This window comes from Anastrepha obliqua, chromosome 2 (assembly GCF_027943255.1).
Source record: "Anastrepha obliqua isolate idAnaObli1 chromosome 2, idAnaObli1_1.0, whole genome shotgun sequence".
NCBI classification, from domain to species: domain Eukaryota; kingdom Metazoa; phylum Arthropoda; class Insecta; order Diptera; family Tephritidae; genus Anastrepha; species Anastrepha obliqua.
The window spans coordinates 126,192,904-126,451,184 of record NC_072893.1 but is presented as its reverse complement, the minus strand read 5'-3'; the positions used below and the strand labels follow the sequence as shown (position 1 = coordinate 126,451,184).

Sequence of the window (258,281 nt, the reverse complement as noted above, 5' to 3'; positions counted from 1 at the left end):
AACACATTCTAGGGTCCACGTGTTGGTCTCTATCTCGAGGCCCTAGTCACGGAGCGGCATGGAAAATACTCTGTACTAAAGCATTCACCAACAGCTTCCATCTGATACCCATATTGTACATACACATCCGAAGTTTACCCGGGTATACGTTTTGACCTATATCTCGAGCCCTATCCACCAATAGGCATCCAAACTATACGTAAACCATCTTCAATACCTACTTAATGATGTGTGTAAGTTTGGTTTAATTCGGTGCAAAGACACGGCCGGTTAGCGAACACACACAAAAAGTTGACTTTATTTTATATATTATATAAGAATATAATCAAATTTTAACATTTGGGAAATTGGAAAAATATTTTTAAATAATTAAATTACAAAATTGTGAAAATACAAAAAGTATTTGCAATTTTGTATAGTATTTATCGATCTTTAGCTCTGGACTTTTTATTAATGTAAAGAAAAAATAAAACTGAAAAATGCGAATATTGCATAAAATACGTGTTTACAAAAAGAAAAAATTAGCTTAAGATAAAAGGCCTCTAGCGGCGAATCTTACACGATAACTTTGTTGTTGCTTTCGCGTATAAATTTTTCGTCAATGTAATTGAGCATAGAGATAGAGAGCGGCCTAAAATAAATTTCTGAGATATTTTTCACTTCTTAACTTGTTAACCTGCTCGGTGGTTTTCCCATGAAAAGCAAATGGCATAAATTTCCATTTATGTGCGCCATCTGTCAGCATACCCAAACGGCATTCGAATTCATACAACGGTGGAGGACTTCAATAAGTCTAGCAACATTTCTGTGATAATTTATGTCAAAAATGTGGAATATGGAATAATGTATGTACCGATAAATATTGCTAATGTTGCTAGAAAAGATTATAGTATTTTTTTTATATTGAATTAACGCAAGTTGTTTATTGTTGCACTGCTCTTCAAACTGTGGCATTGCCATGCAAAAGCAATCAAACTGTCGGTATTATACACATGTTTTCAAACTTTGCATTTGGTTTGCTGGCATTGGCTGCCAAACATTTAACTGAAAAGTAAATTCAAACTCTCTTCGAGGCAGTAATAAATTTATTTAGAGAATTTTTATATTTTTTTTTGTTTTGTAGTAATGTAGTGGTATTTGTTTTTTATTTGGTAGTGGTATGTGTTTACAAATGCTTTTGGTTATTGCTGCTGGAGCAACAGCGCTTGGAGTGGAATAAGTCTGAGCCGTTCACATAACATAACCTCAACTGGCGGCGTAACATTTCTGCTTGTGTTTTAAATTTTTACAAGCGAAAATACGCGCATATTAAAATAGTACCTATTTATTTATTTATTTATTCATTTCTTAATTCAGTAGCATTTTTATATATGTACATTTCTTATTTAATTCAATTTATTTGCCTACACCTCACATTTCCAGTAGATTTTATTATACACTTTTTCCTTTTGGGCCGTGAACTAGAAGAAATTAATTAAAAATTGGTTTAGTTTAAAGTTTGCCCCAAAAATTTCTTGGAAAATTCTCCAATATGCAAAACACCAAAGCGATCTGAGGCCACATGCAAATTTTCACCATTCACCATTTCTGAGTTTAAATGCGGATTGTGTAGCTCAGTGATCAAGGTGCTGCAAGCAGCAGCTGGGTCACCCGAACCGCTCAGAGAGCCCTTATGAAATAGATAAAAAAAAAATCAATTATCAATAGCAACCAAAAATAGCACAACCCACCATCCAAAATTCATTGCCTGGCAAAGCGTTTCCGTCCCAAGCATAAGATTCCACTACAAGCATATTTTCGTATTCCGGCGACTATCATGTAAGCAATTCAAGTGATTAGTAAACAAAACAAAAACAAAAACAAAAAAAGTACTCTCCAACCACTTACCAACTTTTGCGCAGGATTACGATCGCTCAGCAGCGTTTTAATGCCACCAGCTGAATGTGTTTCCTCTACAATTATGCCGCCATTCTTTAGTATACCACAAGCGCTTGAGTGGAAATGCGAAAAATGCACTACTCCTACATGCGACAAGCGCGGAATGAGCTCCTGCAAGCGCTCACCAAACGCTTCCAAAAATATCTCACACTGATGCTCCACCGCACGCCAAACGCCCAACCCGATGCCGACCACATGTAGATACACCTGTCGGTCCGCTGCAACACCACGCGCGTCTGCCTCTAGCAGCAGTGTGTCAAAAGAGATGGCGTAACGCTTCTTCATTGCCACATTGTCGAATATGAAATCAGTGTGCGGCACCTTGAAGTAGCGGGGCGTATCCAACAGGCTCACTTTTTCGTAAAGTTTGTCTTGCTCTTCGTAGAAACGTGACCACAGCTGACGATAGCCGACAATGCGATTGTTGTTGTTGTTCGCCTGCGCTGCCTCGCCCACTGCATAGCCATAGCCCTGCTGTATGGTATTCTGCATGGGCGTGATCATAATATCTTGCCACTCCATCACATTCATCACCTCGAAGCGACCACCTATCATGCCGATGACAACACCCGCCACTTCAATTTTACTTTTATCCATTTCAATTACGCCCGCATTAAAGCGATTCCCATCATTGAGGAATTCAGTGTGCGAAGAGACGGAGAGAAAAGCCGAGAGCTGTGGTTTTTGGATAAATCAGCTTTAAGATCTATTTTCGAGAGTAATCTGTCTAGACTCACCTTTATTTCATCATAACTGAGCACATTTTCTAGTTTTAACTCCGCGCGCTCAGCGCTGGTACCGACATCGTGAAATCCACCGAAACCCATTTGTCCAGTTATCAAGAGATAATCATCGGAATTGCCGACAAAGGCCACACAACGCTTTATCAGCAGGCGCTGCACCAGGTCAGTGAGTGTCATCTCAGTGTAGATTGCGCGTTCAATATCGTTGCCTTTGAAAACGAAGCGAAAGGTAAGTAAAGCTTAGAAAAGAGAAAAGGAATAAGAAGGTGCCAGAGATTATCAGTTGCAAGGATACTTCATTGAACCGTAAGTTGCTTGAGATAAGCTCCTTAACACAGAAAAGTACTCGCATGTGGATCGTCCTTACGGCATTCGCCTCTGCATTACCAGCCAAAAACTGGCGCTTTATTAGCGTTGCTCCAAAATTTAAGGATAATGGATTTTATTACTGTTGTTGCTGTTGTAGCAGCTTACTTAACCATGTCAGTGCGAATTAGTTACCTGCCGTCTTTGTCTAAAGGTAGACCCAGGAAACGTGCTGTTTCGACAGGTTGGGTCCACAGGTAGAGAGGTGTTAGGTGAGTAGCTTTGATGCGGCATTTGAAGAGGTGGTTAATGTTGTTGTTGTTGTAGCAGTATAAACATACCGCATACATATACGGGGAATGCTGTTGAAGTGACAGTCCTCGGCCGGATGTAAATCCGGGCAGTGCCGGTTACGAAGAACCGCCAGTAGAGAGAACGCAGGTGGTTAGTGTTGTGCGGTGTGCCTTCGCATGTCGGTGTCGATTCTGTGTTGGTAGGCGGTTAGTCTGCCACAGTACCGAGAACGCAGTTGGGCCAAAGTCATTCCCATGGCAGCCGGTTCTGCGTTACTAGAATGACTCGGATTTTTCCGACCAAGGGCTGCCGGCCCAGTAAACGAGGCTTATCTAGTGCACCGTAGCTTACTCCTTAAGGATAATGCTTAATGATATTGTTGTAGCTGTATTCGTTGAACGTTCTTCGATTTTTCTTCGAGTTTTGTATGCAACTACAGCAACAAGCGTAAGCCCCTATCGTAAACTAACTATTATTGCATGTGGCTACACTGTGTCTACCAAAAATCTCTAGCCAATACAGTAAGACGCACTTTTCAATTTTTTCAACAGTTTTTAATTAAACTTACAAAATTATTAATTTACAATAAATATACCTATTTACTTATAGTAAGTATTACACAATACAAATATTTTAGGAAAAATATTGAAATTCACTATGCTTCGCTTCTATGCTTGCGCCCTTTTGTCAAATGTATCAGCCATCCACCCAATTTCGGTCTCATTCCAAGAACTTTTTAACATAATCGGCTATGTGCAACACGCCATGCTGTTCGGAAGCGATGTGCAAATTGGCCCCATTTACCCGTTCCTCATTGATATGCGGGTTATGCAACTCGGTGACGAGCGTGCTGCAGGCGGTGGAGGAGTCGCCGGTCGATTTTAGCATTTTCTGCAAAACAGAAAAAAGGCATTCAAAAGTAATCAACTCAGGTAATTAATATGTTTAAACTAACCATCCAGAATTCGTTGCCTGGCAATGCATTGCCGTCCCAAGCGTAGGAGACAATCAGCAGCATATTCTCCAGTTCAGGTGATTTCTGCAGGTATACTTAGTGTAATTAGACGACAAAAGAATAAAATAAATATGTATGCATGTATGAGGGATTTCTAAAAATTAAATAGTAAAAATAAAAAATATTTGTATATGCGACCTGTTCTAATCTACGCAAACTCAGTGTTGGCCAGCTAAATTAATCTGATCTAACTAATACCTATATGAAATGTATAAAGTTAATCAAATTAGCTCTAAAAAGACCTCCACCACTTACAGCCAACAAAGTACTATCCCAAGTACTCCCGTTCACCTTCTCATAGACGTAAGACAAACAAACAATATTATTACCACATTGGCGCTCACCAACTTCTCGGCCGGGTTTCTCTTCGATAGGAAAGTCCTTATACCCCCATCAGGATGTGTTTTCGACTTATAAACGCCACCATTTTTCAAATCGCCCCACTCACTCAATTGGAACCACGAGAAGTGCACCACACTCACATGCGGCAATTTCGGCAACAACACCTTCAACCGCTGTGCAAATGTTTCTAAAAAGATTTTCTCTTGCTGCTCCGCTGCACGCCACACACCCAAGCCGATGCCCACCACATGCAAAAATGCTTGCTTCCCGGCCGCGGCAGCGCGCGCCTCACTCTCCAGCAACAACGTGTCAAAAGAGACGGTGTAACGCTTCTTCATCAGCACATTGTCGAATATGTCGTTTTTAGCGCGCGCTTTGCCAAAGCGTTTGTTATCTATTTTCACTTGTTCATATAGGTAATCTTGCTCCTCGTAGAACTCCTTCCATACGCGCCTATAATCGGCTGGTCGCGTATTAGCCGTGGCAGCAGCCGGCAAACCGTAACCATTTTCTTTGGTATTTTGTTTGCTGGCAATTATGATATCCTGGAATTCCATGACATCGCGTCGTACTAGACGTGCACCAATCAGACCAATTATGACCCCATCTGTTTCAATGCGTGATTTGTTGCGTTCGATGACACCACAATTCTGTCGATTGCCGTCATTGAGGAACTCCGTGTGTGAAGAAACCGAGAGTAATGCCGAAAGCTGTTTAAGAGGCGAGTGAATATGTTGAAAGTCACAGTAATTAAGATATATAGGACTTACCTTAATCTCGTCATAGGAGAGCACATCTTGCAGAAGTAGGGGCGGTTTCTCAGCATCGGTGCCAATCTCCATGAATCCACTGCAGCCGCGTTGTTGTGACAATAAAAGATATTTGTCGTTTTTACCAAAGAAACTAACGCAGCGCTTCGCCAACAGGCGTTGCACAAAATCGGTCAGTGTCAAGTTTTGATAGAGTTCAAGTTCGCGTTTATTGCCTGAAAGTTTTTTTTCTTCAATTTTTTCCATTTAACAATTTCTCAAATTATTTTTAAATATTGCGCTCTTATAAAGGGGGAAAACTCGTAGATATACACTTGCGCTCACATAATTAAGTCACTTCATCTTTTCACAATATTCGCAATATGTTTCAAGGTAAATTTTTTTGTTAATTTTGTATAGAGTTCATCAACACTTCAGGTCTAACCCGACGACTCCATCAAATTAAACCACATGATCTGCAACATCCCATGGCAGCCGGTTCTACGTTACCGGAATGACTCGGGTTTTTCCCCGACCAAGGGCTACCGCCCCAGTAAACTAGCCCTGTCTAATCAACCGTTTATCTGGCATGATGGCTGTTAACTTAAGGAAGGGACTATGAAAATCTGTTCACAAAATTGTCTTTATGTTACCAAAATTGTACTGCTCGTTAGTTTATGCGTAACTAATGCAGTGTCAATAAACAGTGTTATGTATTTTATGTTGTATCTATGTTTGTATTAAAAAAAATATTTAAAAAAATCATATAAATCAAAGTCCCAAACTTTGTACAAAATTCACAAAAATTGTATAGCTATAAAAAAAATTGTCGTTAAAATTTCCAACTTTTTAATTAGAATTTGTAGAAAACTTCTGGTTATGCAGTTTTATAGCCCATTCAGTTTTAGTTTGATAAAGTGTTAGTCTCAAGTTGCTCAATAATCGTGCTGATTTTTTAACATTTTTTTTGCATATGACGTTGAACATTTTCTTCCATATAACAGACCTCCGAACAATGAAAAGAAAATTGGTAGATATGTACAGTGGCTCACAGCTTATTTCGTGTGGCTGTATGTTAAACTAAAGAATTGTAAAATTATTTTTATTTGATTTACTTTAAAAAAAATTTAAATGCACAATCAAAGATAAATTATTTCTAATTACAAACATGTATAAATTCATTCAAATTTTTTCTGCTTTAGTAGAATATTTACAACAAAAACAGAATACTAGGTAAATTGACGTCACAGCTTATTTCGTGTGTTCACTTTTACCGTTATCGGCGCCAGTAAACCGGTTAGCAATTATAGGAAATTTGTTTTGCATAGTATATTAGATTATATCCTTTAGTTTACACATTGAAAGTAGTCGGTTGTCCAGCTTAATTTAAAAATACCGTGATGGGTCGTCGTATGTCGATTGAAAGGCGCGTATTAGTGATTACGCATTACAAAAATGGAAAGTCGCAAAAAAAAATTGCTGAAATTGTAAATTTAAGTACTTTCGCAGTACAGTACATTATTCAACGCTTTTCTCGTGAAAAAGGAGTGGTTGACAAAGGCCGCCAAGCTCCAAACAAAATTTTTACAGAAGCTTATGAAAGGTGGATATTAAGAAAAATTAAAAAAGACCCACGAATTAGTGCGCCAGCTTTGACAAAAGAGGTTGAAAAAGTACTTGGTAAGTCATATAATCCTGAAACCATAAGAAGAATTCTGCGCAATCCATGGTCGTACAGCTCGAAACAAACCGTTTGTTAATGAGCGTAACAGAAGATTAAGGGTAGAGTTTGCCGAAAACCATGTTAATAAAGACCAAACATTTGGAATGACGTTATTTTCGCCGACGAAAGCAAATTCAACCTCTTTGGTTCCGATGGAAAGTCTTTCGTTTGGCGTAAGCCCAACTCGGAGCTGGACCCGAAGAATCTGCGTGGTACAGTAAAACACGGTGGGGGCCATGTAATGGTTTGGGGCTGCATGTCAACAGCTGGTGTCGGAAACTTGGTTTTTATCGACGAAATTATGGATAAAACAGTTTATTTGAATTTATTAAGAAATAATTTACTACAAAGTGCTGAAAAATTAGGCATTCGGGACAGGTTCAGGTTCTATCAGGACAATGATCCGAAGCATAAGTCGGAATTAGTGCAACGGTGGCTTATATGGAATTGCCCTCATGGGGTAAAAACGCCAGCACAATCACCTGATCTCAATGTAATTGAGGATTTATGAAATATTCTAGATCAAAAAATTAGAAAACATAACATAAGCAACAAATAAGATCTAAAAACAGCATTGCAAGTGGAGTGGGAGAAAATATCTCCTGAATACACTGGAAAACTTGTTAGCTCCATGTAATCCCGGTTAAAAGCTGTATTAAAACAAAAAGGCTACCCTACAAAATATTAGATTAGTAAAAACTTAATAAATTAAAAAAAAAAATCATGTTTTTTCAGTTTGGTTAAGCACACGAAATAAGGTGTGACGTGGATTTACTTATAATTTTGATTTTGCTGTAAATATATTACTTAAGAAGAAATAATTTAAGTTTATTTATGTATGTTTGTAACAAGAAATAATTTATCTTTGAATGTACCTTTAAGTTTTTTTTCTAAATAAAGTTTATACAAAAATACTAAACTTTTTTATTTTGATAAACGGGCACACGAAATAAGCTGTGAGCCACTGTATATGTAACAGAGAACTTAGAAATTCTATGCATATGTCGGGTCACTAATATTCTTGTTCATCTCAGCGCAGTGAGTTTCTTTCGCACTCGAGTTCAGAATTCTACTGACTTGCGTCTGAACTCTCTTCCTTGTGCCTACTGGCCTCGGGAGACGATCCAGCATGCTTGACTGAGCTTTGTGTGTGTTAGTGCAGTCGGGTGTCGTCGTGTCACACATACTTGTTGTCGGCTTTTGAATGATGAAAATCAAAAATTTTAGATATTAGCGTCAATCAGCCGACACGCACACATATAAAGTTCTTGTCAAACAATGCTTGTCCGTCACCAGAGGCCATATGGCCTCGCGAGACGGTCCAGCATGCTTGACTGAGCTTTGTGTGTGTTAGTGCAGTCGGGTGTCGTCGTGTCACACATACTTGTTGTCGGCTTTTGAATGATGAAAATCAAAAATTTTAGATATTATAGCTCCTGGTGACGCTCAAGCATGCATGTTCTGCAGCTTATATGTGTGCGTGTCGGGTGCTTGACGCTAATATCTAAAATTTTTGATTTTCATCATGCAAAAGCCGACAACAAGTATGTGTGACACGAAGCAAAAACGAGTGTCACCCGACGCGCACACATATAAGCCTGCTGGACATGCATGCTTGAGCGTCACCAGGGGCTATTAGCGTCAATCAGCCGACACGCACACATATAAAGTTCTTGTCAAACAATGCTTGACCGTCACCCGAGGCCAATACCATCGAACCACACTCGGCGACAGCGTCAGAACGCTGGTGCCCCGCTAAAACGGTACTTCTTAAAGCGACAAAATACAAGCAACCAATCACAACACAATTAGAGGCTGATGCAATATCACAATAATGATGAAATTGTCATTAATGTGAAATATCCAAAACTACAACCACACGCACACAAACTCGACATGCGGCGACACGCGCAAAACCACAGCCTCACACACACAAACTCGGTATGCGCCGACACATACATATAGCGTTTTTCAATAGGTGCGTTTCAACTTTTTTCCGATAGGGAAGGCGAACGACGCAATATTTTTTATTTTTCGCTTGTCATTTGTAAACTTCATTAGTATACATTTCATCATGGAACGCTACACACTTGAGCAACGATTGCAAATCGTGCAAATTTTTTATGAAAATAATCGTTCTGTTGCTCCTACTTTAAGAGCATTACGACCAAAAAATCATCTTCAGTGATGAAGCTCACTTTTGGCTCAATGGCTTTGTCAACAAGAAAAATATGCGTTACTGGGCAGAAAGCAATCCACACGTGATTCATGAGGCACCGTTGCATCCCGAAAAAATCACTGTTTGGTGCGGTTTACATGCCGGCGGCGTAATTGGCCCATATTTTTTCGTTGACGAGAACGATCGCCACGTTACTGTGAATGGAAATCGATACCGCGACATGATAAACGATTATTTTTGGCCGCAATTGAATGGTATGGACTTAGACGACATGTGGTTTCAACAGGACGGGGCCACAAGCCACACAGCACACGCTACAATTGCTTTATTGAAGAGTAAGTTCGATGAGCGCATTATTTCCAGAAATGGACTGGTCGAATGGCCGCCGCGCTCGTGTGATTTGACGCCTCTAGACTATTTTCTTTGGGGTTATGTGAAGTCATTGGTCTACAGTAACAAGCCGGCGACGATTTGTGAGCTCAGAGCCAATATTGAACGTTAAATTGCTGGAATTTCGGCCGATTTATGCAAAAGAGTGGTCGAAAATTGGGTTCAACGATTGGACTTCGTAAAACGTGCACGCGGTGGTCATGCAAAAGAAATCGAATTTCATACTTAAATGTATATGTTCAAACTCGATAATAAAAAAAAAATTAGTTAAAACAGTCAAACCGTTTGTGTTTTATTCAAAAAAAAAAAAGTTGAAGCGCTCTTACTGAAAAACGCTTTATATGTTTGTTTGAAATCTTAGTTCTTAATGTTTTTTAATACGAATTCAATTTGTCTTGCAAGCAACTGCATTCTAAGAAAAGTTTACATGCTTTTCCAAGCAACCATAAATTCACATCAATAACAGAGTTTAACATGCCGAGTTGCAGTAATCAACAAGATAAATTTTTGTTTGTTTTTGTTTTTGTCGTATATGTAAAAATGAGCGAATATCTCTAATATAGAGAAATCAATAACCACAAAGCGAGTTCAAAAGACTTGTTAGCGGTCATTCATTTGATCGTGAAAGAAAGAACCGCGCATCACTCATATGCACACACATACGAGTATGTATATGTGTGTGTACAATCATGCGTACCACAGAAACCTACACAAAATCAATCCAGAATTACAGCAGCGATCCGAATTTATTTCCAGTCAAGGACTGCCACTTCAGCAGCATTCCCAAAACAATTTTGGGGAATATTTATGCTGTTACAACAACAACAACCGCTTAAACTATGTCCACTTGACAAATTTTGTTTTTACTCATTTACATTACATTGTGAAATGCTAATCAACAGCTGCGTATGTAATTTTTTGGCAAAACTCCATTTACTCACCGTATTTGCATTTATGTTCCAAGAAAGCCAGGTATAAGCCCAAAACTCGTTCATGTATTATCGGATAGGCAGAAGCGATTTGTTTCTGAATTTCCGGATAACGCTCTTTCGGCTGACTGATGATACGACAGGTATTGGTGCCGAACTAAGGTGGAAAATAAATTGTTTATATTGTCGGTATTTTTACGCTAAATTTTTGTGCATGCGAATTTACCTCCACAGGGAACTTCGATGACTTTTTGATGAAACTTTGAATGTCAATATGACTCCCATCTGGTTTTTCCACTTTTAAGCATTTATGCAACAACTTTTTCCCAAAATCGGTTAATTCCATGGTCGAGCCGGTTTTTGGCCAAACTTCATCAAATTCGGCGCCGAACACAGACATGTTTGGTTGAGTTTTGAAATATTGGATGGTGGTGTTAAAAATCAGATTTCCTTTGTGTTGCCGAAATTTTCGTAAACTTCTTGCGTCTTGTGTTTGATAAAGAATTCTTGGATATTAATTTATTTATTAGCGCTTCCTTGTTTTTAGTGGTGTAAATTTTCAAGCGCTAATTATACGCCTTTAAGTTTACCTCTTACTTAATCTTGTAACGATTATGCTCGTTTGCCAACTGAACATATTTGATGTACGCGCCGTAATTTATTGCATAGCGTCGCTTCACACAACTCCATCACTACTTGTAATTTCACAATGGGGATATCAGTGGTGACGACATTCAAACTTTTTCTTGCTTTATGCTTTGGATTCTTTCGTTCATTTGTTTTGATTGTTTTTTTTTCACTTCCTTTGAAATGGAAAGTGGGACAGAAAGATATTTTGTAATTTACAGATCGGGAGTACAAGTTCCCACCTGACTGATGAAATTCAGCACAGCTGATTAGTCGCGTTGCCAACTATTGACAAACTTGAAGTATAATTAAAATGCAAAGACGTGAAAATTTTGTAATTGGAAAGCTGTTAACTGAGTTATTGTGGATCACAAATTAAATGTTTATTTCTGTTATGCATGCAAAACCTTCTGGAAAGAAAACCTTTGGACCTCTGGAACCTCTGGAAAGAAAACAGCTGCCTACTCTACCGGAACTACCGATGTGTAACGACACCAAGGCGGTTACCCAATGTTGTCAACTTTAGGTTTCAAAAAGCACCAACATTTAGGGAAAAAAGAATTTATCACACGGTATATGCACTAAGGTTTGTGTGTTTGAAATATGTAAGTAATTTTATTAAAAATATTTGTACTATTTACTGTTCTAAAATTTTCGTTGAATATTCTGCTATATGCAAAACGCCATAGCGATTCGAAGCGATATGTAAATTTTCACCGTTAACCATTTCAGTGTTGATGCGCGGATTGTGCAACTCAGAGATCAGCGTGCTGCAAGCGGCGGCAGGATCACCGGAAGAGGAAAGAGCGCCCTTAAAAATGAAAAATAGTGCATAAATTTATATAATACAATGCACAAATAATCATTTTGATTTACAAGCCAAAAATCGTTTCCGGGCAAAGCGTTGCCAGCCCAGGCATATGACTCCACTATCATCATATTTTCAAATTCAGGTGCCTAATTAATGAAAATATTTTTTTAGATCATACTCTTGCATGGAATATATTTCAAAATAGGAATTTACCAGTTTCTGTGAGGGATTGCGATTGTGCATAAATATTCGAATGCCATTCTCCGGGTGCGCCTCCGATGCAATGAACCCACCATCCTGCAGATTTGCCCATGCGGACATAACAAAATATGAAAAGTGCACAACAGAAATGTGTGTTAAATGAGGTAGTAGCGCTTGTAAACGCTCGCCAAAAGTCTGTAAAAATATTTTTTCCTGCTGCGGCACCGCTCTCCATGAACCCAAGCCTATACCGACCACGTGTATATACATTTGCTTGCTAATAGCAGCACCTCGTGCTTCTGCTTCCAGCAGCAGTGTATCAAAAGAAATCGCATAGCGTTTCTTCATCATTAAATTGTCGAAAATGTACCTAGAATCAGGCCCTTTATAGAAGCGTTTTGAAGTCAGTGCTTTAACTTTTTCATAGATTAAATCTTGTTCTTCATAAAATTGTGTCCACAATTGTCTGTAGTTGACAAAGCTACTGTCTGATTGCTCTGCTTCCAGGGCCGTGTAGCCATAGCCATTTGCTTTAGTATTCTGTGTGGCAGTAATCATTATATCTTGCCACTCCATAGCATCCTTTACCTGGAAGCGACCCCCTATTAGGCCAATAACTACACCTTCTTGTTCAATTTTGGACTTATCTACTTCAATAACGCCCTCATTATAACGATTACCATCATTGATGAATTCGCTATGTGAAGACACCGATAGAAAGGCGGTGAGCTGATGAAGATACCAATATTATCATACAATTTGCAATTCAAACTAATTACTTATTTGTTGGTATTTTTCATACCTTAATTTCATCATAACTCAACACATCTTTTAGCTGCATTGGCGCTTTTTCGGCACTGGTGCCGATTTCACAAAATCCCCCATAACCCCTTTCTCCAGTGACCAGTAAGTATTTATCTATGCAACCATAAAAAGATGCACAACGTTTCTCCAGTAATCTTTGCACGAATGAGGTAACTGTCATGTCTGTATAAATTGCACGTTCAATGTCATTGCCTGCCGATAAAAGTGCGGTTTCTGGGTTTAAATGAAAATTTTAAATTTTTAAATAATTTAGTGCATACCATATTTGCATTTGTATTCCAGGAATGCTAGATATAAGTACAAAACACGTTCATGTATTAAGGGGTAGGCAGAAGCGATTTGATTCGTGATTGCTGGATAACGTTCCACGGGTTGACTCATCACACGACATGTGTTGGTGCCAAACTTTGAGGGTAAGAGATGAATGTTTACTCTTTGAGTAGTTAAATTAAGCAACTAGTAATTAATAACACAAACCTCCAAAGGAAAACCGGCTGCATTCTCCATAAATCTTTCAATGTCAATTTGACTCGCATTTGGCTTATGCACTTTTGTGGAATTTTGTAGCATTTGCTTCCCAAATTCAGTCAGTCTCACAGCTGTATTATCTTTTGGCCATATTGTATTATACTCTACACCAAGCACAGCTGCTTTGCCCTCCTCAGGTGCAATTATACGCCAAAGAAGCGATTTAGTGGCTGCCCACATTATTTCTGTTTTATTATTTCGGGCCTTCTACTTATAGAAGATAGTTAAAAAGTACTTTTGTACTTATTTCATACACTTCCCACCTTAAATAAAGATTTGCCATACTCTAACATTGCAATTTATTGCATTCTCTCATTTCACAACGGGTTTGTTTAAGTACACGTAATTCTTGTTAATTCCTCTTTTTTAATTACTTGGCCTGAGCACTGCGAGAAAAATATTTCACTCACGTACACTCAGTATGAGAGAAAGAGCTCTAGTAGCGTGAATACATTTAATTTCATGTTAACGTAGCGTTGTTGGCTTTACGACTATTTTAACAATTCTATAATTTATTTCACCGTAAAAGTTATTAAAACTATTAGGTATCGTAAATGCATTAATTTGGTAGCTGTTGAAATGCACAAAAGGAATTAAATCATAATTTGCCAAACACGCAACCGCTGATGATATGCCTTGCCAACTACTTTTAAAACGTGGTTGGCTGTTCAAAAGCCGGAAGCCTTCAAATACGCTATTTTTATTTTCCGGTTTACAGTTATGGTAAAAGGCTACATAACAATTATTTATTTTAATTCATATCTATACATTAGCACAACTTAATATGCACAGATTAACATGTTAACATACACAACATAAATTTACAGAAACCGCACTAATATGTATAACTAATTGCGAGACATTCTTTAAGCCTTTTGCTCTAAAATTTTTTTGGAATACTCAGCAATATGTAATACACCAAATCTGCCTGAAGCTATATGCAAATTTTCGCCATTCACCATTTTTGTATTGATGTGAGGATTATGCAGTTCTGCGATGAGCGTGCTGCAAGCGGCGGCAGGGTCACCGGAACTTGTAAGCCAGCCCTATGGGTAAAAAGCAGTTAACATTGAAATTACATAAAACTGCATCATTTTAACACACCTTCCAAAATTCATTGCCTGGCAAGGCATTTGCATCCCAGGCGTACGATTCGACTATTAGCATTCTTTCATACTCCGGTGCCTAGTACAATTTGTGGCAGTTGCAAATTATAGAAGAAAACTTAAAATCTTCAGAAATTAATTACCAATTTTTCCGCTGGGTAACGATCATGTATGAACGTTTTGATACCACCGTTAGGGTGTGTTTCCGCTTCAAACAATCCACCATCTCTGAGATGAGGCTCCGCAGACGAAGGTCTGAAATTCGAGAAGTGCACCACCGAAATATGTGTCAGATGCAGCAAAAGTGCCTTCAAGCGTTCACTAAATGTTTTCAAAAATATTTTATCTTGATGTTTTACTGCACGCCAAGCACCCAACCCAATACCGACTACATGCAGGTATACTTGTTTCTCCGCGGCAGTTCCTCGCGCATCTGCCTCCAGAAGCAGTGTATCGAAAGTGATGGCGTAACGTTTCTTCATCACCAAATTGTCGAAAATGAAACGTGTGCGTTCGTCTTTAAAGAAACGAGGTGACACGATATTTTCTACTTTATCATAAATTAAATCGTGTTCTTCATAAAAACGCGTCCATAATTGGCGATAGTCCACGCTGCGTTTGTTGGCCTTCTTTGCGGTTTTGGCGTTGTAACCATAGCCGCGCGCTTTTGTATTTTGCATTGGCGTAATCATTATATCTTGCCATTCCATTACGTCTTCCGCCTCGAAGCGACCACCGATAATGCCGATTATAACGCCAGTAGTCTCGATTTTTGTTTTATCCTCCTCAATGATGCCACAGTTAAAACGCCTACCGTTGTTGAGAAACTCCGTGTGCGATGACACCGAAAGAAAGGCAGAGAGCTGATAAAAAGAAATGCAGTTAAGTTTTTAAATATTTACATTTTTAATGCTATTAAAATGGATATAATTTGATTACCTTGATCTCGTCATAGCTCAATACATCTTTCAAAAACAATGGCGTCTTCTCATCTTCTGTGCCTACATCGAAAAAATTTGCCATTGTCTTCCTGCCCTTTAAAAGCAGATAGTCATCGAGTGGACCCACGAAGGCGACACAACGTTTCTCTAGTAATCGCTGTACGAGACCTGTGAGGGTCATGCCAACATAAACGGCGTGTTCTAGATCGTTGCCTGCAAAATAAATATGACGAATGTATATTTTAAGGGAGACGAGATATTGAGAATTTTGTAAGGTCAAGGAAAAGCCAAGTTCTTTTTTATAAAATTAATACAAATTTAGCATGTTTCTGTTGTTCATTGAAATCAAAAGTTGAAAACTGAATATTGAAGATGTGTAATTAAGTTACTTGTGAGTGAACCGTTACGTTGAATAAATTCAATTTTTGAGATGGGCACATATGAACAACCACTACTAAAGGGCGTTTGATGCATATAATTTCTTGTTACATCCTGTACCTAGAAATACCTGTAGCGTTCAGATAATTGATGATTGCTTTTTGTGAAGTTCCAGGTTCCCTTATAAAAAATCTAAATATATTTTTGTTAACTTTTGTTAGAAACTCTTTCTCCAGGTTGCTAAATTCATAGCGAATGTGAATACTACGCACCATAATTGCATTTGTGTTCCAAGAAAGCCAAATACAATCCCAAAACACGTTCATGTATTACTGGATAGGCAGAAGCGATTTGTTTTTCGATTGCTGCAAAACGTTCCTTAGGCTGACTCATCACACGGCAAGTATCCCTGCCAAACTGTAGAGAATGCAAAATTCAATAAATATCTACCACACTTATCAGTACCACACCCACACACCTTCAGTGGGAAGCTCAATGATTGATCCATGAAACTGTCTATGTCAACTGCGCTTGCTTCTGGTTTTTGCACTTGAGTGCATTTCTGCAACAATTTCCTGCCAAATTCAGTTAACGGAAAACCTCCATCGACTGTCGGCCAAAACTCATTCAATGCGTCATCGTCAAAATTCCTTTCGCTTGATTTGAACAATTTTTTGATTATATTTAAAAACATTGTTGAGTGATGCACGGTTTTTTGAAAAAATTAGTTAACATTTTTTTATACCGTATCAACAAACTGCGTAACAGGAATTAACTTCAGTGGAAGCTTTTCCATATGGAGCAATGCTAAGTGTTGCATGCATTTTCTTACAGATACACACACACTATATTTCCACATACAGTCCAATATGTTATGCAGTATCATGTTAATTCCCTTGAGTAGATATTGTAGATCGAAGCTCTTTCTTCCTATTATTATAATATTACCGAAGTATATATAAACTTAGGCAACTACGCATCCTTTTCTTAACTGGAAATAATGTTAGCTATTTTTATATATTATTTCACCGAGTAGGATTACTCACTGAAATATTTGTAAATAAAGCATAGTGGGTGGGTGGTGGACCAAAATGTAAACAACTTTTGGACTGTGTACTTTGTTAAAACAGCTGATGGCTCACATATCGGTTTGCCAACTAAATGATTTTGCTTTACCGTTTATGTTCATTTTTTAAACGACTTCCGATGCATGTTTATTATCAATTTATTTTTGTATATGTTTTAGAAATTTTTTATGTTCTCTGTTTTGGACTTACCTCCTTCGTAACTTAGAGACACATCAATGTCCTTTGACACTCTCCTCACTTAACAGTGCAGGTAAATTATTCACAAATGGTTTGAAGTGGGGTGGAACGCTGAAGTTGGGTGGCAGAACTTCCTATCGATTTTAAATTGCGCGATAGTAATATAATAGATTCACTTATGCATACTTAAGTGGATATTGTATATCTGATGAACTGGCAGCATATACTCGTTGTGTTATCTTTGTACAAAGATCGTGAGAGGGTATACATATTTTGCAACCTATGGACGACGGTTGGACCGGTTGACTTCAGACCAGTTCAAAAACCGCTGGATGAGTACTGAAGACTGCAATATCGCAAAGTTGTGCTATGTAAGAACATCTCGGGTTACCAAGAATGGATTTTAGCTGTCAGCGGAACTACTTTGATACTACGTAGCGATTCACAAATTAACAGCTTTAAGTAGTGATCTCCCACTGTGTTTCTTGATTAGACAACAAACTAATCCAAGCCAACTCCATTTAAGGTTTCATAGCTATTGCGAAAATACAAAAAATATATAGAACCGCAATAATTGTAAAATGAAACTATTTAATTAAATTTTTAAGTAATTAGAAGTATTCAGAATTTTCAAAAAAGTGGATTGTTTTTTGCATTTTCTTAAAGTATAATATCTTAGAAATATTGTGTGAAAATTTGAAGTGAATCCGATAACTACTTTTCGAGCTATTCAACAATTAACAACGGCGCTTGGGCACTCCATAGCGTTCCAGCAAAACTTATATGCGTTTTTCTCAAAACCGCTTGGTAGATTTCAATAAAATGTATACTGCTTTTGAAAAACATAGAAAACTCGTGCCTGATGAAGGATTTTTTTTTAAATCTCGATTTTTTTTAACAATTAATTGTCGGAGGTTTTCTCGAAAATCTGAAAAATATTTCCTGAGGTCGCAATATTGTTAATTTGGAAAAAAAATCTTCGATCAGGGACAAAATTATCTATTAATAAAACTTATTTCTCTTGCCCGACTGATTTTAGATGAATCTCCTACGACTTGTGATGATCACCGCAAGGGACTTCTGGAGAAATGGGGTCCACACAAACAGCGATAACTTTTGCAATTGTTATTTTTTTTTTAATTTTGCTTAAGTCAAGTCGAAATATGATTTATTAATACTATGTTTTTATTTTTGTAAAATAAAGTAATTGACTTGCAAAAAAAAAAAAATATTGAAAATCATAATTTTTTCGGTCCTCTGACTACCTGTTCAAGTTCAAGAAGCCCTCAATTTTCATCATCACAACATCAGAGAAAGCAGTGCATTACGACCAAATAGTAGTACTAATAACACTGTGCGACAGTGATTGGTACAGGAGAAATTTCCAATACTCCCCCAAAATCTCGTTTTATGGCCATAAAACCGTTTTTCAGTAGATTGATGTGAAGAATCACTCCTAACTTCGCCAATTTCCATCCGATTTCGAATTTGTTTTTTTAGTTCGAAAGAACAAAAACAAGCCTTTTTGACAGTGTGTTGACAATTTTTCTGAAATGATAACTGACGAGACTGTAGACGGAAGTATTTGGATTTTTTTTCTCAATTTTTTCAACTTTGACATAATTTTTACGATATTATAGTATGTAGGTATAACTTACGCTAAATGGGAATAAGGACGTGTTTTGATGCGTTATTATAGATACGTAATATTTATTGGAGTATATATGTACTGTACTGCATACAACAGAACTGGTTAAAACTTACGAAAATATCTGACATATTATCACACATTTTTTTTTTCAATAGAAATATGAAAAAGCTCCCAAGTGTACCAAAGTTCACACTGTACATTGATTAACAAAAGAAGTTTGTTATTATAATTTAACCTTATTAAAACGTCAAAGTTTTATTGTTTGTTTCATTGAAATTCAAGAGATATAAATCAAAACGTTGCCAGAAAAGTCGAATTTCTCAATATTCTCCGATGATGTGGCATCATCAGCCTTATCATAAACCAGATGATTGTTATTTTTATAAAACGGACGTAAACGGTCATCATTATAAAGCTCGAAAGCACATAAAGTATGCTGATGTTGCAACTGTTAAGAACCCCGTAGTCTTGGACGATATGATTGACTCAACTGCAGGAACTGAAGGAAGTTCAACTCATTGCTGGTGATGATCAAACTGATAACAATAAACCTGATGATGAAGAGTACTTTCCGTCTGGTTCTAAGTCTTCAGAATGACACATTGTATCAAATTCAGATTTTCAGGATCTTTCTCGTGATTTACTTCTATCGGGAAGACAATCTGAAACGCTCGCTTCTCGATTTAAACAATGGAATTTAGTTGATGACGACTTCAGATGAATGATGATGATCGAATTTCTTACAGAGAAGTATTCAAAACTGATGAAGAGAATGACAAATGTACCGTACCATACTAAACTCCAAAGGGCCGCTTTCAATGCATTTTGAAGTTTGGAACCAGTTCCGTTGTGTACTGCACCGTACCGCACCGTACCATACCGTACAGTGCTGCACTGCACAATACTCCAATAAATAGTATGTGTTTATAATGACGCTTGTTTTCATTTTCATGCTTCGATGCCTACATACCAAATTAGTAAAAAAAAATAAAATCTTAAAACTCACACAACTCTACTAATTTTAATTCAATTACAGTCAAATAGAGCTCATTCGATGCAAAATTAAATTTACTATAAAAGTAGTGTACTAAAAAAAATCCTCAATATCGGATAATATCGTAAAAATTATGTCAAAGTTGAAAAAATTGAGAAAAAATAAAAAAATTCCAAATATAATACTTCCGTCTACAGTCTCGTCAGTTGTCATTTCAGAAAAATTGTCAACACACTGTCAAAAAGGCTTGTTTTTGTTCTTTCGAACTAAAAAAACAAATTCGAAATCGGATGGAAATTGGCGAAGTTAGGAGTGATTCTTCACATCAACCTACTGAAAAACGGTTTTATGGCCATAAAACGAGATTTTGGGGGTGTATTGGAAATTTCTCCTATACCATTAGTTTTTCTATAGCCACAAGTTGTGCTAGGTCTCCATAAAAGTATATTTAATTTTTTTTTTGTCACACAGTGTAATTCAAAAAATGCAAAATTATCTAGAAAACATTCTAAAAGAAGGAAATAGTTTACAAAATTCGGGAGTCCTCCGATGCCAAATTTCGCACAAAGAGATGACACAAGGAATATAATTTGAAGGTTTAGGCAATTTCAATTCTTTATTTTCATAAAACAATATACATCTCAATATAATAAATACATTCATATGCATACTATGTTTATTTACAATATTTTTTACGTAATTAATACTTTTGGTAAGACGTGCAAACAAATATATGTATACAATATTTTATAAATATAAGCACTCAATAACATTAAGTTATGCGAAGAATAATTGTAAGTTTTTATTGTCAGTAATAATGCTGCTCACAATGTGACTCGCTTATTCAAGTTCCTCCATAAAAACTTTCTTTGCATACTCCGAAATATGCAAAACGCCATAGCGATCTGATGCCACATGCAAATTTGCGCCATTAACCATTTTTGTATTTATATGTGGGTTGTGTAGCTCAGTGATGAGCGTACTGCAGGCGGCTGCAGGATCACTGGAAGATGTGAGGGAGCCCTAAAAGTGGTTATATAAATGTACATGCAAATTAAAATATCACAAACCGCAAATAAAAATGACTACACTCACATGCCAAAATTCATTGCCTGGCAAAGCATTGCCATCCCAAGCATACGATTCCACAACAAGCATATTTTCGAATTTCGGTGCCTGAAATGCATACATAATAACACAAAAGTCTTAAGCAGCCCTATGCATTCGCTCTTCACTAACTCACCAATTTCTGCGCAGGATTTCGATTACTCAGAAATGTTTTAATGCCGCCATCAGGATGTGTTGCCGATGCAATGACACCACCATCTTCAAGATTGGCCCAAGAGGACATGCCAAAATATGAAAAGTGCACAACAGAAATATGAGGCAAGCATGGCAGCAGTTCTTGTAAGCGTTCACCAAAGGTTTCCAAAAATATTTTACCCTGATGCTCAACAGCGCGCCAAGCTCCTAGACCAATGCCCACCACGTGCAGGTACACTTGTTTGCTAGCGATATTGCCACGAGCATTTGCCTCCAACAAAAGTGTATCGAAAGATATGGCATTCCGCTTCTTCATCATTGCGTTATCGAAAATGAATTTAGTATGTGGAATGTGGTAGAAACGTGGTGTGTTCTGTGTATTCACATTTTCATATAAAACATCTTGTTGCTCATAGAAGCTGGTCCAGATGCGGCGATAACCCACAACGGGATTTGTTGTGTTTTTGGCAGCCTGCATCGCATAACCATAACCGCGTTCTTTCTTATTCTGTTCGCGGCTGATAATAATATCTTGCCAGTCCATTGCCTCGCGTGCTTGGAAGCGTGCACCGATTATGCCAATAATGAGGCCTTCGCGTTCAATTTTCGATTTATCCGTCTCAAAAATGCCAGCATTTTTACGATTGCCATCGTTTAGGAATTCGGTATAGGATGAAATGGATAGAAAGGCGGAAAGCTGCAGAGTGAAAAGTAAAAAATTAGAATCGTAGAGAAAGTTAGCTGCATGATTCAATAATAGGTTAGGTTAGTCTGGTTGGCATTAAGCCACGCATAGACCTTTTGGTCCCCAGCGATACCAGAGCGACCTCTATGAATACTGCAAGTAGACATCATGTAGAATATCAACGCTTTTAGCGAATCTAAGCAGAGCTGGGAAATCCGCTTTTGAGACGGTCTCCAGACCCTCAAACAGTGGGCTTCCGAGGCATTTAATAATGTCGGACAAACGCACAGAAGGTGTTCTAAAGTTTCCTCAACATCCTCTCTGCATTTCCCGCATTTGTCCGTGTTTGCAATCCCTATCTTGCAGCTAATAGATTATGACCTGTCAGCATACCTACAGGGTTTGATTGAAAAGTAATGCGCCTTCCCGCGCGGAGCGTCTGCCAAGCGATCAACCGAATCGGCTGGTGGGGGAAAATGATCGTTGGACCTTCCCCTTCCACTAGAAACCGGTCCCAGTTCGCTGGCAAAAGCGGTGCAGTCAACATGGCTCCGCGCGTGAATGCTGTTTTAAAAGTGTGTAAGGATTGTGCAGTGGCGAAAAGTTACTCGATCAAATTTTGCGTAAAGCTAAACAGTTTGCACCTCCAGGAAGCACTGTAAACGCGGCATTTTACAAAGAAGTGCTCCTTCGGCTGAAAAACCGCGTCACCCGGGTTCGGCCCGAACTCGTCAACAATTCGACCCTTCATCATGACAATGCGCCGGCGCACACCGCCTTCCTCTGCACCTCTGCATTGGCCAAGATGGGGGTTCCGGTGCTTTCCCTCCCTCTCTACAGCCCAGACCTGTCCCCTCCGGATTTTTCTTGTTCCCGCGCCTGAAAAGAAAGCTGAAGGGGAGGCGTTTCGACTCCATCGAGGCGATCCAAAAAACTGTTACAGCCGAATTGAACGCGATTCCGGTGGATGAGTTTAAAAAATGTTTCCTGCAGTGGAAGGACCGCTACCAGCGGTGTATTGACGCTCAAGGGTCGTATTTTGAAGAATATTAGTTGTATAAACCAAAAGGTTTAATAAAACTGCTTGAAAAAAATAAGGCTCATTACTTTTCAATCAAACCCTGTATGATAGTTCTGCAGCCTTTTCGCGAGAGCGTAAGTACGAATTGAGTAGGTTTTTTGTCATTAGTAGCACGTAGTCGTCCATATTTAGCGATTTTAGTATGCCGTTCTTTTGTTCAATAACAGCACTTCTGCTATTTCGTTTCCCATAATGCCTTTGTGACCAGGTACCCAATAGATAGAGAAGGCTACACTCTTTGCGGCTAGCTTTTCTATGGTCTCCCTGTTCCGTTCAACATTTTTGGACTTAATACAATATGAGCTTATTGCTTTTATGGCTGCTTGATGGTCGACGTATGTATATATTAATTATTGAGTTCTTTCTTGTTCTTGTGTAGGCTAGCTCCGCGACTTTCCCACAGCAAAAACTTCCGCTTGGAAAATACTGCTCTAGTCTGGCAGCTTGATAAATTATTGAATAATAATACTTGAATCATAGGCTAGTTGCATACATTTTAAATTCAAGTTTTTGAAATATTGTGCAATTTTGTTTTTAGAAAAATTAACAACCAACTTTATTTACCTTCATTTCGTCATAGCTGAGCACATCTTTTAGTATTAGTGGCGACTCTTCATCGACAGTACCGACTTCATAAAACTTTCCTAAGCCTGTTTTACCATTAATTAACAAATAATGGTCCAAGGGACCCACAAACGAGACACAGCGCTTCTCCAGCAATCGTTGTACCAAAGCTGTTAACTTCATGCCATCATATAAAGCGCGTTCAATATTGGTACCTGAAGGAGAACGTTGGAAAATTCGTGTTACTAAAAATATGTCATTTCAATGGCACTGCGATAAGCCATCAAGCGTCAAATTATTGTTGCTGTTGTAACAGTAAGTCCAGGTAAAGTCGTTGTTATTGATGTATTTATAAGAAGATATTAGTAATAGGCATGTACTTCGAACTGAAAGTCTATATTAATTCGAGAAGAATGGTTCCAAGACTCTAAGTTTACCATGAGATACTAATGGATGATAGATAACCCCCTTGCATTTTTTATACAGCTTAAGGGATCAGCAAATGAGAGAGTTACACATACCATATTTGCATTTGTGCTCCAAGAATGCCAGATACAATCCCAACACACGTTCGTGAATTACCGGATAGGCAGACGCGATTTGTTTAGCAATCTCTGTATAACGTTCCTTAGGCTGACTCATCACTCGGCATGTATCCGTGCCGAACTGCATAAAAATTATCAAAAAAAAAAAAATAATAAACATCAGTTGCTTACTAACCTGTTGCTAAAAGCAAAGTCGCAATTTGATTACTGCCTGCATACAAAAGCGTACATGCACATACACACACCCACCCACATATGTACCTTCAGTGGAAACTCTGACGATGCCTTTATGAAATTTTCGATGCGAATTTCGCTCGCTTCAGGCATAGGCACCGTTGCACATTTTTGCAGTAATTCTTTCCCAAATGCACTTAGTTCTACAACAGAATCTCGTTTGGGCCATACTTGATTTAATGCTGCCTCAATGTCATTATTCGAATGCAAAAATAGATTCTTAAAAATGTTTAGCATTTTGCATGATGGAAAGAATACTGAGATGGCGCCTATCGTGGTCCCGTCACTTGGCTCTCAGCGAATTTGACAACGAATTACGTGATTTTAGCTCCAGTATGGCCAGATTACCATTTTCGTAACTTGATTTAGCATTAATTTAGCGCTTTTTTATACCGAAAATGCGAAAATTTTGAAGTTTCGTGTTTGTTTCTTTTTTTTTAATTTAAAGCTACCGAAGCTTTAAGTTAAAAAAAAGCTGTATTATTATACAAAAGAAGGTTAAAAAAGGCCACTCTGAGAAAATTTTATTGCTAATGAAAATTTGTTGATTTTATAAAATTTGATATTTTCAAAGTGAAAATTTAATGTTTTGCTCCTTTTAAGGTTATGCAAGAATATTAAATGCCCCTCTCTCAACTCTTTGTAAGATTGAAAACCTTTTTACACATTTTAAAAAGCGTTTGAACTTACTGAATGCGGATTAAAATCATAGAGGTGTAATCGTTTCTTCCGGCCATCAATTCTTAGTGGGACATAGGGCATTAAGCAAAAAAATACCAGAAAATACTAAAGAAACCATAATGACATTTTTATAAAAATAGTACCTTATCTAGTTACAAAACCTCAAATATAGCAAAAAAGTCGTTTCGCTTAACAAAAAAAAGACTTATAAATTAAATTATACATAACCATAACACATTAATTTAAAAAAACGCACATTCTAAAGACAATTTGTCACGTATACAAAGTTCTTTAAGTGATTCAATAAAAATTTAGTGTTTTATTTTCTTTAAATGGGCATTTAGTGCGTTTTTATATCCAAAGCTAGGCAACACTGCAGTAGCGCGAGAGAGATTTGACTGCTGAAAGCAGAAGAACACAAATAACAACTGCAATCGCAACCAATGAGACCAGATGTTAAAGAAAGTAAAGCTAAATAAAACTAGTGAATTAGTTAACTAATTATTAAAAAATATACATTTTACGAAATTATAAACATTACTTTTAATTAGAACAGGCTAGAAAAATGTCATGAAGAAAGAACGAAACTAAATAATAAAAAAAAATGCTAAATCAAGTTACGAAAATGGTAATCTGGCCATACGGGAGCTAAAATCACGTAACTCGTTGTCAAATTCGCTGATACCAAAGTAACGGGACCACGACAGGCTCCATCTCATTGTTCTTTCCATCATGTAGTAAGGGAAAGGGCGATGCAAGCAAAACAAACGGAAATGACACTCATAAACAGCTGATGCGACGCTTTGCCAACCGCTGTGGCAAAGGTTTTTAGCCCTGATTGGGCGCAAAAATATACGCTTGAATTCAGTTGCAATTGACTTCCGGTTCCGAATTCATTCTTAACATAGAATGACAAATTTTGATTAGTGTGAATGGTACATTTTATGAAGATCAAATGCTTAATACAAATAAGAAATATGTAAAAACCGACGAATTTAAGCTTTGAATATTTGAATTTTTTTATTTGTAGTATCTGTGATTAGGACACTGCTAAGTTATTTCTATGCTATTAATTGTAATTAGTTATTATAACCACGACTAATCGACGCTACGTAATCATTCCCATGGCAGCCGGTTCTACGTTACCGGAATGACTCGAGTTTTTCTCGACCAAGGGCTGCCGCCCCAGTAAACTAGCCTGTCTAGTGAACCGTTTATCACCCCGTTTATCACGCTACTAAAATTTGCGTTTTTTCATTTTGTGAGCTTAATACCAACCTAGCAATAAAACAACAAATTCAATTAAAGCTTTTATTTATTTGTCGATACTTCGACCTCAATTAGAACTCATCTTCAGTAATTCTACGCTACACCTGATCGGCCGCTCGCACATTCAATTTGACTTGTATGTGGCTCAAATCCTTGTCCTTGCTTTGTATGAAAATATTGAATACTTCAGAGCGCACGCCACACCTGGAACCACCATAACTGATCAAAAATGTATCGCGCGCACGGCAGTTCGAACGCCCCGGAGTTACATCCGACCAAGGACTGTCACTTCAGCAGTATTTCCCATACATATACTATATGGGGAATATTTATGCTGCTACAACAACAACAACAACCATAAATGTAGTTGTAACGGATCACACAATATTTCCATTAACCACTTGGGTACGGATTTATTTGAGAAAATATTTGCATGTTGGACAGACTTAACTCTTGGTTGCTTGGAGCAGTAATTAAACGCAGTAGATTTTAGGCAAGAATTCATTTATTTCGTTTGTCACTAAACGAGTATGTAGTTTTAAGATGACTTCAAGTAATTGGAATTGCAAAACAAAAATAAATGCATAAAAATAAAACGCGTCATCCGATCCTAGGGTAAGCAAGTGCATGACGTGTCTCAGACGACAAATGTACCCAAGGGGTTAAACTTGTAAGTTCTCAGTAAAAAAAGTTTGCGCAAAACCATTTGTTAGGAATTCAGAGAGAAAACGTCAGTTCGAATCTCGGTGAAAGATAAAAAAATTAAGAAAAAGTTGTTTCTAATAGCGGTCGCCCCTTGGCAGACCTCCGAGTGTATTTCTGCCATGAAAAATCTCCTCATAAAAAATATCTGCCGTTCGGAGTCGGCTTGAAATTGTAGGCCCCTCCATTTGTGGAACAACATCAAGACGCACACCACAAATAGGAGGAGGAGCTCTGCCAAATACCCAAAAAGGGTGTACGCGCCAATTATATATATTATATATATATATATAAACATTTGTTCTGTCAGAATTGTGAGGTTCATTTTCAAGACATGATGAAACATTATTATGCGGCTTCCTTAACCTTATATGTATTAGATTATTAGAATCATATCATCTTTCAATAATCGCTCTTGTAAGTGAAGTAAAGTAGTCTTTTGACGAGCATCACCAAAATGCAGTACCCTAGCCTGGAACGTATTATCTGAGTCCCAGGCTGATTGATACAGAGAAAAGTGAAAACTACTTTTATGTTGGGAGGATTAAATATTTAGAAGGACATTTAACTTAACTTAAGGTTTATAATTTACACCATTTGATTCGAGGGAATACATGGATTAAACTTCGCAATTCTTAACGAAATATTTTCGTCATCTTTCCGCTTAATTTTAGCACTCAATAAGACTCTCTAAAGTAACAGGTGATTGTTTAGCTATTATCTTTTTAAACAGTTGGTTTAAACAGCTGTCGCACGTTTCGTGTTTTGTTTCACTGTCAAACATCTTCAGTTTGGTCTATAATTTAACCATGAATCGTCTTACAAACGAACAACGCTTGCAAATCATTGAATTTTATTATGAAAGTGCGTGCTCTGTTAAAAAAGTTTAAGATCAACTTTTTTGTCGAAAAAAATTGTGTTCAGCGACGAAGCTCATTTTTGGATCAATGGGTACGTAAATAAGCAGAACTTTCGATTTTGGAGTGAAGATCAGCCCGAAGAATTGCAAGAGCTACCAATGTATCCAGAAATGGTCACAGTTTGGTGCGGTTTATGGGCTGGAGGTATCATTGGACCGTACTTCTTCAAAGATGCTGCGAATCGTAACGTAACTGTGAATGGTGAGCGCTACCGTGAAATGATATCGAATTGTTTTTTGCCCAAAATGCAAGAGCTTGACTTGCATGACATGTGGTTTCAGCAAGACGGTGCCACTTGCCACACGGCACGCGTAACAATGGACTTGTTGAGAGGCGAGTTCGGTTAAAATTTTATTTCACGTTCGGGACCTGTCAATTGGCCACCCAGATCGTGCGATATAAAGCCTTTAGATTATTTTTTGTGGATCTATGTTAAAGCTCATGTCTATTCAGACAAGCCTGCTTCAATTAACGCATTGGAAGACAACATTAAAGCATTTATATCTGAGATACCGGCCGAAACATTGGAAAGAGTATGCCAAAATTGGACTAAGGGGATGGACCATTTGAAGCGCAGTCGCGGTCAACATTTGCATAAAATAATCTTCAAACATTAAATTATATGGACTGTAATATCGATTTAAATAAGAATTTCATGCATTTTTCTGCGTTTTACATGTGTTTTTTTGAAAAACTTTTCTATAGCTCTGTATAGCCGTGCGATGTATACGTTACAAGTGCTGCTTTGATAAGTGCGAGTGAAAACCAAAATAGGTATGTAATTAAGGGGTTATATACAGCTAGATATTACAAAAAATCGACATTACTCGAAAATAGCTAAACCGATTAGTCTCAAATTTTACCACGAGCTTCTTAAATATATTTTTTAATAACTAATCGTTGATTTTTTCTTACCGATAAATATTTTTTTATAAACAATTTAAGACAGAAATTGTGGTCAAAAATCGATTTTTCTTTTAGAAACCGCCATTTTGTTAAAAAAAATTACCCGATTAATTACTAAATTTAACATTACTCTAATGAAATCTGTTTGGTTTTTTAATTTCAGAGGATCCAGTTCAGGGATATAGTGGTCACCGCAAAACGTATTTTTTGGGAAGAGTTACCGGAGATCAGCTGCAGCTCCTTTCCAAATAAATATTTTTACTAATACGAAGTCTTAAAATACAGTTAAAAGAAAACATAATATGTGTAGAAATTAGAAATTCCTCAGAAAAAATTCTGTAAAATTCGCCATTTTTCGGCCTTCTAACTGTATATAACCCTTATCTAGGTGTTAATATCACATGAAAAGGTAATTCCATCTCATTATAGAAAAGTGGCCAGTAAAATTTTACAGGAGTACGGAGCGTTTATGTAAACTTGTTTTAGGCAGGGTGGAAACTCCTAGAATGGAAAATCAAAATAAAACAATATTCATTCTAGATAGCAGTTTTTGTTTTGATACTCGTATTTTCTTCCATTTATTTTATATATATTTTTATCTTTTTCCTTTCTTACATAAATAGTTGCACTTCAATAAAATTGTTTGCTTTACGCACATATTTTACGGTAGCGTAATTATACATATGGTTTAGATGAAGTGAGTTCACTTTATCATAATTTAAAATACATGCTTTAAAGTTTTTACATTGATCGTGACGACTTTAAACGTTGGCAACGCGAAATCTTTTCAACATTTAGCTGTTAAACTTTTCCTACTCATTTTCGCTACTTTTTTTATTTCTTAGTTTTAAATACTCGCAGAAGGCACGCCTAAAACGAGCTGAAGGTATATTTTCGTTTTCTTCTTTCTTGTTTCTTTGCTTTTTTAACTTAGGCATTGCATTTTTTTGCTACTCAAACAACGGGAGTTTTCCAAAAATTCCGCACAGAAAAGTAGAAATTATGTAATTTGCAAATATTTAGTTAACTAGTCAATTCATACTCACTAATACTTTTTGCTAATATATGTATGTATATGTAGGTATGTATGTTGGTAAGTGATATCGTAATCACATTTAATTTTTGCTTTTTTCAAAAACTTACTTTGGTTTCAGTTGCTTCGCTACTTAAAAACTAATTTTTGGATAAACTTTTATATACCATATTGTATATACATTTTTGCTTAAATTTTATTATAGTATTGGTATATTTTATTTCCTTTTTAATTACGAATGTTTTCAGTGAGCTCAGTAGGCCGTTATTCCATAATTTTCCTTTCAATCCTTAGCAAACACACTTTTTCATTTTTGCTTTCTTACAAATTGTTGCATTCATTTCATTTGAATTTAAATCATTCCTTACCTACACATAAATTCATACGATTAGAAACAAACTTTTTTCAATTCATAATTGCATTTCGACAGGGAGTTCTGTGGGGAAATTAAAGTTATTGGTTTGATACTTTAAATTAATAACTAAATTAAGCAGCTCTCAGTTGTTGGTTTTGCTGAATTTTTTTGTTTTACTACAATTTTAGTTAGCTTATTATTTCACCTGAAAGAGCCAGCTACACATCTTTTCATTTAAGTCAAATTAAATTTAATAAAAATCACCATTCATAAGTTCATACGCAGCGTAAGTTTCGAGAGTTTAAAAATACATGGTAAGTTTAAATATCAATAAATTATATTATTATTAATAAATATTTGCTACCGTAATATAGTGTCTATATGTAATATAATAAATTCAGCTAGATTTTTGGAATATTTTAAAACATTGAAAAGCGTTTGGTGTATACTTATTCCATAAAAACTAAAAATAATTTGATTGAAAATAAGAAGGATGTGGCGGCTTTACCAATTTAAACAGTTGATCGTGTTACCAACCATAGGAAATATGCGCAAAATATTAATTTGCATCACTTTTTTCCGCATTCTTGTTACAATCGAAATAAATTACAACACAATTACAATAAAAAATTAACTTGCAACGTCGATATTTTTAATAACGATATATTATCGATACAATTCCAAATTGATACAATAAATATCGATATTTTTCGAGCACGAATTCAAGTAGAAAATTCGTTATTTTTATTTGAACTACATTTGTAGTACAATATATTATATTTGAAAATAGAGAATACTTTTGATGAATTAATTAATTTCCAAAAAGGAAATAAAAAAAAACTTTCTATAATCTCTGACTATAATTTACTAAGTTTCACTTAAAAATTTCACAATATTTCTGGAATCGTTTTGGTAAACACTGATTCTCGATTTATAGAAATAGGCCTATTCGGATATTAATTGCTTTCAATTCATTTGTAATCAGCCAAAAATATAACGTCACATTACTTTATAAGTACTTTGCCTATACATGAAAAGAGCAATCTCAACTTATCAGTTGTTAAGTGGAGCATAACTAAGAGATAGTAGAATTTAAAGAAATTGTAAATTATTATTTAACTACTTAAGAAAAAAATGTTCAAAAATTCGGAAAAGATGTTCTAAATTGTCAGCTGTTGAATTTCCAACACTTCTCCAGTTTTGTTAGCTATTTCGGTATTTTATAGGTTAGCAATTGCTCAAGACAGCTGTTTTAATTTGACTTTTGAGTTATGAGTTGCCATCATCATTCCCCTCAATGTTGTTATGTTATAAAACCATTAGCCGTTTCAGTATTTTATGCCTTCTATTCCAGACTAACAGCTGGCCCAATTCTACAGGTCATCAGCTATACCATAATATTAACTGCTTTCATTTGGCAATTGCTTACATTTTTTAAAACTTTCTAACTAACCTCTTAGCACTTTCTTGTTGGCAAGGTGTTCAAGCTGTTTGGAGTGAGATGCAGCTTTTATCAATAGAGTTAATCAGCTCTTCGGAATTAGCAGCGTTTTAAATTTTATATTTCCATCTACATTAACAGCTGGTTTTAAGTTGATAGACATTCTAAATTTTTAGTTAGCTGCCTGAAGGTGTATGCTGCGCTTATTATTTGTTACGTCATCACCTGTTTTAAACTATCAGCGGTTTAATGGAGTTTACTGGAGTTGAACAGGTATTCTAACTATCAGCTGTTTAAATTAGATAACTTTTTTTAAGTCAACCACTTTTTGAACTCGACAAATTTTCATTTGCCTAACTGCTTCACTGCCATAAAAAAGGTCCTCATAAAAATATCTGCCATTTGGGGAACAACAAGAGGCACGCCACAAATAGGTGGAGGTGCTTGGTCAAACACCCAAAACGGGTGTACGCGCCGTATATATATATATATATATAACTGCTTTTTAAAGCCGTCTAGCGCGAATTTGGAATTTCAAGTCTTCAACTACCTTAAACTATCAGGTGTTTATGGTTGTATGTTGAATTTTTCATGCTACAACTTGTTTTAAACCATCAGCTATTTCAACTTTATTGCAGTTCGTCAAACGTCTAAACTAACAGCTAAACTATAGATTTGGTCTGCTAGCGCTGTATAGAAGCATATGCTGTTTCAGCTGCTAACTCTTCTGTCATCAACAGTTGCTCTAATGGTGCTCACACTCACCACCGTAAACGTACGTCCGTATCATATGAAACAACGAACTACGATACTACGGAACGGAAAGGTAGTGAGAATTCATTTACATGGGACTCTCATTAGTTTAATCGTGTCAACTGATATGGGCATACGTTTGAGTTGGTGAGTGTCAGCACCATAAGCGATAAACCGTTACTGTTAACAAACAAATAAACCGTTATAATTGCACACAACTGTTGATAAAATCAGCGGTTTACTTTATTACCACAGCTTATTTTAAACCATCAGCTATTTTAACTTTATTGCATTACGTCAAACATCTACTAGGTAAGCTAACAGCTGTTTTAGACAGCTAAACTATAGATTTGGTCTGCTAGCGCTGTATAAAAGCATCTGCTATTTCAGCTGTTGACTTTAAGCTCATCTAAGCGATCAACCGTTTGAATTGCACACAATTTTTGATAAAGTCAGCTGTTTAGCTGCTATTACTTATGCTTTAGAGCTAATTCGTGCTCAGCAACTGTTTTAAACTGCTCAACTGTTACAAATTGCTTACTATTTCCTTGACCATTGATGAGCAATTTTTTCATTATTGCAGCTCTTTTTATGTTCAATTCGTTCATCACAACTTTGCAGGCTTTTTCATATTACCCTTACAAGCACGTTTTCGTTTTCGTTTTCACCCCGTTTTTGCATTTTGACATTCGGTTGTTTTGGTTTGGGGTTTTCATATTTTATTATTACACATGTAAGTAGTTGCTTAAATCTCAAATTCTTTATATATACTGTAGATATACTAAGTAAATAGGTGGAGAGGCGGAAACTCAAGTTACTTGGTATAGTTTGTATGTTTGTGGTACATATTAAGGTTACTGGCTTCTTGCTTGTTTTTTGTTTTTCATTTAAATTGGTTTTAGGGAATACTGACTATTTGGTACTTGGTTAATATGATTCTTTGGGCTCTGATTTTTTTTGAGAAATTTTCTGTTTGCTATACAAATTACTGTTTTCTATTTTTATGTTAGTTTTTACTATTAGTTTTATATTTGTTTAGAATGTTTTATTATTTTAGACATTCCTACCTTAAATGTGTAAATAATGCAGTAAACAGTTTTACGAATTTTTGGTCTGTTGTAATGAATTATTGAATTGTCTCTTTCTGTATTATCAGATTTTATGTATTAGTTTTCATATTAGTTTTTATGCTGCTCTATAACTTCGCTAGCGAACACTAAAGACAAACGTTATATAATATTTTAATTGTCTAATGGTTACCCATTTATCTGTTAGTTGATCTTTTTAGGTTATGTTGACTTATACATGTAATCGGTGTTATATTTTTAACTCTTTTTTTTCTTGTGAAGAGTCTGCTTTTAAAGCATGCCGATTTGACTTTTTCCTTCCACTTCCTTTTTAGTTTATTAACAAACCTTATGAAAAATGCTAACATTTTTCAATTAATGCTAAAGTTAATAAATATTTGTTTATATGTATATTCAATCCTTGGATAAAAACATAATTTCACATTACTTTACCATAAATATTCATTCTTCAGTATTCGCTTTGGATAGTTTTACTCACACTATCGTACTACGTTTCTTGTTTTTTTTTTTTTGTTTTTGTTTTTTGTTTAATGTTTCTTCTTGCCATAAATAATTAAATAAATAGTAAATACTTGATAATTCGATTGCATTTTGACCTTTTGTAAAAGTACAGCTGAATTCCAGTTCCAGTAACTGTTTCGATTATTTCACATACGGCTGTCAGAGGACTGCAGTGTAAGCGCTTCTTTTCTGCAACTTTTCCTTTCGCAGCGTTTGGCAAGTATTATAAAAGTGGTCCTTGTTCTTGAAGGGACGAGTTTTAGGCATAGAATTCAGACTTGCCTTGTATTTTGTAGGCCTCCTCCTCCATTTTGTACATGTCGAGCAGCTGCGCATTAGGGAAAGAAGAAAGAAATTCAATGAAAAATTAGTATTTGACAGTGAAATGGCAACTCACAAATTGTCACAGTGACAGTAAAATACAAAAGTGACATTTACTTGACTGCAATCACTTTATTTATAATTATATTACTGGTGTTTTACAAAATTAGAGTAATTCAGTTACAGAAAATAGATTTTTCTTTTAATCATTTACTTAAAACAAAAAAAAAATTAGGAAAGTAAAAGTAATTTTTCGGCTCAATGTTTACCGCTTACGCGTACACAAATACAAACAGTGAATTCAAACCGGACTAATGAACACAAAACTTACAAAACTTACAAAACTAAAAAGCGGCATATTCTTAAAAGCAATTTCAAAACTACTTTTACATATTAATATACAACTACGATACATATGCATCTATGTACGTATGCATGTATGTTGGCTGCCATGGGTGGAAAATATTTACATCTGCACGCAAGTAAACGAATTTATGTGTGACTAGTAGTGAAAATAGACAAACAAAAAAATATACAATTTCAGCTACATAATTGAAATTCATGTATTTTGAACATAACGGTATAGGTAAGTTCGTAAACTTAAGCAAACATATTTGAAAAACATGTTTTTTCAAAGAAATTCACCTAAGGGGGTAGGAGTAGTCAGAATTTTCAAACAACTCGTTTTTTTGCATTTTCTTAAAGTATATTATCTTAAAAATATTGTGTGAAAATTTGAAGTGAATCTGACAACTACTTTTCGAGTTATTCAACAATTAACAAAGAGCGCTTGGGCACTCCGCCATATTGTTAATTTTGAAGAAACAAAAAAAAAACTTCGAGCAGGCACAAACTTATCTATTAATAAAACTAATTTCTCTTGTCCGATTGATTTTAGATGAATCTCCAAGGACTTGTGACGATCACCGCAAGGGACTTCTGAGAAACGGGCGGCACACAAACAGCGATAACTTTTTTATTATTAATTTTTTTTTTAATTTTGCTAAGGTCAAGTCGAAACATGATGTATTAATACTATATTTTTATTTTTGTAAAACAAAGCAATTGACTAGCAAAAATTGAAAATCATAATTTTTTCGGGCCTCCGACTACCCCTAACCTCTTAAAAAAATAAGCATTTGTACAATTATGCGCTTAAAAGTATTTGCTAGTGTCAGAGTTGGGTATTTTGCACTACCACTAAACTGCACTACCCACTAATTTTTTAGTTTCATTATCACTAAATCTTAAGTTTTTCAGTTTTATTTATGCACTATGCCCAACTATGGCTAAGCTAGCACTGAAAGTAAAAAGAAAATAGCAAAGAAGTAATAAATAAATACATGCTTTTTATGCTATCTTTCTTGAGTTCGAAAAGTTACAGAAATCAAACAACTAATGAATAATACCATATTTTTCAAGAATTTGCTTTAGTTTTGCAATTTTTTGTTTAAATAAAAATTTTTTTTTTTAATAAAAAAATATTCCAAAATTATTTTTAAAATTTTATTTTTTTAAATAATAAAAAAAATATTATAAAATAGTTTTTCTGCTACAGAAACAAAATAAATATTACATTTTTATGCTCTTTGCTCTGTTTTAATAATAAATTCATTAAACTAACTTTGGTGCTAAAAATATACCTGCCTGCGTTTATTGCTAACGACTAGTATGCACATATAATAATAAATTTAAAGAAATTTAATAAATTTTTATTAAAGAGTTTTCCAATAACAGGTGTTATTTTGAATAGCCCGCTATTTCGGTAAATGTCACGTTTGAAGCTATCACTTTTGAAACTGTCATTTTTCGATATTTGACAAGTAGAAACTACGGCATTAATAAAAATGGAAGGATGCACGCTTAAACAACGCATTGAAATGATTAAAATTCACTATAAAAATGGTGAAAATTTAGGTTGGTCCATTCCTCGTCGTTCTTTGGAATTAGGCATTCCACAAACGTCATTACACAGTATTTTGCATAAAGATTTGGGCCTTAAGGCTTATAAAGTCCAGTTAACACAACAACAACGTCGTGTCTTTGCATGAAATGCATGAAAATGATCAGGAATTCCAACGAATAATCATCTTGAGTGATGAGGCCCATTTCCACCTCGGTGGCTTCGTCAACAAGCAAAATTGTCGCATCTGGGGCTAAGAAAACCCAAGATTTATTGTTGAAAAGCGTCTCTATCCTCAACGTGTGAACGTTTGGTGCGGTTTATGGTTCGGCGGAGTCATTGGACTTTACTTTTTCGAAAATGAAGCTGGAGCAACAGTTACGGTGAATGGATTGTGCTATCGAGAGATGATTAACGATTTTTATGGCCGAAATTGGATGGTATTGATCTGGACAACGTTTATTTTCAACAAGACGGCGCTATGGGCCACACAAGCAACGAAACCATTGATCTTTTAAGGGAATAACACATCTTATCGGAAAACCCTTTACTTGCTGATATTTTAAATGCCTCTTAGTAGAAACCTACACATTTTGTTTTGTTTTTGTATATTGAACGCTTGTGTAAATGTAAAGAAAAAAATAGCTGCTGCTTAAAATTTACTACCGAATACAGTGTACTTTCTACTAACAGACACCTATCTTAAGTGGACACCTCGCATTAGCGGACACATTTTTCCGTACATACCATAAATTATTAAGAATTTTTTTAAATTTTTCTCTTGAGCGGACAAGTCTTCCCTAACACGTTAACCCTAGCATAACATTAATATTATTAACTTTTTTTAAACTTTTCTCATAAGCGGACACGCCCCACAAGCGGACAAATTTTTCAATCGCTTAGGTGTCCGCTTTTGAGAGAGTACACTGTATTATTATATAATAAGAGCTTAATATGTATTTAACGCCCTATGGCTCAAATGGCCTTTTTCTGGACTTTTAGAAGTTTTAGCACATTTTTTTAAACGATACAAAATTTAGTAAATCATCAGTACTAAACTTTCTTAGTCCTTTCAGCCTTAGTACTATTTAAATTTTTTCTATGCCGTACTGAATATTTTTCCATAAGTTTTAAATTTAGTACTTTAGTACTTCTTAAATTTAGTACTAATTTAAGAAATGAATTAGTATTAGTAATTTGTTTTAATCAGTACTAAAATGCTTTAGAACTTTCAATTTTAGTACTACATTTTCAACTAAACTTTATTCGCTCGGGTACAATATTTTGATCTAAATTTAGTAAAGTTTTTTAATTATTTTAATTAAAATTTAGTACTATTTAAAATTTTTTCTATGTAGTACTAAATTTTTTTAATACTTCCAATTTTAGTAATATACTATTTAAAATTTTTTCTATGTAGTTCTGAATTTTTGTGTTTAAGTTTAAAATTTTGTACTCTTTCTTAAATTTAATACTACATTTACATTTAGGTATACAAATTTTGATTTAAATTTAGTAGCTGTTTTTAATCAGTACTACTAAATTTTTTTAGAACTTCCAATTTCAGTACTATTTAAAATTTTTCTCATGCAGTACTAATTTTTTTAGTAAGTATAAATTTAGTACTATCTATGAAATTTAGTAGTATATTTTCAACTGAATTTCGTTCGCTCAGATACATAAAATATTTTTTTATCTAAATTTAGTCAAAAAATTGTAGTTAGTACTAGTTTTTTTCAAACTTTCAAATTCAGTATCTACTAGTTCAATTATTTTCTCTTCAGTACTAAACCGTTTTATAAGCTTCAAATCAAGTACTAAGTACTAAAAATAATACCCATGACCACGACAATTGTTTAGTACTCGTACTAAAACTAATAAAAATAGGAGCATAACTAAAAACTGGATCAATAAAAAATAAAATATTTTTAGTACTTTTCTAATTTAAATTAATAAATATATTGCACTACTTTTGAATTATATGGATTAGCTTATCTTAAATTATAGAAAAGATATTTTTAGCACCAAAATCGGCTGATTTGAATTTTTTTATTTTTAATATTCTTATCTTCAACTTAAGCAGTTCACACAGAGTTCGAAAATTATAACTTCGCAAATCACTTGCAGAATTTTGGATTCAATAACTTTTAACATAGCGGAAAACACCATTGGAAGATACAAACTCATTAATATAACAACTATATAAATAAATTATTCATATTTGCATGTGTATGTGCCACTTATAAACGAGTATGCGTATAAAACATTTTTTCTAAATATTTACTACTACTATAATTACTTTGTTATTTAATTTAGCACATGTTTTTGTGACTTCTTCATTCTACAAGTAAGCTATTCGATCGCTATGCTTTCAATACTACACATTTTGTTTGCTTTTTGTTTTTGGCTGCACTAAAGTACAGTCTCAATACTGGTTATAGTGTCGGTTTGCTGGAGTGTTTCGTTTAGTACCTTTTGCACGTCAGTACTAAATTCCTCAACTTGTTTCGTGTGTGCAACTTTTAGCTTTTCCATAGCACGTCCCTGTTTAACACCGATTTGCTGGAAGGATGGAGGAAATAAAAGGATTTGTAAACAAGAAAAGTTCGAAAATTAGTTAACTCGAAATTGTACAAATACAACACTGCGCGGAAAGGTTAGAAAAAGCTTTCCGAATATTACAATTTTATATTGATTGGCCTAACTGTATAAGGTACAAATGGTGGGTATAGCTTGCCATCCTTCTTTGCTTGCCATCCATTATGCCTTGCATAACACCAACCCAACACCCACACTCACCTTTTTCTCCTCCATGAAGCGTTTGATATTGTTTTGTCGCTTCTCACGCAAACGCCGATCCTTTTCATTTTTCGTCTTAAGCGTTTTATCATTTTGTACCTCTTTTGCGGTGTCAGCTGAGGTTTTGGCTTGCTTGGCATTCAAGTCCTTAATATCACTGGAAAATAGACAAAATAGATCTTTCGCTAGTCTTCGTCTTTATGTTTAAGATTTCATTTGTTTGCTTTTACCGCGCATGTCGCTCCTCCAGCTGTTTGACCTGTTGCGCCTGCACTGTCAACATCAACGCCTTCATTGCCTCTTGTGAGTCCTGTACGTGCTGGCGCAACATATCCCATTCCTCCTTCTTGTGTTTGGCAATCATTTCGGTCCACTGTTGCGTCTGTTCAGTGATGGCATTCTTGATCGTAGTGTCATTGCGTATTTCGTCTTTGCTGCAGCATAATAGGGGAAATAAAGAAACATTTATTGCTTTCTAAGTTCGCATGCATTACAACCATTTTAATTGTATTTCCAACCTCTTGCCCTTGATGAGTCGATCGATAGCTGCATTTTGATTCTTCTGTATGGTCATACGCTCCTTGGTGTGTTTCTTCTTCAGCGTATCTAATTCCTTATTCTGCTTCTTGGCCACCTTCTGGAAGCCCTTCTCACCGCGCAGCGATTCTAACGTTACCGGCTCGAATACTAGTGGCGGTTCTTTCTTCTCCTCCTCCTTGGCTTTGCCCGCATCGCGCGCTGCGCCACCGCTTTGCTCCTCAATGCCAAGTGCTTTCATTTGTTCATTTTGTTTCGCCGCAGCGCCTGCAAATCCTCTTGGATCCGACAGCATAGCCATGAAATCTTCAAAGCCATCAGGTACATAAATCTTCAATTCGATGTTGACGAAAAGCATAGGCAACGACATTGGGAAATTCGCTTCAGTACGCAGCGATACGTGGCGATAGCCCGCCTGCAGACCATCCAATGGCAATATACGTTGGCCGATCATTTTGCCACTCTCTTCATAGACGCCGAAACGTAACACAGCCAAATCGGGCAGCACCACTTTACGAAAGACGAACGGATCCTCATTGTACACGGGATTCAATCCGTTATTAGGCACCAAACGTGTACGGAACTCTTTCTTCACCGTGTCCGAAGGTAGACCGAACATATCCACTTCGACGTAGGTGCCGACCTTTTTGTCCGACAAAAATTGGCCGGCAATAATTTTCACCGAGCACTGCGCTGCGATTACACCATCCACAGGCGCATCGGCGAACGGATCGAAATCTTTATCTGAGCGACGCATGAAATCCGGCTTGAGCAGGTAGCCACAGCCACCGTTATATTCGAATTTACCCTGATTCAATTGCATGGGCAGATCGGAGGTTTGGAAATTGAGCGAGACCATCTGACAGCCAGCGTTCCAGAACACTTGCGGCATATAGTTGGAAGAGTCAGCGCGTGTGCCCTTCGGGTAAATGCGCGACATTTGACGTTTGTTGTAATTGACAAAGTCGATAGAGCTCTGTTTTAGGTAGTTCATGCCCGCCGCTTCCGCGAATGAAGACATGTTGTGAGCGATATTTTTCTCTGTTAAAAAGAAATGAGTACATGAAAATATTGCTCAGAAGCTTCCGTTGCTTCACTTACCAATAGCCTTATCGAACCCCTGAAATTTAATGGGCTGCGCATAGTTGACCATTGATGACAGCCAAGGATGTACATTCGTCGTGGAGCCGCTGTAATTGACTGCTGCCGCTTCCGCTTCAGGTGCAGCACCATCCGCACCTGGTTCGCCTGCTGGTGGCGCAGCAGCAGCCTCAGGTGGTGGTGCAGTTTCTGGTGGTTTGGCACTCGCATCTTCCTCTGGATCGTCATCCGTCTTCAATTCACCCTTTAACCAAAGTTCCAGTTCGACCTTTTCGACTTCCGGTTTCATGCGCTTATTCTTAATCAGAATTTTGCGTTTTAATTTCGAAGGCGGTGGGAGCGGTAATCCGGGGTCGAGCTACGTAAAAGAACAGTGCATGAGTAAATAGGCTTAGCGCATTTAAAAACTCAACAAACACAACTCACCGGATGTTCGGGCAACGGTTCCTTTAGTAGTAATTCACCAAAGAAGTCATCACAGTATTTAGCTAATTTATATTGTTGCGCCCGATTGCAGTGGTTCTCAAAGGATAATATAACCGGATACTCAGATGAGACAAATGCACAATCGGCGATGGCTTGAATGCAATCCTGCATAGGAGAAAAATAAATAAAAATACATATATTCTGATGGAATATCCACTGGGTAGGCGAGAATATGAGGAAACTTGATAGTGAGACAGTGAAATGGGTCGAAAAAGTTCGAAGTTGTAGTTGAAGCTGCATGATACTCACTTTGAACAAAATTTCAGTACAGTAGGCGTGTCCGTGAGTAACGATGGGTTCTTCGTCTTCACCTTTCCCATTCCAGCAGTCCAATTCGACGCATCTATTAGGGAAAATAAAGCGGAGAAAATGAAGTTTGTTAGTGTGTCATAACTTCAGGAATAAACTTAGTTAGCAAAAATAATAAACAAGCAAAGTATAAACTAGGCTTATTATTTATTCAACAATGTTCCTTCTTTTTGCTTTCGAGTTTCGCTTAACTCTTATCTGCATCTCTCATTGCCTTATGCTCTTTCTTATAAAAGCAAGAACCTTCCCCGAGCCAAACGACCCTGCATTTTTGAACACCTACTATATTCGAGTTCTATTCCTTACAGTATTATGCTACAGGCGCTAGACACCTAAGTTGTCAGCACTCACTCAATCCTAGAGTAAGGTACGATGCACTAGATAGGGCAGAGGTACTGGGTCGGCAGTCTTTCGTCGAGAAAAACCCGAGTCATTCCGGAATGCTCCCTCAACCCTCTCTGTGTCTATTCTACTTAGGTATCCCTCCCATTCTGAGACGGTAGTGTACTGGGCTGATCGTATGTACTTCTTTTCCGAGGACTAGATACTTATTTCTTCCTGTCGATATGGCATCGGAGTGGAAAGAATGCCTGTGAGCATTCTCAGTTTGGCTGTAAGGAGGTTGACATATTGTTTGAGCCCCTTCTAATTGTGCCCCCTCAGTAAAAGCTTTGTTCGGCTTAGTCCCATAGTGTGGTGCTTGTTTGCTGCTTGATTTCCGTAGCTTAGCTCTTCACCTCGGAGTTCTCCGTTGATGCTATGAAAAGCTTAGCTCCCATTGGTTTTAAGGCCACAAAATAGGGCGATAGCGGAATATAGAAAACAATGGGCCATGTTGTAGAGGACTATACTGCCAATATGATGATGATGGTGCAACAGTGGAAGGTATGCATTACTCCTAGAGTTTCCCCTTAAGGGTAGAGGTTTACAGTTCAATCTTAAACTTTTATTCAACCGATAAACTTTATGATATCTCTCTAGAAAATCATGCAATCGAGGAGCTGTAAGTATCCATATTTTTGGTGAAATAATGTTCGCTTTACCAAACTCTCCCTAGTCATCTTTAGAAGGGTACGCTTGGCTGATTGCTGAATAACTATGTCAACTCTGGCGAAACTTCCATTACAGTTATAGGTCAAGTGCTCATTGTTTCCGGAGCTCATTGCATGTTTTATTGGGAGTCATTCCTAACACTACTAATAACTATGTAGCGGCGTATGACTCGGTAAGCATACATATATGTATGTACTTTCAAAAAAATTCTTAAAATTTCCACTCAACTCACCTACATCCCGCCAGTAGTGTCTGCCGATACATTTCCACTGAACTTTTACCACCAATCTGACGACCCGACAAATAAGTATTATGTGAGCTGTTGATGTAGTAGTGAGCCAATGGATGATCCATTTCCATATACATTTCCAAACGATCCAAAAATACAGGCGCGTTCTCATCGGACATGAGATAGCGCTTAAAGCCATCCATAGACAATTGACCTGTGCATAAAAAAGTTGAAGCGTCAGTTAAGTCTGCGAGGGTTCTTAAAAATGTATGTAAGCCAGTATGGCAAGCCAACGTACCAGCCTTTTTCTTCTCCTCGTCCAATTCGTAATCGTTGATGATCTCCGTACAACGTTTCTCATCATAGAGGGGATATAAAATTTCATTCATACGTGGATCACGTTGCTTTTCATTCATGAACTGTACGAACTGCACCATCGAAATTACTTCCGATTTGCCCTTGGTGCTGTTGGGAGTGTAGGTGGAGACATAAACAAAATAAATACAAACAAAATGTAGAAAAACAAATATTGTTTACACAAATAAAATACCAGAAAGTAAATAAAATAATAATAGGCGACGTCGGCCAGCAGTGTGTTGGACGACGATGACCAGCTGCGCCTCGTGGCATCATTCATTACACACAGACATACATGCATATTGTTTTCACATTCAACACATTACCAGCCAAAACAATATATATATATATTTATAGAAATATATTGGATAATACATGTGTAGGTATAGGTGTGTATGTGTGGAGTGTATTAAATGCCAACGTGACCTAATTCTCAGCTTACTACGTTGCACTGTGACTTACATGGAAGTGAAGAGCTCCTCGATGTCATTGCGTGGGCACACCTTGTGGTATAGCGCATAGAATTTGTCAAATGTGAACTCTTCTTTGGTCATGGTGGCGCTTTTATCGTCCGGTAGTCCGACTTCCTTGAAGCACTGATACACCAACTTTTCTGTTTTACCAGAAGCAAAAGTTTTCGCCACCACTTTGATGGGTATCTTGCCACCCTTTTCCACGGAGAAAGATAAGCGCATCCAACTAGACGGGAATGAATGTAATAGGGCGGTTAGAATTCGATATACATATAAATGTATATATAAAATACATTAAAATTTTGTTAGTGGGTGGATACAAAAAACACAAAAGGAACAAATGCCTGTATTTGAGTTAGTATCGGCAGATAAAGAAAAAACGCCTTTAATATTACGTTATGCAGATTTATGGAGTCAAACATATTTACATACATACATATGTGGGTATTAAGTACTTACCAGTCAGAAGGATTTCTGTACTTACCGCGGTGGGAGCAAGGAAGGCGCGAAAAATTCTTGCCGATGCTCAAAAATGTAATATACTCGTAAAAATGTTTGTATCAAAAGTTGTTCTAAAAAACTATGCAAAGAAGTGCGCCTAAAATAACGGACTATTCACGAATTGTTTTTAAATCGAGTTTGTCTAAAAATATTTCTTTTAATGTTTTTTGTTAAAAAACCTATTCAAAAAAAAACAAGAAATTTATAAAACAATTTACCAAAAATGTTTATAAAAAAATTTATAAAAAAACTAGCATTTCCCAGTGGGCTTCGCACCACCATACATAAAATGTTTTTTTATATCGCAAGAAATTTTTCATATTAAGTTTTCTTTATAGAACTCGTAAAATGTTTTAACAGTTGAATTAGTTGATTTTTTTCGTTCAACATATTTTCTAAAGATGTCACAATAGCCTTTTCTGTACTTTTTTAAAATTTGATTGTGGTGGTCACCTATATACAGGTAAGGTGAAAGAGCCGATAAAAACTTGTAATTAAACTTTGATTCTTTACTTTCCATTTAAATTTTTTACGCTTAATAAATTATGCTAAAATAAATAAAGTTAAAAATGTTTTTCCAGTTCCTTGAATGCTCCAGTTTTTATTATATTTTCGTCCAAAATTAATATTAACATAATACACTTACAACCACAACAGTACAATAGAACGCTCATAAGCGGCTGTGTATTTGTTGTTGTTTTTCCCATACAGGCATTTCGTATGAGAGGAAACCATTACTCACATAAAATGTCATAACTCTTTGCCTTCTTCGCAGCGTCAATGCTTCACCCAACCAGGCTTCTTTTACTTTCACAAATTGGCGCTTAATCTCAACCCCATTATTCTCTGTTCATATTGGAACTAGGCCTTTTATCTACTCGCTTTATTACCTATCACTTAAAACTATAATATAATAACTTTTTTTTGGATCCTACGTCCTCTACTTGCGATTTGTGAAATCATTTATTGCTATCGAACACATTCCTGATATAACCTCCTCTGCGTTTAAAGAGTTTTGGTGCGTGCACTTCAAAAGACTTACCTCAAACTAATAAAGAAGAAGGTATTGAATGCTTTGACTCATCCATTCATTTATATCTCTATTGTATAAAAATCTCTTAAGCATGAAAAGGCACGATGAAGAATTTAGTATTACGTGGAAGTGCTCTCAACTACATACGTGATCGAAAATGGGGCAAAGGATTTTGAGCAGATTACATTACCTGTCCCAGTAAAAAGCGCTCGCTTCACCCCAAACTAAACATAGCTGTTTGTAAAAATCTGAGCTGAACTTTGGCGCTAAGTTTGCATAAAAAAGAATTTAAGAAATACGTTTCTTCCATTCACCACAATCGATTTCTCTCTTCAGCTGGTCTAAGCAATGGAATGCTTGGCAATGCAAACCATTTCATTATTTCATTCATTTGTACCGTTTCCATTGAACTTAATTTTAAAGACTTCCCTGCGCTCCTCGCCGCTTACACAAGTAATTGCAAATAATTAGTTTATAATTTATTGACTACTCAAACAAATTGCTGTGTTGGCCACACATACTGACACAAGTAAGAAATGGTTGCATGTACTGGTCAATTTCCTGTGGCACAACAAATTGTGCACGTTTCTAAACAACAGAGCGAGGGGCAAAGTAGCGAGGCACATATTTCAGCTGCATGTAGTTTTGTGTATGTATGTACGTGGGTGAATGTCTGCTATTTCCTGCTGGTTAACTTTTTCCATATGAATAGGTTAACACATACGCGCTTATGTAGCTTTTATTTACTTACAGTCGGTTGAAATGGCAGGACAAATAGTAAACGGAAATTAGGTTAAATGGTTGTCAAAGTGGTGGAAAATAACAAAAAGGGGAAACAAGATCTTCAGGTAAATGTAAATGCTCGTTTTGCACAAAAAATGTGTCGTTCAGTAGTTGTTAGTTGGGTAATTTTCCATGTGCAAAATCTCTAAAATCTCTTCGACAGCACGTCATCCAACTGTCGCGAGTGCACGAGAAAACTGCTTGAGACAGGACTTGGGGTTTAAGCTATAAGCAGTGCAGGGTTTCTTGCTTTCACAAATTTAGAAGAAAGCTAAAGTACCGACTTACTGCAGGTAATTTAAACAGAATACTTGCAGTGTAATGCGCTAAGAGAGCAATTAGAATTCTCAAAACGAATAAACGATTTCTAATGAACGACAACTGGACTACAGGTCATATGAGCGTTTGGTGTAGAGTAACGATTTCTGCAGGATCTGTGGAGTAGAAGGAAGGTAGAGTACATTAAATTCATCCTGTGCGAGTCCTCCAATTTCGAGTCTCCGGAGAACTGCTCCCACTAGAACTTGGATAATATAAACACAGTTTCGCTCTATGGGATGATTAGCTCAGCCAAAAACTCAATCTGGTTTAACGGCAGTCTTAACTACCTAAATTTTTTTCTACTTGACGCAGCGCATGATCCTTTCCTCAGTTTCAGATCAATACCACTGTGTTTGTTGTTATTGGCGAAAAAACTTCTTATTCTTTATTCCTTGACAAATTTATCTCAGTGCATAAAAAAGTTTGTTTTTGGCCTCTCACTTGATGAATTTTATCAGTAGTATGAAGCGGTTAATACAATCCTAATTAGTCGCTATTTGGATTTCTTCATAACCTTCAAACGCACGTTATCTTCATCCCCATTCTAACTTTCCTGTCTTTCTCCCTTTTATACTTGAAAAGGTATCACAAGGGACGTATTTTGAATTCCCATTCGAGTGGGGCCTCTCTTGGACAAACAAATGTGCCTAACCAATCAAATACAGTAAGACCTCCTTTGTCTTCTGCCCGTCCAAGAGAAGTGCCCACTCAAAAGACGATAACTTCTTCCGATACATAAGATTTGGTATAGAAGAAAATGTGCGCTCGAGGGAAATGTCCGGCTAATAGAGGTACCCGTTAGGAGTGAGAATTCCTGAGAATAGGCCACAAATATAATATCGGCCTCTTGTCGCTAGTTATACTGCAAATTGCATTAACTGACTTATCCAAGGCACGCAACGCATCTTTGGGATATTTTTTGCGCTCTACAATGAGTGCCAATACTTTGATTAAAAAGATTACAATACTTTCTTCTCGTTACGGTTTAATTTTCATTTGGAAAATTCTCATCACCTTTACGTACAATGACCTCGATTTTTGACTGCTATCGCATATAAGCAACCAATAAATCAATCTAATTCAAGCAAGCACATGTTTTTTCTAATATAATATTTTCTTCTCAAAAAGTTTTACGCTCTCACTCTTAACTCTCACACTCGTTGCCTCACACCATCATCGTCTACACCTCATTACGCACGCCGCATTTATGTATTTTACTGCAATCATAAATATTCACCAAGCCCTCTGCCTACAGAAGTCATTTATTAGTTGTATGCGTAACTCTTTCGCAGATTGCCTGCAAGCACTCGAGCATCATTTCAGTAAGCGTGCACAATATGGCCTGAAGGAGAAATATGCCACTCAACGCGTTGCTGCCAATAACAAGAAAATGCTCAAGGGCTCCGAAGAGATGATACCGGTAAGGCTGTGAGCGGATACGCTAGCAATGTAATAAGCAGCACAGGCAAGACATGGAGAAGCGACGAGATTTTCTGTGATACAGCAAACGCATAAAAAATACAAGCATACAAACAAAAAATTACACTGTTAATGCAATAAAAACAAATCCTTGCCGTCTTGTTGGCTTAGAATTGCGGCCGTGGAGCAGCCTCGCTTGCGCAGCAGCAGAAAAATGTTTATTTATGCAAAATATCGCGTTGTTTGAATAGTCACGGGCACTGTTTGAATCTCTGTGCGCGCAGTGCTGCTTTTATTATTATTTTACTGCTGCTGATAATAAACAACTTGTGTAAGTTTGTGTGGCAGCAAAGCACCCCGACAGATGGTACGCTAAAGGATATGACATTCGACAGTTGCATTTTGTCTATCATCTGCTTAGCTGTGCTTTGGCATAGACATTCTTGCAAAGGGATCTGTTGTAGGTGCGCTCTAATTTTTACGGTATGTAGCGACCAACTTGGGAAGGCTGCAATTTTCAAATTTGACAGGTGTACTTATTTCGCCTTGACACTTGATAAAAAAAAAAAGTAGAAAAATATTGGGTTGTTCCGAAAGTGATTTTGGTTTTTCCCGACAGAGGATTTAATTGTATTTTTTCACAGCTAACTTCACACTTAAGTTGCATTGTCATTATATGTTTTGACAGCTGATATAGCTGTGTGTGAATAAGTTCAATTAATTTATGCAGTAGTTTTTGGTCGGTGCCCTTTTCAATATGAAGAGCAATAATCAGCATTTTCGTCATATTTCTCTTTTTTACTATAGAAAAGGTAAAAGTGCTGTTCAAGCCAGAAAGAAATTAACCGATGTGTATGGAGAAGATGTGTTGACAATACGCCAGAGCCAGAACTGGTTTGCAAAATTTCGATCCGGCAATTTTGATGTTGAAGATGTACCACGTTCTGGAAGGCCGGTTGAAGCTGATAAAGACGCGATAAAGCCATTAGTTGATGCAATCCGGTGAATAACAACACGTGAGATCGGTGAGAGGTTAAATTTATCGTATTCAACTGTTTATGACCACCTGAATGGCCTGGGTTTAACCTCGATGCTCGATATATCCACAAAAAAACGAAATTACTTTCCGAACAACCTAATGAAAAAGGTATTCAAGTGTACTGTCGCCTAATTTCTTATTAAGTTGCTTCGCAAATAAGCAAAGCTGTCGAATGAAAACCCCCCGGAAGATCCATCAGGTTTCTCTACACTTCAAAAGAGTCAGTTTTAGGTGTGAATTTCGATCCAGTGGTGTCATTGGTCTTATTTTTTCGAAGAGGTACAAAGTTCACTCTCAACGGCAACCGATATCAAACTATGGTAACTAAAATTTTGAAGACTGGCTGAACCGAGGTGGCCGTTATTTACTCGAAATATCACCCAAAATCTCATCGATTGCATACAAATTTAGAAAATATGTGAGCATATGCTTGAACGATTTGTTTTATTCAATTTCACATTTCAAAAGCTCTCAATGAAAAACCCTGTGCCTAGTCTTCTCAGTCCATTCAGCTCCTTCTTACTTCGAATTACGAGGGATTTTTGAAAAGTCCGTGCAAAACTTAAAACTACTTAGTTGTCAGGGGGAAACCTTTTTTTATTTCTCGACACTATTATTCTCTTTTAGACTTATACACTTCGTCCAACGCTAACTATTTTTTCTTGTGGATCCCTTTTGAATAACAGGATTTGTTTTAGTCTCACAAATTGCCATTTGTTTCTGCAATCATCTGCTCGTTTGAATAAAATCTTTTTTCCGCCACCCATTTCTTCAAATTGAGGAAAAAATAGTAGTCCCAGGAAATCGAGGGAGCCAAGTTTGTGGAAAAGGAGTTTTGCGACTACAACTGCTGAGGCGTGAGATGAAAGAACTTGTCGTGATAGAAAATGACTTTTTTAAGAATCAATCGACTTCCGCGCTTCAAACGAATGCCAAACACAAAGAAATATACCGATCTGGCTGAAACTTGGCGTGTGTTCTGTCGAGAGATGCTACTAACTAAACATAACCCCGATACGTGCCAGTAGTGCCATCTCACTGACTTTGCATGTACTTTTCAAACGACTCTCGTACTAACTCTTTATTTTTTTTATTTATGTACATATAGGATACACCTTTTTTTAATCCGATTCCTTCATCTGCATGCATTTCATGCTATTTATTCTGATTTAATCCACATTTTGAAAAATGCAATTCCCACATGCACTGCAACTTGTTGACACAAGTCATACAAAGGCGAAAAAGAAGACAAAAAAAAACATAAAAAACAATTACTCGTACAAAGCGGCCCTTGACATGCTCCCCCTATAATGCGAGTGGTGCTTGTTTTCTTTCTCAGTTTATAATGTGGATTTGCGCAGCTGCAACTATTTGGTTTTCCTCAAGTATTTGTTACTCTCTATCGTTAATATTTTAGGTAGCGTATGACGGGAAACCGAGGGTGAATGACGTTAAAATCGAAATCTCAAAAGATTACAGAAGATAGGCGGAAAATACTTTGTTGAGAGAAGCATAGAAATAGTCGCTCATAGGTACTGCCAGCTTAGGATTAGCGCTTCTTAAGCAGTAGCGAATTTGTGCCGTTGTACTTTATAATCTTCAAAGTTCCAAGAAGCATAAAGTTACGTGGGTGGGCTAAAAGGACTCTGAAAATTTTAATAAAAGGCATTGCCAGCTGCTATCGAACGCCTCGCTTATCATTAAAAAATATATCACATTTTTTGGTAAATCCTCAATTTAATTTGCGCGTACTTACCTCATGTCCCATACTTTATCAAAAATTTCGTTGAATTCTATTGTAAATATCTGTGGTTGTCTGGCTTCACTACTTTTTGTACTTACTGTTTCATGAGATTTGTTCTCGGGCACACATTAGTAGCCTTATTATTGTGGGTTATATAACGTAACCCTTCTTGCCAGCGCTGATTTAATTTTTTTGTTGTAATTTATGAAATTTTTTTATTTAAAGTGTGCGAAAAAAGTGTGCAGACATGCAAAGTAAAAGAAATTCGAAGAAAATAAGTTAATTGAATGGGTAAAGAAACATGAAACCGACCGAATAAGAGAATATAATGCATTTTTAAAAATATAAAAATAATGGAAAGAGACAAACACGTAATACATAGTAAAAATAAGGTGTACGAAAGAGATAACATGAAGTGCAGAACATACATTCTCTGAGTATGTGAGTAGATAGGAACAATAAAGCGTTTTTATTTATAAAAAGACGACACAGGAACAGGTAGGATTTATAGTAAGAAATTTTGAGACACAACATTTTTTAGAACAGCACAAAATAAAAGCGAAGAAGTAAATTTTTAGTGCTAACAAAAATCATTGAAAAGTGCTGCTCATGCATTTTTAACACAAACAAATTTAATTTCATGCTTGTATTTGTAAAAATGGTTAAAATAATTGCTTCCTTTGAGACTTACTGTTTTTTCAAACACATCATCGGACAAATATTATTCGCTTTAACATTATGTGTGATTTTTCGTATGCCATCCAACCAGATCTAAAATGGAAGACAGATGAGGTGAACTTAGGAGTACTTCGTTTTTGATTTTGATTTTGATTTTAATGTGCTTTAAAAGTTCTGATTTGATTTTAATTTCTGTTTTAATTTTATTTTAAATTTTGATATAAATTTTGGTTTTCATATTTTACTTTAGAATGAATTTTAATATTTAGTTTTATGTTTTAAAATAAAGTTTTTGTTAAAAAAGTGTATTTATTAAAAATTAAAATTATTTTAGTATTTAAATGTTTTATTTTATTTTAAATTTTGATATAAATTTTAACGTTCATTTTTACTTTAAAAAGAATATTTAATAATATTTAATTTTATGTATTAAGATAATATTTTTGTTAAAAAAAATTACATATAGTAAAAATTAAAATTAATTTTACCATTTATTGAGAATAAAAAAAAGTAGTTTGAATATTAATTTTATATTAAAGATATATTTTTATATATTTATATGGCGGCCGCCGTAGCCGAATGGGTTGGTGCGTGATTACCATTCGGAATTCATAGATATAACGTTGGTTCGAATCTCGGTGAAAGCAAAATAATAATATTTTTCTAATGGCGGTCGCCCCTCGGCAGACAATGGCAAACCTCCGAGTGTATTTCTGCCATGAAAAAACTCCTCATAAAAATTTCTGCCGTTCGGAGTCGGCTTGAAACTGTAGGTCCCTCCATTTGTGGAACAACATCAACACGCACACCACAAATAGGAGGAGGAGCTCGGCCAAACACCCAAAAAAGGGTGTACGTGCCAATTATATATATAATATTTTTATACATTTAAGTAAATATTAAAATTAATTTTAAATTTTTTCTAAGAATAAAAAATTAATTTTAATATTTAAATTTATATTTATAATAATACTTAATTATTTATATTTAAATAATATTTTTACATATTTAAATACGTATTAAATTTAATTTAATATTAATAAATTTAAATTTTAAAAATAATTTATTTTTAATAGCATTTTAATTCTAATTTTAGTTAAAAATTTCTACTTAAATTTTACTTATAATTTTAATAATATTTTCAATAATAATTTTAAGTCAATTTCACTTCGGAAAGTTTAGTTTCACTCTTGAAAGTTTAATTTTAGTTTTGACTTAAGTTTTAGTTTTAATATGAAATTTTATTGTACTTTTAATTTCAATATTATTTTTAATGTTAATTTTAAGTTTAATTTTATTTCTACCTAAATTTAAAATAAATATTCACTTAAATATATAAAAATATTATATATATAATTGGCACATACACCCTTTTTTGGGTGTTTGGCCGAGCTCCTCCTCCTATTTTTGGTGTGCGTGTTGATGTTGTTCCACAAATGGAGGGACCTACAATTTCAAGCCGACTCCGAACGGCAGATATTTTTATGAGGAGTTTTTTCATGGCAGAAATACACTCGGAGGTTTGCCATTGCCTGCCGAGGGGCGACCGCTATTAGAAAAACGTTTTTATTAATTTTGCTTTCACCGAGATTCGAACCAACGATTTCTCTGTGAATTCCGCATGGTAATCACGCACCAACCCATTCGGCTATTAGTTTAATTTTTAATTTGTAATACAATTTTAGCTTTGACTTTTTAAATTTAATTTTAATTTTAATCTCAAATTCAATCTTGACTTTAATTTTAAATTAAGTTTTAGTTTTGATTTTATTTTTAATATTAATATTAAAAAATAATTTTTATTTTAATTTTGTTCTGATTTAAATTTAAATTTTGGTTTTGGTTTTAAATTCAGTTTTAATTTTAATATTAATTTTAACTTTGATTTTATTTTATTTATATGTTTAATGAAAATTTTAATTTTACTCTCATAGCAATTTTAAAGTCAGTTTAATTTGGATTTTAGAAACTTAAATTTTAATTTTGATTTCTGTTCGTTTTGTTTTTCTTGAATTCTACTTTAAATTTTGATTTTAGGGAAACTAGTTTTTAATTTTTTTTTAATTTTAATTTGGAAAAAAATCGGTTTATTGTTAAATAAAATTTAGTTCTTATTTTAATTTTAAGTTCTTTAATTTTAATTTTATTTATATTTTTAATATAAATTTTAGTCTCAATATATATTTGTTTATTTAATTTAGTTTGATTTTAGAATTTTAAAGCTTTAGTTTCAATGTCCTTTTTAATTTTTGATTTAAGTTTAAATTTAGTTTTATTATAAGTTTAATCTGAAATTCAATTTTACTTTGAATTTTCAATTTGACTTAGCTTTAATTGTGCTTTAAATTGTACTTATAATTTAGATAGGATTTTCCTTTTTATTTTTACTCTTAACTTTAATTTGAATTTTAATTGTAATTTTATTTTAATTTTAATTTTAATTTATTTGTATTTGTATTTTTAATTTTATTTTTATTTATATTTTATTACGTATTTCAATTTTTAGTCACTGATATTTGTAATTGTTTCATGGCAATACAAATAAAATCTAAATGTAAAATTTTCGTACTTATTTACAACTTAAGAGAGATAAATTGAATAAAATTCCAAAATTCCCTGTTAATACAAACAAGTTTTGTGGATTATTTATTCATCTAAACCCCTTTCTTCCTTTTCATATTTTGCCATACATCGTGCTCTTCAGCAAATTAGCAGCCAAGTTCACTCCATATCCTCTCTACGAGATGGAAAATTACTCCTTCTAGTAGAAAGTAGTACAATCGCCGAAAAATTCAGAAATGTAAAGCAACTAGGAAATATATGTGCCATATCTGCAACCCTACACGAATCACTCAACCACGTGAAAGGCACATTATTCGCTCCATTTCTAAATAACGTCCCGGAAGACGAAATCGTTAGTGAACTTAGTTCTTAAGGAGTTGTAGCAGCCTATAAATTCCAAAAAAAATAGAGGGAAATTTTCGCCCCTCCGGAGTTCTATTGCTAACTTTCAATCTATATAATTTGCCCAGTAAAATTGACATTGCTTGGTGCAAAGTGTTAGTTCGGCAATATATTCCACTCCCCATGCGCCGCAAATCGTGCCAACTTTTAGGGCACACAACGAAACTTTGTAATCGTACTCCCCTTTGCGTTAATTGCGCCCTTCCCCCCCATTCACCATCTGATTGTAGTCGCACTTTTTGTGCTAATTGTTCCCAAGAACATCCCTCCTCCTCCAAAGAATGTACTAAATTCGTACAGGCTAAAGAAATCGTAAAAATTAAAACTATAAATAAATTTTCAATGCGCGAGTCCATCAAACTTCATAAACAACAGCAAACCATTATAAATTCTCCTAATAGCTCATATGCAGCCATAGCTTTCAATTCAAATGAAAGCAATAAAAATACAATATCAACGGTTTCAAATAACGGCAATAATGCTGCCTTCATTCTAACTCAAAATAACAATAACAAAGACACTACATACAACACATCTAATAACTTAGCAAAAACAACTGAAAATTCCATTAACTCTTCTAACATTTCCTCTCTTACTGATCGTACTAACTTTGCAAACTCCCCAACAACAAATCCCTCCTCACTCATAAATGTTCCCTCAGCAATAAATACTAATAAATTCAAGTTCCCTTCTTACTCCCCAAGCTCTAATATCGCATATAATTCTACAAAGCTTAACGAAATTGACGCCAAATTTACCACAAATCAACTTTTTCTCTCATCCTTCACAGTTCCAAACTCTTTATGATCCTCTCCCTAATCTTTCGCAAGTACTCTTCGCTACTCAAAATAGAATTACGACAGAAGACGAAATATAACAAATATCCAAACCTCATAGGTATACATACATACATAATAAAATTTGAATACATATCTACATCTGCTTCTCTTTTATTATATAATGTTGTTAAAAATAGTTCAGTGGAACATAAACGGGTATGCCAATAATTATCACGAGCTTCAATTGCTTATCAAAGAGAATACTCCATATGTAATCTGTATTCAAGAGACACACATTCCTACCTCACCCAACTGTAATTTTTCCTATCCGAAGCAATATATTGGTTATTTTTCTAATTTGAAGAGAGTCATAACCAACAAACAAGGTGTCGGTATACTCTTAAAAAGGTCCATTCCTCACGAGATTATACCATAAATGTAACATCTCCCTTATCTACAATAGCTTTGAAATTAAAATTAAATTATACACTATGTATAGCAAATACATATATTCCACCTTCGCAAGTTTTCAACGAAACTGAGCTTAGAGATTTATTTCTCTAACTACCTGCACCTCTCTTGTGCAGGAGATTTCAATGCGTGGAGCCCACATTGAGGCGCCCGTAAAACAATTGAAAATTTCATAGTAAATCATAATTTGACCATACTTAGTAATGGTTCGCCAACCCACTTTTCAATACACTCTTCCTTTACAAACGTAGATATTACACTATCCTCTCCACAAATTTCACCTAGAATTGAATGGAAAGTATACTCTGACCTCTAAGGAAGCGACCACTTTCCTACTTCGATAACTGTTCAAACCAATATCCATACAGTAAAATATAACCCCCTCCCGAAGTTCAAAACCGACTTCGCCAAGTGGGATAAATTTCAATCAGAAATAACAAATAACTTGAATAACTTACCTGTACAAAATATTAACCAGGAAACTTCCATTATTACAAAGCTAATACGCTCTGCAGCAAATAAATCCATTCCCCAAGCAAACAAAAGGTGTATAATAATGCACCTATCTGGTGGAACCAAAACCTAAAACGACTTCGATCTCAAAAAATTGAGCAGTGGAAAGTTTTCAAAAGAAACAAGTCAAATACTAATCTAATGTCCTATAAAAAATCAAATGCTATTTTCAAAAGATCGGCTAAAATTGCTAAGCGGAAAAGTTTCGAGATTTTTACCTCAAGAATCTCACTGTTGTCTACGCCTAAAATGATTTGGTCAGCCGTCAGGCGACTCACAGATATCCCTCGTGTCCCCATTACATTTATCCAATCAAACAATACGCTGCTCACAAACTCCGAAGATATAGCAAGCACCTTCGCCAATTTTTGGTTTGAACTTTCTAAGGATAATAATTTTTCTCACGAATACATCACAGAGAAAGAATATTCCATGCCTTACAACCCGGAAAATTTGTCGCAGTCAGCAAAATATTTGGAAAACCAAATAGAGTTTTGTGAATTGGAAGCAGCACTTAAACATGCCAAAGGCAAGACTCCTGGCATGGATCGTATATCGTATCCAATGCTCTCTAATTTGCCGGTAGCAGCAAAAATAGGTTACTTTCTCTTTATAATATTATCTTCTCCAAAAGTTCATATCCACATCTTTGGCGTGTAGCCACTATTATCCCTATCATCAAACCAAGTAAACCTACAAGCTTGCCTTCGTCCTACATACCCATTTCTTTGCTTTCTTGTCTTAGCAAAGCGTTTGAAAGATTTATTGCTAAACGGCTGATGTGGTTTGTAACAAAAAATAATCTTATCAAACATAACCAAACCGCCTTTAAGAATAAGCATAGTACAATGGACTCGCTTATTCAACTCCAACACCCGTGTCTTGCCACTAAAAACCATGCCACAATTCTGGCTATTGATTTCGAGAAAGCTTTTGATCGCATAGGAGTGCATGCAGTTTTAAGCCAACTTGCATCATGGAAGATTGGTCCGAAAGCTTTGAAAATAGCTAAAGCTTTTATGACTCATCGACAGTTTCGAGTCCGCGTAAATAACGTTTTTTCGAATACATTCCCTCTTCAAAATGGTATACCCCAAGGCTCTCCTCTATCAGTAGTTTTATTTATTATTGCTTTCGACAAACTCACGGATATTTGCTTAAATATTAAAAGCATCCAACTCACACTGTATGCGGATGATGCTATTGTTTATACTAGTGTGAAAGATTTACAAGCGGTTATAGAAACCTTCCATAAAATACTTACAGAGTTTAAAAAATGAGGAGTAAAAACTGGGGCATCCATCCCCATACCAAAATGCAAAATATTACATGTTTGCAAAAAGAAAAAATGTATATATCCTCAACTGGTTTTTGATAATACCATAATTGAATCTGTCAGTAACTTAAAGATTTTATGTATAAGCTTAGTTTTAAGTACCAATGTACTAGCTTTAGAAAACGCCTCTGCAAGAGACTAAACATTATTAAGTATTTATGTAATAAAAGATCTTTTATACATCCCAATACTCTCACAAACATCACAAAAGCTATTATACTCTCCAAGATCGACTATGGGCTTCCAATTTTTGGCTGGTGTGCAAACACAAATATCAAACAATTAGAACCTATATATCGTGATGCGATTAGACGTTGCATAAACGCATTCCCAACATCACCCGTGAAATGCATTTTGGGCGAAACTGGTTTACCTTCATTAAGGGAAAGGATACACGACACAACGATCCAACTGATACCCAAACTACTATATTCGCCGAACTCTAGTCTCCATAAAATCGTAATTAGCGCTTCTAAACACAGAAGAAACTATAAATTTAAGTCTACACTTCGACGCTGTGTACGCTACTGCAAGTTTTTTGATATAAATATACCGCCTAAATGTCATAAAATCAATATGGAGCTCGAGTGGCTGATAAGTGAATTCAAAATTGATACATCTCTCCATGCTTTAAATAAATCCAACACCAGTAATGAAAGTTTCTTACAAGGTTTTTTGGAAATCGTCAATAACTACAAACAAGAAAACTTTGTAACTATTTTTACTGACGGCTCTAAAGCAACAAACACTGCCTTTGCAGTTACCTCATCGAACGGCAGTACCATCAGAGGTGGTACGCTTCCTCCACATAGATCTGTATTTACTGCCGAGGCTTTTGCTATCCAAAAAGCTCTAGAACATGTCATTCATCTAAAGGGCAAATTCGTTATATGTTCCGATAGTTTTTCCTGCTTAAATGCCTTTGCATTAAATATAGGAAAAAAATTGCTTTGCTTTGGGTACCTGGCCATGTCGGCATTTCTGGGAATGAACAAGCTGATAGTGCCTCGAAATACTTTGGATTAGTACCTACCTTTCAGTATGAGACAAACGATTATAATGACCTAAAGAAAATGTTACGTCAACACTCCCCAAAAGCGACTCACAGAATGGGAAAATTACCAACATCGATACTCCAACCTTAACCCGACTCGTGATAAACTTCTCTACCCCAGCAATATCACTCGTCTACAAGCAACCATTTTCACACGTCTAAGGATCGGGCATACGCAAATAACTCACCAGCATCGTCTCACTGGAAGTCCAAAACCAACATGCGCTTTTTGCAGCAATATTATGTCCGTCCATCATATATTCAACACTTGTTCGGTTTTAGAGAGTATTAGGCAAAAACATTTAATTACTAATCAGTATCTAAAATTGCTAAGAACACCATCCTATGTAAATATTTTGAGAATTTTAAATTTTTTAGTAGAATGTAACTTGCGTAATTTAATATAATTTTAATACTAAGAACTTATTTATGTATTCGGAGTCGATGGCCATTGTAGCTAGCACTCTTATATGCAATTAGGTTTAATATCTATATATTTTTCCTTATAAATAATAATAATAATATTTATTATTTATGCAAGACCCTTCGTTAATGCAAGACTCTTGACAATACTTGTTTGTGTTCTCTAATTTTTCTTTTATTTGCCTTTCATTTAATTTTTGAATTCAAAAATAAAGCAAAAATAGCACTTTATAGTTCTTTTTTGTAGTTTAAACTATTTAAAAACTGATTTTGAGAGCTTTCCTTATTTCCTCAGATGAATATTTTACGAAATATTAAGGGGTTACATGGGTTTCGTTGCTTCAAAAAATCGATTTCTTTGTTTTTTGCTTATAAATTTCTACAACTCCTCAGGAATATTATCCTAAATTTTCAAGTCGATCCGAATAATAAATTCGGAGATACAGCCTTTGGAATGTGTGCGCTCCAAGCCACTTTTATTGTTACTCAAAACTTTAAACGTGTTTTTCTCGGAACCGTGTTTTCAAAGTCGGTTGTCAAATGTTCTCGAAAACTAATATACTCAACCGATTTTGATGAAATTTTACACAGGTGTTCGAAATACAATTTACTCGTGCTTGAACGAAGGATTTTGTTTTTTTTTTTCAATTAAAACTATTTAAAAAAAAACAAAATATCAAGCAAATTTGACCGAAATTCTCATTTTTTTGCAAAATTGTCTGCCAAAATTCCACTTTTTAATTTTTTTTCTTTCCTTCGTTCAAGCGCGAGTTTATGGTCTTAACTAAAGCACTTATTTTTGTTTTTTCATTTTTGATGAGCCTGTCAAGAGTTATGCTGACAACGCGAACGCATCTTTTTTTCGAGGGGTCATCGAAAATGACGTCACAATGGAGGAGTTTTAATTTTTTTTTGAAAATTTCAGAAATTATTCTTCAAATATGTATCTATAAGACAGAAAAAAGTTTGAATTAAATAAATAATTTTTTGCATAGAAAAAAAAAAATTAAAATAGGGCTGTTTTTACCCGACGAAACCCATGTAACCCCTTAAAAAAATCGAAATGTTCGCATTAGCTAGAAGTTAGAAAAATGACCCCTAATCTTATTTTGATAGTAAATATTGAAAACAAAAAAATGCTTCCCATTCTTTCTTTCTTTTTCACCAGTAATCCTGCATTGATTTACCCATAGCGGACTTAAAGGCTTTTAATTTTTTTACTCCCTTTGCAATATTTCAAAATTCCATTTTACTGCAATTCTAATTCTATTTTCCCTTCCCTCTACAAACTTTCCTTTTCTCACTTTCTCCACACCAAACGTCGGTCTTTGAGTGCCCTACTTTTATGCTTCAGAATGTTTCCAATTATTTTCTTTTTGTTTTTGGCAACAACTGTTGCATTTAATGTGATTTTTGGACAAGCTACAATTTTAATTAAAAATTCTAAAAAGTCATTTAGCTAAGCAAAACCACCCATGAAAGCAAACAAATAGCAAAAATATCCAAACATACACGCATATTTGGAAACTACATACGAATGCATGTCTATGCTTGTACAATAAAGCACAAGTGTGTGTGTGTATGCGTGCTTAGCAAGATGTTTTTAGGGCATTGCATTGCATGTCACATAGTGCTCTTCTTCTTCTTCTACCTTATGCGGTAGACAATGCCTGCTAGCATTGCATGCTAGTTTCACAAAGGCAGATCAGGAACGCGCTGCATGGAAATTGTGAGTGTGTGAATACGTACACACATATATAACTATGTTGCATCAGGGACATCAGTTGCACCTATGCATCCCATTGAATTTATGGCTGTAAGTTTAGCAACGCCGATCGTACGACCAAATAGCGCCAAAGACTTTGATTTCAATTTGAGCCGAACGAGCGTAGAAGCGAAAGATGATACACAAGGAAATTGGTCCCATATACAAACATGCGTCTGTGTCTATGCGTGCGTGCTAATAACTGTTGTCATCATCGTTAAAGCAGTTTGTGGCTCAATAGCTTAATTTTTATTGCCACATAGGTCAAACCGAAAATATTCTATACTCTTAAGCTTAAAAATTCAATTGAGAATGAAATTGAAATGAAAGCAGCAGATGTTCGAAAGCTCTTCATATGGAAGAAAGCCCTTCATATAGTTGCACTTTCCTTCTTGTTTTCTTCAAATGTGGAGTGCTTTCTTCTCAGTACCTACTTTTTAACCCTAAGCACAAGTTTCAAAGCAGTAAACCGCAGTAAACCAAATATCTTACAATGCAATTTCCAGTACTTTAAACAGCGTTGCCTTTTTTCAATTAAATAATATTTTAATTTCTCCCCCTAACAATAAATTAGCCTCTCCAGAGTAGAAGAAAACATTTATTTCAAACCTAATAAGAATTTTTGCAGCAAAAATCTCAATTGTCGAAAGCTCAGAACTTCTGTTTCAAACAAAGTCCCAGTCTTTTTCAGCCCTCATATTTTAATGCGGTCTTTCTCTCTTCTCAATACTAAAAATTTACTGCTACCCAAAAACGCAATCTTCAAAGCTAAAAGCCTGATATCTAACAACTTTGTTTTCAAAATATTCAATCAGACTTTTATTTTTCACATCACAGTGATGCATTTGTGTTCCTTTCAAAAGTTACTACTCAACCAGCCCTTTCGCAAAAGCAACTCGCACATCTTTGAGTACAATAGAGTGCCATAATTCCGCCCATTAACCATTTCATAACACTTTTTCACCACATCACCTTCTCCCCGTTTTCACATCTCACTTCAACAAAAATATGAAAGTGAGAAAACTTTTGAAACACTACAAACACCCGTTAGCAAATATTCAAGCTTTAGTCGAACGCTAAGTACACTCAGTTGCCTATTTTCATAGATAGCATTTGAGTGTGAGTGAGAGTAACAGGGAAAGCGGCATGTAAAGAGTGCATGTTAGAAAGCGCGCTGACCAGTTGCTGATACTTGTATCCGTAGTAGGATAATATAAGTTGCACTTTTGCCTTTAATAGAATTTTAAACTGCACAATATTGAGCGAGTATTACAGGGAAAACCTATAGCACAATATTTGGCGATGGTTGAAGTTGAAAAGTTTATCTTCGCAGTTAGGCAAAGTTGGTTAGTTTGCTTGAATTTTGTTAGGAAAATATTGTAAGATAATATTTACACTTAGGGTAGAAGGGAAGAAAGAGAGCTCAAATATGCCAGCAATACTTTAGTTCAGTGAGTCATTGAGAATCAATACAAGTGCATTATGAATTTAATTTAATAAAAAAAAAGGAAAATGGATGCAAAATATTATTGTTGCTCGTGAAGTGAGCCTTTATTGCAGGTTCGAATTACGAAACATAAAATTGTAAGCTTTTAAAATGACGGACAAGTAGCAATTTATGGGACAACCCGCAGAACGTTTTTTATCATCTTTAATGTTGTTGCTTTCTTCTGTATAAATTTAGTAGTTTACAGAAAAATTTCTCAACCAACCGAAATAAATGATTACTGAATTACTGCCCGTCCTATGGTACGGCGCAGAAGTTTTAACGATGACAATATCCGATTTGGCATGACTTGAAGTGTTTCAGAAAAATATTCTGTGGAAGATTTTTGGACCTTTGCACCTTGGGAACGGCGAGTATCGCAGGCGATGGAAGAATGAGCTGTATGAGCTTTACAACGGCATAGACATAGCGCAGCGATTAAAGATCTAGCGGCTTCATCAGCTGGGTCATATCGCCGGAATGAATACAATTGCTCCGGCTCTGAAAGTATTCGATGCGATATCAGCTGGTGGTAACACAGGAAGAGGAAGGCGTCCTCTGCGTTGAAAAGATCAAGTAGCGAAGGACTTGACTTCACTTGGCGTGTCCAACTAGCGCCGGTTATCACGAGAAAGAAACGGCTGGCGCGCTTTGTTATGAGAAGACAAAATGTGTGAAATGCAGGCACTTGAGGCTGCTTTTGAACTCAGCTTCCATATTTTGAATACAGCTTGAAAACTTTCACAATTTTTAGCTATTTCCGATCAGAGCTTTCGCAAAACGTATGCAAAGGGACAACTGTGCGTTCTAAAATTGGAAATTTTATGAACATTTGTGTGATTGTTTCACAATATCTTATGCATATCTCACTAACGTAAAGAAATTAAAATAAATGAGAACAAGAAATATACACAGCTTAGACCTTTGAAGTTTTGTGATTTGCAAAAACTGATCGTTCGCTCATAAACTATAATAGGAAGCTAAAAACACAGAATTCTAAGTGGGTTTGCTTAGAAAATGCTTTACTATTACGCCTTGATTGTTTTATGATTCATTTTTTCTGAAAGTTTGAAAAGGCTCAAGTAATCAAGGTGGTATGTAAAGGGACAGCAAAGGGGTGAAAAGTCGGTCGTTCAATTTGAATATGCTGAAATTTCAAGCTAATTCTTAATTTTCAACATTTTCTATTGGAAACTTCATAAACACTCATGTACACAGCTTCAGTGACTTACAAGTTCTCATTAAGTTTTCAACTTGTTTGAAAGCTCCAGTGAAAGGTATAGATATTGACGGCGCTTAAAATAACTGGAGCTTCCAAGCAAACCTTTGTAAAGTGTCGTCAGTAAAGTTTTCACTGTTTCATTGTAAAAATAAAGTTCACATGTCGGCAGTTCGTAAAAGCCGCTTTCTAAGTTCATACCATAGTTTACTTTTAAATTTTTTCTTTATAGTTTAATCTGAATTTCTTTTCATTATTTTTTCTCAACTCACCTTTGCCGCTGCCGCATCCGGACAAATAACATGATGATATGTTATATTTATATAATCTGTATTCGAACATATTGTCAGTGAACGTTTGTCTAATGCCACCAGATCGGTGCCATTCTTTTTCGTCACTTTATCGAGAATTTTTGGATCCTGTAAAGAAAGGAAAACAATTAGCGGCTGTTGGCAAGTGAATGAGGCATGAAAGGGAAGAATTAGAAATAAGCTAAAAAATTTGAAGAGAAAAGACTTTTGCTAAGAAGTCTGATAAATTTTCAAAGCTCAAACCTCATTATTTCAAAAAGGTGCCCCTTAAAAAACTACTCTATATTCATTTCCTGAAAAATGTTTATTTTTCTTCCACAAAGTATATTTTAATGGTTTACCAAAGCAGTAGACGAAACTCACTGCCATTCCTTTTAACTTGCCATTGACTCCCATTCGGTTTTACCCTGAAGCAACTTACTTTTGCCACAGCGCCTTATTTCGTCTTTGGTTTTATTCAAGTATTCCATAACTTAAGTATTCGCCTTTTCTCTCCGTTTCGAACACACAAATATTTGTTATTGGCAAAATAAATATTTTACTTTTACGTTCGAGTTTCAGAGCTGCTCGTACGCATACAAATCGGGCATATAGTAAATATATATTTATATTTTCTATGAACCACTTACATCTATACGAGTACATCCAGCCATTCATCCATTCATCCATCATTAATGTGCACACACCAGCTTTTACAGTTCCTCACTACTTTTAAATGCATCGCTGCTTTGGCTGACTAATGGCCATAACCGAATTTATGTAGATGGCGTATATGGATGTGTGTGTGTGTGAAAATGAGTCAACGAGTTGGTAAAAGTTTCTCACTCAGTTTTGAATTGTTCAAAGTAATCGAAAATATGAGAATAGTAGTGCGGCTGTAGGAAGAAGCTATGAATATTTGAAAATATATGTACATGAAAATTTGCATGTTGAACGAGAGAAGAAGTAGTTGTAAACTATTATAATTTATGATTGGATGGGAGAAAAAAATGTTGCGAAAATCTGGCAAGAAAGAAAAAATAAGGGGCCTTAAAGCAGAGAGGAAGTGACCAACTACTAAACAGAGATGACGAGAGCAGATTCTAAATAAATGAAACCCAGTAATTTTCCAAGAAAAGAGGGGCTAAGAAAAAAATGTATCAAATATCTGACAAGAAAGAAAAAAATTAACAAATAAAGACTTAAAACTGAGATAAAAATGCCAAATACAAATGCCATACAAATGCAGAGATGACGAGAGTAGATCCCAGTGAATAAAATCTTAGACCCTTTTGAGAAAAAAGGAAGACAGAAAAATATATCGAATATCTAATAAGAAAGAAAAAACTGTATAAATTTACTGATTATGAGAGGAGATCTTAAATGAATGAAATGTAAGAACCTTCTGAGAAAAAATAGTCTGATAAAAAATTTTGTCGAGTATCTGGCAATATAGAAAAAACAGAATAAATAAGGGACTTTATACCTGAGAGGAAATGTCCAAAAGCTAATCAAAGATGACGAGAACAGATTCTAAATAAATGAAAACCTAGAACCTTTTAAGAAAGAAGCAGCTGATAAAAAAATGTATCGAATATCTGGTAAGAAAGAAAAAAAACTGAAAAAATAAGGGACTTGATAGCTAAGAGAAAATGTCCAAACGCTAATCAAAGATGACGATAACAGATTCTAAATGAACGAAATGCAAGAACCTTCTAATTCCTAAAGGGCAGTAAGGCAGTTGAAAGAAACGAACAGTGCTAAAGTATAATTTTAAGTTAGGGATTACTTTTTCCCTCGATTACTATAGGGCACATTTTACATTTATATATAGTTTTTCTTTAACTTCTATTGGAGCATAGGGCGTCAACTACGTTTCTTCGCGAACTATTTTGAGCTACATATCACAGTTCTTTCCATGCAAGATCAAGGGAGTTCATTTCAGCATCTATTGAGCATTGTCCCTAGGTGGTATATGGCCTACCCATTCATCGGCCAGCTTGTTGGAAGAGGTTTCAACGCGGGGCCTGAGTAGCAAAATTTTCATAATTTTTTTGAAGCGTATTTTTTACCCACTGTTACTACCTTTTTCGAATTTCAGTCGCCTGTTAAGCTGTTTAGCTTTTCTTAGTAGGCCCGAGTGAGATGTTTTCACAAAAAAGGGCGCAGGTGGCGGTTAACAAACGTTTGCAGGCGTCTCATGATTACCACGGTTGCCTTTTCTGCCATGATGGTCGCTTCTTAACACAACAAACGCCTCAAGCCTGATTCGAGCGTAGGCGGGACAGTCGCACAGAAAGTGGTCCGCCGTCTCATCCTCCTCACCACATGCTGGGCAGAGTGCACTGTCTTCGATGCCCACCTTTTCCATGTGCTTTGCCCATAGAAAGTGGCCCGTCATCAGTTCAACCAGCCTCCTACAGTCCCCTCTGCTTAGTGACAGGAGGAACTGCGACAGTCGGTCGGACATGACAGGTAACATCAGTTTTGTCCATCTGCAGCCTCTCTTAGCCTGCCAAGCTCGCTTGTGGGTTAGAGTAACCCGTTTGCTAACCGTGGCTTTGATGGCTACAGAAGGGAGTGGCAGAACGAGCTCCAAGCCAAGGAAGTTGGCCTCAGCCTCCGCTTGAAACACAGACGCATGCAATCCCAGAGCAAAGTGCAGTTTTGTCCCGCTGGATTCCACGTAGGCCCCAGTTACTTTCCCTGTGGTGCAACCATTCAACTCTAATGCGACTCATTGAGATGCAGCGCTTTCGTTTTTATAACGCTGATCTTGAGGCTGGTAGCTTCAAGCTTTTCCGGCACGACTTGAGTAAGCAGTCACATTACTCATTAGTTAATTAATTAGAAATTTATGATTATGCAAGTTTGGGCCGCTTAGGTAGATATATTAGTAGCTTTGCTAAGTCAACTGGGAAGCTCAAAGTAAAACGCCAAAACACATGTCTGTGCACGCCTGTTTTCTTTAACGCTTTTGTAAAAGCTTCAGTTCTTATTTCATCAATCTAGAAGCCCTTTCTTTAAACAACAAATTCAATTTTCATGTTTGGCTGAGTGCTTATAAAATCGAGTTATTATTGTTGTAGCTGCGTATTAAACTATAACAATAAAATCGAGCTTGTATTATCTGCCTATTCCAGCCTTGGAATACCAGTTTCTCATTTAGATTTTCTAAGAACTCAAATATCTATAATATTTAATAGCAATCCCACAGCTTCCGATTTTTTTTCCACAGAGTTAAAATCATGCATTAATTTTGCTCAAAAATCAAGCTGATTGACGTTTGGCAAGCATGCGCGGCTGTCAGTTTGCATAAATAAATGCATTCACTAGCCGCCTGGTAGCTGTCATTTAGAAATAAAAAACAAAAACAACAACAAGAAACCCCGTCTAGTAAAGCACTACACAACTAAAAGCTGGAAATTAAATTTTAAATTTGCAATTTCCGTTTCAACATTGACACAATTTCCATACATAGAACAACAAAACAACAAATATGTTCGCACTCAGGTGGCCTTGAATGACAGATATTACCGGTAGCAAATGACAGTATTAAGCAAGGCATAAAAGGGAATAAGTAGTGTTACATTTATTGGCATCGCCAACGGACGGTGGAACTACAGCGGAGGTGTATAAAGGAGGGCTCATGGAGCGAGTCTGAGTGTGTGCGAAAATGACGGGCAATGCTCAGGCATTTACAGTGAGGGAATCGAGTGGAATAAGACAGCGGAGTGAGTGTGTGTGTGTGCAGGTGCAATGGGAGCAAGTTCGGTTGTCGGGAAAATTATTTTTCGACAATTCACTCAAACATACATGCATACATACCTACATACATACATACATACATGCATACATGCATATGTACGTACACACTATATAGACACGCGGCGCACTACTGACCCAGTGGACTACACATTTTGGTCATAACATCTGCACAACAGAAATAATTGAGTTGTCAGCGTTAATGGAAATTGCTAATTGTAAAAATTTTGACACAAATTCGCACACAAAATATGTTTGTACACCCTTGCGCCACAACTAAGTGACTTTGTGCAGGACTGTACTTTTCACGAGAAACTGCTTGAACGTCGGAAATATGTGTGTAATATTTTTAATTAGTTGGAAAATTGCAATTGAAAGTTTTTTTTTTGCATTGGGGAAATTTAATTAATTGGCATCAAGCGCGCAATAAAACCAAACAAGCACACGAAGAATTCCAAAAAAGAATTAGTACACTCTAAACATTCGAAAGTACACAAACTTTCTTTTATAATATAACCAATTGAGTTCTTTACAGTTGGGTCGGCGATGGTTTTCTTCATACAATTCCAAATAAATTTTAAATCAATTTTTGGACTGCTTATTGGCTTCGTGTGCATCCTTCGATCTACATTCCTCCTCCCTTTTCTATCTTCCCTGTCTCCCTCAATCTCGCCGCTCTTCGTGCGAAGGTCAAAGCTGACATTGACATGTTTGATAGTTTTAATTGCTTGTATATGAAAGGTCAATTGGGAATATGCAACTATTTAATTTGTTGAATGGATGAAATGGTTGGTTGGACAGGTGGACCAATGCAGTTGGTAATTAATTGCAAAAAAGGAAATATTGTAAAGCAACGGGAAAAGTCAAAAACGTGTACTGCGAAACGGTAATTAAGTGCAGCTCGAAGGATTAGAACGAAAATACAAAGTAAAATATTAGTTTCCCTTTCTATTGAAAACAAATGAGATGAACAAAATAAAAACCAACGAAAAAAATGAAAATAAAAATGAAAAAATAAATAAATAAAAAAACTATAAACGAAGAAAAAGAGCACCGCTGCTGAGAAAATATACAAGAAAAAGAACTTCAGCAACAAAAAAACTTGAAACCAAAAAAAATATTTTCTAATGTGAAAAAATATAAAATAATACTGTTATACTATTTATAAGTATAAGCTTCATATTTTATGGCAAAAAAGGGGTCTAAAACAAAAACAAAAAAAATATATTATAATGCGAAAAAATTTAAAGTAATTAAAAAAACAAAGCATGCAATTTCAAGTTAAAAACCTCAATATTACATTTTTTTATTCATACCGTCAGCATCTAGAAAAAAGTGTACATTATATAAGGATAAGTTTTGAGTATTTATTTATTTTGTAAATTAAATTATTTTTTATAAAGGTACTTTTCAATGCTCACATACGGTACTTATGACCTCAGTTACTAGTTCACAAATAACAACAAAAAATAATATCATAAAAATATAGTTGATACTACAAAAAAACCCATGTAAACCATGGTTTCGGGCTTCGTATAAAATAAAAAAAAAATCAGCAAATTTTCGTCAAAATTTTTAACTTCTTACTCAAAAATTTTGGAAAAATTTCATATCATTTCAATTTATCCTGCCGGCAATATAGGAAATTTCCCTTCATATAAAAAAAAATTTGAAGCAGGCGTTATATGGAAAAATGCTCCCATCCGCGAAGAAGAAAATTGTCAAAAATCGGTATGAATTTTAATGTACTTGAAACTTGCACTTTGTGAAATAAAAAATCTGGGATCTATAAATTTGCATACCTGAAATTTTTCTAAAAATTGAATGAGCTAAAAAATTGCATACACGAAAATTTTCTAACAATTCTGAGTAAAACGTTAGAGATTTTGGTGGAAATTTGTCGAAATTTTTACAAATTTTGTGCAAAGTTTCAAACTTTGCTTTATATGGTTTTTGTGGTAGTCTGAGCTACATTTTTATAATATTTTTCTGATATTATTTTTTGTTGCTACTTGTGTGACTTGTAACCGTAAAGTGAGCATTGTCAAGTACCTGCTTTTGACTATGCAAACGCTAATGATCACCTTAGCTTTGTGCGAGTACTTCGGATTGAGTCAAAGCGGCGAAATAAACTAATCCCATTTAACAAAATTTAATTGCAATTTATTTCTCTATCTCATTTGAGAAACACAAATTTAATTGCTCACTTTCTTCATTAGCTGCAATTGCATTTGCTTTCTCTTAGAAATCCAACTATGTGCAAATCACACATTCACGCATTGGAGATATGTACCTATGACGATCAAAATGTGCTTACCTTAGCACACGAGCAATTTAATTAATTGAAGTAGCAATGCGTGCTTTTCAACGGAAATTTTAGCAAAGAAAATTTCCGACTAAAACTTCCGTCCATGGGGTAGACAAAAATGGTTGTTTCAACAAATTTGCAATTTGCAGCTTATGAGTTACAACAGTTGACGCCAATGAGAACTCAGTCGTATTTGTAAGAATTGTAGCACGACATAGTATACTTACTTATATGTACATAGAAGTTGTAAATATGAGCACACAAGTTTATAGTGCTTGTGAGGGTACCTACTCATACTTATGAAAGTACTCGTACTCGTACGGGTGCAAATAATAACGTGTGTATGTATGTAAGCGTAAGTAACTGTGTACAAATTTATAATACATGCATTATTCTATGCGAATATTTGTCGTAATATGTCAGTCATACGCTGTCACCACCCGCTAGCGACCGTAGCAGTTCTGCTCTGCACTAGTTCTAGGTTACGTATACGCCCCGCAGCGCCATACGTGCCTTATACTGATTGCGCACTGGCAAAGTACTGCTTATTTTTGTTGCCCGTTTACAATTTTTCAAGCTGGTAGTTATTTTTGTCAACGTTCTTATCTTTATTGTTGGCTAACATTTTAATCTAAATCTTTCTTCTCTGCATAGTTTGCCACGAAGCTTTCCCATTGGATTTCTTCCGTAAACATTGTGACTTTTTTCTGGATTTCTCTCATATTTCTGTTTCTTTGCTATTTTATCTGTGGATTTTTACTTTCATTTCACACATTTCTATGTCACTTGATCGCGTTTTGTTTTATTGGTTGTGTTGGGGTGGAGCGTGGATGGTACAACTTGTTTATTTGCTGTCACGCAGCTTGCTCCTTGCCGAGTGTGACAGCTTGAAATGCGCATAAATGGAAACAAAATGGCAAATACGTTTTTTTTAATTGTCACACATAACAACAGCGACGTGAAGTGACAGCATGTGACAGACAGAAAAGGTAGCTAATGAAAAAGTGAAAATAAGTGCAAATGCATGTACGCACGCTGGTGTAAAAGTACGAATAAACACAAGAAAGTATGTAAGTGCACGAAAATGAAGCAGGGAATAAGTCTAAAAAACTACATACGTACACTAAAATGGCTATAAACCAAATTTAGGTACCACAAGCGGCTTCAAAATGTGCACAATCAAAGATCGGAAAGTTTCAATGCGATTGAATACCAACTCCATCCTTTTAAAACTCTTAAGCATTCCGATCTTGTTGTTTATCAGATTAAATTACTTTCACCTCATGATCATTTGTGCCCTATACTCATCGTAATACTTCATCCAGACCCAGATCCCTTACTAAACTTAAGAAAGAGCTGCGTTGGACTGGTCGTATGCGTTTTCCTTCTGGCTGCAAATTTCCGAGCTATCTCAACCTTCTTCGCGCTATAGCGCTGCAGCCAAGGAGAAGATGCATTGGAGTGTCCTAAGATTGGTGGCAGAAACAATAAAAATCAATGGACCATATCTCAATCATATACTAATGACTTGGTAGAATACCCGTGCGCATTCTCAGATTATGCTTTGGGAGAGTTATGAGTTTTTTAAACCTCTTTTGGTTGTACCCCCAGTAAAGATTTCGCCTGCCGTAGCCCCATAGTTTGGTGCCACCTCACCCCCCTTACGCTTAGTTCTTCACTCTGTTCCTAATCAAGTTAATCTTTTTTATGAAACATTACCTAAAGTCAAAATTGGCTAAGCTTGGAGTCTCCAGCTAATTAGAGAGCTTCTTTGCACCAATGGCCATACACACAAACAGTGCAGAATCGACTGGGGCCACTGCTCAGCCCTCAAATCTTATAAGAGATTTTAAACTTTCAATCGGCTGAAACTTTTTGGTTGCTGTAATAGCGTAACATTTTTTAGATACATTTGTGAAAAATGCTGCTGAAGGGGCATTGCTTGAGCGGATATTAATCTGGGACATTCCAGGAGAGACAAATGCCTGGCTGGTACTGCCTAGTGGCTATTGGCATTCTTTTCTCTGATTGCAAGCATTTTTTTTTTATTTAAAGCCCCACTAACTTGACTGATATTCAAGAATACAGTTGCACTCCCATACATAACATGTCTTTACCTGGCGATCCCATACCGCAGGCTTTAGTGGACCGTTAACTGCGATCCAAGCTCTAATGTGGTAAGTCAGTATTTCGCCAAAGAGTTACTTTTGAAAAACTCGTGTCGATTCTTGGAATTTTTTTTCGCTGTGTTATGCACTTTCTTCAACAAAAATGAATGGTCAGATTTTTGTATGTGAAAAAATTGTTGAAGTTTGTCAGCAAAATAAAATTTTCAAAAATCTGCGCGAATTTAAGCCAATTTGAACGAATTTCGCTCTATAGGGCACAAAAGACGACAAGGTCGAAGTGCAAACCATGGAAGCAATCTAAGCCGCCATATGCACCGACTAAGCACGATATTGTTTGTTGCTGTTGTAGAGATACGTTTTCTACAGTAGCTTTTAAAAGTGGCATCCAAAAGTTACACCAAACTTCAATTTTTCTAAAATTTTAATTAAAGAGGTGCAGAGTTTTTTAAATTTTTATTTTTTTTAAACTTTGAAATTTCAAGTAGGTAAAACTTAAGGAAAATAAAAGCAAATAGATAAAAAAAAATTTAAGACTTTGCAGTATGTCGCGCGGCATTTATTGTGAACACAAACCCATATATTTATAATTATTTTTGAGTTAGTTGTTAATTTTTTATTCCGTCTCTCCATTTTAACGTAACCTTGTAGTAATTTGCCACTTTTTCACTAACTGCTCCACGCTTTAATATGCGCTAGACGCTATCTTTTTCGCCCTTCCTCTCGCCTTCAGTGCTTTAATTTCCCCTCAATGAGGTAACTCTTATATTTCTGCTTTTTCAACTGGTGTCAAAGTGAATTGCACTACACTTCAGGTTTTCCTCAATGTAGCGGAAAATGGCTCACTTTGCTCTGTTGTGAGTATGTGCGCGTATGTAATTGTAATGTCACTCGCATACAAAGGCACAAATGAATAACGTTGAAGGACTTTGCATTTTTACGCTCTACAATGTTGACTTTTTTCAACGACGTTTGTCTTACTTTTTTTTTATTTTTTTTTTTATTATTATTTTTTGTACATATCTTATTTTTTGTTTTGTTGGTGCTTTGCACTCTTTTCATGTTTCACCTTGTTGATGTTATTCTTCCTTTACTTTTCTGAAAAGTATTTCTGTCTCTCTAACTTGCGTTACATTGTGCTTTGCTCCCTAATGATTAATGCACAACAATGTTCACGCTCATTACGCCTGCCTGGCATACGCTGCCATACAAAATAAATATAACATCCATCTAAATATGTTCTTCAGTAGTTTAGCATACTCCAACTTTCTCTTTGCTGCATTTGCTCATCTTAATGAGATGACTGCAATTCAGTGGAATCATTTTTAATTATATGATGGGAATGCGGTTGAGTTGCTTACCTGCAACTCTACATACTCAGAGCGCATTCTTTCCTGATCCATACGAAATGATACACAGCACCTACTCTGGCTTCTAACTGTGCAGCATCCTAGGTAATCACTCGAAATCAGCATACAATTCTAGCAATAGTAGCCTAGCGAATTTATGCAAGCAACCAGGGAGACAATCATTCAGTCATCCAATAGGCTAGTTAGTCAGTCTTACTCAAGTTCAGTCATTGATAAATTTACGGCAGCTGCTTTCAATTCCTTCCTCTGCCACCAACTGCCTTTAATTTCCCTCTCCTCCTTCCGTTCACTATCCTCCACAATCTTACTTCACCTGCCATCTGTACGGGTATATGACTCTGTTCGCCTTGCAGTTCATTCGCTATTCATTAATTCACCATTTGCTCTGCTAACCACACCTCATACACACACACACGTATCGTTTACCAAACTCTTTTTGTTTTTTTTTTGCGAACTAGTTACCCTTTGCAATTCAACCACCATCTTTTTCACTTTCTGTCCCTGCCGTTCTTCAGCTCTTTTAATTTTTCATCAGCTTTCTTCTGTGCCGCCTTTTGCAAGTCAAATGATATGAAATGCAATTTTAATGCATTATTTGTTCACTTGGTGTGCGTAGCTTTCGTTAGCGCTTTTGGGTCGCCCTGCATTAAAAATATATTAAAATGTTAACTAGGGCACCGTGACGGTAGTGGTACACTTGCGTTTGGGTGTTATTTTTTTCAGAGAGGGCTTCGGTTTCAAATTGTAAACTCATTCAGCAGTGGGAATAAAAACAAAATATATTTTTTCTTTTCAATAAAATTAGAATTTGCGAGTACTACATTCAAGGTTTAGCTAAAGGTGATAAAAGGAAAACTTGTTTGGTGTAGTTGAGTGGTGCTAGAGGCATTTCGTTTTTTTGTTTTTGTTTTATCAGTTTTGTGAAACTTTTTAGAAGTTAAATTATGCAGTACAAAACATTTAGTTGTTTTTTGGTTGGTATAGACAAAGGCGATAATATAATACTGAAACGTCATGATGAATATACCGTTACTATAGAGCAAACGGTTACTATAGAGCGAATGGCACATCTAGTTACTTTTTGTGTAGTTTCCAAGTCTTTATATTGCGTGTAGAAAGTGGTATAGCTCAATTGCTGATAGAAATGTTATTAATAATGTTGACGATTCCAAACGAGGGTGAGTTTTTTAGTCTCAGGACATACCAGTTCTTTGACGGTAGCTCTGATTATGCATTAGGTATGGTAAACCTCACCCGCCAAAAAACAAGGGGAAAAAAGCAAACAAAAAAAAATTCTAGTCTAGAAAAGTCCAACAAATTATTTTATATAGAGCAATTAAAGAGTAAAATATTCTGTGAATATATTTATCGGAAAATTTTAGCGGGGGTTACCGAAGACACAAAATCCTTCAATATAAGAGTACGCTTTCTGCTACTCATGGGCAGTCTTACACTGTCCAAAAAATTCAAAGTCAACTTGTCGGATGTAGAAAATACCTTTGCTGAGCGATAGCATCGGTTGAGTATATCAAAACTCCCGTGGTGGTAGAAACTTTTTTGGCGCCATAGCTTGCAAAAATGTTATAAAACTTTGTCTCCCGAAATATCCTGATTAGAACCACGAAAAGTGCAGCCAATGAATGCCTATAGCTTTTGAACAATATTTACGGATACTAGGTTGTTCAATAAGCTTTGCGGTTCGATAATAGAGGGCGTTGCTTCTAGCCAAAATATTTTTTGTTATGTTGGTCAGTCTTCATGTGAACGTATGTCAATTTTAACTTAAATATGTCAATTCATTCCTTATTTACATGCCATTTAGTATCGACGCGACACAGTATTTTCTACAATGGAAACAATCAAGTACCGTGCAATGAGGCCAAGAAGGTGTTAGCATCAGTTTTTTGAGATTCGAAAGGAATTTTGTTTATGGATTACTTGCAAGTTGGTAAACGAATAAATTCTGAATATTACGGTAACCTTTTAGACCAGTTGAAGAAAATTAAAAAAAAATTAAAAGTTTGCAAAAGAAAAACTATATTTTTCATCAGGAGAATGCTCTGTGTCACAAGGGAATTTTGACGATGGTTAAAGTCCATGAATAAAAGCTCGAATTGTTGGAGCATCCACTGCAGTCACCCGATTTGACCCCTTGCGACTTCTATCTGTTTCCAGACCTACTACGGTGATAACATTTTTTTTTATCTTTGCTCATTGCACATCCCGGTAAATTTTTTTTGCTGTTTGCTTTATTTTTATTTATTTTCTGCTGATTACACATCCCGGTAAAATTTTTGTTGTTGTTTTTGTTTTTGTTGTGATTCTTTGCTCATTGCACATCCCGGTAAATTTTTTGTTTGCTGTTTTTGTTTATTTTTATTTATGTTTTGTTTTGATTATTTGCTCATTGCACATCCCGGGAAATTTTTGTTGTTGTTTTTGTTAAATTTTGTTCTTTTTTTATTCTTTGCTCATTGCACATGCCGGTTAAATTGTTCTTTTTGTTGTGGTTTTTGTTTTCGCTTCTATTTTGATTTTTGGCTCATTGTACATGCCCGTTAGTTTTGTTCTTGTTGTTTTTGTTTATTTCTTTTTTGTATTTTTGTTTCGCTGTTTTTATATCAGGGTCTTTTTTGGCACATCGCACTCAAAACAGTATTTGCCGCAATCTCTGAAACTAAGAACTCCGAGGAAGCTCCATCAGAGCTCCACAATCATCGGAAATGCTCTTAAGATTTTGCATAAGCTGGCCATATGGGGTTGATAGTCTTGTCATAGTTCATAATCATTCATAATTCATTCATCATTTATAAAATAATTAAAAGAAAATACTGATACTTTCTCGCCATGTAATAGCTTTAGTTCGTCGATGCATTCTTGTCTTGTCTTATTTGTGGCAGAACTTGCGAAAAATAATCGCCGAAAGTGTTCATGGTTTATTCCATTTTTCTTTTTTGTTTGGTTTTTGCTGAGCTGAATTTTTAAAGTTACTGTGAACTAAACTTGATGCCTGAACCCCAAAATATTCCTAGTGCTTTTGTTGTGAAACATGTCCAGTTTTCTAATGGAAAAATCAGTAGGTGCCTAAGAACACTAGAAGTGCCTTGCCATTTCATTTGTTGTAATTCTTGGTGACCTATTGTTTTTTTTCACTGAGATTTTTCAGTATTTCACTAGCATTTTTCATTCAATCATTTGTGCTCTGTTATTAATTAACTTTTTCCTCTTTTTGCACGCCATTGTTCCATTTACCGTTTAAATTAAATTTCAGCTCATTAATTACATTATCAATCACTCATCATTATGGCCAATTTTTGGCATATTTCAACATTTTATTGATACATTAACACCTCATTGATCTTATTTGTTTACAATTGTAGTTTCTGCGCACATTTAAATTTAATCTACTAATTGATACGATATGCATACATATATGTACACTTATATGTACATTTAATAAGCACTGCAGTCGAATTTTTACGAAAATAACATATGTTAAAATTTGTTTATTTTAGGTGGGAGTGATTTGGAAAAATTATTTGGACAACCACTGCGTGTGAATACAGATTTGTAGGTGTGCGTGGCTTGGTAAAATTTATTAAATTTTTCGTGAATGCATTTTTCAACTCTTCTGTGGCTCTTGCGGTTATGCGGTAATTTCATGAATATACATATTTAATGTATCAACGTTTAACAGCCTGCATACTATTGGTTTGGTTTAGTTTATTTGCAGTCCTACTGGGCTAGAATAGGCGTTGTTGTGCTGGTTTGTATTTTTGTTTGTTAATTTCTGACCTTTCAACCGCTAAAATAAAATTCCACTTGTACAAGAACATTTAAATTCATTTCACTTTTTGACCCAGTAAATTTCTATATTTTTTTACTCATCTACTTGGTCGCTTGAATTTCTTAAATTTTTCATACCTTTTCCTTCGTTCTCTTTTAAGTTTTGTGCTTGGTTTTCCTATTTGTTGCTTTTTACACAACTCAAAACTCTCTAGCTTCACTACCTCCCCTGCCCGCCTCCAATGCGACAATTCAACACAGGCTGCTGCCGGTAATTGTAGTGGCAACAAATTGCCGCTGCTGCCTCAACTACAACTACCAGTAGAGCAAGGTAGCACACCACAATTACAATAACAACAAAGTGTTCGTACAACAATCACAAAAATGAATTATGATTGTGGTTGCTTGACACTGACAGCCACACATGCATATGCACATACATACAGCAAACAAGCATACAAACACATATCCAACTAGATAGCTTTAATCCCATGAAATGCCACAACTGACCTGGCTATGTGTCACGGTGCGTATACGTAACCTACCAACCAACAGACACTCACATACACATTCATATTTATGTGCATGCACGCTCACTCATGCTCTCACCCACACAAACAGTGCTACAGCATTCACACGTTACGTATACGCAGTGGATCCTCACTTTAATGGAAGCCGCGTATGCTGTTGAATGGTTGCAAAGGAAGTAAATTTTGTGGTGGTTTCGGGTAGCAAAGAGGCAAAGTAAGTGTTGGCAATGCTATGTGGTTGGGGTATAGAGCGAGCGTGAGCCCAATTTGCATATACGAGTAGTCGTAGAGCAGAAATTAGCGGCGTGTGAAGTGCAAAGGAGATGAATTCGCTTAGTGAAAGGTGTGTGTGCGTTGAAGCTCTGTGGTTGCTTTGGCTTTTGCGGTTGTAGCGCGTCAATTGTGGTATTGTTTATGTGACTTTTGGGTTTTGGTTGAATGAGGACTGCAGCTGCAGGTGAGGCAACAAATAAACTAATAACTTAGCAGAAGCAGCAAGACGTGGAGTTGAACGGTAATTGGTGTGAATATCAACTATAATACATCAAATCGAGTGCAACCAAATTAATTTCAGTGCTCCAATGCATGAAAAAATTATTTCGTTATCTCCAATTGTACTTCTTACATAAATTATTATGTTTTATAAATCAATATCAACCTTAAATTTTTATTTATTCGTTTTTATTATTAATAATATAAATTCCTTTACTCACCTTCGGTACACCGCCCGCTCTTATGTCGCTTACTTGACACAATTCGATGACGTCTCCTTCCTGAGTGGTTGCGTTTAAATTTAGGGCAATGAAAAATGAATAAAAATAGAATTTGTAAATAAATGTTTTTAGGAGGTGTTATTCTGTATGAAGTTATCGTTATAATAGAATGACAAAATAAAAAAAATTTTATTCCTTCTAAATATTTGATAGGTAGATTTTTCACTTAATTTTTTTTTTTTAATTAAAATTAAATTAAAAGTTTTACATTTAATTTTTTATTTTTAAAATTTATACAACTTTTTTTTCCAAAATTAAAAAAACAAGCACATCTAAATCAGTAAAAAAAAATTCAATTTAAAAATTTAAATGTAAAAATTAAAATTAAAAAAAATTTATTCTTAAATTTAAACCAAATTTGAAAATTAAAAAGCACAAAAAAAAAATTTTAATTTAAATTTTGTAACTTGAATTTTTAAATTGAATTTTTTTTCTTCCGATTTTTAGACGTGTTTAAATTTTTTTTTTTTTATCTTTTTTATTTAAATTTTTTTTTTATTTTTAGATGTGTTTTTTTTTATTCTAGAGAATAGTTTGTTTTTCGAATTGTGGTATAAAAAATATTGTACAACAAGTATTTTATGCGTTTATTTTTTAATAAAAAATAGAGGCCTTTAATTCACTTTTTTCTGATTTTTAGATGCAGGTTTATTAAATTCATTTGAGCGTAAAAGTTTGAAAAAGTTTTTATATACATTTTTTTTTAATTAATTGGGTAAATAAAAAATTACTAATTTTTTAAAAAGGTCCTGAGAAAAGGTACACCATATGTAAATTCACTGCCGACCTACGTATTCTGAGAAGTTTAAATTTTCATATTGTCAGCTTTAGGCATCGGCAACTGGTACGCCTTTGGTGTAAAAGTTTGATTTAAAAAGAAATGTAAAAAGTTAGTTAATTTTTCCGTATGCTTTTTAGTTTGTTTCGAAAGTAGAAAGTTAACAAAATTCCATTTTCAAAGACTTTCAATTACTTTAATTATAAATATTAGACTTAGTGCAGAATTTGGAGTATTTATTTAATAGGACTATGAATAAGTTCGTGCGGTTTTACAACTGATGGCGTAACTTGATTATTATTCCATCGATCCACATTTCCAAACATTCATTGGAGAGCTACTGTCGTAAGGCACAAACGTCAGTATAAGTTTTTTATTTGAAGCGTAAACAACAATATTTTTACCACACTTGAAAATGTCGAATTTCGTGCCAAATAATGTGTTTTTGCGGGGAATTCTTTAATATGAAGAAAAAAGCAGCCGAAAGTCATCGTATCTTGGTGGAAGTTTATGGTGAGCATGCTCTAGCTGAGCGAACGTGGTTTTGCACGCTTTAAAAGTGGTGATTTTGGCTTGGAAGACGAAGAACGCGAGGGTGCGCCGCCAAAGTTCATGGATACCGAATTGGAGGAATTGCTCAATCAAGATCCGGCTCAAACGCAAGAAGAGGTTGCAAAAACTTTGGGAGTTGATCAATTAACCATTTCCAAACGTTTAAAAGCCATGGGAATGATCCGAAAGGTAGGCCATTGGGTGCCGTATGAATTGAAGCCAAGAGACGTTGAACGCCGTTTTATGGCATGCGAACAACTGCTTCAACGGCACAAAAGAAAGGGTTTTTTGCATCGAATTGTGACTGGCGATGAAAAGTGGGTCCATTACGACAATCCAAAACGTCGGGCAACGTATGGATACCCTGGCCATGCTTCAACATCGACGTCGGCGCAGAATATTCATGGCCTGAAGGTTATGCTGTGTATCTGGTGGGACCAGCTGGGTGTTGTGTATTATGAGCTACTGAAACCGAATGAAACGATTACGGGGGATGTCTACCGACGACAATTGATGCGTTTGAGCCGAGCACTGCGAGAAAAACGGCCGCAATACGCCGATAGACACGACAAAGTTATTTTGCAACATGACAATGCTCGGCCACATGTTGCACAAGTGGTCAAAACATACTTAGAAACGCTCAAATGGGATGTCCTACCCCACCCGCCGTATAGTCCAGACCTTGCGCCATCCGATTACTATCTCTTCCGATCGATGCAACATGGCCTGGCTGACCAGCACTTCCGTAATTACGATGAAGTCAAAAAATGGATCGATTCGTGGATTGCGGCAAAACCGACCGAATTTTTCACAAAGGGAATCCGTGAATTGCCAGAACGATGGGAAAAAGTAGTAGTAAGCGATGGACAATACTTTGAATATTAAATTTGTAACCATTTTACGTCAATAAAGTTTCAAATTTCGAAAAAAACCGCACGAACTTATTCATAGTCCTATTTTTATTTTTTTTTGTTGTTTTTGCTTTCTGTAAGTAGAAAATTAATTAATTTCGATTTCCATTTCTAAAAGTTTTCAATTATCATACTTTAATAGTAAATATAGACTTCGGGCAGAATTTAAGCTATGTATTTAAGTTTTTTGGTGTTTTTTTTGTAGAAATCTAATAAGTTACCATCTTCAAAGATTATCTATTACTAAATAGGTAAATATTTGACTTAGTGCGGTATTTAAAATATTTATAATATTTACAATATATTATACTTATTTCTATTTTATGCACCAACACTAATCTTAGAACACCCCTCATGTACATAAAAAGTGTCATATTTCATATTTAGCTAAAAAACTCACCCTTCCATCGCTTTTCCAATACAAAAAGAATCCATATTCGTCCACTTTGAACAGGGCATCCTTCTCGAAGTCATTCTCTTTCGTTTCCTTTTCATTCTCAAACCAGCGATCGAAAACGCAGCCAGTGGTCAGTTCCTCCGGCACGGGTATAATCCAATCGAATTCGTACTTTTTTGTCATTGTGTATGGCTTCCGGTTTAACGCTCAACTAACAACGATTAATATACGTAGGCTTTTTACTTTATATATTTATTCATTTATTTATTTATTTATTTACAATGGAAATACGCTGTTGGTTTTATTTCTTCATCTAAAGCTAAAGCTGGTGAGCGTGCGAGTTAGCGCGTGCGTGCTTGAATAGCACAGTGCTTGGACAAGCAGTTAAACAGGAAACCAGTTCCTGCTTGGCTCTTGCGACTAGATTATCATTTTGGTTGTAGTACTACTTTTTCATAGGCATTTCGCAAACTCCCTTTCGCTTCTGCTTCAAGACAGTGAATTTACATTTTTATATAGTAATGGTTTTTTTTTTTTAATATTTAAATATATTTATTAGCAATTATATTTTCTATAATTCAATATGTTTTGCGTGAGTTGATTTTTCCAGCGTCAGCTAACGAGTCGTTTCGTTTGTAGTATGGAATGACTGAGATCCTTCGTAAAAATCTGCAAAGAGGAGGCAAAAAATATTTAGTGGAAATGTCGATCAGACATTTGTTTATAATTTTTATTAAGAGGTGATAATATATTCAATTGACCCAAACTTCTAGTATACAATATAATACCAACTCCCCAAACCATACAATGAGCGTTTCTGCTCCCTTTAGCAGGCGGCCCCTTCTTCTTTGTCGAAGTTGAGTTGATTAAGAAAGTCGATATAAAATATCTAAGCAATAACTATGCCGTTTTCGTTAATTCAAAACACTTAATTGTACATTAAGATCAAGATTTAACTGATGGATGAATTTCAAGAGGACAACAAAATAAACGGAGAAAGAGGACTATAAAACTACGATAAGTCAGACCGAGCTTGTCACGCCACTGAAGACCTCGGAGAAGATATGAGAATAAGGTAGTAGAGGAGTCGGCGGTGTTAGCAGTGTCGCCCGAGTGTCTAGCTAAAGACCCAATTAGCGCGGTAAGCTTCATTTTGATTAGCTCTCATATAAGGTCTTTGTTGCCAATCATCCACTTTGTTATATTCCCACGTTTCACGGTTATCTCAAACCACTTAGACTTCTCAATAAATCAATTTGTACACAATCAAGAAATTCTTGCAGCTATTACTTAGAAGCTTCTTGGATAAGCAGCTGTTTTCTAGTGGCTATTGCACCCCAAGTTTGAACACTCCCAGAAATAGTCAATTACAGTTTTTCTACTGGTTTAAATTTTGCAGCTGAGCCAACGAGAGAGCTGTGATTTTACAAGCTCGCGGAAGAGTCAATGTCTCATAAGAATGGCTGTTAGTCTAAAAATTTCGCTTCTGGACCTTCTTAGCAGTTCCTTGCATTTGACTTTTTGTAGTTGAACTAAAATTGTTTCGAAAATTCACAGATGCGTATCTTATTCTACCCGTCTTCAGCAAGTCATTTGGATTTCGAATGTAGCTCTCTCCTAATTATTCACACTTGGTAGGGCAGCGCTACTACTTTGCATTCTTTAAGACACTTGTTTTGAGTAATTTTCCAGCGCACTCGTCACCGCATAGGTTTCTGTTGGTCAGGAGACCAGGAGCCCTCTCACCCATAGGTATTTTGATTCAGCCATCAAGCTCAATATTGAATTTGGAATTGCCCGGTTTGGAATTTGCCGGTTTGGACTCCTCTGCAGTTTTTTTCAGTACTTTACCTACCCCCTCAGTCCCTAGTACTATCACTGGGTAGATGGTAGAGAATCGGAACATGAAAGAAGCTTTCAGCATAAAAGCATAGATCCTCCCCAAAGCCCTTTTAGAACCATCGTAATAATTGACTAAGGCATTTTCATGATTTGTTTTACCTCTTTTTTAGAAGAAACCTTTACTCCAAACATTTTTCTAGAATCCTGCGAAGGAATACTTCCTAGTTTTCCGGGCTTCAGCAGCCAGAACCTCGGAGCCTGATTGCAGAACTGGCTGCAATTTCCCTGTCGTGGAAGTCCATGAGTAATAGATCATATCTGAAGTATGCAGCACCTTATTCTAGTCTAGTTTTGCATTGTCCGCCTCCTCCTTAAAGTAGAGTTTGTCGATGTAAAATGGGCCCTATCGGGTTTTTGCGCACCAAAAATTGTAATTCCATTGTTTTAACTCTTGTAATTTAACTACCTGCTCTCATCTTGGGCCATAAGATTCTAGCTCACACGTAGCATCAAACTTGTTTCATTTGGTGCTGAAATGCAGCTTCAACTTTTGAATATTCCCGCTGCAATATCATATCGAACTACTTAAACTTTTTCATGTAAAGAAGTCTGTCGCTTACTTAACTTTTTAGTAATTTAGCTGTTTCTTTCCACAACCATTCAACTCCGCATTAAAAGCGTCTAAATGGCGTTTAGTATTGAGATGCACTCATACAAGCACACGCACTCACGTGCATGCACATTTATTTTCCCAAAGACATTCGTCTCCATTGAGGCTCTAATAAACCAATAAATTCGATTAGATTGCCTGGTGTTCCGACAGTCAGCAGACATTCTTGTTTACTTTCTCTTGTTTTTATTCCTGTGTATTTCGTTTTTCTCGCTGCTCATTTTATTCTCTTCACCTTCCACCTACACATCTTCTTGATCTACTGCTCATTCTATTATTTTCAGCTTATTTTTAGGTGTCTAGGCTCTTTATTGCCTCTATTTCCATTAAATTGATAGCTTAAGGCACTTGTACATGAGTAGCTATTCTCGATGTGTAACTTCAGGCGCCTAAAAGTATGCTTCTCTTGTTGTTTTGTATTCAAGTGTATGGGTCATTAACTTCTAGGCGCGCTGATGTATCGATAAATGAAAATATATCACTTTTTAGTGTGTGTGAGTAGGGCGTTATGTACGACGTTGAGTTGAAGTTTAAATTTTTTTTTGAAGGGATTATGATTTATCTTTAGTTGTCTAGTTGTTGGCAGTGATGCTATTAAAACTCTTACAGCAAAAGAAAGAAAAATGTAAACGAAAAAAAATTGAAAAAGCTTTTTTTTATTTTGATTGATTATTTGATTTATTGCATATTTTTGGGATGCAGCTGCTTAACTTGATTTAAATGCGCCACGGCGTATGTTACTCGCTTTTATGTAGTTTTCTATAATAACTGGCGGTCAATTTCAACTCATAAAATTATTTTCACATATTTTTCATTAACAGTAGTTTTTAGAAAATCGTAAAATAAGAAATATTTGACATCCTGTATTTTTCATTTTTTTTCCTTTGTCGTTCCTGCTTACTTTTCTCCTAATCCTACATTTCCATTCTTCATATGCTCGTATGTACTTTTTCTGCTTCAAACATAATCCAAAGTGCACAAGTGCTATCCAAGCACTTGAATTATATTAAAAAATCAAGTGTATTTACAGACCTCTAAAAGTATGCAACAGCAGTTAGAAGTTAGCTAAATCCCATACCTATGCAAAACTAACAAAGGATTTTGCGATTTGTATCCAAATGCCAATACAAGTGCATGAGGAATTGAAAGGAATGTAGAAGCGTAGGGAGTTGGCGAAGAATGAAAAGTTCCAAATATTTTAACAAAAATTCTCTCGAGATCTCCTCATGCTTATCTGTTTGTCATAGAAATATAAATTTACCAGGGCAATTTTTTACAACTAGGCGGCATTTGTTGTGAAGTGTCTGATTGAGAAAAGGATGCTCTGATGTAAAGGCAAGTCTACACAACTGAATCGCTCATGTGTAAACACGACAAACGCACTCTTTATCCTCTTGTGTCACTTGTCATCAATCATGTTTGTTGCTTTCAGTATATCTTTTTGTTGCTGCTTTTCATATACTCTAGCCTATGACTTTAGCTCTATGCAGACAGAAAAAAAACAAAGAAAAAATGGAGAAAAATAGAGACGCAGATACATTAAACTATGTTAGTTTTGATAGCTTTTCCATTTATTTCTTTACCTAACCCCCGTAATTTTTTTATTGGCCTTTTTAGTCATTTAATTTCCCTCTCCTTTTTTATTTGCTTCCTTTTCTCTTTCTTTTTGTCATCTGCTTCCCTGGTATTGTGTTTTTGTTCGCAAAACGCATATTGTATCTACAATATAGCATACTTTTAGGCGCGTATAACATAATTTGGACGACATGGTATGACAGGCAGTGAAAAATAAATGAACAACATGGCGGCTAAATTAAAGGCAAAAAAAAGATTATTAAACCAAGCACAAAGAATTTGTGGTAAAAGTGAAAAGGGAGTTTTCCGTTTAATTATTGCAACAGGTCACTTTTCAGCGCTGCTATTAGAAATTAGGTTCACCAAATGGGAAATGGACACTCTTTTAGCACCTGAAAGCTTTTCTATTAACGAGCTGTGAATTTTCACTAAAAACATTGCGTATTTGGAGGCGCAGAAACTTGAAAAATGTATGTTTGCTTTTAAGAAATACTACATTGTGTCGAAAGTGGGTCATGTGACCTCTATGTGACGCTGAGGTGAGCTACAGCTAAAACCTTTGTATACTTTGAGGCGCAAAAATTAACAAAATCATGCTTATTTTTCCAAGATACTTTACTGATAACAAGAATACTGATTTACTGATAACAAGAACAGGAATTTCCCGCTTGCACAATTGCTTGCTTTGAGGTGCATATAGAGTTAAAATGCAGAGTTTACATTTCTTACAAGCACTGTTCTTGTTGTAATAGTACTAATAATAATAATTTTCAAAAATATTGCAGAGCTTCTAGCTCTCACTTCGAAATCTTATTTGGAAAGATAAGAAAAGTATACGCAAAACAGATCCGCCCGTTTGAGCCATTGAATACAAATTCTCAAAAAAGCTTGCATTCACTGCTAGCTGGTCAGTGAGAGTAAACACTTGAGAGCTTAATTCACTTAGCTTTTTAGGTTTCTAATTCGTGACTCAGTGAAGAACTCAACCACTTTCCTGCAGTGGCTTCCCTAGCCTAAAGTACTGCATAAAGAAAGGTGGGGTGCTTTGCGGCCTAAGAAAATACTGATCAGAGCCCACTTAGAAAATTTAACAGACTACTTAGCTCTTGACACACTTATTGTATAAAAGTCTGACTCATACTTTAAGGTAGATCGGATCTGAGTACAGCCGCTTAAACTTGTAGCTCCCAAACGATTATCCATAGGGCATTGGCTGCAGCTTTAAATCTTAAAAGTTGCACTTACTTTGAAGGCACATATCGTTCTAGTCTAAGAGACGAGTGAAGCCCTTCTTTATTGGGCGAAAAAGAGATTTGTCATTGTCTGCTCAATCAAAATATCAAATCACTGAATTCGTAAGAATTCGCTGGAGCGCATTTTACATGCCTTCTCTTGTTTGCTTGCTGTGACCTCCACAACTCCGCTCTAAATTTGCATCATCTTCAGTCATCTCATTTTCTTATCAATTCTCATTGTATTTGAAAGCGCGCGGGTATGTATCCATTTTATTAAAATCAAACGGTCGAGGTCAACGACAAATATGCACACACACACATACATGCATATCTGCTGACTCACACCCACGTTAAATTAAATGCAAATTTATTTAATATATCTGATTATTTCTATACACAAAATACAAAGCCATATGTACTTAATAGACTAATGTAAATAAGTAGAAGTCAATGCAAAGCTGCAGAAATATAAGCAAGTGATTCAATGGTTTTATCTGCACGCGTCTAATCAGCAAACAATGCCAAGCAAACCACTTGGCTGACAGTCATTCAGAACTTTAACGAAAGTCACTTTAATGATTATACAATAGCAGTTTGCATGCAGAGTGAGAATTTATATGCACTACATACATACGTACATATGTATATACCCCTGCACACATACATAAAAACATTCATTTACTCCCACCAATGGTTGCGAGCATTCATTTGTAATACATATTTCAGCTATTGTGGGATTGTCTGTGGCGGTCATGTGTCTATCATTTAATAGATCCCCGATTCGATGCCCACTGCAGACATGGAATATCATATGATAAGCTCACTTAGAAATGTTTCGCATACAAGTTTTAGTACTTATTTTTTTTTGTTTTTTTTTTTTGTTAAGTAGGAACTCATTTCACGAACTGATCAGGCTCTTCAAGCGTTATATGTTAAGTGTTGAAATTTAAGGCAATTATTTGTGTGTGTATTTTTAATTAGAGATCCCGAATGCAAAGAGGTCTAGCAATGTAAAACAAGAGTTCTGATGAGACTGAATGATGCTTATTGTATGAAAGTTCGTATAGGAATATTTTCTAATGGGAGCAGACAATATTTTTTAACGTAAAATTTGTTACATTTATTCAAAATGAGTATTTGTTAAATTGCAACTATGTATAACTAAGTATATACACAATAAAGTATATACATTCGAAAAGTTTTAGTACTAAGTACTAAAGTACACTTTTTCTTTTTTTGTTTTTAAGAATTGGAGTTGACTGTTAAGTACTAACTTTGCAATATGGTGAATTAATGTTGAATATATGTATATATAATTGGTGCGTACACCCTTTTTGGGTGTTTGGCCGAGTTCCTCCTCCTATTTGTGGTGTGTGTCTTGATGTTGTTCCACAAATATAGGGACCTACAGATTCAAGCCGAGAATTGGAGTTGACTGTTACGTACTAACTTTGCAATATGGTGAATCAATTTTGAATATATGTTAAATTGCGACTGTGTATAACAAATTATAAGTAGAACAATGTGTAAAGATTTTGAAAGTTTTAGTACTAAGTACTAAAATTTTAAAACTATTTTAGTACATTTTAGTACTTTATTTTTTATCATTAGCACTGTCAATATAAGCGAGTTATATTTTCAATATTTAATTTTTAGTTCAATTTGCTTTTGTTTTTTAAGGGCGGAAACCGGTTTAGGAAGCCAACATTTTTATTATTACTTTATTTGTTTCTTTAGTACTATATTGTAATGTTTACGATTTGAGTAATGAATGACTTTCATTTCAAATGCAGTTCTCTCACAGTAGTTTGAGTTTGTTCCAGAAGAACATTTTTCGGAGTGAATTTTTTGTACAGCCCTTGGGGAAGCAGTCAGGATATGGCTTTCAAAAATACATTTTTATTGAAGTATGCTCGAAAAAAATTGTGTTCAAGTTTCAATACTTCAGTAGATTTGTGGCATTATTTGTTATTTTATTTGGTACAAATATGTATATAGAAACATGCATTCCTTATTAAACTGATAACATCTATTTTTAAGTATGAAAGCTTGTTTACTAGTAATTTATAATGAAAAAACGAGGTAAATTCGTTTATATATATATCGTATATTCGTATATATGGAAATCAGTATACAAATTATGAAAATGGATATTAAAAAGAAGTTAGTACATAATTTTTAGTAAACATTTTCTAAAATCAATTTAAATTTTAGTACTCTTTGGTAAAAAGTGTCAGTTAGTGAGTACGACAGTTTATGTACTAAAAATTTAGAACAAGGATTTGCAAAATATTTTTGTTTTCATTTCGAATATTAATTTTTATGTCTAATAATTAATTTTTGGTGACTGTTATGTGCAATATGAAATTTGTATACTAAAAATTTAGAACAAGATTTTGCAAAATATATTTTTTCACTCTGAAATTAATTTTTACGTCTAGTAATTACTTTTCGTATCTAATAATTAATTTTTCATGGCTAATTTACAATGGTTTGTTAATATGCAAATATTTTGTACTAAATTTTAGAGTTACAATGTTAAACTTTGATGATTTCCAATTAGAAAAAGAATTTCAACGTTAGCACTGAAAACACTGAGAATGGAAGCAACTTTTTTGAAGGAATTATTTCCATGTAAATAAAATTAGTTTGAGGGGTTTAGTACTAAAACACTTGAAAGTGAATTTTAGCACTGAAAGTTGAAAGTCTCTTCTTATTTTGCTAATTTCCTTCGAAAAACAGTACTGAAATTTCACGGTCAACATCTCAGCACCATTTTTACTTACTTTGATAACATTTCCTTCAAAAACTATGATAAATAAGCAATTAATAATACATTTTATTCTATAAAGTAAGCCTTTTGCGTTTTAGGACTAAAACACTAGAATGCAGATTTTAGTACTAAAAGTTGAAAACCTCATTTTATTTTATTGACAATAATTCCCTTAAGAAAATAGTACTAAAATTTCACGATCAGCATTTCAGCTCCATTTTTAATAAGTACTAAACTTTTAGAGCTTACTTTCTCAAATACTTTTTTTAAATTTTTATGAAAAGCTATCACGTAATTCAAAATACTGTTACCCGTAGCAGCCTTTGTAAACTGCAAAGCGCCAATGCATCTGAGCATACTTTGCGGCGCTGCAACATGGCATAATATTAATTAATAGAGCGAATCGCGCGCTCTAAAAACTGTATTTTGTGTGCAATATCCGCTTTGAAGGTCAGTTTGTTGTACTTTTTGCCTGTTTAGATTGCCAACATTTCGGTGCTAATGCAATTGAAATGCACGTTCAGTCCTTTGATTCTCGGTACAGCATTTCGGACGAAAATATATTTTATTATTCCACCTTCAGGGCGTGTTGTTTCTTTGGTGGCGCTTGAATTTGGCGAAGTACCGAAGCGGTCAATTGAAGCACACAGCCGCTTGTTGGCCTATTAACAAAATCACGCACCCACTCAACATCCGCATTTACTTTGTTAAGGCTTTTGTTGTTGCCACTATTCGTTCAACAACGACCGACCGCTGTGTGGGCGTACCTGTCTGGGTGTGTCCACTATCAATGCAATGAATTGTAGGTGTTGTCACCGATGCGAGGGAGCGTAAGCTATTGCACACATGCACACGGCCACCACTGGTATGCATTCCGGCCTACTCGAAAAAACCTGTTGAGGTGTCAGCGAGTCAGTGCGCTGAGCGCTGCGGGCTTTTCCCTGTATACTTTTGCCACGTAACTGTGTGTGTGTGTGTTTTTATATTTTTTGTTTTTGTTTATCACGCAATATGCTGCACATTTAAAATGCCATCAAAGCAATTTGCCACTTTTGCATTAATCAATTAAATGCGCATTCGTTCATTTGTCAGCCCTCGCGTCGGTTCGTTGTGCGGTTGGTGGTTCATTGCCGATTGTATGGGCTTAACGGCTGTCGAACAAACTGCACCTAAGTTAAGCAAGCCTTTTGTCCATACGCATTGTGTACATAACAGCATTGCTTATATGTTGCATACTATTGGGCTTTGCGTATAATAAGCTTTTGTTATAAAAATAAAAAATAAATAAAAACAATAATAGGGATATTTTTGTTGCAAAGTGGGAGTTGTTTTAATCTCTTGGGTATGGTTTTAAAATTGGATTCCAGTTCAGTGGGCGTCAATGCTTTTGGGCAGAATTAAATTTAATATGCATTTGGTTTAAAACTTATGAAATAAATACTAATTTATTGACGTCAGTGCATTGGAGAATTAAGTGCAGCGTAATATAATCATATATTTTCCCCTTGCTGTGTCCTTTTCCTCTTTTGCGCCACTGAAACGCTAATTTTATATAAAAGGGGCACGTAATTTTAGGCGCGTTTTAAAATATTTAAAATTTTTTCTAGCCCAATTTACCAGCCACTTAAAAATCTTATCACTTTTTTAGTACAACTTTCGCCTGAAGCTCATTTAGAAAACTAAGAAGCATACTTTTAGATCGCTTACTTTTTAATTACTATCTTACATATATATGTAGTTATTAAATCTTAATGTTCTTTGGTATTGCAGTAACTTAATACCCCAAAAAGTTACAAAAAGCTGTAACATATTTTTAGGCGCATATTAGTTTTTAATTCTAGTCTCACTCGAAAATTTCAATTTGGAAATTTACGTAATAATTAAATTCGTATTTTGCCATTTTCCCTCTGAATTTGCAGGCAAAAGTAAACATTGCATACTTTTACGTGCCATATGTAATATTTGCATGCCTGTAAAGCTTTAAATACAGTTTTAAATAATTTCCAATTTTTAATATAACTGTAGTGCTACGGCATTAAGTTTTAAAATCCCTGCCATATTTGTAGGCGCATATACTACTCACACATTTGTTTCATGTAGTCTATAAAATCCTCTTAATTGTAGCATTTGAGCTGAGATTAAGCGATGGCATACATTTCGAGTAACATTTCGGAGCAACAAATTAATAAAACTGAAGCAGATTTATGTAGAAGCTGCCATAAATTGCCTAAGCTGGCACACACTTTGAATGCACATGAAATTATTTTGAAATGAAATAACAGCTTCACACACTTTAAGCCGATTCTGGTATTGATTAAGGTATAATACTTAATTCTTTGCACTTCAAACTCGCAGAGCTTCAAATTTCAAAAAGTTATTTTCGACAGTATTCGCTCACTTTTCCTGCTTTAAATTTCTTCAGTCTGCCTTTTGCCATTCAACGCACGCCCTTCTTCTCGGTTGCGCGCAGCTTTACGAAGTTTACAGTTTTCAGCTGCTGTGCAAACTTTTTAATTTACGCTTTTCTTGCGTTTCACTTTCAAGCCTTCTCACATTGACTGCCGTCGTTGGTGTTTTGCATTTCACTTTAGCTCCACCAAGTTTTAATGAACTACATACTTTTAGGCTCGTTGTGCGTCGCAATCACGCTTTCTGCAACTTTTTTTTGTTATAAACATTAATTTTTTGCAGTTTGTGCATACATAACAACGACAGCCGCTTTCATGTATATTTAGTTTTCTTTGCATACCCACTGCGCAGCCTGTTGCTTCTTCACTATTCACTATTATCACTTCTTCTCTTTTTCCTTCTTTGGCTACTCACTTTTCATTCATTCCTGTACGATATTGGCATGCAAATGATGTTGCTGACAAATTATATCCGCACAGTTCTGATTAAGCTTCGCATAAGTTGTATTACACTTCTACCTTTGGCTTTTCTGCGCCTATGGGTAAGCAAAGGTTTTGGTTTGAAAACTACAAACTTAGAGCAGTTATTTGTGTATTGGTGAGCGCGTGTATGACGTGATAGAAATTCAGGTCGATGGAACAGCAAAAGTGTGGAATAAACTACGAAAGTGTCGCCGTGAAAGTTTAATCGATTCGATGATGATGATTTCCGGGTAAATCGAAGTGAAATGTACTCAGGAAGTATAAAGAAGAGGCAAACTATCGGAATTATACTTATCTGCGGAAGGAGTAATCAAGTTTAAATTTTTGACTACTCCTTCATTTCAAATTCAAAATGTATGCATCAGTGTACAGTTAGTACGCTTAAAATGGTGCCTGATTGGGGAATTTATAAAAGTTTGCTGAATTTATTTAATAAAAATTAGACAGCTACATATTTTGTATATTTGTATATACGAGTATTTCGATCACATTTGCTGAGGTGAGAAACAGGTAGCTGGCGCTAACTATAGTTTCATTTTACTCCCGATACGTTTGGGAAGCCGTTAAGCTAACTAGGAAAGTACCGCTCTTCAACTGCTTAGTGACAGAAGTACCATTGGAATATCTACGGCCACCTGCAAACTAACATTTAAAAACAACATCATCCAAGAGGCCAATCGGTCATGGAGGGATAAAGCCACATGTCCAAAATGAATAAGAAAAAGGCAAAGGAACTGCTCAGTCTTTCAAGAGAGGATATCTCGAAGTACGCGGCTTGTATAACCGGCCAACCATCCATCTGCCTTTCGTCTCTGACACCCAGTACCCTGATGGAGATAGAAATATTAAAAGAACTGGTCCAAAGTCTCAGATTGATAACAGGTGTAAGAGAGAGATGCCTGTAAGAGGGTTTGGCTGTCAATAAAAACATCAGCCCTAACTAAATTAGATGTGAACTTTCTCTCACTCAATGTTACAAGACGAAGAATACCGCAAATTTTGAGTGAAGATACGTATTTAAAATATCGAAAGAGATTTGCTCAAGCCACAAAGCTGCTACACTCGGATTCACCGATAATCATAAGGTCTGGGTTGATGAAAGAATGGCAAACCATCATTTTTAGCGTTAGAGGCAAAATTTTATTTCGCTGGGTCTAGTGGTTGTCAAATATATGGAGTGATGCTCAAGGGCCACGGCAATCGCGTCACTCCCGAAACTTTCACAGGAGACGCAGGTCATAGCGTTGCTTTGAGTTACCGTGACAAGACCTCACTTTTTTTCGCATATTTTGCTGAAGAATTTCACGGTTAGTCTTGGACGGTAAGTCTTGGACTAACATTTTTCACAATGCTCAAAGAAGTTTTACGCGTCGAAAACTATTTCTGTGCTAAAATGGCCCGCAGTTTGTACAATATTAAATCCAACTTCTTTCCAAAACGATCACGAGGGAACTTCAATGTTTCATCAAAAAAAGGTTCAGGATAATACGCAGAATATTCTGGCCTAACATAAAAAGTAGTGGAGAGCTCTAGAGGCAAGCAAACGAGGAGTCCATCTTACGCCGCTAATACGCAGGATTGGTAGTTGGATAGCATGCACACTTCTTTTAGGTGTTTGGCCGAACTCCTTCTCCTAATTGTGACGTGCGTCTTGATGTTGTTGCACAAATGGAGGGACCTTCAATTTTGAGCCGACTCAAAACGGCAAATGGTTTTTTATGAGGAGCCCTTTTCATGGCAGAAATACTCTCGGAGGTTTGCGAGTGCTATTAAAAAAAAACTCTTTTCCATCATTTTGATGTTCCCGAGTGGTAGTCACGCACCAACCCGTTCGGCTCCGGCGGCGACCATCAAGGGAGTAATTTTTATTTTTAGGCGCTTTCATGTCATAAACTATTCTTATTACTAAAACAAGGCAATGAGGAATACTATTTTTTTTTCATTTCTCAACTTCCGTTTCTCAATCTCCATTTTTTTCTTCACCACTGTAAGCTTTAAACCAATAACTTGCATGCAAGAGCAGTTTCATTATTCGCCCACTATTCAATGCGTAAGAAATTCTGAACTAAAATTTAAAGACCGGAAAATAGAAATAGGAAAAAAGTGTGTAGAAAAAGGCAAAGCGTACGCCTATCCGCCTGCTAGCACAATTCAAGGCGACTAATGGAGCTCAAGTGCCCATGTGGCCCAGTAGACGAGCGTAACAATTGACGCTTGGTCCGCTCGGTCGCCGGCTTGTCTCGCTTGACACGCTCGTACGCTGCACACAAAAACACACACGCACACATACATGTAAAAAATATCTTTTCTTGACGACTGTCGAAATTTATTAGCAGCAAAAGAAATGAAAATGGATGTTGAGTGCGAAAATTTGCCGCATTTTAGGCTCATTGCCAGCTGTCAGCACGCACCCAAGGCTTAGCGTAGGTAAGTGTTTTTGTAAGGAGCACCGTTAGGTGTTTTACATATGCAACATTGAAAGTTATACATGCAAAGACGAGTTTGGTGCTTCGTACCCGCAGAGTTTATAAGAGATTTTAAATTGTTTGCTCTTAGCAGTGGAAGTTGCATAATGTCAGGCGAGCATGTGTATAAGTGTGTGTATGTTTGTATGCCTCAATGTAGCAATTGTGTGTTTTCACACCTGATGGTGCAACACGCAACTCGCATCCATTTAATGCCACTTTTCATGCGTGTTCAACATGAGTGCGTAATTTATGGCCACCTGTGTATGTGTGCGTGGAGAATTTGCAAGCGAGACGTTTTCAAGTCTGAGTAGAAGATTACTCGTTCAAACATGTCTACTACTAAGGTTTCGGGCACATATGCTGGTATCGCTGCTCACGAAAACAAAGCTGCATAAATGGGAAGTATTGAGCACCGCAGACTTTCGTACGAGTGCCAAAAGTTCCTTAGCAAAGCTGAGTGTTCGAAAAGAAGCATAATTACGCAAAAAGAAACAATTATCTTACAACTGTACATATTTAGAAAACTTTTAACAGCTAATGCATATTTTCAGACGAAACTTGTTTTTTAAGGCGACTAACATTTTTCTAGCGCTGACGTGCATTCAATTGATGGAAACTTGGAAAGTTTTTTTTTATGTTGGGTGAGATAGCGTTCAAAATGATTTCGCTCTTACAGCAACCGTCATCAATCCCTCCTCTTCTTCTGGGGAGACTTTCTTCCTGGAACTACTTTCCGCATTGCTTCGTAATTCGCTTTCAACGTATTTTTTAACCGCATTCAAGTTATCCTCGCGTTCAAGCATCTTGCCGAGCACGTTAATCGGCGCGATGTCACCAATCTGCTCCCTCCAGCCATATCTTTTCACGAGCCACCTATCGCAACTAAAAAACGTGAGTTCAGCGTCATGGCTCGATGTTTCGTGGTATATGCACCTGGAGTCATTTACCTTATCCATGCGGTTTAGGTATTTCCGAAAGTATCCGTCTCCATTTGCCATTCGATTTAGTGGAGGGCCGATGGGGCATTGTCACCGCTCCATGGTTTGGCATCTCCGTTTCGCGGCATTAGTGGTGGAGAGTCGCTTTTTTCCTGGAATCCCACACATCTACTCGCTTTCGGGTCGTTAGGTCGATAGGTATCTCCCCGCTGATCACAAAAACTGCTGCGTCTGAGACAGTGCTGTAGGCTGAAGCAACTCTGAGTGCCGCTGTTCATTGTACAGCCTCCGCTGCTTTGCCCTTGGTTTTGCAGGTTAGCGCATCTAGCCAAATTTCGCTGCCCTGCTGACAGTCCTCTTGCGCCCTACAAAGACTCTGCTAGCCTGCGCTACATACGTTTTTTAAGCGTTTTTCCGACGCTGTCATACTAAGCTCAATTCATGATTTATTCCAGATATGTAACATACTTCCAGGCGCTTTAAATATTATAAGACAAAACACTGTGCCAATATTTTTAAAATAATCCTAATGCACGCAAATAAATATTTTCCTATTATTATTTTCAGCATTAATTTATTATAAATAAAGGGTTTTCCAATAACAGGTGTTATTTCGAACAGCCCGCTATTTCGGACAGATGATTAACGATTTTTTATGGCCGGAATTGGATGGTATTGATCTGGACAACGTTTATTCTCAACAAGACGGCGCTACGTGCCACACAAGCAACGAAACCATTGATCTTTTACGGGAAAAGTTTCCAGACCGTGTTATCTCTCGAAGAAGTGGCCATCTTGTGATTTAACATCTTATGATTTTTTTCTTTGGGGCCATGTGAAAGAAAAGGTATCCGCCAATAGCCAATGGAATTCGTGCGGATATCGACGACATAGGACAGCCACTTTGCAATTCGGTTATGGGAAATTTCATGAAAAGCATATTGTCCTGTCAGCGTGGTCGTGGTGATTATATGCCTGATGTTATATTCCACTATTAACGGCATACTTTCCTCTTTATAATGAAAAAACATCCGAACATTTATATTAAAAAAATATCATTTTTCTTTGAATATCAAAATACCACATTTTATTGGAAAACCCTTTATATTTAGTATCAAAATTAACAAAATAAAAAGAATGATAATTTTTATTTTAATAAAATGCGCTAATTGAAAAATTCTCTATTTTTTTCATCAATTCAGTAAAATTAAAGGTAGTTTTCGCCACAAAACGCAGTGTACAATTTTTTTGTTGGTTAACAGTATCTCTTGATTAATATACTGTAACCTGCCTTTCGCCATCCTGTGTAAACTTGTTTAGAAAAAACTTTCACTTGCATAAATTCACATAAATTCCCTAAAGTGTAGCCCACCAATAGGCGCTTCTTGAAATTTTGCCAGTTCGTTGTGTGTCAACTTGCATCAAAACTCACAGGCAACATACAGGTACAGCTCATTTAATAATAAATAAATAAAAACATGGCGGAATATTTTGTTGAAAAAAGCTCTAAGAACACACATTGCATAAATTCAGGCGCCTACACGCCAGCATAGCACATAGCTCAAGTTTTCGTGCTGCCACCTATTTCTATATTTTTTTTCGAGCTAACAACGAAAAGGTATAATCCTTCCTTCAATTAATTTCACACGAAATTGAATTAATCTCACAAACTTTCATTCGCACTTTTCGCGCCTCTCACCAACCTAATCGTTTTTATATTACCCTTTCATTTGCATATAATCGAGCGCTCACAGCACCGCTACATAGAGGCCTAAAAATATGCAAGCGACAAAGTTATAAGTAGCACACATACATATATAGCCGAACCTCTGCAAATAAGGGTAAGTGTAGGGGCAAGCCTGTCAGAGAAAATACGTAAGCGCCGCAGAAAATCGAAGCCACACAGCAAACCAATGAATTTGCAACGCTGACTTACTGAATATTTCACCGCCTTAGCATAAGCCACAAAAGGAGGTATAGAACTCTTTTAGCTATGCGTTGCAAGCAACTGTGTTTGTGGTTTTTAAGTTCGTGTTGGCATATCTTGGCCCATCAGGCGGCTGTAACAACATGACGAACGATTACTGTGCAGCTTTGAATGGGTCCATCCCCTCTCTGCTTGAGTTCTTTATCACCACCATTTCCCCAGTTTGGTGTTGCTGACAAGTTTCGCTATGCACTTTTGCTCATTTCTATTTTCGAAGTAACTTATTGATACTTTCGTTTTTTGTTTGATATTTTTGTGTTTTTGTTTTGTGCTTCTTTTTCTGATTTTTTTTTGTTTTTTTTTCTTTTTGTGTTGTGACTAAGTTTCTTTTCTGGTTCATGGCTTGACAATCTGAGCGCACTTAAAAATTTCCATATGGGTGCACTTCTGCTCTGCTGGCTTTTATGCCACCTCTTTTGTGTGGTTTTCGATCAATCAACGGCTGTCTAAGCTGACTGCCTGGCGTAGTGCCTTGCCGACTATACGACAGCATGCCTGACTGATAGCACTCGTTCTACTACTGCTCGTACAATCTATATTCCACAATTTCATTGCACCAACTTTTGCAACCACCCACAGAATTTTGAAATTAAACTTTACTATGTTATATAACATACAGTGGCGTTTAAGCCCTTTTGATGGGATACATGACATATATTCGTTCACATTTGTTGATGTGGTGTGTATGTGTTGCTCACTTGCATATGATTTACATAAACAAATGCTGCCGAGAAATTATTCAGATACTCTGCCATTTACTATACCATTTACTATATCATATGCCGTCAGAGCTCCTGAAAGTCTACAGGCTTATACTTGCTTATACTGCTTAATAAAGTTGAGGTTTTTAGCGAATGAGCTGATAAAGAACTTGACTTGCTTTAAACAAAAACAAAAATAAATAAAGAAATAAGCCTAGAAGTAAAAAGTAGTACACCATTCTTTGAGTTAAGATTTGCAAGCTGCGTACTCAACGCCCACTTTTAATCTTATGTGGAAGTATTCAGCTCCTAATGCGCGTAAGAAGATCCTCGAAGATTTTATAATTCCATTTAAGTGCATATGGCGGCCGCAATGAGATAGTTATGTGCGCTAATTACACACTTTAAGACGCTAAACTGCCTTCCCCTTGCTGAATGCTACAAATTATGATATAACTAAGCATTTAACTGGATTAATTTGCATAGCAATGTTAGGGAGGATAATTTCAAAGGAGTACACTTTTGGTAAATGTAGCATACATTCAGGCGTAGTTAGAGAGATTTAAAAAATAGTTTAGTAATTTCATTTAATGTTTTTTTTAGTTTCTGCAATTGAAATAGCGTTCTAACAAATTAGCTTGCAATCAAATGAAGTATTAGCTAATTTTAGACGCCTTAAAGGAACTTACTTGAATTCCAAAAATAAGTTTGCAAAAAAGTTGCTTACTTTTCTACTCAACAGTGCGCATTTTCCACGAGTGAAAGGATATTTGTACAAAAATTTCGTTTTAATTTAAATTAATTCTGTTAAAGCGTCCTTGTAATAATATAAAAGTACAGTAGAAACTCGATTCTTGCGACACAATTTTTTCATTGTGTACTCAGTACTTACGACTTTAGAAATTTTTTATCTTCTGCAGTTTTGAGAATAAAACTCGGGGACGCACCGTCAATGTCATTCTGGTACTAAAATTTATTTAATTAAATCAACTGAATGAATTTACGGGAAGTACCTTTGACGGGTTTGCGTTAACTTTTCCATAGTGTGGTCCCATAATGGCAAGGAGAAAATTTATGCTGCTCACAATAAAAGAAAAAGCTGACAATCTGCGCAATCGTTATTCAATTGATTTGCGCAACAAATGGCCCAAAACTTACCAATTACACGTGATATGCCAAAGAAAGCAAACTTAATATATGCCGAAATTCAGGAAAAACCTGGAGGCTTTCACGTTACCAATGGTTGGGTTGCAAACTTTTTGAAAGAGGCATGGAATACAATGGCTAAAAATTTTCGGAGAAAAACTATCAAATAAGAGTGACTCCACCCATTTTTGGAAAATTAGGGGAAATTCCCTATTTTTAGGCGCCTTAAACGAACTTAGTTCAGTTCCAAAAATATCATGCTTGCAAAAAAGTTGCATACTTTACAGCTCAAAAGTGCGTATTAAACACGAATGGAAATAAACCTATTTGTTGCAAAAGTTGTATATTAATTTAATTTACTTTACTTAAAGCATACCTGTAATAGTATACCTTCATTACATCATATACAAATTTTTATTTTGCATACTTTTAGGTGAGTTTGTAAATGGTTTTGAGTTGTTGCATAACTTGCGGTGTCAACCAGTGTTCCACTTACATTTGTAAGAAAACGTAATAGAAACACAAATAAATACAATTTAATTAAAAATTTTCGAAACCTTGGTGCACAATTCATTTTTTAAGCAAATGAAATGCATGCTCTTAGGCGTCAGATCGAGCTTTCACACATTGTGGCATGAAAAACGCGCTTCAGGCTTAACAAATTAACTTTGTTAAGGAGCTACGAGAAAAACAAAGTGGCTGTCCCCTTTTTCATTTGCATTATACAACTCATTTTTCCCCTCGAGCGCATGCAGCTGCAAATTTTCGGTCGGTTACTGTGTTTCCAGTGCTGCTTATTTGTGCGCTCACTTTTATGCGGCGTCGTGCAACGAAAGTGAATCTCTGCGCGCCTAAAAGTAGGCTATTTTTTAGCAAGTAACGCGAGTGATGGCATAACAGAGCATTGTGGCGACTTTTGGCGCAACTATTTGGTTGTAATGCAACTGTTAAAAGTTGAAATTTACAAAATATTAAATACGTGTCAGAAATTGCCTACTTTTGGGCGCTGAGCCAACATTTTCTCTAATCATCGGGTTTTGCCTAGCTTGTTTTATTTCGTTTCGGTTTTTGTTTTTGTTTTGTGTTTCATCTAAATATGCATACATTTTAGCTGCCGAAAAACATGCAATTATAATTTTTTTGTTATTGTTTTTTTTTGCTTTGCCAACATTCATATTTCCACTCCACATTAGTGCGTATTTGGGCTAGCTGTGCGATCTTCGGCCTCATTTTTCGGTCTAATTAAAAATTCTCTTCAATGGCGCATTTACTGGAAACAAAACAGGAATAACTTTTTAATTGCATTTATGGTTAGGTTTCCATTTCACTTTTCCTAGTACACACGCACACGAGCATGAGGCGCACAATGAGATCTCATTTCATTTATGTAAATGCTGTGTATGCATGTGTGCATACACACATACATACATACATACATTATATTTGTGCATAATTTTTAGAGTGCATGTGGCTTCTCAACTTTACTGCTAACGCTGTGACCCTGAAGCCATGTAACACCAATTTAGTGCTGCTGAGTTCTCAGCAGTAAATTTTTTTTTTTTTTCTTTAGTGAGCGCACAATCTGTGATATTTTTATAAGCTTTCAGCAACAAGTTAAGGGACTGTTATTTCACTAAAAATATTCATGTAAAGGAACTCGCGTTAATGAGCGAATTTCCAGTTTTGGCTTTGTCGAAAGTAATCCGAGGTAATTCCGTTAGCAAAAACTTTACTTAAATTTATACAAGTAAAAATAAAAAAATTGATAAATAAAAATGTATAATAAAAAAGTATTACTACGAGTATTATATTAAGTATTATTTTATCAATATTACAGATACCCGTTAACAGAAGCGTACCCACAATGGTTGATTGACAACGTGAAACCTCTTTCGATCGACGAAAAAGAAATTAATTTAATATGAAAGAGTATTGTTTTAAAGAAATTACTAAGTTTTATAAAACAGCGATTATACGAGAATGGGCCAAAATACCTCAAGATCACATTCGTGCAGCATGCAACTCATTTTTTGACCGTTTGAAGGCTATAGTCAAGGCGAAAGGTGGTCATATCGAGCTAAAGTGAATGTATGTAAAAATTGTAATCATTTTTGAACAATTTTGTCTTTGAATACAATAAAAACTAATTTCACACAAAAAAGTTATGGTGTTTCAAATAGGTAACACTTTATATCGTTCACCCTCTATGATCAGAAAGTAAGGGGAATGTTTAAATAAAACAAAACAAATTTGAATTTCAGGCAAATTTATTTTATCTCATGACCCATATGAAGCAACACACATGTGCCAACGTTTGACCCAGTCCTCCCTGCACCCCTGGTAGACCGACGAAGGAATGGCCTCCAGCACCTTCGTCGCATTCTCTTTGATCACCTCTATCAAATGAAATCTCCTTCCACGAAGTGGTAACTTCAACTTGATTCAAAAATATTTATAATGTGAAAAAACTGGAAACCAATACAAATAAAAGCATGCAATTTCAAGGTAAGGAACGTTTTTTAAATGCTTTGAAACAAAATATTAAATTGTTTTTATACACACAGCCAGCGTCAAAGAAGAGTATACTCTATATACTGATAAGTTTTGACTATTTACATATTTACTTTTTAGTTTAAATTGTTTTTGTATAAAAATATAGTTCATACTACAACAAAAACCATATGTAGGAAAGTTTCGAACTTTGCATAAAATGTGTAAAAATTCGACAAACTTCAAATTCAAACTTTTGACTCAAAATGCTTAGAAAATGTCTGAGTATGCAGTTTTTAAGCTTATTAAATTTCGGGATACAAAGGTGCAAGTCTTAAGTAGCTCAAAAATCACACTGATTTTTCAGAATTTTTTTCATTACTGTGAAGTTACTACTTGAAATAAAAATTATCTTCAGCGAAAGCAGCACTTTTTCCAAACAGCAGCACTCAAAAACAAATTTCCAATATTTTATTAAATTTTCATCAGAATATTGAAGATTTTGTGGTAATTTCTTCACTTTTCGTGCTCACAACTTCGCAAGATGGAGATAACCCTGACCAAAAGCAACACTCGTACATGTATTTTTTGCTCTATTGCGCTGCCCCCTGTCGTCTTTCTGTTCAAGACTGCTCTTCAGCTACTAACTAAGGCAATATTAATTTGTAAATTTTTTGAAGAAGAAAACTTTATAACGGGTCACTTTTTTGGTACTATCTTTTTAAACAGTTGGTTTAAACCGCTAACGCACGTTTCGTCTTTTCTTTCACTGTCAAACATTTTCAGTTTGGTCTATAATTTAACCATGAATCGTCTTACAAACGAACAACGCTTGCGAATCATTGAATTTTATTATAAAAATGCGTGTTCTGTTAAGAAAGTTCATCGCGCGCTTCTTCCATTTTATGGTCCGTTTAATCGACCCACTGAAGCGGCTATTCGAGCTATTGTGACTAAATTTAGAACCAAATTTACATTATTGGACATCAAACCACCAACACGCGTACATAGAGTGCGAACTGAAGAAAATATTGCAGCTGTATCGGCCAGTGTTAATGATGACCATCAATTATCGATTCGTCCCCGTTCGCAGCAATTGGGCCTCTGTTACTCAACAACGTGGAAAATTTTGCGAAAGAATTTAGGTGTGAAGCCTTTCAAAATACAGCTGGTGCAAGAATTGAAGCCGAACTACCTACCGCAATGCAGAATTTTTGGTGAATGGGCTCTTGGAAAGTTGGCCGAAGATCCACTTTTTTATCGAAAAATTGTGTTCAGCGACGAAGCTCATTTTTGGATCAATGGGTACGTAAATAAGCAGAATTGCAAGAGCTACCAATGTATCCCGAAATGGTCACAGTTAGGTGCGGTTTATGGGCTGGAGGTATCATTGGACCGTACTTCTTCAAAGATGCTGCGAATCCTAACGTAACTGTGAATGGTGAGCGCTACCGTGAAATGATATCCAACTTTTTTTTGCCCAAAATGCAAGAGCTTGACTTTCAGCAAGACGGTGCCACTTGTCACACGGCACGCGTAACAATGGACTTGTTGAGAGGCGATTTCGGTGAACATTTTATTTCACGTTCGGGACCTGTCAATTGGCCACCCAGATCGTGCGATATAACGCATTTAGATTATTTTTTGTGGGGCTATGTTAAAGCTCATGTCTATTCAGACAAGCCTGCTTAAATTAACGCATTGGAAGACAACATTAAACCATTTATATGTGAGATACCGGCCGAAACATTGGAAAGAATATGCCAAAATTTGACTAAGCAGATGGACCATTTGAAGCGCAGTCGCGGTCAACATTTGCATGAAATAATCTTCAAACATTAAATTATATGGACTGTACTATCGATTTAAATTAAAATGTCATGCATTTTTCTGAATTTTACGTTTTTTTTTTGAAAAACTTTTCTATAGCTCTTAAAAAATCACCCTTTATAATGAGAGTTTAGACATTTTCACCTTTCATCATTATTTTCGCTAAATAATTGGCACTTGTGCTTGGCAGACACATTGGGGACAGCTACCTCAGTCTCTCAGCAAACTCTCATTCTCTGCCTGCCTGTGCTCTTGCTTTGTGCTTGAAATACATTTTCTTTTTACATGGCTTAGCACTTTAGTGTATTTGTATTTGTACGTCATAAATTTGGCAGCAAAACAACAAAAGTAGCAGGCATTGAGCAAACAATATTTCACGTTCTACTTGGCCGCTGATTTATTCGTAAAATTTGCTTGCTTTTTTTTGTTCCCTTTTTGGGTTCTAGTGGCTACCTATGCATTTCAATGCGTATTAGTTTAAGTGTTTAGCTGGACGGTGTATATTTACAGTGAAAGATGAAAAAAATCGAAGTGGTGTTCGGCATGCAACAAAAGGGTTGCTGGCCAATGGGGATAAAAAAGCAAATCCATGACATTTTTCTTAAATCCTTTACTTTTTTATTCCCTTCAGTAACACTTTGAACTTGTCCATCCTTTTTTTTCTGTCACAAGTGATTTTAAAATTGAAATTTAAATTAGAATATGAAGTGCTCGTGGAAAATTATAAAAATTGATAAAGCAAAATTTTCCAGCTCAATATTCCAGAGATCCAAAAATTGCATTTGACAGATTCTCCTGAGATTAAAAAACGATATGTCTCGATTTATTATTAGAAAAGCAGGCTTAATTTCAGACAGATAGACAACTGAATATATATGTATATATACGAGTGGGTTAACAAAAGCTCGGTAAATTGAATTAAAAAAGGATACGATTTTTATATTTTTTTATTTGTAATCTTCATAATTTTTCATCTTCTCCACATAATCAGCATTAATTTCAATACACCTTTTTAATCTGAAAATCCACAGCATTTTTGCAGCTTCTTAAGTTCAGAATTAATAGCATTTATTATCTCTTTTCCCTAGACTTTTCCTCTCAAAATTTTCTTAATTTTTGACAATAACCATAATTAATTCCACGGCGCCAGATCTAGAAAATATCACGATGGAATTTCTTCAATGCTAAAGAGCGCAATGAAGTTACATATCTTTTCAGCAGGGTGAGCTGTCGTATTAGCATTAACTGGTAGCAACTCAGTGTCTAATTTTTTTATATTTTCAAATAAATGTTTGAGCAGCAGCAGCAGTGAGGACATTATTTGGCAGTTACTGTCTGAGAAGAATCTAATGGATACCACTTACAAATAGTCGTAATAGATGGAGTGTCCCTTTCATATGCAGTTCGGAACTCATTGAATATTTCCACTGGCTTCAGTAACGAGTTTCCTGCTAGGGAAACTTTAGAGCACCGTCTTGGTCCGTCATTATTAAAAACGCGCTCGAAATGCCTGCGAGCCCAATAGTTTGAGGATCTGGAGGATATCTCAGAAATAGATATTCCAGCGCTGCTTAGATTTGATTAAAGCGTTGTTCATCCTACGTGATCTATACTTTAAATCTTAACAGAGGTCAGTCTCTATCTGGTAACGCCAGGCATCAAAAGGTCTATACGTGACTTAATGCCAGCCAGGTTAACCTGAACTAACCTTCCTGCTGCGTTGGTGGAGGAATTTCTACTGACATTGCATCACTTATTTTACGTTTTCTCGTCTCTTTTCAAACCGATTTCTCTGAAATTTTACATGGCACATCGTAAGACCATAGCGAAACTAATGGCATTTTGAAAAAAATAAAAAAAAACTTTAAATTCCATCGATTCACCGAACTTTAGTCTTAGCACTTTAGACCTCTTTAACCTTAGAACTTTAGGTTAGTCCCCTCGTACAAATAAATGGCGTTTACACCCTTTCATTGGGAGTTTGGTCGAGCTGAGCCGAGGGCTATTAGAAAAAAACTTTTTCTGTCATTTATTATTTCATGCCCAAAGATTTCAACCTGGGCACTATCGAATGGTAGTTCGGCCACGGCGGCCGCCAGAGACATAACTTTATGGGGCATATTCTCGCTAGGCGTCAACAACAAGTACTTCTGAGAAGACTAACTAAAGTTCCTGCGGGAAATGCCCCTCCATCAAGTGAGAATGTTAAGGAGAAGACTGTTTTTTTGTGGAAGAAGACTTAGAAGGTCTTTGGTCATTACAAGAAGGGGAAAAATCGATATTTTGTACACTTTCAGTTATTAAAGGCAGTAGTAAAACCCTGATTAATATCACCGAAAGAGTGTAAGGTCTACCTACCAAGATGAGATCAACAGAGTGCCATATGATTTATATGCACAAAAAAATCAAATATTTAACAAAAAAAAATTCAGCTCAGTGATGAAGAGATTGAATTAAATGGAAACTCGAGCTGTATAGGAATGAGTCTGGTTATAATACGAAAGCAGGCTGCTTTTTCAGATTACAATTTCATTTGGACGTACAAGTAGTGAAAATTTTTAGATTACATGGAGCTCTAGGACTCCAGATATAAAAAGATAATTTGATAATTTTTAAAAAAATTTTAATTCAAATACCTTTCCATTCCATTCCATTCCTTTTCGAAGTCCACTCTAATCCATCATTTGCCAGCAATGATAACCTTGAAGCACTGAGTCACAGAGTTACAAAACATCTTCTCAATACGGACTTAAATACTCAATGCTTGAAACTACTTTAAAACTATTTATTTCAAAATAACTAATTAAAATCGATCACTTGCAACTGCAGCCTTGAAGTAAAAGTTTTATTAATTTCAAGCTTCGTCCTTCAATTTTCCCATTTTCTTTCAATTATCAAGTCACGCAGCAGACTTTTTTAGCGGAATTAAAATTTATTCAAAAGTACCTAACTGTGAGTGTAATGAGGGGCAACAATGAAGAGAGAAATACCTAACGAAAATATGTAAGGACAAAAATACAAAAATATAAAAAAAACCGAGAAAAATACACAGCCTTGCCGCTGACAGACAGTGACTAGAATAGTTGGAAGCATGCAGGCCAAATAATGTCGGCGATATTATATAAATAACTATGCACGGAATTTGTGTATTTGCTCATACATACGTATGCATATGTAAACACAACAAAAACAAAGAGAGATTGAAATAATGAGCAGTAAAATACCGCACGTGCCAGGATTTTAGAAAAGTCAAAAGACAGCAAACAGGATTTTATAACAACTACAAGCCAATCAAATAGTCAGTTCACAAATAGTTAAAAGCGAATTTCCAGCGAACATATAACAAAATGCATTAAAAAGCGCAATGGATTGATATGATTGACGACGCTTGAATACGCTTGATGAGTGCTGAACTGGTAAACAGCACTGAATTTAGTATTCCATGTACCATTATTTACTATCAAAAGTATAAATTTGGATTTTTTACATTGCTTGAACATCATTGATGATTGATTGAATTTTGCGCACATCAGCTGTAATAATTTTTAGTTCCTCTGTGTATGAAAATTGCATACAATACAAGTTTTTATGTTGCATGCCTTCGGTGGGTGGCTGTTTGAGTAACATTTACGGCCATCTGTGTGATGCTTGAAAGCTGTTAATTTATTGTTATTGAAAAATGCAAAGTAATTTCATAAAAGTGAAGACTCAAATAATTTAAATTTCAGGAACGAAAGCAAAACTGGGTTCACATAAATGATTGACAAGGTCATTGATGTGTAATTGAGTGCTTTTTTACCATAGTTTTTCTTTGAAATTTATTTTTTAAACTCTACTTTGTATGGATTTTGTTGTAAAGCACTAGGTCGGTAACGATATAAAAGTGAAAACTCGAATAACTCAAATTTCGAGAATCAAAGCAAAACTGAGTTCACATAAGTGATTGATAAGGTGGTTGATGGTTTTAAACTCAATTTTGTAATTATTTTGTTTTAAAGCATTATTTATTATTTGATTGATGGTGCTTGAATGAAATATTGGATAAAAATTTTGAAATTCCAAAGTATGTTATGAAAATTATGAAAGATTAGCTTTCGAATAGAACACAATCGAGCAGCATAAATCGATTGATATCAAGATTGATGGCTTGACGAGTGACTGATATTTAAAATATAAACATATACTATCATTTGCAATAAGAAATGTGATATTGCGTATTATCTCGTATCCTTTTTAGCACCGTCGCGTGTGCTTGAACGTGATTGATGAGTGCTTGAAAATGATTTATGCAGGTTTTGACTTTTTTTACGCATAGCGATGCATAGTTTTCTCAATTTTTACCAATAACTACTATTTCTGGTGCGGTATTGTTTATGATTGATGAATGATGCTTGACTAAAAATGCAAACACATACGTTACTAAAAGCTAATATGCTTCAAGGAAAATGAGATTATAAAAAACTAAAATTTATAACTGAAAATTGTACACAACACATAAATAGAAATAAGGGCACATATCCAGCTTTGATAATTTGTTATCACAAACCCGCATTTCTCTTCTCGGCACTGAGTTAAGCATATGATTGTCTCACTCAAATATATGTTGTCTGGGCTGTGTCATTTATTTGATGACCACGTGCCACATGACATATGAGCGACTTACAGTAATCTGAAAACAGAAAAATGGCCAAAGCGCGCACCTCAAACCGAGCTGACATCTTAAATTGCCGCAACGAAATTTTTTGACAACAGCAAATAGATTTCACGTGCCAACGTCACCCGCTTAATAACAGCAGAAAGGCTTATATTAAAAATGAAAGAAATACTTCCGCAAACAATGCAAAAAAAATGTTAAATTCCAAAAAAAATTACTGCCAACAATCACCAGTATTGAGTCGATTCCAGCATATCCAATGGAACTGATTTTAAAAGATTTTGCACACCTGTGCAAACATATTAGATTTATGAATTGTAATATTATATTATTTTAACTGCAGGTGAATGTATGGCACTGCAGTAAGGAAAAAATCATGTAGAAAATTGGCAACAACGCAATAGTGATTGACTGCTACAACTAACAAATTCACGTGGGCAGGTGAATGTGATGTGAATTTAACTGACAGCTGCCAAGTGGTGGCTTATTCCGCCAAATTTCAAATCCACTACCACAATGGGAAGTGCTGCCAGACATGCTAAATTTAGCACACAACTACACTCGGTTGCCTTCATTTTTGACTTCACTTTTATTTATTTGCTAAATGTCAATCACAGCAGAGCTTACCACTTTGTACAAATAATAAATTTAGGAGCTTTAAAATGAAATCGATGGCAAAATATACGCTTTGCATTGACGGATGGTTCAAGAGTGAATCTCTTAACAAGTTTTCCGATCATAAGAACTTCAGTGAATACAAGAAAGGATGCTGCAGCGGTGGCGCAGGAGTATCCGCTATTTCAAATTTAAAGACGTTCCTACGACAGTCGTTTCTACGTAACCGGAACGACTCCGATTTATATCCGGCCAAGTATTGTCACTTCAGCAGCATTCCCTGTATATAGTATGTATGGGGAATGTTTATGCTGCTACAACAACAACAAACCCAAAAAGTGATACGATCGCAGAACTCGGTAGGAAAATATATTTCTGCATAATGATCTGCAAAATTTAAGGCAAATGGGATCAAGCGCTTTCAAATCGCTTTTCTGTGTGGGCTTTGTAGCAGCTAGAAAATTACAAGAAAATGTGTATATTTGGCGATCGGTAAATCATCGCGTAGTCGTATCAAAGCCAATGCATGCAGAGCATCCGACTGTTCAATGTGGCTTCCGGAGCAGCGGCAATACGATAAACTAAAGCATTAGAGGGGCGTGCTAACCATTTGTTTATTTTTTTTTTTATTTTTATTTTTTCATTTTTTTATGGAAGAACTGAATGTGAACGAGCTCTGGTTTTAGCACGTGTACTCCACTTCCCACATACATCGTCCAACAATCGATCTTCTGCATACAATTCTGCGTAAAACGTTCAATTATAGTTTCAACGGCCGTTTGAAGTCAGAATCGCGCCGACACTCCAGAATTGATTCTGACGCATAGGGTGGACGACTTCAGGACTAGCATAGATGGGCAGTCATTTTATATTGATTAATGATAGAAAAAATACCAACTGATATAAAAAGTGTTTTCTAATTGCAATCGCTCCTTGGCAGGCAATGGAAAATCTCTGAGTGTATTACTGCCAAGAAAAAGCTCCTCATAAAAAACTATCGGCCGCTCGGAGTCGGCTTAAAACTATTGGTCCATCCATTTGTACAATATTCATATGTTTTCAAACTTTGTCGCTTCATCGGACCATTTTTAGTCTATGGTGTCAAAATTGCTACTTAAACATCATTGAGCTTCTTATGCTTGAGAGTCTTCTTGCCTTCATCGATAGAACCTTTCAACAACAAACGATGACTTTCAGCAACACTTTTTTTCAATAGAAGAAGAAAATCAAGACTGCCCGTAATTGCTATTTATTTGGCACTTATGCTGATATGCTTCAAAAATTTATATATGAAAAAATTAGTGTGTTTATAGAGCAAAATAGAGCGCTTATTCCTCGGCGTATATGCCGAATTGGCAATTAAAGGCATACGACGCAGTCTGGCCACGAAAGTAAGTATTTTCAAAGTTGCTCTAAACCTTGTGATACAACTTACAACTTTTCTACTTTTCAAGTTATACACCCAAATTGTTATGCCGCTATTGAAAATCCACTTCAGTAAATAATGCGCAGCAGTCACCGCAATAACAGGTCGGATCTGTCCATATTCTCGCAGTCACTTCAACTAATGCTGTCCGCAACGTATTCAATCATATCTAATGCTTCATTTAGAAAAACATCAATTCAACTAGAAACCATAACTTGCCACATTTTCCTTTTGCCAAATACCAATAAACGAGAGCATCAATATTTATTCAAGTTCTGAGAATTTGTGGCTTGTGGTAAGCACATCAAAACTTTTATTATTTTGCACAATTGCGATTTGGGGAATGACAACGCATCCCACGCGCCGATCAGAAAACTAGCTGTCCAATCCTGTCTGCAGCACGACCCACCAACGAGCTCGGGCAGCGGGCAATCGGCAGCCAACAATAAGTGATTTTCAAAGCCAAAAAAGTTAAACGTTGCTTAGAGTGTCCACAAGTGGGGTCAGTTGCAGTTCAAATGCACACAAATATTTATGCGAATAAATGTATGTACGTGTATGTGTGTGTATGTGTAGTAAACGAAAACAAGCAATAAATAGAAAATATCCATCAAAATCATGCAAGCGAAAACTTCAATTTCAGACAATGAAATGCATTTTGTGCGAACGTGTGGCGCTCACCCACAACAACACTGCTACACGTACATATGTATGCTATGAGTATGGCTAAGAAATGGTATATGTACATATGTGTGCGAAATATTGCGCATACGAGATTTCAATAATTGTATGTGCGTGTGTGCATGTATTGCTTAATTCTCTTTTTTCTGCTTCTATTTTGGATAAGCGCGCGTGAGTGTGTGCGTGTATATTTGTTATTGCTTAGACTGGTTTTGTGCGAAAATAATAATCTGTGGTGGTCACAAACAAATGGAGCGCATGTCGCAATGAAAATTGTGTATAAAAGCAATGGAGAATAACAGCAGTGCACTAAGTAGTGGCAAGTTTGCTGTTTATGAGGAAAAATCCCATTGGCTTTTTGCCAAAAACTAATCCAAACTGGAAACTAAAACTAAAAAGCTGAATGTAAACGTTTTGTACTTGCAGGAATTCAAGTTTAAAGAAACGATATTGAGCGTGTCACGCGCCACGAGCAGAAATCGTTAGTGAGGCGACTACACACACACACACACTAAGAAGTTTATAAGAAACATTGAGAGCAGCAGAAGATCTCTTTTGTTTTTGGGGGGATTTTCTTTTTTTAGCGTATCTTTTTTATGAGGACGTGGCAGCGAAAGTCTAATATCGTCAGTGTAGGGCTTTAATGCGAACTAAACCTCCTACCGTCAAAGTACCGATCTCTCCGATACTACCATCAAGTATTACGTCGGGAGGTCAGTTATTCTCGTGATGCTATACGTCAGAAGTTGCATCTACCTGTGTCCACCTACTGTAAAATCATTTTATGAGATTCTGTAGATTCTGTACGCCTCCTGCCACCATGTCTCTCTCCATACCATAGAAAAGTTTGTTTCTAAGTGTGGCATCGTCAGTTTAAATGTATTTTCACCTTTGAGTAGGTCTCCTTTTTTATGCACTTTCTTAGCGTTCGCGTCCCTGCCTTGCCTGCTCGCTGTGCCGGAGTTGCTGCATCGTTACGGCAGTGGATCTTGGTAATGAAAGCGTATTTATTTGGTTTTTTTCTTACAGATTTAAGAAGAGCTGACCTCCGCCTGAATTTCAGTTCCGCATTTTGTGTTCATAGAATAGGGCAGTAGGTCAATTGATGGGTGAACATTTTTCTGCTCATGGCTTCTCCAAAATACTTTACTCCTGCCGTATAAAGTGTAGGCAAAGAACTGGTCTAGTCTTAGAAATACTATAAAAACATTCTTTAATATGTTTGAACGATTTGTTTTGCAGAATAAGGGTATACTTTAGTAGTTAATTGTGAGTGGCCACCGTAACTGAGTGAATTTGTGTTACGCACCAATAACTTGGTTCGGACTTATATAGAAATAACACTCTCCAAGAACCACGTCACACACCAGCCAAAGGATACCCAGTGTTTCCCCCAATGCAACTCTTCGCATCGCCCATTGAGAGGTAACAAAACACTGTAGATCTCTACAGTTAAATGTAGTTCACAAGCCGGAGGAGAAGGTCAGTGTGCGTCTTGATGTTTTTCTATTGTATATATGTACTCCAAGCGTCTGAAGAGACTGGAACTCGTGCAAAAGTAATAAAACTAGGTGGCTCACGAGTTGAAGGCGTCGAAAGTCGATTTTGCATCTCAAAAATACGTTTTGAAGGCAAAAAAGTCAAATATAATATTTTTACACAAGAATAACAAGCATGATTGAGTGATAATTGATATGAATGAGCAAATTTTTTTCGTTTGATTGTCCTTTAAAAATACTTTCAAAACTAACGTGCGTAAAATATTTGTGCTTTACACTTTTTATTTATGATTGACAAGATTTTTTCAATTTGTGTTAATTACTCTCTCTCCCTCTCAGCTTCACTCACGCTATAGCCTTGCACCGTAGCATATTGCATATTTTTCCGTAGGTCCTAGGTGGAACAAAGTGCCTCATGAGCTAGGTAATATGAGGAAATGAGTGCCATTGGATCAGATAGAAGCTATAACTTGGAAGTTCTACTCTATTTCTATATCGTGTGCCTAACCTTCAATATGTACATATGCGTTTGCAGTGTACCCAATGGGGGATAAGAGCTCATTGGTAGTCACATTCTTAATAGTCATATATGGAATCAGTTATAATTTTCTTAAACAATATTAAGGGGTTTCATACGTCCAGAACTTTCAAAATATCGATTTTTGTTTTTCGCAGATTATTATTTTTTATAGTTTTAGGCATAGTTCTGGGGAAGTCGATTGTAAAAATTACCCATAGATACAAAGTTATGGTTGAAAATGTAACTGCCCGACGATTTTTTGTTTACTAATTTTTGTAAAGAAAAATTAAAATAATTTTTTTTTTATGAAGTCTAAGTACTAATAAACAATGTATACATTTTTTGTTATATTTATTTCTATTGTTATCCCTTCTAAACACAGTTTTTCTTTTAGCGCATTTTTGGCGCTGCTGGACGTATGCAACCCCTTAATAGTCATACATGGCATCAGTTATAGTTTTCTTAAAAAATATTAATCTAGATCCAGTCTAGTCCAGGTATGCACACAAAATGTGGGGGTGAAGTATCTTCGACTGCCAGTTGCAGTGGTTGAGCAAATATAATCAAAGGAATTCCGATGACTGTTTAACTCTTACAAGCCTTTCCCCCTTTGTATATTCCGCCCAACTTATATGCCTTTTCCCTTTTAATTCCACGACTCTCTACCAAATCGGGTAGTTTATAAATTTATTGCAAACCTCTTTCACTACTCGTCTGCGCGCCTTCAAATGGCCGCCATAATCCAGCATAAAATTTAATTTTATAAAAACTGACTACGAAAGAGCATTTCACATTTCTTAGCAAGGTCATGCTCGCTTACGCTCCAAATTCTGCAACGCGGAACTGAGAATATTTTTTTAATATTAAAATTTTTTTTTATACACATTTGATTTTTTACAGACGATAAACAGTTATGAGCTTATATGTGTGTGCGTGCCAATTTCCCTTTGTTTGCTGAAACTTGGCTGCCCGTCTGGCTAACTGATTTGCTGAGACTGATGTGTGCATAAATAACTCATCGGCAAGCATCGCGCCAGTAAGTATCCACGGTAGGCTAATGGTGTAGATGAAGGGTTGAAGAGCGAACGCTCGATACTGCCGCACTCTCATACTTTCTCGACTAGCTGCTTCGACACTGTCTGGCTGTGTAATACAGATATGTAAGTATGGATTTCCATCTGACACTCCTCGGTTGTGTGTGTGTGTATATGTAAGCTTGAGGACCTTTTGGCACTTCAATTATATGCATAGGTATATGTGCGTTCGCATACTCCTACGTATGCGTATTTCTCACATAAATCATTATTCCAAACGTGATGCGCATATTAGTTGATGCGAGCAGGCAGGCGAAGAAAAAAACTAAAAAACAATGTGAAAATTTAACAACTTGACCTTCTCTACTGTTACACGTTCCAAACGTAATTGTGAAAACACACACACACACAGTAATGTCATGAACTGCAAATAAGAAGCAAATAAAAACAATTCACCTTTTCATCGAGCAAGTTACAGTGAGGCACAAAAGTAAATCTTCATCCTACAAAATGCATGTGAGAGTAGACACAAAAGTGGAACTGCAGATTGGAATGCTTTGAGTGCGTGTGCGAGAGCACAAAAAGACGCCTTTGGCTATACATGGCGCGCAGAGGGTTAAATGTGCAAAACTTTTGTTATTACTGCGAAGGAAATTCACATTTACATATTCACGCACACGAGTTGTTATCCGCACACATCGTCCCCCCAACTTCGTCCTTTACACAACTTCCTCACTTTAGCTCACTTTATACTAAATGGCCTTAATTTTTCCCTTTAACTTTATACGCACACCTCAATATCTGCCTCATTATTTTCTTCACTTGCGCTCACCCTCATGTCAGTCGTCAGATCTTCATGCCGTCATACAATTCCATTGCAATGCGCCAACGATTGAATAAGTTGTTTACTTTTTACGGACTTCTTTGGATATTAAGCGCAGCAAATAAATTTAAAGTAGCCGATGCGAAAGTGGACAATGGCGAAAGAGATGATAGAAAAGGGAAAAATTTGGAGAAAAAAAACGATTTAAAAAGGGAAATGTATAAAAATTGTACGCATAAAGAAAAGAGATAACTGTTGTGGCTGTTGATGATGACTAGCTTGGCTTGGTAATGGCCATGCCATTTGAAAATTTGTGAAACTTTTTGCTATATTTCAACTGAAGGTTTCAATAAAAGTTTTGGTGCACACAAAAGCAAGAGAAAGCGAATGACGGTCATCACAAAAGCGAAAAAATCAGTTAAAAATATTGCAATTTCTATGAAGGCAATTGAAGGAGATTTCTAAAATAAAAGCCATTTGGAGTTATTGAAAACTAAAAAAAGAAAAAATGTATGAACTAAGTAAAACCAAGTATTTTTTCAAGTTTGTGACATTTTCATTTTCGGTAAGTGCAGTGGTGACGAATTGACAATGGAATGTAATATTTTTCAGAGATCCATATCAACTTCTCTTACAGTTGCTGATTACTAAGGAATAGGATAAATGGCTGCCCAGGCGAGGGAGCCACTTGGACAAAGAATCAAAATTCATCCATTGTGATGATTTACAGCGGGAAAATAGAGGGAATAGAAACATACAAGTGGGAAAAGAGGAAAAAGGGGCTTTGTATTAGAGGATGGCGACTAACAGTGGCTCAATACATTTGTATTAACCGCTTCAAGCTAATGATAAAAGGTGTGTGATTTTTAAAACTTCTATTTATATCAGCAGGTATAGAAAAAAAAGTAAGCGTTCAGCTGTCTGAATCTTTGCCCGACGAGAGCAGGACAGCTGAGAAGAATGTGCTGCGATGATTCCAACTCCTCCTCTACACAGCACCTGTAAAAAGTACTTGAAGCAATCTCAACACCCGGTAAGGATAACCACCAAATTCGAGAACTGCGGCTTTGTTAGTCTCATAAAGTCCCTCGAGTGCCCTCGATCAACCCGTGGTCAGAAGGGTATCGTGACTTTGCACATTTGAGCACTAACCCAGCACGCACTGAATTGATGCGGGGCTCATCTCTACTCCCAGAAGTAAAGCGCAGGCTCTCAAGGCAGCTCAAATCCTTCATCTGGCCAGCTCATCAGCCCAGCACTTTCCCTCTATGTTACTTTGATTGGAAACCCACATGAGAGGGATATCGAAGTATTCGGCTGCAGTCGAGAGAGAATTCAGGCATTGCCCGACTAACCTCGAATGCACTAACAACGAGCCCAAAGCCCTATTTACCGCCTGACTGCCAGAGCAGAAGTAAGCAACCAATTCACTGCTACCTCCGCTTGGAAAGCACTACAGTGGGCGGGAAGCCAAAATTTGAGTTTTATGGGGAGCTCCTCGCAGAACCACCAGCCATTCGTTTCAACTTCGAGGCATCCATTAACATGTTTACCATGCCCAGACTTCGAATGTTGCACACCGTTCACTCCTCTCTTGCGGCTATTGTTTTTAAATAAATACAATTTACTAGATAACAAACTAATTTTATATTTAAACTAAACATTTTAAATACATATTTATGCATTTCTGTAGAGAAAACCCAGTGATTGACAAGAATTTTTCATGCTTTACTAGTAAATTTGAAGTATGTTGAGGCAATGAGCTGAGTTGTAGTTTTTCATGGCGAAATATTAATATTTTTTTAAATTGTTTGTATGCTTGAAGAAAAATAATTCCATCATTAATATGTTAATCAGTATTGGAATGGTACTATTCATAAACAAGATAATAAACTATTGGTGACGCATCTTTTAGCATACGCGTGACAAGAAACTGTTGACTGATGAGCATTTTTAAATAATTGACAGCTAAATTTAATGTAGCTTGATTATTAAAAAATAATTCGAAATCGTTTCTGTGCTTGAAGAAAATATTTCACGCTCAATATTGTGTAATTATACATACCTAATCATTACGCCCAAGATATTTTTTTGATATTTTGATTGCACTTTGTAAGTAAAATTAGCATACCTGGAAAGAAAACAGAGAATAATAACCGTTATTTTTTTTGTACTTACAAATTTTGCAAATTTCAAATGAAATATGCATTATATGATTATATCTTCTGCTCAAATATGAACGAGACTTTATCAATAAAACGGTCCGCGGATGACATATGGCAAAAATACATTTTTTGTTGGATGGTAGGACTGTTATAAGCTTACATGGCAAATTTTAGCGTGATATGTCACATAGTTTGTTTTCTGTGCTACTGTAAACAAGTCAAGCTCGAGTGTGTTTTTCGAATTTAACGATGGAAATTCAAGTTGAACAAAGAATTTGTTTGAAATTTTGTTATTCCAACAAAATTTCGGCTTCAGACGCCTTAAAAATGTTGCAGACAACCTATGGGGACTCTGCTCTATCGCGTGCACGTGTTTTCCAGTGGTACAAATCGTTCAAAGAGGGCCGTACATCGGTTGAAAACTTGCCTCATGAACGTCGTCCAGCAACATCAGTAAACGACGAAAACATCGGAAAAGTAAAGGAAATTGTGCTTGAAAATCGCCGTGTGACCGCCGATCGGTTAACGCTGAATATTATTTACACGTTTTAAAGCGTTTGCGCGAGAACATTCGTCTTAAAAGGAAGGAATTGTGGGACAACAAGTCATGGTTCTTCCATCACGATAATGCACCAGCTCATACATCACGTCTTGTTCGCGATTATTTGAACAAAAATAATGTTAATATCGTTCCGCAAGCACCGTATTCGCCTGATATGGCTCCATGTGACTTTTTCCTGTTTCCCAAGCTCAAGTTGCCGCTCCGTCGAAAACATTTTGAGACAATTGAAGTCATAAAAGAGAATTCGAAGAAGGAACTGAAATCCATACAGAAATCGGCCTTCCAGAAATGCTATGATGATTGGAAAAAACGTTGGCATATGTGTATCGCCTCCAATGGTGAATTTTTTGAAGGAGATAAAATAAAAATTGAACAATAATTAACCGTTTGTGTTTTATTAAATCAGTCTCGTTCATATTTGAGCAGAAGCTATTTCTGCTGCAGACAAGAAAATGTGTGCTGAAATGCCAAAAATTAAGTAAAACAGAGAAAGCGTGCTTTTTGCGCCCAAGGGTATTGGTTAATAAATAAAAAACATTGATATGTCGGAAAAAAACACATAAAGCAAAAGAGTGTACAGCCTTTCGAAGTGGTGTTGAAGTACAGATTTAAGTGACAAATGAAAAAACAAAGAAAAAATGTACATAGTGAAGTTAAAGGTGCGAGTAAGAAGAATAAACTGCAATGAAACAAAATCACATTAGGTTGGTGTCTGTTAAAGCAAGCTGGAAGACAGCTCTTCCATCAACGCCAGCAACCAATAAGCTACAAAGTGGCGCGTAATGACATTTGCTTAAGTGAAACACAATAAAGAATGGAGAACGCAGAACGCAGAGTAAAAAAGAAAATGAAATTATGAAAAAAACATAAAAACAACAAATGCAGACAAAAACAGTCTGCCATACTGGTGGCCCGAAGGCTCACACTACTGTAATAAAAGCAGCAAAAACGGTACTGAGAGCACAACGAACGTTGCTCCTTAGCTGGCAGCACAGAAAAGAAAAATGAAGCTAAGGTTCCTGATCCATACAAAAGTGGATAAGAAGATTCACACGCAGATATTCGATTTTTTCGATAAACATTCATCCATTATGAAGTACCCGATGTGATGTAAGGAGCAAAGCGAACACAAGGCATGTTACAAGAAGCTAAGAAGTACTCGACGTAAATCGCTACACACTTACATCAGGACGTACTTGTCGTAACCGGTGAAAAATGAAACAGCAAAACTTGCAATAATAACGCAAAGTTGTGGTAATGGGCAGAGGAAGTTATCACTAGCAAATTTTGTTACAGAAAACATTTTATTTTACGTAGATACCGTTGGCACACCAGCCATTGGTGGATACTACTTTTGTAAAATTTAAGAAGAGCCAGCTGTATACAAAAAATTTGGCGCTGGAAAGAGTTCTTGAAGTTTTGAAATTACTTCATGTCTAAGCGAAATGTGATTAGACCGAACTGAACCCAGTTTTAAGGAAGGCATGGATAATCTTGTATCGGAGCCTGTTGTAATAGCCAAGAGGTGCGATTGGGAAGAAATCCTGAAACTATTGTCCATAAAAAGCAGGACTGTTTCTCGCCCTGGTGAAGAGGTGCGATTGGGAAGAAATCCTGAAACTATTGTCCATTAAAAGCAGGACTGTTTCTCGCCCTGGTGAAAATATTTCAGAGGTCTGGCTGAGTTCAGAACGTTCACTGGCCCTCAGCGAATTCGAAAGAATCAGCTGATTGACTGACGTAAGCGGAGTCATGATAGCGGTTTGTTTGCGAAAGAACTGAGATTGTGTTGGTGCTATACACAGCATGCGCTCATATTGGCTCGTTGCCGTCTGAACAACAACTGATTGGACGAGTGTGCGAATACGTACAAAATGAGATCGTCGAGATAGGCGTTAAAAACAGTGGCCCGCACAGATAAAATAGTAACGGCATTATAAAGCCACAATTTGTAAATTTTATTTACACAGCCCTCTTTTTGTATGCTCTTTCTACTTGCATTTTATTTTTACCACTTCTATCCCTTCCACAGTTTACTCGTCTATTTTTGTTGACTTGAACATTTTCCTATTCCCTTTCCTTGCAGAATTCCATTCATTTACGTGAAATTATGTTTGCATTTCAATTTGTCTGCGTTTTTTCCTTTCTGTATATTTCCTTTCCTTGCGCTGCTCTCATCTTTTCCGCTGCTTCAAATTTTAATTTAATTGGTCAATATGTAAAGCGTCGAAATCTAAAAACAAATTTGTTATGATGCTCTTCGTTTTCTTTTTCCACCTTGCCCCTGTCACTAAGGGTTTCCCTATTATTTTTTATTTTCGTTCTTTATTTTACTTGGGTTGTGATAGTTTGTTTGTGACGCTATTTTACTTCTTTATTTTTATGGTGGTAGTACAAAAATAAATAGAGGAAAACCAGAACTTACAAGTGTAGTACTCTAATGAGTTTGCTATCAAAGGAATGGAATACAGCCTGTCGAAAAGTAGTTAAAGAAAAAATTTTGAAATTATTGATTTATTAACGCTTGCGCTTAATTTATTTTATATCGTTTTTATGCTAGTTTTTTCTCCTGTCCTCTTTGTTAGTTATTATTATTGATTAGTGATTCGTTATTAGTTTTTTTTATTTTTTTGTGGGTTCACGATGCCTTCGCACATACAGCGATCGTCGCTCCTCCCCTTCTGCGGAGACTCCCTTCCCGGAAATACTGTCTGTATTGCTTCGGGAGAGCCCAGAATGACGTCCATGAAATAGACCAGTTCCATTCGCCCACGTCTGGGTTCACAATGCTTGCAGCCAGCTTCATGCCATAGGCAAGTCTTATTATGTCTTTGTCTGTGAGGCTTTGGATTGTTGGACTGCGTCGAGGTCTGTCATTTTTCCTCGCCGTCCATATGCCACTCGATTCAGTGTCCCATCGGCTTAGCCACCACAGCATGGTTTGGCATCTCCTTTTCGGGGCGTTAGTGGTGACGTGTTTTTTCCTGGAAAACCACGCATCCACTCGTTCCCGGGCAACTAGGTCGATGGGTATTTCCTATCTGATCACAAAAACTGCTGCGCCTGTGGCAATGCAGTAGGCTGAAGCAACTCCGACTGTCGCTGTTCGTTGTTCAGCTCCAGTGCTTTGGGCTTGGTTTTGCAGTTTAGCGCATCTCAGCTATGGTCGCCATGATCAACCTTCTTTTACACTGGGTTGGTCCACCGGTGTTCGTCATTAGTCGGCTCATCATTTTCGTAATCTTTGTTGCTTTAGTAGCCGCCTGTCATATCAGGGCCCAGAACGTAAGCCAGCAATCGAGTTGAATGCCCAGGTATTTCACTGGTTTTTGAGTTACTAGAGCTGTGTCGCCTAGTTGCATGCTGACCTCGAGTGGCATGTGACCTTGTGTCATCAGGATGACTTCAGTCTTATGGCGAGATCCAGGCCATGGTTCTCAAAGCAAAATTGAGTCCTTAAAATGATTTGGTTCAGCTTGCTCCTGGCGTCCTCGGTATCTCACGCTGACATGATCGCCGCTATATCTCAGAAGATATGTATCTTCTGCCATTTCTATGCACAGGATCTCACCGCAGCTCAGATTCCAGAGATGAGGGCCTAAAAGAGTCCATGGTAAAGTCCAGGACGATACTGCCCCTCGACTAGAAGCGTTTGCATTGAGCGCGGTCTGCGCTGCTAACTCTTCCCACCTGTTATCCGACATCCTTCATGTATGTATCAAATGTCTACTGTCATCTGTCATCTGTCATCTGTCATGTGTCATCTACCGCATCTCTCTTATAACTTCTCTCTTCCTTTGCATCATTTTTTTTAGTCTGCCTCTTCCCTATCAGTTCTTGTTTCCTGTCTTCTGACACTTGTCGCTAGTTAAGTGTCACCAATCACTTTCTTCCTTGGTATTTATTTCTTTAACCTGCTTTCTATTTACAACCGGCCCTTTGTCTTATTATGGAATGCGTCTCGTCACATCTCCCTTACTTACCTGTCAGCCGTCACCGGACATTTCTAATAACTAGTGCCACTTCTTTATTATTTCCTTACTACATTTAGGCTAGACACCCTGTATCACTTTTTGCTTTAAGCTTCAGTAATTTTTTTTCGTCTTCTTTCTTCTTCTTGTGCCCTAGACTTTCTCCTCTATATGAGTATTTCTTATTTCCTCTTCTTGTTTTCTTTACAAGAATAAGCGGCCACGATGCCTTAAAGTAGATTCAAATAACTGTAACCATTTGTCACGAAATAAATAGGCAGTGCATGAGATCCCCCATCCACCCTGCATTTGCTGAAGCACATATTTGCTTTTGCGAAAATATTCTTGTATATGTATTTGTTTAGCCGTGCAAGTGTGTGAAGGCGCACAGTGTGCTTGTATGTGTGGCGCAGCAATAAACCACTGAGCAAGGAAAATGAAACAAATAAATTAATATATGAAAAATCAAAAGGCATAAAAATAAAAACCGAAAGTTTCACATTGGCAAATGCGCACCGTAAAAACTCAATGGGGAAAGCGAAACAAATGAAAGTAAAACTCGCATTAATTTTATATTTAAGCTGATTATGGCAAGGACAGTTACAAGGCAACCATGGAGTGCGCTATTTATTTCAGCATGTCGAAAAGCGCAAGCATGCCGCATTCCTTGGCATATTTTTCGGAGCACTTACACACATATGCACATCCCATACATAGTACTCAACACACACTTCGTACAGTTATTCTTCCGTCTAGCTGCGCAAAATTATTGTCATCCGTGCTGCCTTATTTCCCGCCCATTTGATCTCTTATTACCCCTCCTCCATAGCCAGCCACTCTCCGTTCACTCAGTTTGAGCGAATGTTAATTGCAGTAATTAGTTGTGTGGCAAAATGAAAAATTTAATGTGTCCGAAATTGAAAAATACTCTTAACTGCGCATAAATGTTTAACAAGTGCGAGCGCGTAAAAATATACTTAGTGGTGGATTACAATTGCTTAATCGGGATCTTAAAGTAACAAAGTGTGTGGAAAAGTTTAATTTATATAAATATTGCGTCTTAGATTAAACTATGAGTTGGTGAGGTTTAAGTATAATTGGGGAAAGGGCAAAAAAATTGGCATGCTCTTAGAAAAATATTGCACCTAAAACAATGCACTTATTGAACTTTAAAGGTATGCGGCTGTGAGTTGTTAGAACATAGATAAAAAATAAATCAAATATATTATATATTAAAAGTTGTAGAAAGCGCGAAAAATTCGGAAAAAATTAAATTAAACAGCTCCTGCCGGCACGAGGAAATTTAAAATCTTAGGCACCCAAAAGTTATAGGTTAAGAAATCACACATATTAAAGAATCTTTTAAGTCCAAATCTTCCCAAAAATTTCAAGAAAACCTAAATAACTCCAAAAATTAACGATTCATAAAAACAACAAGAAACTAGATTTCTCTGCTTTGCTTATTTTGTGCCACGGCGCCTAAAAGTATGCACTAGAAGCAACAAAAACACTAGCAAAAAACTACTTTTGCAAGTATGGGCAATAACTTAGAAGCAATTTTTAAAAATTGTCTGAATTTTGCTCATCATTACTATGTATGTTAAAAAGAATGTTAGCAAATATACCTATACAACATTGAATTTAACACGTTGACTGCCGCGCCGGCACCCATTGCCCGGCGCATTGTTTTTGGTGTAATATTGCGTCAATTATATTTTCTGTCGTTTGATTTTAAAATTGAAAACATATAACAGGATATATATATATAATGTATGACAATTCAAATATAAATCTGATGAAATGATTTCAAGATTTCATATAGTATTAAAAATGAAGTATTTCAATAATATACATCAAATACGTGTATTATGTATATGTAATATATATAAAAAAATAAATAAACTATATGGCTGTTTTTATTTGATGGATGGTATTAAAACAAGAAATACACATATGAGATCGATTTTCGCATCCAGTGCAGTAAGTTATAACCTTTGGTGTTTTATTTGTAGCTGCTCTGCGCCCAGACGATTGTGAAAGTAATTTATAGCAATTTTTACAGTACTTTTTGTTTTGTTTACTTTGTCCAACTATTTTCTCTAATTTATGTTCCGCATTTTTTGGTGACGTAGCTGCTGCACCAGGAACATTGGCTCCACTACGTAGAAGGCTTAATATTACCTGTTTTTTGCGATGTTTCAATTTATACGTGCACGATTATGTGATGCACACTTGCGGCGCTGTATGATAACCAGCAAATTTCGCTCGGCAGTCAACGTGTTAAAAGTCTTAGCCACCCAAAAGTATGCTGTGGCAAATAAGGGATGGGCATATTTTCAAAAAAATAAATTTTATATAGTATAACCAGAGAAGAAAGCATATTAAATAACTCTCCATGCCAAGGTTCCTAACAGTATGCACTAGAAAAATTAAAATAAAAATTTAAACAAAATGGGAAGTACTGCCTTTTCTATTAATTGTGAAAAACCAGATATTAAAAAAGCATGTTAAGGTGCCTAAAAGTATGCATTAGAAAAAATTAAATATAAGTTCAAACAAAATGAGTACTGTACTTTTTTAATTAATTTTGAAAGACGCAATTAAAAAAATGCATGCCAAGGCGCCTAAAAGTAGAAAAAATAATATACAAGTTGGACCAAAATGGGTAGTAGTTATAAAGAGCTTACTGCAATTTTATATTATTCCAAAACTTGAAGTTTTTGATTACATAATTAAATTAAAGATTTTAGTATCCCGAAAGTATGCTATAGAAAATAACGGTTGCACATATTTTCCAAAAACTAGTTTCATATAAGATGCGGAGCAGGCATATTATATAACTCTTCATGCCAAAGCGCCTAAAACTATGCACTAGAAAAAATATAATATCAATTTGACCTAAATGGGTTATAACTACAAAAGCACACGTTTTAATTTTGAAAAATTGGGTATAAAAAATGCATTTGAAGGCACTTAAAGTATGCTCAAGAAAAAATAAAATACAAATTTGACCAAAATGGGTAGTAGGTACAAAGAGCTTACTGCATTTTGTTGGAATTTTGAAAAAAAAACGGATGTGAACAAAACGCAAAAACTGTAGTTTTTACCCACACAATAAAATTAAAAGTTGTAATTAGCATCACAAAATTTAGTCAACTGTAAGATGTCGCAAATGTAATATCGTCCCCTTATTATAACAATAGCCTATGTGCTCATAGGCTATTATTTTTTTTTGAATTTTTGGATTCTCCATCGTCGATTTTATATGTGGTCAAAATTTTGTCAAATTTTAGTTCCACAAAGTGGGTCAAAACGTCAGTCAAAAAATAATAAATATTTACAGACATAACGAGATTTGAGTGAGAGCTACTTTCGACAAAAAGTTTGAAATTCATTTTCTCAAAACACCAAAAAATTTATAGGCTATTTTAATACTAAGGGGACGATATAATCCCTTTTTACACATGCGTATGTGTGTATATGTGTTTTAATTTTTTTGTTCAGTTATTAATAACTCTTCCTCTATCCAAAAAAAAACAAAAAATAAATAAATAAATTACAAAAACAAAACAAAAAAATTATTTTATTTGTTTAAGCAAAAAGCAGACACTTTATTTCACCTGGTGCTACGTTACCTAAAGATAGAGGAACTTGCAGCCAGACATAACCTTCCTTTTAATCCCATCTGCAGAAGCTGTCAGGCGGAGGGGGTGAAATAAAGTCTTTTCCCCTGGAACAGAGATAAAATGTTTGCTGCTAGATCTCACACAAAAATGGATCTGGCTCGAACAAAAAAAATAAACGCAAATACAACAAAAATAACAAGAAAACACTAACCACACCAGAACAGTGGTAGTAAAACGGCGCTAGTCGCTAATTAGAATAATTCCAGTAAAAATATTCAACCAATTCAACAACAACAACAACGAGTGGGGCCATTTCTAGTGAAGTTGGACAAGAAATCAAGAAATTGTGGCAGCCAATGCAGCGGAAAAAGGATGTAAAACACATTAAGGAGAGCAATACTCCACTACAAATGGTCTACATTTCCGCTTTCACAGATCCACAATAAAGCTAACTCGAGAAATTTAACAAATACTGTTTAAGTGGTGTCGAATTTTCAGCCGGAAATACACTCAAATAAATTTCTCTTAGTCAGGCGCCAATGAAATCTCAAATCAGGCAATTAAAGCAGAACAATTATTTCACCCGACAAATATACGCATACGCACATACACACCAATTTCTATTTTTTTGCCTCTTAATTCTAAAGAAATTCACCAGAGATTTGCACCAATCGAATCCGTCATCACTGAAGCGGTAAATTTTTCAATCGAAAATCATAAAAGCGTAAACGAGGATATGACGAAGCGTATAAGCATTAACTGCCTTAGATTTTGAGTGACTAGGAGTCAATAGTAATATTGAACAGATTCAGTTGGTGTTTAGAGCCATGTAGTAAAAGAACTTTGCAGACCGACAGCAGCACATGCGATTTTTATCGTTCAAGGCACTGAACACTCACATACACGCAAACGTAAATTTTGTATGCGAAAAGTTGTGAATGTTGTCAGGCTGTACCTACACTTTGAGACTCTATATATGTATGGTATTCCATAATATATGTGCGTACGTTGCGTACGTATGTGGTTATGGCGACGTGAAGCGGTAATAAAATTTCACTTTAACCGACGTCAAAATGGCGCAATCAATAACTTTGTTGGCAGTGAAAAGGTGTGCATTTAAATATATCTGACATGCATAGTCGCATGAGTGTGTGTGTGCGTGTGTGTACTTAGGAGAACGGGGAAAAATATGCACATGTGCGCTTGACTGCCACTCTTTACAGCGATGATAGTGAGTGATGATTGGGTGAGTGCAAAAGGCACATTTTTTTCACTTTTTTTTTTTTTACTTTTCCATTTAGTTTTTTGTTTCTTTATTATGGTGCTTTTTGCTGCCAGTGCACCACTCCATCAATTTTGGCACTTTCAATGCACCTTCAGCTAACGCTCTTATGTTAAAAAATTTTCTTTTTGTTGAAATGCCAGTTTGCGCTTACCCTTTGTATGTATATGTAAAACAGTCAGTATGCCGTACCACTAAATTTTATTTTGAAATAAGATTTGAGGCTAGAATCGCGCGCCGGATGCAGTTATTTCTGTATTTTTACTGCACCTAAAATTTGTTGAAAAATGTCAAAGTGGCTTACAATGTTTGCCGGAGGGGTTCATGACAGTTACTATGAATGTTTTTAATATTCCTGCTTTCAAGCAACTCAAAATATGTATGAGTTCTCATCCGAGGCATTGTGTAGTTTTTCATTAGGAGAGATTTTTATGTGGCGGATGCCAAACCCAGCGCACAACTAGATGTCCTGAGATGATTCGCCTTCACACATTAGTTCGCTCTCAAACGGATGTTCGGGAGCTACCCAGAGGATACTTGGGCGAAGCCCGGAAGTTGTGACCTGTTTGCACCGTATGCAGAAGAATCATCCTGGCCACTCCCAAGTGAATGGCAGTCAGGGACTTTTTGTTGCGCTATGCAAAATGACTATGCTCAATACCAGCAGCGTCACCTCATATGGGAAGGACCTCCACGTGCCGTTTGATACCAAACGAGATTTCAAACAGGATGAGTCACTGTCGTGTGAGTTCTTTAACCTGATATTGAAAAAAATCGTGAAAGCCGCAAAACTTAATCGCTCAGGCACGGCCTTAACAGACGCGCTGTTAGTTCTACCTTCTACAAACTGGGTAAAGAGGTAAGAATGCGTCTGGTGGTGAACGAGGACAAAACGAAGTGTCTACTGTCATCAAACAAACAGTCGGCGCACTCGCGTATCGGCACCCACGTCAGTGTTGACAGTTATGATTTCGAGGTTGCAAGAGACTTTGTTTATATAGGAACCAGCATTAACGTCGATAACAAAGTCAGCCTTAAAATCCAAAGAAGAATCTCTGTTGCCAACAAGTGTTACTGTGGACTAAGTAGGCAATTGAGTAGTAAAGTCCTCTCTCGATGAACAAAACTAACACTTTATAAGGCTCTTGTCATACCCGTCCTACCATATGGCGCAAAAGCTTGGACGATGACAACTTCCGATGGAGCGTCCCTTGGAGTTTTGAGGGAAAGATTCTGCGGATAAATTTAGGAACTTGGGATATAACGATGAGTTGTATGGGCTTTCGACGCCATAGACATAGTGCAGCGGCTTCATTGGCTGGGTCATGCCGCACCTTAAGTCGCCTAGGCAATACACATATTTTTATAGCAGTTTGTATAGCACGAAAGTTCTGTTGCCTAAAACTACTTCTACTAATCCACCAGCATACAGCTATGAGTTCATTTAATTTAATTTAACTATCAATTAAGCGCCCAAAAGAAGGCCTTCAAATAACACTCAGTGCACTATAAAAACAATGTTTTTTTTATTATTTTTTTCATGCAATCGACGCCAAAAAAATGGTTTCATTAAATTTCATTTCATTAAGCGCCTAAAATCATGCTTTAAAAGACCACTCACTACAACACAAAAGCAAAAATGCTTGTATTTTTGTGTTGCATGCAGCCGTTGCCAAAAAAACGATTCATAAAATTTCATTAAATCGCCACTTTATGAAAGCACGCAAGCGAAAAAGCAAACACAAGTTGTGTATGTGTATGCGTTGTGCGTTCACCAAGTGCAGACATTAAGCAGTCAATAACCTTTAGAAGTATGCCGCAAGCGACAAATACTAAAATAAGCAGTTAACTCATAGCCGCAGTCGCCAGAGGCCTGCATAACGAAATGAAAGTTTGAGAAGTGGGAGGCCTTTTATTCACCAGCGTTTCAAGAACAAAATTTATGTTAAAAATACAATTAAGTGCATTGTGTGCTAGACACAGCTGACTGTCTTTACTTTTGATAATATTTGCTTTCCGATAAGCATAAATATTTTTATTTCATATGTATTTTTATTTTACATTTATTTTCAATCTACCAGTCCAGGTCAGCGTTAATATGAAGCGCGCATGAAGCCTCACATCGAGGGATACTTAATTCACATATAGCATACTTCAAGGCACTTAAGGCACTTGTCAGCTGCTAGTGTTGTGTTTGTATTTCGTGGTACTCGGCGTTAAATTCAAGCGATATTTTAAAGTTTGTCAGAAAAGGCAACTCTTTAGCAGCACGTCTACGTGTTCCATACTTTTAGCTGCATATCAAATGCATTTCGGTGTGCCAAGCATAACATTCGCATCATTTTAAGTTGGTTGTGAGAATTTTCTGAAGTGAAAATAATTTTTACGTTTGCACTTAAATCGTAAAGGACACTGCTTGGAGCTCGAAAAAATAACGTTGCATATATTTAGGTGACACTTTTGTATATGGGCACAGAAAAAATGCGTCTCATTTTTCACTGCATACATTTTAGTGCATTCGTATTACGCAACTGGCACTAATGTCCTACGTCCAACGGACTATTGCAGCTTCTCAAGAATGGAAAGTATTTCAAAGCAATTTTTTATTTTGCGTGCGATTTTTTGACTGTCTCGTTTTCGATACATTTTTAAAAATTTCAAACGAAAGTATATCATATTTAATAATAATTCGGTTATTGTGTATATAATTGCACACTTACAGGCGTCTAGGCTGAGTTTAAGCTACCTATGATAGCTGTCGCCGAATAACAACTTTCAAATCCAGCAGTGGATACACTATTCATTGCGCTAAATATTTCAAAAGCGCAACATTCCAATATTCACCGCCCCAAAGTATGCTAAGCCGAATTTCATTTGATTGATAGCATTCAGCAATCGATTTGATGAATGCGAAAGTGTGCAAAGCACATAAAATCTGTCGCCATTAGAGTCAATTACAATTTTCATGCACATTCTGTGCACACGCCTGCAAATATGCAACACGATTGCCATTTAACGATTAACGCCTTATATTCCACACAGCCATGACGCTTAGTGACTTTTTAGCGATTTTCGAATGTAGCATCCGGATTCAGCGGAAGGTATAGAATTACAGAGAAGCAGCGAGCAGAGAAACAATGGGTGGAAATGTTGTACTAAATACAGCGAATGCAGGATAGACGAGTGAGTTGAAATGGTATGATTTTGTTAGAGTACAAATCGTTTCAGAGTGCATGTGGCTGAGCGAAATTAAACGAATGTAAAAAAGCCCTTGAACTGGCAGCAAAAAAGTGGAACAAAAAGGATAGTGAGAAAGAAATGCGATATTTGGCAGAGGTTTAGCGTTTGATTAAGCGTGAAAAAGGAGGAAGAAATAAGAGAAACTAGAGTGCATGACATAGTAATCAAAGAGGAGGTGAATGGAAACGTTTATGAACAGCTTTTCAAGGCATAAGTACACCTGGGTGTTTGCCTGCCGAGGGGGGCCGCTAGTAGAAAAAACTTTTTCTAGCATTTAGGGATTTAAGCACGGGGTTTTGAGCTCAGCCAAAAACCACCAGAAAAGTATGTAAATGAAAGCGTTAAAGGAACTGAAAAATTTGAAAGTTATAAAATACTTCAGAAATTAAACTAGAAGTACTTCCATTGAATACTTATTTCAAAAATGGAAAGCTTGTTGCGTCCGATAAAGGTTAAGAAATATTTTCAATCAAGCTAAAAAATCATCAATCGACTACAATTTCAGTCAGCTGTCCTAGGACATAATTGAAAAAAACTTCTGTAAAATGTACTCATAAAGTGTATATAATCAATCATACGCTATACGTCCACACAAATTCATCAATCATAAAAAAGCTACTTTAAAGCATACTCATATATTTTATATAGTCAATCACATGCCACGCATCCATAAAAATTCATCAATCAAGGTCAACAATCAATATTTGCAGGCGCATCCTTTGCTGGAATGATTGAGTCCCCTTAACGTGTAAGTCAAAAATGAAGCGAACACATTGCCAGAGCGTTTAAATGAGCAATCAAAGCATCAATCAAATACTTGTGTGACAAAAATTTGGTTTACCCTGCAAAATTCAGAGTAAATTGAAGCCAAGTTTATTTTTAAATAAAAAATATGTCAAAATTAACAACAATCATACGCAAGCAAGGTGAAAATTATTTAAAAATTGTCATCAATCACTCTGAAATTGTAACAATCATTGCTTATACTCATATAATTTCAACTGCCACTACTTCTAGCAACACTTCTAGTATCGCGCAAATCAGTCGATAACACTCTTTTAGTTTCAATCATCTTCAAAAACGCACAACCATGGTAATAATATATTTATTTTTTGCTAAAAAACTTCTTCAATATGTGGTTGAAATGTTAGATAAACTTCATCAGTCACGCGCACACGTCGTCAATCATCGGCGTTACATGTTTGTTAGTGCGCACTAATGCAAAAGAAAGCATGGTGATCGTGCTTGTGTAGATTTTCAAGTATCAATCATTTTTAACTATCAATCAGTTTGTCAATCACTGATATTTTATACAATTAAAGTGTTGAAAACGCGAAAATTAAGATTGTAAAACTTAACAAAATATATAAAAATATTAATGTACGCATTCCCAGAGTGTTTAAATGAACACTCAAAGCATCAATCACATACTTGTGTGACAAAAATTTGGCTGATCCTGCAAATCACACAATAAATCGAAGCAAATTTTATTTTACATAAAAACTATGTATAAATTTTCAACAATCAAGGGAGTTTATCACCAAGTAAGGTGAAAAATATTTAAAAGTTGTCGATGACTATTTTTAAGTTTTGATCATCAGTAAAAACGAATAATCATAGAGATTTTTCCGATGGAGAATGCATTTTATGATTACTATTCACTTATGGTATTTGTTCCTGTAAAAAAAAAATCTCTTATATAAGTGCTTGAAACTTTAAATAAACTTCATCAATCGCGCGCACACGTTGTCAATCATCGGCGTTACATGTTTGTTAGTGCGCACTAATGCAAAAGAAAGCATGGTGATCGTGCTTGTGTAGATTTTCAACTATCAATCAGCTTGTCAATCACTGAATTTTTATATAATGAAAGAGTTGAAAACGCGAAAATGAGGATTGAAAAACTAAAAACCAAGGATTAAATATAATCATTGCAAAAAAATATTTGCGCGTCCATAAACTGGGTCGGAGATACTGCATATGTATGTATGTATGTGTACCATATAGTATGTGGGAATGTGTGCAAATAGCGAACAAATATGCAATGCTCTTATTGGACTGAAGAAGAATGTAACCTTCAAGCAGACGTCGGTACACGTTAACGAGGACGACTCCTTGATTTTTAACTTTTACACTTCTTTGCCGTGTCACACTTTGTATCTCAATGCTCAGCTTGTGTTTTATGTTATTTTCCATTTTCTTTTTTCCATTGCTTGTTCGCAATTTTCGCTTCCCTCTCCACATACCTTTTGGTTTTTTATTATTATTGTTATCTTTTCACGCTACCTGCTTTGACATACAATGCGACAATGCAAAAGTTGATAGCAATTTGTCTCAGCAGCTCTTAGCTAACACGCCTAAATGTATGCTAATAAACTCACGTTGAAAATTTACACGCTTGCATGTACAAGTGTGCATGTGTGCGTACGTATATCTGTGTAGTTGTGGATTTTCAACATTTCAGGTCACATGTGAAGCCATTGTTGGCAAGCTTCAAAGAAAATTATCAGTATGAATGTAGGCATTTACGCGCTTACTACGAATGTGTGCATGTATGTATGTATGTATGTGCGCACGAAAGCATAAATATTTCAGGATATTTGCCTGAGCGCTGACAGGGCTGCATCATTAGAGTCAACCAAGGTGCAGGCCTTTGAAACAACCAACTGAGCGTATGTGCGTGTTTTGAATGCGTGAAATTAGAATACATCTGCTGTGTATGTATAAGAGTATATATGCTTGTATATCTATGCATGTGCTTGTATATGTATGCTTAGAAGAATATATAAATCAGCAAAGATGGGCATGTAGGTTACAAGGTATCTATGTTAAAGTTATTTCAGTAGATGAGATGCTCAAATAGAGAAGAAGTAATGCAGCAGTACACAGCGTGCGATAAGTGCAAAGCGATAAGCCGTAAAAGGAGGGTGAAGGTGAAAAGTGGAAAATACTTAGTATCCAAAACTTGATGAGCTAAGTTTATTTAAAGGTGCAGCTGGTAACAATATAAGTGATAAATTAAGTTTGCCGCAAATCTCTTAAAGATGAGATGCAACACCTGGAACTCTGTTGTCGGCTTCAATTAAGAAAACTCGAATAAAGAGCATGGAACTATACAAATTTCTAAGGCGCAAAAAGGCGTAATTATGTTTTATTTTTGTAGATTTGGGCATTGAAGACATACCTCCAGCAATTTATTATAATCCTGAGTACTTTAGACTGCAAGTTCTAGTATTTCGGTTCGCAGTACCGCATAGCTGGATGGGTTTGAGAATGGCAAAAGAATATGCAACAGAATTTTGTTATGCAGCGACAATCGCGATTGTTTGTTTAGGAACCAGTGACGAGAAGTAATTTTAAGCCCAAAGCTTTTCGTTTGTTAAAGATATGAACTTTTCAAGTGAGTTTTGAGTCCACATGTATAACATACCATGTACACCGATTTTTCGAAAGCATTTGTCTCGTACAAAATTCTTCTGTGGCAACTTAAAAATCTGGGCTTCCACTCGGTTTTCCTTTTATGGCTGAAATCATACCTGTCAAATCGAATCTCATTTATTGAAATTGGGTATACTAAATCCCATACGAGGGTCATCTTCTGGAGTACCATAAGACAGCATTCTCAGTCCTATTTTGTTCTTACTTTTCCCTAATGACTTTGGGCATTGTTTCAAGTACTCAAAACATTTGCTCTATGCACACGATTTGAAACCTTTTCGCAGAATCTCCTCTCTATTGGATGCATTGGTATTACCAGAAGATTTGAATGCTCTCAATGACTGGGCTCTGCAAAAGGAACTAAGTCCATGAATCTCCTTTCCTTAACTTATTATTTTTCAAATGTAACTTTCGTCTCAGTCAATGAAATTGGTGACTTTGGTGGTATTTTTGATTCGCCTTCATTCGTCATTCATTATCCATATTATCTCTATGTATTATTTCGAAGACATATGCCAATTTACCTTTTTTACGACGTTGTGCTAGTAATTTTAAAGACCCACACTAGAAAAATCTCATTTAATGCTTTACTTCGCTCTGCTTAAGTTAGGTAAGGTTTTTATGGCAGTGGGTTTAGAATAGCCAACTCCCTTAGACCATATCGATCCGTTTTGGTATCACGCTCTTATGAAGCGTAGGATAGATTTTATCCCAACAGCGGATAGTTTCATCAGACAGTCAAAAGAGTGTTTTCCTAACAACCTCGCTCTAGTCCTAGCTAAGACTGAACAATTACAAAGGAAGTGTTCTACTGTTTCTTCCAAAAATTGAAGAGGATGACATGGACGACATTTGGTTTCAACAGGACAGTGCAACTTGTCACACTGCCAAAGTTACACTCGAACTTTTTGCTACCGTTTTTGAATTCCGATATCAATTGGCCGCCTCGGAGCTGTGATTTAAGGCACTTCTGCCTTGTAGACGCCGGAAGTCGGACATATATGACTTTATGTGAAATTTTTCATACAATTTAAAAAAAAAATTTTTTTTTATGTATATTTTTTTATTTTTTTTTCAAATTTTTTGTTTTTGAATTTAGCATTTTTCTCTCCATGGGTGACATTACTGGAAAGTTTTGCATTTAATTTTATTTTTTGATTTTTTGATTTTTTTTTTTTTAATATTTTTTTCATTAAGCATTTTTCTCTCCATCTATGACTCTTAATAGCCACTCAGCAATAAAAAGCGCTCAATTTGGCGAACTGTTGCATATCGACAATAAAAAACTGGAATTGTTGTGTTGTCAATTTCGAGTGATGTCGATCGAAATAAATCACTTAAGTGTCTAAAAATATGCAACTAATTTTCAAGAGTCCCCAAATTGACTAACTGAAAATAGTTGCAGCATCAGCAACATGCCAATAACGCAACTGCAAACTCAATTACGCCGTTGCATGCAGCGAATGTACAAATTGAAATTAAAATAGCTAACAAATTGAACAAAATTAAATGAGCGCACAAAACTGGCGTCGATTCAACCAAAAAACTTCTTTAGAAATATATGTAAGTGAGTGCGTGTTGCATATATTTTACTTATGCACTTTAATATGATTTTAATAATATACCAGCAAGTTTTGCGCTTTAAGTCCGGCAAATATTTTCGCAAAATATATTTTTATATATGTATATGGCAAGCAGTGGCTAAAAATACAGAGCCGCGACAAGCCGAATATACAGACAGTAGGAAATCCAAACAAATTGACAGGCGAGTGTCAAACAGGCGTTTATAGTGAAAATATTTGCGCACATGTGCCTTACTTTGTGTGTGTGTGTGTGTGTGCACGCATGTATGAGCGTGTTACATAAAGCTCTTGTTGCAAACAAAAACCAGTCGCTCGAGCAGAAGTGGCCGAATTTTCGCGGAGAATTATTTTTCATATTTTTCCCTCTGCTATTTTTGCTTTGTACGTGAATGTCCTGACACACGCGGCCAACGCATGCATCATTACACCCGCAACTATGACTATCTGTTGCAATAATATTATTTTTCGTGACTGGTGGGAGAGTGGGTGCGCCCACGCACGCAACAATCGCACTAAAATGATCGGTTTGAACTGCATGCATGCCCAGGGTCCAGTTAACGCGTCAATAGATTTAGTTTATTTTTGCTCAGTTATTTGCTATTTTATTGCTGCTCCAATATTTGTAGAAATTTTGTACAAATTTATGTTTTCAACAGATTTATTAATACTTTCGTAGAATTGTTTTTGATTCTTTTTTTCTTTTTTTCATTTTTTGTTTTTTTGTCTTCCCGAGTCGGGCACGTGTTTGCTGACCTTGTCTACTTCAATCGTATTTATTCATTGAACATCTATATATATATATGTATGTGTCTTGACAGCGTGGGTGTGTATGTGTGAGTGCCTAGCATTATTACTTTATTGACGCCAAACAAACATCCGCAACTCACCACCCCCATCAGCTGTAACAACTTCAGCAGCAACACTCTTCATGCACCCACCCTAGACACCAACCAAGCGAGAAGTCAAGTGAAAAACCAAATAACCAAAAACCAATTTTACAAACACCCAATTATGAGCTGCTAACGAGGAAGGGGAATATTTTTTTCGTGCTGACAAGGGCGTTGAAGTATCAGTTATTTAGCAGACAGTGAGTTGCAAAAGTGTGAGTGAAGTAAAGCAATAAATTAATGAGGTGAAACTTTGGTGTTATTTCTTCTTCGAGTCACTGAACTTATTAACCGTGGCCGCTTATATGTACATACGTCTTTCTGCTTTATTATTTTGATTTTTATAAATAGAAATAGGAAAGGTGCTATTTTAAGGCATCATGAAGTACTTGCAGGTGCACCGATATTTCAAATAGCGGGGAATTGAACAGAATTAAATTGAAAACTAGAGAATAAAACTAAAACTATTTTTGCCAGTGGCTCAGATTTTTGCCTCTATTAATTTAAAAAGAACTAAAAAATTAAAAAAATAATTAATGAAACATTTTTACTTTTAATTTAAATTTTAAAACTTCTAAAATTTTAAATATTGTATAAATTTCAGTTTTAAGATTTTCGGCAGAACAGCCATTTATTCATTTAGCACTTAACATATTCTTATAGTCAATAGCAATATACGATTATAATATGACTCTCTCGGTAGGTAGACGAAATGGTTGAAGTACAAGTCAGGCACTCCTCAAGTAGCACTAAAGCGACGTTTTGATATCATTTTGAGACCGCCAATGGGCAGATAGAAGATGAATCGATGTCAAAATATCCCATCGATAAAAGTCATATGTGCCAATGAGACATAAGACGCTGTCACACTTTCCTACGCTTAAAAATATGTAAAGTACATAAAACTAAAAATATATAAAAAAATATTCGACTTTACCAAATTTCGAAAAAATTCAAATTCCATTTGCAAAACTTTCGCTGCGTAAAACTGAGCCATTTTGTAGAATAGAATCATGGCGCACACCACAAATTGGGGGAGAAGCTCAGCCAAATACGCAATGGGGGTGTAAGCGCCAATTAAATCTAATGCTGCTGGGTTTTTGTTATTTTATTGTATAAAAAAAAGCATTTAAGTGATTTTAAAAATTCAAATTACACCCATTGAAGCGCAAACTAAACCTAAGCCAGAAGTTGTTGATTTCTTCAGTTTATTTTTCCTTTTTGGTAATAAAAAAATATTTAAGGAACTTTAGAAATACAAATGCTTTTGAATTTTCAATTTTTTCAAGACGAATGTATAAGTGTAGTATAATATTATATTATATAAAGCAGATATATATATATATATATATATTTTTTTTTTTAAGAACCGGAAGATCCTTAAGAAAAATTCCGAAAATATACAATTCTCTTTTTCGGCAAATTTCAACCAAAAAATTTCTGTTGTATTAATTAAATTTAAAAAAATCTTTTACAAATATTTAAAGAGGTGACGGATTTAAAATATCGTTTCAAATACTGTTTGTGCTGCAAATTTTTATTTTATTATATATATTTTTTTTTCCTTGTTCATTCCACAGGGCCTCGACAAGACTTAGTCTTGCGTTGGTTTCGTTAATCTCTTTTACTTTCTGGCAGAGTAGATAATTAGCCTGCCGCTACAAGATTTTATTATATATCTTTAAAAACCTTAGAGGCTTTAGAAATTGGCTAAATATTCAAAACCTAATTCAAAAAAAATTTTTAAAACTCCTATACAATTTAAAACCTTGATTACGAAATTTTGATGCGAAATTTGGTAGTTGTAATTTTGGAAATTCTTATTTTCTATAAATAAACTTTTCCAAAATTTAATTGAATTTAGTTTTTTATCAAATCAAACGAACAAGAAAATATTTCAAAAACTTTAGAACTTTCAAAAGTCGAATACTCGTATATCCGATGAGGCGTAAATTAGGGTGTTTGAGAGAAAGATTATGTGGAAGATTTTGGGATCTTTGCACTTTAGCAACGGCGAGAACCGCAACTATACAAAAAAAAAAAAATTAAATCATTTTAGCATGCTTTTAGGCAAATTACTCTTTAAATAGCTCAAAAAATGTCTGCGTCAATTTTCTAGTTTTTGAAGTGGATTTGTATTTAACACTCAATACAAACTTATCTATTCTAAAATCCTAAAGCCTCAAAACTTTCCTATCAGTAAAAAAAATAAAAAAAATGTTAGCATACTTTTAGGCAAATTACTTTGTTAGGCAAATTAGCTACAATTTTTTTTTTTCAATTCTTGGACTTTCCCAATAAATATTTATAAAAAGTAAAAACTGATGTTAACATACTTTTAGGCAATTACTCTTTAAATAGCTGAACAAACATTTTTGTTTCTTGCAATTTCACAATAACTATAAAAATAAAAACTGATGTTAACATACTTTTAGGCAATTTTTCTTTAAATAGCGCAAAAAATCTTGTGGAAGTTTTCTGAGCTTTTGAAACAGATTTACCCTTTTATTTAATATTTCTAAATATTTTAATAAAATTTTAAGGACTTAAAATTTGTCCAGCTTAGAAAAATATAAAAAATGTTTAAAACTTTAAGCTTACTTTAAGGCGCATTTCTCGTTAAATACGTAATACCTAAATATATGCCTAAATTTTCTTTTCTTTGAATTTGAAACTCATTCTTATTTTCTATTCTATTTCCTTGTTTTCTGATTAAATGGCTTTTTCACATTCATGAACTAACACAAATTTTATTTAAACTTGCATGTCACTAAGCATTAAATGTATCACTTGCTGTTTTGACTAGCTTCTGTATTTCGAAACTTTTTTCTGAACTTTATAATTTCATTGCTTCTATTCATACACACCTTCCAACTTATCGTCTCTGTTGGCTATATAACAATTGTGCCGTCAACCGAAAAAGTTTCAAGTCTATTTTTAGATGAGAGTTTCTCTTCTCTGTGTGTCTGTGTTACTTCTGCTACCGTGTTGACTGTTTGAATGGATCTGAACCTGACGCAGCACATTTGCAGGCGCCTTTCTTCAGTACATTTTTACTCCACATTGCGCCTGAGAGTGTGTGCGTTGCGCTTTTTGCTTACACTGTTTATTATTTATTTTTAATTTTCTCAGCTTATCTTTTATTTACACTGTACAAAAAGTGTAATGTAATTTGCTTTTTTTGTTTTAGGCAAAAAACATTTTTTTCAACTTATAAATAAACTAGAGTTAAGCGTTTGCACAAATATGTGTGTATTAAATATTTGTTTTTGCCATCATCGTTTAATAAATCATGTCGATTTGGCTAATCATGTGTTGCACGTGTGCTTCCCACCGTCACAAAAAGCCGAGCCGTAATTTAGAGGCTCACACCTCAACTGTTAGTAGCTATGCTAACAGTGTTGTTGTAACTATGCATAATTACTTTAACAACACTAATTAAGCAATTGGAATTAGCTGCTCTCACTTGCACATTACTTCCACTTGATTAGCACGTGAGACCGCACATCAATCGATTGCCAACAAACGAGACCTTATCTAATGACGTTGCCTATTTTTAGGTGTTATGCGCAATTATGTTAATTTGATGCCAAACGTTGATTATTTCAGCTGTCATATTTATTCTTTTGTTTTTTGAAAAACAAAACAAATATTTGGTTGCTATTATGAGCTTTGTATTCTAACCATTAAAGCGCTTAGTGCTTCTACGGCTTAGCTTTATATTTGACATTCATTTGAATGAGTGATGTCATTGCCGTTGACATGTATTCTTTTTTGGTTGTATATATGTAGTGGTTGTGAGTGTGTAATTAATTCGCTAAGAAGTAGATTTTTGGGGTGCAATACTTTGAGTAAAGCAATAATTGTTTCCTTAGTCATTGTGCTTTTGTAGCTCGGCGGCTGAAAAGTCATTAAAGGATAATTTCATTAGAAAACCACGCAAACCTTAAAAACAGCATCCACAAGAACAAAGCAAGCAGCCGCAAAAAAGACACCTAATTACACAAAATCACATCAGCTACCAAGAACACCCTTCAGCGCTTGACAAGGCATTACGCGAGCATAATTTTTTGAGTTTTTTGCCATTAAAAACTTCAACAAAGTAAAGTTCATACAAAGACAGCAGCCATTCACACTTTACACACACGAATAAATGCTCATTTGTATTGAAGTGAAAAGTTTATTTCGTGTAAATTCTTAAGCTGCGGTGAAAATCTCATTAAAATCAGAGAATGGCGGATAAATAAAACGACTGTTTGTTTTACAGTCCCACTGCATAACCGAGTGGTGGATTGGCGGGTGGAATAAAGATATATGAGGAGTTGGAAAAAAAAACTGGCAACAAAAGACTAAATTTTGAGCTAAAAAGGAGTTAAGCAAAAAACAAATTTAATTGCGGAAACGAGAGAAATAAAAAATCAATAAAACAAACAATGCGTCTAAAAATACGTTGAAAGGCGTAAAACAGAATGGCACACAAAGTGTAAAAAGTGTTTTACTCGCTCAATGTGTAAAAAGTTAAGCGATCAAAGGTACTAGTTAAAAGAATGCGAATAAAGTTCAAATAATAAAATCGGGCGCCGAAAAATGGTCAAAAGAGTAGGAGAAAAAAGAGGAAATAATAGTAAAAGCAATAAAAAATACAAAACAAAGAAAGAAAAACCACCTAAATTCTAGCTCACCGCCACAGAATTGCAAAGTACGTTAAATTTATGCAAGACTTGTAGATTTATTCTGCATTCCACATGCGTTCCACACTATTCCCAGCTTGTCCACGCCATTTTGGATATAATTAGAATGCTAAGCGCTAACTCTTCACCGTACAAGACTTAACTACTGGGAGTCCACATACGTTCCACATTTTTTCTCCATGCAAAAAATTATGTTTTAGCAACTGCAAGCCCTCATATAGTAGCCAAAGATTTCAATGCTAATTTTTGTTAGTTTTCGATTAATTTTTTCCTAAACATAAGCACCAATCAATAAACAGTTATTTATTTTACAACAGCTCTTCACTCAATTGGCTTAAAATATGCGTTCTTGAACACATTTTAATTTAAAAACTTTACGCGAGTCAGTCACGCATAGCGTGAGCAGTTGCTTACAACGAACTTGATTAACACTAGATATTCTGCAATATAAACAAATTGTGTGCGTGTGCATATAACGAATTCAATTTCGTATTCACACTATTTGATTTAGCGAAAAGCCGAAAAAATTCCTATATGTAAGTGTGCAGCCATATATTTGTATAAGTAGATAAATACATTCATATGTATGAGCACATAAATATTTCTGTACAACAACAAATATATGTGTGCGACCGGAAGTAGTCTACTTACCAAGAGTCTGATGCGACGGCGAGTTCGTTATTTTACTAAACAAAAATACACACAACAGCACTTGTTTTGTAAAAAATTAAAGATAGTAAAATAGAAAATTTTAATTTCTCAATACATACGTACATACATTCGATTCGTGTGTGATTTGTTTAAGAGCGCGAATTCATAATTATTTATTAGCAAATAATAAAGTATGTATTTTATTATGTGCATATCATTTAGGCCAGAAAATATGCACAATAGTTTATTAAAAGTATAAAGCAAGAGGCAAAAATATAAATTTATCTAGCGAAATTTTTCTCGTACCGAGTGCTATCGACCACTCGGTGCTGGTTGTAAATTTTTGGGTATTTTTGATGCAGTACTTATGACAGGCATTCATTTCTGAATAACAAATGTTTTGTTAAAATGAAGCAGATACCTTTGTTAAATGATGGCTTTGTTTATTGATGGTTTGAATTTGTGCCGCTAACGAGAAAATACACATTTCTATTGCTACATACATTACGTATTGAGCAAAAATTTGCTACCTTAGTTCAAAAATGCATTTTAAATGTTTTTAAATTATGTTCCACATACGATCCACATATAATTTGCCTTCAAGGATATTTTGCTCTCTCCGAATGCGGATTATTAGCTTATTAATTGATTCTACAGCATGTCTATCAATAGCTTTAAGGGGTTAGGGGTAGTCAGAATTTTCAAAAAATTGATTTTTTTTTTTGCATTTTCTTAAAGTATAAATGTAATAAAGTTTTAAAAATATTGTGTAAAAATTTGAAGTGAATCCGACAAATACTTTTCAAGTTATTAACAATTAACAAAGGGCGCTCGGCCGCTCCGGAGCCGATAGCAAAACTTTAAATGCGTTTTTCTCAAAACTATGTTTTTCAAACTGGTGAACACTGTAACTTAAAAACCGCTACGTAGATTTCAATAAAATTTATACAGCTTTTGAAAAACATAAAAAACTTGTGCCTGATCGAGGGATTTTTTTTTCAAAAATTTCGATTTTTTTTTAACAATTAACTGTTGGTTTTTTGCTCTAAAATCTGGAAAAAATTTTCTGAGGCCGCCATTTTGTTCATTTTGAAAAAAAAAAAGCTTCGATCAGGCACAAGATTATCTATTAATAAAACTAATTTTTCTTGTCCGATTGGTTTTAGATGAATCTGCAAGGACTTGTGATGTTCACCGCAAGGGACTTCTGGAGAAACGGGCTTCACACAAACAGCGATAACTTTTGCAATTATTAATTTTTTTTTTTGAAATTTTGGTGAAGTCAAGTTAAAACATGATGTTTTTATGCTATGTTTTTATTTTTGTTAAATAAATTAATTAAGTAGCAAAAAAAAATTCGTGAAAATCATCATTTTTTCGGGCCTCTGACTACCCCTAACCCCTTAAGCAGCTCAGCGGATATCGAATTACCGAAACGGAAACTGTTACATAAATAAAATAAAGCGCTAAAATTCTAAAAATATTTTTCAGTTTCCCTAACCCGGTATGGAAATGATGCAGCCAAAGCCTGATAAATTTTAATTCCATTCACACGCAGAATCTGTGCTAATGTATTCCAAAGGAATTTGTACGATACAAAAGTGTGGTAGTTTCTTTCAAACTACAAGTAATTGTTTGCGAAACGAAAAACAGAACCTTATTACAGCAAAAACATAAGCCATAAAAACTATTACAAAGAATTTTTGATTAATATATAAACATCCTTTGTCGATTTTATTGCACATAAAAATTTATGGCTGGAAACATATCAAAAATTACCTGTGCGACTATAAGCAGATGTAAAGTTTTACTATATTTGCTTACACCTTTATGTTTACAAAAAGTCAACTGGAAAAAAAGCAAACAAGCACACATAGGTGAAAGTAGAAATAAACATATGTGGGTGTAGGATACACTTATTATAGGGTGAGTGGTTTCTTCGAAGCCAATGCCCATACATTATACTGCAGACAATGTGGAGGAAACCTAGATTTTACACCAAAATAAAAATTAAAAAATATAAAAGTTAAACGGGAAATTTTACTAACTTGTGAATAAAGCTTACTTGAGGTTTGATGAAAATTAAAATCTACCCACTTTGAATTCAACCTGCTTAAAAAATTTATTTTGGTAGCAAATGCTTAAAGAGAGCTCCAAATTTTCATACCACATTCCTGTTAACATTCTTGAAAGGCATGGCAAGTGCCATATACAAGCATCTCTGGATGTTATCATATATTTATTTACGTTCCACATGCAATCCACATAGGATCCACTTTATTTTTTCACTCTGCGTGATATTACTAACGGGATAAGCTAACTCTAACACATACTTTAATTTTCTGAGTTCCTTGAATTTTCAACTAACTTAAAATCTTATTTTGGTGGCACTTGTTTAAAGAGAGGTCCGAAAGTCATATCGGATTCTTGATAATTGTTTTTTATAACCTTTAAATCTTTTTCTACATGCATTTATTAACGATTTTTAATCAACAAAAACTTCAATGCACCCTAATATATAGTAATGCATAGCTAACAAAGAAAAACAACACATTTCTTTTTCGTTTTGTATTTAGTGGCATTCTTTTATAGCCTCGCCAGCTTTTGATTGCAAATGTCTTCTTGGTTTTCTCGCTTACCTTCCCATTCAAAATGTTCACACGTGACCATATGTACACATAGCTTGGATGCTCGCATAATATTTACAATACATGCATACATTAATATTTCCGTGCATACGTGTGTATGTGTGTATATTGTTCGGTTTTTGTAAATTTACTATGTGATTTCGGCAATTAACACTTATAAATCACTTTAATTGCCATTTAAGTTAATAAAAGCGATTAATGCGTGCCGTTAAGTAAACAATGGTCGGGGCAGCGCAATAGGCGCAGATGTGTGAGGAAGTCGTGAATTGGCGATGTCTATAAAAGCAAATTTCTATTAGCATGCACATTGCTTTGAAAGCGCTTAGGTCAAAATGGTGTAAAAATTGTGCGAAAAGTGTTTTGCAGTTAATTAAAAAAAATATGTAACATTTTAAATTTTTAACATTTTGCGATGAAGTGCTTGAAGTAAGCAACATCTGCTTAATTTTATTAGTAATATTCTTGAAAAGGAAGGCAAGTGGTATATATGTTAACACGCAACAAATTCAAAATGCACAAAAATAAATATCGTGTCCCACGCTTTTTGCTGACACAACGTCGGCAAGCACAAATTCATTAGAATCAAATTGCATTCGCATCCGTAGGTAATGCACTCGCGCTTGCCCTTGAAACGGTAGCAGAGGTAACGACTTCGCGCTAATAAAGCTTTAGCTTTAATTTTAGGTTTTAGAAAATAAAATTGTCACTTCGTTTTAGACAGTCAAATAATAAAGAGGCATAGCCTCCTTAAAAAATTTATATATTTTTTTTTATTTTATAAACTTTCGGAGTTTTAACTGGCGGCCGTCACAGGACGGAGCAGCGTGCGTTGTAAATAACCGAAAACAAAAAGTACGGTTACGCGTGTGTTTTATAAAATAAAAACCACATAGTGCGTCTAATAAGATATAAACACCAAAGCGGCTACACTCAAGGCACTAAGGAAGCAAACAGTGCAGAAGATCCTGAGTACTAAAGAAAAGGGAGAAATCAAAGCACTCACAACCACCAACCGTGCCAACGCTGGACATGAAGCTTAACATCTTAATGTAAGAATTTAATTTAAGTTGTGAATTTAGAAAAAAAATTTGTAAACAAATTTCAGAAAAATTAAGTAAAAATTGTATTTAGTAAAAAAATTTAAGCAAACAAATTTCAAAAAAAATTAAATAAAAAATTGTATTTAGTGAAAAGAAAAGTAAAAAAATATTTAAGAAAAATTAAATGAAAAATTTTTTAAATAATTTAAACTCTTATATTTGAAAAAATACTGTGAATTTAGAAGAAAGAAAATTAAGTAAACGAAATTTAAGAAAAATTAAATAAAATTTTTTGAAGGAAGTCAAATGCAAAATAATTGAAATAATGCTGCAAATTTAGTGAAAAGAAAGTTACGTAAACAAAATTTAGGGAGAATTAAACACATTCTTTTTCTCGAAGAAAAACAAATATAAGAAGTAAAAATATTAAATTGACGAAGTAAAAGGAAATTAGAAAAAAGAAAAAAACAAGTAAATGTGATTAAAGCAAATCAGATATCAATAATTTAAGCTCTTATATTTAAAAAAATCCAACCAAGTAAAATCTTTAGCGGAAGAAATTATCGAACAAATTCACAGACTTAGGATCGGTAATCAAGCGACTAATCACGGACATGACCAACAGGCATCGAATACTTCAAATTCCATGTATACCTTTACACCCACAAATCAACAGATGAATCCAGAATTCATTAAAGAGGTAGCACAATTGGTATTAAAACAATTGACAAGGCCTAATATTCCAGACGACAGGGACCAGGAAATAGCCTTAAACAGGAACAATGTCAGCCAATTAGATAAAATCCCTGACACGGTCAAATGCCTTAGAGAATTCTCTGGACGACCAGGAGAATTCTACTCTTGGAGAAAGACCGTAGATCGAATATTTAAGGCTTACGAAAGTTTAAAAGATACGCCGAAATATTTCGCAATATTGCTTATGGTTAGACACAAAATTGTTGGCGTTGCCGACACTGCATTGGAGTCTTACAGAACTCCGTTAGACTGGGGAAAAATCCGTAAATGCCTAATGATGCATTACTCGGATAAAAGAGATATCGGTACTTTGGAGTACCAAATGACAACTTTGGCTCAACGCCTCGATAGTATTCCCACCTTTTACCAAAAGGTATATCAGCACCTTTCACTAATTCTAGACAAAATTGCATGTCAAGGTACAAGTGAAGAGACTATCTATGCCAGTGATTCCCAAAGTGGTCTATATTGACCCCTGGGGGTCTATGACAACCTGCAAGGGGTCTGCGTCAGCGAAAAAAAATTTGGGGGTCCATGAAATGAACCACTATCGTGGACCCCAACACATACACTGATAGTACCTATTTACTTATATCATACTAGCTTATAATATCAAAATATATATATACATTATTTATAAAAGTACCTATGAAGTAAAAAATTTATTATATATAATGATTAAAATATCGCCACCGTCAATTAATGGAAACGTCAAGTGTCAAACTTAGAAGAGGACGGCACTACTCGGGCAACACTGAAACGACGAATGAACGAAGAGCGGCAACTTGTTCAATTCGTCATTCTATAAATACGAATATGGGACAAATACGTTTATTCAATATTCGTTTCCTGAATCTTGAAAAGGAAAGTGCTAAGAAAATATTTTGAAAAATATAAATAGATAGTACATATATCACACAAATTATAGTGAGTCAGTGTTATTTTGCTTGAGAGTGCTGGAGAAAAGTAAGTACATTATTTTTTATTAAATTTTAGTTTTGTATTCGTAGTTAGCAAAGATAGATAAATTACGCCAATCATAACTTTAGTTATTAGTAGTTTAATATTCAATCATGCAAAATTACACGAGTAGGTACTCCTCAATAGTTTCTTTTTAAAAGTTTTAGCAATCGGTATTATAATTACAGTGCAATCTCCGAAATTCGAGCTAATTGTTGCAAGAAGATGTTCGAATGTTCAAAAAATATTTTTAATATACAGCTGCTGGATTTTCTGTCTTATTTAAATAATTTAATTTTGCCCACAGATGACTGATGCCATATCCGAATCTAAAAAGAAATGTAGACAGTACAGTGTTGATTATTTGAAATTTGGCTTCATTCCATCATTACCGGGCAAACAATTGCCTATGTGCCTTTTATGCAACAAAGTTTTGAGCAATGACGCTATGAAACCATCTAAACTGCAAGATCATCTGAGAAGATGCCACCCTGATAAAACAGAGAAGGATTTGAAATACTTTCAAACACTCAAACATGAATTTCAGAAGAGACCTACACTGGACAGAATGTTCGCTTCGACGTCACAAAGAAATGATGATGGTTTGCGGGCGTCTTGCAATATCTCGTTACTTATAGCAAAATGTGCAGTTGTGTGAAGAAAATGACGAACACTTTCATCAATTACTCCTTCACACTGAAGTACGCTGGCTGTCGAAAGGCTTATGTTTGACAAGATTTTTTGCACTTTTTAAGACTATTTTAGAAATTCTGGATACTAAAGTTAAAAATTTGAAAGAAAATTTAATGAAGAGGAAAACACACATCGCCTATTTAACAGATTTGTTTACAAAATTTAATATGGTTAATTTGCAATTACAAGTCGACAGTTTAAATTTGATTAAAACAAAGTCCATCTTATCAGCGTTTCTTGCCAGAGTTAAACTAATGAAGCAAAATATTGGACGGGGAGAATTTTCTCAGTTCCCCAATTTGTTACAGACAAGCTGCCAGGAAGACGACGTTTCAATTTACGTTCAACATTTAGATTTTGAATCTAGGTTTGCGGATATTTTGACTATGGTAATACCACCGTGGATAATTAATCCATATGGTGACGTAGAAAAAACGAATGTTATAATACAAGAGGAACTGACTGAACTAAGTACAAACGAAGAACTTAAGGTTCAGTTTAAAAACGGATATCAGCAATTCTGGCTGCAAAACAACAAACCCGTTACTTATCCCGTATTATGGAATATAGTGAGGAAATTTTTAATTTCCTTTCCATCGTCATATCTAGTGGAAAGGGGGTTCAGCGCTGTTACCAATCTCCTAACGAAAAAAAGAAACAGACTGAACATCATTAGCCGTGGAGATTTAAGATTAACCCTTACAAAATTGACGCCAAATGTTGATAATTTATTATTAAAGCATCAGGTTCATCCTTCTCACTAAAAATATTGACTTATTGCTTATGTTATTTTATTTATACGGAAAAACATGGCAAGGGGTCTACGACACAAAAAAGTTTGGGGAACTCTGATCTATGCATGACAAGCTCGTATCGTGAGAAGGCTCTCGATACTTTCAATCGCGGGCTAAATGGAGACTTACCTCGGCTCTTCAGCATACGCGAACCAACAACATTACCTCAGGCACTACATTTGTGCCAGAAGTTAGATAACATGACATTCCGCATGAATTATGCCCAAGGTAAGCAGAATACTGCACCACCAAGACCACCTCGACAAAATGAATTCTTTCAAACCAATGTTAAAAATAAATTTTACCAAGAATTGGCCTATGTTCCCTCACAACCTAGAAATAACCATCCGTTCAAACCACGACCATACATTCACAACAACTTCCCAAATTATAGCAACCAGCCTAGATCAAATAATTACCAATTCCCAAATTATAACACCACCCCGCCTAGACCGAATAATTACCAATTCAGGACACAACCACATAACTTCTTTCAAGGAAACTCCTTCAATAACCGACCAAATTTCCTACCGAAACCACCTGTACCCATGGATTTTGACCAGCCAATACAGACTCGTCAAGTAAACTACCAAAACAGACCAAACTATCAACAAAATCACTTTCCTCAAAAAAGAACAATGACTCAGCAAACGCAACCCCCCAACAAAGTGCAACGAACGTATTATACGGATACCGATATTACATATGAAGACAGGGATAAAGAAGCTACGGAAGAATTTGATGTCGACCCGAATCAATTATTCACTAATGACGATAGCGAAAATAGTTACGAGCAGAAATTGTGCGAGGTACAAGGAAACACAGACGACGGATATACCACTGACAATGTCTATTTTTTAGATTAATCCCGTCCTCACTTCCATATTTTGAATATATGGCAAAAAATGGGGGCACTCTGAATTTCCTGATTGATACAGGATCAAATAAAAATTATATCCACTCCACTCGTATACGAAATCCAATACCCAACGAAAAACCTTTTCTTATTAATTCAGTGGCAGGCAATATAGAAATAACCCATCATATTTATGTCAATATTTTTGGCCCAGAAACAGAAAAATTAAAGTTTTATATCTTGCCTGCACTGGACACATTTCATGGTATCATCGGTAACGATACCTTAAGACAGCTAAAAACAATAATACACACCGATAAAAATTACATGACCATTTACCCAAACCTGAAAATACCTTGAAAGCAAAAAGCTTCACGTGACGTTAACAATATAAATTTACGGCTAACACATCTTTCTGTGGAGGAACAAAAAAAGCTACACAACATTGTAAGGCAATGCCCACGTCTGTTCTCCGAACCAGGCGAAAAGCTAAACTACACTACTCTTGTCAAAGGTGAAATTCGTGCAACTACAGATAGCCCAATTTACTCCAGACCTTACCCCTATCCAATGGTCCTTAAAGAAGAGGTCGAAAAACAGGTTAAAGAGCTTCTCATGAATGGCGTTATTAGACCGTCCAAATCTCCTTACAACTCACCTGTCTGTATTGTTTACAAAAAACCTGATTTTTCAGGAAGAAAACAATTTCGAATGGTAATAGATTACCGCAAGCTAAACGCTATTACAATTGCCGATAAGTATCCCATTCCCGAAATAAATCAAGTCCTTGCTAATCTTGGCAAGAACAGGTATTTCTCAAGAATCGATCTCAAGAGCGGATTTCATCAAATCCCCCTTAGAGAATCTGATGTAGAAAAGACCGCATTCTCCATTAACAATGGAAAATATGAGTTCGTGCGTTTGCCTTTTGGGTTGAAAAATGCCCCCTCTACTTTCCAAAGAGCCCTTGATTATATCTTGAGACAACACATAGGTAAACGATGTTATGTCTACATCGATGATATTATCATATTCGGCAAAGACGAGAACGAACACTTCGAAAATCTAAAAATTGTATTTCAAACCCTAGAGTCCGCAAACAGGAAGATTCAATTGGACAAATGCGAGTATCTGAGACAAGAAGTAGAGATCTTAGGATATGTCGTAGGTATAGAAGGAATAAGAACAAATGAAACTAAAGTATCTGCAATAGCAAAAATGGCCCCTCCAAAAAATCTGAAACAATTACGATCATTCCCTGGTATAGAAGGAATAAGAACAAATGAAACTAAAGTATCTGCAATAGCAAAAATGGCCCCTCCAAAAAATCTGAAACAATTACGATCATTCCTTGGAATGGCAGGATACTACAGAAGATTCATTAGAGATTACGCGAAAATCGCAAAACCTCTGACAAATCTTCTACGAAACGATGCAGGATATATAGATATAGGAAAAAATGCCTCCAAAAATTACCCAATTACCCTTGATAAAGACGCAGTCGAATCATTCAACCAAGTAAAAAATTCTCTCATTTCCCAAGAAGTACTGTTAGCTCACCCAAATTTTGAAAAACCTTTCGAACTTACAACTGATGCCTCAAATTTTGCATTAGGAGCAGTCCTATCACAAGAAAATAGACCAATAACATTAATCTCTAGGACCCTCTCAAAAACAGAAGAAAATGATGCAGCTAATGAGAAGGAGATGCTGGCTATAATATGGTTACTCAACTCTCTCAGGAACTACTTATACGGCTCTAAAAAAATAATAATTTGTACCGATCACCAACCTTTAACCTACGCTCTTAGTAGCAAAAATACCAATAGCAAGATGAAGCGCTGTAAAGCGATACTAGAAGAATACAACTATCATTTAATATACAAACCCGGAAAAACCAACGTGGGCGCTGATACGCTGTCACGTTTACCCCCAGAAGTAAATTCTCTCACTCCCACCATTCACAGTGACGAAAGTTCCAACCAAAATCTCATACCCTCGACAGAAGCACCCATTAACGTTTTTAAAAATCAACTTTTCTTTAAACAAGAAGAATCTTCTAGCTACCAATTTAAGATAATATTCCCTGGCTACCACCAACACATAATAGTAGAACCACAATTTTCAGACGAATCCCTCATCTCATTTCTAAAAAGATACCTTAATCCATCAGTAATAAACGGAATTCAAGCACCCGAAAGAATAATGGGCAAAATCCAAAACATTTACCCCCTTCACTTCATAAACTACAAAGCCCGATACACCCAAAAGCAGCTGCAGGGCGTTACCAATGAACAAGAACAAGAAAACTTAATTTTAGAAACCCATACCCGAGCGCACCGAAGCACAAATGAAAATAAAGCTCTAATTATTGAAAAATACTTTTTTCAGGAATGATTAGCAAAATAAAAAGAGTATTAGCGAATTGCAATACTTGCAAAGAAAACAAGTATGATCGACGCCTAAACAACAACGTAATAAACGAAACTCCTTTACCGACATATCCTGGACACACTATTCACATAGACTTATTCCTAACTGAAGGAAAAGTTATTATGACATCCCTAAACAAATTCCCAAAATACGCCTTGACAAAAATACTCCATAGCATAGCAATAGACGACGTTAGGAAGTCTCTGAGAGATATCATATTTTTCTTTGGGGTACCTAAACAAATAGTTATTGACAACGAACCTTCCCTAAACTCTAATTCAATCAAATTCATGTTGGCTAATGAACTTTCAATAGATGTTTACACGACACCCCCATACCGTAGTCAGGCTAACGGCCAAGTTGAGCGCTTCCACTCAACTTTAATAGAAATAATGCATTGCATCAAGGAAAACGGAGGACATAGAAACTTCGAGGAATTGATAGAACGCGCCACCTCCGAATACAATCATTCCATACATTCTGTCACAAAGAAAAAGCCGGTAGAAATATTTTTCGGACAAACAGTCACATTTACACCAGACGACATAGAAAGAACTAGACAAGACAACATATAAAGACTTTCACGAAAACAACAACAAGACCTCCAATATCACAATAAAAAGAAACAAGAGTTTAAAGTTTACCTTCCAGGACAGCGCATCTACGTGAAAAGAAACAAAAGATTAGGCACCAAGCTTTCGAAACCCTATACTGAAGAAATAGTGAAAGAAGATAGACATAGTACTGTACTGACGCATAAAAATAGAATAGTTCATAAAAGCCTTATTAGAAATTAAAAAAAATAATAATAATAAATTCCATCAAACGTTAACACCGACTTATTCTTTACAGTTTCCTCATACCAGTCGTACTAGCTGACGTACAAATACTAGACTACACCAACTCACAGTTAATAGTTGTAAATACCGGAGAAGCCAGAAAACAAAATGACACATTCAAAATAATTCACACAATCGATATAGAAACATACATTAATCTGACCAATGACATCGAACGAACCGTCAAAACCCATATTAACCCAGAACACCCATCCTATCCTATCCTTATTCTACTAATTACTCAAATAAAAGATCATTTAAAAATATTAGAAATTAGAAACAAAGTTAAGAAAAGATTATTAGATTTTATTGGAAGTGCATTCGACCACGAAATAGTGGAAAATAAAATAAATAACTTACTTGAAAATATATTAATAATAACCAGATAGCTATAAATAAGAAAACAATCGAAAAAATAAATGAAATTACCAATGTAGCGAATGAAATATTGAAAGTAATGAAAACTGATAAAGAAATTGAAAATGATGTTATTTTTAAAGTAAAAAAATCAATTGGAAATATTAAAAGAAGAAGTAATAAATATCGTATGCGCCATACATTGGGCAAAAGTAAATGTAATAAACTCTTATATTTCATCAAATGACGAAGTGAACATTATTTTAAAAAATGAAAATATTCCATACATCAATATAGACGAGGCATTAGAGTTTGCCAAAATTAAAATCGCTACAGATAGTAAATTGTTAATCTATATTATAAGTTTTCCAACTGTGGAAATACAAGCATGTAATAAGTTAGAAATAAGAGCCGTTAAGAAAGGCAATCAAGTTAAGAAAATAGAATCAAACCATAATAAAATGAAATAAAAAAATTTTCGGAATTCAGAATAGTTGTAAGAATTATAATAGCTTATCAATATGTTCATTAGATGATATGACAGATATAAGCAACTCAACGTGTATTGCCAATTTGCTAGAAAGTCATGCACCAAACTGTACCGAGATCAATAATCAACATATTCCAATAATAGAAGAAATGTCAGCAGGACTATTATTCTTACATCAATTTGATGGCCCAGTAGAAATAAACAATGAAACAACTAACCTTAAAGGAATTTTTTTAATACGGCACCATAATGTAACAATAAAAATCGAGAAGAGAACTTTTGGCTCCAAAGAAATCCCAACAGATAACCCACTACCAGCAGTGCTACAACTTGAACCAACATCAAATAGAACCGAAAAATTCTTTCATTAGAAATGATGGAAGAAATGAATATAAAACACATTAAATACATTGACTTGCTAGAAAGCAAAGAGCATACAAAATTCGCAAAAATTTCGGATTTTCAACAGTAATAATTATACTATTGTGCATCACATGTTTTCTAAAGTACAAAAAGGGAATAAACGCATTAATCAATGAACCACAAAGTAACAAAAGAGATGAACAAATACAATTATCGGAAGAGACAATAAAGGGTCTCAATGAAATATTTAAAAAAAATGCAAGTACATCAAACGAGGACGTTTGAATTTAAGGAGAGGGGTTGTTAACACGAAACAAATTCAAAATGCACAAAAATAGATATTGTGTCCCACGCTTTTTGCTGACACAACGTCGACAAGCACAAATTCCTTAGAATCAAATTGCATTCTCATCCGTAGGTAATGCATTCGCGCTTGCCCTTGAAAGGGTAGCAGACGTAACGACTTCCCGCTAAAAAAGCTTTAGCTTTAATTTTAGGTTTTAGAAAATAAAATTGTCACTTCGTTGTAGACAGTCAAATATTAAAGAGGCATAGCCTCCTAAAAAAATTTATATTTTTTTTATTTTATAAACTTTCGGAGTTTTAACTAATACAAGCATTTATGGATTTTATCACATTTTTATTTACATTCCACATACGATCCACATATGATCCACTCAATTTTTTCCATATTCATGGTATTGCTAACGTGATAAGCTAACTCTAACATATGCCCTAATTTTTGAGCTCCTTGCTTTTGAAATCCGCCAGCTTTTTTCATAGGAATATTTTCTTAAAACTTTAAAATACCATTAATTAAAAATCAGTCGATCTTTAGGCTCCCATGCGCATAATTTGCAAAACTTTCACTCATATTTCATTTTTCATTTACAAAAAGAATTTTAGAATTAAAAAAAAGTGAAGCAATGACAAAACTACCTACAAAAAGTTTCTCTAAAACCTATATACTTATCGCTCAAATGCAATGAAATTTAGGCACAAGCTGGTGTTTATTTGCATACATACATATGTAATTGTGCACCGCTGTTAATACATTTATTCGCTTGCATTTAGGGTTTGCAATCCCGTGTTATATTTTCAATCCCGGGATTTCGGGATTACATTATCCAAATCCCGGGATCCCGGGATTGGTACCGGGATTCTTCTTCTTCTTAATTGGCGCTATAACCGCTTACGCGATTTTGGCCGAGTTTAACAAAGCGCGCCAGTCGTTTCTTTCTCGTGCTAACCGGCGCCAGTTGGACACACCAAGTGAAGCCAAGTCCTTCTCCACCTGATCTTTCCAACGCAGTGGAGGCCGCCCTCTTCCTCTGCTACCACCAGCTGGTACCGCATCGAATACTTTCAAAGCCGGAGCGTTTGTATCCATTCGGACGACATGACCCAGCCAACGTAGCCGCTGGATCTTTATTCGCTGCGCTATGTCTATGTCGTCGTAAAGCTCATACAGCTCATCGTTCCATCGTCTGCGATATTCGCCGTTGCCAACGTGCAAAGGTCCAAAAATCTTACGCAGAATCTTTCTCCCGAACACTCCAAGCGTCGCTTCATCGGATGTTGTCATCGTCCAAGCTTCTGCGCCATACGTTAGGACGGGCATGATGAGAGTCTTGTAGAGTGTTAGTTTTGTTCGTCGAGAGAGGACTTTACTACTCAATTGCCTACTTAGTCCAAAGTAGCACTTGTTGGCAAGAGAGATTCTACGTTGGATTTCCAGGCTGACATTGTTATCGGTGTTAATGCTGGTTCCTAAATAGACGAAGTCTTTTACAACCTCGAAATTATAACTGTCTACAGTGACGTGGGTGCCGATACGCGAGTGCGCCGACTGTTTGTTTGAAGACAGGAGGTACTTCGTTTTGTCCTCGTTCACCACCAAACCCATTCGCTTTGCCTCTTTATCCAGTTTGGAGAAGGCAGAACTAACAGCGCGGTTGTTGAGGCCGATGATGTCAATATCCGGGATTAGGATTGGACTATTTATGAAAAATACTTACACATTATCATAGTTGAAAGTACAAAAAAACTGAAAACATAATTAAAAAATTGGTTTAATATTATTATTTATTGAAACAAAACAAAACAAAACTTAATTCATCATAAAAAACAAATAAAAAATAGTATAATACATAATGAAATTAACATTTCTTGTGTTGTTGTAAATAAGCTTTTAGAAAACACAACTCGTCCAGCGTTTCATCGTTCAAACGGCTTCTTATTTTTGTTGCAAATTGTCCTGCCGAAGAAAATGCTCGTTCAGACTCTACACTAGTAGGTTTTATCGTCATTAAATAGGAGTAAGTTCTTTCCAGGTAGTCACCACGTCTCCCTCCATTTTCAAAAAGAGACATTTCTTTTTGAATTTTTGATGACAGTGTCTCAAATCTAATAGGCTGCATTGGTGCATATCCCTCTTTAATAACTTTATCTACTTCTTCTGCTACACTTAATGGTTTTTGTGTACAAATTGATTCAGTTATTCAATCAAATTCTGAATCAATTTCAAGGTTTACCTCATTTGAAATATAATTCAGACAAAAATTATATCCCGCGATTAGTTATTTCAATCCCGGGATTTCGGGATTTGAAAAAACACCGGCTGCAAACCCTACTTGCATTGTTGTCCTATGTTGATATTTTACCCACTTTAAGTCCTCGCCTGCGCTCCAATTTCGCTCTAGCAAAATGAATATAAATGTTGGCAAATAACAGCAAGTTATTGTTGTTGGTATTGAAAATTAGAGCAAAATGCGCAGCTCAACACCCATAAACGCAACTTTGCTATTCTCACACTTGCTAAACCTCGCATTGCGAGAACTCAAATACAAACTCTCTGTGCACGCTCAAACCGTGGAACATATGCGTACGCGTGCAATAGAAGGAGGGAAGGTGGCTCGCACTGCATTTCAGCATAAAAAATGAAAGCTAGCATGTGTGTATGCATTTTTTATCAGCGTGTATGCATATGTATGCGTATAAAAGTCTATAAATTCTCATTCCAAATTTCCGTCCTTCAACCTTCACATATCGCCTACTGTGCCAGCTCTTCATGACCCAAAGCGGCTTACAATCAACAAAAGCGCTCATACTTAGATATGCACACATACCCTTACTTACACTCGATTGCAATTGTACATTTTTCGTAGTGCATACTTTTAGTTTTTTATCTACTTTTTTATTTTGTTTTCGTTTTTTGTTTTGCATATTTCTTCTTCCCACACTCGGATTGTCAATGCGTGCGTCAATGAAGCGCAGTATTTTGTTTTATTTGCTTTTGTGTGCACTTTTTGCCTGCGCCGCTTTGCATTATTCTGTTTATCTTTTTTTTTCTACTTGTGCATTTTATTTTTCATTTGGCCCCACATGGCGTATGATTAACATTTTATTTATGCACTCATGCCAAAGTAATGCCATGTATACGCCATGGTGGCTGCTGGTAGACTGGATCTTCGTCCATATGTTGGCTGGATTTTCAAGGTTTCAAAGGATTTCAAGAGAAAAGAGCTATACGATGTGAATCTATGCGCTGAATATTTCACACAAATTAATTAATTTGCAGCTAATTTGATGGAAATTCATTTTGATCTTAATTACACTCTATTTCCAGTTGACTTTGATTAACTACAAATCAAAATAAAGTTTCGAAAGGAAACCAAATGCCTAGTAAAAGTCCTTTCTAATTTTATTTAAGAAGAAATTTATACGAATACATGGTTTGTGGTTTAATTGCTTTAAAAATTCCCACACACATATTTACGTAAGTATGCAACTTCTCCTTCATGGGAACATGTGCGCACTTACCACAAAACCCAAAAGCTTTGCATTTGTAATTTTAAAGATAAGTAAGGAGTACTTTTTATGTATGATACTTTCTGTATCTATGTGTATATTTTACTTGTATTTGTTTGTATATGCATTGTATGTCATCATTCATCTTTCAATTCAAGACTGAAATTTTGTAAATGAAGTGACCAGGCGAGTGGTTTGCCCATAAACATGTCGTTTTGAAAATTGTCTTTTCGGTGTTAAGCACTAGCAAAGACGTCTAGACCACAAATTGGAGCTGTAGATACACGCACGTCACACTATAATAATTAATAAATGAATAAGTGGTTAAACTGTCGGGTCAAGAAATGAGGCATAAAACATCACTAACACGTGCAGTTTTTTCCAAAATATTCTACACGTTCCAATTTTTATAGCTTTTCCCAAGGTGTTCGTTTGTATTTCTCGTCATGATTCGTATGCATTCCACATAAGACTCACATTTTCTTTTGTTATATACGTTTGGATTTCCGCTGCCATGTTGGGCTTTACATTTTCAGTTATATTTTATACATTCCACAAGCCATCCACAAGAGTTCTATATGGTTTTTGTGCACAGTTTTCGATTTTAAGTTTATTTTTATATGTACTTTTAGGAGGTTCACGCATTATTCTGTATACAGTTCCCACATGCATACAAATTGGACCAGTTGTTGATAGTTGTTGCATGCATTGCCTCTTTTCTTCGTCATTATACACATGCATTCTAAATCAAATAAATAAATTTCTTGTAGTATTCGTATTTTCAAACGTTTATGCTTACGTTCCACATGCAATCTACATGCAGTCCACATATAATCTACATTCGTTCTGTGTCACGTTTAATTTGCTCTGCGTTATTTGAAGTGTTTTTCAATTTACACTTACGATCCACATATTTATTTATTACATTTCCAACAGTTTAAAAATAAGTTGTTCCGAAAATTAACAAAACTTGAAGCTTTTGAGCAGAGCGCCTTCTATACAATTTCAATATTTATTTTAATAAATATGCAAATGTGAAGATACGTATGGTATTAAAAAAATTTGGCTTATAACAAATGTTACCCGTTTTTAGCATGGTTTTTGCATTAACACTGTTTATTTTGTTACAACAATTCAATGTCCCAATAATTCAATGTGCCCCCAAGTGACAGGAAAAATATGGATAAATGCCTGTGTAAGATATAATTCTTTTAGGTGGAATTGTGAGTGCGAGGCTGAATGAGCCTCCCTCAGAAAGCACTACTCAATGTCATGCATACAAGGAAGCATACAAAGAAGCAAAGAAAAACATCAAATATCAACAGCACAAAATTTGTTAGCACATGTAGCTACACGCACAACGCAACCAAAACAGGAACCATAGCGCGCAAAATACGCAGCAGTAATTCGAAAGCACAACATTGACGCATACGCCCTGTCGCACCATTCCTCTGCACCAAATGTTTCGGCACTCTGGGTAAGGGAGGGAGGAGGTTATTATACTACGCTATGGCGCATTGCCATTGGAGCAGCCAAATTGACAAGCAAACAAGCACAGTTGACCCAACAGACGGCAACAAAGAAACAAGTAACCAGACAAAAGCAACAACAGAAAGACGTTAACAGCAGCCGCTTACACAGTGGCTATTCATTTGGCTACGTTTCAGCGACTCAAGTGATTTGTTCATCAAAGCATTACTAACTTTCGGCTTGTAACCTTTTAATTTATAATTCCCTGTTGTGAACTAAATGCGTACGAACATCACTCTGTTTGTGTGTGTGTGTGTGTATGTGAGTGTGTGTGTACAAACACACATATAAGGGAGTAGTATATTTTTGTCGCCCACGTCCATTTCAACGTTAATTAAATAGATATTCATTGCGCCTAGTAACTGTCGAAAAAAACAATAGTTGTACAACAGCTACTCGACAAATCTAATCCTTGTGATTTGACGCAGGATCTGACAAAGTGTGCTAATGAAGAAAATAGGAAATTAACGAACGTGAATGTTACGGGCTTTACTTTCTATTTTTGTTTGCGCAGCCAATAAATAAATACCCACAGGCTGCAAGTGTAAGCTCTCGCTGCTGTGTTTATAATACACAAAAAGGCAGAATGATAAAAAAACTGAAAAAATATTCTCAGCTCTCCTTAAGCCGTTCAACTTTTGCTAAAGCACATTAAACGGTGGGCGGAAATTGTATCAGTGCTCGCAACGCATTTTTGAGCCAAATATAACTGAACACTCAAGGTCACATTGACTAATGAACTCTAAGCAAAATTACACAGCTTAGCAAGCGGTGGCATTCATAACGCAGGCGATCATAGCGATTTTACACTAGTCTCGAATCAATGATAAAATGAGTAAGTCAAGCGCGAGTTTTCATGAGGACAATCTAACTTAAAAAAAAAACGTGTGTATATACAAGTACAGTTCATTGTTCATCAGCTGGTATATCATTATTGCTTTCCAGCTAGCTTCTACATGATTCTCTTACTACTGAGCTTAGTTTTCTATCAGCCAGTCAGTCTAGCATACAAAAATCTTCGCTTGTGCACTTAACGATATTTTCACTAAGTTTCCACATACGATACACATAAAATATGTGCCAGTCAGTCAAGTTTAGCACAAAAAAATCGTGGTTTGTACATTTTGCGATCTTTTCACTCATATTCCACATACGATCCACATAAAATAGCACACTCAAATCTTCATTTGTGTACTGTACGATGGTTTTACTTACATTCCACATACGATCCATATGAAATTTACAAAGTTTGCTATTATTAATTATGTTTAGTAAATTCGACAGAAATTTTAAAGTTTTATATTATGTTCCATCAAATTTCTTTATTTAGTCTTAGTATTTCTGTGTAAATGAATTCTGCGATTTGATGTCTTCTTCAAATGACGCATGATTTGTATGACTAACTTTCTAAGCGCAAAGCAGCATTCCTATGACGTTTTGTACTTTCTATTTTTTTTTTCTATTTTCTGATATAAATTTTGCACATTTGCGTCATTGTTATTGAAAGTATTCCGTTATTTTGCCACATATGTGTTTTTTTGCTGAATTTCCAGCTTAAATAATGCTTATCGTGCATTTATCAGACATTTTTTTACGTTCCACATATGTTCCACTTACATTCCACATGTAATCCACACAGTTTTACACATGTCTGGTTGCCAAAATGCAACTCTATTTAAAGTTGTGATTCATTAACTGTATTAAGCAAATATAGCCTAGATTAAGCCTACAACCCAGAATCACTGCTGTTGTTACGCTTATATTTATATACTTGTATAAATCATGATTTTCTGCGAAAAGCATTGCACCTAATTATAACTATTGTATATAATTCACAAATACGCCGGGTAATATTTATTCACTTACTTCTATGTTTGTTTATAAAAAACAAAATTGTACTTAGTCTGGCCGCATTAAATGTAAATATTTTACTCTTGGATCAATTTATTTACCCCCAAACACATATATTTGTTTTACTTTTCACTCCTCTTTCATTAGTTCACTTTTCCTCATCATCATGCAATTTTTTGCCTCAATCATTTTATTCATCAAGTTATTTGCTATGCCAATTGCGTCAATATGGTGTACATTCACCACAGAGCATAAGTGCGTCCACCGGTTTCCTGTATAACGGTGCGCGTGTGTACACAAATATATACGTATATCCGAAATAATCATTTATTATTGAGCATTGGAATAAAAAATTATCTTACGCTCACTGGTCGTACACCTCTACCGCACCACTTCTGGCTTCTACTAATGTAGTCTAAAACATCCAGTAAGCATTAAATCATTCACACATCTGTTCTTCATTTATTTGCTAATTTATTTCAGCCATGCCCGGCTAAGTTATATTTTTGTTTGCCTGTTTGCGTGTGAGATATTTGTGGCTGGAGATGTGTGTGGTGCAGCATTTGCTTGTAGATATTTTATCAAAGACATTTTCATCTGTAAGACGCAGCTTCATTTACTTATTAATTGTATAAAAAAATTTTTATTCATTTCATTGCAATCTTCTTTGCTTTACCGCCAAAGCATCAGCGGTTAGCTGATATGTGCTGAAAGCTATCTAAGTGCTTATATACAAAATTTTTAATTACCGAAAGACATTCTATTCAATATTTCAATTACTGCGTCCCGCAGTGGTCATTAATAACAATTGAATAGAAATATAAAATTGGCAATTAAATTAATGAATTCTTAGACAAAAAATATGGAAAAATCGGTTAGTACATTATTGAGTTCCATTGAAGCGATTTTGAAATTTAGCGCTTTTATGATTAGATGTCGAGTTTGATATGGCATGCACAGATGCTTGTTGCTTGTAGCTCGAACAGGACTTTGATATGCCGCGCTTTCCCGATAATTACAGCAAAACAGAATTCAAAATTGTGGCCGGCGTTTCTGGACTAACAAAATTTAATTAATTATAAAATTCAAAGGTAAACAATATACTTAATATGTCCATATGTAACCATGTTAAAATTTCTTTTTTTGACAAAGCACCTCAATATTTCGATTTTTTACAGGTCTGTTTATATCACATCTAATCCAAATGCATTTTGAGTTATGAGTATCATTTATTGTTAGAATTTCTGAGTTGGAACGCTCAAATTTAAAATTTTCTTTACGATCCACACGTATACATACATGTAGGTGCATATGAACACGTTCCTCAAGTCCTAATTAAAAATTAACTGCGTTTTAAATAATTGATTTTTCGCAAATCAGCGAATTTTTGAAATATCGAAAAATTTTGCTTCACAATCCATATTCTTGTCTCCGAAAATAGTTTCTTAAACTGAGATATTTCTTGAAATTAATACCAAGAGCGGTTTTTATGAGTTTTTACATACGTTCCACATAAAATCCACACACGTTCCACGGATTTTTCATGCAGCTTTGGTCATTTTTTAACTTTTCATCTTTTTCAATTTTTTTATATCTTGCATCTTTATTTTGCGTTGCACACACAAATTTTTCTTCAAAACAGTGGCCTCAAATAAATTTTTTTTTCCACGTTCTGAAGATAGGACTTTCAAATAGCAAACAATAATGGACTAGTGGACTAGCGCTGTTGGAAGTATTTAAACCAAGCTTAATACACAATTTGTAGTGTGCGTTGTGATGTTGTTCCCCTGTGCCGCAAAAGAAAATCATTGCAGTTTTGTGACGTCTCCGGAGATTGGATTCATTTTCATACGAAGGTGTTTTACGACAAAAAACATACGTAAGTTGCCATTGCCTACGAAGAGCAAACGCTATTATGAAAAAGGCGTTATTTTTAGGAATAGCCTGAGGCAATTCTCCGGCCTATATCACTTTTCCCTCCTCCACTACATCAGCAGCACTGGATGGTCGTAGATGGATTTTCTTTCTTTGAGTTTTTTAATTTTTCGCAGTCTACATACAGTGAGACCGTGGTACTCTCACAATCTAATCTGCCTACTCTACCTATGAAAACCGCAGCAAGGACACATTTGCTATAGCTCTGTTAACTTTTACAACCAAATGTGTACAGGATTCTATACCATGCTTCAATATTTCCTATACTGCAAATACTTCCTTTTTCTACTTTGAGCGAACGCAAAAATGGAAATGGCTCACTCAACAAAATGTGCGTATATTTCCCCTCTCAAGTTTACTAGAATGCAGAAAGTATGACGGCTTTAGATATTCATTATCTTCGCTTATTTCACTAATTTTCTTTTTCCGATTTTCACTTTTTTTGTTCTTTATTTTAATTTGTGTAATGTTTCCCTTTCAATGTTGGTTTTGAAGTATTCACTCGAACTACTTACTCATTTTTGTCATTTGCCATGTTAATGCTGGCACGGCAGCTGTTGCTGTGGTCAAAACCCCCAAAAGACCCAAAATGATTATATTAAAATGACAGGCAACAGCAGATTGTTGGTAAGAGCAGCATCCGCAGTCACCGAATTATCAATGATATTCCACAAAATCTACCGCACCACCCGTACAGATACGAAGCAACTGACAAGAAAGTAACCAGCGTGTGTAAGTATATAACTACTTAGGAGCATTTACAACAACATATGTACGTACATACCTACTGCATATATTTATACACATAAATTTACATGTGTTATCCGGAGTGCTTACAGCTTATGACAAGGCGGCAGAAAAGAATTTTTTGTTTCTTGTGTATAAATACCTATATACATACTTATGTACGCTTGTAGGCCTTATATAATTTTTTTCTTGCGCCCCACTACCTTCGGTCTCATTTATATGCACGCACATACATAATGAAGTTCCAGCGACCAGGGCGCAAATAAAACATGAGACAAATAGCAGAAATGAAGGTAGCTCAGCTGTTATCCGCAGGGACTTTACAGCCTCTGAAATGACCACTGAGACATTGCATTACTCAGCGTATAGAGTTTCTTGTGCACGAACAATGCGGAATGGTGTGAGCGAAGTAAGCTTTTTGGGTACGTAAACCAAACAATCGAATCGAGACAATACCTTTCATGCAGCGCTCTTTCTTTTGTTCCTGCTTCGCCACTTCTGAAGTGAAGGGTGTGCGTGCGTGGTCAGGCAATTTTCTTGCTTTTATTTGCTGCTTATCGAATGCCGAATTATTGGCTCCCAAGTGGAGAAAGACACATATTTCTTGGAAGCAGATTTTCTTTGTGTTCATTCGAGAAATATACGAGGAAAATTACACTGAAAAAAATATTTTCTAACAACACACGAAAAATTATTTGAACAAAAACTGCTAACATTTTTTGTAAAACTACTCTCAAAACTAATATATTTGAACAAAATTTGCTCATTTTTTTTTTAAAACATTCTAATGTTTTTTTTGTAAAAATACACTGAAAATTATTTGAACAAAAATCGCAACATTTGTTTGTAAAAATACACTGAAAATTATTTGAACAAAAATCGCAACATTTTTTTGTAAAAATACACAAAAAATTATTGGAACAAAAATTGCTACATTTTTTTTTTTTGTAAAAATACACTAAAAATTATTTCAACAAAAAACGGTACATTTTTTTTTTAATTACACCAAAATTTATTGAACAAATATTGCAAAATTTTTTTGTAAAAATTATTTAAAAAAAAATTATTGAATTTGTTTGTAAAAATTTAATTTTTTTTAATGCTCTAAAAATTATTTGAAAAACAAATTCTATTTATTTTGTAAAACTACGCTAAAAATTAATTGAAAAAAAGCTAAATTTTTTTGTAAAATTACTCCAAAAATTATTTGAACAAAGTTTGTAAAAATAAACTAAAAATTATGTGAAAAAATTCTATTTTTTTATAAACACACTAAAAATTATTTGAACAAAAATTTCTAAATTTTCTTTTAAAACATACACTAATCGTTAATTCAACAAAACTTACTACATTTTTTTTAAATAAACTAAAACTTATTGGAACATAAACTGCTAATTTTTTTTCTAAAATTATACTAAAAATTATTTGAAAAAAAATTTCAATTTTTTTTTAAATACACTAGAAATTGTTTTAACAAAAATTTCTAACTTTGTTTGCTAAAAATACACTAAAAATCATTTGAACAAAAATTGACCAATTTTTTTTTTTTTAATTGGACTGAAAATTAGTTGAATGAGAATTTCATTTTTTTTTTAAATACACTAAATATTATTGGATCAAAAATTCCAAAAAAAATTCTTGTAAAAAATAGACTAATAATTATTAGATCAAAAATTTCAAAATTTTTTTATAAAACGACACTAAAAATTACTTAAACAAAAATTCCTAATTTTTTTGAAAACAATCATCTAAAATTATTTGTGCAAAAACTGCCAATTTTTTTTTTCTAAAAATACTCTAAATATTATTTGAACAAAAATTGCAACATTTTTTTGTAAAACGACACTAAAAATTATTTATACAAAATGTGTGTTCAGAACTTATTTGTGCTATAAAAATTCACTAAGCTATTTTCGGAATTAAAAATAATAGGACTATGAATAAGTTCGTGCGGTTTTACAACAGATGGCGTAACTTGATTATTATTCCATCGATCCACATTTCCAAACATTCATTGGAAAGCTACTGTCGTAGGGCACAAACGTCAGTATAAGTTTTTTATTTGAAGCGTAAACAATAATATTTTTACCACACTTGAAAATGTCGAATTTCGTGCCAAATAATGTGTTTTTGCGGGGAATTCTTCTTCATTATTTTAATATGAAGAAAAAAGCAGCCGAAAGTCATCGTATCTTGGTGGAAGTTTATGGTGAGCATGCTCTAGCTGAGCGAACGTGCCAGAAGTGGTTTGCACGCTTTAAAAGTGGTGATGTTGGCTTGGAAGACGAAGAACGCGAGGGTGCGCCGCCAAAGTTCATGGATACCGAATTGGAGGAATTGCTCGATCAAGATCCGGCTCAAACGCAAGAAGAGGTTGCAAAAACTTTGGGAGTTGATCAATCAACCATTTCCAAACGTTTAAAAGCCATGGGAATGATCCGAAAGGTAGGCCATTGGGTGCCGTATGAATTATAGCCAAGAGACGTTGAACGCCGTTTTATGGCATGCGAACAACTGCTTCAACGGCACAAAAGAAAGGGTTTTTGCATCGAATTGTGACTGGCGATGAAAAGTGGGTCCATTACGACAATCCAAAACGTCGGGCAACGTATGGATACCCTGGCCATGCTTCAACATCGACGTCGGCGCAGAATATTCATGGCCTGAAGGTTATGCTGTGTATCTGGTGGGACCAGCTGGGTGTTGTGTATTATGAGCTACTGAAACCGAATGAAACGATTACGGGGGATGTCTACCGACGACAATTGATGCGTTTGAGCCGAGCACTGCGAGAAAAACGGCCGCAATACGCCGATAGACACGACAAAGTTATTTTGCAACATGACAATGCTCGGCCACATGTTGCACAAGTGGTGAAAACATACTTAGAAACGCTCAAATGGGATGTCCTACCCCACCCGTAACTTTCCTCACAAAAAAAAAAAAAAAAAAAAAAAAAAAAACATATACATACAGCGAGCGGTGCAAAGTGTTGGTGGGAAGAGATAGAATAGCTGACTACCATCTGCACACTTGCCCAGACAGCCGCGCAGGTGAATGACAGCTGACTCCCACAGGTATAAGCAAACCACCCAACAACATGCCGAACGAGTCTCCGGGCATATATGGAGAATCGAAGGAAAAGAGCGATACAATAAATCCGTTCCTGAGACGAGCGAGAATCGCCCGCTCACCTGTGAGAAAACAAATACTCACTTCTGAACAAGAGCGCGCTGAAAAGCACCAATGCGAGCATAAAACTCCAAACATGGAAAAAAGCGACGCGCAACAGCAGAAGGAAGAGGAAAGAGAGCAAGCGACAAAGCGAGAATCAAACGGAGAGCCGCTACGCGTGATGGGAGAAATAATAAAAGAGCTCATTAGTATGATGGAAGTGCAGAGGCATATTAACATTCCTATGAAAGACTTGGTGAGTGCAATAGAGAGGCTGCATAAGAAAGCATTAGACATGCACAGCATATCTAAGCCACCCACTGTGCGCGCCAATCAAAGCACACAAACTGACAAATTAGAGAACGATCGCAAAAAGCATGCAAAGAGAGCCCGCACGTCGGCCAATAGCGGACGGGATGCGCCCAATTCGCCGCAGCAAATAGCAAAGTGCATCCGCTTAGAATCGCCGAGAGGAGCAATAGAGGCCAGGCCCAAAGAGCAACAACACTGCACCAACCAACCAAAAGAGGGGGATGCTGTAAAGAAGCAAAGCGTGGCAGCGATAGACATGAATGCGCCCCTAGGCGTGGAGGGCATCCAATCACGTGAAGGCTGGTCAACAGTGGTCAAACGTAAGACCAAAACCACTCAAAAAATACCAACGAAACCTGACGCATTGGTCCTGAAGAAAGTCGGTGAACTTACATACGCGGAAATGTTAAAAAAAATTAAATCGCAACCTGACCTCAAGGAACTGAGCCATATAGTAAAGGGCATTAGAAAGACGGCGAAGGACGAATTATTATTCGAACTAAAGCGGCAAGCTGATCCAGCTACTGAAAAGCTCAAGACAGCAATAGAATGTGTCCTTGGCGAAAGTGCACAGGTTCGCTCACTAACCCAAGAAACGGCCTTACAAATAAAGGATATTGATGAAGTGACGTCCAGAGAAGAAGTGCTAGAGGCGATAAAAAATAGCCTCCCGGACGGAAAAGTTACGCTATCAGTCATTCGAGCAATGCATACAGCATACGGTGGCACGCAGACATGCACCATCAGCCTACCACCGGCATCCGCCCAAAAGCTGATAAGCCTATCCAAAATACGTATTGGCTGGGTCTACTGCCGCATTAGGGAAAAGGCAGCTATAACAAGGTGCTACAAATGTCACGATTTTGGCCACCTGGCAAGGAACTGCAAGAGCGAAGATGACCGCACTACTCAGTGCTTCAGATGTGGAGGGCAAGACCATAAGGTTAAAAACTGCGTAAATACGCCGAGGTGTGCGCTATGCCTACAGCACGGCGAAAGTGACACTAACCATGTGTCGGGAGGGCGAACATGCCCCGCATTCCAGAGAGCAGCCCAACAGAAGAAAGTATGAAGGTCTTGCAACTTAACCTCAACCACTGCGAAGCAGCGCAAAGCCTGCTTACCCAAACAGTATACGAACTGGGCATCGATGTTGCTATACTTAGCGAGCAATATAGAAACAGGCACGAGGCGTCATGGGCCAGCAACGTAAATGGCAAGTGTGCCATATGGAGCTGCGGGAGTAACCCCACCCATCTGGGGAAACCAGTTGCAACAACCGGCTATGTGCGTGCCAAAATAGATAATATACACATATACAGCTGTTACATACCACCCAGTACAGATTTGTGTACCTTTGCCAGTATCATGGACGAACTGGTTAATGACGCTAAGCAAAGAAGCGCGGCACTCATAGCAGGTGACTTCAATGCGTGGGCAGCAGAGTGGGGATGTAAGAGAACAAACCCGAAAGGCAGGGAGCTTTTAAATGCACTAGCAGCGCTTGATTTTGTCCTACTCAACAGTGGTACGGAGAACACATTTAGCAAAAATGGTACTGGTTCCATCATAGACCTTTCTTTCATAAGCAGGGGACTAAGTAGAGCTACAAGATGGTACCTCAGCGACTGCTACACACATAGCGATCATAAGGCAATAGTCATTGCCATCGAAAAAGCTCAAGCAGGCACGATACCCTACAAACGGCAAAAGGGGTGGAAAGCGAAAAGCTTCGACGAGAAGCTCTTTGAGATAGCCTTCGACAACACCGAGGTAATATGCACGGTTGAAACTGCAGCGTCGGAGATAAGGTCAGCCATCACCAAAGCATGCGATACCGCTATGGTCCGACAAGGAAGACACCAAACACGTAAGCCAGCATACTGGTGGAACGACGAGATTGCTGAGTTGCGAGCACAATGCAATCGGGCCAGAAGGCTATGTCAGCGCTCACGGAATGCAACCAACACTGTAGAACTCAGGCTTAACTACAAAAATAAGCGTAAAGCGCTTAAACTGGCCATTCGCGATAGCAAGCGCAATATGTTCAAAGAGCTATGTGACGACGTCAATAATAACCCATGGGGCTCAGCCTATAAAATAGTGCGGAACAAGATGAAACAGACGGTACAACCAACATGCCCAATTCTCTTGGACCAGATTGTACGAGAACTCTTCCCTCCGCAGCCTGACTTTGTGAGAAAGATAGATAGCGAACCAGCCACCAACATCCCGGCGGTAAATGTAGCCGAAGTGCTCAAACTAAGTAGCAAATTATCGTCTCGAAAAGCGCCTGGGCCAGATGGAATTCCAAACATTGCGTTGAAAAAAGCCGTGCTGCAAAACCCGTGCTTGTTTGCGAGAATTTTTAATGTGTACCTGCAAGAAGGCGTCTTTCCAAATATCTGGAAACTACAAAAATTGGTACTTGTACCTAAAAAACCAGGTGCTTGCGCTCCAAATGAATACCGTCCACTGTGTATGCTGGACTCCATTGGTAAGTTGTTTGAGCTTGTGATTAAAAACCGGCTGGAAATATATGTAGACGGACAGCTGTCAAGCTACCAGTTTGGCTTTAGGAGGAAGCGATCTACCACAGACGCGATAGAGGCCGTAAAAGTAATTGCGGAAAAGGCAATTGAAGGCAAGCGATGGTTAGGTGGTGCAAAAGAATATTGCCTAGTAATAACATTAGATGTCAAAAATGCGTTCAACAGTGCCAGATGGATAGACATACTACACGCCCTCCGCGCGATGCAAGTGCCTACCTATCTACAGCGTATCATATCCAGCTACCTGTCTGATAGGGTGTTACGTTACGGCAGCGACAGCGGAATTGTTGACTACCAGGTCACAGCTGGTGTGCCACAAGGATCCGTACTAGGGCCCCTCCTGTGGAACATTATGTACGACGGCATTTTGCGACTAAAGGTACACAAGAGAGCAACATTCGTTGGCTTCGCGGACGATATATCAATCGTTGTAACCGCGAAAACGCTCGCGGAAATTGTAAATATCGCGCAACAAGCTATAGGCGCGGCTCAAAGATGGCTAGGCGTGAATGGTTTAAAGCTAGCTACGCATAAAACAGAAGCCGTACTCATCAGCAGCCGTAAGAGAGTTGAAAAGGTCAAGATTAGAGTTGGGGACAGCATTATCGAGTCAAAGCCATACATAAAATACTTAGGCGTCTTGGTAGACCACCGAATTAGCTTCCGATACCACTTGGAATACGCTAGCAACAAAGCTGCGACTGCGACAGCAGCCCTGGCTAGAATAATGGCGAACATTGGGGGACCAAGGCAGCAGGCAAGACAGGTCCTGGCTGGAGTAGTGAGGTCTATCCTTTTATATGGCGCGACAGTTTGGCGCGATGCATTCCAACACGCTTCATACGTACGAAGTAGTAACTCCACGTACCGCTTGTGTGCTCTTAGAGTCTGCTCTGCCTTCAGGACAGTCTCAGAGGATGCGGCGCTCATCATAGCCGGTCTATGCCCACTCGACTTGATAGCGCAGGAGATGTATGAAATGAGACGTATGAGGAACAACCAAGCCCAATGCGATCAGCTGGCACTGAGAAAATCCATAAACCACCGCTGCGTGGACCAATGGCAGACGCGATGGGACATTGCAAATAAAGGCAGGTGGACCCACCGTCTCATCCCCAACGTTGAAGCTTGGCTCCAGAGAAAGCACGGAGAAGTAGACTTCTATGTCTGCCAAATCCTAAGTGGCCATGGTTGCTTTAAAGCGTACCTTCACCGCTTTGGACACGAAGAAAGCCCATACTGCGAGCAGTGCACACCAGCAGTTGAGGAAGACGCAGAACATGTGCTTTTCACGTGTCCCCGCTTCAGAAGAGTAAGGGCTAAACTAGAAGGCAACCTTGGCAGCAGCATCACGCCCGAGAATTTAGTGCCACTGATGTTGATGAGCCAGGACAATTGGAGCAAAGTCCAAAACATGGCTGCTGAAATAATGCAGCAACTTCGAAATAGCGAGCAGGCAAGGAGGACGCGCGAACGTCAAATAAGAACGTGAAGCAGCACACCTATCCAGAGATGAAAACACAGGTAAACTGACGATACCACTATTAGAAACTAGCTTTTCTATGGTTACGAACAGGGACATGGGGGGAGGGGGCGTATAGATCCGACAGGGGTGGTTGTCTTCTGATATGACCTAACAGTGGTGGTAATAGGCAGATGCAGCTTGTGACATATTGCATCAGAACAGTAACTGACGTTGAGTGCAACGCTCAAACCGCCTCCCGACGAAATACTTGACGGTAGTACCGGGGGGATCGGTACTTTGACGGTAGGAGGTTTAGTTCGGGTTAAAGTCCCACACTGACGGGGTAAGGCTTTCGATGCTTCCTCCTCATAAAAAAAAAAAAAAAAAAAAAAAAAAAAAAAAAAAAAAAAAAAAAAAAAAAAAACCCCACCCGCCGTATAGTCCAGACCTTGCGCCATCCGATTACTATCTCTTCCGATCGATGCAACATGGCCTGGCTGACCAGCACTTCCGTAGTTTCAAATTTCGAAAAAAACCGCACGAACTTATTCATAGTTCTATTACAGTTATGTCAACTTTAATTATAATAATAGTTTTGATTACTTTCCTTCACGCAATCAAAAAAAAGTTACAAAATTACTATTTTCAGCTATCTCCAGTCCACTCAAACTAAATTATTATCTTTTCTCGGCTTGTTTGCCAAAAATTTGATATCCACTGTCCCTCAAACAATTATTTCAAGCCACATGTGGCAATTCATTGTCCCAAGCGCCTAAAAAGCTGCTTCGTTCATGAGTTTATTTTCTGTTCAATATTTTTGTTCATTTTTCTCCTATTTTTTGTGGTGCGTCTTGCCAATGGGCAAAGGCTGCAAATAGCAAATTGAATACACAGCCAAAAACCAAATACACTTCATATGGCCCTATGTACAGTGAAAAGTATGCGAATTGTTTCAGTTTGCTTAAAAAATAGATGGTAAAAATAGCAGCAAAAGTAAAGAAATGAGAGGTTATTGATATTTCCCCCCCTTTTTTGGGCACGTGCTATTTTTGCAGCACGGTATGGATAAGAAACAAATCAATTTTTACATGAGTTTGGTCCGTTCATACATTTTTCGCACTTTTGCTTTCACTTGGCACTTCCTTTGTTCTATTTGTTTTTATTTTTGCTGCTTTTCATTTTTTTTATATTTTTGCTTGTGTTTCGAGCCGACGTTTTGATGACGCGCGTCACTTGGTGTCGTACTGCTTCATTTGCAAATAAAATATCCTTTATTTTATGGCATATTTTATGGCGCAGTGAAGCGTATGCGCATGAAAGCGTACTTACTTTTAATAGCAGTTTGTTTGTGTTTGTGAAAAAACTTACCTTAATTATATTATTAAATTCCGTGTAGCATTTGATCGCGCTGAAATGCCAGAATGAAAGTAAAACAGTTGGTTAGATAAGATTTATGACATTCATAATAAATAATTAATAATAATAATAATATACACAAAAATTTATTGTATTTAGTAAGCCAAATTTGGCAATACTGGTTGCGAATTGCATATTTTTAGGCATATAAAAGTCCAGATTACACATTTTAATGCAGCGAGAAATTTCTATCTCACTATTTATCCGATTATAATTTTATTTTTATTTTTATTATTCCAGTATTTGGCATTTGTATAAAGAAAAATTAGAAATTTATTTTAACACATTGTGGTCGGGCGTTTTGTGCCAGTGCATTACGGCTGGAGCGGGTAATTTATTGAAAAATGTGCGCGAATTTTATTGTTATTAAAAATCAGTATAAATTTAAAAAGGCTCTGATTTCTTTTTTTAACTTTTATTTTCTTATCTTAGAATGTATTCTCTATCGTTATTATAATAAATAAAGCTACTTTCTGTATACTGTGAATTACGCCACTTAACTAAAACTGAAATAAGAGTTATTTTGAAACTAATTGCTTTTAAATTTGCTCGTATGCTGTTTACTGTTAAACACAATTTACCGTTATTATTTTGATTTGTATATGTTTGTACATCGTAATACTAGGTATGGGAAAGGGTAACAACAAACATTAATAACCCGTATATCTTTATTTCCCTTGTTCTACCACCCATCTATAAAAACGTATAACTACGTGACCCGCGCTCTACCCACAGTTTGCGAAAAACGTATTTTTACGTGTCCCGCAGACAATGTGTTAAATATTTCTATTTTTATTTATAATTTGTATTTATAATTATTTCACATAATAGTTAAAGCACTGGCAACTGTGGTTTTCGGCATTTATTTAAAATAGTTATTTAAAAATTATCTTAGTTCTTTTAATATTAAGCTGATAGTTTAAAATTTTGTTGCATACTTTTGGATGCGCACAAAAAATAAAAATTTCCTTTATTTCTGTTCAAACAAACTTTCTTATTAATATGATTATGCTAAGTACTCTTTAATTTCTATTGAATATTTTTGGGCGCTCAACCCCAATTCTTAAATTTTCCATCGAATTATACCATTTTTTATTTTTATAATTTCATTTATTGGAATTTGTATAAATAAAAATGGGAATTTATTTAAAATATTTATTTGAAAATTCCCTTAATTCTCTTACTGTTGAGTTTAAATAGTGATAATAGTGTGCATATTTTTGGATGACAACAAAAAATAATTTCTTTATTTCTGTTCGAACTAACTGGCCTATTAATAGGATTATGCTTAGTACTCTTAAATTTTTAATGAATACTTTTGGGCACTCTAAATCCCTCAAGAGCTAAAAGTAGCCCAAACCAATGATTGTGCCAAGCACTCTTTTAATTTTTAATGAATAGTTTTAGGCGCTCGCAATTTTTCTGAAATTTTTCCTAATTAAAGTGCAGCTCTTAAGAGCTGAAAGTAACCCAAACACATAATTTTATGAGTTTTGTTGCATACTTTTATGCGTTTTGAAATAAGTATACTTTTTAACAGAAATTTGCTATCGTGTGTAGTAGTAATTTTGCAAAAATCTGTGCAATTAAAATACCTACAACGATATTTGCCGAAATATTAACGACGTTTAGAACATCTCAACGCATTCAACTAATTTTTTGCCTTCGTTTATAGCTATAAGGCCAGTTTTTCCTTTTTTGTTACAAAGTAAAACACGGAGTCACCTGCTTTCTTCCTAAGTTTGCCTCACATAATTTTGCTTAAGCTGCAATATTACTGATCTTTGTTTCCTACATATAGGCTAATAGCGCTTCAAAGTAGTTTTATTGCATCAACTTAGTTTTCGGCCTTAAATGCAAATCACGCTTAACAAATTTTACTTGTTTGTTAGTGTAAACGAAAAAAATATATTTGTTTTCTGCAGCAAGTTTTATAATAATTTTTTTTTGTTGTAATTGCCTGATTTTAGGCTGCTAACTATTAAAAGATCTTAAATTACAGCTGCTCAAACGAAAATTTGTGGATATGTATGGAATAGCTGCAATTGAGACATTTTTATATATTTAATTAGCGTTGCATAATTAGAATTCAATAAAAACCAAGCATAATTTTAGGCAGAATAACTTATAAAAGTAAGCTAATTCCCAATGTTATAACACATTTTGCATTCTTTAGCCTCTTCGAGCTGAAGACTGTGAAACCTAGCAATATATTTTAAATTTACTGCATTTTTAAGGCTATTGAGCAAAATTCCTGCAAGTTAATATCGGCAGTGAAAAATGGAAGGTTTCATTTCTTATTTTTTCGCGCAAAAAGCCGTTAATGCATTTACCATCAAATTACCATGGAATATTGTTAATAAATAATTATGGTGTTGCATGCTTGTTGGCTTACAATGACATTTGCTTACAACTGCAAATTGTATTATGATATTAATGCAATAAATTATATGTTTTCAGAAGAGCACAAAGGCGAGAAATTTTATAGCATTAAAGTTGGAATTTAATTAAATAGCTTTTTTTCCTAGCACACATTTTCTTACTTTGCATACTTTTAGGCCAATGCTTGGTCGACGGCAAAAGAAAAATTAACTGCATTCAACGCAAGGAATTCGCCAACAATGAACGGTATGCATAATATGTTTGTATTAAATTTATACAAAACACAGCATATTTGAAGGCGCATTTATTATATGCATTGTGCTGGAATGTGAACAAAAAACGGCAAAAAACACATTTATTTATTGAGCATTCATTTGTTATTTTATTTTTATTTAAATGTTTGTTTATTTACGCAAATAGCGTTTATTTGCAGCATACTTTTAGGTTTATTTGTGTAATTTAATTGTCAATTATTTTATTTTATTTTTATATTTCCCAAATTTTATTGTTAAATTGCTATTACAATACTGAAATACGCGCACAAGTTTCGTCGAATTAATTAATATTACATACTTTTGCGCTGCAGACGTCAGTGATTACTATATTTAGCGTGAATTCGGGAGCAGGCCAAAAACAAGTTAAATAGGGTGCAACATAGCGTTAATAAATTGTTAAGTAGCAAAACAATAGGCTCACTTAGCCATGCACAATTTTAATTAAAATAGCCTAAATGTATGCAGCAGAAGCACTTCAAATACAGATCCAAATAGCAGTAAAACCAAAGTATTTACTCATGCTAACATATACATGAACAAGTATATTTTTTGGGCCGAATCGGGACTTAGTCAGAGCACAGCCGCGCTCTCGCCCTCAACTTGCCATCCCGTCTTTCCCGTGTGGCGGCAAACTTTAACCTGGGTCTGTGTAAGGAGTTAGCAAGAAACAAAGAAGCCGAAAACAGCACCTAAAAGTATGCTCAACATAAAGAATTCTAAAGAAAACAAATAAACAAAAAGTATCTTTGAAACAGTTTATTTCATGCGCCCAAAGTACCCCGTCAACACTTCGAACTTGTTAACCCTTTTACTTTCACTTGATGTGATTTTAAGTAAACGCACTTTTGTCGCTTAAACTACAGGCTGTGTTGGCTTTTGGGGGCGTTAGTAGAGTTAACTTTTTGCAGACCCGCCTCCTCACACACACAAGCGCGCACACGCTCACATGCACACCGTATGCCTGCAAGTTTATTAAAATTCTTGGAAAATCCAAACAACCGGCTGTTTGTCTCGTTTACAACTGCTGTCGGTGTGACTCAAAATAATATGGTGTTGTGGTGTAAGTGTTATTCATTGGTGGTGTGATTATTGTGACTTTGTGTAGCATGCTTTCAGGGTTCGACAGAATGTTTTTTGCTGTTTGGCACGTATTCGAGACAGTAGCGACAGTAAATTCAATCCGTTGATGTGTAAATACGAATACGAAATTAGATGGAGTTTTCTATTAAAAATGAATGGAATAGGAATTTGCGTAAACTTTTAAGCGCCTTAAAATAGCCTATGCCAACAAGCAAAAAGAAAACAGGTTATGGAAAAGTTTGTAAAATGTATTTAAGGCAAATAGAAAAGAGACACAATAAAGTTGAGTAGAACATTTTGGAAAATGCAAGCATTAACACCCCAAAAAGTATGTCACGAAAATATATACGTCCTACAACTAAGAGGTGGTCATCCCATTTCCATTTTTCTTTCTTTATTCTTCGTCTTCTTTTCTGGGCTGGGCTGAGGTAAGCTGTCATACGACCCGTGCGTAGACCCAACCCGTCTGGGGGTGCAATTCATCAAGTAGCCCGATCGCATCCGGAGTTTACAGACTACCTGGCAACCTTCTGTATTATCCAGCCTTACTTGCACACAGGAGCATCTGTGCGGGCAGACCTTGCCTTGCTCTACACTCGTGGGGAAAAATGGAAGACAGTGTTAGTTATTTTATAACCTTTCCACTAATAATCTGCCTCCAACTGGCAGATATCTACAGCCAGCCACAGCTGTTGATGTAATGGAGAAGATTATGGGATTTAGGTTGGCGCGCAATTGTTAAGGAACTCCGAAAATTAAAAGCACCCATGCGTGAGCGCGAAAACATTGCCTCAGATTTTTGATACCTTGCAGATCACCAGTTTTGCACCAAAAAGTATGCAATACAATTTTAAATCATTGACCTTATATTATTGCTCATAATAGTGACTAAATGTGTACCTGAAAAAATTTTACCAGGCTTAGGTTAGGTAGCCTCCGCGAACGCAGGCAGCTTGTCGTGGTACGGAGGCTTAGTGGAATCACTAATCAGACCTTATCAGTGGATGGTAGTGTGGTCGCTTAGATAAATTCCAGTGTTGAGCGAATGCACTCCACTCCTTTGGTTGGGGCTGCTTTTTGAACGATGACCAAATTCTGCTTGGAACAAGGTGTTATACGACACGTGCGGAGGTTCTGCCTGGCTGGAGACCCAGACCAAAAAAAAACTCCTTACCTGTCCACCCGGGGGTCGGTACCTGCTTCTAGGTTTAATCGGCAGGCTGCTATGGAAGGGCCTACTACCTCTAGGCAAATTACAAGCGTAGGACGGGGGGGCCGGCTAAATATGTCCGTCCCTCCAAGCAGAAATATTACGAGAAAAAGACGGCCAATAGGGTCTTTTTTGGACTGGGAGAAATAGCAACAGACCAGCTAACCGAAGACAAGACCAAGTCGTTAGAATGGGCAAAAGGAATAATATTCGACTTGGGAAAACCGGCGGGTGCTGCTCCTAAAAGACAACGGTCTGCGGAGCAAACAAAGAAAGAGTCGCCAAAAAACAAAAAGTAGGTAGCCATACACCACCAACCTTTAGTGAGCTTGTAAGGGCGACGGTGAGGTTAGATTATGGGGATAGTCGGTCTGTACGACCAACTCACTTAGACCTTACAGATCCGTTGTGATACCACTGTGCGACACGGTAACCTCATTTATTTTCCTTCATGGAACAATTTTGTAGCCCTTATGAAGCGCAGGATTAGTCGCATTTCCACGCCAGATAGTTCTATAAGAGAGTTGAAAAAGTAATTACCTGGAAAGCCTGCTCTAATTTAGCCGGTTTTACGTTAACGGAATGACTCGGGTTTTTTCCGACCAAGAGCTGCCGCCCCAGTAAACTAGCCCTGTATAGTGAACTGTTTATCATCACTCACGGTTTCTTCCTCTTCCTCATCTCTACAAGTTCACTTACGGCCATGGTAGCCTAGCTGTTACGCACGTGTCTTCATCTCTCAATGCCGTATAGGCCTCTTGGATAAAGTTATTCTTATTTGTTAAGCCTAATCCTATGTCGATGGTCGTTCGTGTCCGGCCCGCTTTCTATGAAACTATTGCACGGTGCATGTTTCATACCATTCATTTATGATAAAATATTATGGAGGTTGAATTAGTTTTAAAGGTTTTTTCGAAGATTTGGGGCTTTATTGTAAAAAACGGTACAAAATATTTTATTCGAAGTATTGGCCATCGCTAGCTACAACTTTCGCCCATCTTTCGGGTAATTTCCGGATGCCGTTTCTCCAAAATTCTGGCCGCTGCTTGGCTATCCATGACTCAACCCATATTTTGGTAGCCTCGTACGAGGAGAACCGCTGGTCCGCCAAATCGAGACTCATATGCCGGAACAAATGATAATCGGAGAGAGCTATGTCTGAACTATACGGCGGGTGGGGTAACACTTCCCAGCAAAGCGTTCCAAAGTATTTTTTGACAGGTTGAGCAACATGCGGCCGAGCGTTGTCATGTTGCAAAATAACCTTGTCGTGCCTTTTTACCGTTTCCGGCCGTTTTTCTTTCAATGCGCGGCTTAAACGCATCAATTGCAGTCGGTAACGATCCCCCGTGATTGTTTCGCCCGGTTGGAGCAGCTCAAAATATACGACGCCGACCTGATCCCACCAAATGCAGAGCATGATTTTCTTGCCGTGATTCTGCTTGATGCGTGGCCGGGCAAACCCCATGATTTTTTGCGTTTTGGGTTATCGTAGTGGATCCATTTTTCGTCGCCAGTCACCACCCGATGCAAAAAACCCTTCCGATTTTGTCGCTCGATCAGCAATTCGCACGTAAAAACTCGCCGTTCGACGTCGCGCTGCTTCAACTCGTACGGGACCCAATGTCCTTGCTTTTGGATCATTCCCATCGCTTTTAGACGCTTGCAAACGGTTGATTTATCAACGCCCAATGATTCAGCAAGCTCTTCTTGGGTTTGGCACGAGTCCTCGTTTACCAATTCCCCCAATTCCGCGTCCTCGAACTTTTTGGGCTGGCCAAGACGCTCCTTGTCTTCGGTGTGAAAATCACCACTTTTGAATCGTCGAAACCAGTACTCACATGTTGAAATCGACGGAGTATGGTCTGGGTAGGCCTCCTGCAGCAATTCACGGGCTTGGGCTGTATTTTTTTTCAAATTGAAGCAGAAAAGCAAAGCTTCCCGCAAATTGCGTTTCGACGGCACGAAAGTTGACATACTCGGAGCACGAAAACACTGCGTTGTTTATACTTCAGCGAAATGACAGATACTGATAAACAAAGCCTAGGGATAAATAGCGCCATCTGTGTGTCACCTTTAAAACTAATTCAACCTAAAAAATTTGGAAAAAATCTCTTCGGATATGTGAAGTTAAAGCTTAGAAGATACCTTATGATTTTTTTCGAATTTTCTCTTGTCGTTATATAGTATCATAGAAATAAGCGCCGACCCATAAGGTGCGAAGTGGAACGACATGGGACTAGGGTTAAGTTGCTCGTGGCTATAGGTATCCCAATGGTACTTTTATCACTGAGCAGTTGAAGAATAGTACCTTTCCTGGTTGGCTCATCGACTCTACAATTTCTCTCAATAAGCTTAAGAAAGATTAAGCAAAGTAGCCAACTACAAAACCTACACAAAGTTGCCGGAAAAATTTAATAAACCAGTTCCCGTCTCCTTCAGTAACTTCACAAAGAATTTGCGTGATTTATTATATTTTTCATACTTGTATTATATTTCTTATATATTATTTTTTCCAGCTCATATTCAACGTATGCTCTTGTGTGAAATAAATTATAAATCACATGCAGTTAATTAAATTGCTTACACACCAACTAACGCGGCCTTATCACATTAGCATTAATCAATGCACAAGTAAGTGCGACCAACGCTCGAAAGTATGCCACAAAGCACACGCTACATGCCACTAAACAATAGTCTTGCTAAATAGCGGCACGCTACTTACTTGGCTATGGCTATTTTTAGGCGCTTAAACAGCTCGAAACGGCAGCAGCGACCACGAACAGGTTTGCGAGTCCATGGAGGTGTTAATGAGAGTCTCAAAAATAACTTCAGCGCTATTGTACGGCATTATGACAATAGCAACAATGCTGCAAATTTAATTCATACTAAGTCATGTTAAGTCGCAAAGTATAAGCGAAATTACGGCGACAACTTAAATCGCTAACAAAGCGCCACTCACAGCCATTGTAGTAGGCACGAGGCGACATATTTAAGTATGGCTTAACAAACATATAAAAGTACGAGCATACATATATAAATATACAAATGGAAAACTTCACTATTTAAAGCGGTAAAGGAATGCGCCAGAATTCAGGGTGGCGACGCAACAGCGAATTTTCTTAGTGAAAATACGAGCAGGTACAACAGCGACAGCAGCACAACATGAGTTGGCAATATAAATGCTCATTAAATAATAAACTTAGGCTTTGCACGCAAAAAATAAGACGCCTAAAAGACCCTTGAACGGTAGCCAAGCGGACGTACTTAGCAGCCAGGCAGGAAAGCGCGTGCGTTAAATGAGACAAAAGGAGAGGAAGTCAGGAGCAGTTGTCATTCGTTGCCAGTCGTTTATCTCAAAGTTGGCTTACGCCAATAAGCCTACTCATACAATATTTTACGCATACTTTCAGGCGCCTATCAGTTCAGCTTCAAAGCAACTCAGTGAACAATTAAATATTTTTGAAATTCTTTGGTGTGTATTAAGGTACACTCAGCGACGGTGAGAAGGGCACTCAGTATGCACACATATACATGCACACAAATATACATGCACACACATATACACACTTAGGCTACCTTTATCTTCTTGCACTCAAGCTGCGCCTACTTGCAAACCTTTTTCTCTGCTGTCTCACCAGCCTTTTAACTTATTACACTTTTTTCCTGCACATGACATTCATTGTAGCTGATTACAAACAGTAAGTTCCCAAAGGTAATGACATTACGTTAATGCGCTGCCAAATGTGCTTTGCAGCTGCAAGTTTAACGCTAGCATACGTTAAGGCGGTGTGGGAATGTATACAAGGTTATTATACTTGGACTATTTTACTGTGGATTAATATTTAAAGTGCGCATTTTAAACTAAAGATAGCATTTTCGTCTAAATATTTTTTCTAAAAAATATATCCATACACCAAATTATGATCCATGGTTAGAAAAGTGGCAAAGCATAGTGAGCAAGTAACGGCGATTCGAAAATCATCAAAATATGCTGCGCAGCTATCTCAAATTACATAATTAAAAATATGAAGCACGGAAATGCGCCTAAAAGCGAGCAACTGGTTGCGAATATCGCGAAAATTACCACAAATTGAGCCGAAATCAAAACAACGAAATGCTTTCTAATATCTTAATTTATTTTATTAATTATACCTTCTCTTTGGCGCCTAAAAATATGCCTAGATATCAGATAGCCAGAAGAAATTGCTGGAGCGCTTTGTTGAACTCAAACAAAATTGTGTAAGGCCGAAGAAGAGGCAAGCGCTACACCAAATACAAAAGCTTCAATTAAACTACAATATTTTAAGTGCCAAAAAGTATGTTATTAAAGTTGAAAAGATGGCTTTGTACTCTATAAAAAAAGCGCTAAGTTCAGCAGTTGCGATGGAGAACATAAACTGGCTGGTTCGATTGAAATCTCAAATTATGGTAAAAGAAATGTTTAACGCACGTAAAATTGTGGTTTGATAATTAAAAGGGCCATGCCAATAGATTGGCACAATGATTGTTTCCACAATGACCAGGGACCTTAAATTCCATAAAAGGAACACAATTTTTACGCTTAATTATGTACAGCTCAAATTAGCTACATTGAGTAGAAAGAGAAACCAATATGCAGCTCAGCGCCTAAAAATGTATTTACAGTTTTAAGGCCACTTCTATGAAACAATTATGCTTGGGAGAGCCAAAAATTCGGTTAAAGGAGCAAAATTCTCAAATATGTTTTAATATTTTTTTGCATTACTTGCACTTCATTGCACGCTCTCACTGTGCCCTCGCTTATAATTTTTCAACACTACAGCACCAGTTACCTTCTAGTAATTGAATTATAGTGACTAAAGATACACATCCACATGTAAGTAGCAACAAATACATATTTAAGCACAGGTGTTTTGCAAGAATAGCGCCTTTCCTGCACTTAGTGCAATATTATTATCGATTACTTAAGCGTCTGCTTATACGCGGCAAAGACCCGACCCTAAGCACTGAGAACTAAAGGAACGATATGAACTTCACTTAACTGCATGAGAGTATGAGAATATATGCACATACATACGCAGTTATGTGCACATAAAACTATTCTAAGCAAAAGCAAAATCATTGCATATCATTAGGCGCATAAGTACATACACATACACACCTGGACACGGTAATTTTCTACATGACCGCACTACCTCAAGAGTTCACTGAACCCTGCAGCTGCAAAATTGTAAATCAAATAAAGTCATACACGCACACGCGAGTAAACACTTCTAATGCAGGCCTTTGTCGCTAAACCCTTTTCTGTTTTTTGCTAAGCGCCATTCTTCTTCTTCCGCCATACCCCTGCTCTCCTTTTTTACATTTACTCTGTCGTACTGTGTTGCCTTTCCTCTAACAGATTCTGTTGTTATTAGCGCCTTTTATTTGAAATTTCTACACACTTCTGTTCCTTTGTCTGCCCTACTCTCACTTATGTCCTGCTGTACTTTACTTTTCATACCAAAGGAACTTTTACCCGTTCCAATCACGAAAGTTTACTAATTTACACTGTGAAGGGTTTGCATTCGATCGTTGATGAAATTTACAAATTTCACCCTTTTCACACTCACTTTACATTTTTTCGTAAACAAAATAAAAATAAATAAAAAAAAACCATATAAAATCAAACAGCTGCTATTTCCCATAGCGCAAGTATAAAAAAAAATGTATCTACTTACATCTCAAACCGCGTTGTTAATTGGTTTTATAAAAAACTTAAAAAACATAGTCTACACCCAGGCGGTAATTCCTTTGAAGAGCCATAACTTGATTAATTTTTGGCGGATTGGCATGAAATTTGTAAGCATTGTCAGATTATTTTGGAACTTGTGTGCTGTAACGATTTCTGATTTTTTTTTTATATGTAAAGAAGGGTTTGCCCGTCACAGCCAGGTGTTCCTGAAGGTGACTTATAATCGAGGTAGAAATATAAGTATATAAATAATAGTAATAATTTGATTTGTTGCTTTATTAGTAAAGTGGCCTGGTTATAGGAGAACTAAATATTTGGAGACCATTAAAATAGTATAAATCGTAAAAAAATTATTATTTTAGTTATACTTGAAAAAACTTAAAAAAAAAAATCTTTTTATTTCAAATATTTTTATTTTTTTAACAATATTTTTTTAAATTTGTAGTTTAGAATTATGTCTCAAAAAAAAAAAATTAAATAAAAGAAATGAATTAATTAATATCTTTCCTTTACTTTAATGGCCTCCATAAAAAGCTTGAATTGTGAAAAAATATTTTCTTTTTTGTCTTACTTGAAAAAAAAAATATTGAAAAAAAATTATTTTTCTTTTTATTTCAAATAATTTTATTTTTTATCGAGGCTGTTTTGAATTTGTGTTCTCAAAACTGACTCACAAATTCCAAAAAATTAAAATAAAAACTTTTAAAAATCGTGCAAAAAAGTTCTTATTTTTTATAGTACTTGGGTAAACTCTTTCATGATTTGTTGTTTGCAAAAATTATTATTTTTTTTTTAAATATTTTTATTTTTTATCAAGCCTGTTTTCAATTTGTGCTCTACAACAGTGTCTCAAAAACTCCAAAAAATTAAAAAAAAAAACTTTTAATTAATTAATAAATTTTTTCACTTTAACTTTTTATTTAATCATAGAGTCTGTTAAAATATTTGAACATTTTGTGTTCTCAAAACTGACTCACAAATTCCAAAAAATTAAAATAAAAACTTTTAAAAATCGTGCAAAAAAGTTCTTATTTTTTATAGTACTTGGGTAAACTCTTTCATGATTTGTTGTTTGCAAAAATTATTATTTTTATTTCAAATATTTTTATTTTTTATCAAGCCTGTTTTCAATTTGTGCTCTACAACAGTGTCTCAAAAACTCCAGAAAATTAAAAAAAAAAACTTTTAATTAATTAATAAATTTTTTCACTTTAACTTTTTATTTAATCATAGAGTCTGTTAAAATATTTGTGCTAAAACATTTTTTTTAATTCTATAGTTACAAAATTATTATTTTTTGTTTGCCGATTTTTCAACAATTAATTAAGTTACTTTCGAAATTCGAGTTTTAGAATAATTTCTAAAAAAATTCGGAAAATTAAAAAAAAAAATTAATTAAAGAAAATGTATTATTAGTATTTTTTTGTTATAGACTAAGAGCCCGCGACGCCCAGACCTTCGTTAAATTATAAAAGTTGGAAATTTTTCTATATACGTCTCCTATACAGGTATAAGCAAACCCAGATTATTAAACCTGGGTCGCGGTGGCTTTGGCAGGTAACAGGTAGTAAAGGTGAGTAAAATTGAGTCTCAAATTTGTAATAGTATAAAGCTTAGTTTTTATACATTTCAACTTACAATCATATCAGAAACTGCCTCGTCCATTGGCGGACACTTAGGGCGGTAACAACCCCTCCCCAGACACCCTAACATTCTAATTATTTATAAATCTACTTTCGTCATAGTATAAAATCTAATTTTTATATATGTTATTAAGAGATCTATAAAAATAATGTTTTCACAATCCCCAGACAGTTTCGATGGTTCCCCTATCTTCCCAGACATAATGAAGTCCACTCCAGGCGTGAGCGCGATGAATATACATATATGTACGTTGGCGCGAGTGAAATAGTGCGATCTGTTCTCTAAATTTATCAAGAAAATTCATTATATACATTTATAACAGATAAAAAAAGTAAATTTTTAAAGGAGAACGCAGAAAAATTTTCATATTAACAAATTATTAAATCAACAATACAATAATGCGATTTTTATTGAGTCAAGTGGAGATCTACGAAAGTTGTAAATATCAATCGAAAATTTTTTCTAGTATTGTGCAGAAAAAAATACGAAAAATCGACAGCTGATGGTAAAATTCTAGAAGTTTAAAGTTAAGAAGATAAATTTGTAAGCATGTTAGTTTTACTGTAAGGAGAGAGAATAATTTAGATCGTAATTGAACCAATCGAAAAAGATTTCAATTATATTTATAATTATAGCCATTACAATACAAAGTAAAAATATAATGTGTCAAACATTATTATTAAATCAAAAAAAATATTTAATCAACTTCATCGTCCTCGTCGGTATCTCGATTATCTTCATCACCGCTACTCCATTCTGCGGATTTGTCCTCATGAATGTCATCGTCTTCATCAGCTTCTGTAATAATTAAAGCAAGTTAGAATAATTATGAATGGTTGATAATTTCTTCATAAACAGTGAACATTATAACATACCTGACAAAGTTTGTAGAGAATCACTGACATAAGTAGGTAGCTGATCTCCTTCAAACCATTTAAAATGGTATTGCTCATTTTCCAGTACCCAGCCATTATTTTCAGGTTTATGTGAAGTAGGTTTTCTTAAGTGAGCATTGTTCCAAATCGTACACATATAATTAGCTCGTAAAAAATGCTGTAGTAGCTCATTTTCACAAGGTGGTAAACTGCTAGCATCAAAGTTTCTCAATTTTTTTCGATTGAAAGCCTCATTAATGTCGGAAACTTTGTATGAGTCTATAAACATCTGAACTCGAGCAGAATTGACATCAATTGCATTCCGAACATTATATACACTGCATATATATTTCTGAATACTATTGAAAATGTTCTTCTGTTCACTGCTGTCCTCTATTAACTTATTTTCGCCGAACTTTATAAAAGCTTTTTGGAATTCATCGTTTTTTTTTAATAGTTTGTAAGGTCTTAGTTTTCCCTTTCTAAATAATGCCGGATTGTAATCGCACCCTGTTATTGCGTGGAAACCAGGCAAGCTTCGGCAAATGGATTCTCCTAACTGGGCGTGTATCTTTGTTAGATTCACGTACCTCACATTGTTTCCAGTACCCGTCAGCATCCAAATGGTCGAATCATTTTTTAAGCGATGTAAATGAGCAAGCATTATAGCGGCAATATCAGTGTCAACAGTTCGAATTACTATATTTGCTTCAAAGTTGTAATTACAGATATGAAATATAATTTTGGTATCAGCTTCCTCATGTTCCGGGCATGACAATTCTTCATTAATACCTGATAAAACTTAGCTAAAGTCGATTGTGAAATTGTTGAAGGTTCTGTATGTTGAGGCGGTAAATGAGATTGTTCTGTGGAGGTTGAAGGCTGGAGCTTTATCAATTCAGAATATAAATTTTGTTCTGATGATGTTGGAGATTTTGTTGCGAGTTCGGTAGTGAACTCAGGTACTATCGGTGTATCTGGAGATAAATTGTCTACACTAATCGACTCTTTGTTTACTCTTTTTTTCTTTTTTAAATCTGCAGACTCCGAATTGTAGTACTGTTTATTAACGCCTGTGAATGTTTTATGGCATTCCCGGTGATAACCTCCATCTGTATATTCATCAGGCAAAATAACATTCGCATATTTAAGGTTGTGTTTTTTTCTGACTTTCAAAACAGTTCGGCACTTCTTTAATGTCTCTTCAGAAAGCAATATTAATTTCCCCTCACTTTTCTTACAAATAAAACAACTTAATTTGTTTTTTTTCCGGTTCCTCCGTTTCCATGACAACACTTTATCACAACTAGACCACTTATTTTATAATAAATTTGGCAAATAAATTATTAAACGCTTGCTGTGTGAACTGTTATACACACTACAATAATATACAATACGGAGTATTATACAGAGTATAAGACAGCTGATGCGCAGAAAAAGATCGCCGTAGACCAATCGCGCTATTTCACTCGCACCAACGTACATATATATTCATCGCGCTCACGCCTGGAGTGGACTTCATTATGTCTGGGAAGATAGGGGAACCATCGAAACTGTCTGGGGATTGTGAAAACATTATTTTTATAGATCTCTTAATAACATATATAAAAATTAGATTTTATACTATGACGAAAGTAGATTTATAAATAATTAGAATGTTAGGGTGTCTGGGGAGGGGTTGTTACCGCCCTAAGTGTCCGCCAATGGACGAGGCAGTTTCTGATATGATTGTAAGTTGAAATGTATAAAAACTAAACTTTATACTATTACAAATTTGAGACTCAATTTTACTCACCTTTACTACCTGTTACCTGCCAAAGCCACCGCGACCCAGGTTTAATAATCTGGGTTTGCTTATACCTGTATAGGAGACGTATATAGAAAAATTTCCAACTTTTATAATTTAACGAAGGTCTGGGCGTCGCGGGCTCTCACTCTATTAAGAAAGCTTATTTTTGTTTCGTTAAGGGTACCCGTTGGTCTAGAGCACGAAAATTTCACCTATTTTCACGATTTTTTTTTGCCATTAAAAATTTAAAAACCATGCTTCAACTTTTCGGACTTATTAGTACGTTTATTGAGCATACAAAAAAATTTTTTTTTTACTTTTGAAACAATATTTAAGATGACCCTCTCGAAAAATAGAACCCGGACGGCGTAGATGATTTCGAGACTTCTACTCATCTGAAACACAAAATTCAAGAAGATTCTTAATCAGAAAGAGTGCAGCTATGGTCGGAACTAGAACAAATCGAAAAAATGAAAAATTGACAAAATGGCGCACTTTTGAAAAAAAAGTTCGTAAAATCGGGGTTTTTTCACTAGTTTTTTAGTTTAAAAAATAGGAAATTATTTAAATAAAATTATGATTCTAGTTCCGACGATAGCGATACATGTTCTAAACAACATATCCAAATTTCAAGTGATTCGGTTGAATAGTTTTTTTGTTTTCGTCCCCGCCGTGCCAAAAAACGTAGTTTCGAGAAAATCGAGTTTAAAGTTCGAGGTACAGGAGGACGCGCACCGCTCTCTACCTGGTCAATGGGCTGTAGAAGCTATAATATTGAGAATTTCCGCATGAAAATTGCACAGTATATTCTTAACATACTATACTTTCGAAATATCGAAAAAAATCGGAAAAACATGAAAATTCTAGATCACCGGGTGGCCTTAAATATTATATTTATAATTTTTTTGTTTTGTTTTTAATTTTTTAATATTTTTTAATCTATTCGATTTATGACAGGGTAGGTGCCATAATTTAAAATAACTTTATTAAAATACATTTGTTTGGAAAATTAATTTAGGATTATTAATATATATTAAAATTATTATTATTATATAATAAATTTTGGTAATATTATATAAAAATTTATTAATTCTTATAACAAATTTTAATAATATAATATAAATAATTAATATATAATAAAATATAATAATAATAAAATCATAATTCTTATGATAAATTTACACATTTTCATAAATTTTTAATTAAAAAAACTAAAAATTTTTTTTTTGTAATTTACAAGAATTTACACTGATGATTTCATAAATTTAAATTTATGATTTGGTATTAAATTTATTAATTTTTTGTTTTTTGCAAATTCATTCATTTTAAACAATTTTTTTTTGCGTCCCTTAAGTCCCTTTCGAAATTTTCGTTCTAGAACAATTTCTATAAAATTTGGAAAATAAAAAAAATTTAAGTTAAAAAAAAATTATTAGTTCTTCTTTTTATGCTAATTAATTTCAGTTTGGTTAAATACTTAAAATTAAAATTTATAAATAAATTTGCTTAATATTTTTTTTGTAATTTTGTAGTTAAAAGAATATAAACTGAAATTTATTGTGTCACATTTATTAATAGGTCTATGGATAAGTTCGTGCGGTTTTACAACAGATGGCGTAACTTGATTATTATTCCATCGATCCACATTTCCAAACATTCATTGGAGTTATCATTAAAACATATTATTTTGCCATATTTATTAAATTTTTTTTTTATAAAACCAAAGTTTTTGCAATATTTCTTAACATGTTTTTATTGAACTCACTGTAAGCATTTCTACAAAAGCCGTAAACCCTTTCAACCCAATTATGAATTTACGCGAATGGAAATTTTCCAGTGCTAATTCCAATAGCATTTTCACATAAACACTCGAGCCACCAGCAACCAACAACACCAGCTGAATAAAAAGCTCTGGCTCGATAAAAAAAAAAAAAAATTTCATAAAAAATATAAAAATAAAGTAAAAAGCCTTAGGTACCCAACTCAGTCTCGCACTGAAGGCGGAAGTGTTGTTGCCGCTGCATACCGGTCCACATTCTATTTGTTTATGCCAATATTTACTATTTTTCTTTAACAATTTTTATTTTTCTTGCCACTTTGTAATTCAAGCCATTGGCTGCCATTTATGTAGTATTTACGTACACCCGAGACGCATGAAAAATGACCGAATAGAAGTGTGAAAAAATGGCAACAACGAGTTAGACATTGCATAGAAATTGTCAATGAAAGCAATAACGCAACAGCAACAACAAATGTTAGAAAGCCCCAGCTGTGTATACTACCACTTAATAGCTTTTGTTTGCTTACACCTTTATGCAGCTTTAGCGTCAGCAAGTTGGAAATGTGAAAAGGGAAGAAAATGTATTAACTGCAATATTATTGTTGTTGCTTTTGTTCGACTCACTCACTGTTGCTACTACTCTACGCCAGGCGTCAGTTGGCAAATAAGAAGTAATTCGATATTCATTCTTGCGTTGACAAATTTGTAGTTGCTGCCCAAGGTATGCATGCGCTCCATTTATGCTTGGCTTCTCTTGTCGACTCCTTGAAACGTAGGCAAAACAAAACGCGCGTCACTAACGTCATATCAAGGGTCTGCTCCCTCCCTCCACTTTTATTGGTGGTTTGTATAGTTTTTATGACGCCTTTGATATTACTTTGATACAGAGGTGATGTATGCTTTGTACTTAGCTGAGCATATACACTAACATACGTATATATGTATGTATAATATGTGTATGAATACATGCCCTGCAGGGAAAATTTGAACTAATTTGAGAAATTCTTCGTTTAATTTAGTAGGACGATTTCAGCAGTTGTGAACCACTTCATGACTGATGTAGCTAATGGGGTAGCGAATTCTGCAAGTATTAGTAGGTAGCGAATACCAATTGCAAATTATGGAAAGAGGAATGCAATGCGTACTAGTTTCCAACTATCAAATTTAGTACCAGTTGTAAATTATGGAAAAGGGTAGGGGAAAATGGGGAGTTGTGAGACACAGGGAGTTGTGAGACATTGTTACCTTTCGGCATTCTTCATTTGGTTACATGCGATCTCACTTTTCAGCTAGCATTGGTCATATTTACACGCATTCGACGCATCTCTCCAATTACTGTGTTTTGGAATTTCTCGGTAAGTTTTTTTCATCATTTGTTTTGCGATACATTCGATCAGTTGTTGAAGCAAATTGCAAATGTTAATATATACAAATTATTAATTGTCCTATTAGCTTTGAATTTACACATTCACTTGGGCATGAAAGTTCGATGTGTTTATGACTACGCGGCCATTAATATAAAAAAACGATTTGGGGAGTTGTAAGACACCGTTTTTTTCGACGTTTTAACGCATCTTTCATAAGTACCTCGCAATATTCATGCATTGTTTGTATATATATCATGAAATTTTTGGTTAAATTTGAGTTTTTATTGTTTTTCTGCTTTTTCGTATATTTCTCATTTATCATGCCGCGTCATAGGTATGTGAGTGAGTCAAGTAAAACAACGATCGATGCAAATATATTATTGGTTGCAATCAAGGAAATTTTGGTTGAGAAAAAGGCAATACGATCTGTTGGTCGGGCATACGATATAGATAAATCATTTTTTATCTTAATAAAGAACTAACAACTAAAATAAGTCATTTTTATTGATTTAAACCATGGTGTCTCACAACTCCCCACATTTTTGTATTTTGTATTATATTTTATATTATTATATACAATTTTAATTTTAAGGAAAATTGTAGTTTTGTTAAATAGGCCATACCAATAGCTTCCAGTATTCATTGACTAAAGATTCCATCATTGACATATGCAGAATATTAAGATTTTGAGTAATACGGGTCCAAAAACAAAACCCGTCTCACAACTCCCCATTCTCCCTTATGCAATGAATACTAGTTTTCGACTATCGAATTTAGTACCAATTGTAAATTATGGAAAGAGGAATGCAATGTTTCCAAATATCAAATATAGTACCAGTTATAAATTATGGAAAAAGGAATGCAATGAGTACTCGTTTCCAACTGTCAAATTTAGTACCAGTTGTAAATTATGGAAAAAGGAATGCAATGAGTACTCGTTTCCAACTGTCAAATTTAGTACCAGTTGTAAATTATGGAAAGAGGAATGCAATGCGTACTAGTTTCCAACTATCGAATTTAGTACCAGTTGTAAATTGTGGAAAAGGGATTGCAATGCGTAATAGCTTTCAATGTCAAATTTAGTACCAATTGTAAATTATGGAAAAAAGAATGCAATGCATACTAGTGTCCAACTATCAAATTTAGTACCAGTTGTAAATTATGGAAAAAGGTATGCAATGAGTACTAGTTTTCGACTATCGAGTTTAGTACCAGTTGTAAATTATGGAAAAAGGAATGCAGTGCATACTAGTTTCCAACTGGGAAATTTAGTACCAGGTGTAAATTATTGAAAAAGGAATGAAATGCGTCCTAGACCCCAACTGTCAAATTTAGTAATAATTGTGAATTATGAAAAAATGAATGCAATGTGTACTAGTTTCCAACTATCGAATTTAGTACCAGTTGTAAATGATGGAAAGAGGAATGCAATGCCTACAAGTTTTCAACTATCGAATTTAGTACCAGTTGTAAATGATGGAATAAGGAATGCAGTGCGTACAGTTGTACTTACTTAAGTACTGACATAGAAAATAAAAGAAACGCGAACTTGTCACGATCACTTGTTAATTTCTCGTGTCAGTTCATTACCAAAGAACTTTCCTGCCGGGTATGGAGCTACAGATACATTCCTAAAACATTCTTAAAAGGTAGCAAAATTCCATGAATTATAGCTTCGGAAATAGGACTGGAGCGCAGGGTAGGCACTCATAGCAATATTTATTTGCCTGTAATGAAGTAAATAATATACTTATATGTGCAGGGTGTTTTTCTAAGGATGTGGTAAGGAAAATTTAAATAAAAAGCGCAAGAATCATGACGGATAGGCAAGTGTGAATTATCTTTAATCTCTAAATAATTTCATGGCATTATTATGCTTAAGGATACTTTGACCCTTTTATCAAATTTATCAAGTTGTCAAAGCTTTCAAATGGCAGCTTCTGAGTGTGAGTATGTGCGTGTGACGCGAGTATGCGTCTAAATGAAATGTATCTATGGAGTAGGAGCCACAAAAGTAATCGTTTCAATTTATGTGGCAATAAAACTAATTTGTTAAATGGCGCACACATATCAGAAAAGCATTCACACACACCACGAGAAAGAAGAAAGGGCACTCCCTGCACTTGAGTTAGTGAGAAAAGCAAACAAATTCATATGTGTTTATCGGCGTTATTAAGCGATAGGAATTTTCCTTTTGTAAATACAACGATTGCTTTTTCCTGCTAAAATTTAGTACCTATTTCTCATTAGCATGTCTGTCTGTTCACTGACCTGTTCCTAGCATCTTTTCATGCCCTCCATTGTCACAATTGCGCCTTCAGCCTGTGCGCCATGCGATAAATCATGAAGTTAATGGATTTAAATTTAAGCATTTGTGAATTGGTCGCATAAAGGATTAATGGCAAAACGACGACAAAATAAAAGGTATTAGTATTAGTAAGATTACTAATGTGTTGCTTAGAAGATTTATGTATTTTTAGTGGGGATTTATCCGGACACATTCCGCCGAAGTGTGAAATTTCCTAAACTACTTGTAAAATATTAGCAGCGCGATTAGTGAATTTCGTTGGAATAATACCGTTAATTTTGCCTAGCTCATAGAAAAGCGATTCAAAAAGTGTTCGAAGTAAAAGTTGGATAGAAAGCTTTAAAAGTTGTAAAGTTAAAAATTTTGAAAATTTTTTTCTGTAGAAAAGGGTGTGTTTGTATATAAAAAATGAAATTTTTTAGTAAAACCTCTCATAGGTGAATGCGAAAGCTTAAAAACTGAAATACAGCTTTTTTTACTTTATATAAATTTCAACCGCTTAAAGCTTTCACACAAGCATGAAAGTTGTATTAGCGAATTCTCAAACTTATTTAATTTTTTAGTGAAAGCTCTCAAAAATGCAAGTGAAGGGTGAAAATAGTTCAGTGGCTTCTTGCAAGTACGAAAGTTGTATGAACTTTCGCGAAAAATTTCAAAATCACTTAATTTTTTAGTGAAAGTTCTTGAAATTTAATGGGTTAGCTTGAAGTAATTCAGGAAAATTCATGACTTTCATGGAAGGGTTAAAATTTTATGAACATTTTTGAAAAGTATCAAAACTATCCAATTTTCAACTGAAAACTCTCGAAGCAGAATGCAAAAGCCTAATGGGAATTCCAGAAAATGCAAGTCTACATCTATCCTAAATACAATTCGACGCATTTTCTTCCCAAATTACGGCTTTCATATAACTGCGAAAGAAAAACTGGTATTTTTGGGAAAAATTAAAATCACATAATTTTTTAGTGAAAGCTTTCGAAATTCAATGCGGTAGCTTGAAATCATTCAGGGATTTCTCGAGCGTACGAAAGTTATATGAACATTCAAGAGAAATCTAAATATCACTTAATTTCTTAGTGAAAGCTCTCGAAGTTCAATGCGGTAGCTTGAAATAATTCAGAAAAATTTAAGGCTTTCATGCAGGAGATAAAATTATATGAGCATTCTTGAAAAGTATCAAAGCCCCGCACTTTTTGGCTGAAAGCTCTCGAAGCAGAATGCAAATCTGAATGCTAATTCCAACAAATGCAAGTCTCTAGTTTAAATACAAATACAGAAGCGTTTTTTCCTCAATTTAAAGCTATCATAAAGGTGTCAAAGTAAAGCAAGTATTTTTGGAAAATCTCAAAGCCAAATAATTTTTTAGTGAAAGCTTGAATTTGGATGCAGATGCTAAAAAAATTCAAGAACTTCTTATAAGTGCAAGAATTGTATTAGCATGCGCGAAAAGTTTTATAATTACAAAGCTTTTTAGTTAGCTACATTCCCTGTATTATCCTGATTAAAATTAGTCTCCGACGAAAACCCAGTAAGCTGACTTCAAAATTATTGACTGCCTTTCTCTACCGAAAAAGCTCCTGTGAAAATATGCAAGCTTAGCAAAATTTTAGCAACAAGCATTACATGATTTTCATAAAAATAGCTCGTCTACTGCAGGAGTTAATTATGTTAGCTCTGAAGCCTCTGTGAGTCCGCAACAGGCGCGGGAAAATATTCTAAAACATATTAACTGGCAATAAATTTAAAAAAAAATTTAGTATTTTTTCGCTATGAGTTTCTTCATTATTGGCTGACAATAAATTTAAAAAAGAAATTTTAGAAATTGTTTTTTGCTTAGAATTTCTTGAGAGCGATTTTCTAGTATCGGAAGTTTCAACAAAATTTAATTAACCCATACGATCACTGCAATTAAGCTATCAACTTCATTTCACCATAATTCGTTAACAATATGAGTGCTTGACATTATTGTTTGGGCTTGTTGATATTTTTATATTTTTTATTCCTTTTTTTTTGTGGAGAAAGCAACACTCGCCTCCTCCTCAACACCACAAACATTTGCAAAGTAATGCCCTTGACACAAGGCTACATACAATATTTCACTTTGAATGTAATAAATTATTCGATAGGCGGACACTTAAGGGAAAACCCCAAAACCAAAGTTCGACAGCATGTGATAACATGGACCACAGAGTAGCAAAAAGCATTAGTATTAAAATCATTGATATCAAACTTTAACATTCAGCCTTCACAAACAAGTCCTTTGCTGTTTAAGGCACCTAAAAATGTATTGCCACCCCTCAATGTAAAAAACAGTGATTTCAGAAGGGTAGTGATTACCAGTTAGTTGGTTGGGTGAAAAAATGTGTATACAGTTGCGAGTGGCCATAAAAGGCGTTGTTGCAAATAATGATTAAATGGCATAAACTTAAATTTATGGCTGTAACTGAATAAAAACTAAAATGAAAACAAAAGCACAAACCGAAATGCCAACAACTTACAAAGACAAAAAAGCGAAAATAAATGAATAACACGCCCGCGAAACTCAACAAAGCCACTCAAACTGTCAAAGTCAGGCAAAAAACTGAAAAATGTAGGCAAAACTTTAGTGCAATGACGTTGAGGGACGGCGAAACGCAGCTAGAAATGATATGGAAAGTTCGCTAGTTTTTGTCGCTCTTTGTTGTCAACAAAAGCTGACTGGCATAATACATTCAAATTTACCGCCTTTTTCTGATATTGTTTAGCCTTTTTGAGTAAATGCTACCAATAGATAAGCGACTGATAAATCAGAGGAACTTGCGGAAAAATATTAAAAGTAGCACAAAAAAGGTGTCAACGAGATTATCGTATGCGAGAAATCAACGAAAATGATAAAAGCTTATACAGATTTATGGGCGCGATAAATCAAGAGAATTTCAAGCAAAATTGGAAAAGTTGATTGAGCTTAGAAGAAAGCTTCAAACTGAGTTTGAGCCAGAAAAACCGGGCGTTTAAAAGCAGATCTGAGTTAAGGCCCTCGTCTCATTTGGGTGTTTTTTTAAAAGCGTGTAAAACAGAAAGTAAAAAAAGTTATTTATTTTTGTTTCGAATATTCTATTTCTTGATCCACCGTTAAAAAATTAAAAATTTTTTTTGGCCATACGAGTTTCATTCAAAAAGTCGGATTCCGGGACTCACAGGTGTCCAAAATGAAAAAGACAAAAGATTCTTGTTCAGTATGAATATCGTTATCGACGTGTGAACTACGGTCTTCAAAAAAAAACATTTACAAAACTGCGGACGTTCAAAGATGAAAACCCGTTTTTTTACCCTTTTTTACTTGAAAGGTGCAAAAAAATACTCAAAAAATTTTTTTTCGGATGATTGTAGTCCACACAATAACGGCATCAATTCTTCATCATTTAAATTTTATTTCATCAAAAGCGGTTGAATAGAGCCGCCATATGTGTGTTCATTAGCCATGCGAAGACCATTTTGAAGGATGACAACTTTGTTAGCGCCATTCTACAGAGTCCGGCACTCGAAGTGTAACCAAATTCGTACTGCTCGCGCAGCTGAAGCACCGGCATCATCTGGCTATATGACAGTCCAGAGTATAGTTTACAAGCGCTTGGAAGCATTTTGCCGAGAGTATACGCGAAAAAAAAATCAGTAATGGATTTCAAATGTAATAGTGTGATTGCATTATATAATATTTGGCTGAAAATCACAACCAGCGATTGATCGTGAACTCGAGCACGTTATAGTAAATAAAGTTTTTATTTATCGCACCATTACTCGTCACTATGCCAAGGTAGCATCAGGAAACGTCTTGGAGGTGATCATGAAAAGACTGTAACGTCACGTGAAATGGTTAAATAACTGAAGAAGCGACTTGAGCGAAATCTCCGACGAAGTGCCAACCAAATAGCGAAAGAACTGAAAATATTTGACCGTAGCATCCGCCGCATATTGAAAAATGATCTCAAAGTCAAGCCTTATAAGATCCAAAAGGCGCATGATCTCACACCAAAGCAGCAACAAGTCAGGCTTGAGAGAGCGAAGGAGTTGCTTCGCTTGGCCGAAAGCCAAACAATTTCCAAACATTATGTTTTCTGACGAGTAAATTTTTCACATTGAGCAATTTGTAAACTCCCAAAACAAGTATTCATACGAGAATTTGAGTCATCGATTGGCCATCAGAAGGCAGCACCCGCCACAGGTAATGCTTTGGACAACTATAACCGTAGATGGAAGCTCTCCAATAGTTTTCATCGATCCTGGCGTCAAGGTAAATGCGAAATATTATTGGGAAAGTATTCTGGAGATTGCTTTGAAGCCGTGGGCAGAAAAACATTTCGTTGGCAGAACATGGACGTTTCAAAAGAACTCGGCACCATCTCACAAAGCTCGAGTGAACCAAGAATGGCTAAAAAACTACGTTCCGAGCTTCATAACGTCCAAACAATGACTCTGAAATTCACCAGACTCGAATCCGATGGATTATTCCCTTTGGGCCATTTTGGAGAGCTAAGTCCGAACTAATAAGCAGTCTCGGGGCACTGAAAAAAGCCATTGTCCGCGAGTGAGACAAAATACCTGCAAGTCCCAATCGGGTAGCTTGCCACTCGTTTCTGGACCGTCCCATGACCATAGTCAATGCAAAAGGTGGTCATATCGAGCAAAAGTAAACTGATTATAAATTTTGTATTCTTTTCACACATTTTTTACTTTGGATTGAATAAAAGTAATTTTCCAAACTAAATTTGTGGCCTTTTTAATTTGTTACACTTCGAGTGGCGGATTCTGTAGTACCGATTTGCGCGATTATATGCTTTTGAAAGCAGATCTTTAAAAAAGCTCATATTTTTCCTGGTTCAAAATATTTAACAGCATTCAATAGCAATCATACAAAAATCCCATTGCAAAGTAAAATTTAAATAAAATAAAAAATATTACTACACTTTTCTTCTTTTTTTTTAAATCGTCTTCCTTATACACTTTCATGGAAATTCCCAAAATGGCCAGCAAATTAAATTAAAATACTCTTACGCGCTTATCTTTTATAAAGATTATCACATCTCCTGCTCTCATGCCCACTACGCTTCGCCTTTTTGAAATAGCGCACGCCACAACCGCTGCAAGGAAAGTCAAAGCCAACCACCACCGTTGCCATATACTATAAGCCAATTAAATTGCGCGCTGAGAGGTGGCGCCCTTACCGCTAAAAACAAATTGAGAGCATAGAGAAGGGAGCGTGCGACTAACCTGAGTGCTTTGTCATCCGTCTTAGTAATCTGGCATTTTTCTGGCATTCATCATGCACCAAATTTTTGGCACAATTTTCGTTTCACTACAATTTGGCTAACATAAATTTTTTGGAATTTTGAAAATGTTTTTCTTAATTATTTATTTTATTTTCGTATTTAACTGTAGTATGTAATTTGTGCTCTTAACACTTTAAACATTGATCTTCTGCCTTGCTACATGCCACACTTCATTTAATGCCACTTCGCTTGGCCGTCGCTGTCACAATCATTTTTGTTGTCGTCTGTCAACGTGGCGTTTAGCTGGCTGTGAGCAACAAGCACAAAATACACAAAGACCTATGAAAAATACAAAAAAACATATGAGGCCGTTAATAAATAACAAGCAAATGAAAAACAATTTACAAGCAAACGTCACCATTCAACAAATGTCAGCGCAGTCATCAAAGCGGCAAAACTGCGCGGACAGTTGCGCTCATAGCGCAATACTCGTTGTACTACATATGTACATACGAGTATATATAAGACATTTCGTAGGCACACATTGGCCAATTCACTGACTCACTAACTCACTGCCGCACTAACTACTTCACCCACTTATGCGCTTTGTTTAAATATTCTGTCAGTTGGCTTGAGGCGGTCAGCATTGTTTTCGACTTTTTTTTTCTTATAGCATTTGGTTTTTATAGTTTTTTTTCTGTGCTTTTAATTTTGCTGCTGCAGCCGTGTTGTTAAACACTGTGTCCATAAAAACAGCATGTAAATAAATTCAGTTTGTGTAAGCAAAAAATTGTTGAAATTGGAGTAGAAATTCCATTTGGAGTGAAGGCTGCTGGAAGCATATTGTCAGGCGCCACTAATGTGAAATAAAATAGAAATGTATTAAAAAATTACAGATTCCTGTAATTTTAGGTTTAGATGTTAATCTCAAAAGTACAAACTTAGTAAGGTAAAGATTTCCAATATATTACAAAGATTAGTTCACATTTATGGCGCTAAAACACATGGAGTAGGTGCCTGCAACTGTATCCATAAGTTGTTACGCACAAAGGAAATCAATTAATTTCTCACTACTCTTTTAATTAAATAAAGCACAAGAATTGTGTATTGACCCTAGATTCCACATTGTATGGCCATAGTGTAAGATGCAGGAGGGGAACTTAGAGTAGTACTAGATTTTGTTCGGTAATGTTAGTTATCAGGCAATTCGCACTGTTACCATTAGCTACTGTTGTCTGGGATGAGTTGCTACTCAAATGTTCAAAAGTTTCTTCCTTTTCTTTCGTGCAATCACGTGCCTCGAATTTAGTCATAGTTCGAGTGCTCTAAATTATTAACTTCCTTGTGGGTCGCCTTGAATTAAGAGCTATTTAAAGCCGCACTCCAGCTACGATCAGATATTATCAAAACCTCTGAAACTTAAACGGTCACTCCATCTATTAATTACTTGCTTGCGTGCTCTTCCCATTTGTCGTTGTGTTATAATTTATTTTGTGGGATGTATTTTATATGTCTTGGGATTTCGTATTTTCTGGAACTATTATAATTTATATCCTATTTCAGAACGCGCCATGTGTTTCAAGTGACCCCCAAAGTCTATAAATTAATCTATAAATTAGCTTTTATATTATAATATGTATAACAGTTAGTATAACACTATTCCGGCCACATTGCTCGTATCCGCTAAAGATATGTAAAATTTAACATAAAAATTTCTGTTGAACTTGTTGTATCGTATAACAACTTGTATAACACTTTTTAACACACTATTCTCCGCGCATTTTATGCGCTGGTATGACCTCCGAGTGAAATTTCAGAGCCAGACATTAATCTGAGATATTAGCTTTTCGAGTACGCGTTGTACAACAGTTTGTATGACAGTTTGTATAACAGTTTTAACTGCATTAAACTCCAAGTCATTTAGTTCATTTAGTACGCTATTCAGCTAGGTGACCCATATAATAGGTATATGTAGAAATTTACAGAATCGCTTACTCTTGTAAATATAAAATATATTTACGATATGTATAACAGTTAGCATAACACTATTCCACACACATTGGCTAAGAATATTTAGCATTTAACGAAAAATTAGCTGTTGAACCTTTTGTATTGTATAGCAACTTGTATTACACTTTTTAACATACTATTTTCCGAAGATTATTATGATCTGGTAGAACCTCTGAGTAAAATTTCAAATGGAAATCTGAAGCATTCGATTTGACAGCACAAGCTGTATAATAGTCTGTATAACAGCGTGTATAACCGTGTGTATAACAGTTTATTGTATAACAATTGGTATGACAGTTTGTATAACCATTTGTACTTCATTTAAACCTAGTTCAATTTGATTTAGTTAGCTAAAAAATACAGACTCAGTGGAACATTAACTATGGAGCTTGGTAACACATGTACAATTTCTCATATTTTCTCAGCAACACTATAGATTCAAAAACCTTCGAGTGTTATCTTAGGTGTAGAAAGTTTTTAGAACAGTTTACTATGTAGAATGAATTAAATTTGTATAATATGATTTGTATAATAATTTGTTTAAAACTATTCCGCTCAAATAGAAGAGAGAGAAGACACTGTGAAAGTATTATCGAGGCGCCAGAGGGCGCCAGGCTCCTTAAAGCTTTGTGCAAGGAACACTCAAACGGTGTTACAACTTTAAAAAGACCAGATGGGTCGTATACAAAAAATCGGAAAGATACTTTGGAATATATGCTTCAAGTACACTTCCCGGGATCTATAGATACGTCATCGACAGTGAGGGATGATCAGTTAACACCAGACCAAGGGGTCGTGGCTAACAAAAAATCCTGGAGTCTGTCAGGACGTATCTTTACCCCAAACAAAGTACGATGAGCCGTTGGGTCCTTCCAATCATTTAAAGCACCAGGGGTAGACGGTATTTTTCCAGCCCTCCTCTTACGAGGGATAGACACACTAATAAAACCACTTGTTGCCATTTTTAGAAACAGCTTTAGTATGGAATACATACCAAACGTTTGGCGTAAGGTCAACGTGATATTTATTCCAAAAACGGTCAAGAGGTCCAGTGAACTTCCAAAGTCATACAGACCTATTAGTTTAACTTCGTTTCTCCTAAAAACAATGGAAAGATTGGTGGATCTTCACATTAGAGAAAATCTAGAAAAGAACACACCTTTGCATAAATCGCAATACGCATATAATAAAGGGAAATCTACAGAAGGAGCTCTTCACTTTCTCGTATCAAAGATAGAGAAAGCTCATTTTTCTAAGGAAATCGCCTTATGCGCATTTTTAGATATCGAGGGTGCATTTGATAATACAGATTATCGCTCGATTGATAGAGCATTACAAAATAAAAACATTGACAAGCCGACCATAGGGTGGGTAAAGGCAATGCTGGAAAGCAGAGAAATCAGCCCATCTCTAGGAGATGTATCAGTCTCAGTCAAAGCATTAAAAGGATGCCCCCAAGGTGGTGTTTTGTCACCTTTATTATGGTCCCTGGTTATTGACGACCTCCTAGTCAAACTAAGTGAGTTAGGCTTGGAGGTAATTGGCTATGCTGACGATATTGCAGTGATTATTCCTGGCAAATTCGACAGAACAATATCCAGCATTATGAATCAAACATTAAATTTCATTCTAAACTGGTGTCGTGCAGAAGGACTTTCTATAAATCCCAGCAAGACTATTATTGTACCTTTCACAAACAGATATAAGTTGGACCTTGGTTCAATTACTGTCGAAGGAACAAATATAAACTATTCCAATGAGGTCAAATATTTAGGAGTTGTTCTGGATAAAAGATTAAATTGGAACTCTCACCTTAAATCGGTGATAGATAAAGCCACCAGAGCCATGTGGGCATGTCGCAGTCTCCTGGGGAGAACATGGGGTATTGACTCCAAAATGATTCATTGGATGTATACAATGATGGTTCGACCAATCATTACCTATGCGTCCCTTGTTTGGTGGCCCAAAACCACACAAGAAACAGCCAAGAAATTACTGGCAAGTCTTCAAAGGCAGGCCTGTTTGTCTATAACAGGTGCCATGCGAAGTTGTCCCACAACTGCAATTGAAGCGATAGTAGAATTATCCCACAACTGCAATTGAAGCGATAGTAGAATTATCCCACTGCATATATTCATATGGAAATGTGCAGCTAGAAATGCACTAAAAATGCAAATCTTGTCAAATAAGGAATACAGTGACTTTGGTCATATGAGTATTCTAAGAAAAATACCGGATAGGGATATTAGCTGTTCAGTAACAGACTACATGATTACGAAACGGGTCTTCAATAGAAATTATGAGATAATTATCTCAGACCGTGATGAATGGGAAATTGGAGGACCTTGGGTTAACCCAAAAAGTCTAATATGGTTCACTGATGGTTCAAAAACAAATACTGAAGTTGGTGCCGGGATCTTTGGACCCAACACAAAAATTTCAGAACCCATGGGCAAATGGCCCAGTGTCTTCCAGGCCGAAATCCAAGCGATTTCGATCTGTGCACTGACAAATCTAAAAAGGGGTATCAAAGGGGCCCACATAACTATATATTCGGACAGCCAAGCGGCACTGAAAGCACTAATGTCTCATTCTTTGGAGTCGAGACTAGTGGAAGAATGTGTAAACAATCTTCAAAAATTATGTACAAAAAATACGGTTGTACTTTGCTGGGTTCCAGGTCACTCTGGAATCGAGGGTAACGAAATTGCTGATGAACTGGCAAGGGCTGGATCGACATCAGACCTTATAGGACCAGAACCATATTGTGGTATCAACTGGGCGGAAGCTAAATCCAGGGTAGACCAATGGGAACATACTCTCAGAATAGCTTACTGGGAAGATAATCTGAAACTTCGTCAAGCCAAGAGGTTGGTTAGACCTTTTACCTACAAAAAGGAACTGATTAACTTACGGAAAGTAGATATCAGGAAAATAGTAGGCTTTCTTACGGGCCACTACTATCTAAACTATCATCTTAACAGAATTCAACTCCTCAGGGACACTGAGTGTAGACTCTGTTTTGAAGATGATGAAACAACGGAGCACTTATTGTGCGAGTGCGTTGCACTGGCTAGAACCAGAATGCAAATTTTCCACCGTGATCAACTGGATCCGGAAGAAATAAAGAAAGCTCCTATTACAGATATACTAAGGTTTATACGTATAGCAGAAAAATTGTTGGAAGAACATGGCTTTCAACCAACTCCTTTCCAAAGGCAGAGAACAACTAGGCAAACTAGAACCTTATGTAGTGGTCGGGTAACTTTCGCGGATGATCAGAAGGATCATCCATATTAAATTAGGTAGCTTGACACAAAAGATCTTTTAGGTCGCAGTGTCGGTCATTGGACCACCTACTAGGATAAATTAAATTAAAAATTAAATTCCGCTCAAATTGTTTCAATTATCTAAGAATTTGTGCAATTTTGTCTAAAAATAACAAACCGTCTCAAATAACAAACTGATTAACAGTTGATTAACTCATTAACCGCTTGCATAACCCTTTTAGTTCTCCGTTATCACAAATTTTACTATGAAAGGCATGACACCATTAAAATAGTTAGTATTGCACACTTAGCGCTGCGTGTATTCATATATTCGTTTTCGTATAACACATTTTCGTATGACAAATAATGTTGTAAAATTTTTTTTATTTGAATTATTACAATTTTTAATTCAATCAATGACTCACCTCTTTCTCTACTCGAATAGCTGTCTCGCTATTCACAACATTACTGCTACTGCTTCTCCTTTTTCTTGCTTTATTTTCTTTTTAGTATTCTCGCTACTCTACCTACAGTGGCGCCAATTTTTCTAAATCTACCACTTTTCATTTGTTTCTCTTCACCTTTTTGCACTACTTTTTCAGCATTTTCCTTTGCATTGCTAATCTTTCGTCTTTTTCATTCTATTTAATTGCTATTAAATGAATCATTTGTTATTGTTGCCGTCATCAGCTGTCGGTTCAGCAGTTGGCGCTGCTGCTGCAGAGTCGCACTACTGCACATTATTAACTAGCCAACAACAAGAAAGATGTTGAGCCAGCGTTCACACCGTGCACACACAATAATCCGCTGTGCGTCCGTCTTTCACTTTTCACTACAAAATCTAATTTTTAATTTATTTATTTACTTTTTTAATTATAATTTATTTTTCATCGACTTTTTTGATTACTGTTTTACGCTGATTTCACGTAAAATATATCAGCACACTGTTTACTGCTTTGAAGAAGCTTTTCTGCACACACACACTTACACGTCACTGCAGCGTGGTACCAAAGGTAACGTTTAAGGTATTTTTTATTTATTTTTTATAAAACAAGTTGATATTATTTTCTTTTTAATAATTTTTGTTAATTTAGTGCAATTTTTGCCTCTTACTTTTTAAGCAAGTTTTCTAAATTGCTCGGCTTTTGTAACTTTTACTTTTCCAATTTTTTCTTGGTGGAATTTTTTTATTTTTACTTTTGCTTACGATCCACTTTTATTGCACACTGCGCCGCTACAATTTTTTTATTTTTCACATCAATTACCTGCACTTATCTATTTACATACTTTGGTGTTTCGTTTTCGGTGCCGGAGTATGTTGTAAAGCTGAAAATATTATGATGTAATTTATTAACAACAACACTAGCAATTAAATACTTGCTTTCAATAATATATTAAAAGCAAAAAATCGCATATTTAGTATAAAAATATTTCACCACGCGGTTTTTCTGTTTTGATAAAATTTCCGCGTTTGGTGACGAAAAGCTGACTGCTTTGAAACCACAAAAATTTCGCTCAGGCAGAGGTGTAGCCACGCAATTTTTAGAAGGGGGTTTATGCAATATATGGAAAATTATCAGCATATCGAGTACCATACCCCCAAGTTACGGTGGAATTAAAAATTAAGCCTTTTGTTGTAACTCAAGCAAACCCCAGTCAGACTAAATTCTAAGGCAGTCCATATTTTAGATTTTCGAATTCTGGATATACTTTTTACAATAAAAAGTTTAATATTTAAATTACAAATAAATTAAATAAATTTTTTAAAATTTAAATATTTTACTTTGATAGTTATATTGGTAAATGGTTTATTTTTTCGCCTCTTCAGTATTGAGTAGTCCCATTCTTTCATTTTTATGTCCTCCTAGTTATTTTTAAATTTTGCTTTTATATGCTAAAGTGTTAGGCATAATTTTACTTCCATTGCTAAATATTATTTTTAGTTTACAATAAAATATTTTTTTCAGATTTATATTTTCTAGGGTGTACAACAGTATAAAAAAATATTTTGCTTCACAGTTTTGTCGTGCTCTAATCATATGCTCCTCAAGCCTTATAATCTGTCCACATGTGCTCATAAAACAGTTTGTATAACAATACGAAGAAAGGCAGTGCTTTAAAGTTTTGCCCTATTATTTAGGCAACTCAGCCATCCAACCTCGTTCTCAGATCTCATAATTTGATTAATTGCTTCATTTTGCTGCTTGAAATGTCCACCAATACAAGTTTATACTCATATGCTATGTCGCATCAGCTTGTATAACAGTATAACACTTTACTGTTTAAAATCTTTGTCATGCCTGAAAGCTTATACATCAAAAATTAGCTCTAATATCCTAAAACCTGCTCACTTCTGCTTATAAAACTGTTTGAATAACAGTATAACACTTTACTGCTAATGGATATTTTCCTATGTTAGCAAACATTTTGTTCTCCTTTAACATTTCTGCTCGCGTGTTTTCAAAATATCTTGTATAACACTATAAAACTTTTCTGCTGACAATTTTCGTCATCCCTGAAAATGTATGCTTCAAAATGTATCTCTAATATCTTGAAAACTGCTCACTTCTGCTTATAAAACTGCTTGTATAACAGGATAACACTTGACAGCTTCAAAGTTTTACTGACTATTTCCCAATGTTAGCAAGCATTTTGATCTCCTTTAAAATTTCTGCTCGTGCGTTTGCAAAATATCTTGTATGGCAGTATAACAGTTTGCCCTTTAAAATTTTTACCGACCACACCTCTTCTGACTTAAATTTGCTCAATTGTGTTTGCAAGGCACTTTCTATGAAAGTTAACAGTTAACTGCAGCTAAGTTTCGCCGGCTGAACACGTCTACCGATAGAATTTTGCTCTCATATTAGAAAATTATTTATTATTAATTAATTCTCGCATCATATAATTTTCTCATTTATCCTCAGACACCCATATCGAACACCTTAAAAATATTTTTTCCTTTTTACTTTAATTAAATTTATTTTGCACACTTTTAAATATTCTCACCTCTATTTCTATGTGTGTACATATGCATATATTTCATATTTTCGAGTAAGCGAAGCCAACATTAATGCAAATATTTACGCTTATAAACAATGTTTATCATTTTTAAGTTTCTCTCCTTAAAAACGTAATACAACTCCCCTCTAAAGTTTCATACAAGGCAGCGCCGCTGCACAAAACAATCAGTTATTGAATATAATTGTTTAGTATTTTTTTTTTTGTACTTTTGTTGCTTTAAATTTACTTGTTTTATTATGCTGCGCCAACTCTGCACGCTACTCGCCGCTATCGCTATCGCCTTTGAAGTTTGCTGCTACATCAATTTATATATAATACGTATGTAAACGAGTGTGGTTGTACATGTGCATGTGTGTACGAATTTGTTATTATTACATTTGCCAGGCAGGCGGATGAAAAAACCCTTCCAATTTTGTATATGCCCACAAATTAAATTACATACTTGTTTCAATACGCCGCCAATATTTCTTTTGCTATTGTTGTTGTTACTATTGATATTGTTGCTCTACTTAATCTCATTACCCACACACGCACTCATGCATACACACCTTATTGGTTGTCGTCTGCATTTTTGTTATTGCTATTATACCTTATCTTGGCGTATTTTCTCTGAGAAGTGTTCAGGCAGTAACAGAATAAATTTTATTCGATTATTTAAGACTCTTTTATAACAATTTCTAAAACTTTAATTAAAAAAGTAAACAAAATTGTTCTTTAGTTATACAAAACAAATATAAAAATTATGTTATTTTTGCTCGCCTCAAAGTGCCTTATATAGGCGTACTCTGTAAAAAATATCTGCTTCTAGTAAAAGTGGCGCAACTAGACTGCATTGCCGCACACTGGTAATGAGAGCGAAAGTTGCCTAAGCATAACAATAATAATATATTTTCATACATACATCTGCTATTCATGCTCACAAGCAAATTAAAATCAAAGAATTTATTAACACAAATAAAAAATTAAATAAATAAATAACAGAGTACACGTACGAACAATTCATGGGCGATGTGTTGGCAATCACTCACATTTCCAACACACGCTCGCAACTTCCCACCATTCTCGCGCAATGCACACTCAGTGCACAATTTACATTGCACAATTTACGAAGCAACGTCTACTCTCCCACCTGCAGCTTTTCATTGCTTGAAACGGTCCGGCTTGCCTTGCCAGCTATCAATCAACTTGACTTAACGTTGCTCCAAATTACTGCCCTGTTCATGCCTCCCTCTCCACTCTCTCTTTCTCGCTAGTGCTCGCTCTCTTCCTTTCTGTTGATCTTGCTCTCTCTGTACATTTAAAGCAGCGAAAACATTCAAATTGAAAAATGGTAAAAAGCTTATAGAAAATCGAAAACAGCGCGTTAAATTGTTTATAGACTATGCGGCGTAACAAAAAACAAAAACCGTGTGGCGATCACCACTTGCGCCGCACTGTTTGCGAAGTGACTTGCGCGGGGGGTGATTTGAATAGCTGCTCGCGTTTGGCGATCAGTGATCGTTAAAATAATGCATTAAAATGCAAACGTTTGGCTATTTATCATGCAGCGGCAGCTATCGATCAACAGTGACTTGAGTAGAGATCGCTGAACTGAAGTTTTTTTCCCCTTTTTTGGGTTTGAGGTTTAGTGATCTTCAAATGAAAGGAGCATGAAATTCATGATAAATAATTCTTACTTGAAGAATAAAGACCAGTTAAGTAAACAAAATGTTTGTCACAATATTTCTCCGTATGTAAATTAAAGCACAACCTTTCAAGCATCTTAAGGTGAGTTGAGATAAAAGTAATCATAAAAGAGAAATATGTGATAAGTGATATTGAGGCAGACCAACAGTGGGGTTATCGATCGCATATTTTTAAAGCAAAGATAGGCTATACTCTGCTACAAAGATAACTAAATTTGTTCCTTATGTGGATTAAATGTAAAAAAGTAAAGGCAAAAAGTGCGATCAATGATCTTGGAGAGAGAGGGGTTATCGTACGCACATTTTTAAAGCAAATATGGGCATGATTACAATAAGATGATCACTTGGTTAAATGTAGTATTTCAATAAGGTGTGTTATATGGTATCTAAACTGCCTCGCTTCTGAAAAAAATATAATAACTAGTACTCCAGAAACTTGCATCTCCTTGTTTTTGCAGCTAAATATACACATAACCGTCGAATTTACGCTGTCTCATCCTTATATCTGGAGTTTCTAAGCAAATTATTGTGCGGCACGCTGACAAAGCTTCCAGCAGCAGTTAGTATTCTCGTTACCACATATACTTCTATATTCGATTTTCTAAACGTGGATAAACATTCCGTACATTCCCAAATTTAAAAAAATATTACTTTCAAAGCGTGTATAACAGTTGTATTTTAATTCCACAACAACTTGTGCAACTTTCCTATGCAAGAAGTCCTATTACACATTGGGGGTGGTGTATAACAGTTTTATAACACTTTATAACGGTCTTATTGAATACTTTAATACAAAATATTTATGCGGCCTTGCAAAATTGTTGTAATAGATTACACAATGTAAGCAAAAGCAATAGGTTTCTAGTTTTTTAATTATAAGATCAACACGAAATAAAAAATATTATAAAATCAAAATTATCATTATCATAGTTTTGGAAATATTTTCAAGTTTGCATAACAATTTTAGAAAAGCATTTGACAGGAATATTAAAGCAATTACAATAGGTTCAAGTTGTTAAGCTGTTGTTATTTTAGCACTACTTTGTTTATCATTAAAGGCTTGAGGATCAGTTGTAGCGCATAATAGTTTGTATAACAGTTCAAATTTATAATACAGCAAACGAACTGTTTAAACAGTTTGATAGTATTAAAACTTTATTTAAATTAAGCGTCTAAAAATCTGTATAACAGCTTTATATTAAGTTAAAGTTTTAATATACAGTACAGACATTTGTATGAGGTATGCCACTGTGTGTAACAGCGTTTAGAAGTGTGTATAACAGTATGTATAACACTTTATAACAGTTTCTCTGACGTATTTTAAGGTAAAAATAGTAACACAATTTTAACACAATGTTGATAACAAACCCTCTAACACTTTTGTCAATACTAATTTCATTCTCAAGTGCTCTGCATTCAAAAATGTGCATCTTTTTCCACATTTATAAATAAATTCATTTATTATTTTATTTATTATTATTATTGTTCGACTTTCTTAAAATAAACATTACATTTCATTTTTAATCATTAACATTAGAACGTACGACAGTGACACTAGGTCGTTTGTCGGAAGAAAAGAAAAAAAAAAAAAAAAAAAACAAAAATCTTACATTTTACATATGTTACTATGGTACTATATATTGAATTCGCTTAAAATTAATTTTCTATATTCTATAGCACCAGTGATGAACTTAAATAAGTTATTATATCCAGAAGGGCCAACACCATTTAAAATGTCAATGATTTCATCTCGGTTTAAACTATATTTTCCAAAAAATCTTTGACGAATTCTTTTAAGTATCGGGCATTTTCCTAAGAAATGTGTGATGTCTTCTAATTCCTTTAAGTTACATAAAGTGCAATTTAAACCCCTTTGGCTTCCCAAGTATATTAAATCACATCTGGCTTTCATAATCCACATAATTTTATAGATTCCAGTATTATCGTTTAAATAGCTTCTGGCGTTGTTATGATCTAATTCCTTATATAATCGGGTGCTTTGGTGTGCCCTTTCCCATAAAGTACGAGTATTCGAATCATGAAGATTTTCTATTATTGAAATTATATTTCTATTCCACTCTCTTTTATTTAAAGTGCCCCAGTTACATGCTATATTTAACTTTTGTGCTAGATTACTAATTTCTTCAACCCAAAATATCTGTTTCTCTAAAATCTTTTTTGATAGTATATGAGGCAATCTATTATCATCATATTCAAATAACGTTTTAAATATATATTTTAAGTGAAGCTGCAGTGTATACAAATGAAAACTTGGAACGTTTGTCTCTAAGAGAATGCAATAAGATGGCGTATTACTCGGGAGATGAAGTACCCTTTTTAAAAAATAAAGTTGAATTTTGTCTACTTCTTCAAACAACGAGTTTCCCCATACCTGAGCAGCATAACTCTGGATTGCTCTAGTCACCGCTAAAAACAGTTTCCATTTTGCCGACAACTTAATTTTATTTTTACTAAGAAATGTGCACCAAGTTGCATTTATGCTGTTTTTCGCTAGAACATTTCTATTTTCTATATGTTGCTTGAAACTGAGTTTTGATGTTAGCTTTACACCCAAGTAATTATATTCTTTCGTTATTGGTATAACTTCGCCGTGAAAAAACCACTTTTCTTTTTCTGCTATTCTACCGCCTCTCCGAAAAATCATTATAGCTGACTTAGATAAGTTCACTTGCATATTCCACTTATCGCAGTATTTTTCTAAGTTGCTTATCATTTTTTGAAGAGCACTAACCTCATCTGCCAATATGACGATATCGTCAGCATATAATAACAAACGGATATTTAACTCATCTATAAAGAGTCCACACTCCAAGCTGTCGTGCAGGTCATTCAAGTAAAGAGCAAAGAGCAAAGGTGAAAGCAGGCACCCTTGCTTTACTCCTGACGATATTTTGAATTTTTCACTCATTTCATCTCCTACTTTTACTATCGAACATGTATTTCTGTAATAACTTTCAATAAAGTTTGCCATTTTGGTGGAGATTCCTATTTCATGAAGCTTGTATAGCAATAGTTGTCTAGGGACAGTATCAAAAGCGGCTTTAAAGTCCACAAAAAACGCGTACACTTTTTTCTTCTCCCTAAACTTAATATGGACTATTGCTGCTAGGTTATATATGTTATCTACAGTTGAATGTCGCTTTCTGAAACCTGCTTGAAATTCTGTTATAATATTTTTATTTTCTACCCAGCTTGTGAGTCGCTCATTTAAAATGCCCATCATTATCTTTGCAACACAATTCATGAATGAGATACCTCTATAATTGGAGGGAGATTTCCTATCGCCTTTTTTAAAGAGCGGATATATCAGACTTGTTTCGAAACATTCAGATACTTGGCCCATATTATATAGCCTATTAAAAACGTTTGCCAACTCAACAAGAAACCGGTCATCGGCATTTTTAAAAAACTCATATGGAACCTTGTCTGAGCCTGGAGCTTTTCCACATTTCGTTTTTTGTAACATCAATCTGATTTCGTCTATTGAGATTGGTCTGTCTAGACCATCATCCCTTACTAGATTTGCCACATATTGTATACATGGTGCACAGCGAGTTGGATTTAATAATGTTTGAAAATAGTGCATGAATATTGCTGGCGATACCTCTAGATAAGATTCTGTGACTGAACACCGAAGGACGTTGACCATCTTCCACCAATCCTTACTGTTATTAACCTCATTTATTCTGAGTTCAAGATTGTCATAGTAATTCTTCTTGCTCTCTTCACACAGTTTCTTGTATTTTCTATTTGCCTGAATATATTTCTTTTTATCACTTCCACTCAAAGTTTTGTTATAAATTCTCAGTTGTTTTAAAGACATCTTTCTAGCTGACCGACATTTCCAGGTAAACCATTCCGATTTTTTTCTTAATCTTTCTTTATTGCGCCTCTGTGAAGTTGATATTCTAATTATATCAGTTAAATCTTCAAGATCTAGCTCTTTTTTTACATATTTCTTTTTCTGTAGGTTGCTAATAAGTTTCTTGTTATACAATTCTGCTCGTAATTCATCCCAAACAATTTTTGGTAACAAGTTCGTCTTGCATATTGAAGCTGATTTTCTTGCAGGCAATTGCATTTTTAAAATAATAGGCATGTGATCAGACCATGTTTTATAGTCCACTATAAAATCAGACGCATGTTTCAATATGTCCCGAGATATTGCACATATATCATTTACTGATTCACCTATATTACTAACATAAGTAAATTTTCCCTCAATATCACTACTTAACATGCCATTCAACACTATTAGACCATTATTTATACAGAACTCTATGAACTGCCTCCCACCTCTATTGATTTTTTTGTCTCTTGAATTCCTATCTGCTTTTCCTCCTACAATATCATTTAGTAAGATTTCGTCCATATTTACTTGTAAGTCTCCAATTCGTACATTAAGGTCACCGATTACAACACCATTTACAAAATCATTTTGAACAAAACTTTCTTTTACAATTTCAAAATCATGTATCCAGTTACTACCCTTCAAATATAATGGAATCAAGTTTACAGTTTTTTCAGCCACACAAAATTCGATTACGTCTAAACAGTCTAAACACTTATTCATTTATATACATATGTAATAGCATTTTTTCCCAGCTCATCATAAAAACCAGTCGCCTGGAAATTACATTTGCTCGCCAACTGGTACGCCATCAAATTTTACATTATTGAAAATACATTCTGTTTACCATGTGTCACTATTTCTCTAAAATATTCCAAATCCTTGCCACCGCTAACACAGCGCGTGTAAATTGTATATTGCCTTAACCAAATGATCCATTTAGTGTTGCTACTCGTTATACAAATATTTATTTATTTTTCCCATTACAATAAATTTTTGTATTTATTTATTTTTTTTTTTTTTGTTAACTGACTGTCTGCACATTTTCAATACTGAAATGAAATGCTTCTGAACATTTATGTGATTGCAAATATTATTTTTTTTTCGCACTTTTTCTTTTTGTCTTTTTGACAAGAGAATTCTTGAATAGTAATTCGTAAGGTTTGAAAATTTTTGCAAAATTTATGAAAATTTCAGTTGAATATGTTGATCAAAAAAGTCCATATATACATACATACATGAAGCTTGTCCTTTACCCGCCTTTGTGTAGCATGAAATTAACAACAAACAGCGGACAGAGTGGACATTACCGCAGCGATTGCCACTGAGAACTTTGACTGCCCAGCGGGCGTACAAAATGACTGATTGATTGCCGGGAGGTCTGGCTCTATTGCCAAAGGGTTTGCAGATGCTGCGTTTACGGAAATTGAAGCTGACTATCAGACTTAAACGATTGAATGCACTTGACCAGCGGCAGAGCTCTAAGAGATCAAGGAAAATGGAGTGAGCGAAAAAGGGCTATTTTTAGCAAAAGAAGCTTTGAAAAGTATGTGTGTGGTTGAAATAAGATATATAGGTCTATCGATAAGTTCGTGCGGTTTTACAACAGATGGCGTAACTTGATTATTATTCCATCGATCCACATTTCCAAACATTCATTGGAGAGCTACTGTCGTAAGGCACAAACGTCAGTATAAGTTTTTTATTTGAAGCGTAAACAACAATATTTTTACCACACTTGAAAATGTCGAATTTCGTGCCAAATAATGTGTTTTTGCGGGGAATTCTTCTTCATTATTTTAATATGAAGAAAAAAGCAGCCGAAAGTCATCGTATCTTGGTGGAAGTTTATGGTGAGCATGCTCTAGCTGAGCGAACGTGCCAGAAGTGGTTTGCACGCTTTAAAAGTGGTGATTTTGGCTTGGAAGACGAAGAACGCGAGGGTGCGCCGCCAAAGTTCATGGATACCGAATTGGAGGAATTGCTCGATCAAGATCCGGCTCAAACGCAAGAAGAGGTTGCAAAAACTTTGGGAGTTGATCAATCAACCATTTCCAAACGTTTAAAAGCCATGGGAATGATCCGAAAGGTAGGCCATTGGGTGCCGTATGAATTGAAGCCAAGAGACGTTGAACGCCGTTTTATGGCATGCGAACAACTGCTTCAACGGCACAAAAGAAAGGGTTTTTTGCATCGAATTGTGACTGGCGATGAAAAGTGGGTCCATTACGACAATCCAAAACGTCGGGCAACGTATGGATACCCTGGCCATGCTTCAACATCGACGTCGGCGCAGAATATTCATGGCCTGAAGGTTATGCTGTGTATCTGGTGGGACCAGCTGGGTGTTGTGTATTATGAGCTACTGAAACCGAATGAAACGATTACGGGGGATGTCTACCGACGACAATTGATGCGTTTGAGCCGAGCACTGCGAGAAAAACGGCCGCAATACGCCGATAGACACGACAAAGTTATTTTGCAACATGACAATGCTCGGCCACATGTTGCACAAGTGGTCAAAACATACTTAGAAACGCTCAAATGGGATGTCCTACCCCACCCGCCGTATAGTCCAGACCTTGCGCCATCCGATTACTATCTCTTCCGATCGATGCAACATGGCCTGGCTGACCAGCACTTCCGTAATTACGATGAAGTCAAAAAATGGATCGATTCGTGGATTGCGGCAAAACCGACCGAATTTTTCACAAAGGGAATCCGTGAATTGCCAGAAAGATGGGAAAAAGTAGTAAGCGATGGACAATACTTTGAATATTAAATTTGTAACCATTTTACGTCAATAAAACTTCAAATTTCGAAAAAAAACCGCACGAACTTAAACATAGTCCATTACAAAGATAGAAAATCAAAGGTAGAGTATATAAGCAGAGTGAGTGTAGGCGGAAATACACAAAAATATTATAAATTTGTAGTTTTGGAGGCTTTGGCGCTATTTTAATAAATGTTTGTATTGCTTAAGGGGGGACCCTCATTTATCGGGTCAAAAAAATCGATTTTTTGGAAATAAAAAATTTCAAAATTTCAAGTCGATATCTGTATTTTTGAAGGAGTGACAAAATTTTTAACAGGACGCGACGGGTGGCCTGATCGCCTGTATCCAAAACTTTAAACGCGTTTTTCTCGAAACATCATTTTTCGATTTTGTGTACACAATTGAGAACGCTGTATTGAACCAATCAGGCTTTACAATAGCTCATTTTAAAGATAATTAAATTGTTTTCAATGTGACATTAAGTGTTTTTTTTTTAAAAAAGATTTTCATATTTTTTTGTAATTTTAAAGTCAATTTTTATGCATGAAAAATCACTTTTAACATAAAACTGGGTAAAAAATATCAATTTCGACATTTTTTTTTAAATCAAAATGTCACATCGAAGGTATTATCCTAAAGTTTTAAAAAAAATTTGGTTTTTTTATTTCAGAAAAAAATTCAGAGCGCTAGAATGTACACAGATAGAATGAGGTGCCATGGACGAGGTGTATATTTCCATACTTAAAATGTTTTTTTTCTTCTCCGAAAATTTTTGTAGACAGTCAAGACATTTATTAAAGTACTTTATGAATTACAAAACGTTTGAAGTTATTTTACCTGAGAAAAAAATTCCCAAAAATGATGCATTTTTCGACCGTCTAAATGAGGGTCCCCCCTTAAGTGTTTTATTTTATAACAGCTAATAAATAATGAGTTCAATGTGTTGTTGAGAAAAGGTTATATTCAGTTCGCATATAAGTTTTGGCTATTTTATTACCTTTTTGCATAAAATAATTTGTATAACAGTTTTTACAACAAGTTCTTGGATGTATGAATTGAACGTACTATTGGAATATGCTTACATAGATTTAATTACGACATCTGAATAGTTTTTATATTTTTAATATGAAAATCATAACTGCTTATAGTCAAGTATTACAGTTGAAATTCGATACTCGGTAATTTTTTTTGTATTTTAAGATTGTATATAATCTAGTCAGCTTTTAAAAGTTTGTACGCTGGCATTGCGTGTTAGCCTGTACGGAACTGTATAACAGTTTCGTTTTGTCAGGAATTTGAACTTTGGATTTAAAAAGTAAAAATTACATTGTAGCAGGTAAATGTGTTTCTCACTACACGCTTGACGTAACTGAGAGTTAGTAATTATTTATATAAAGTTGTATATAACAGTTAAAAAAGACATTTGCAACAATTTTTTTTAACAATTTGTTTTAAATAATAAGAAGTGCATTGGAAAGTTTAGGAAACATATATCCAATTGCTATTAACTATAAAGTTGTGTATAACAGTTTTGTATAACCGTTTGAAAGTTAGTGTTTCACTGTATATTTAGAACAATAATTCAACACTTTGCTGCAAATGTAAATTTTAAAGAGCGAACGCGTGCCAATATACAGATAATCACTATGCAAACTGTATAACAGTTGGTAAAATACTTTTGTCAATGTATTGCATTTTCTTTATTGAGCTGTGTAACTGACCCTGTGCATGAGGATATGAATGACATGTAACAATTTTGTATAACAGTTAAGCTAAAGCAGTCATTTATCCTATCTATTCTAAGCTAAAGTGGAAGTTCAAAAAGTGTGCAGAATTTATAACATAAAAAATGTATAAAGGTCTGTCGACTGATATTCGTAAGAATATATCTGAATGTTCTCTTTTTAAAAAAGTTTTTTTTTATTTGAGACAAGAAATATAAAAATGCAAATCGCGTTATTATGCTTTCTAAAATTGCATTGCCATAGAAAATTTCAATTTGCAAAGCATTTAATTTTATCTTAATTTTTGTGAAGCCCAGAATAAATACTTCAAAATCGTATTAGCAAATCGGTGTATAAGAGTCTTTACGTAACTTTCTTGAAAATCTTTGATAGAAAAATATTACTTTAAAGTCTGAATTCAAATACATTTAACTGCCTCAAATTTTAAGCCCCGCCCTGTCTAAAAATTTCCATTCACTAAAAAGCCCTTCCATTATTCCTGTAACGCCTACAAGTGTGCAATCACTTTATGCTCTGCGCGCCAAAAATAAAAATTAAATAAATAAATGAACGACATCCACCGCAATATACCGCCACTGAAGCAATCCTTGAAACAACGCCTAAAACTATGCCAGCGCTAACAGCTGTTTGCATGGAAATCGGAAAATAGAGCACAAAGTAAAAGCAAAGAAAAACAATTTAAAGGAGGCGTTGAATGCGCCACAAAATGTTTTCGCTATTTCACCAAACGCTTTTGTACACGGTTTGCTAACGCCTTTAAGTATGCTTGATTATGCAAGGATTTTCATTTGTACACAAAAATACAGATTTTTTTTTTTGTGTGAACGAGTTTTGCCTGAGTGTGCAACTTTTAAGTATTTCTCACATTTTTTTTTTGCACAATTTTTAATTACTTTAAAAGGCATTCTGTCGATGAATCTGATCTTCGTTTTCCTTACCCCATCTCGGACTCAATTTCAATTACAAAGGATTAGAGATGCTTAAAAATGCTCTCAAATTCTCGAATACTCAGTTTACTTCAAAAGTTTTTGGACTGGAAATTAAAATTAAAAACTTTAGTTATTGAGAATTAAATGATATTTAGAATCTTCAAAAACAAACATGGAAAAAATGTATGTGGATTTTTAAGGCAGGTTTCGAATAAAACGTCAAGAGTACTTTGATTACAGTCTGAAACACTTCAAAGCAACGGAATGACGTAGTTAGGCTATAGTGGTTGCTTCCATCTATATCCAGGAATGAGGTGCACTCAGATCCAGAGGCCCATTTTCATACAAATCTTTGATTCTTCTAAAAGTAGCTTTTAATAAGGTGAAAATTTTCATACAAGAATTTTCACGCCAAGCCGAAATAAAGATTATTCTGTTATTTAGAACTCACTAAAACATGACAAAGGCAAGAAATATTTGTTGACGCCTTCGATTTACCTTGTCGCGACAACTGCTGAAAAATTGTTTACCAAATGTCTTATTACACTGTCATGGGTCCCTATTGGGCAGTAACCAGTGATGATTCTAGTCACAGAATTTAGGTGAAAGCGAAAGAGGCTGTTGGAAATTCTATTACCGAACCCAGGCCATATCCGGTATACTCACATGGGATTGCCGTAGACCAACTTTTATCAAAGAGTTAAATAATCATTGTTTTAATATTTCAGGGCAACAAGGTTCGGTTTGATGAGAATACAAAAATACTGAAATTCGGTAAAAGTGTTCGATTTCAAGGACTAAGTGAGAAATACTCTGCTACGGAAGCTGACGGCACAATAAAACTGGGCAACCAATGTGGCCAGGAGAGGTACAAGATGTAAAGTCGAGAAACAGAAAGCCCAAATCTACACTTTAAAGAGATTAGAGCGAAAACACAGAGGCTGACTCTAGCAGCTCACGCAAGTCAACAACTTCGATTTTCACTTCTCCGACAGAAGGGACTGGGAATACGATAACGCTCAGAGCGATGATAGCACTCCAATCTTCACAGATGGTTCAAAAATAGGCAATGCAATAGAATCTAGCGTCTTATTCCAGCAACTTTCATTGAGAAAAGCTGACAAGCTTTCCAGCTACAGCAATGTTTTTTAGGCAGAGATCTATGGAATCTAGCATGATGAGCATCATGAAACTCCCTCCTTCGAAGCTCGCTAACCTTGACAGTCAGTCTGTGATCGAGACTCTTGCGTTTCCAAAGACCAACTCGCAATGTCATCGAGACTGTGGAAGACTTCACAATCCCTTAAATAGTTAGCACAGCGTCAGTCGATACTGAGTCCTGGAACTTCATTGTTTTTTGCAAAAATGACTAAGCAAACAAATGCACGCAGAAACATGTCTGAGAAGCGGCATGTTGAATTGAGTCGATGCCTCACTGATTTTGCCGCTTTCATAAATTGATGAGAAAGTACAACAGGTGAACTAACATGGACGCTTCCAGAGTATGGCATTCACTTTTACCAGGAACCAGTGCGAGAAGTACACACTACTTTTACGGCTTCTCACGGTGATTCTTAGGCGCCATTAGGCTGCTCCGTGTGGAGTTGTCTGTCTCCCATAGGATGCGTCCCCAGGTGGCGGATTGGGAAATGCTTGTCATCATGCAGGGTAAGTGGGAAATAAAATACCACTCGCAAACCAAAACAGACAAACACCTGCTTCGAGGTGTGGATAGCTCAACTATCACCAAGCTAGGATAGGAAGACTAGCAACCTACTTATCTAAAACACAATATGCTCACGAATCGTCAGACGCCCAACTAGGCGTTAGAGGATCCTATGTGCATACTTATAGATATTAGACTGCATGGTCACCCAGTTGGGGCCTTCGGAAAACGATTACAGTAGAAGCTGTAGAGATGCGGAAACGAGCACTTCCTGTACTTTCTATTTAAAGAATATGCTTGACATTCTTGAGGGACCACTTCTTCAAGGTATATAGGCATCTTCAGGCATAGTTTTGCTAAAGCGGCTAATTGCATTCCACAAAAGCTCGCAATACTTTAAGAATAAGTGAAAATAGGAATGGAAAAATGTTTGCTGCGCGCCAACGAGTGAACTGCTTTTAAAAAACAACATCTCTTCCTACACTGACTGGAACCTACACAGTCTGTAACCTGTACTGTATTGCTTACAAACTCTTCATATAGACAATTATATGGAGCGTAAGGTAGGCGAATGAGTTTTTAGGTTAAATTTGCACGAATTGTGAACACTTTTCAGGTGTAGGTCTCGGTCTTTGCAAGGCAATTTCGTTAACTTGGCAGCTGGTAGGGTAGTAAATTTCAGCGAAAATTCTATGCGTCTCAAAAAGCAGTTATAAAAATGCTAGGATAGATTTGACGAGCCGTTCAGTGGTTGTGAAGAAGCAGTTAAAAACACAACGTAAGACAAAAAAATACGGTTTTTGTTTTTTCCGTGTTATTTGCTACTTTTTGCATTTCCACCAATCAAAATCCTTACGCTGCGTGGATTGTGCTCTTTGCCTTCGCTATGCCTGCTGAATGTTTATGCCAGTGCTAGCGCACGTTTTTCACGTTTTTTGCCAGCTTTCAGGCTGTATGTAATTTTCATTTTTGTGTACATTTTTTATACTAGCCGATAGCTGCGGATGCTTGTTTGAGTTTAAAGGCGTGCAAGGGATGTGAGTACGTGTATGTGTGTGTGAGTGCAAGTGTGAGAACTACAAACGCTTATAGCTACATACATACAATTTTCACCTTTGCCTTGCGAAAATTTTTGCAAACATTTTTCTTTCCGTCACTGCACGCGCGATATACATACATATGCAGATATGTATATGTATGTGTAGATGCAATGTGTGCAAGTATTTACAGATTAACTGGCACAGAACCTTTTGTTATTTTTTTTTTTTGTGTGTTTTTGCTTGGCTGCACCACAATATTTACCTAATCAACACCACAACTTCCGAGCAATGAAACATTTCACATAAAACTTAACATTTGCGTTACACAAATCCGCCCGCTTTTTGCATTTTCGCTACGCACGTATTTTAACATTTCCACAATAGCTTTTTCTACATATTTCCTTTTTTTCTTAGCCACTTTCTCACTTTCCCGATTTAACTTACTGCCTTTTGGTATCCGACAGAAAATGTAAATTTATTCCGATTTGCGCGTTGTTGATGCTGCGCACACGACCATAGACGATGAGAGACTGAACATTCGTTCAGCCCAACACTCAGCAGCAAGCCACAGACAATTATGAACGATAGAATGATAGATACGAGCGTACACCTTACGACACTTGGCCTGCAATTGTTTGCATTGTACCGAGCGGGTAGCTGTTAGCAGCTGAGTACTCGTAGTGATGGTGAAAAAGCTCACTTACTCAATCGCTTGCTGCGCACTCAATGCGGCGAAAGCTTAAGCTTCGGCACATGTTCGTTCGCCCACCACCCAACGCCCGTCAGTGGTGTACGCGTATAGCAGTAGAGCAGCAACAAGAACAACCACAACTAGTATAAGTACTGGTGCAGAGCACAAAAACAAAAGTGGTTGTTGTGCAGCAGCAAGCATTGCTGGTCATGGCAGTCGACACTTGATGACGGCACAGTGTGCAAAGGTATGTATGCACCGTTGCTTCGACGCTACTGATAGCGCTGCCAGCTGCGTAACCAACGCTCGGTGCTGTTGCTTCGCCTCCGCGTGAGTGTAGCGAAGTTATTGTTACTGCTACTGCGACGCATTTCCAAGCAAACAGCTGCCACCTAATTAGACACCTTCTTTGCTACTGTTGGTCGTGCCATTGAAATATTTGCAAGTTTTACAAATAGACAATTTGTACATTTACATATATATTCTATACCCCCTTGCACACCGGCATACCTTCAAACATATAGTACATACACACACGCATATATAGGTTTCTTTGTAAGTCCCACATCCGTACTAAGCAAAAAGCTACCGTCTTATAATCTATTTGTAAATATACGCGTATGTATGCATTTCTCCAAGTCGCTTTTGGCATTTGCTAGCAGCTGGTTGCAAAAACGTGATAAGGTGCCCTTATTGTGTATACCCTTCAAATAGTAAGGCAAAGACTAGCGGAAGTGAAAATATGTTAAAGGCAAGGATTTTCGAAGCTCTTGCAATTGTGAAGGCCGGGTGATCATACTTGAAAACCCAATCGTAAATTGAGTTGGCATGAGGTGACTTGGCAAGCCAATTCACTCTACACACTTTTGACTTCAATGCTTCGGATCGCTGTCCTAGGTTAGCTAGTTGTTCCAAACATTTTCGCAGCTGTCAGTAATAATGCTTTTCAGCAAAATTTCAAGACTGTATTCAAATAAACGGCCAAATATATACTTTTTCGGAGAAGCAGCCCCAAATATGAATCTTAACCCGATGTTCAACAGTTTATGGAACTTGTCGATAATCAGGATCGACGTATGCAGCTATGCGCCCAAAAGGAAGATTCTTCGGTGAATACTATGTTGGCCCAATTCCGTTCTGAATTTGCCTTAGTCCATGAAAGTATTTTTTTAATCTGTGATAATGAGAGCAGCGGTTCCTTCAATGTGGTCTGGAATTTATGCTCCTCTGCCCGTAAACGTCCTCGCATTGTGTCTTTGGATATATTCAACACCACATTTCCTTAAAACTGCTTCTGCTTCACGCAGCAAAAAATTCAGCTTTGTCACAAAGAAATCAATGATCTTCTGATCTTGCTTTGGAAAGGTATTTTTGTTGGTTTTTGGGTCTCATTCGGGGAATTCTTAAATTCTCCATTTTTTATGAATGCATTCCACTTCTTAAAATATATTTATGCAGATGCACGTGACATTTTGGGACCTTTAGGGTGTGTAGCCTGCTTCAAATCGTTTTTTTTACGCGGAACTCATTTTATAAAAACAAAGGACGCTTTTTAAATTTCTGACAAAACTAACAAATTACACAACGCGCATTGCGAAAAGGATACGCCTATTCGGCAGCATTTAAATCTTTCTTGTAACGAAACTCCCGGTCGTTAGACAATCTATTAGACACTATGAAATTTCTTGTAAAGCTGAAATGCGTTTTTTGAAGAGAAAAGTTTTGGCCAACAACTGACTCGGTAAGTGACACTGGAATCGACATATTTCGAAAAGTCGTATTTATTGCCAGATTTGCTTTAATAAAAGTCAAACAATTTATTGTTCCAGGCGTAGCAATGTACGCTGGGTGGGTACCTTTTATATTTACTTCTCATTTTTTCCCTCATAAACAGTAAACGCTCAAACAAAGGCACCTACAAAGCATTCACTAAAGATTCCTACAAACTCCATTTTTTTTTTTTTTTAATAAATTTTCGATAAATTTTTATACTTATCAGTGTAGCTCAGTGCAATTATGTATGTTTGTATGTATGTATGTACGCTGTACTTCTTTTACCGCTGTCGCTTTGCAATTCGACACCTGAATTTGTGACATTAGCGCAAAATCCCAACCCACTGCCTCGTCCATTTCATCGCACTACTCATCTCACAACCACCGTTGCCTATATTTAAGCCACTATAAATGTGCGCATTTGTTATTACTATTTTAGTTGTTGCTTCTAGATTGTTTCTGCACTGCTTGTACCTGCTTGTTGCTGGTAGACAATCGCTGTGGTGCTTGTAAGGCTTTTTCAGTGTCGCGCGAAATTCGCATTGACCTTAGAAAAACAAATTAAAAAAACTTTCGGCATGCTTACATATCTCATTGCCGTTGCTTTTGTCTACCTGACAGTATTACAACAACTACACTCAACACCAAAAACCATCAACCAATTTGTGGCCAGAACACGGTGAGGCTTCTCTAAATACTTAGTGGAAACTTTAGCTGTGTGCAACCAGCTTAGCTGTGGCTTGTGTAGGCGGATATGCGCGGCGTATGAGTGATGTCTACAGGGTGCGTACGATATTTGAGGATGACTTGATTTAATGATTTCACGAAATTTTTACACAACACTGACATGAAAATAATTCGATAAAATTTCCCATTAGCTGTCATAACCTCCTCAATCCGGGTGCGGAAACATGCCCGAAATCAAATGCTTCTTATTCATATTAGTCATAGCGGTATTACATGCAGCTTTCAGAGAAGACATGGTGTTGAGGATACTTGGCATGCCCTTTGTTGCTCAATACGCTAAAAACCATAACTGAAACCTCTGTAAGACCAAAGTCTGGGCCCAATTTTTTTTCGGTAGAAGAAAACCATAACATCTCAGGCGCTTCAGGGAGTTTGATTTAGTTTAGAAAGCATAGGATTCACACCGAACATCTTCATGGACCACTCGACGGATAAAGCTCTCAGAAACTTTAAGCTCCCTCGCAAGCGCCCTCATTGATTTTGTAGGGAACTCGACAATGATCGCTTGCACTTGCAGCGTTGAATAAACGAATGAACGGGCGCACTTAAGACAAGTAGATATTGCCAAATCGATGAGACTTGTGGCGATAGCTGCACGTCGCTTCATTTCTAGTCTCCGTCTCTCCATGTCTTATCTGAAACAGAGCAAAAAGAAAAATAATGGCTTCAGGAAGTTACAGCCACATATGAACATATGCATGTCCTCAACTACCGTATGCACCCTGTATACTTACATATGGTGGTATATATGCAGTACATGCATATATGTATGTATGTTTGTATGTGCGTAAGTATGTTCGTATTTGTTTGCATTGACGAATGCTTTTGCGACGGTTGCTGTGGCTACGTTTGAGGTCAGACATTTTGCGTTTGCTTTTACTTTTACTTAATTTAATTTGTGAACTTAAGCCATTTTGGAAGCAGGCACAAAAAAAATAAAATAAAAATAACAGAAGCAGTCCAACACCGTTCGTGGCAATACGCAGTAGAGTTGGTGGGTGTGGGAAAGATTAAAAGTTCAGGGTTTTCGTTAAGAAAACTATTTTGGATTAAAAAAAAATATATTCTAAATTTCAATCTCATTTTTTATCATTTATAATCAATTTAATCCTACGCCTGAATAAACTTGAGAAAATTTCAAGTATTAAAGAATTTAATTTGCCCGTTCTCAATACATCTAAACCCATTATGAGCCACCTTATGACAGATGTGTGGCGAAAAAAATGCAGAGCTTTCCAAAAATTTTACTTAAAATTTTACTTAAAATTTTAAAATTGCCTATGGCTCAGCGTGCTTAAAAGTTAAGTAAGAAAGCGCACGTGAACCTTTTAAAGTTCCTCTCAAGACAGCAGCTGCATTCAATTTGTAATACAAGCCCATACACCGTTGCAAAGCCTTGGCTGGTTAACCTTTTTCAGCACGCAGAGTTAGTGGGAGAGTATTCTGCGAGAACGGGGAGCTCAAGTTCAAATTTAGGCTACCGAACCACTGCGATGTTTTCCAAACGGAGGTAGCCGCAATAGAAGAGGCTGTGGATTTGTTGCTTGCCCCTGTAATTACAGTAAAGATCGTGAATAACTACTCGGACAACCAGGCGGCGATTAGGACTTTTGAGCTCATTATTTTTGCGTTCGAAGTTAGTTGGGGAATGCCTGACTTCTCTCACGACTACATTCGAAACGATATTAACCAAATTTAGGTTCCCGATAGCAGTGGCATAGCAGGAATCTAAGGGCTGATGATCTAGCTGAATAGGGGACCCTGGAGACGGTTTAATCACGAAATGAGAGGATTGTGGTTCCCTTGAGAAGCTGTGGTTTACTCCTGGAAGGATGGACCTGGTGGCAATTCAGCCCCAGCACTCGCTGAGTGCGCAAACGTGCAAAGTGGCGAGACTATTCTGGCTAGGGGTAAATCGGGAGCGCTCGAGAAAACTTCTAAGGCTAACAAGACCGCAAGTCTCGAATTTGGTGGGTATTGTTTCTGAGTTATCCATGCCACTTGAAACTTGGGATTGCTTCAAGTTCTTTCTGCAGAAGCTGTTTGGAGGATGAGGTGAAATCATCTCAGCACCTTCCTCTCAGCTGTCCTGCTCTCGTCGGGCTAAGATTCAAACATCTGCGCGCCCACTTTTTAGATACACCTGCGAATATGGCAGGTTTACATATCACACACCTTGTGAATTTCATCAGCAGCTTTTTAGGTACATGGCAACTCTATTCAGTAACACAATAGCTAAAATATTTATCTAAAAACTCTTACTTGTTACTCAGAATATAATATATTATTTAACTAATTTAAATTTATATTTTTAAATAGATGGCAACCCTTTCTTTAAATATAGCATAAAATATTAAAGTGGTGTTATTCATGTCGTTTGGTATGCATATCGCAAATTACTATTTCATGGCATTTTTTGGATAGTTGGCAACTCTGTTTGAAAATATTTCAGTGCTTAAGCATAGTTCTGACCGATTTGCAATTTTGGTGCAATATTCTTGAGATATTATGTATTCATATAAAAAATGCAAAATAAAACGTTTAAGTAGCTTACCCCTCGCCTTTCCCTTCGCCTTCCCCCTTAAATGTCTTACTTTAATTTTTGTTTTCATAATTTATTTAATTTATCATCATACTTACTTCGATTTTCGATCTATTCAATCAGCCCGTCCAGCGAAGGAGTGTCGATGCTGCCTACAAACGTGCCTTCACACAGCTCTCATAGCATAACTTAAGGCGCTTACTAGGCAAGATTGAGATGTTAGCACATGCTTTGGTCGCAGTCGCATGTTTGTGTAACGTGACAGATCCGCAGAAAAATGTGAGTGTAGCAACATAGTAATTAAAATAATTTAGCTGGAGAGGCTTACTTTTGTAAGCTTAATGTGGCTGCTACTGTTTAATCTTATGCTTATTGGATAGGCTGACAAGTTTTACGTAAACACATTAGCTCATGGATCACGTTTGACGCTCACAAAAATAGCTATACAAGAAAAATTACTACATAATTCCACTTTTCTGAAAAGTTGAAAGCTTAGTATTAAACCGAAAAGACCTGGAAGATATTCGCAATCCTCAAATCGTAAGTTGCCTTAAAAACCCTAAAGCCCAGGAAGCCTACATTAAAACTAAAGCCCAAGTTGTTAAGGTTTAACAAAACACATCAGGCGTCACAACGTAACTTCACTACAGACTTCACCTTAACTTCAAGAAAGGTTTTACGGCAAGTTTTTCACCGAGCGCCGAATGGAGAAAAGCGAAGGAGGTTGGTAGGTTCGGCAATGAAATCTACTCTAACGGTTCTAAGTTGTACTGTAGTGTGGGAGCTGGACTCTTTTCGGAGCAGCACAACTTTTCCAAATCAATTCGACTTCCCAGATGTTCCAGATAGCACTAATGCAATCACAGAAGCATGCAAATTACTAAAACACTACAAAGAAATTGGCGCAAGAGCACCTATCTTTTCTGATGGTCAAGCAACTATCAAGGCCGCCTTAGAGTCCAATTCCATTTCATCCAAAGTAAAATAGTTTTACAGCTTAGAGAGGAACCAGAATTATTCCTCTGATATGGATTCCCGGCCATAGGAATATAGAGGTTCGGTACTAGACATTGATTCACATTACGATACTTTAGCCGAAAGAAGGTGGAAGCAATTAACGACATGCACTGCAACAAGAAAAATATGACCAGAGGTCAAATTACCTGGGATACAATTTTTAAATAAATGGTTTTGCTACAAAATCTTCGAGGTTTTTAAAAAAGCGCTGACAACTCCAAAGGTTGTAAATGGAAGGCAAAAATTGCAGAACAAAATATTTTTCCCATTGTAGAAACTTCATAAGCTTTTGCGAAAGCTACCATCGGAGATCCAAAGACTTGATCTGTGTGCTCTTGTGCCATTAAAAAGCTTCGCGTAAATACTTTTCTTATGTCCGAAGACGACGTAGAGCTTTGAGTAACTTGGGGCACAATAAAGAAAAAAAAACAGGATTCATGCCGGAAAGAAAAGTAATTCAAATCAAAAAGTTTAGTGAAAGTTCTAAAAGCGTAAATATGTATATATAATTAAATGGTAGCCTTGGTACGAGATGCAGGCTCAATAATAGAAATCGAAAGATTTTGTAAAATGTTTGGGAGCAGATATTACTGTCGGCACTTTAAACTATTTTGAAAGCTCTACTAATTGCAATGAAAGCTCTGCAAGTTGCAATGAAATATCTGCAAGTTGCAATGAAAGCTCTGCAAGTTGCAATGAATGCTCTTCAAGTTTTAATCAAAGCTTTGCAAGTTGTAATGAAAGCTCTGCAAGCTGCAATGAAAGCTCTGCAAGTTGCAATGAAAGCTCTGCAAGTTGCAAAGAAAGCTCTGCAAGTTTAAATAAAATTGAATGCTATTTTCGCCAACTTAAAGCTTATATTCGGCCCTGAAAAGTTTTCATACTGATTCGAAAAGCTCTATATGCAGTCTTAAAAGCTTCAAAATATATCCTCATATTATCAGGAGAGTCTTTAGTTCGAGCCCTACGGGGATCGTGTAAGATGTAGTAAATAATATTTTTTACGCTACTTCACAGATTATTAAAAGGTCTGGATATTGCTATGAAATCCATTCTCGCCACGCTAAAGCACATATATTAGTACACATACGTCTGCATGTGTGTTTAAAAGAAAGAGAAGGCAATACTCAACTTGAAATTTCTAGGCTTAGCAATTTTTTATGAATGGAGAGTTGTGAATTGAACTGGCAACTGTAACGGACAATGGTAACTGAGCTAACGAGAAGGAGTAAACTAACGTTGCTACAGCTCAACCATTTTCAATGAGTTTCCTAGTTATGCTGAGCGTTGCTACCGAAAAGCTCTTCTTGTATTTACTCCATGCAATTGTTATTGTTATTGTGACTTTTTGTGTTGCTGCCTTACTGTTATTGCTTGTAGCAGATTTATTTGTATTCGCTTCTAACCACCTAACCTTTTATCACATCACAACTACTACTAACTCCTTACTCTGTACATCCTTGAAAGCTGCGCTGCTTCTGTGAGTTTGGATGTTTTGTTTTTGTTGTTCTTGACCGTAAAGCTCATTGCACGCGACTTGTAATTGGGTGAGTTCAGTAACACTTACACTCTATATTTACTACTCGCTTCTCTCTCAGCGATTCTCTCTCACACCCTTTGCCAATTATTTGGAGCGCAAAACTTAACGAATGATTATTTTGACAGTTTTACGACTATTTGTCAAATTGGAGTATGGCGAATTGTGTGATGGTAGGTTAGTGTTTACACTTCCTAGCTACAAAGCATAGACACGCTCGACATGCGACTTCGTACATCCTCCAACCTACTTGCACACATACATGCATACATACACGTACACTTATGTAAGTCGCTCATAATAGCAACTTTTATGCGATTGATGTCTTCTGAGGGTTTTTTGATTACGCGGCTTATCAGGCAACTGTGCACAATTCAAAGCATTGAAGCGAATTTTTAATGAGAAAAAGGGAGAAGTTAGTTGTGATATTTCAATGCACTCGGTCTTTCGGTTGTCGTAGTCGAATGGTTGGTGCGTAACTACCATTCGGAATTCAGAGAAAATGTAAGTTCGAATCTTGGTATTTCTGTCGTGAAAAAATATCTGCTCATAACAAATATCTGGCGTTTTGAGTCAGCTTAAAATTGTAGGTTGCTCCATTTGTGGAACAACATGAAGACGCACAAGATAAATAGGAGGGAGGAGGAGTTCGGCCAAACTCCTAACAGGAATGTTGGCGCTATTTATTTAATTTTATTTTTTATTTATTTTTATTTTTTTTTGAGTTTTTAGGGTTGCATAAATAATGGCAGTGTAGTCGGTAGAAAAAAGAACTTCAAACAGAGCTCCGTATTGGGGTAAATATTGGGGTGATGTTTGAATTAATATTTCCCATGGATAAAGGCTTTCAAAACAGAATAAGAAAATGTTTTTTATTATTTTTTTTAATATTTCTTTATTATTATTATTTTTATAAATTTTTTTTTTAATTTTTTTTATTAATTTTTTATTTTTTTTGTACTATTTTTTTATTATTATTATTTTTATTAATTTTTTTTGCGATTGTTTTTTTTCAATTTTTTCATATTTTTTTTTTTAATTATTTTTTTACTATTTTTTCAAATTTTTTTTATTATTTTTTATTTTTATTTGTGCTCCGAAAGATGTGTGGGCATGGATACGTCTTTTCGCCGATGTATGCTCCCTGGTTACCGCACGAATTCCCGTCTAATTGACTCGTGACAACAAAATTGATCTGGTAAGTGCTCAGGTGAGTTAATTGTTCCTAGCCTCCTCCTACTTGCACTGAGATTGCCTTCAACCAAGAAACAACCAAGCCAAAGAGCTGTGAACGCCAAACTAATATTAGGTGAAGTCAATTTTGGGATTTTTGTCTGGTCAATTATTTAATGTATTTCTTTTCGTTAAATTTTTTCTATTATTCGGGCACTTTGGCGTTTGTGCTTACGCTACTACACACACTCTCTTAACGAATTTCTCATCAGCGCGCCTAGAAGTATACAACAATCGAATTTCCTTTTAAACAACGCCAAAACATTTCCTGTCGAAAATTTCATTAACGTGCAACGCCTTCCGTCGCCTCTTTGCAGTTTACTGCCCACTTAACCAACCTTCGATGCATCTAACCGCCATTTCGGCTATCAATTTCATGTGACCACAGCTGCCGCTCACACACCCGCGCTGATATCACACAAAATCAAACAGGGGTGGATGCATTTCCGCTGTTTTATTGACGCCACAAACAATAGATTTTCCTGCGCGCCGGCGAAGTGCCGAGTGCCAAAAAAGTATGAAAACAAAAGAAGAGGAAAAGGAAACATAGATAGCAAGAATTTGCCAACCGCAACAGCAGGCGCACTGCAATGTCGGTGGTAGTTGGTGGTGGCAGTATGCAAGGGCAGCGCAGCAAAATGTAGTTGGATGCAATGAGGCGAAGAACGGCAATGACAGTGCAAACAAAACCACAGCAATGCGGGGAGGAGAGTGCATACTCGTATGCATGCAAATACGAGTAGGAGCGTCTGTGCTGTTTAGTGCGTGTTTGTATGGGCTAATGAGTGCGTTTGTACTGGCGGTTGCATTTATTGGCGCATTCACGGGCATCGAATAGCGCGGAAACGCATGCTGCTAAGGAAGTGCACACGAACGAGCACGCAAACACAAATATTTATAAAGAGGCACACAAAGGTATGCAGTTGAGCATCGAAAGAAATGAATCCGGTTGCGTTGGTAACTACCGAACAGCCTTGAAATGCCGCCAGTCACACATCAGTTTCACTCACTTCGACATGCCGCAGCTTCGACGCTTTATTTGTGATTAGCCATCAGCAGTTTGTGCTATTTGAACTTGACTGTTGTTATGTCGGCCATTAGGCTGCATTCAAATGGCTTCCATAATGAATTGCGGAGAGAAATCCAGAAATCCAATCGACCAGGTTGACACGGTTGTGGTGTAGGTGACGAAGTACAGGGTCATATGTCGAGTGACTTGATACTGCTGATGTACGCATTTTGTTGTTGCTATTATGCTTATATGTGAATAGGAGTGCATGAGCTCGTATGAGCGTTGATACATACATATATTTCTGTAGGGGACTGCGTATTTCACACTAATTAAGTTAATTTCCATAAGAGCTATGCCGTCAAATCAAGTTTGATGTGGACTAACAGCCAAAATATTGTTACGTATAGTGGTGAGTGGTGTTGTGCATGGAAATCACCTTTTTTGAAGGTCAACTCCAATTAAAACCATTTTGAGTATGAAGAACAACAAATCTAATTAATTAAAATAAATAACACTAAAATGATTCATACTACTCGGAAAAACTTAATACGAGCTTCTATGTTTCAATGGTGAATGCCGTTATTTAAAAAAAACAAAACGGGCCGATCTACTACCGCAAATCTTTTTGAATGTATGTACATATAATAGAAATTTTCCTATAGAGCATAACTGCTTTAGAGACAAATTCTTTCTAAGTCGAGTAAGTAATTAAAATCAGTTTTTAAAAGGATGATTCACAAGTTGTGGGTTATGCAAAAAAAAAATTTGCTACAGTTCGACATTCAGTAACATTCCCCAAAAAATTTAAGCCATGCATTATATTACGTTGTTGCAATAATAAACATAACTATGCGTCTTTTACAGTGTACAAAAGCCCATTGAGTTGCACCTATATTATTATGTTATTATATGCCCTTCATCTTAAATTATGTCGTTTCATCCTCAGAATATTCTAAATCCACTTCTCAATAAATTTGGTATACAAATTGTGAAACATTCAATTATACACACCTATGCGCAAATATTCACTCAAAATAGAACGCCTTAGGCTCTAAATACTAACATCATATGATAAATTCATGATCTCTGCTCCATAACCTCTACCTCTACTGCATTCTCATGCATTTTCCACAAAATGTTTTTTATGACAATCACTAGCTCACTAGCGCTACTTTTATTAGTCTACAAAAAAAACAGCATTCACTCAGAATTAGTTTTCTACATTTAACACCTTAAGCAAGCCTTCAAGCGCTGCGTATCCTTTTGCGTTCGCGGTATATGCACTCCTTTTGTACTGCAAATTGAAAACATTCAATTAATTCGTCAATTTATAAATTTTGTGAAAAGCATATCCACTTACTATAAGGATCAAAACGTAGCAACTCCAGTTTATCCGCCAAGCGGTCGCGGAACATATTAAATTGATGACCACTAACCACGCTCTCCATCAGCACCATGATACGTCTGTGTGAGCACGAATACAAAAACACTATTAATACATTGTCATTGTACTAAATCCAAAAAATACTCACTTGCTTTTAACCTTTTTGAATAATACCTCAGTTAGTCGCATTTTGTAAAATCCAACGCAAATTGGAAAATAATAAAATTGTGCAACACCACGGCAAATAAATGTTCCTTTACGTTGTTTGCTTCGTGTGTCAAAATCAGCTGTGCACAATGGCATATTTTTTATGCGTACTGTACAAATGGAACGAACAGCTGATTTAGTATGACGCTAAGCCAATTAATAACGCCGTTGTAATAAATAAACTAATTTCCAATCACTTTCAAACTAGAAAAACTCCGTTAATGTATTAAAAGCTGTTGTTAATCTTGTCATAAGCACAGTTTCGATGCATTAACAGTTGCATAAACTTAGATTTTCTAAAAAACTATTAAAAATGCCTGTGCCCACTTGTTCAGGGGGCTCGTGCACAATTTCCAGACCAAAAAAGTCTACTACCACAAAGTCGAAACCAAAATCAACATCATCAACCACTAAGAAGACTACCGCTAAGAAAACTACGGCCAAGAAGACCACAACTAAGCCGAAGCCATCAGCAACAAAGGCTAAGTCGTCCACAGCTAGCAAGGCAAAGAAGACTTCAACAAAAAAAAGTACAACAGGTGTAAAATCGAAAACCGCTGTGCGGAAGAGTACAACCACACGCAGGCGTGACAACAGTTATTGTGATTGTTCTTATTGTTGTGAAAATTCAACTTCTAATAACAGTGATTATTCTGATTCTTCAGATGATTGTAATTCCGGATGTTATTAGGCTTATTGACGAGCAGGATATAGTGCTGCTGAAGAAGCGACTTTTCATGATACTGATGTAGGACAAGAAATAGCGGCCAAGAATTATGCATTCACTTATATGTCAAAGCTTTTTATTTTATGTTAAATAGTATATGTGTTTAGATAAGCAAATGTAATATTTTATTTTAAATTTTGTATTAAAAGAGTTTTTTATTGATTTTGATTTTTTATTGATTTTGATTTTTTATTGTTGTAACAGCATAAGCATTCGCACAAACCTTGGCCAGAGCCTGATATATATCCGGATCGTTATGGTAAAGTAGATTCCACTGTCGGAAGAGCGATGAATTTTTCTTCCCTGTTTTAATCGAGAATGGGTAGGGCATTTCCGATTATATTAGGCCTAACTGCATGAAGGATAAACCAACTATGTATATTGTTGTTGTATCTCACTGTAGTTCCAGTTCATAAAAAAAAACCAAGCATAGTGGAAATTTGATGGTGGATGAAACTACCCCACGGGTCGAGGTAGAAGTTCCCTACCTAAACTATTTGGAAATAATAATAAGTCACCCAGTTGTGGTGATATAGAGAACAGTGTTTTGGTATGTTGGAGCTCATTGGGACGAACCAGCCAGCCTGAGCTGCATAGTTCAGTAGATGCGTCAAAGAGAGAAGACTTTCTAAAGTACTACCAAGTTGTTGTTGTTGTTGTAGCAGTAACTAAATACCAAGTATACTGGGGTGGTTTGAGATGATATTTTTATTGAAATTTTTGAATTGGCTGCTATTAGCAAGTGAAGTTAGGCTCTACTTTAATATTTATTTACCCCAGATATGTGAACTTCGATGATTTTTCTTATATGAAACCTTCTTGCCCAGGAAATGACTATTATGATGGTATGTCAAAAAAAAATTGTATTAATAGCCAACGAAAAATGCAACCATGGAAATATTCCGTTCCTCAGGAAGGATTGTACAATATTATCAACACTCGTCTTTTTCAAGTCGTGAATCCGCTATTCGCAAATTATTTGAAGTTCATTGCAAAGATAACTTTAATTGGTTGCGGTATCAGAAGCTCGGAAGCCAACACAAATACCTGTGCCAAAAATGTCCAAATATGAAGCAAATGCAAACACATCTAAAAGCATTAAGAAAGATCAACTCGACAAACTGATGGAAGAGTTGTGTTCTAAAACGCTAACCAAATATTTGGCGAAGAATGCACATTGGTACGGTGAGGAGAGCGAGGAAAGTGATTCTTCCGACTGTGGTTGCTATTCGGACAGCGACTGGGAGACGGTTTCCACGTCTAGCAGTGATTGTGACTTCAGCGAGTATGTTACTAAAGATGAAAGTAATTAGCGAATAAAGAGATGTGCTCGGTTTGCAAGTTATATTAAATTCAAATGTCAATTATAATTTTATTATGTTAACTATTGATAAAAATCTGAAATACATATATGTTTCTGTTCAATAAATTTTAAAAATTAATCACTGCTATTTAGACCCTAAAATTGGACTTCGCATACATGTACGTGCCAACTAAAGCACATTGCGCATGTAGAAGCAGTAGAGGAGGCCCATAGTCGTTAAGGGGTTAGGTGTAATCAGAATTTCCAAATTTTTCCATTTTTTGCCTTTTCTCAAAGTATAATATCTTTAAAATATTGTGTTAAAATTTGAAGAGAATCCGACAAATACTTTTTGAGTTATTCAACGTTCTCTGTAAATTGTACGCACATAAATTAGTATAAGGTGCGAACGCAAGGCGAATTGAGTACTGAAGGTGGCGCCATTAAGTTACTTTACTCTGACGTCAGCTCCTCTCGCAATACAAAACAAACAAGAGTAGGATAAATTGCATGTTTGTGAAAATTAAGTGAATGGCTTGGTACTATTGTGATTTGTGAGATTAGAACTAAACAAACTAATGCAAACGAAGTGTCGTGTGTTGAATTCTTAAAACACAAATGAATGTAAAGCCTCTAAACGCAGTCTTTTGAGTTTTTATGCGAAAGACGCCGTAGCTAAAGAGTATGTGGTGCGTAGAATTTCTTGTTTCCATTACTTTCGTCTACTCTTCTTCTTCACAAAAAAATAATTCGCTTTCCTTTTGCTATTTATTGCTGGACTGTTACTACACGGCGAATTCGGAAGGCACAATCTTCTCTATCATTCTTGCCTCGGTACGAAATAATTTTCAATTTCTTCATATGCAACCCTGGAGTTTTCTTAATTACCGGTATCATAGAATTTTCAAGCGTACTGTACTCGCACGTGCAACATTTGCCAAAAACTCTGATTGAGAAAATAGTTCGATGGTTTGATTTTGTGTATTGAATTCAGTTAATTTTTTCGGGTTATTAAGAAAGTGTTAATCGAAATGTCTGAACCTATATCAGCATTTGCAGCATATAAAGGATTTGCTTCAAAACGTAGCAATAAAACTAGAAATACTAATAGGAAGGCTGGTGGTAGCAAAGCCAATGCTAACAAAAAGAGTGGTGTGAAAAACAAAACTTTGGGGAAGAATAAACCAAAGGTTTCACCAAAAAATCAAGTTAATTCAAAACCCAATAATGCAACCAAAGAAAATAGTGCGCATGTCAAGTCCAAAGATGCGGCCAAAAGTGCAGCAACTGAAGTTGAAACGACTAAAGTCAAAGTCGCTCCTAACAAAGCAGCAAGCAAACATGAACCCGCGAAGAAACCACAACAACGAAGAGGTCAACGTGCGGTTACTAACGGTAATACAATATCCAACGGCATTAAAGAGAAAGAGATCGATGCCTTGGTGGAGCAGCTCCTGGGCGATACAACTTCAAATCCTAAAAAGCTGTCTCAAGTTCAACAGAAAAAAAAGAAGGATTTGGAGAACTATTTCGTACGGCAGCTGGAGAAACATGACAAAGAAGTTAGGGAGGAAGAGCTATCTGAGTCTGACATGGACGAACATGGTAGCTCTTACTCGCATGAATCTGACGAATATACTATAAATAGTTACATCGAGGAGGATGGTGAAGAGGAAGAAAGTGTTGTTAGTTATGAATACTCAAATGAATCGGATGAGGATAGTAAACCGATTGGCACATCCACTAAAAAAACCGCTGGGCTTAAGCGCGGTATATCTGCTAAAGCTGCTGGTGACGCTAGTGCTCCAAAAAAAGGGCGGAAAACGGAAAAATCGGTTGATAAGCGAAAATCGATGCCTAATGCAGCAGCAGTTGCAACTGACAAGATCGAAAAGAAAACAGATGAACGGGGAAAATCTATAGACTTTGTGCCGGCGTCCACAGCGGAAGTTACGGTGAAAACTGTGGATGCAAATGTGGTTAAAATGGCGACATTTTCTCCACCGATTAACGTTGTGAAAATGAATAGCATAAAAGAGGGTGAAAAATTATTCAGCTGGCTTCTAAGTCCACTAACGGCAAAGGAGTTTTTCGCAAAATATTGGGAGTCGGGCGCCTGTCTAATTAAGCGCAAAGGATCTAACTATTATTCACATCTTATATCATTTGAGTCTATTGATCAGATGTTATTAAAAAATCATGTAGAGTTTACGAAGAATATCGATATAACATCCTATGAAAATGGTGAGTTGATTAATATAACAAACAATAAATTTACAAAAATATTTTTCCTTTACATTAGGTGAACGTAAGACACTCAACCCAGTAGGACGTGCGATGCCGCCTGTTGTTTGGGATCATTATGGGCAAGGCTGTAGTGTACGCCTGCTAAATCCGCACACATTTTTACGAGAACTGTTTCGCTTGAACACCACCTTGCAGGAGTATTTCCACTGTTTAGTTGGCGCCAATGCATATCTCACACCGCCCAACAGCCAAGGTTTTGCTCCACACTACGACGATATAGAGGCTTTTGTACTGCAAATTGAGGGTCGCAAGCGCTGGCGTCTTTACAAGCCACGTACGCAAGCCGAACAGCTGCCGCGTTTCTCATCAAAGAATTTTACGCAGCAGGAGATTGGCAAGCCGATATTTGATGAGGTGTGCATCGAATGTTTATCAAGTGTTTTAAAATTTGTGCTAAACATTTGCTATCCTTAGGTGCTGGAACCTGGCGATATGTTATACTTTCCGCGTGGTACTATCCATCAGGCCTGCACCGAGCCAGGCTATCACTCATTGCACATCACACTTAGCGTGTATCAAAAACACTCCTATGCCGATCTCTTCGAGCGTATGATGCCACTGGTATTGCAACGCGTTATCGAAGAAAATGTTGAAATGCGATGCGGTTTGCCGTTGCACACTTTCCAACATGCTGGCGTTGCGTTCAGCGAGAATGGTACCATGGAACGCGCCGAACTGTTGCGCAAAGTCACTAAACTGATGCGCCAGTGTTTGAACAGCGTACCACTAGAGGAAATGATGGATGCTGCTGTGGATCAGCTCGCCAAAAAATATCAACACGAAGCGCTGCCGCCGCACGTGCTGCCCACTGAACACGAGCGCACCATATTCGGTTCGCGTAGTACCACAAATGAGCGCGGCGAGTGCTTGTGTGACTATGAAATCACTGAGCGCACTAATGTCCGCCTGTTGCGAGCCAACATAATGCGATTGGTGCAGGAGGAGGGCAAAACGCGTATATACTATTACTTGGACAACTCTAAGGAGTATTGCGAATATGAGCCTAATTTTATAGAAATTGAGTTGGAAGAGGCAGCCAGCGTTGAAGTGCTCATACGCTCGTACCCAGAGTATATCGGTGTATCGCAGCTGCCACTGGAAGATGAAGAGCATAAAGTGCAAATAGTGACTGCGCTGTGGGAGCGTGGGCTGCTGATGACCGAGAAGCCGTTTAAATGATAGACAAAAATATTTAAATATTTTATACAATAGTAGAGCGAGAATGTCTTTTGTTTGCTTATACAAATTAATTGTCCTATAAGAAATCATTTTACGGTAGGCGCTTATCATAATTTGTGTCTTGTTTGAAAGAAAAACTGTGCCATTCGGACAGGTTTTGCAACTCACTACCGGATGAATTTCATTGAAATTTTCCGCCAACTATAGTTGACAAAGTGAATTATAGAACCAGTCTGATTACTGTTTTTCCACCCATGAATACCCAGCTGCGGTTTTTGTAAATAAAAATGAATACACGCATAAAATTAATTGTGTGGACTAAAGTAAAAAGTAGAAAAAATAAAAAAAATCTGATTAATAAATTTGCAAATATTTTGATTTTTATTTTTTCTCCCTTTTGTTTTTTAGTTAATTTAGTATAGACTTAAAATTTATGCATTTTAAAAAGTATTTGCCGCCATTAAAGTGCGACATTCAATACTTCTCGCGCGCCGGCACCATCAATAAATCAGCTATAGTCACATGCGGCGGCGAAGAGAGGATAAAATTAACGCCGCGCGCCACATCCTCGGGCAGCAAAATTTCGTCCGGTTCAATTAACTCCTCCCACTTCTTTTTCTCATCATCGGATGGCGCGCCACCAAAATCCGTGCGCGTCAAGCCAGGACTAATGGACTGTAAATAATCGCATAAATATTAAGAAATAAGAAGAAAAAAATGCGGCGCTTGCCCACTCACCGACAAACGGATCAGCTTGTGCGGAAAGAGCTCTCGCCGCAAAACCTCATGCAGTGTACATAGCGCGTGTTTCGCCACCGGATACAAATTTAAGCCACACTCTGGTATGTGTAGTGGCACAGTGTGACCCAATAGACTGTTTACAGTCACTATGTGACACGCTTCGCCCTGTGCCATGGTGGCCTGCATCAGCCTATAACCCTGCTTTGTGCAATTCACTGTGCCCATTAAGTTGACATCGATCACTTGTTTTAGCGTGGCCTCATTGCCCTCCTCCAGCACTTTGGTCATCTCCACCATGCCAGCGTTGTTGATGAGCACATGCAGGCGATGGAAACGTTGCTCAATCCAATGGAAATTGCTCTTCACCGAGGGCAACACAGTCAAGTCACAGGAGCGTGGATAGAAACGTTCACGTATGGAAGCATCCAACTCCTCCTTAAGCTCCTCCATTTGTTGCAGGCGGCGCGCGAATCCAATCACTATCATGCCCGATTTGAGTAAGTCCTGCGCGATGGCCCAGCCAATGCCAGAGCTAGCACCTGTGACCACTGCCACTTTGTCCACCCAGCGTTCCATTGCGTTGGCGGAAAAGGAAATAATTGAATGTGTGAAAGTAGATGCGTTGCTTTGGTTTTTCGAGGCGCGTTACCGTTGTGCAGCGCGCGCTTAGCGCTGGGATACTAAAGTGGAAGCGTACGATTGCAGCACTTAAATCAGTTTTTCATTGTTATTGTTTTTGTTGCGCCTGCTGATTTATAAAGCTCACTTCAACGCGCTGCGCATACCGCCAAGCGATTGTGCAAGCTGTGAATGTGATCGCCGCTTGCTTTCGGCAGTATTGCACAGTTTGCGGCGGCCGAAAGTTGAGCAAAAAACAATCATAAAAAACGAAAGCAAGTGAAATGCATTCACTTGTAATACCAAATTATTCATGCGCCATTATTGCGCACGAGCTATAATTTACGCTAAACTGGAGCAGGTTTCGATTTTGGGTTCTTGAACTTGACCGGAAGCATATTTGGCAAGGCGCACTGAAATAAAAGTATTTCAGCGGCAGTCTAAAAACGAGGAGGTTATTGGTGCGGATTATGGGTATATATGTATGTACGTATATGTCTGTTCATGTAAAAATTATTCACTAACTTAGCAGTAACTTAATTTCCGAGAATTCGGACTCAGAGCGAAAAATATCGAAAAAGTACATAAACGCCAAACCACTAACAATTTCCAAGTTTTACGAAGAGCTGATTAAATTGTTGGTGGGAAAAATCAAAAAAAGTACAAATTTTTTCAGTTGAGCTGCCTCGTATTAAATTGAAAAAAAAAAAATATTTAAAATAACGCGCTTAGCGTCCTTTGGGAGGCTGTGGTTCAGAAGTGCATGACTCTGCATCATTGGCCGATTCCTATTTAATATATAACTTCAAATACTTAAACTTTATCTAACATATATTTACCAACATTCTTTATTTTAATCACAGTTTTTATTTAAATTTACCACTTTGACCCAATTCGCAAATTTTATTTATTGTGTATGTTTACTGTTGTATGTATGTATGCTGTTTTCCCCACTTGCAAATTCTTACAAGTAAAAATGTATCCAGAGAAAACTTGCAATTTCCCCTCAAAATGAAATGCCATTTTGCTCTCTCACTTTCCCCTACTTTGCCAGTTTTTGGGTACATGAACACTAAACCGAGATAGTTTGTAACAGTTGTCCCTCACAAAACAGTCGACAAACTCCAAGGTAGTCATGAAATGCCTCGCATCTCTTAACGAGATGGCTGAGTAATTTCAACTAATGATAACATGAGTTCCTGGCCATTCTGACATTGAGGGGAACAGCAGAGCCGATGAACTAGCGAAAATCGGTACCAAATTGACTGATGAGTACATAGACAATAATATAGGTATACCCTTACAAAGATGGCGTAGTGAAGCCATTTGCAAAATCGCCCGACAGCTGTGGCCGACTCTCAATGCTAAACGCACGGAACTTCTACTAAGAAGAGATAAGCACAGTTTTAACACACTGATCTCAGTTATTACGGGACACTGCCTAATCGGTAAGCACGCCCAGAGAATGGGTGTCGAAACACATGACTTCTGCAGAAGTTGTCTCGACAAGGAAGAGGAAGAGACGATCCCGCACCTTCTGTGTCATTGTCCTGCTCTATCCAGACATAGGCTCGCCATTTTGGGTAGACAATCCTTTAATGAATTGGAAGATCTCGGCTCTGTCGAAATTAAAGACCTTACGGTGTGGCTTCTTACGCCGGACTTACGGTATATTGAGCATGTCGGGGTCTATTCTGGATAAGTAGGAGTTTAACCTGCTGCAATCGCCAGATCGAAATTGAGCCATTTGTGGAACAACATCAAGACGCACGACACTAATAGGAGGAGGAGGTCAGCCTAATACCCAAAGGAGGTCACCCTAATACCTAATTAAAAATAATTTAAAAAAATTTAGCAAAAGTTACGCGCGTCTCGGGAGGCATCAGAAGCTCTTCGTCTACAATAGGTGGTGGTGATATCAGATAACCGCATTTGGCATTTTGAGAGTTCAGAAAGGTGGTGAGAGTCTCCGATGTATTGCCCGGTCCAGTCGTAGTTTCAGTTGTGTTTTATCCGGGATCTCGGCAAAGTGAGTTCTTTGGTACCAGTGAGCCCCAACAGATTTGCGAAGATTTTCAAATAAATTCTTATTTTTTTCGACAAAGGGTATTTTGCGTCTTTATGAATTTCATCTAATTTTCTTTGTGGTAATTTTAAATGATATGCCTATAAATTAAATTTTTTTATTAAAGATAAGTAGGTGTTTTTGTGTTATACTTTTGTTGGCTCGCATTTGAGTTACACAAGTCGCATGTTAATTAATTGAAATACCCGTACTCGCTCTCCTTCATCCGCTTTTATCGCCAACTCATTTGTATGACTATTCTGAAAGCAAAACCTGGCAATACTCTAACTTTCAGTTATTTTTAGTTGTACTGAACTTAAGTACTTGTTTTTTTTTGCGTTTTCTAAATGCATTTGTAGACCTACTTATCTTGCATTGATAATTATGACATTTGAGAAGTTGTTTATTATTATTATTTTTTTTTTTTTTTTTTCAATACAAAAAATACGAGGGGGGCCGAAATAGTAGATAGCCTAGAAAACCCGACTGAGAAAAAAAGCGCAACTGAACGCTTGTTTATCAGAGAGCACCATACCTCAACAAAATTTCAATTAGAGAAAAATGGCTTCAAAGATTTTAATTTTCTATGCATCCCTAAGTAAAAGTAAAGGTACATTCAGTATGCAAATAGTCGACACTTCCTTAGTGACCCAAAGAGGAGTGAAATGCTTAGGTATTAAACTTGACTGCAGGCTTACTTTCTGTGCCCAGATACGGCATGCGGCTACCAAAGCAGCAAAGGTCACGGATATGCAAACATCGGTGGGCAAAGAAAGTTAATTATGGCGGCCACAAGCTCAATTCTCCTGTACAGCAGCGAAGTATGGGCAGTTGTGTTAAACTGCAAAGCCAAGCGCAAAGTTCTGGAGGCTGTGCAACGAAGAGTTGCCTCAGCCTACCGCACTGTCTCAGGCGCAGCAAATTTCGTGATCAGCGGGCAGATACCCATCGACCTCATGGTCCGGAAACGAATGGATGCGTGTGACTCCAAGAAGAAACACGTCATCACTAGCTTCTCAGAGCGGAGATCCCAAACCATGCTGCGGTGGCAAAGCCGATAGGACATTGAACCGAGTGACAGATGGACGGCGAAACTTATTCCATCAATTGACAAATGGGTTCAAAGGAACTTCGGGGAAGTGAACTACTTCTTAACTCGGTTCCTCTCGGGCCACGGCTACTTCCGGAGATATGTACCTATACCGCATGTGCAAGGTAACCGATTCCAAGTGCATATACTGCGAAGCGATGACGCTGAACACACGTCTTTAGTTGTAACAGATGGCTCGCGGAAAGAAATGCTCTGAGGGAGCAGATTGGCGACATCGTGACCAGCAACATAATCAGCAAAATGGTCGAACGCGAGGACAGCTGGAACGTGGTAAAGAAATACATCGAGAATGTACTAAGAAAAAAAAAAGATTGACCTCGACACAGTGCAACAAAGCGCAGTTTCGGCGAGGGTGTCTCCCTAGAAGGAGAGGAGGGATCGTTTTAGTGGCCACGCCACACGACGCAGTAAACGACGGTCGCTGTAAGTGCGAAGCTATCTGACCTACCTAAACAAAATAAGGCTTACCAACACTTTTTGTGAACTTTCAACGCTCAGACTACATTCAGCATTCCGTACATTTTCCAAGCTACTGATCCTGTTTAGCATCCCAAAGACAACTGCGCATTAACAATGAAAAATCATTCAAAAATAAAATAAACATTTTTTATCTTGTTTGTATTTATTTACAATTTACTTTTATTTTCACAATTTTCTCCTTCCTTGCGCTTCATGAACTCTTTTATTGCATTTTGATATGTTTCGCCCTTTCGAAGCTGCTCCAACTCCTGGCATTCAGCCTGCAAGGCAATTAACAATTGCTCAACCACGGGTTTGTTCAATAGCCGCTTGGTAGCTTGCAGCGATTCCACCGGCAATCGCGCATACTTCTCCAGCTGTGGCCATAGTTGATGCTCCAATTCCGCCCATGGTACAATGCGCGCCACAAAATTAAAATTCAACGCATCCTCTGCGCTCATGCGCGTACCGAACAGTAACAACTCGGATGCCTTAGCGCGCCCCAATAACTGCGGCAACAGATAGGTGGCACCACCCTCCGCACAGATGCCCAGCTGCGTGAAGGGGGCTTGAAAGAAAGCGCGCTGCGTGCAATATACCACATCGCAAAGCGCCGCCAGTACAAAACCAATGCCCACACAAGGCCCATCCACAACAGCTACCAGTACTTTTGGACAATAGATGAACGCTTTGACTAGCAGACCCAGCACGAAGTTGGAGGAGTGAAAGAAGGCGTTCGCGTTGGGGTATTGGCGCAATTGTGTCAGGTCATTGCCTGCTGTGAAGCAGCCATCTGCACCGGTCAATACAACTGTTGTAATAGCGTCGTTGAAGGTGGCATCGCGTAGCGCGCCTATCAATTCGTTGTAGCCCCGGCGTGTGAGCGCGTTACGAACTTCAGGGCGATTGAATGTAATCACAGAAATACGATCGCGTTGTTCAACGTAGAGCTCGCGAAATGAGGTGGGTAGGTTTGGCTTGGAGGGGATAGTAGCTTGGGCGGTGGCGGGTACAGCTGTAACGAGGTTCGCGGTTACAGAGGCTTTTGCTGTACTCATGGCGAAGATTTAATAAGAACTGAATAGACGCGAATGCCATAGACGGCAACTTACACAATAAACATTCTATCTTTCTTGGCTGCGTACGCTCATAGGCTCAACGAGAGTTGGGCAAAGCTGTAACGCGACTTGTAAGCAGATAATGGAACAAACATAAATACTACATTTGTGTGTATATTTACGAGGGCGCTTCAATAAGTACCCGTATTTGATCACAGAGGGCGTTCCTGAGAGATGTTGGTATTAGCATTGTGTGCTGCCATCTATCAAACTCTAGCAAAACAAATTTCAGACTGATTGATAGGTTAGTTTGGATTTCGGGATTCGTGATTTTCGCTAAGATGGAAAAAGAGCAGCATTGTTTGGTAATTCGCTTTTTGTTTTTGGATTCGACGATATGATTCTCGCTGATGGACGAACGAAAGTGCGCGAAGTAACAGAGGCCATAGGTGTGCCGACCGGAGCGGCAATTAATATTTTACATGATTAGTTGGCGACGAAAACATTGTCGGCCCGATGGGTTCCGCGATTGCTCTCAAGCAACAACAAGCGGATGCGGCTGTTAATTTTGAAGCAGTGTTTGAAGCCATTTAAGCGAGATTCGAAGGAATTTTTGCGTCGTGTTGTTACCTTTGATGAAAGCCGGATTCATCCTTACACACCACAAACTAAGTAGATTAGGTTAGGTTAGGTTGAAGCGGTTGTCTTGTGGGACACACTCAGGCTCATAGCCCATTGTGATGCCGCGTGGGGGAGCTTTCCCTATTTCTCCTAAAACCATTGTGCGCTTTTCAAAAATTTTAGAAGATCTCCTATTTCTGTGGAACTGAGATCTTCCAATTCGTTAAAAAATTGTTTGCCTAGAATAGCAAATCTCCGTCTGGATAGAGGGGGCCAATGGCACAGAAGGTGCAAGATTGCCTCCTCCTCTTCCTCATCAAGACAACTTCTACAGAAGTCGTGTGCTTGCACACCCATCCTTTTGGGCGTGCCTACCTATTAGGCAATGTCCCGTTATGACTGAAATCAGTGTGCTAAGATTGTGTTTATTTTGGCTTAGCAAAGATTCTGTGCTTTTAGCACTAAGAGTCGGCCACAGTTGATGGGCGATTTTGCAGGTGGCTTCATTGCGCCATCTTTCGTTTGCTTTCCTTACGATTTCTTCAAGGATAAGTAGCTCACATGTTTGTAAGGGAATGCCTATGTCATTGTCTATGCACTCATCGGTCAACTTGGTGCCGAGTCTCGCTAGTTCATCGGCTCTACAGTTGCCCTCAATGTCGCGATGGCCAGGAACCCATATTATCATTAGGCGAAATAACTCAGCCATCTCGTTAAGAGATGTGCGGCATTTCATGGCTACCTTGGAGGTTGTCGATTGTTTTGTGAGAGATTTTATCGCCGCCTGGCAGTCAGTGAAAATGTAGATGTCATTTCCGGATATCGCATCACACTGTACCAATGTCGCGGCTTTCGTTATTGCCATCAGTTCGGCCTGAAAGACACTACAGACACTGAAGGAGATCCCCAGATGCTCGGAGTATACACCTCCGCCCACCCTGCCCTCGAGCTTTGAGCCATCTGTGTATACATGGATAGACTCGCCCTGTCTTACATCGTCCCGTTCCCACTCTTCCCTTGAGGGTAGGAGGGTCGTGAACGATGTAATGGCAAGTGTGGGCGGGAGTGCATAGTCCACCAATCCGGGAATCTCCGAAGTGCCAGCCAGGATTTTTCTGTGACCGTAGCTCTTATTTGACCACTTGCCTAGAGTGTTCAGCCTTATTGCCGTGCTGCGCGCGATATATTTTGCCTGCAGATCTACTGGCAGGAAGTTTAATGTCGCATATAATGCTTTCGATGGTGTGGTTGACATCGCGCCAGTTATGAGAACAGATGCTAGTCTCTGAACCTTGTTTTTTTTTGATGTTCACCCCCTTCTCAAGGGCATTCCACCATATTACAATGCCATAGTAGAGAATAGGCCTAACCACTGCTGTGTACAGCCAGTGTACCATTCTGGGTTCCAGTCCCCATCTCTTTCCAATTAGTCTTCCGCAGGAGTACAGCGCCATCATAGATTTGCGTACTCTATCTGCGACTGTGAGCCCCCAATTTAGCTTCCTACCCAGTATAAGTCCTAGATATTTCGCCTTTTCTGTTACTCTAAGTGGTTTCCCTCCTAGGAATATGTGTTTAAGAGCAGGTGTTTTATGTTTTCTGCTAAATAGTATCAGATCCGTTTTTTCCGGATTTACTTCAAGTCCTCGACTTTTACAACCAAGAAACTAAGTAACAATCAAAACAATGGATTTCCCTCGGTGAATCTGCTCCAAAGAAGTCGAGACAGTTCTAACGGCCGGAAAGGGCATAGCGACGATTTTTTGGGATGCGAACGGCGTCATGATTCTTTTAAAAAATGAAGAACGATCATTGGGCAATACTACTGTGAGTTATTGGACCGCTTTCACAAACTTGAAGGAGACAAGGCCGCATTTGGCGAAAAAGAAGGTGCTGCTTCACCACGACGACGCACCACCACATTCATCCGAGTTTGTCGCCGCGAAACTGCATGAATTGCGATAGGAATTGCTGCCGCACCCCCCATATTCACCCGATCTGAAGAAATGGCGCGCGGGAGAAAAAATTTGGTTCGAACGAGGAAGTCATCGCCGAGACAGAGACGTATTTTGGAGAGTTCGAAAAATCCTATTTTTTGGAGGGGTTGAAAAAATGGCCGGAATGTTGGGAGAAGTGTAACTTTCTTGAAATATACAATTTTTTTTTTTAAATGGTGTCTTCATTTCTAACACGGCTACTTATATAGCCCCCCTCGTACTTTAATTCCGCAGATTTACGTTATCTGGTGACTACTCAGAAGAATAACAAAGAGCGAAGAATAGAATAATGTATGTTTGTTCAGATGTGTGGTCCCTCATCTACTATTCTTCGCTCTTTGTTATTCTTCTGAGTAGTTCAGATGTGTGGTCCCTCATCTACCACACATCTGAACAAACATACATTCTTCTATTCTTCGCTCTTTGTTATTCTTCTGAGTAGTCACCAGAGAACGTAAATCTGCATTAACGTTATTTGCAATTGACTTACATCTGTAAACAGGCATGCATATGTATGTACATATGCATATACATATATGTATATGGATGTATTCTGTATGAGTTTTTTACATTCAATTCTATAGCACCAGTGATGAACTTAAATAAGTTATTATCCAGGAGGGCCAATACCATTTAAAATTTCTATGATTTCATCTCGGTTTAAACTATATTTTCCAAAAAATCTTTGAGGAATTCTTTTAAGTATCGGGCATTTTCCTTAGAAATGTGTGATGTCTTCTAATTCATTTAAGTTACATAAAGTGCAATTTAAATCCCTTTGGCTTCCCAAGTATATTAAATCACATCTGGCTTTCATAATCCACATAATTTTATAGATTCCAGTATAATCGTTTAAATAGCTTCTGGCGTTGTTTTGGTCTAATTCCTTATATAATCGGGTGCTTTGGTGTGCCCTTTCCCATAAAGTTCGAATATTCGAATCATGAAGATTTTCTAGTATTGAAATTATATTTCTATTCCACTCTCTTTTATTTATTTCTCACTTTTAAATTTTTATTATTGTCTTTTTGTTTACATTTTAAAATGCGTACCTATAATAATTATTTATTTGCCCTAACCGGTATTTGAACTCTTATAACTCTTATTAGTATATTTGTATGTATGCATATGTTTGTATGTAAGTACACTCTTGTCTCGGCCAACCTCTTTTTATTTCAATAATGATAACGGGATATATCTTTACATATGTATATGCATTGGATGATAGAAGGTTTGGCCGTCTGAAAGGTAGCCATGTCCGTGGTTCAGACGGGAATGAATGAACATGAGCAATGGCATTTTTCGATTTTTTAATAAATCATTAACAAAATCTTAGCTTTTCCCGACCTCTGTCGCAAAAAACCGCTGTCATTACCCCTGCTACGTCAACAAAGCAGCCGATTTCTTCAAATTCGCCGAGAGCCGGCTAACAGTCTGATGTTGACCACACTTTTGCATTCTCTCCACTGTGTTTTTGCTTTAGAATAGACGTTGATAAACATAACAAATGTTTTCAATTGGCGAACGGGCGTACATACATATATACACATTTGTTTTGTATACAAAGTTCAAAGCAACCCAGTGAACACGAATGCGGAAAAGATCAAAAAGTGATTACATTGACTTCGAATAAGACCACATTTGGCGAATATAATGATTAAGGCATCTTCTTCTTCTTGCGCCATTCAACCTTCTACGCGATTTTGGTAGAGTTGTTTCTTTTAAAAATCCTGATTAATAAAACAATGTTTATATAATATATATACTTGTATATCTATTCGTATTCAAAGTATATAAAAGCATACTATTTAGACTTTTATCAATCACAAATATTTAATATTCATATTTACATTACTAGTACAAAGTTAAAAATTCACCCTTTATAATAAACTCACTTTTAATATAAATAAAAATTTAATTAAAATATTATATTTCGCCCTCGTTCAATGCTGATCCAAATGCGAGAACTTTTTACGCAACTTCTGATGGCGCTCTTTCTTTACAGTGCGCCAAGGCTTACTTGTGGGTGGCGCATTCACTAAATTGCCGTCATTGGTAACGCGTACATGTGGAAAATTGCTGCGCCCCTTCACATAAGCTTTGCTGCTATTTGCAGCGAAGAATTCTTTGTCGATATCCTTCGAAGTTGATTTTGTATTTATCTGGCGTATGAAAAGTGAAAATAATTTCGTTAATAGTCCAATTGTTTTTTATTTTTGCTATTCTAAATATTTTAATTACCCGCATAGCGCGCTGTTGTTGACTTGGCAGTTCTTGTTCAACGATGTCTTTATGCATTTTAGGTGGAAATACATGATATTCTTCTTGGGGGACGGTGGGCGGCGCGACACAGTAAAGCAGCTTGCCATTTACATAGTCCTTGCAGACATAACGTGCCGAACGTGATTGATCCGGCTGACCGTTGGATGTCATAAAGCCGCGATTGTCTGAAAGAACGGAAAAGTCAATAAAGTTAAACATTTTCTAACATAAACAAAACATTTTCTAGCATAAATAAACATTTTCTAGCATAAATAAACATTTTCTGAACCTTAAATTTAGCGTATTTTGAGCTATTTCACAATTAATTCGTTTACTTGTTTTTTAATAATTGAGTTTTAAATACAAATTTTTCATTTCTACTTACATCCATAAGCGAGTAGCAACTCTTCTGCATATGGCGCTCTATTCTCATCTTCGCCCTCCATAGGCTTAGTTATCAGTATGCCATATTTGCCCTCCATCACATGTCGTGGTATGCGCGAGCAAAGCAAATTCACAGGGGGCACATGATCGCGCATCTTAAATTAATTAAAGTAAACTATAACAAAATCCAAAGTATACTGTATTTAAAAGCCACACACCTGATCTATTGGCAGTATCCCGTTCAATATCATATCAGCCTTTGTTAGTACAAAACTTGGCATCACCAAGCCGGGACAATCGCACAGCAGCAAATCGCTGCCTAGATGTAGAGTTTGAAAATGCTTTGTCTTACCGGGCGTTGCCGATACCGATACTTTCTTTTCTATCATCAGTGCGTTTATGGTGCTACTTTTGCCCACATTTGGATACCCGACAAAACCGATGGTAACAAGATCAGGTGTAAATGTTTTGCCGCTGTACACTTTTTTAAATAATTCAATGAGTTCTTCACGTGTTAGTATTTTTGGATTATTTTGAATTTGTTCTTTAGCTGCAGCTCCGAAGGGATTGATTTTCTGTTCTATTCTGCCCAATAAGTTATTTATATTATCTAAGGTGGACTTTATTTCGTCGGCAGCAAGTTTAACGTCATCCAAAGATGTTATAGATCGAGTCGATTCTGTGCGCTTTTTCTCAACATGCGTTTCGCTTTCGTTTTCGCCATCCGCATCGCTTGCCGACTCCTCATTGTCACTGGAGTTATCGCTTTCGCTACTTTCTTGCTGTTTCTCCTCCTCATTGGGTTCTTCATCAATTTTTTTCAATTCCTCTGCTGCCATAGTGGCAGAAAAGAATGCAGTGCGTATGCCTTCCGAGTCAAAATACTCTGCCCAATGTTCGCGTTGTTCGTCCGTCAACATATCAGATTTATTCACCAATATCATATTCATCTTTGCCGGGTTCACTTCCTTCACATAGCGCTCTAAATCCACGCTTCGGAAAAGTAAAGGATTACGCGCGTCCACAATCTGCACAATAACATCCGATCGTTCTACAACGCGCCACAATTGTCGCCAGAATTCCAAATTCTTTTCGTACGGTGTAAGCAAAATATCTTCATCTTCTTGCAACTTTGCCAATGAACGACGCCATTCCAAAAAGGCTTCACTTTCAGCGCGTTGCAACTCATCTGCAGTAGTTTCTGCTGTCCACTTAGGCCGGCGTGGAATTGTCAGCATATTGCGATGTTCGTTATGCTTCTGTTCCATATGTTTTTGTTGCATTTTAGAAAGCAAACCAACGTTGGATTTAGGGTTGATGAACGCGATATTTAGTTTTTCCGCCTGGAACTCAGTGCCTGCCAACTCAGCAGTACGCAGAAAATCTTGAAAAGAAGATTCTTCCGTGACTGACGCCAGATTGAGACGACCCCAGTCGTAGCCGTCCTGAATTTCGGTAGTGTGTAGCTGTAAAAAATGTACGAGATGAGTTAAGAAATTTGAAGTGGTGCAACATATTTCTAATGTGTTTTATAATGCATTTGTTTACCATAGTTTCATTATCCAGTTTACGGTGTAACTTCTTCCCGAAACGGTTTTTTATCAGTGCGCGCCCAAGGTCGCCAGACTTCGTCTTACTTTTCTTACTCATTTTGCTCCTCCAATTAGTTAAATGTTACTTTTTGGTATATTTTTGAAATGAAACGTTATTAATAACAGAATTTAATAAAGTTCAACACGTGCCTGAATGTGATGGAAAATTGTTTTGATGGTCGTTCTTGTATGGATATATAAGGTGATGTTCACAATGATTTGACAGCGCAAGTCAGCTGATGGTGGCTCATTCACGAGAGTAATCAAGGTAAGAAAGAAAATTGAACAAAACTAATTATAAATAAAAAACGTTATTCAAAAAAAGTATCATATAAAATAATAAGCGTAATCATGCATTAAATATTTTCAAATAATTTTTTCTTATAAAAATTTTTTTTTTCTCTGTTATATTTAAAAGTTCCTTTGTCTGTTTAGCTGAGTGCGAGTTGTTTAGTTTCGAGAGATAATGTCTAACTCTGAATAAGCTTATAGTTGTGACGGCGTGAACAAGATTTTTATTGAAAAAGGATTAAACCTTGCTACTCGGGGACCCTATGAGAATTATATTGCTCTATAAGGAAAAGGAGAGTAGAAGTAATTAAGACCAAAACTGCCGTTCGCTGCCTCTTCTGCTGAAAACAGTGAAGCCCGTAAACACAATTCCGATTTTAGATTTTATTTCACGATTATTAAAAAAATTCCGTAATTCCGACCCAGCTGATTGCTCTCTTACCACACAGTGTTGCCAAGCAGTACATTTCGTAATCATTTACAAAATAAACTTAGAAAAATGATAATTTTTGTTAAAATAGCTTAAAAATACTGTTGAATAATGTTAATTATAGATAAATGAACTATTTGCATTTGTTGGTTTTTGGCTTAGGTTTATTAAACAATGAAAAATTGTAACTGATAACGCGGATGTGTGAAAAAGTGTGTAAGCAAAAATATCAATGGCAACATTGTGTAGATACAACCAAACACATACACACGCAAACCGATGTATTGCGTAAATATGTAATTAAAAGAACGCAGTTGTTCTCGGGGGTGAGTTTTTGCGCACGGTAAGGGCATGCGGTAAGGGATTTCGTGCGGTCTTCACTGTTTTCAGCATTATTCTCAGAGGTTCACCGATTGGTTGTAGGTAGCAGGAGTGGGTTGCTGTTTTTAATTTTTTTAAGCGCGAGTATGCTTTTCTAGACGCTGTTGATGTGGTGTTAATAGCATCAGGACTACGATCAACCGGATCATTCAAAGGGCGCTAGACGAGCTTAACTCTAACAGTCTTGCTGTTTAAGCCCGCTTAAAACAGAATTTATGCCTTTTACCACCAGATGGGTGCAATGGTTGAAGTGCTAGTCTGGAACTCCTCAAGTCGCACTAAAGCGCCGTTTTGATACCATTATGAGACCTCCAATAGACAGATATGTACAGCCAGCCTGAGCTGTTGATATAATGGAGAAAATTTATGGGATTTCGATTGGCGCACTGCCCCAGGCTGTCGAAGAAAGGAGCACTCAGTGATCTTAATCGTTTAGCTGCCAACGCGGACATTTACAAAGAAAGTACTCAACAGTTTCCTCCTCTGAAAGGTTCCCACAGCTTCTGCAATGGGGGTTAAATGGTAACCCTAGTTTTTCCGCGTGAAGAAATGGTGCTCTATCTTTTCTGCGCTTTCCTTAGAAATAATTTGTGCAGTTCCCATTTAACAACTCACCACCAGATGCAAGGTACCAATTTTTACCCTACCAAACATTAATGGCCAAACTCTCTCAGTATCAACCAGTGCAAAGAACTTAGGGGTAATTCTGGGCTCCAAACTTAGCTGGAAATTAAACATTGAAGAATGCCTAAAGAAGGCAGAAATTGCTTTATACGCCTGTAAGGGGGTTATACAACCAATTCTATCATATGGATCGGTAGTGTGATGGAACGCTCTAGGGAGAGTTTACAATACCAAACTACTTGGCAGAATACAGAGATCAGCCTGTGCAATAACGTTCGGGGCAATCAGATCATGTCCTAGGGAAGCTCTCAATGCATGTTATTCCGAGAGATCTACATATCAAGAAGATGGCAACCACTGGAAGGAAAGAACTTATGGTCATCGTAGTCTATTATTGCGGCAAGCTGAGTATACCTCGGAGAGGACTAACTATATCGTCCCGAAGTGTTGCTTTCAACAGAAATTTCGTCACTCTCATTCCATCTCAGGATGAATGGAGCAAGGGATTCTCACTAAAAAAACTTCGACACTACAATTTATACAGATGGCTCTAAAATGGATTGTGGTGTTGGAGCAGGTATACAGGGTTGGCCATATTAAACTGACCCATGTGATTATTAAAAAAATATGGAAAAAGAAACATTTTTTTGTGTTTCATTGTGAAAAACATTTAATTTAGTTCAAGGAGATTCGTTTACATCACTTTTTGAATATGATATCGCGCAAGTGGTCGCCCTTAGCTCGTATAGCTTAATGTGCCCGTTTTTCGGCGTTTTCCATAGTTTTGGCCAGCGTCTCGGCCGATATGGCGGCTTTTTCCCGTCGGATATTGGCCTTAAGTGCGCCTAGTGTCTTTGGCTTGTTGACGTAAACCTTAGATTTCAAATTACAGTAAAAAGTTATAGGGTTACTCAATGGGTCAGTTTAATATGGCCAACCCTGTATATCCCCATAGACTTAAAATTGAAAAATCTGTACGTCTTCCTAATTCCTGCAGTGTCTTCCATGCGCAAGTACTGGCAATTGGGGAAGCTTGTAGGTTACTACTCACAGATTTCTTTTTTAAGAGCAACAGCGCTATTCTTTTGGATAGCTAAGCTGCTATCCAGGTACTGGATTCGGCTACAACAACCTCTAAACTGGTGGAACAAAGAAGGAATAGCCTTGCCATCTTGAATGAAAACCATAAAGTTAGCTTCATCTGGGTCCCAGGGAATCAGCACATTGAAGTTTACGAAAAAGCAGATGAGCTGGCAAGAGGGGGATCTGCCATGAATAATGTTCTTGCAGAATAGGTATTCACACCACTGGGTGCAATCAAGAATACAATTGCAAAATTAGCAAAACCGCCCACCTGCAACCTCAAACAATCATCAACGTTGGCAAACATAAAACGACGGGACGTCTGGAGACGCACGGCAGTCATAGTGGGCCTTTGGCCTGTCGGGGAACAAGCAGCCATAATGGGCATCCTTCACAACACACACACTGCCACAGTTGTAAGCAACCTGAGAGAAAGGAAACGAGTTTCCATTTCCGCTGTGAATGCCCTGCCTTATGGCAGGCGAGAATGTCAACCCTGGGCAAACTACTGTTCGAGAGTCTCGAATAATTGTCTGGCTTAGACGTCAACAACCTAATCAGGTTATTAAACCGCACATACTGGCTATACAAGTGTAATTGGTGCGTACACCCTTTTTGGGTGTTTGGCCAAGCTCCTCCTCCTATTTGTGGCGTGCATCTTGATGTTGTTCCACAAATGGAGACCTACAGTTTCAAGCCGACTCCGAACGGCAGATATTTTTATGAGGAGCTTTTTTTCATGGCGGAAATACACTTGGAGGTTTGCCATTGCCTGCCGAGGGGCGACCACTATTAAGTTAGTAGCGAGGGTGCGGAAGCGCTAGTTTTATTCTGGCTGAATCACCACTTTGACCAACCAGCCAAATGCATTTTACGTTGCTGCTTGTATTAGAAAGCTACACCCACAGGCACATGAGCGAAATAATGCTGATCAAATTGTAATCTTCACTGTTCAACTCAATCAGCCGGAGAATCTAGCAGAGGACGTCGTCTTTAGACGTTGTTCATTCAAACTCCGATGTCGGTGGCACGTGCTTCAAGGAATCACGAAGAGGTTTTGGAGGTGCGAGGTTGGCAAAGAGCCGATACGACGCCTGCAGCCGATAATAATAAAAATTCCGTTGTCAGCGTCTCAGATTTTACATCGGCAGGGTATTAGCAGGATAGCATCAGGGGCACGGCTTGGTCGTAGTTGTGCTAGTTTGCAGCGGGAGCTTCGGTACTTCAATGCCGTTAAGTAGTGAGAGAACTCTGGGATTAATATTATAGCAACGGCGACTTTATCTCTCTCTCGTTCTTTCATGCATCTTCACTCTTTCTAATATCTCTTTCATGGTTATAGTTTTAATATGAAATTAATGCCATTTAAAATGATAATTAATCGTCAACACACGACGTTGCGCATTTAATAAGCAGCAACAACAACAACAAAGGATTGAACAACCGTAAAGTGAAGTAATGCCTTTAACTGTGGTTGGTGGGAAATAAATGAGCAGACCACCCATTGATGAAACATGACAAATTAAACTTTTTACACGCACAAAGACACACACACGAACAAGAATATACTTACACACATGGATAAAACTATATGTAAATGGAGAAGTTCAGGATTTGGGGAAAACTTTAAAACTGGTATAAACACACATACAACCCAAAGGACATGTGCAGGGCCGAGATGTGCACATACATACATATATACGAGTAGTGTACTATAAAAAAGTATCCATGCCCAGTGCTGAAGCGCGTAACTCTTTATGAGGCATGCCTGCCTCTTGATGTGGTTTTCGTTTTAAAATAAGAATAAATGGCTGCCCTTGCGAGAGGCCCACTTCAACCAATAAACAAAATTCGCCCGTTAGGATACCATACAGGAAGGCGGGAAGCAGAAGGAAAAGAATCAAACAGGTAAAAAAGGGGCTTTGGGTTAGAGGATGACGACCAACAGTGCCCAATTACGTTCATATTAATCGTTTCAGGCTACTGATGAATTTCACCAGGTGTGTGATATTTAACCCCGCGATATACACAGTTGTACCAAATAAGTGCGAGTTCAACTATGTGAATCTGTGCCCGACTAGAGCAGAGTTGCTGAGAAGAAGGTGCTGAGCTGATTCCCCTCATCCTTCACACAGCTTCTGTAGAAAAGACTTGAAGCAATCCCAAGTCTCAACGCTTGGATACCTAACAGACATTGTCCGGTAAGGATACCTACCTAATTCGAGTCCCGCGGCTTTATTAGGGTTAGAAGTTATCTGGAGCGTCCCCGAATTACACGTGGCCAGAAGGATCTCGCGACTTTCGCAACGTTTGCGCACTAGCCCAGCGTTCGCTATGTTAACGCAAGGCACAACTTTTCAGGAGGGGCCAAGGCAACCCCAAACCTTTCGCTTTGCGATGAAACCGTTTCCTACAATAAGCCTTTTAAGTTGCTTTCTTTTGTTTTTTTTAATTGGAAAAAATTCGTCAGTTTCTTTAGCATACACGTTGCTTGCCAGTAAGAATCTTCGGGGCTAGAATTTGTCTCATAGCTGCATTCGCCCAGAGAATTTTCAACCATTCCCTGCATTCTTTGTACTGGTCGCTGGCAAGCCAGAGCTAGCTTAAAATGAGCTTAACGAAGCCCAGAGCAATCTGGCAACCTATCAGTAAGTAAAAAAAATGCTTCTCTCTCAAAGGGTCCATCCCTGAAGAGGTAGTTCATGTTTGGTCGCGGACGATAAGCAGAGTTTCTCAATATAAGTTTCGATGAAAAATAAAGGTGTGCCCAGCTAGCACGGCGTAGCTCAGATGGCCCTCGAATGTTCAACTTTATATACTAGCGAACCCAGAGCGAGTTCTCGGCACCAGTTTTCCTGGAAATTGGAAATTTTTCGACTGTCCAGCGTGAGATCTGGCATCTCTTCCAGGAACATCGTTAACAAAGTAAATTTTAAAATCTTAAAGGCCACCCTCCTGATAGATATGCACGCACGTCCTTTGCAAATATGCTATGTGAGTGCATGCGTTGAAATTAATAGTTTTCTAACAGTGTCAAACTATGCGCATGGCCAAACAAACACACTCGCATACGAAACTTCATATTTGTGAGCGGACATAAACTTTTGCATTGGCCTATAATAGGAGTTCACAGAACAGCAAAAGCTAAGGAAAGCAAAGTGCAAAAACAAAAACCAGCATTACAACTCATAAAAAACACCAACTACACTGACTGGGAGCAACAACAACATGCATTCTCGTATATATCGAAAATCTCTGCGCATATCGCTGATAGGACAACAGCCACAATAACAACCCTTTTTCATTTACATATATAGTACATACGAGCACATACATATGAACACATACATATTTATGTAAATATGTGCGATTAGGCTCGATAAAAAGCAACTTAAATAGCTAAAACTGATATGTAATTTTCAAACACAAAAAGACCCCAGCGCTCACTTGGACCGCCCAATTTGGTGTTTAGGCCTCAACCAAGCGGATTGAAAGCCAAAGCAAGTTGTGCACTGTTTAAGGAAAGTAGAAATCTCACACAATTTCAATCTCATAGAATTTAACCTCAACTACATATATTTTTTGTCACACAAGACTATGGGTTTGATTTTATCGAGCGTTGAAAAGGAGGTGTTCATTAAGGAAATCCAAGCATCCAACGATGCCTCCGGTCTATCAGAATAATAATGTATCATAACTTCTGCGCAGGAGAAGGTTAGGTTTTATCGGAACATACTCAGGTTCAAATCCTATTGTAATGCCGCGTAAGGAACTTTCCTTATCTCTCCTAAAACCAGTGTGAACTTTCGAAAAATTTTAGAAGCTCCCTGATTTCTACAGTACTGAGATCTTCCAGCTCATTAAAAAAAATCGTCTTTCTGAAATGGTGCATCTATGTACGTCTGGGTAGAGCCGAACAATGGCATGGAAAGTGTGAGCTCGGCTCTTCCTCTTCCTTGTTTAGACAGCTTTTTCCGAAGTCATGTGTTTGCACGTCCATCCGCTGGACAAGCCCGTCTCTTAGGCAGTGCGCTGCTATTAAGAAAATCAGTGCGCTAAGCTTACAAGTCTGTAAGGGTATACCTACGCCATTGTCTGTGTACGCATCTATCAACTCGGTGCCAAGTATGGCTAGTTCAGCGGGACTGTAGTTCTCCTCAATGTTGCAATGGCTATGCTAGCTTTGGGTGAAAAGGACTCAGCTATCTCTTTGAAAGGTGTGCGGCATTTCATGGCGCAGCCTTGGCGGTTGTCGCATATTTCATGATGGATTTTATCCGCCGCCTTGCTGTTCAGTGAAAATGACGACATCATCTCTTGGCATCGCATCGCACTGTACCAGCCATAAGTTCAGCCTGAAAGGCACTGCAGAAATCGGGAAGCCGAAAATTAAAGAAGATCCCCACAGATGTTCAGAATATACACCTCCGCCCACCCAACCCTCGAGCTTTGAACCATCTGTATATACATGGATAAACTCACCCTGTTTTACTTTGTCCCGTTCCCACTCTTCTCTTGAGGGTAGGAGGGTCATGAACGTCGTAATGGTAATTATAGGCGTGCGTACATAGGCCACTAGTCTGGGAAGCTCCCAAATGCCAGTTAAGTTGTCACAGAGGTTATGAGTGGGGAGGGCGTACACTTCTGTGTTTGGCCGAGCACTTCCTCCTATTTGTGGCGTGCGTCTTGATGTTAATCCACAAATGGGACCTACAGTTTTAAGCCGGCTCTGAACGGCAGATATTTTGTATGAGGAGATTTTTCATGGCAGAAATACACTCGTAGGTTTGCCATTGGTTGCCGAGAGGTGACTGATATTAAAAAAACCTTTTTTATCATTTTGCAGTTTCAAACCTACGTACTCCCGAGTGTTAGTTTCGCACCCACCCATTCGGCTGGTAGGATTATAAAATTTATGGTAGTTTTCTCAATTCTACATTACAAATAAAAATAATAATCTATATATATAAAAAGAAGTTACATTTCCTTGGTAATCTTATAACTCAAGAACCGCCGAACCGATTAACACAAACATTTTAGAGTTCTTTTCTATCTTTAAGGAGGTGGTTTGTGTGAAGTTTGATTGAAATCGGTGAAGCCGTTCCTGAGTTATGGCATTTTATGTGAGTAATGGTTTCCTCTCATACGAAATGCCTGTATGGGAAAAACAACAACAAATACACAGCCGCTTATGAGCGTTTCTGTTGTACTGTTGTTGTTGTAAGTGTATTATGTTAATATTAATTTTGGACGAAAATATAATAAAAACTGTGGCATTCAAGGAACTGGAAAAACATTTTTAACTTTATTTATTTTAGCATAATTTATTTAGCGTAAAAAATTGAAATGTAAATTAAAGAATCAAAGTTTAATTACAAGTTTTTATCGGCTCTTTCACCTTACCTGTATATAGGTGACCACCACAATCAAATTTTAAAAAAGTATAGAAAAGGCTATTGTGACATCTTTAGTAAGTATGTTGAATGAAAAAAATCAACTAATTCAACTGTTTAAACATTTTACGAGTTCTATAAAGAAAAGTTAATATGAAAAATTTCTTGCGATATAAAAAAAACATTTTATGTATGGTGGTGCGAAGCCCACTGGGAAATGCTAGTAAGAAATAAATAAAACGTTTTTACAACGAATTTTTCCAATTCTAAATTTT

General features: G+C 36.3%; 11 protein-coding genes across 16 annotated transcripts; 2 read left to right on the top strand and 9 right to left on the bottom strand.

The window, feature by feature from the left end:
* Window positions 1-1,308: 1,308 nt before the first annotated feature.
* Window positions 1,309-11,489, bottom strand: LOC129237664 (uncharacterized). 4 transcript variants are annotated; one of them, XM_054872538.1, is made up of 7 exons: window positions 11,199-11,489; window positions 10,835-11,114; window positions 10,621-10,765; window positions 2,676-2,890; window positions 1,888-2,613; window positions 1,731-1,811; window positions 1,309-1,669 (listed from the first exon to the last, which is right to left on the bottom strand). In XM_054872538.1, exons 1-7 carry the CDS (start codon window positions 11,243-11,245, stop codon window positions 1,487-1,489), a joined length of 1,677 nt encoding a protein of 558 aa, XP_054728513.1. In that variant the 5' UTR covers window positions 11,246-11,489; the 3' UTR covers window positions 1,309-1,486. The 4 variants fall into 4 exon arrangements, with proteins under 4 accessions (XP_054728513.1, XP_054728516.1, XP_054728514.1 ...); XM_054872539.1 differs by lacking the exons at window positions 1,309-1,669; window positions 1,731-1,811; window positions 1,888-2,613; window positions 2,676-2,890 and adding exons at window positions 3,814-4,172; window positions 4,237-4,320; window positions 4,626-5,348; window positions 5,409-5,623; XM_054872540.1 differs by lacking the exons at window positions 1,309-1,669; window positions 1,731-1,811; window positions 1,888-2,613; window positions 2,676-2,890 and adding exons at window positions 3,814-4,172; window positions 4,237-4,320; window positions 4,641-5,348; window positions 5,409-5,623.
* A 328-nt stretch (window positions 11,490-11,817) lies between these two features.
* On the bottom strand, window positions 11,818-14,265 carry LOC129237972 (uncharacterized). The gene is made up of 7 exons (XM_054872978.1): window positions 13,864-14,265; window positions 13,550-13,807; window positions 13,333-13,477; window positions 13,050-13,264; window positions 12,260-12,976; window positions 12,112-12,192; window positions 11,818-12,046 (listed from the first exon to the last, which is right to left on the bottom strand). The coding sequence occupies exons 1-7, from the start codon at window positions 13,891-13,893 to the stop codon at window positions 11,873-11,875; spliced, it is 1,620 nt and encodes a 539-aa protein (XP_054728953.1). The 5' UTR covers window positions 13,894-14,265; the 3' UTR covers window positions 11,818-11,872.
* A 48-nt stretch (window positions 14,266-14,313) lies between these two features.
* On the bottom strand, window positions 14,314-16,871 carry LOC129237973 (uncharacterized). The gene is made up of 6 exons (XM_054872979.1): window positions 16,504-16,871; window positions 16,298-16,442; window positions 15,646-15,860; window positions 14,850-15,569; window positions 14,705-14,785; window positions 14,314-14,646 (listed from the first exon to the last, which is right to left on the bottom strand). Exons 1-6 carry the CDS (start codon window positions 16,717-16,719, stop codon window positions 14,467-14,469), a joined length of 1,557 nt encoding a protein of 518 aa, XP_054728954.1. The 5' UTR covers window positions 16,720-16,871; the 3' UTR covers window positions 14,314-14,466.
* Window positions 16,872-20,589: 3,718 nt separating this feature from the next.
* Window positions 20,590-24,593, bottom strand: LOC129236810 (uncharacterized). 2 transcript variants are annotated; one of them, XM_054871048.1, is made up of 6 exons: window positions 24,335-24,593; window positions 24,050-24,194; window positions 23,529-23,743; window positions 21,179-21,895; window positions 21,031-21,111; window positions 20,590-20,958 (listed from the first exon to the last, which is right to left on the bottom strand). In XM_054871048.1, exons 1-6 carry the CDS (start codon window positions 24,542-24,544, stop codon window positions 20,776-20,778), a joined length of 1,551 nt encoding a protein of 516 aa, XP_054727023.1. In that variant the 5' UTR covers window positions 24,545-24,593; the 3' UTR covers window positions 20,590-20,775. The 2 variants fall into 2 exon arrangements, with proteins under 2 accessions (XP_054727023.1, XP_054727024.1); XM_054871049.1 differs by lacking the exon at window positions 24,335-24,593 and adding an exon at window positions 24,249-24,333.
* Window positions 24,594-33,739: 9,146 nt separating this feature from the next.
* Window positions 33,740-219,783, bottom strand: LOC129236805 (1-phosphatidylinositol 4,5-bisphosphate phosphodiesterase). 2 transcript variants are annotated; one of them, XM_054871043.1, is made up of 18 exons: window positions 219,500-219,783; window positions 202,930-203,830; window positions 171,506-171,545; window positions 80,642-81,307; window positions 77,941-78,000; window positions 63,325-63,471; window positions 51,056-51,135; window positions 43,514-43,750; window positions 42,993-43,159; window positions 42,698-42,908; window positions 41,353-41,446; window positions 41,044-41,208; window positions 40,618-40,975; window positions 39,498-40,557; window positions 39,210-39,413; window positions 38,980-39,136; window positions 38,653-38,742; window positions 33,740-34,284 (listed from the first exon to the last, which is right to left on the bottom strand). In XM_054871043.1, the coding sequence occupies exons 4-18, from the start codon at window positions 80,819-80,821 to the stop codon at window positions 34,216-34,218; spliced, it is 3,279 nt and encodes a 1,092-aa protein (XP_054727018.1). In that variant the 5' UTR covers window positions 80,822-81,307; window positions 171,506-171,545; window positions 202,930-203,830; window positions 219,500-219,783; the 3' UTR covers window positions 33,740-34,215. The 2 variants fall into 2 exon arrangements, with proteins under 2 accessions (XP_054727018.1, XP_054727016.1); XM_054871041.1 differs by lacking the exon at window positions 51,056-51,135 and adding an exon at window positions 50,463-50,542.
* Window positions 219,784-230,263: 10,480 nt separating this feature from the next.
* Window positions 230,264-231,481, bottom strand: LOC129236809 (39S ribosomal protein L33, mitochondrial). Its single transcript, XM_054871047.1, has 3 exons — window positions 231,322-231,481; window positions 231,150-231,253; window positions 230,264-231,083 (listed from the first exon to the last, which is right to left on the bottom strand). The coding sequence occupies exons 1-3, from the start codon at window positions 231,474-231,476 to the stop codon at window positions 231,034-231,036; spliced, it is 309 nt and encodes a 102-aa protein (XP_054727022.1). The 5' UTR covers window positions 231,477-231,481; the 3' UTR covers window positions 230,264-231,033.
* A 127-nt stretch (window positions 231,482-231,608) lies between these two features.
* On the top strand, window positions 231,609-232,269 carry LOC129236808 (trigger factor-like). The gene is made up of 2 exons (XM_054871046.1): window positions 231,609-231,982; window positions 232,046-232,269. Exons 1-2 carry the CDS (start codon window positions 231,694-231,696, stop codon window positions 232,069-232,071), a joined length of 315 nt encoding a protein of 104 aa, XP_054727021.1. The 5' UTR covers window positions 231,609-231,693; the 3' UTR covers window positions 232,072-232,269.
* Window positions 232,270-234,318: 2,049 nt separating this feature from the next.
* On the top strand, window positions 234,319-237,266 carry LOC129236806 (bifunctional lysine-specific demethylase and histidyl-hydroxylase NO66). The gene is made up of 3 exons (XM_054871044.1): window positions 234,319-235,654; window positions 235,713-236,071; window positions 236,132-237,266. Exons 1-3 carry the CDS (start codon window positions 234,442-234,444, stop codon window positions 236,894-236,896), a joined length of 2,337 nt encoding a protein of 778 aa, XP_054727019.1. The 5' UTR covers window positions 234,319-234,441; the 3' UTR covers window positions 236,897-237,266.
* On the bottom strand, window positions 237,251-238,393 carry LOC129236807 (farnesol dehydrogenase-like). The gene is made up of 2 exons (XM_054871045.1): window positions 237,635-238,393; window positions 237,251-237,571 (listed from the first exon to the last, which is right to left on the bottom strand). The coding sequence occupies exons 1-2, from the start codon at window positions 238,211-238,213 to the stop codon at window positions 237,371-237,373; spliced, it is 780 nt and encodes a 259-aa protein (XP_054727020.1). The 5' UTR covers window positions 238,214-238,393; the 3' UTR covers window positions 237,251-237,370.
* A 3,530-nt stretch (window positions 238,394-241,923) lies between these two features.
* On the bottom strand, window positions 241,924-242,980 carry LOC129237737 (enoyl-CoA delta isomerase 2-like). Its single transcript, XM_054872653.1, has 2 exons — window positions 242,062-242,980; window positions 241,924-241,991 (listed from the first exon to the last, which is right to left on the bottom strand). Exons 1-2 carry the CDS (start codon window positions 242,946-242,948, stop codon window positions 241,961-241,963), a joined length of 918 nt encoding a protein of 305 aa, XP_054728628.1. The 5' UTR covers window positions 242,949-242,980; the 3' UTR covers window positions 241,924-241,960.
* Window positions 242,981-247,373: 4,393 nt separating this feature from the next.
* Window positions 247,374-249,983, bottom strand: LOC129238996 (large subunit GTPase 1 homolog). The gene is made up of 5 exons (XM_054874253.1): window positions 249,761-249,983; window positions 248,431-249,678; window positions 248,214-248,367; window positions 247,808-248,013; window positions 247,374-247,728 (listed from the first exon to the last, which is right to left on the bottom strand). Exons 1-5 carry the CDS (start codon window positions 249,860-249,862, stop codon window positions 247,510-247,512), a joined length of 1,929 nt encoding a protein of 642 aa, XP_054730228.1. The 5' UTR covers window positions 249,863-249,983; the 3' UTR covers window positions 247,374-247,509.
* Between the last annotated feature and the right edge of the window lie 8,298 nt (window positions 249,984-258,281).

What these genes read in the sequence shown, in the direction of transcription:
- LOC129236810 (XM_054871048.1), bottom strand. Translation starts at nt 24,544, where the DNA reads ATGCTAAACATTTTTAAGAATCTATTTTTGCATTCGAATAATGACATT. An exon ending in TCAGCTATGACGAAATGAAG is followed by an intron (nt 21,896 to 23,528) that starts GTAAATAAAGTT and finishes TTCACTCTGCAG; the next exon opens with CTTTCCGCCTTTCTATCCAT. An exon ending in CAGGCAATGAATTTTGGCAT is followed by an intron (nt 20,959 to 21,030) that starts GTGAGTGTAGTC and finishes AACCACTTTTAG; the next exon opens with GGCTCCCTCACATCTTCCAG.
- LOC129238996 (XM_054874253.1), bottom strand. Translation starts at nt 249,862, where the DNA reads ATGAGTAAGAAAAGTAAGACGAAGTCTGGCGACCTTGGGCGCGCACTG. An exon ending in AACTGGATAATGAAACTATG is followed by an intron (nt 249,679 to 249,760) that starts GTAAACAAATGC and finishes CATTTTTTACAG; the next exon opens with CTACACACTACCGAAATTCA. An exon ending in AACAACAGCGCGCTATGCGG is followed by an intron (nt 247,729 to 247,807) that starts GTAATTAAAATA and finishes TTCATACGCCAG; the next exon opens with ATAAATACAAAATCAACTTC.
- LOC129236807 (XM_054871045.1), bottom strand. Translation starts at nt 238,213, where the DNA reads ATGGAACGCTGGGTGGACAAAGTGGCAGTGGTCACAGGTGCTAGCTCT. An exon ending in ACAAGCTGATCCGTTTGTCG is followed by an intron (nt 237,572 to 237,634) that starts GTGAGTGGGCAA and finishes GATTATTTACAG; the next exon opens with TCCATTAGTCCTGGCTTGAC.
- LOC129236809 (XM_054871047.1), bottom strand. Translation starts at nt 231,476, where the DNA reads ATGCCATTGTGCACAGCTGATTTTGACACACGAAGCAAACAACGTAAA. An exon ending in TTCAAAAAGGTTAAAAGCAA is followed by an intron (nt 231,254 to 231,321) that starts GTGAGTATTTTT and finishes GTGCTCACACAG; the next exon opens with ACGTATCATGGTGCTGATGG. An exon ending in GCTACGTTTTGATCCTTATA is followed by an intron (nt 231,084 to 231,149) that starts GTAAGTGGATAT and finishes TTCAATTTGCAG; the next exon opens with TACAAAAGGAGTGCATATAC.
- LOC129237973 (XM_054872979.1), bottom strand. Translation starts at nt 16,719, where the DNA reads ATGTTTTTAAATATAATCAAAAAATTGTTCAAATCAAGCGAAAGGAAT. An exon ending in GGAACACAAATGCAATTATG is followed by an intron (nt 15,861 to 16,297) that starts GTGCGTAGTATT and finishes TTTATTTTGCAG; the next exon opens with GCAACGATCTAGAACACGCC. An exon ending in TGAGCTATGACGAGATCAAG is followed by an intron (nt 15,570 to 15,645) that starts GTAATCAAATTA and finishes TCTTTTTATCAG; the next exon opens with CTCTCTGCCTTTCTTTCGGT.
- LOC129237972 (XM_054872978.1), bottom strand. Translation starts at nt 13,893, where the DNA reads ATGTTAGAGTATGGCAAATCTTTATTTAAG. An exon ending in GCAATCCCTCACAGAAACTG is followed by an intron (nt 12,193 to 12,259) that starts GTAAATTCCTAT and finishes TTCATTAATTAG; the next exon opens with GCACCTGAATTTGAAAATAT. An exon ending in CCGGAAACGATTTTTGGCTT is followed by an intron (nt 12,047 to 12,111) that starts GTAAATCAAAAT and finishes TTCATTTTTAAG; the next exon opens with GGCGCTCTTTCCTCTTCCGG.
- LOC129236805 (XM_054871043.1), bottom strand. Translation starts at nt 80,821, where the DNA reads ATGACAAAAAAGTACGAATTCGATTGGATTATACCCGTGCCGGAGGAA. An exon ending in GCTTCATGGAGGAGAAAAAG is followed by an intron (nt 38,743 to 38,979) that starts GTGAGTGTGGGT and finishes CCATCCTTCCAG; the next exon opens with CAAATCGGTGTTAAACAGGG. An exon ending in TTAGTACTGACGTGCAAAAG is followed by an intron (nt 34,285 to 38,652) that starts GTACTAAACGAA and finishes CCTAATGCGCAG; the next exon opens with CTGCTCGACATGTACAAAAT.
- LOC129236808 (XM_054871046.1), top strand. Translation starts at nt 231,694, where the DNA reads ATGCCTGTGCCCACTTGTTCAGGGGGCTCGTGCACAATTTCCAGACCA. An exon ending in CAGGCGTGACAACAGTTATT is followed by an intron (nt 231,983 to 232,045) that starts GTGATTGTTCTT and finishes CTGATTCTTCAG; the next exon opens with ATGATTGTAATTCCGGATGT.
- LOC129236806 (XM_054871044.1), top strand. Translation starts at nt 234,442, where the DNA reads ATGTCTGAACCTATATCAGCATTTGCAGCATATAAAGGATTTGCTTCA. An exon ending in TATAACATCCTATGAAAATG is followed by an intron (nt 235,655 to 235,712) that starts GTGAGTTGATTA and finishes CCTTTACATTAG; the next exon opens with GTGAACGTAAGACACTCAAC. An exon ending in GCAAGCCGATATTTGATGAG is followed by an intron (nt 236,072 to 236,131) that starts GTGTGCATCGAA and finishes TGCTATCCTTAG; the next exon opens with GTGCTGGAACCTGGCGATAT.
- LOC129237737 (XM_054872653.1), bottom strand. Translation starts at nt 242,948, where the DNA reads ATGAGTACAGCAAAAGCCTCTGTAACCGCGAACCTCGTTACAGCTGTA. An exon ending in TGTGAAAATAAAAGTAAATT is followed by an intron (nt 241,992 to 242,061) that starts GTAAATAAATAC and finishes GTTAATGCGCAG; the next exon opens with TTGTCTTTGGGATGCTAAAC.
- LOC129237664 (XM_054872538.1), bottom strand. Translation starts at nt 11,245, where the DNA reads ATGTTCAGTTGGCAAACGAGCATAATCGTTACAAGATTAAGTAAGAG. An exon ending in TCAGTTATGATGAAATAAAG is followed by an intron (nt 2,614 to 2,675) that starts GTGAGTCTAGAC and finishes CAAAAACCACAG; the next exon opens with CTCTCGGCTTTTCTCTCCGT. An exon ending in GTAATCCTGCGCAAAAGTTG is followed by an intron (nt 1,812 to 1,887) that starts GTAAGTGGTTGG and finishes CTTACATGATAG; the next exon opens with TCGCCGGAATACGAAAATAT.